General features: G+C 33.0%; 9 protein-coding genes and 1 non-coding gene across 13 annotated transcripts; all 10 read left to right on the forward strand.

Annotated features, from left to right (window-relative positions):
* The first annotated feature begins 1,112 nt into the window (after nucleotides 1-1,112).
* Nucleotides 1,113-60,521, forward strand: LOC113515695 (aminopeptidase N). Of its 2 annotated transcripts, none has more exons than XM_052897592.1 (14): nucleotides 1,113-1,229; nucleotides 26,875-27,600; nucleotides 30,141-30,296; nucleotides 30,582-30,875; nucleotides 41,208-41,391; nucleotides 43,319-43,475; nucleotides 44,149-44,408; nucleotides 46,149-46,350; nucleotides 46,822-47,102; nucleotides 48,977-49,176; nucleotides 51,830-51,997; nucleotides 53,907-54,050; nucleotides 56,182-56,260; nucleotides 56,761-60,521. In XM_052897592.1, the coding sequence occupies exons 2-14, from the start codon at nucleotides 26,894-26,896 to the stop codon at nucleotides 56,914-56,916; spliced, it is 2,988 nt and encodes a 995-aa protein (XP_052753552.1). In that variant the 5' UTR covers nucleotides 1,113-1,229; nucleotides 26,875-26,893; the 3' UTR covers nucleotides 56,917-60,521. The 2 variants fall into 2 exon arrangements, with proteins under 2 accessions (XP_052753552.1, XP_052753551.1); XM_052897591.1 differs by having other exon boundaries at nucleotides 1,120-1,321.
* Nucleotides 60,522-62,451: 1,930 nt separating this feature from the next.
* LOC113515693 (membrane alanyl aminopeptidase-like) lies at nucleotides 62,452-86,362 on the forward strand. The gene is made up of 15 exons (XM_026899964.3): nucleotides 62,452-62,580; nucleotides 67,214-67,785; nucleotides 69,093-69,254; nucleotides 70,520-70,837; nucleotides 71,788-71,971; nucleotides 72,789-73,030; nucleotides 73,549-73,741; nucleotides 74,269-74,458; nucleotides 74,954-75,051; nucleotides 76,189-76,365; nucleotides 78,930-79,114; nucleotides 81,263-81,430; nucleotides 83,431-83,577; nucleotides 84,665-84,731; nucleotides 85,034-86,362. Exons 1-15 carry the CDS (start codon nucleotides 62,575-62,577, stop codon nucleotides 85,349-85,351), a joined length of 3,027 nt encoding a protein of 1,008 aa, XP_026755765.2. The 5' UTR covers nucleotides 62,452-62,574; the 3' UTR covers nucleotides 85,352-86,362.
* Nucleotides 86,363-89,536: 3,174 nt separating this feature from the next.
* LOC113515584 (membrane alanyl aminopeptidase-like) lies at nucleotides 89,537-104,074 on the forward strand. The gene is made up of 15 exons (XM_031911836.2): nucleotides 89,537-89,654; nucleotides 90,146-90,711; nucleotides 92,179-92,343; nucleotides 92,885-93,193; nucleotides 94,470-94,653; nucleotides 94,739-94,980; nucleotides 95,347-95,539; nucleotides 97,348-97,537; nucleotides 98,247-98,344; nucleotides 98,770-98,946; nucleotides 99,271-99,458; nucleotides 100,627-100,794; nucleotides 101,407-101,553; nucleotides 102,274-102,352; nucleotides 103,639-104,074. Exons 1-15 carry the CDS (start codon nucleotides 89,652-89,654, stop codon nucleotides 103,951-103,953), a joined length of 3,024 nt encoding a protein of 1,007 aa, XP_031767696.2. The 5' UTR covers nucleotides 89,537-89,651; the 3' UTR covers nucleotides 103,954-104,074.
* Nucleotides 104,075-105,463: 1,389 nt separating this feature from the next.
* Nucleotides 105,464-125,893, forward strand: LOC113513178 (membrane alanyl aminopeptidase-like). The gene is made up of 15 exons (XM_052897593.1): nucleotides 105,464-105,963; nucleotides 107,050-107,618; nucleotides 108,248-108,412; nucleotides 110,951-111,268; nucleotides 111,853-112,036; nucleotides 112,924-113,165; nucleotides 114,223-114,415; nucleotides 115,577-115,766; nucleotides 116,183-116,280; nucleotides 117,905-118,084; nucleotides 119,135-119,325; nucleotides 120,858-121,025; nucleotides 122,011-122,157; nucleotides 122,733-122,802; nucleotides 123,803-125,893. Exons 2-15 carry the CDS (start codon nucleotides 107,050-107,052, stop codon nucleotides 124,067-124,069), a joined length of 2,982 nt encoding a protein of 993 aa, XP_052753553.1. The 5' UTR covers nucleotides 105,464-105,963; the 3' UTR covers nucleotides 124,070-125,893.
* Nucleotides 125,894-127,173: 1,280 nt separating this feature from the next.
* On the forward strand, nucleotides 127,174-140,281 carry LOC113515694 (membrane alanyl aminopeptidase-like). Of its 2 annotated transcripts, none has more exons than XM_026899965.3 (14): nucleotides 127,174-127,259; nucleotides 128,771-129,315; nucleotides 129,639-129,794; nucleotides 130,689-131,006; nucleotides 131,677-131,860; nucleotides 132,588-132,829; nucleotides 133,253-133,442; nucleotides 133,887-134,076; nucleotides 134,493-134,593; nucleotides 135,001-135,180; nucleotides 137,047-137,231; nucleotides 137,699-138,013; nucleotides 139,379-139,448; nucleotides 139,856-140,281. In XM_026899965.3, the coding sequence occupies exons 1-14, from the start codon at nucleotides 127,257-127,259 to the stop codon at nucleotides 140,177-140,179; spliced, it is 3,003 nt and encodes a 1,000-aa protein (XP_026755766.2). In that variant the 5' UTR covers nucleotides 127,174-127,256; the 3' UTR covers nucleotides 140,180-140,281. The 2 variants fall into 2 exon arrangements, with proteins under 2 accessions (XP_026755766.2, XP_052753550.1); XM_052897590.1 differs by lacking the exon at nucleotides 127,174-127,259 and adding an exon at nucleotides 127,579-127,656.
* A 2,972-nt stretch (nucleotides 140,282-143,253) lies between these two features.
* Nucleotides 143,254-162,423, forward strand: LOC113517732 (membrane alanyl aminopeptidase-like). The gene is made up of 16 exons (XM_052897594.1): nucleotides 143,254-143,407; nucleotides 146,571-146,800; nucleotides 148,433-148,707; nucleotides 150,643-150,804; nucleotides 151,593-151,916; nucleotides 152,434-152,617; nucleotides 153,321-153,562; nucleotides 154,313-154,505; nucleotides 155,415-155,595; nucleotides 156,066-156,169; nucleotides 156,357-156,536; nucleotides 157,589-157,776; nucleotides 158,606-158,773; nucleotides 159,933-160,076; nucleotides 161,325-161,403; nucleotides 161,953-162,423. Exons 2-16 carry the CDS (start codon nucleotides 146,579-146,581, stop codon nucleotides 162,163-162,165), a joined length of 2,859 nt encoding a protein of 952 aa, XP_052753554.1. The 5' UTR covers nucleotides 143,254-143,407; nucleotides 146,571-146,578; the 3' UTR covers nucleotides 162,166-162,423.
* On the forward strand, nucleotides 147,475-147,599 carry LOC113515710 (U5 spliceosomal RNA). Its single transcript, XR_003402217.2, has one exon. It is a non-coding gene; the product is annotated as a U5 spliceosomal RNA (small nuclear RNA).
* Nucleotides 162,424-165,422: 2,999 nt separating the features above from the next.
* LOC113515583 (membrane alanyl aminopeptidase-like) lies at nucleotides 165,423-179,678 on the forward strand. Its single transcript, XM_052897595.1, has 16 exons — nucleotides 165,423-165,583; nucleotides 166,931-167,181; nucleotides 167,495-167,775; nucleotides 168,016-168,171; nucleotides 168,662-168,979; nucleotides 169,264-169,447; nucleotides 170,238-170,473; nucleotides 171,246-171,435; nucleotides 171,856-172,042; nucleotides 172,769-172,866; nucleotides 174,281-174,460; nucleotides 175,392-175,573; nucleotides 176,913-177,080; nucleotides 177,672-177,812; nucleotides 178,449-178,533; nucleotides 179,320-179,678. The coding sequence occupies exons 2-16, from the start codon at nucleotides 166,933-166,935 to the stop codon at nucleotides 179,521-179,523; spliced, it is 2,859 nt and encodes a 952-aa protein (XP_052753555.1). The 5' UTR covers nucleotides 165,423-165,583; nucleotides 166,931-166,932; the 3' UTR covers nucleotides 179,524-179,678.
* Nucleotides 179,679-181,748: 2,070 nt separating this feature from the next.
* Nucleotides 181,749-201,267, forward strand: LOC113515582 (membrane alanyl aminopeptidase-like). Its single transcript, XM_052897596.1, has 16 exons — nucleotides 181,749-181,841; nucleotides 184,228-184,471; nucleotides 185,077-185,366; nucleotides 186,408-186,563; nucleotides 187,165-187,482; nucleotides 188,404-188,587; nucleotides 190,617-190,855; nucleotides 191,092-191,272; nucleotides 192,182-192,368; nucleotides 192,739-192,836; nucleotides 192,957-193,136; nucleotides 193,445-193,629; nucleotides 196,563-196,730; nucleotides 198,235-198,375; nucleotides 199,795-199,870; nucleotides 200,234-201,267. The coding sequence occupies exons 2-16, from the start codon at nucleotides 184,244-184,246 to the stop codon at nucleotides 200,435-200,437; spliced, it is 2,835 nt and encodes a 944-aa protein (XP_052753556.1). The 5' UTR covers nucleotides 181,749-181,841; nucleotides 184,228-184,243; the 3' UTR covers nucleotides 200,438-201,267.
* Nucleotides 201,268-205,695: 4,428 nt separating this feature from the next.
* LOC113511337 (membrane alanyl aminopeptidase-like) lies at nucleotides 205,696-231,567 on the forward strand. 2 transcript variants are annotated; one of them, XM_052897597.1, is made up of 15 exons: nucleotides 205,696-205,847; nucleotides 210,087-210,510; nucleotides 217,170-217,325; nucleotides 218,304-218,618; nucleotides 219,748-219,931; nucleotides 220,475-220,716; nucleotides 221,079-221,268; nucleotides 221,855-222,041; nucleotides 222,632-222,732; nucleotides 223,610-223,786; nucleotides 224,379-224,563; nucleotides 225,550-225,717; nucleotides 226,699-226,848; nucleotides 227,567-227,636; nucleotides 230,747-231,567. In XM_052897597.1, exons 2-15 carry the CDS (start codon nucleotides 210,089-210,091, stop codon nucleotides 230,951-230,953), a joined length of 2,754 nt encoding a protein of 917 aa, XP_052753557.1. In that variant the 5' UTR covers nucleotides 205,696-205,847; nucleotides 210,087-210,088; the 3' UTR covers nucleotides 230,954-231,567. The 2 variants fall into 2 exon arrangements, with proteins under 2 accessions (XP_052753557.1, XP_052753559.1); XM_052897599.1 differs by having other exon boundaries at nucleotides 226,711-226,848.
* Nucleotides 231,568-235,272: the final 3,705 nt, after the last annotated feature.

Raw genomic sequence — 235,272 nt, forward strand, 5'->3', positions numbered from 1 at the left:
ATAACGCTCTATTATTATTTAGATTACAATAAATTATAACAATACGAGATAAGAATTATTAACAATATCCTGTCTATAATACCTACTAACAAAACAGTAATACCTTAGATTATATATATAGAGCATCGAGTCTCAAAAACGGGTCGACTTATAGTCCTTTTTTATACAACTTAGAATGGCAAACAAGTTGACGGCCCACCTGATGGAAAGTGGTAACCGTCGCCTATAGACATGAGCAGTACCATGGACATAACAGAGTATACTGTTTCGCTTATAGGTAGGTAGGTAAGGTAAGGTATACCTTCCATGCGTTGCACATGTCAGGTGTTATTCCTCTGTACCCTTTAAATTCACGCCATATCCGGTTTCAGTTCCAACCCTTCAAACCGAAATACAGCCATGCAAACACATCTGCTTTACGGTTGAAACACGAATGGGACAGAGGTACTCAGGCAATCGACTTTTGTACAAAGTCTCCCTCTAGTCAGTTTATTGTAATTTTTTTTTAATGGGTGAAAATGGAATGGTAACTCTGCGCTATCGGTATACGCTGGAGGGGCATTAGTGAGAGGTGATAGCTGATGATGAAAGTAGGTCAGTTAGCCCATCGTGAAGAATTCCACAAGAATTAACCACGATGGTTTCCAGGGGGAACCGCGTGAAGGTCGACCTGATAGGGTACATTGCTAGCTATGGAGCTATTAGATCCCATTACTAACAATCGCTTTCCCCCCTAATTGTCAAATTAGCTGACTCGTTTTTACACATAATATATCTTGACATATCTATATTTAATTATTTAAATAAAATGAGTTTTTACTCATTAAAATGATGCAAAAATTATAAAACAAAATAAATATAAAAATTATAAAGGAAACATTTATAACTATTTATCACCTAAAATTGTATGAAAAAGTTGACCCGCATTTCATGAAGCATTTGTATGGAGACACTCTATCTACATAATCTAAGAGTAATACCTATCACGTAAGAGGATTCCAAGAAATCCGCGGAAAACGGGTAATTGGGGATGCGAAACTGTCAGTTGATTTTGTTAAGGGCAAATATGATCTGGCTGCTCTCGCTAGAGGCAAATGAGGTGAGGCAAAGGCAGTCGCGTGCCAACCGTCGCCGGCATACCACGTCCGCGGTTTCATCCCCGCCTTGCGAAGCCGAGAGTATACGATAACATCGCAATTAAAAGAACAATGGAATAACGTCACTAATAGGTAAAGGATATTTTTTTTTTATTAATCAATTGTTCAGTGCATCTATACCCGTGTTGTTCCTATAAGGAGGCTCTCTGGAGGTCGTTCTTTCGGTGAGTGCCGGATTATTCCCTCTACATACCGTTGACCGTGAAAATGTTATTGCAGTTGTAAAAACTTTTTGTTTATTCGTAAAAAGAGCCCGCGTACACTCCCATTTTCTCATTGTTTACACACATACCACTATTTGCTTCACGAGACATTCCCCATCTGGCTTTTAAATTAAACATCTCGCGTTTGCGGGCTATTAATTAATTCGATTCCATTTGTAGTTTATTTGTATTTTGTTTATGTTATAAATTGTTTATTTACACAATATTTGAATAACTTTTTTTTTTTATTTTCGAATAATATTATCGTATATATTACTTTAAGAAATATTTCTTTTTTATGCAACTTAGAATGGCAAACAAGCTGAGGGCCTACCTGATGGAAAGTGGTAACGGTTGCCTATAGATATCATTAGTATTATGGCTATAACAAGATACACTGTGTCACCCATGATATTCTTCATATGTTGTCATTCCTGAGGACTACGGTGTTATAAATATTTCTTAGTAATAGATTAGTTAATAAACATTGTTATGTTTGAATAAAAACTCATAATATGAGATATAGGGTCGGCAACGCACACGTGACATCTCTAGTATTGCAGGCGTCCATAAGCTACAGTGACCGTTTACCATTAAAAGGGGTTGTAAGCTTGTTTGTCACTCAAATTTGGTATAAAAAAAAATACCATAAATGGTATGAAAAATATGAGATATGTAATTTAGAAATTTACATATATTTCCAAGTAGATGCATACAGTTGTAAGCTTGAAAACCATTTCATTTTTAGGAATAAAAAGCTTAAATTAACCGGGATATTATTAGCTATTATCCTGTCAAGTTTCACTAAAATTGGCTTAGCATTATGTTAGTATAAAAACAGGAGGAATACGATTAAATATCGGCAAAAAAGTTAGTTCAAATTCTTGTATTTCTCATTTAATTTGTTTTAAAAGCGATTATTCCAAAATAAACATTCAAGAAATTAGTTTAGATTCTAAAGATTGGATTGAATGATTATTTTTGAGTAACCCCTTTAAAACACATTGAAATAGAAAAACAAGAATGTAAACTGAATTTTTTCAATTGATTAACTTTACTTTTTTGACATTCATTCACAGTATCTACAATTAAAAAATTAATTAACCAATCTATTCTCACTTTTTTTCGAAAACTATTTCCATAGTTAGATCTAATCTTCACATTTTTGTTGAGTTTTGGGAATATAATAGAAATGTAGCTGCAGGGGTACCTCCGGAACCAACTAAATTTTGAAAGTGGTGTATGAGAAAAAAGTGTGGGAGCCCCTGCTTTAAATAATTATTCTATACACTCTAATGAGTGTTATAAGTTGTTTTTAATAAGTTTTTTTTAATTGTTTGTCTACCATTCAATTTAACTACATTACAAGCAGTTTGCAGGGAGTCAGTGGATGCATGTGGCTCAGGACCATTCTTTATGGCAGTCTATGGGGTAGGCCCATGTTCAGCAGTAAACGGATAATAGCTGAAATGATGGTGATAATAATGACAAGTAATTTACACTGCTTCACCTAGACCTTTATCGAAACATTATCGATTGCAAAAAGAATCATTAAAATCATTTCAAAATCAGACGTAATCGTGTAACAACACAGTGACAAAATATAGACGAATAGTAAACCTTCTTTTGTACGAAGCTGTTTAAAAAATTAACAGTGTATACTAGTTGCGACCCCACGGTTACGTTTCAATCCAAAACATAATCTGTGCTGTGGAGATCGTTTTATTACTTTTATTAGTAGCGTAGTGACGAACCCTTTGTGAATCTCACGTTTGTGGGGTGAAGGGCCCTCCGGCGACAATGGAATCGCGGCATAATAGACATCGAAGGGGCACATGCGAGGGGATGGATTGTCGCCCCTAAACTAAACTCTGATAATGCTTCGATTTATTAGCCTTTCTTATTGGGTATCTTATCTCAGTTGTTAAATTAGGTTTGGTCTTTTATATGTGGACATATATTATGCAGTTGATATCGTATGTTTTTTTTTCGAATAAATGGAATTCTTTATTTAAAATCTAGAACAATCATGTACCTAATTATATAGAAAAGAATTATATTATATATAATAGAAGAATATAGGCATAGATTAAGAATTGTTTCTGTGCCATCGTTAAAGAAAAAATTGTCTTTGAAATATGAGGTTCTTTTATCCTTGGAAGTGACAAAAATGCAGTGTTCTTACTATAGGTGTCATGGCATACTTTTTGTGGTACACCATACGGGATTATTCATATTACATGATATTATTGGCAGATATCAAGATTGTTTACGTATAAACCTCTCAGCTTGCATAGTTGTACTAACTGGCTGTATACCATATTATAGATACCATGATCCTCAGGAATGAAATCACGAGCGTATCTATGTGTTCCGTAATCTAAAGGTGATTGATTTTTTTATACAACTTAGAATGGCAAACAAGCTGACGGCCCATTTGATGAAAAGTGGTAACTGTCGCCTATAGACATGAGCAGTACCATGGACATAACAGAGTATGCTGTTTCGCTCATGATACCTCCCACGCGTTGCCATACCTGGGGACTCAGGTGTTATTCCTCTGTACCCTGTAAATTAACGCTATATCCCACCCTTCAAACCGAAACACAGCCACTTATTGATTGAAGATGATGATCATTTTGTTTGCCATTTCATGTTATGCAACAGTTTTTTCATGATTGGTTACAATTTTTTCAAGAGCAAAGTTTTAAACAGAAATAGCATTAACTGCGTTTTAAATTAAAAAAAAAAAGTAATATGAAATGAAATATGTTATTATCCTTCTGCGTATTTAATTCATTTTATAATAATGTGAATATATATTATTTAATATGCTAAGTTCTTTTTCTTTCGTACCTTTCCTGCACTAGATTAACTGCCAATCATTTTTTCTCTCAATGCATAGATTAGGCTGGAAGAGATCTCTTTCTGAGATAAGCCCACCCTTGCTAACAAGTTGTTAAACAAACCGCTGTATCTTTTTTTGTACAAGTACAATAAAGGATATAATAATATTTAATAATCTAAATATAAGTATTGACTAAGTCAATATTAATGTAGTCATTATTGAAGCCTGATTTTTTTGCAGAGCAAAATCTATTCATCCACAATCGAAGCAATGAATGAATGAATGAATGAATTTTATTGCAATAAATGTGGTACAATGAGGTCATATGGTAGTATTATAATGGTTTCACACATTTTGTCGTTACTGACGTGCAACAGTCATTACATAAGTTATGACAAAATATTTTTTTAATATATAACAATATAATAAAATAACATGTAAAATTTTTAAACGCTAATTGTACAGACATAATAATAATAATTGCAATATAATTATACAGAAATGTCAATCATTGTAACAACTGTCTATTCAATGTACTTCAAAGCTTAATAAATTTGTCACTTGATGCAACCATATTTGCTTTGAACTGGTTTTCGCCGAGCATTCGTGTGCATTATTCTGTTGCAGAGATCTGTATAATCCATATTAAGCGAGGCTACGCAAACTCTAGGTCATTATTATGAATAAATAATTGAAAATACTTTGTACCTTTTAAATATTATTTAAGTAAAGTCGATGTTATTTATCATAAAGTAAGTTAGAGTTGAATGTGTCGTGTCTTAATAGTGTACTACTCTCACTTATATGGTAGATAAATGAATTCGAATCTTGTGGATACTTTTTTTTTTAATAGATGATAATGGAATGGCAATCTCGCCTGCGCTATCGGTATAGGCTGGCGGGGCACCAGTGAGGGATAATAGGTGACGATGAAAAGGCAGATCAGTTAGCCCATCATGATGGATATTTGGAATTCAGTACAAGCGGGGATAGCGTGGAGGTCAACCCGACAGGGTATATTGCTAGCCATGGGACTGGTAGTCCGCATTATTAACAATTTTTGATATATTTAGTATATAATAATAATAATTATATATATAACATAATCTATAGTATTTTCACAATTGTGATAAATGTAAGTTTGATTCATCTTTTATAATAAAGGTTAAGAATTATTGAATAATAAAGAGGTTAGACGAGAGAATAATTTGTATAGTTTTTTTCTGGTTTACATTTATTTTGATTGTATTCTGTATACTAATATTATAAAGAGAAAAGTTTTGATTTTTCTCTCTGACAAAGCACTTTTTAAATAATCAATTATAAATATTGAAAATTGATCAAGTAAATTTTAAAATTTTCGCTTTGTTTACACATATTTTAAATACACAATCGGGACTTAACGCGATGAAAATGTCGAGTCACAACGTGGTGCAATCCACGTCGAAACGTCGGCAATAAAGAAGCAGGTATGTAGGTACTATTTACCTGTAAAAGCTTTTTCATGGCGTTACGTCTCGACTGTGTATTTAAAATAATTGATCAAGTGTTTTTTTTTTAAATTGTCAAAAACTCGGATGTTATCATTTTTCGACAAGTGTAGATTAAATAATACTCTATATTGTAAAGGAGTGGCTAAATTTTTTATATTTACTATAAAACTTATCTATTTAAAAATATCATGTAGTCGACTGCTTGGTAACGTTTTTGAAAGGGGAAAATAAAACGGTTTGTGTATTAAGTGTTATAATTATCTAATTAATAATAGATTAATAATACTGAAATCACATATTATTCACATGGATCACCCAAGTGCGCGTTACATATTGTTGATGTATAGAGGAAGCTTCTTACAGAGAATTTCTTAAGATAAAGCTTTACATTAAGCACGTATAACAGTCGTTAATCCACTATTGAACATATGCCTCCCCTTGGAAGGTTTTACTAGTAATTACCATGCTTGGCGGGGGGAAAGGGATTGTTAGTAATGGAGACTAAAAATTTCATTGCTAGCAATATACCCAACCAGGTCGACCTCCTCGTGGTTCCCCCTGGAAACTATCATGGTTAATACCTGATGAATTGATGGGCTATCATGATAAATTCATCAGGTTTCATTCACTGACCTGTTTTCATCCTCATCGATCACCCTTCACTGGTGCTCCGCTAGCGTATTCCATTAGCGCAGGCGGGGTTACCATTCCATTTTCAACCATCAAAAAAAAAGTTACCATGCTTGGCAGGTGGGTAGGTAACCACAGTTAGGCTTTAGTGATGTTTTAAGAGGGAGATTAAGAACTTACATTATTTAATTTAAGCAACGTTTATGATGTTTTTTTTTTAATAAATTACCATGTAAATAACTCATGACACTTAGTAGCTACAGACAAGCAGACCACCTGATGGAAAGACAAGAAATAAAGCACTAAATCAATTGTTTTTTTCTTTTCTTTCCTTCTTCATGTCTATTGTATCCGTCATACATTCCCGACGACTAACATGTTAGGCTTCTTATAATTTCACTGTCACGATTTTTAATTTAACTTCAAAAGTCACTATATGTCGTGAGTGGCTTTTAATCAAATTTTCTTAAAATTATAACACGAGCACTGGATTATGTCCGTGAAACTGAGACGTACATCGGAGTTTTATATATCCGAGGTTGAAGGCCGGAGCAAGTTGGGAGTGAAGCCACATTTGCGATTCAATGAGCTAGTCTGGCGTGGACAGGGCAATTGCCATCACAATTGATGATATGACTCCATCATACATTGTTAACTGGGCTGTCTGTGATGACAAGGAGCATCATTTTAATATAGACTAGTGTTCCGCCCCGGCTTCGCACGGGTAAACAGAATTTTCGAAAATAATATATAAGCCTATGTTATTCGCTGACAATGTAGTTTTTTATTGGTGTATATGTATGTGTGTAAGTATTTTTAAATTCAGCTATTGAGTTTATCCATTAGAAACAATCAAATCTTTTATTTTTTGAAATATTAGTATAGACTAGCTAGAGCCCGCAACTTTGTCCGCGTAGGAATTAAACTGTATAGCATTCAACATATACTCCGTCAGAGCTATAGCTATTTGGTAATTATTCAATCATGCATGAGAAAGATTTATAAGCGATTACCTAAAGAAATAGATTCCGAATTCGTCTGCGCTTTTTTACAACTCTGATACGCGATTCGTTGTCAATTCTGAACTAATTGTCCTTTTGCATGCAATAGGTTCCACTGTCATGTTGGTCTTGAATTTTGTGACTCTCAAAGCTGTCGTTTTTCTCTGTGGAGGAAAAAATTGCTTGTTGCTAAATAAAATATATATGTAAATATGCAATATTTACAATATAGGGTATGTACTCGCACGATATATACGAATTTATATAAATATCTCGTTGTGTATCGATACGTTCATGATTGAAGTGGATTTATTTGGATCTCGTTTTGTTTGTGATTACCAGATATGTGATGAATAAAAAGTGAACCCATTACTTTTCTGTTTCGTGGATAATACTACTTGAATTCGTCAGACGGGACAACTATTCTGCTTCCATCTTCTCCTATTTTCTCTTACTTCATAACCAGCATAATACGATAGTGCAGGCCACCGTTTTATTTACACCTATTAAAAATAATGAAGCAAAAATACATATTTACAAAACTCTATTAAAATCGATTGAGTGATATGGGATCGTTATATATTAAGATATCGTCATTGTCGTATATATATATATAGTATTCTACGACTATGGCGATATGTATATTCATTGATTACAGAGTAATATCATTTTTATAAGGGTAATAGTGAAGTACTTGTACACTGTTTGTCGGTGAAGGTGATCCACTCGACTCCATACGCGTAAATTGTATTTATTAATCTATCACTCGCCCTCGAACAAGTCTAGATAGTACAATATTATTTTCCATGAACTTGATAGAAAACTAGGTGAAACTGGATTACAGATAGTTTTTATAGAATTACTCAGACACGTAATTTTTAATCTTTATTTCACACAAACATAATGTTAAGAACAATTAATTTTAAACATGATGTACAAAGGTGATTTTATCTCTAAAAAGAGATTTCTTCTAACAAACCATTTTTAAGGTATGTCTTGTTTAGAGTGATATAAGGTTGTTGGGATTGACATTGTCCTCAAACTTTAAATTATGTAGATAGAGAATCCATAGAAATGCTTCGAGAAAAACGGGTCACTCTTTTTATACAATTTTGCGTGATTCCTTTATAACTTCTATATTTATTTTGTCTCATAATTTTTGCATGTTTTCAATGCGTAAGCACTCATTTTATTTATTAAATAATACGTCAAGACACATTTTATAATATAAGCAAGTACATATAACGCATATAATACTCATAGTAAAATGAGTCAGCTAACTTGACAATTAGCTAACAAAAAGTTGACCCGTTTTTGAGGCTCGATGCTCTATCTAAGCCAAACATATGTCAACTAAATGGTTGAATACATATCATATTTAATTTAATTTATAAATGTGAAAGTTTTTAAAGATAATTAGACGTAGATATAAATGCCTGATTTATATTTATTTCATAAATGCCAATATTTGTCCACTGCTGAGTCCAGACTTCCTCCATAAACTGTCACACGGAATGGTCCCAGCCACCTGCATCCACTGGCTCTATGCAATATATTTAAGCTTGTCGTTCCATCTAATTTGGGGTCGTTCTAGACTATTTAACTGTACAGGGTCGCTGTATAAATTGATCATACTTAGTTTTATCTCGGTGTATTATTGTAATTCGTGTGGGTATTCCGTTGGTTTTAGTTAGTTTAGAATAAATGACAAATAGTTTTAGTTGGTATGAATTTTGATAGTCAAATTCCTGCTAGTATTATATACGAGAAAGTTTGTAATTTTTTTTGTTACTAAAACATGCTTAAATAGTTAGAACTTGTATTAAACCAAGCAAAGAGATGGACGATATCTTACAATAATACGTAGTATACTATGCTTGTTGTTGTTATTTCAGCCGATAACTACTCACTGTTGTTCTGGGTGTTTTACTAGTAGTTGCCAGGTTTAGCAAGCGGGTTGGCAACCTCAGTTGAGTTTTTGGTAATGTTTTAAGAGGAACGCAGCTGCTCATCCCTCCACCATAGATTCCCTTAGTCGTCTCTTACGATACCCATAGGAAAGGAAAGGGTGGCTTATTCTATGCCGAGACCTACACGGTTAACTAGTATACTATTTTTTTTTTAATTAATATAGGCAACTACGCAAATTTTAGCTAGTTTAGAAAAAAAATTACAAGTCATCCTTATTGATTTTAAAGATTTTTTATTTAATTGAAAAAAGAGTAACACTGTTTTTTTATATACATTTATTTTTAATTTTTTTTATGCAACTTAGAATGGCAAACAAGGTGACGGCCCACCTTGGCAAGTGGTATGGAATGTATGGTGGCTATGGAAAGTGGTAACCGTCGCCTATAGACATGAGCAGTACCATGGACATAACAGTGTACTATTTCACCCATAATACCCCCCATGCGTTGTCATTCCTGAGGATTCAGGTGTTATTCCTCTGTACCCTGTAAATTCACGCCATATCCCACCCTTCAAACCGAAACGCAGCCATGCAAGCACAACTGCTTCACGGTAGAAACACGGAGGTACCCAAGAATTCAACTTTTGTACAAAGTCTCCCTCCTCCCATTATAGATTTTAATTTAATCTACAGTTAGTATTCCTTATAATCTATATCCTTATAATTTTGTTAATATCAATGTATGTTTTATAACAAATAAGATTTTTTTCACGTTCATTTTTTTACAATAAAAGCTCATGATTTGTCTGCATTATTTTACTGTAGTCAGCCAAAGGACAAGAGAGCTCGCAATATCGTTTGCATGGTATTACCCTCCTAGGGGCTGCAACTGTGTACCTACATTAAATTTTCACGAGGTAGCGCGCGTGTTTTGAATTCACTTGAGGTCTTTTGTGCTGGAATGTTTTTAAAGCGACATTTTTTCTTTTTTTTTCTTTTATTTTCTACTAGTTTTACTACTTCTTTTACGACGATGACGCTTTTGAAGTAAACAAGTGATAGGTACCTATTACTTTATTTATTTATTATTAAACAAAAATATATCATCATAAATATAAATTTATTATAATTTATTTAAATAGAATGTTTTGAATTCACCTGAGGTCTTTTGTGCTGGAATGTTTTTAAAGCGACATTTTTTCTTTTTTTTTCTTTTATTTTCTACTAGTTTTACTACTTCTTTTACGACGATGACGCTTTTGAAGTAAACAAGTGATAGGTACCTATTACTTTATTTATTTATTATTAAACAAAAATATATCATCATAAATATAAATTTATTATAATTTATTTAAATAGAAACTTAAAGATAAATTAAACATGTTTTGTTGAATTTAAATAAATTAATAATTAAATAAAATTAGTCGCTAATGACAACCCAAAAAAGCTAAAACCAAATAAGAAAAAAAAAATTAATAAGGAATCGAAATATTTAGTCAATAAGTCGATTTTTATTTGTACCGTATTGAACATCAGCTGCTATTATAAGCTAATGCAATTACCGGCGTACATATTTTAAATAATTACTTAGTTATAAAGCTTCATATAGTGAATGGAATGTGAATTGTATTACTGTAGCTGTGACTAAATATTATAAATAAATAGAGAAGTTTGTTGACTAGAATCGAACTTATAATCTGTCTTAAAGCGTTATATGACGAACTATTATATTTTGTTGTTCTTTAATATTATATTTTTCTCAAACATGCTTGGAAATGTGAGCATTATTTTGATAATTTTCTTCGAGGTAAATCAAATATTGAGAATTGCCGTACTGGCTAGATATATGCGGGCAGTGGTCGGCAAAAGTATGAAAATCCATATCTGTTGTGTTTTGCGGCCAGATAAATTACTATGTACAATCATATCTGTCCTGTAATTTAAAAATGGAATGACCTTTTATTTCGAAACATGGCTACCAAGGAGGTAACTAATAAAAGGTTTTATTTAAATTTCGAATTGGCTTGCAAATAGAAAGCTGTTTATTGAAAAAAAAAACAAAGAAACATTATGGCGCGTGAAAAATTATTATTGTTTGTTATTCGTCATTGAACTTAAAAAGTAAAATTGTGTTTTTGATTTACGCGCATTTTTTGAGAAAAGTACTATACAAGCCTTGGCCACACCTAGGCATGTATGTGGATTCACGAATGTGTGCTTCGGCTACGGCTCGGCCCACATTTGCACGTTCGTCCATCAATGCCTCAGTTGCTGGCCGCTGCAATAATGTACTATTAAAATAGAATTGTATTTTTGACGTGGAAAGTTGTCAAACTAGTTTGCATTGTTGATTACTCGGTATCCCCTCTGTATTATGTACTCGTAGTTGTTGAATGGGTGCACATTTTACATTTTTTTGGGTACTTTTACAACACCTGCCACTAATGTCCTTTACCAATACGTATAGTAAAATATAACGGTAGATCAGTCAATACTCTATGGTGGTAAAAAATAAAAATATGCCGTCGACTATAATCCTTAATGGGGTAGTCCGAGGCGTTTGTTACTTGTTGCCATTATGGTGAACATAATACTCGACTCTGTGGTGGTTTAACGGTGTGTAATTTGTATTTAAAGTCTATAGGTTGAGGTCCTGAAAAGCAAGCTAGATGTGGAATAAAAAAGAGAAATCTTCTTGGTGTGTCCAAGGAGATTTCCCTTTCTTAAGAACGTGGTGTTAAGAATGTATTAAAGCTAATTACTTGTATAAAACATTTTTATTGTTATGTAGGTTAATATTGTTTAATATAATTTTTATTTTTCAAAAAAACCTATATCTGTAAAATTGTATCATTAAAAATGAATTGATAGTTATTGACAATTTAATGAACATGTACAAAAGTATGGATGTCCTGCGCTCCAACCACAGTTTGTTAAAAAACAAAGAAACCTATTCTATATATGAATATGTAATCTCAACATTTAAAGAACTTTGAAATACTTAAACAGTATTTTAAAAAAATACCAGATATAAACTAAAGACTGTAATATAAATATGTATATAAATAGCTGTATAGACTTAGTCCTTTGCCTTCCCTATGTACATGTATAAGGGAAAACGGAATAAATAAAATGAAAATTAATTTTATTAATAAACCGTATTTTTATTAATTATTATAATAAATTATTAAAAATTCCTCATTCTCCCGTTACTATCATTAACACATGATGCTTGTGAAGGAAAGAACAAGGACATGATTCTTCCCATTTGTCATTTTTATTAAACAGATTTTTTTAATATTAAATTTTCATTATTGCAAAGCTATCTGTTTATATGTGAGTATCTTGACAATAGAAATCTACTTATAATGCAAATGAAACGAGTATTACAACACTATTTTTTTTAAGAATAACTATCAAGATTATATCACAAGTATAGGAAAAAAGTTGTATATTTTCTCATCCAGCACATTGTAAACAAATAAAATGTATTTAGAACGAGTTCAAATTGAAATACTTGTGTTAAAAGTTCCAGGAAATTATCTATGAAATTAAACTAAAATATATTTTGTAGTTTATATAAATATTGAGAGCAGACTGCAGAGTTAGTTGGTTGGTAGCGCTTCGTACTTCAGAAAGCATATATATATATATATATATATATATATATATATATATATATATATATATATATATATATATATATATATATATATATATATATATATATATATATATATATATATATATAATCTTTTGATTTATTTTCTATAATTATATAATTAATTTTATTATATGAATTGTTATAACAGTTGTTAATTTACGTGTGTCATAAATGACTCAAATAAAGTGTTTATCTATCTATCTATCTATTATCATTAAGCTATTTCAGAGATCTTCCTGTTTAAGAAAGGTTAAGTTAGTACGGACGGCTCTAAGTATTTTAATTTGAAACAAACACGAGTATTATGATTTACTTATTTCTTTTCCATAGGTGTCGTAAGAGGCGACTAAGGGAATTTAGTGGTCGAGGGATGGGCAGTATCGTCATTCTTAAAACATTACCAAAGCCCAACTGCTGTTACAAACCCGCTATATAGGAGGCCTATGTTAGTATGTTAGTATATGAGCAGTGGACAGTTACTGGCTGATATGATGGGAATGATTTTGTTCTACAAAAAAAAAAAAAATAACACCGACTTCAATCGTGGCGAAACCAGTTATTTTGATTTAAAAACTAAACTGGTAAACCGATTTTAATGAAAGTTTTTAAGGGTAATCCAAAAGTATATACTTTTTAATAAAAAAGGATTTTTAAAATCGGTTTATTTGTAGTACGATAGCACCGATAGCCTATGTATCTATACCTGAAGAAGGTAAAAGTTTTTAAAATAAAATAAAATGATAAAGTTATGAGGTAACAAACCTAAAAAAAAATACAACCTTATTTTAAACGACTTTTTTGAAGTCGTTTAAAAATATTACAGTGATAGAATACTCCCGCTTAAAGTTGCTAATGGCTTCCACTCCAACTTCTAGTTAAAGATTTCGCTCTCGATAAATTAATTTTTTCTCCAATCATCCTTAAGGGTCTATTAACGCAGAGCGTTCGACGCATTCCATCAGGGCGATGATGGAATTTTCCTAATTCGAAATGAATTCACTCACAGATCACGTAGACGGTGACCTCTGAGTACAACTTAAAATGCCGTTACGGTATTTTCGGATAGTCTTTAAAATTTTATTGACGTAGATGCATTAATTCATTTTCATTGCCTACCCAACACACAGCTCCCTCATTGAACACTATAGACGGCTGTCCTCAGTTATTCATTATTGATTCTCACATTTGAGGTTACCATTTTTTTTAGTTTGCCTCTATAGGATCGCCGTTGTGAAAAGGAAATGGGGAAAACGGTATTTATTTCCTCACTAGAGGTCACCTGATTATAGAAATAGGACGTAATCATATTTTATTACTATGCATACGAAAGTCAGTTATAAATGCAAAAGTCAGTTTTCCGTGTGGTCCCTGCATAGAATAGGCCTCCCTACGGGGGAAAGGGATTATTAGCAATGGAGTTTGACAGCCCCATTGTTAGCAATTTGCTCTATTAGGTTGACCTCCACGTGGTTCCCCCTGGAAACCATCGTGAACAATTCTTATTAAATTCGTCACGATGGGCTAATTGACCTGCTTCATCCTCACCTATCATCTTTTACTGGTACCCCGCCGGTGTATACCGTTAGCGCGGGTGGGGTTATCATTCCATTATCATCCATTAAAAAAAAATAGGCCACCCTGTTTCCTGTGGGTGTCGTAAGAGGCGTTTAAGGAAATTTAATAGTCGAGAGATGGGTAGCAGCGTCTTTCTTAAAACATTAACAAGGTCTAACTGCGGTTGCCAATTCTCTTACCAAGAGTAGCAACTACTGGCAAAGCCATGCAATATGGGGAGGCGTATGTTCAGCAGTGGACAGTTCAAGGCTGATATGATGATGATGATTGTAATATATTAAGATATTTCTAGTCTCGCCATCATTTCAACACGTGTGGCTTAAAAATGTTAAGACAAGCGAGTTTGAGTGCGAACGTAGTAAGAGCTTCCCCTTCCTGAGATAAGATTTCCTTTTAAAATAAGATTTTGTAGGTCTATTGTGTTTTGAACAACAATTAATAGACCACCATGTTTGTTAATAAATATTGCTTATAATATAATTCACTTAAATTTTTTCGTCAGGATTGAATATATGAAACCAGAGGGAGACTTTGTACAAAAGTCGATTGCTTGGGGACCTCTGTCCCATTCGTGTTTCAACCGTGAAGCAGCTGTGTTTGCATGGCTGTGTTTCGGTTTGAAGGGTGGGATATGGCGTGAATTTACTGGGTACAGAGGAATAACACCTGAGTCATCCCCATGCGTTGCCAGTCCTCAGGAATGGCAACGCATGGGGGGTATCATGGGCGAAACAGTATACTCTGTTATGTCAATGGTACTGCTCATGTCTATAGGCGACGGTTGCCACTTTCCATCAGGTGGGCCGTCAGCTTGTTTGCCATTCTAAGTTGTATAAAAAAAAAAAAAAAAAAAAAAAATTGAATTACTATAATACTATAATAGTACTACAATAGTAGTAAAAGTTGAACCACGACGGTCTGCTATAGCGAGCCGTCATTAACACCATATAAGTTCCTCTCTATATAAAAGATTAAACTAAGAATTAGATATACATATATCCCATACTTTACTATAGATGCAAAGTTAAATATAAAAAAAAAAATCCAATCCTTATGATAATACTAGGTGATAGGTTCTTATAAAATGTTCCGAAATATAATGTAAGATTGCGTTCAAATAAAAAAGAATTGTACTGAATTGAGTACCTCCTTCTTTTCGAAGTCTATTGAAAGTAACAAGATTTTTTTTAAATGGATGATAATGTAATGGTAACCCTACCCGCGGTATCGGTATACACCGGCAGGCACCAGTGAAGGATGATAGGTGAGGATAAAGTAGGTCAGTTAGCCCATCGTGACGAATTCAACAAGAATTGTTCACGATGGTTTCCAGGGGGAACCACGTGGAGGTTGACCTAATAAGGCATATTGCTAGCAATGGGGCTGTCAAACTCCATTGCTAACAATCCTTTTCTCCCCAGTGACAAGATTTTATTATTTATTATAAAGTTTAAATAGCTAAAAGATTTAGTAGAGATATTACCATAGAGCAACTATATTTTTTTTATCGAGTTCGTCCGTCTTGCTAATAATATTTGTTGAATGTTTGTTATTCTTTCACGCAAAAACTATTGAACGAACTCGGATGAAATATTGGAAGTGAAATTAATTTTTTTGCTAGAATGTAGGTAATTTTTGGATGAAAGGGGTTTACACTGCCCGTGTATATTCTATATTTTATATAATTTTTTTATATATCTATTACATATTATACTCCCATTCATTAGCTATATAACAATCGATATATGGATATAATGATCCAAGCGATTAAAACCGCAGGATATAGCAAAAAGTTATAAAACACTTCCAAAGTTCATTAAACTCTCACCTAGTCCTAAGATAAAAAAAATTAAAATGAAAAGAACAATGAATTCAAAAATTATATAAGGATAGTTCATTTCACTAACAAATAACAAACAAACCGACATATAACTGTATAAAGCATTCAAACTTTGACCTAATTTGTGCACTGCATCTGTTTGTTGCATCTATGCACTGCGGCTTGTGTCATAATTATGTTGTTGGTACAAGACATTACCGCACAGCGGTACTTATAACGTATTTAACAACGATCATTACATTTTTTATTTATATATGTTTTTGTACACTCAATTTTAATATAGATATTATAATTAGAAGTTATGACAAAAATGTACACATACGAACTTATCCATTAAAGGCATTTTTTCAAGTCAACCTTAAGAACCCGAAAGGAGAAAGTATCTACAGGGTTTGTTCAAGATTATTTAAGATATAATAATAGTTTTTTTTTTAATATAATATAAAAAATAACAGTCATTTGTCATTGTTATTTTTTTGTTAGTTACTTCTAGCGTAAATTTTTAACCAATCATTATGGTATTTAGTATGTACATACTATATAGTAGATGGAGAAGGATTTTGATTTTTTTATATCCTGGTCAGTGAAGATATCTCGAGATATCTCGGTCATGTAGACGAAGCCGCAGGTAAAAGTTGTAGTTCTGATTTCATTTAGGAAGTTTCAGATTAAGTTCAGTAAGGACTATTAAATATATTGAGTATTTAATGAAGCTATGAAATAAAATTTTGTTAATTTAAAAAGCAATGAATTAATTTTTGAAGTTATTGCGATATTTATTACGCTAAAATTTCTTGACAGAGTATCGGCATTTGTTTACCCATTTGTTTAATTTTGATGAGGATCTTGAGGAACTACTCGATTTATTTAATTAATTTGGAGATAAATAAAAAAAAAAACGTTGTCCTGTTATACAAATATTTGTAACTTTTTCTGTTATTTAATGTCACCATGGCAACGCGTGCTTTTCTCCGTTGCCAGTATTATCATTTACTTATTTCTGTGCCTCTAGTGAGAAAGGGTTCAATTCAAAATGGCCACTTTTCAGGAGAGCCAAAAAACTATTTTAAATAAAGAAAAAAAATTCTGCTGCTTTTATTATTTGCTAATTGAACATGTCAATGATTGCATTTATAGTAATTTTTTCTCCTCTTTCTTATGAAATTGTCGGTTTTTGTGTAAAACCTATAGTTTTAAAAATAATTCTATTATACCTAATCGCTCTTAACAAAAATATTAAAATTATCATGTGAAAATAGTTTTAAGTTGAATTAAAACTATTTTATTGAAGTATTGAAGAAAAACAATGTTGTGTATTTTATGCTATAAAAAATAATCGCTATTAAATGGTGTAAAAGGGTTCAAATCGAACTGATTCATTTTACACAAAAAGAAATTCATATTTAAAGGATAGTTCTAAGTATCTTGTCATTTTTGGCACTATTTTTTGTAAAATATTGTAGTTTTATTTCTAATTATGACTTTTTTACCACAAATATTTTGTTAATTGTAGCCTTTTACATGTTTACTATCTCTATTGTTTTTAAAGATATCGTTACGATTCTTATACCATTCGAAAGAGAAAAATTTGCTTATTTAAAGTAGCCTAAAAAAGAAAAAGGCCATAACTTGAGTTATACCCTTTCTCACTAGAGGCACAGATTTATCTAAATAATTGAACTAAACAACGCTCTATACATAATAGATAACAATATGTTTGTATGTACACAATGAACATATAACAGTGGTATATTTAACACCATTCATATTTTCATTAATTTTGCTGTTTCCAATACAAAGAAATTGATGGAAAATGATTTTTATACAATATTACATTTTCAAATAATTGTAATAATTTATATTAAGTAGAATTAAATTAAATACCATAATATGTTTTATATATTTAGCATTTCTTTTTCTAAATTTCAAAAACAACAAGTTATTAATTTTAACGCTACCTGCGTTCACTTGTACCACAAGACAGCTGTGTATTACTTATACAGATCTCAATCAAAAGCTTTAACAAAGCTCATTGTGAAGTTGAATGGATGTACATATTGTTTTGTTCAAGCACAACGTCTTCAATTCAAACAGATGCTCTATAATTGATATGTTTGTCAGTTTGAAGTCGGCTTTGTGTTAAGAAATTAGTTGCAAGTATCAAATCTGTTTTACAAATATCGCTTGGACAGATAGATTGCTTAGATAAATCTTTACTAATGTGAAAATGAGTTAGTTTGTTTCCTATCCCGATAACTCCGCCTGCGTTATTTATTTATTTATTTAACCATAACTCTTTATTGCACCATAAATAAAAATATACAATGACAAGTTTTTTTTTATACAACATAGAATGGCAAACAAGCTGATGGCACCTGATGGAAAGTGGTAACCGTCCCCTATAGACATGAGCAGTACCATGGACATAACAGAGCATACTGTTTCGCCCATGATACCCTCCATGCGTTGCCATTCCTGAGGACTCAGGTGTTATTCCTCTGTACCCAGTAAATTCACGCCATATCCCACCCTTCAAACCGAAACACAACCATGCAAACACTGCTGCTGCGTGGTTGAAACACGAATGGGACAGAGGTACCCAAGCAATCGACTTTTGTACAAAGTCTCCCTCTGGTAAAATAAAAGTAAGTGAATAATTCAAGTGAAATACAGTAACATAAATACAGATTGAAATATACACATAAAGGTACAAAAGGCGGTCTTATCGCTAGGGCAATCTCTTACAGACAACCTTTGGTTAAAGGAGAACAGATAGAAATGGGCAGGTAGTGCAGGAGTGAATTAATAATTTTCGTGCATAAAATACAAAAACTTGTAATGTACAAAAATGTCAAATACATATAATTTATTAAATGTATATTTATTATAAACCTGCGTTATTGGTATAAACTGGCGGAGCATCAGAGTGATAGGTGAGGATGAAAACAGGTTCATTAGTCCATCATGACGATTCCATCAGGAATTAACCAGTTTCCAAGGAAAACCGCGTGGAAATTGACCTAATGTAGTATACAGTGGAGTACTGGCCGTGTGGTCCCGGCATAGTTTAGGCCACCCCTTCCTTTCTCGTGGTTGTCGTAAGAGGCGATTAAGGGAGGGCGAGGGATGGGCAGCAACGTCCTTTTTAAATCATCTCTAAAGCCTAACTGCGGTTGCCAATCCGCTTGTCAAGCGTGACAACAACAAAATCCCCCAAGGCGGAGGTTATGTTCAGCAGTGGACGGTTAAGGGCTGATACCACGATGATGGCAGCCGGTTCATTACAGAAACATTAATTAAACAAGGGTACCCATGTGGAAAACTTTTTTACAATATTCCTATGGTACGTTATCATAAACATCAGAAGTACTTTCGTGTTTTTCAATATATTTAGAACAATATTATTGTACGGACATATACGGTATTCCCTTACACAGAATGATTGAAACATCGATAAAGGTAATACGACAAATTGCTGTTCAGTAAAAAGCTACACTATATTATACTTTTACAACTTTTGCTGTTATGTCTTTACTAATATATATCATAGGCGGTGTGGAGTCCTATAATGCTTGTAAAATGGATTGTGTTCTGAGAAATTATTCGGAATTATTCGGAGTTCGTAATAGGTAATGTTTCATTTATATACTTTACAATAGTTTAGGTAGCTCCCTACAAAACTGATTCGATTCAAACCATAATATATTTATAAATGGTGTGCTTTTTAAATAGTATACAATCGGTGATATTATTTAACACGTTTGTTTGATACCTCATAGTGCCTTAATGGTTCTACCTGTCACTATGAAATTTGATACACTACATGGGCTGGAGAAGGATATAGGCAACTTATTATCTCGGCCAATGAACATATTTCGGTCACGCGGACGAATTCGGGGGGAAAAGGTAGTTGTAGCATAAAAAGGGAAATTTCCTTGGACACATAAGAACATGATGCTTTCGAAAGCAAGAACAAGGACATGATTATTTTAATTTATTAGCTCATGGCCTCGAGCAAAGACCTTGAGGTGGCACTCACTCGACGACGACATTTCTTAATTGTATTTCCAGAAGAATATTGTCGATTTATCTTAAATATGGAAATATATTTTTTTCTCCAATTAACGTCACCCCGAGAGGGAAACGTGGAGCGTAACTGACAGCCGATATCGATTTTATTTCGATTCAATCAAGAAATAGTGAGGCGAATTGCCTTGAACATCAGATTTAGGTTCCGTATCTGGAAGGTCAAATAAAAGAACCAAATGAGAATCTGTTTAAATACTTGATCATTGGAATCTTGTATGTATATACTTATAGGTATGTATTTTTTTATATCTATAAACTATTTTATTGTGGCATTTTATTATTTGAATGTTGTGCATGTCTGTATTTGATGCAAATACTAAATATTTCGTTTTTTGATATTTATAATACCTAAATGTAAGGTGTGTATATAATAGATAAATTATATTTTTTACATATTTGTATTATAACATTATATTTTTATACTATACTATATTTTTATTTAAACTGCTTAAACCAATATCACAGATAATATAACACTTGCCAATATTAATATTGCAAAGTCGTAATTTGAGGTCTAAAAGGATACTGTCAAATTTTCTATTAGTACACTAACAAAATTTTTGTAATAAAATTATAATAAATTGTCAACAAAAATTGTAAACAAATGTCGAGAATCGTGTTTGCGTTTTTGGCGGTAAACATACATCAAAGGAAATAATTGAATACGCGTGTTGCAGATATTTCATTACTCTGTATTTACGTTTGCTCAGTTGGCAACATTGGATCGTAATATAAACATCTGTCACGTTCACGTGAATTCGTCCAATTTAACTTTTTTTATTTTTGGTTCAATACCTAAGAATGATTATTATTATGAATGACTGTTCACATGGCCCGTATTAATAGCTTGATCTCAAATGAATATATTGAGTAACCGAATACAAAAATATTTTTTATCTTTTTTAACATATTCTGCTAGGCAAATAAGAGATTGCGTTTCATTTTGCATGAAATAAGAAAAAAAAATAACTATCTGTAATATTAGTGTTATTCAAAATTTTATCAGTTAAAATAACAACTAATTAACAATCGATATATTCCTAAAATTCTTTGGCGGAATATACTAATGTGACTAATTAGTCCATAATGAAAAAAGTGTCTGTGTGTGTGTTTAAAAAAGATTCACCAAAATACATACTTTCTCAGTTGTATAAGATCAACGTCACAAGAAACATAGTAATACGTTTCAAATTATAATTTATAACGTAATATTATATACAATATGGCTCGTGGCGAATTTACAGCCATCACTTGGATTAATTTTTTTATGCAACAGAATGGCAAACAGGCAAACGGCTCACCTTATGGAAAGTGGTAATATGAGCAGTACCATGGACATAATAAATTGTTTTGCTCATGACATCTAAGGACTCAGGTGTTATGCCTCTGTACCCTGTAAATTCACTGTCATATCCCACCCTTTAAATCGAAACACAACTGCTTCACGGTAGAAACACGAATGGAACAGGTGCCGAGTAAACGACTTTTGTATAAAGTCTCCATCTGTTTAGAATTTTACTTGATATGGGTGTTCCATCACTAAAGAATTAATCGTAAATTAAATTGTCACGTAAATCGAGAAACGTATATACAATAAATTGATTTCAGATACCTTTTTTATTCTCATTTGTTTCTATCTGTGATTGTATAGTTCCAAATTCATTCTATATCTCTTCGAACTATCCATCCTTAATACTTTTTAATTAAAATCGTTACAAACAATTTGTTACTCTTCACGGTCACGGATTTACGACCGTCAGTCTGTCAACACACAATTAAGAATGATGGTGTCTATATTAGAGAGAAAATAGATTTAGTGAGCGCTTTCTTACCCGTATCTACTACCCCCGATTTACTATTACTAGTGACGATTATACAAGTCAGGGTTGCCGGATGTTATTATTTATTTTTACCAAAATGTTTATAGTACCAAACTAGTATTGATTTTTTAAATATTTTTTGCACGTACCACAAAGTGAATCACGATAAAAGTCCGTCACATTTATGCTTTACTTCTTTTACCCTCTGTTTTGCTACCTTTATTGGTACATTTTTAATCCATTTTAAAAACTTTCAATTTTTTTTATTTTTCTACCAGAGGGAGACTTTGTACAAAAGTCGATTGCTTGGGTACCTCTGTCCCATTAGTGTTTCTACCGTGAAGAAGTTGTGTTTGCATGGCTGTGTTTCGGTTTGAAGGGTGGGATATGGCGTGATTTTACAGAGTACAGAGGAATAACACCTGAGTCCTCAGGAATGGCAACGCATGGGGGGTATCATAGGTGAAACAGTATACTCTGTTATGTCCATGGTACTGCTCATGTCTATAGGCGACGGTTACCACTTTGCATCAGGTGGGCCGTCTTGTTTGGCATTCTAAGCTGTATAAAAAAAAAACTAAATGGTAAAAATGATGAGGTAAAAATAAAAAATAAATAGAAAATAAGAATAGAAGATCCTTCAGATGTCGTATCCTATCAACCTATAAGATAAATAAATCAAGACGAATGGAACCAATTCAAACACGATGTGGACAGTGGACAGTTAAGGGCTGATATGATGATAATGATGATGAGCGGGGGGAAAGGGATTATTAGAAAGGGAAATTAGCAATGGAGTTTAACAGTCCCATTGCTAGCAATATGCCCTATTAGGTCGTCCTCCACGTAGTTCCCCCTGGAAACCATCGTGAACAATTCTTGTTGAATTCGTCAAGATGGGCTAACTTGCTTTCATCATCACCTATCATCCTTCACTGGTGCCTCGCCAGTGTATACCGATAGCGCGGGTGGGGTTACTATTTAATTAACACACATAAAAAAATATATATCTTGAGCGAAACAGTATACTCTATAGGCGACGGTTACCACTTTCCATCAGGTGGGACGTCAGCTTGTTTGCCATTCTAAGTTGTATAAAAAAATTTAAAATTACTTGACCAATATAGTATGATACATATGGTAAATGCTATTCATATTCTCTACATAACTTTAAATTTAACAGGAAGGTCGAGCGTTGACCCTCAAAAGGAGGTATAGATATAAATAGGTTTTTTTTTTTAAATTAGAGACAACCTAATATATATATATATATATATATATATATATATATATATATATATATATATATATATATATATATATATATATATATATATATATATATATAATTCTGAACGATTTGATAAATTATTTTTTTATCTGAAATAATATATTTACAGATTTTTTTTTATATGCTAGATCATTCTACATTTAAATTATTAATAAAATAAAAAAAAATATGACTTACATGTTTGTTTGATTCGAATATGATTTTGAAAACTCCGAGATCTACTGGTCTACCATGAAATGAAATTCCGAAATTTCAGACTCAATTTCATGTTTTTGTTTATACCTAAATCCGACCAATAAATGGAGTTTAACATTTCGTTTATTATACATTCTATCATAAAAGTCCAAAGAAACAATATTTTTACCTTTTTAATATCTCCAAACGGCATAAATTATGTAATTTTAACGTCAAATTTGTGTTTCGTTTGTCTCCGAAATTTCGGAAAACAATTCATGGTAGGCCCTCTGTTTATTTATTTTATTTATTAGATAGTGATAACAGTAATGATAAGCTATATAGTGTGGTCCATTATAACTACACAATTCTCTCTGGCATGCTAATTTCTAACCTAAGAACAAGGAATTACATAGAAGGAGTGATAAAATTGTCAATTCATAGTGTATAGAAAATGTTATACGGCCGTATAACCCTACCAAATTCAGATACAACCTGCTTGCATACTTTCTACATAAACTGTGTCGAATATATAATCTAGTAATGTAAAATTTGTTATTATCAAATATTTGAAAAATCAAACATTTTCTATACACTAGCCTGCTACGAATTGAGAAAAATAACAACTGATGGTGTATCTTTCGTCATCTTTTTACTAAATATATTTGCATAAGAAGAAAGGAGCCAACCATATGATTTGCAGTTTTTATTTTATCATTCCTTCTATGTAATTCCTTGTTCTTAGTTTGTAATAGTGACAAACCAGAGAGAATAAAAAAGTTATGTCGTAGAAACATAGATACAAATAATAATACTTATGTTATAGGATTTGTTCTGCTACTGAGCTGTCACTATTTAAATATTATGATAGTACCTTAAAAATATTAGAATGCATATTAAAAGACCACTTTATCTCTCTGGTTATGTCGACGTAGCTACAAAGTGGAATTATTCGCAACAATGGATAGCCCATCTCCTAGTTTTCGCTACTCAATTGACATTCAACATGAGACGACCAAATGCTCAATGGACAGTTTGTTGAAGCGTGAAGTGTGAAATGATTTTATAAGCGACTTTAAAAATAAAAATAATAGTGAATTAAGAAACTTCTCCGTTATCAATTCGTTAATAATATGGGGCATTTCAAGAAATATTTAAAAGGCCGGCAACGTACAAGCGACTCTTCTTTTGTTGCATTCATGGACGATTGTAGCCACTTTCCGTCAGGTAGATCGACTGCTCATGTGTGCGCCTTACAAAAAATTATAAAAATAAAAAAAAAATTGTTTGCATGAACTTATTACAATTATGTTTTATATTATATATTAATTTTGTGATGCAAAAAAATTACGTTCTACGACACATTTTTGTGTTATAATAAAAGTCTCACAAGTTATTCTTGTCAAATTGACTTACGACATATACGTATAATATATATAAATATAAATATAATAATAAGAGTAAACTATTAATTTGGAAACATCTCTTTCACTTTTGAGAAATACTCTTTTATTTATTTATTAAATTTTAATAATTAATAAATAAACATTAGTGCTATATCCTTATTTAAATTAATTAAAATAAATGAATTTTGCGTCTAAAAGTATTTAATAAAACTAATACATTTCACAGTATCACAAAAAAAAATTTAATGATCACTCCCATTTTATTAAATTGAAATATACTTAGTGTAAATTGCGGACTTAATGCCATATGACATTATTTACCAGTCGACCGTAGACAAGAGAATATATGCACATGCACATATACTATTTATTTTAATTTTATTTGAAAAATATAAAATTTCTTGTTACACTTAACACATATATAACATAAATATAATACAAAAATCGCCGTGTCGGTCTCGGCATAGAATAGGCCACCCCCTTTCCCGTGGGTGTCGTAAGAGGCGACTAAGGGAGAGCGAGGGATGGGCAGCAGCGTTCCTCTTAAAACATCTCTAAAGCCTAACTGCGGTTGCTAATCCGCCTCCCAAGCATGGCAAGTACTGGCAAAACCCCACAATGGGGAGGCTTTTGTTCAGCAGTGGACAGTTAAAAGCTGATATGATGCTGATGAATATAAAAATCAGCAAAGTTTCTACAAGTAAATAGAACATTTAATATTGAATAGACAGGAATAAATTACCTGCTAATTACAGTAAGTAACAAGGCAAGATGGCAAGAAATAAGGAAATTAGGCAACTATAAATAAATGATTAGGTAAATGTAGATGTAGATGAATCCTCTGAAATGTTTCCTATAAGTAAAGATCTTACAATTTTATAGATCGATGCTAGTAAATTTAATACTATAATTATTACAAGATCTAAATAAAAAATGTATAACAAGAATATTTTGCTTTTAAATTAGATATAAAGAACAATTTTTGAAGGCATGAACCTATCTATCAAGTTATATAGTCTAAACATGACAATATTTAGTAAAAATGATATCACACGTAACCTTGTAGTAACCCTTAGGGATATCATCTCATAGTATCCGTAAGGTCAATAACATAAGGGACGTGATCGAACGACGTGTTCGAGCAACTTATTTAAGACTTACATAACGATGACGCAACCCCAATTGATACAGAACTTTATTACTTTTCGCATAAGAGGGATATTATGTTGTATAGTGATAAAATATTTCGTAGGAGCTAAAAGTTTTCGTACTGTATAAATATAAATAAGAAATTGGAAAAAGATTTAAGGATGAACACACACACGAACTGTGTAACTTTGGCATTGGCATAGCGTAGTAGTAGAAGTTACCTATAGAAACTCAGCTAGCTTGATTTTAGTTTCAACCACACGATAAATGTTTCTTTTATACCCTCATATGGTATTGACAAACTATTAAAAGAATTTGTCAAATTGGTTTTTGCTTTAATCAAAACTTTTTTATCTATATTTTGTAATAGTGTTATTGTTTTTTCTTTTGCAGTTAAATCTTTAATTCTATATTTTTTTTTAATAAAAAATTCTTTAAACTTATATAGTAAATTAAATCTGTAAAGGACGGTTGCCTGACCTTCATAATACAGGACTTTCCTAGCATGGAGGCCAGAGACACTTACTGTAAATCAATATGTAACGTAAATATCTTTCTATATATTATTTGCATTTAAATTTTTTGTTCAATAAATTATTGTTATTATTATTTTTTGTTTCAGATGAAAAAATGGTGATGTGATGACTCAAGCACGTGAACCCCTCAACATAATGGACGGTAACCCGCCCTCCTGTGACTTCTCCACCAAGACCAAGCGGGGCGTTTACTTATCCAAGAGTCTTACCTTCGTCATCCTCGTCATTTTCGCATTAGCTCTTGTAGCCACATCTTTCCTAGTCTACAACTTCGCTGCTTGCCCGCAGACTGATCATTTGGCAAATGTCACAAAATACGAGCTAACCCATTGTGACCAATCCAAACTCTTAGTTATACCTTTAAGTACAGACAGAAGTCCTGAATCGACGACTTTTAATTCATTCTTTAATACCACAGAAGATGTTCCAACCATTACTGATGTTAGACTTCCAACTAATATAAAACCAGATAGATATTATATTAAACTAACTCCGTATATATACGAGGGGGATTTTACGTTTGATGGTGAGACGAGTATAGTGTTGACTGTAAAAAATGATACTCAACAAGTGACATTTCATGGTGTCGAGTTAAAGTTCCATAACATAGAACTATTTGAGAAAAGTGAAGGAAGAGCTTTGAAAATAACAAGACGCACAGAAGATGTTCCGAGGCAGTTCCACATATTATCGTTAGCTGAAACGTTGAAGGCGGGACAGCAGTATGTGTTGAATATCACGTATACTGGCATCCTGAATGACAATCTTCATGGATTTTATAGAAGTTCGTACGAAGAGAAAAATGTTACGAAGTAAGTTTGAAAATGATTCAAAATTGTTTTTTTATACACGGTACTTGGAATGGTAAACAAGTTGATAGGACACTTCATGGATAGTTGTAACTGCTATTTACACATGTGGAGAAAATCACGGATATTTTTAAGTCATGATAATGGAATGGTAATCCCGTCTGTGCTGTCGGTGTATATTGACAGAGTATCGAGGAGAGAAGATAAGTATGGATAAAGTCAGATCAGTTGGTCCATCGTGATGTCATTATATCTAATTAGCCATTAAGTGACCACTGCTGATCATAGGCTTTCTCCAATTGGAGAGTTTTGCCAGCGTTACCACGTTTAACAAGCGGGTTAGCAACCGCAGTTAGGTTTTGGTGATGTTTTGAGAGGGACGCTGCTGCCCATTCCTCGACAATTAAGTCTCTTGGTCACTTTTTACAATACCCACGAGAAAGGAAGAGGTGCCGATACTATGGCGAGAGCACACGTCGCGATGTATTCGTCAGGAATTAATGAATGTCATAAGAGATTTCAATTCTCTTCTAATTGCTTATTATTGCTTGCAATGGAGTCGCTAGATCCTATTGTTAACAATTTCCTTTACCATTAGAACTATGGAATTGACAGTAAACACTGTAAAGCTCATTCTTCTCATACCTGATGGCAGTCAAGTCTCCTTAAAATTCATCAAAATTCATACGTTATTAATATGAGAGTAAAGCATATGATTTGCAAAAATAATTATTAAAATCGATTAAGAATCGATGTCGTAATCGCGTACAAAAATAAAGACGATATTCGGACTTTTCCTGTTGGAAGTCGTTTAAAAAGTAAATTTAGAAGTAATCGAGTTCCCTACACCGAGCGGACAATAGGTTGCTTTATATTCAACCGTGTGAGGTCATACGACACTCCTCACGGAAACCTTATTTACGATGTACCCAACGGAGTACGTTGAATACAAATGATTTATTTAATAGTATAACAATTACGTTTTGCTAGAAATATTGTGTGTATGCACACGATCTTCTGAGTAATAACACTTCTACATTCGGCCTTGAGAAGGAGTTAATGTTACTGTCTTAGTGGGGGGTCTTTTAATTATTATTATGTAGCCAGAATCTGGGTGGTCAATATAAATCTATTTAACATTTTTTTTCTAATTTTTTAAATTTTTCGTCTGTTCAAATCTGGCGAAAAACAAAACTGAATGACGAAGTAAGATTTTCTATGTAGATAAAGTCACATCGTGTTTGAATTGGTTCCATTCGTCTTGATTATTATAGGCTGATAGGATACGACATCTGAAGGATCTTCTTTTGTTATTTTCTATTTATTTTTTATTTTTACCTCATCTACTGTCTATTATAATCTACGTGCCAATGGACGATATTACCATTTTTTTTATACAGCTTAGAATGGCAAGCAAGCTGACGGCCCACCTGATGGTAACCGTCGCCTATAGACATGAACAGTACCATGGACATAACAGAGTATACTGTTTAGCCTATGATACCCCTAATGCGTTGCCATTCCTGAGAACTCAAGTGTTATTCCTCTGTACCCAGTAAATTAATTAAATTAATTTCACAGAAATAGAAACCTAGTGGTTAGAACATATTAATTTTGATTTTTGTGATTGATTGAGATGAAGTAAAATATATTAAATATCTAGTTAACTGACCACTGCTTAAATAGGCCTCCCCCATAAGGGGGGTTTTGTCAATAGTTGCTGCGCTTAGGAAGCGGATTGGCAATCGCAGTTAGGCTTTTAGTGATGTTTTAGGAGGGATGCTGCTGATCATCCCTCGACCAATAAATTTCCTTAGTTACCAGTTATGACACACATGGGAAAGGAAAAAGTGGCCGATTATATGTCGGTATTTTTAATGTTATTTCCAGCGGTGATGCTTGCATTAAATATGTAATAATATTAAAAATAATAACACACAATACACTATGGTTTATTTGTGCACCAAATTCTATTCAAATCCGTTCAGCTGTCGAAACATAATTTTTTTAACTAGTGAAAATGGAATGGTAACCCCGCCTGCGTTATCGGTATACGCTAGCGGGGCAGCAGTGAGGGATGATAACCGAGGATGAAGGCAGGTCAGTTGACCCATCGTGAAGAATTTGACATGAATTAGTTATGATGGTTTCCAGGGGGAACCGCGTGGGCGTCAAGCTGATAAACTATATTGCTAGCAATGGGGCTGTGAAAACTCATTACAAACAATCCCTTTCCCCCCATTGAAACATAATTGAATAAATGCTAAGCAAAGTGGAATGAAATTTTTTCCTAAGTTATTTTTTTTAGTTAAAAAAAGGATAAATTGTAGATTGATACACGCGGGAAAAGCCGCAAAAAATAGTTTATAATATTAGTAAGTTAGAGTTAAAGAATTCGCCCCTTTTTTAATGTCTTTTTTTGTAAAATAATTTTATTTATTTTTATTTTTAAAAGTATGCACTTTTGTACCTATTAAATTGTTAAAATTATAATTTGTTAGTAATTGTTTTATCACATAAAAATCATGTTCTTACATGTACAGATGGATAGCAGTTACACAGTTCCAAGCGACCGATGCCCGCCGCGCCTTCCCGTGCTGGGACGAGCCGGCTTTGAAAGCGCGTTTCACAATAAGCATCGCGCGTCCAGCTAACATGACTTCTGTCTCTAACATGAATATTGTTAGGAGGGAAAACCAGTAAGTATACTCAAATAATGATAGATAGGAATAATTCGATTCGAGTATATGGAAGGTTCGGACATATAGGAAGAATGTCATATGGAAGATTGATGAAATGAGATTACAATGCAAAACTATATAAATGCATGCACCAGAAAAGATTTAGACTAACGCGTTAAACATGTGCCATATTGGCGCCCAACGTGGGTCCCGAACTAACAGAATGAATGTGAAGGTAGTTAGATACTAAATAATCTTCCTTAAAAGTTTTTCCTGAGATTTACAATAATATCTTGTTTCCAGTTCCACCTTGTCGGATTATGTATGGGATCACTACGCTGAATCATTGCCAATGTCAACGTACCTCGTCGCATTCGCCGTCACAGACTTTGGCTACAAAAGTGATCAGAACTTTACGGTTTGGGCTAGAAAAGAGGCCTTACCGTCTGCAGAATACGCTTTAGATATTGGTCCGAAGATATTAAGGTTCCTTGAAGACTATTACAAAATTACATTTCCTTTGCCGAAGATAGATATGGTTGCGCTTCCAGATTTTAAAGCTGGCGCAATGGAAAACTGGGGTCTATTGACTTTTAGGTAAGTTTTATTTTATTATCGTATATCTATACCAAGCCAATTTATATCTGGCCAGTATAGTAAGAGTAAATAGAATTATATATACACCAGAGTCTAGTGATCAACAGTGCGATTTTTAAATTAATGTCAACATAATTATAATGTGCTGTGTGGTCCATGCATAGAATAGGCCACCCCTTCCTTTTCCGTGGGCGTTTCTCGTAAGAGTCGGCTAAGGGAGAGCGAGGGATGGACAGCAACGTTCCTCATAAAATATCTCTAAAGCCTAACTGCGACTGCCAATCCGCCTGTCAAGCGTGGCAACTACTGCCAAACTCTCCTAAAAGGCTTATGTTCAGAAGCGAGTTTATTTTTAAGAGCTAAATATTTAAGCAAGTTTAAATTAAGAAACGAAGCATATCATATTCTATACTTTTAGGTGAAGACATAAAACATCCATCGTTGTACGGTTTCTGATACCTATAACGTTATATCCTGCCGGTTCATAAGTTAAACGAAAACCAATATCAGTTATTACGTTACGTTGAAATCTGGTACGCGATGCTTCTATACTGCCCGTAAAGTCTGATAATGATTTTAAACTACGGCGTAAGAGTTAATAATTTTGTATATAAATAGACAATTGAATTATTATTGTATCTCTATGTATATATACTAAACTTACCGTACATTAGTTTTTTATATACTACTACGGTAGCAAACTGCAGGGTGTCAGTAAATGCAGGTGGCCCAGGACCTTTTTTTGTAGCAATCTATGGGGGAAACCTATGTTCAGCAGTGGACAGATAATGACTGAGATGATGAATGATGATCATATCAAACGAGCGTACGACCCGCCCCGCCTGATGATAAACAGTTACCGTATTCCAAAAGTGTTACGCGAGCGTTTCCACCATTAGGGAGTTTCGTTATGCGTTTTTTGAAGTACTTCGCATTGTAAACTTTAGTCTTTAGGGTCACAATAGAAAAACGACTTCAAACTTGGAAAAACTTTTTTATTCTGATGTAAAAATCAAACCGATTTCGATCAAATTATGGTAGCCTTTAACTGTCCACTGCTGAACCTTTCCAATAAGGCGGGTTTTGGAAATAGTTGCCTCGCTTGGCAGGCGGGTTGGCAACCTCAGTTAGATTTTGGTAATTTTAACTGTTCATAAACTACTGTTCATCCCTCGACCATTAAGTTTCCTGAGTCGTCTCTTACGACACCCACGGAAAAGGATCTAGTAGCCTATTGTATGCCGGGATTATATAGTAAATTCCACTCGTGTATAATATTTTATTCGAATTCATTGAGCCGTTTAAGCCTGACTGAGTGGCAAACATAGGTAAATACAAATATAGGTATGCCTATTGGAGGGTAGTTTAATAGTTTATATTAAGACGGGTGGAGAGATTTGTTCTTTTTTTCAATAAACCAGTTAGTAACTGACTGCATTGTTTCACTGACGTTACACTGGCGACGAGTTAAAAAAAAAAAAACTAAACGATAATAACTATAATTAACCGTTTTAAGTGTAATTGTGTTATAAAAAGTTGATATTAGTGGTGAACATGCCCGTGGGTAAAATAGAACCGTTCGATTTACATACCAAACAATGGAATGCATACGTGCGACGTGTCAAACAATTTTTATTGTGTAACGAAATTAAAGAAAATCTGAAAGTCGCGACATTAATTACGTTAGTCGGTGAACCCACCTACAATCTCATGTGTGATTTGTGTGCACCGGCCAACCCAGAAGATAAAACGTTCACGGAGCTCGAAAAAATAGTGGCAGACCACCTCGAACCACAACGTTCAGTGATAGCAGAGAGACATGTGTTTAGGTTGAGACGGCAATCAATAGGTGAATCGCTGTCCGGATACTTGCAAAATTTAAAACATCTAGCGACGACCTGCAATTTCGGGTCGATGCTCGAAGAGAATCTTCGAGATCAGTTCGTGTCCGGTCTGAGCAGTGATGACATGCGATCGCGTTTATTTGCCGAAAAAGACATAACATACAAAAAGGCGGTGGAACTAGCTCTGGCATTGGAGGCTGCTGATAAACATGCCGAGGCGAGCGCTATTCATGGCGGTGCGGGCGGCCGGGACAGCGGCGCGGGCACCAGCGCGGGCGCAGGCGGCGTGTGGGCGCGCGGCGGCGGCGGCGGCGGCGGCGGCGGCGCCGACACCGACAGGCCGACCGACGGCCTGCACGCGGTGCGCAGCGCGCGGCCCGCGGGGAGCGCGGCGGCGGCGAGCGCCACTTGTTGGCGGTGCGGTAAACCGCATCGAGCAGATAAGTGCCGTTTTAAAAATTATTCATGTGATAAGTGTCAGCGTAAAGGTCATTTGAAAGTGATGTGTAAGACGTCAGAGAATAAAAGACACAATTTCATCGAGGATGAATCAGACAGTGATTTATATAATATACGGGTGATGTCTTCCGGAGACAATCCTTATTTTGTGGACGTTATTATAGACAATAAGATAATTAGATGTGAAGTCGATACCGGTAGTAAGATATCTGCAATCAACGAACATTATTATAGAGATTTTTTTACTCATTATCCTTTACAAAGCGATCATATTAAATTGTGTTCATACTCTGGTTCGACTATAGAACCTATAGGTTATATTGTGGTAAACGCGTGTATTAATAAAATTACTCAAAATAAATTAAAATTATATGTAATAAAAAATGGTAGTCGCCCACTGTTAGGAAGGAGCTGGATTCGTAGATTCAATATTAACCAGTTACATATTAATAGTATTTGTGAAAGAGATGATAGCGAGTTCCGTACTAATATTGTAAATCAATTAAAAAAAGATTACCCACAAGTATTTACAGATAAGTTAGGCACATGTAAAAAAACAATCCGATTACAGTTAACAGACACGGAACCGGTGTACATGCGGGCGCGACCGGTACCGCTCGCGTTACGCGCGGCGGTTGAGCGTGAGCTGAACCGACTGCAAAAGGAGGGTTCTATATATTCCGTCGAACATTCCGATTATGGAACACCTATTGTACCAGTAATTAAACAATCAGGTGAAATTCGTATTTGTGGAGATTACAAAACAACTATAAATCCTAAATTAAAAAGAGATCATTATCCCCTGCCTCGGATAGAAGAATTATTTGCTGCCTTAAGCGAAGGAGAAGAATATTCGAAAATAGATCTCACCACTGCCTACATGCAGGTCCCGCTGGAAGAGGACTCCCAAGCGGTGACTGCCATATCCACGCATCTAGGTACATTTGTATTTCGACGTACACCTTATGGTTTAAGTTGTGTACCGGAAAAATTCCAAAAAATCATGGAGGAGACCCTACGCGGTCTTCCGAATACAGTAGTGTTTTTAGACGACATCTGTGTCACAGGACCCGACAGGTACAGTCATATACAAAACCTGCGTGCTGTAATCAAAAGATTAACTGAAATGGGCCTCACTATTAAAATTAATAAATGTTCTTTTTTACAAACTAGTGTATCGTACTTAGGTTTTGTAATAGACAAAAAAGGGTTACATCCAGATTTATCAAAAGTGGAAGCCATATTGAAAGCACCACAGCCAGATGATGTAACACAACTAAAAGCTTTTTTAGGACTAATTAATTATTACGGAAAATTTATTCCGAATTTGAGCTCCTTCCTCCATCCTTTGTACCAATTATTGAAAAATAACTCACCATGGAATTGGAACAAAACATGTGAGAAAACGTTTCAGGAGGTTAAACAATTTCTGTCTAGTGACAAAGTTTTAATTCATTATAATGCGTCATTGCCTTTGTTACTATCGGTAGATAGTAGTAGCTATGGACTAGGGGCAGTTTTAGCGCATAGGTATCCAGACGGTACCGAGCGACCGATCAGCTGTGCTTCGCGAACACTTACGAACGCCGAAAAGAATTATAGTCAATTAGATAAGGAGGCATTGGCTATTTTGTACGGTGTGCAAAAGCACCATCAATTTTTATACGGCCGATCATTTGTATTAAAAACGGACCATAAGCCATTGACATACATTTTTGGTTCAAAAGGAGGTATACCACAGACGGCGGCGAGCAGGCTGCAACGATGGTCAATTAAACTAGCAGCTTATGATTTTGAAGTAGAATATGTGAGCTCTAGGAATAATAGTAACGCAGACGCCTTATCTAGGTTACCACTGCAAGGGGAATTAGGTCTAAAGGTGTCAAATAAAACCAATACAATAGGCAAAAATAATGAATCACATTATTTAAATTTAATAAATGAAACTTTGCCAGTTAATTATAAAGATATAGCTGTCGCAACTAAATACGATTCATTGCTGTCAAAAATATATGGTTACATTATGTATGGTTGGACGAATGTAACTTTAACGGAATTTGAGAAACCTTTTTACAATAGACGGACGGAACTATATGTGGAACATGGGTGTATATTATATAAATATCGTGTAGTAATTCCGAGTAAATTACAACAACAAATATTATCAGAGATACATGAAGGTCATTTAGGGGTGATCAAAATGAAATCAATCGCCAGGAATTATGTTTATTGGCCCGGGATAGACCTCGATATTGAGAGGGTAGGACGTGAGTGCGAGGCGTGCCGGAATGTCCGTGATGCCCCACCGCGGTCCTCACTGCATCCTTGGGAGTTCCCTGCGGCACCATGGCAACGATTACATGCCGATTGTGCACAATTGAATGGAAAGTACTATATTGTGGTAGTCGATGCCAACTCAAAATGGTTAGACGCAACACTGTTATGTAGTACTTCAGCTAGTGACACTATTCAATATTTTCGTAATTTATTTTCAATATTTGGTTTGCCTTTACAATTGGTGACGGATAATGGTCCCCCATTTCAGAGTCACGAATTTAATGATTTTTGTAGAAAAAACACAATTAGACATTCTACTTCATCACCATATAGACCACAAGGTAATGGAGCCGCAGAAAACTCTGTAAAAACAATAAAAAAAGCCTTAAAGAAAGCTATTTATGAAGGAAAAGATTTGGCCCTAGCATTGAGTCGATTCCTCTTTCAATATAGAAACTGTGAGCATGCTACGACTGGTGTGGCACCAGCAGTCGCTTTACTGGGACGGCGATTACGTACTAGATTAGATGCGGTGCGACCTAATACTAGTGATATCGTTAGACAGGCGCAAGATAAACAAATATTGAATGCTGGCGGGGTAGACAGAACTTTTGAAGTGGGGGATAGTGTGTTAGCAAGAGACTATTCGTCGCAGGGGGACAAATGGACCGAAGGCCGGATAACGTCTAAAACAGGGCCAGTCTCGTATACGGTTCAGTTAAATACTGGAAACCCTTGTCGTAGACATTCAGACCAATTATGGCCTCTAACACGTAATAGGTTCTCAATGTCAGGTTTAAATAGCAACGAAATATCAGATAGTACTAATAATCAGTCATTTGATAATGATATTCAACAAACACAACAGAAAAGAAATAGCTCGCACAGTCCGATAATAGGTGAAAATGAGAAACGGGAAGAAAAAGGGAATATGTCAACCAATGTAAAGAGTTTAGAGTTTGAGCAACAGCCACCATTAGATCAGGGTAGTGATCGGGCTAGGCGCGCGCATGAAAGAGAATTACGCAAACAGGGGATGGAGATATGAGCCAATTTCTAGTAATACACGTATATGTTATGTGCGATATATTGTGTTTATTGCTTAATTTTATATATATTTATAAACTTAAGATACTAAGATTATATACCTATCGTTAATATATGCAACTATGTTTTACATTAAGAAATAAACGGATTATATAAACATAAAAAATGTTACCACCACGGATAATAGTTGTATTTCAAATTAAGTTGAGATAACAGAGATATTCTCATAAAATGTATTTTTGTTCTTAGTATTTCGTTGTGTAATTCTTTTATTTAACTTATGTATCATTACCGTATAAACAAACGATTGTCTTAAATTAAGTGGGGAGAAATGGAGGGTAGTTTAATAGTTTATATTAAGACGGGTGGAGAGATTTGTTCTTTTTTTCAATAAACCAGTTAGTAACTGACTGCATTGTTTCACTGACGTTACACCTATAAATATCCAAATATCTTTACAAAATTTTACATTTATAATATAATAATATCTTTATTTAGACCCTTATTTAGATCAACTTAACACTGCCTTTAAAACAAACATTAAACTTTAAAAAACATAACTTTTTGCTTATTTTCTGTAGATCTGTTTGACAATCGGCGAAGGCCTCTTCTAACCATTTCCATTCTTGTCTTTCTTGAGCCACTCTGTCCCATGTTATTCCAGCCACTTCCCTGACGTCATCATCCCATCTTATGCAGGGTCTGCCTCTTTTCCCTTTGCCTTCCCTGGTATACCATCTTGTCACTTTCTTACTCCATTTGTCATCTCCTTTTATAATGTGCCCTGGCCATCTCCGTTTAAGTCTTTTAATTTTCAAATTTATAATATTATATTTTAATGCAATAACTACCAGTTTGATTTACGTGTAATTAGATCGAAAAGCTCGATTAGTTTCGGAATCAATTTGTGATCCTTAGTCATGAAAGATTGTAAGGCTAGCGCGAACCTGACTACGCTTCGGCGCACTGAGCGCGAATTGTACCGTCACAGATAAGAAAGATGGCGTCACAGCCGCTCATGAATAAGGATCACGACTTGATTCCGAAACTAGTCGAGCTATTTCGATCTAATTACACGTAAGTTAAACCGGTAGTTGTTATATTAAAATATAATGTGTATTAACAACATTTTTATATATAAAATTTATAGTATTGTAACGTAATGTAAATAGGACTCCATTTTACGCACTTAGCCTCTCATTTGGGCCGTTGTGCGTATGAATTTTATAGTATTAGTAGAATAAATAATAAAGAGATAATAATTCATAATATTAGTAGAGTTACTTTATAATAATAAGTGGTAAACAACTACATTACGTACAATATAAACAGGAATCTTTCCTTAAAACTGAATGTAGTATGAGGCCTTAACTATTAATGGCATGGATAAATTACCATTTTATTTACGCAGTGTTTACGCTCACGCCATGTCAGTTATAAAATAGAAGAGAACCCATGAACTCGTTCAGGGTCATCCGTGGAAAACAAACAACAACGTACTTATTCTAGAGAGAGGACCTACTATTGTCCAATTTTCCGAACCCTGCAGTAGATTAAAAAAAAATACAATTTAAAAGTGCTCGTAAACAAGTCTATTTGAATAAAGATGATTTGAATTTGAAAATTTGAATTTATTTTACTATTATGATAAACAAGCCGTTTTACGCGGCTATGCATGCACTATGAGTACGTATTGCAGGCCTGATTGAGTAACAAACATCAAAACTTACTACTAACATTTTTACAAATTTACATATATATATATATATATATATATATATATCATTAGATATAATATTATTATCTACAAATACGGCAAATATGTGTATTATAATTAACTAGCGATCCGCCCTAACTTCGCAAGGATGCACATCACATCACATTATGAATCTCTAAAATTATCAGTGTTCCTCTACTATATTATGCATTTTTTATATATATAAACCTTGCTCTTGAATCACTTTATCTATTAAAAAAAAATGAATCAAAATTCGTTGCATAGTTATAAAGATCTAAGCATATATAGGGACAGACACACGGAAAGCGATTTTGTTTTATACTTTGTAGTGATAAAAAAAACACGTTTTTATTATTGAATAAAAAAAAATCAGGCTTAACTAAACATACCGACGAAGAAGTTTTATAGAACCTTATGTAAATTATTTTGAAAATATTTGTATTAAGAATGCTGTATCATGCGTTTACAAGATTTCGTTGCGCAAAGAAAAGTGACGGCTTCATTTCTCATAAAATCAATATGAGATGACTACGAGAGTAAACCTTATAAATGCAAAAAAATACGCATCAAAATTAACAGTCTATTGCGTAACGCAGCCATAAAAATTACGAACGTATTCAATACCTTTTTTTTGTTAGAAAGTCGACAAAAAATGAACGTCATTTTTTTTTGTTACTGTCAAACGAAAAAGTCAAGTGCCTCGTTCAATTATACGAAACAATACTTTTATGAGGCTTGAATCAGAATAAGCACATATCGATCGGAATACGGACGGCCGTCGCGACACTTCATTAGCGTTTCGAGAACCATCCATCACCCCGTCGATTGCTGGGGTGATTCCATACCCCGTCATACATCATCCCATGGCGATTGAGATAATTCAGTGACAAAAGACATCTAAGTTTTAATGAAATGTTATACTTTACTTCTTTTCATCCGCTAAATCGTTCACGTGACCGACATATATTGTTTGAGATTTTTTTTAATGGGTGAAAATGGATAACCACACCAGCGCTATAGGTATACGCTGATGGGGCACCAGTGAGAGATGATAAGGATGAGGATGAAAGCAGGTCAGTTGGTCCATCGTGACGAATTCGACAAGAATCAACCACAATGGTTTCCAGGAGAAACCGCGTAGAGTAACCTGATAGAACGCATTACTGTTAGTAATACGTTTTTTTTTATTCGATTTACTTAGAATAGCAAACAACATGGACATAACAGAGTGTACTGTTTCGCTCATGATACTCCACATGCGTTGCCATTCCTGAGGACTCAGGTGTTATTCCTCTGTACCCAGTAAATTCACGCCATGTCCCGCCCTTCAAACCGAAACACAGCTATGCAAACACAACTGCTTCACGGTAGAAACACGAATGGGATAGAGGTACCCAAGCAATCGACTTTTATACAAAGTCTCCCTCTGAATCTATGGAATTCATCATATTAGTCTCTAACTGTCCATTGCTGAACATAGACCTCTCCCTTAGGGAGTTTTGCTAGTATTCACGCCTCTCTTGGCTGACGGGTTGGCAAGAGCAGTTAGGCTTTGGTCAAGTTTTTATCCTTAATCTGCTCTTACGACACCCATGAGAGAGAAAGGGATGGCCCATTCTATGTTGGAACCACACGACTTACGGCTATTATAATGACTTGGCAATACATAAATACACATGACAATACTGAAATATAAACACATACTCGTAATAATAAATAGAAAACACACAAGCATATTACAATGTTTGCTGTTTCCAATACATTAATAGACGCCATGATTGCTGGCATTGGTGATCTAAAACCCACAACACATAAATTACAATACCCATTATAAGCGATACGTCACGAGTAGTTCGGGAATTGTAATTGAATTCGTTACGGGATATTCGTGTAGGTAATTTCGTACGCAGATGTGTTCTACATATGTTTGTTCACATTATATTAATTATTAGGGATATTAATGTTTACAATTTTGTTCGTCATAATAAATTACATCGAATTGCTAATGATAGCTTTTTTTATGCAATTTAGAATAGCAAATAAACTGATGGTCCAATTCATGGAAAGTGGTAACCGTCGCCTATAGACATAAGCAGTACCACGGACATAACAGAGTATACTATTTCGCCCAGAATACCCCCCATGCGTTACCATTCACGAGGATGCAGGTGTTATTTCTCTGTACGCTGTAAATTAACTGCCATATCCCACCCTTCAAACCGAAACAGAGCTACGGAAACACAACTGCTTCATGGTAAAAACACGAATGGAACAGAGGTGCACAAGCAAACGACTTTTGTACAAAGTCTCCTTCTGGTAAAAGGTATACGTAATTTTAAGTAATATAAGATGAGTGAATCTACCATAAGAAGAATTTGTAAAAAATCGTCTGGATATCTCTGTCCCATTCATGTTCCTGCAGTGAAATAGTTTTGTTTTCATGGTTGTGAGTCGGTTTGAAGGGTGGGATTTGGTAAAGAAATTACATGGTACTGAGGCCACGTTAACATAACACCATAGTCGTCAGGAATGGCAAAGCATAAGCGAAACAGTATACTCTGTTATGCCCATGGTACTGCTCATGTCATGTCATAGGCGATGGTTACCACTGTACAACAGGTAGGCCGTTAGCTTAATTGCCATTTTAAGTTGCATAAAAAAAAGAGTTTATTTGTTACCACATTCCGCCTTACCCACTCAACCAATCAGTCTAAAATTAAGTACATTTATTCTTGGTATCCCTCATATATGCTTTGAAGGAAAGGATCGAGGAAAAAGGAAGGGGATGTTGGAAGCAAGAGGATACTGATCAGAAACTGCAGTAGTCTTATTCTAGAACACATCACTAAAGGAGAACACCTTTGGCAAAACCTAAAATACTTTTATATAGTATACAAAAAAACTTTTTATCTTGTTAAGAACACGGCTGGCCATTTACATTATTATATGCACAGATAACTTCCACAGAGAAATAGCAATGTTGTACGAAAGTGGAACGTCGCCGACGACAGCGAAGGCGCGGGTGGCGGCCGTGGTCGCCCATGAGATCGCCCACCAGTGGTTCGGTAACTTGGTGACGCCCGCCTGGTGGTCGGACATCTGGCTGAACGAGGGGTTCGCCAGCTACGTCGAATACGTCGCGGTCGACGCTGTGAGTATGAATGTCGACTAACAAATAAAATGACAAATTAATGGTGTCCAATTACCTACAGTGATAAATTAATATTATATATATAAATTTTTACTAATTTTAGGTGCGATTTTAAAACGTTTATCTACAAAATGAATAAACAATAACGTCAATTTACGGTCGTAAATGAACGCCATTTTTTAGTCGTTTTAAGGTCACTTTTTTAAGTTTATTATTTTTACGACTACGACAGTGTTTTGAATTTGGAGCACACGAGGTACTTATAAAATCTAAAGTTACCCGAAATAAAAAAAAATGCAACCGACAAAAACCTAATCTAACTAAACATATTCAGCTCTTTAGCTCTTTTATTATGAAGAAATAAGAAATAATTTTACATAATTCATGAATATATTTACGTTAAATAGTATACTTAAGTTACATTATTTTATGAAAAAAAAAATAATAAAAAATATTTGGTATTGATAAAGTACATTTAATAGTATAATTTATTTGAATCCTATATGAAAGACTGTTTGAGAAAATAGTCACTTTATCGATTATGTTAATATTATTTAAATTATTTGTACTTTTTTTAATTTTTTACTTCATTAAAATGATTTTTTTTGGTTATTATGTGAATTATAAATTTTATTTGTAACTATTGCAAATAAATAATTCGCTCTCGTTATTAACAATTGGTCGTGTGGTGCTGGCGTAGAATAGGCCACCCCTTCCTTTCCCGTGGGTGTCGTGAGAGGCGACTAAGGGAAGGTGAGGGATGGACAGCAGCGTCCCTTTTAAAACATCTCTAAAGCCTAACTGCGGTTGCCAATCCGCTTGCCAAGCCTAGCAACTACTAGCAAAACCCCCAAGAGGGAAGCTTATGTTCAGCAGTGGACAGTTAAAGGTTGATATGATGAATAATAATCGCCGTGTGAGTCCCAGCATAGAATATAGGGTGGGATATGGCGTGAATTTACTGGGTACAGAGGAATAACACCTGAGTCCTCAGGTATGGCAACGCATGGGGGGTATCATGGGCGAAACTGTATACTCTGTTATGTCCATGGTACTGCTCATGTCTATAGGCGACGGTTACCACTTTCTATCAGGTGGGCCGTCAGTTTGTATGCCATTCTAAGTTGTATAAAAAAAATAGAATAGGCCACTCTTTCCTGTCTCGAGGGTGTTGTAAGAGGCGACTAAGGGAACTTATGGTCGAGGGGCAAAGGCCTAACTGCGGTTGCCAATCTGCCTGCCAAGCATGGCAATATCTGGCAAAACCCCCCCATTTATGGGGGTGGTTTATGTTCAGCAGTAGACAATTATTGGTTGATATGGTATTATTAATGATATTTATTAACCCTTTGCTCTCCATTGTCGCCGTATTTGCGACATTAAAATACTAACATTAAATCCACTGTCGCGGCTACGACGACACGGTTGTTTTACTGACTCAGCGTCCTTAACACTTAGGTAAGCGAAATCGTCTGTAAACACATCTTATAGTGTTCGTGATATGTTTATTATGTTTACATTATAATTACCAGAGGGAGACTTTGTACAAAAGTTCAGTTCGTTTTGCTTGGGTACCTCTGTCCCATTCGTGTTTCAACCATAAAGCAGTTGTTTGCATGGCTGTGTTTTGGTTTGAAGGGTGGGATATGGCGTGATATTACAGAGTACAGAGGAATAACACCTGAGTCCTCAGGAATAGCAACGCATGGGGGGTATCATGGGCAAAACAGTATACTCTGTTATGTCCATGGTACTGCTCATGTCTATAGGCGATGGTTACCACTTTCCATCAGGTGGCCCGTTAGCTTGTTTGTCATTCTAAGCTGTATAAAAAAAAAGTTATTGACATCCTCTACGAGTTATTAGGCTGGAGTGTAAAGGCTTAATTGTTTTTGGAAGAGATGTAATGAAACAATTGATTGTACAGGTGGAGAATACGTGGAAACTTATGGAGGTGTTCGTCTTAAACGAAGTACAGAGTGTGTTCAAACTGGACGCCCTGACGTCTTCGCATCAAATCTCCGTGGAAGTTGGCAACCCTGAAGAAATTGGAGCCATATTTGACAAGATTTCCTATGGAAAAGGTTTGTTTGTTAGTTTGTTTGTAACACTTTTTTGTAAAGTCTTAAATTATAGGATAAGGAGTTTTTAAGTAAAGAATGAGTAACACTGGCGGATTTATCCCATAAAAGGGATTTCTTCCAGTCAACCTTTAAGTTGTAGCACTTTAGCAGACCGCTAACGACATACTTTTTAACTGTATCGAGTTGACTGGAAGAGTTCTCTATCAGATACAAATCCACTCTCGCAATCCATTTATGCAATAAAGAATCAATCGCAATCGCAATCAATTTATGAAGTAAAATAATTTTTATTTTAATTTATTTTCAAAAATAAATAAATTTTTGAAACAAAATTAAAATAAAAATATTTTTTATCATTTTCATTTATTATTGGTGATATTTTTTCAAGGTAATTTAATAGAGAATCTTTCTATTAAAGTACTATTTAAATTAAAATTAGCAATTTATAATATTTTTTAATTAAAAGTTAAATCAATTGGGCTGTGTATTTATTAGAACACTTACTTTATAATTAACATTATTATAATTAACTTAATTGATAAATTTTTACTTAACATGTGCTAACATAAAATTTGCATGCCTTTAGATAAGGCGAAATGTGTAGTTCAGTTACCATTTAAGACCTTTGTACCACATTTCGAGCAAATAAATTATTCTTATTCTTATTATTCAGGCTCAGCAATACTTCGAATGATGAACCATTTCCTTACCGACGATGTCTTCAATGCTGGAATCACTGATTATCTGAATGCTAAAAAGTTCGGAGACGCGGAACAGAGGGATCTATGGAGTGCTCTCACAAACGCCGCGCGGAGGAAAGGCGCTTTCGATGCGGATGTAGCGGTCGTGATGGACTCTTGGACTCTTCAAACCGGTTTTCCTGTATTAACCATCACGAGGAATTACAGTACGGGTGTTATACAATTTAGACAGGTTAGTTTGTTTGATGAATCTTTTTTTTTTATACAACTTAGAATGGCAAACAATCTGACGGCCCACCTGATGGAAAGTGGTAATCGTCGCCTATAGACATGAGCAGTACCTTAAGCTTTACTATAACCTTTATTTCTTCGGAGGGAAACGGATTGTTAGTAATGCGGACTACCAGTCTCATTGTTAGAATATACCCTGTCAGGTCGACCTCCACGCGGCCCTTCCTGGTAACAATCGTGTTGAATTCCAGATGTATTCATCACGTTGGGCTAACTAACCTGCCGTTTTATCCTCAGCTATCATTCCTCACTGGTACCCCGCCAGCGTATACCGATAGCGCAGGCGGGGTTACCATACCATTATCATCTATTAAAAAATAACCTTTATTTCCTTACTGTAGTCTTTACTTCTTTATCTTTATAATACCCCTCCTGCATTGCTATTCCTGAGGAGTCAGGTGTTATTTCTTTGTATTTTTTCTTTTTATGCAACTTAGAATGGCAAACAAGTTGACGACAAAGCCGCTTGTTTAATATGTCTTTCATATACTAGCCAATAGATGGCGTTAGGATGTACATTAATTTGTTTACAAGCTGATGCAAGAAGTTTATATCAACATTTATGTTTACCTTGTGATTTTTATCGGCATTATCTGCATTTAATAATTTTAAACGGATTTTATTACACATAACCTAATAAATTGATAAATTATCAATACAATAACACTGTCTTTATATGGGTTATTGGGCTAATATTATAAATTGGCTAGTATTAATTCGACTTTTTATATTTACATATTCACTTTGTACTGATAAAACCAATGAACAATTTTTTTTTTATTTCGGAACATCAAAAGGTCATGATAATTTAATATAATTTAAAATTTTATCTAAATTAGTAAAGTAAATCCTCGTAATGTAATTTATAAGATAAATGGTATTATAATGGATTAATTTTAACATGAATTCTAGATTAAATTAAAAATTAAGGGAGGATTTAATTTCGATAAATCTATTTCTCTTTTGATGCAGACCCTCTCATGCTCAGATGGATGCTGTTTCATTCACGTAATGTTTTTAGTTTTAGGGAAAGAGCTTTCAAGAGACAATTTATATCATAGATTTTGTATTGACTGTCAAAAAATAGTTATTCAAGTCCTTACTTATATTTTAAATTTGAAAGTGTGTTTGTTTTTTTGTTATATTTTAGCGCATGAACAGCTTAATTAATTACTATGAAATTGGGTATATATGTACTATATAGGATGAAGGATAAAAGGTATGGAAGGTTTATAATTAGATTTAAATAATAAATAGTTAATAAATAGATTTTTACTTGAAAAAAAAATTCTTTCTAAATAAAGATCCCACGTAACATACTAATTATACAATCAAAATTGTGAACCTTTTACATGTACATAAGAATGATATATTGTTTTTATTTTTAATTTAATTTGAGGAATTTGGATTGTTGGGTGTCACCGGGTGAATGTAAATTATTGTTTTTATTATATTGATGCCATTTAGTTGTTTAATAATTTAATTATCCACTAGGGTAATGTATTCAAAAGTTTCGCTGTATCTTATTTTGATAATCTTAAATAAATGAATAAATAAATAAACATACCAAAATTCATAATAACAGTCATAAATAATTTTCAATATCAAATCATTCTTACTTCTTCCACATGTCTCTTTCTAATTGGTGCATTCATTTTTGTTTTTTTCACTTGTATTCCAGGAACGATTCGTCCTGATCAACAGTACATCAGAAGAACAAAAGTTGCCCGTCTGGTGGATTCCTGTTTCGTACACAACTGCTTCAGAAAAGGACTTCAAGTCAACCAGGCCCAAACTATGGTTAAGAGGCGAAAGGTCAATTGAAGTTGATAATATTACAGTTGGCCGAGACGACTGGTTTATTGCCAATATACAACAAACTGGTGAGCAGCTGTCTTTATTTTTGTACTTACTCTGTCCCATTCGTGTTTCTACCGTAAAGCAGTTGGGTTTGCATGACCATCATGATAGGCGAAAATGAAAAGGCATGCCAGTTAGCCCATCGTATTGAATACACTTGGAATTCAGCACGATAGTTTCCAGGGGGGGCACGTGGAAGTCGACCTGACAGGGTATATTGCTAGCAATGGGACTGGTTTTCGGCATTACTAACAGTCTCTTCTCCCTCTTCCCTATGCTATGCCCCAGCCGTATTTCAGCCGTGAAGTAGCGATACTTACGGTTTGAAAGTTAAATTTTATGATATTTTTTATATAGATTTATAATTGATTATAGACCCTTGGTTCCGCCAATATTAAGTAAAATTTCTTTAAATTTTTAAGACTTACAGCATTTTTAAAGGTCCATCTTTATTTCTGTGCAATTAAGAGTTTGACGGATCTTTGTATTTTTAGGTTTCTATAGAATAAACTACGATGCTTACAACTGGCAGATGCTCGTTAAAGTTTTAAATGATCCATTAAGATTTGAAGATATACATCCAATAAATCGAGCTCAAATTGTCGATGATGCTATGAATCTGGCATTATCCGGCCGTTTGGACTACAGAACAGCTCTGGATATTACGAGCTACTTAATTCATGAGAGAAGCTATGTACCCTGGAAGGCTGGGTTGGTAGCCCTTGGTTACATAGATACTATGCTGTCTAAAGGCGCATACTATTTGGAATATAAGGTATGTACTTTGTATATTGATAATTATTGGATTATGATTTTCAATGAAAATAATGACAAACAATTTGAAAGCCTAATCGCAGTTGCCAATTCACCTACCAAGCGTGGCAACTACTGGCAAAATCCTATTTATGGGGGAGGCCTTTCTTTCAGCAGTAGATAGTTAAAAGCTAATATAAGGCGCCTTAATTTATTATGATAGACATGTTCTTTATCGGCTTAACTGAAGATACTTTTCACTAGATGGCGTTAGTTGTAGCATTTCATATTTTATAATGAAGTTTTTATTCGTAAAAAAGAAAGTAAATCTCTACTAATCAAAGTAATCAGAATGACTAGATTCTATTATATGTTATAATTTTGTTCAAAATGGATTACAGAATAAAAAATAAATAAATAACTAAAAAGAATATTAGTTCATCCTCATCTAAACGAATATTGTAATAAGGAAAGAATAAATTTTATGGATAAGTTCAAAAATTGTTTAATTGATTTTAAAAATTCTTACACCAATAGAAAATTACATTATTATGGAGTAATAAGGCTGTATTTTATTTAAATAAAGCTATGTGAAGACGGGTCGGGCAACTAGTTAAAATATAGAGGTATTAGCGATTCGACCCGACTTTTTATGGCTACTCGCTGATAATGTAGCTTTTTATTAGTGGAACTATTTTAAAAATCGATTGGAGTTTATCTGTTACAAAAAAAACAATTAAATATTTCCTCTTGATAGATAATTTACATGTCATATAATTATTAATTCGGTACTTTACCTATAATTAAACGATTCATCTTTAATTATAAATCATATCGGTATGATTGAGTTAGTCATATTATCAATAACTTGTAGGTATTGATAATAAATATTAGCACTCTGTTAAGACAATATGAGTAATTAGAGATTAAAAGCAATGTAGAATGCAATGCAATATAGAAATTCATGTAAGCCATAAGAAAAATCTTCAAAAACTATAGTGCATTATATGTACTGTAGTTTTTAAAGATTTTTCTTTAATTCAAGATTATATCTACTAGATGGAGTGACAAGTGTAAAAATAGTCTGTTAACTAACGTATTTTTCTAATACCAGAAGGAGACTTTGTACAAAAGTCGTTTGCTTAGGCACCTCTGTACTATTTGTGTTTCTACCGTAAAGTAGTGGCTGTGTTTCGGTTTAAAGAGTGGGATATGATAGTGAATTTACAGGGTACAGAGGATTAACACCTGAGTCCTCAGGAATGGCAACGTATATAGGGGGTATTATGGGCGAAACTGTATACTCTTTTATGTCTATGTTACTGCTTATGTTTACAGGCGACGGTTACCACTTTCCATCAGGTGGGCCGTCAGCTTGATATTTTTATTGTGTTGCAAGTAATAGTTAAATTGTGTATGGTATTCCTCTTCATGCGTACACTAACAAATCGTGTAATGTATTTGTAAACAGAGATTGGATAAGTACATATTCAACTCAGGATATCCATGGTAATTTTATCAGTGTGTGTGTAATTTGGAATTTATATAATAATGCAGTTAATACTGGCAACACTGAAAAATGTTACACTTTTTTTATTTAAAAAAAATCTGAAAGTTGAATGTTACTTTTTAATGTTTTTTTGATATTCATTATATCAGTCGTTAACTGTCTACTGTTATAAGCCTCCCCCATAAAGGGGGGCTTTGCTTGTAATTGTCACGTTTGGCAGGCGGGTTGGCAACTGCAATTAGCCTTAAGTGATATTTTTAAAGGGATGCTTCTGCCCATCTCTCGACCATCAAATTCTCTTAGTCTTAATACAAGGGGTGGCCTATTCTATGCCGGGACTGCATGACTTTTTAATATATATGTTTTATAATAATTCCTTTTTTCAGCGCTATGTCCTTCATCTACTTACCGGAGCTGTCAAGGACCTTGGCTGGGAGGTGACGGCCAACGAGAGCGTCGTGAGAGCGCAACACAGAGTTGACCTGTTATCAACCGCATGCCATCTGGAACACATGGACTGTATGGAGCACGCTGTTAGGATGTACAATAGCTGGATGATGTCTGCTAATCCTGATGCTTATAATGAGTAAGAACTGCTTTGTTATACAGCGACTACTAATGTTACTATTACTAGTACCGCTATCACTATCATTATCACTATTACCGCCACTACTATTACAACTACTACCACTAATATCACTACGTCCATCACCACCACCACGACCGCAACCACTCGTTCTACTACTACCAACCCTATCACTATTACTACCACAATAACTACCACTAACGCCACCACTAGTATCACTATCACTAATCCTACCACCACCATTGCCACTAGTACCACTATCACCAATCCTACCACTACTACCATCACCACCATTAGTACCACTATTACTGCCACTACTACCATTATCATTACCACTATCACAAATACAACCAGACATTCTAATGAATATGATAGATCGAAGATCCAAGCCGCGACCGCACAGGTAATGTGGCGTGTTAAACCACCACCAAGGCCGTCTTTCGCTTTTCATTATTGAATTGTTAACAGCTTTTTAACTTAACAGCTAAGTTAAAAAGCTGCTCGTTCCTCACATCGCCTGTTCCCATGGGAATAAAAATTTAATGAATGTAGATGATGCCATTTCTCTTATATTTATTATTATTAACTCTTTATTGTACCAGAAATATAAAAATATATAATTACAAATAATTAAAGTGAAATAAAGTAGCATAAAGTATAGATTGAAATATAAACGTAAAGGTACAAAAGGCGGTATTATCGTTAGGGTAACCTCTTACAGAGAAACTTTGGTAAATTTTCAATCTATTAATATAATAAGTATTATGTTTTATAAGAAGTAGGAATTGACATGTAATTTATTTGAATTATCTCAAAACTTGACCATACATTTATTGCCGTCTTTTAAAAACCATAAAACATGTAGCGCAAAAGTGTAAAAGTTAATATTGATAAATATAACTAATAGTGATTTTAAAAAGAATTTAATTCATTTAATCTGATTAAATATACAATCGCTCCTAATTACAAGGGGTTTATCTTTTTATTGATACAATGTTATTACAAATTATGAAAATTCTAATAGATACTATAATAGCTTATCTTTTTATATTATAATGTTTAGATTCAGAACAGGATCTATTTTTGTGCAAAGTTTTTTTTCTTTTTAATTACTTATAGACCTTTTTAAGCAAGATTTGTGTATGTGCAACATTTTAATTAACTTATACAGTATGTGATATTTTTTTTCATTGATATTGAAAACTTTAGATTCACTTTTCGATATTAAGGTTACACTCAAAACTGCCTCGAATTAAAATGCAAAAAATGTGTAGTTTTTGTATGACAGAAGATGATTGTTGTTGATTATTTACTATCAACAAAAACCACAAGTCTTGATTCTAGCGCCATCTAGTATTTCGTATCAAATTTTGTTTAGTAACCAACTTAGAAACGTCGTGCCTAGACGTTATAAAAAATCAACAAGATTTAATCACATAACAACATTTTAATGCATTTGGATATAAATACTCGTATTTTTAGAAGATTAGAAATGAATGCATCATTCTTTCTACTGTCAATGTTGTTTTTGATGTATGATTGTGAATCTTCTTCCTTTTATATCAATGGTTTAAAAAAAATTAATTACATGGCTAGATCTATGGTAGGTAGGTAAGGTTATCTGAATTTGTAATAATATGGCTTTTTATTACCTTTTGATTAATGTATTTATTAGTACAAATTACATATATGAACTGATTACAATTGGTTTTAATTAAATATACCAGGAAACAGTCATTATTATCATATAATATTATAATTATGATAAGAATTATCACTATTTTTTTCTAGCACTTCAATAGATTGTATTTCTGACATATTTTTTTTTATTACATATTGCATAATAATAATAACAATAATTATAATTTATCACTTTTTTATAGATCTATTCTATTATCTATTTTTTATAGATCAAGTGTTTTGTATGATTTATTACTACATGTTTAGTATCAAATAGTTTTATATTATTTGTGGTATCATGATAGATAAGGGTTATGAATTTTATGACCTTTCTATTGCCTTCTGATAAATCAATTTAAAATACTATAGAAGTTAAATGTATTGACTGATTACAATTTGGTTATTAACTATATTAAAATTACGCTATTGTTATCGTATTATTATTATCATAAGAAATATATTATCAATATCTTTTATAAATTTTTAACAGATGGCGTTACTTACATCAATTTTATAATTTTAAATTGTATATTGAACAATTATTGTTATTATTGCAACATAAAATAGATAAAAAAAAAATATTTGAATTTAGAAGTGGCAACGTATTTAAAAGAAGATTACGTAGTTTTAAGAATTTTTTGCTTCGTAAAGAAAATTAGGTCAGCACTGGGCCAAACTTCATAAATTATAAAAATAATTATTGAAATCGGTTTAAAAATTATGATGTTATTACGTAACATAGTTACAATTTTTTTTTTAAATTATGAAGTTTTATTTGGTATTTCTTTAAAAAAAGTGTTTAATGCTTGAGTATGGAAATCACAATCTATCTATACTCAAGTATCACAAAAGCATGATAACAGTTTAACTTAATTTAATATGGTGGCTAAAAACTTCACTTAAATAATATTGGGCGCTTGAATAAACAATGTATTTATTTGACAAAAGGAAAACCGTGGTAAACTTTTTCTAGGATCCATGCAGACGTCCGCAGCACAGTATACTGCGTGGGAGTTCAAGTGGGTGGTGCGAGGGAGTGGAGATTTGCCTGGGAGAGATTCAGAGTGGCCAGCGCACCTTCAGAGAGGGAGCTACTGCTGTCTGTACTCGGATGTACTAGGGCACCATACTTACTGTATAGGTTTGTATTAGTGCTACGAGTATATTTAGTGAGCTAATAAATTGTACTCGTTCAAGGAGACCTTGAATACTGTATTTCGATTTGGAGGTTTTTTAAATGAAAATGGAATGGTAATCCAGCAAGCGCTATTGGTATTCACTAGTAACTTTTACTAGTGAGGGATGATGGATGAGAAGAAAGTCAGATCAGCTGGTCCATTGTAACGTATCCACCAGAAATTAATCACAGTGGTTTTCAGAGGAAATGCGTAGAGGTTGATAACAGGGTTATATTGCTAGCAATGGGCTCGCTAATCCCCGTTACAAATAAATCTTTCCCCCCTTAATTTAGAGGAAGAGATTCCATTATTATTATTATATTATACATTATATAATAAAGAGTCAGGGGTGTTTATTTATTTATTCTTTATAGGCCACACTACAAAAAAATGTCTGGTACAAAAGGCGGACTTAATACTATATAGCATTCAACTCCCAGTCAACCTTTGGCTAAACAGATATTTTATTATGCGGTGAAAAAATTATAACTTCTCTAGAAATCTGTCCGATTCTAGAATAAGGGCATACGGTTATACGACCCCGGCCTCCCGAGCCGCTGCAGTGTCCCAGTCCTTTCCGCAACTGCAGTGTCCCCCTCCCTTTCCTTTCCCAGATAAGTCCCATATTCCTCTCATTCACCAATTTCCTTTACGCATTTCCAACGTTCCTTTCCTTTTTTTCCTCAATCCTTTCCTCCATACCGTAGGTGGCGGAAACCACCAATAAATGCATTCCCAAAGAGGATTGACTTCAGGCAGGTGGCCGGTCGGGAAACTAAAAACCAAATCTTTTTGTAATATGGATAAAATCATATTTTTTTTTAATGGGTGATAATGTAATGGTAATCCCACCCGTGCTATCGATATACACCGGCGGGGCACCAGTCAAGGATGATAGCCCATCGTGACGAATTCAACAAGAATTGTTCACGATGGTTTCCAGGGGGAACCACGTGGAGGTCGACCTGACAGGATATATTGTTAGTAATGGGGCTATTTGACCCCATTACTAACAATCCCTTTCCCCCCAGATAAAATCATATTACGCCGACCCTAAATGATTGGGTAAGGGTAGGAAGATGATGATACATTATATAATGTAATATTATTATTATTATACAAAGGTTAACTGTCCACTGCTAGACATATATCTCCCCCATAAAGGAGTTTTGCCAAAAGTTGCCGCACTTGGTAGGCGGGTTGGCAACCGTAGTTAGGCTTTGGAGATATTTTAACAGGGACGCTGCTGTCCATCTCTCGATCCTTTAATTCCCTTAGTCGCCTTTTACGATACTCATATTACAGGAAAAGGTGGCCCATTTTACGCCAGGACGGCAAGAGGAGAGATATGGCAATGACATTACAAGACGTAACACGTTAGTGCTCAGGAATGGCAACGCATGCGTAGTACCATGGGCGTCATAGTGATTGGAAGCTATGTCTATGATATCTATAGGCGACGGTTGCCATTTTTTACTTACGATCAGGTAACGTAGGTTACGGTCAGGTTTTTTTTATACAACTTAGAATGGCAAACAAACTGACGGCCCACCTGATGGAAAGTGGTAACGGTCGCCTATAAACATGAGCAGTACCATGGACATAACAGAGTATACTGTTTCGCCCATGATACCCCCCATGCGTTGCCATTCCTGAGGACTCAGATGTTATTCCTCTGTACCCTGTAAATTCACGCCATATCCCACCCTTCAAACCGAAACACAGCTATGCAAACACAACTGTTTCACGGTTGAAACACGAATGGGACAGAGGTATCCATGCAATCGACTTTTGTACAAAGTCTCCCTCTGGTGCATCGTGAGTTTATTTGCCGTTTTAAATTGTAAAAAAATTCTTAAACGTTTGTTTCAGATATTTGGAACTGTCATTGCGCAATGACAGCGGTATTCGTAAACAGGATACTGTGAGGGTGTTTTCAGCAGTGGCGGGGTCTGCTATTGGGCAACCAATCGCGTTCAATTTCGTCAGAGCCAACTGGCAGAGACTTAAAGACTAGTGAGTATTTATTTTCAATCTTATTTAGAAAGAAGAAGGTTCTGAATTCATCGTATTTTTTCATCAAATTTAAAGTAATTTTTATTTTAAAGATATTTTTAATTAAAAGGTACTATTATTGTATTATATATATATATATATATATATATATATATATATATATATATATATATATATGATAGATCCTATTAAGACCAATAGATGTCAAACAAATGAATATTTAGAAATTTTGTTTGTCTTCTTGTTTGTTTATTCCAGCATCATACAAAAACTACTGCACCTAATTGGATACGATTTTCACCGTTGTATTCCTAAAGGTCTAACTTAAAGTCAGGTGTATGTTTTATCTTGATACGCCATCTAAAAGCGGTATATTTTATTGGTTTTTCCACTTCTGATGTATGCCTTCGAAGTAACGTATAGATAGATAGTAGAAAATATAATTTAACAAAACATAATGTAGATTAATTATCGTAACATAACATCTTGTAATAGTTCGTAAAATTGAAATATCATCTGTCTAGCTGATAAATAGAATTCCTAGTGATAATATTCAATTAATTATCATGGTTATGGCGAGCCGTCTTATGTCTACGTGATTTGTAATCAATCATTAGACCTTTAGCATTAGAAGTTCGCCTTGTACGTGTACATGTTATCATCAGCCTTTAATCATCCACTGCTATCTAATGCAACAAAAAAAGGCACATAAGCCTCCCCCTTGGGGGGTTGTCAGTAGTTGCCACACTTGGCAGGCCAATTCGCAGCCGTTAGGCTTTTAGAAATGTAAGAGGGACGCTGTTGCTTATCTCTCTATAATTAAGTTCCCTTAATCGCCTCTTATGATTTCCATGGGAAAGGAAAAGAGTGGCTTCTTCTATGCCGGGACCTACCGTCATGTACATGTACTAATGACTAAATAAATAAATACAATTTGTCTTCCGTTTGATAAAGAATATCTGAGTTCCGGATACGCAACCAAAACAAAATAACGAAAACAGGAAATCTGATAAAATAACGATTTCCTGCTTTTCATATAAAGATATTTTCCTGATATCTGTATATGTATTAATAATAAAATTATAAATATTATTTTAATTATTGATAATTAATAACTTATTCCGCTATTTAGAATAGTGTCACGTATTCATCTCGCCCCATACAAATTGCAAAACTTTATTAAGTTCTTTTTAGGTTACAAAAAAAGGTTAACATTATTGAAGTTGCGAATATAGTATCAAATACATATATATCACCTAAAATATGGAAAGCTCATTATCTTATCATCATCATCATTTCAGTCGTTAACCGTTCTGATGAACAAAAGCTGAACATAAGCCTCCCTCTTGGGGGGTTTTTGCCAATAGTTGCCATGCTTGAGTGGCGTGTTGGCAACCGCAGTTAGGCTTTTAGAGATGTTTTAGAAGGGACGTTGTTGTTCATCCCTCTACCATGAAGTTCCTTTAATCGGCTCTTACGACACCCTCAGAATAGGAAGGGGTGGCCTATTCTATATCTGGACCACATAGACACATCACCTTATAATGATTTATATTTTAAAATGTTTACATAATGCTTCCTGCTTTATTCTTTCCTAATTCGGCCTATTCTGATGAAATCAGTCAGATTTCGTGATGAATACACCTGGGATTTAGCACGATGGTTTCCATGGGGGACCACGTGGAGGTCGACCTGACAGGGTATATTGCTAGCAATGGGATTTGTAGTCCGCATTACTAACAATCCCTTCCACAAGCGCTTCATTTATGAAACGTTAAAACCATTGATACGATTTTACTAAATTGTCTTTTAAAATTTAAATACCTTTTACTGATAAAGGTATTTAAACTAAAAAAAAAAATTTAAGGGTAAAAATAATAATTTGGAGAGGACAACGTTTGTTGGGTTAGTTAGTTTTATATAAAAACTAGTATTTAATTATATTAATTTGTTATATGTTATTATACTCGTATATAGCAACAGCTGAGGCGGCCCCTATTACCAGCAACATTAATTGTTTTTATTTCTTTTTGTTGTTTTAATTTTTTATTTTTTTAATACTGGTAATAAAGGTTATCTATCTATCTATTTAATATATAACAAATTAATATATTTTTGTCTTTTTTTTTAGTGTTGGGTCGGTATCGACTCTCAACTCTATTCTAAAAGTAGTGACCAGAAGATTAAATCAACCACATGAATATGAAGAGGTAAGATAGAATAATAGAAATTATATATATTTTATTATATAATAATAACAATATTTTATATATTTCGAAATAGGGAATCAGTTGACAGTACACCTGATAAAAAGAATTAAATAATTAGTAAACAATAATTAGTATTTTATATAAATTATCGAGATTCAATATAATTTAAACAAAAGGTTTTTTAAAACGACAGCTATATATCATCACAAATAAATTTCGTATTTATTATTTATTTCTTAGAAAATAACATTTAAACTTGTTAAAATGTAGTAAAATTATGTTAGATATTTTGTTTTAATAAACAGTATTACGTATAGACACTATACATATTTTAAAGTTTAAATGTATCAAAATAAATTCCCATTTTAAAATCAACTAAGAAAACAATACTAGCACTCATAAGTTATATTTAATTTGGAACTAGATGGCGCTGCGTGATACGTCAAGCAGCATTTATTATATCATTATTATTAAATTATATTTATTATTATGTCCTTCAGCTGAAGAGGTTCGTTGCAGAATCGTGCGCGGAATTAGGTCGTCCGGTTCAACAAGTGTTAGAGAGGACAGCTGCGAATGTGCAATGGATGGAGAGCAACTACCAAACGATAGTAGACTGGTTGCTGGCAGCGGAAAAAGGGCCTAAGATCTGGTGACCTGACTTATTCGGATATGACATCAGTTTGTACGTTTAGTGTAAACAAGCACTTAATCGACGGCTAACCACCAATACCTCCTAACTGACATTTATAAAATAAAATAAATCGTAGACATTTTTCCTAAGTTTTCTCCTATTCTATGTCACATATCAATAATCCTACTAAAATGTGATGGTTTGTAAAGATATTTATTACTATTATTATTATCGCCTGGTGTTAAAGCTAGAATATCAAGTAGCCTCAAGTAGCATACAGTAAATACCTAACTTAATACATAGGATACCTTAAATAGTGATTCATGAAGATAAAGTCCCGATAAACAGCTATAAGAGAAACAATTTATATATCAATGTATCAAGAATTTATATTAAAACAAATTAATTTTATTAATTGTAGCTATTTGGAATAAATATATATGTTCTTAGGATGTTTTCTGTGCAAAATATTAAAAAAAATCTCTGTAAAATGTTGTCCATTGTTAGGAGTTATTGTCGGTTAATTGTTGATATGAAGATCTTTAAGATATCGTGTATTGAATATAGCGTAAATTAGTGCTACGATACGTTCATGTGGATTCGTTTTGACAATTACAATAGGAAAGATTACTGATAATTTATTTCGATAGAGACGTCATTGTGTTATAACGTAAACTAACTAACGCAAAAAAAAAAAAAAACATTCTGTTTGGTCTGTTGAAGAAGGGATTATAAATTAATTAAAGCCTTACTTTCCACCGTTATTTAATTATTTTTTACGCAATTTTTGTCTATAAAATTTCCGTTACTATTTGCTTTTATATATATTGTAAAATGGTGGCGCCACTTTCGCAGAACTTAAACTTTCCTATTGCTGTCTTTCACTGTAAAGTAACAGATATCATTGTCAGATATCGGATTTTAGACCACGATCGTAAAAGTAAAATAAAAATTCGCATCGTATCGTGAAGTTAGTTTAGTATATAGAGCGGTGTTCAAATTTGTTTCGATTTTTAAAATTAACTATCATTTTATCCATTTTGCTATCGTAGACTATTTTTAGTCAGTTATGAGTGTTTTGGTATAAACTATATACTTTGTATTAAAAAATGTATGAAAAATTAATGTGATTAAGTAAAAATATTTGCATTTTAGTACTGATACATTGTTTTAATGATTGTGTAAATTAAAAAAAAAAAAAACTGTTATACTAACATTTTGTACTTTCTTAAAATAAATTTATTTTGAAACTACTTTAAAAAATATATAAGGATTTGAACACAGTAAAAAAAAACAGTCACAACATAATCCGTCTATTAATTAATATAATTTACAATACTACAAAATAGTTTAAAGCTATTTTATTTAAATAGATTTTCTGGTATATGCTATAATGATGACAGAAGAAAAAACGTAATAACTACCTGTCTACAGGATTTCAAGTTTTATTGTAAGAGATTCAGTTTTATTATAAGAGATTCAAACATGTCTTGACATATGTTTGGAAAAAGATTACAGTTTTACTGACAGGAATACTTCTTTATACGTATGGTTATGAAATTGATTCATAGTACAGATGTACCATCGATTATACAAGTTTCAACTTCTGGTACAATATAGTATTTTTTTTATTTAGAAATAAGTTTTTTTTTTTCAATTATTATTTCGTAATCTAGAAACGAAATCTCCTAATGATGAATTAGTATAATTTAATAATACATAATTAAGTGTCTACTCAATTTATTATCATTGTAAGTCTTATTTGTGAAAACTAAATTTATTATTTAAAAAAATCATTTAATATAAACTAATTAGGTAATAATAAAGTTAGCTAATTGTAAATTGTATAAAATTAAAGGCACATCAGTGTTTTTATTCTTCGTATTTATGGTTAACACATTTTGTCAGCTTATTATTATTGTGCCCCCCCCCCCCCCCTTAAATGTATAATATAAAAACATTATTTTATTTTACAGCAATCGGGTATAAATGTAGATTTACATTTTAGATGTAAATTTTACATTTTACATGTTAAATGCACATTTTAGAAGTTTTACGATATAACAATAATATTTGAAACGAAATTTTATTTCGACAAATTTTAATTGCATTCAAAATTGAACTCTAACATTCAAGTTATTGAAATTAATTTCGTATGAAGGTGGAACTATATTAGAAATAATTAATTAGGTATCCAATGGTTACGGCCTCCTTTATTAATATAAACTTACTATATGTTCATATCGACCTAGATATTGAATTATAATCAATGTACATAGGTTTATGATCAAAAAGGGGCTTTTATATGTATCAGTGTTCAATAAGACGTGCTTTCAGAAAGGAAGTAATATTTTTTAGTAAATTTTATTAGTTTAGTAAGTAGTTAATTTTTATAAAACCTTAGTACAGATGCTGTTTTTAAGGGTAAGTCCGCATTAGAATTCGCTGGAGTTTCGCGCGTTTTTTTTTCCGCTGATGTCTATGGTTTCAAACAATATCCACAGGGTATATTATGTTCTAGAATGATGCGGAAAAAAGCATTAAGTATAAATTTGCAGTGCGGGCTTACCTTAAAAATTTACTAATTTTTTTTTACATAGTTTGCGTTAAAGACGTTTGTTATCAATAATTATCGATTGGCGTCATTGTTAAATATTTTCACTATCATTATTAATTTTTATTCCATAACGAGCCAAGAATTATGCTAGTCATGTATTAAAAAAAGAAATAAAAAAAAACACACAAGACTAGTCTGTATGGGCGCCGATTCCTTTGCCTATCTTTTAAAAAAGGGAAAGAAATATTTTATATTCTCTTTTCTCTTTTAGAACATCATACATTGAAGCAATTAACGATATTGGACAAGTCGTAGTAATTCATTTAGGGAAGCATTTTACCTATATGCCTGTCGTCGCGCCATAAAGGTCATTCATATTAATTAAAAATTCTTGACTAATTCTTTATGGTGCTAAAGAAGCGATGACGATTAATATTATATATTTTTTATTGTACTTGAAAAAAGAAGAATTTAATATTATTTACATTATCGTTTTATTCAAACTGTTTACAATTTAAATAAAACCATAGATAATGAACGATGCGCAGTACACGCTTTTTTATGTAATTTTTTTTTCTGCGCAGATCACGTGGTTCAATAAAAATATGTTTAGGTCATTCTCCAGAAATTTATATTGGTTACTTATAAATGAATTGTATCGAGAAATAACTGTAAGTTCTAATGTCACGATTAAAAAAAAGTAGAAACAATTTGCGGGAGACAAATTAACGCCATATTTAAAAAACCATAGAAAATGAAGTTTACACAGTAGATAAACGCTTTTATACGTAAAATTGTTATTTTACCGCTAGACAGTTAAAATAATAATTAGTAAATTATTTACTTATACAGTTTAATAATAATAATTTATTTCCATAAATGTTTGTAATATTAATTACATAATGTTTATTTCATTCTAATATAAGTTCATTGTTCTGCAATATATTTAATTATAAATCACCTTTTTATAAGCTTCAGCACAAATTGTAATGTAAATAAATTAACCTATTTATAAATGTAATTAACGACTTATTTAATGTTTGTAATTCAGAATACATAAGGTTTATAAAAATTGTGTTTTATTTGAATCCAAATTTGAATTTCAACTTACAGCAGCAGTATTTGCGAATCGATACGACAACATAACCTTCAAGAAAAGATCATATTCTTTTTTAAAAGGCCGGCAGTACACCTGCAATGCCTTTGGTGTTGTGGGTGATCATTGGCGGCGGTAGTCACTTACCATCAGGTGAGCCGTATGCTCATTTGCCCCTGTGTTGTAAACAATTTTTGTTATTTATGAAGCTTGGACTGGTAACTCCGCTGCGCTATTGGTATACACTAGCGGGGTACCAATGATTGTCGATAGGCGAAGATAGAGTCGGGTAATGAATAGGCTTACAATATATAGATAGAGCATATAGCTTTAAAAACGGGTCAAATTTTTGCCAGCTAATTGTCAAATTAGCTTAATTGACCAGGATGATTTTCAGGGGGAACTCCGTGAAAATGTGAAACCTGTGTTGCTAGCGATAGGGCTTTTAGACATTATTGACAATTCTTATCCCTCTAAGTAGGTATCCTATACGTTGACCTAGGTAAAGCTACCACTGAGTCGGGTTACGTGCTCTTGTTTCGACACATCTCCTTCAAAGATGGACTGGGAGTTAGGCTCCTAGAGGCGGGCTCCCCCTCCTTGGAATGGGGTTGAGCAACGACGTTGGCGTTGTTGCGCAGTAGTAATAAACCGGAACCGTAGCAACGCTATCGTTCGTCGTAGCCGAGGAACACGTGGTGGTTTTAGTCGGTAAGAGTCCGGCAGTATCCACATGCCTCCCCCGAGATGTGTGGGTCTCCATGTGGATTTCCCCACGTAAAAAAAAAGGTAAAGCTACCACCACACCAAACTACATCAAAATTTGTTTTTGCGTAATGCATGCAAGTATAGATAGATTTTATCATTGGGATGTTACAAGTAATGATTAGGAGAACGAAGCAAAATATACATGTGAAAGACACTTTATGATATATGCAAGTCCGACATTTTATTCACTTTTTTCTTAAGGACTCATCCTCTTATATTTTACAATTTTACTTACAATAAAGTTTTATAAATAAACAATATTTACAACGCGGCATCTAACCTGGTCGGTGTTGAAGTTTGTAATAGGCTAATACCTATTTTTTTAAGTATTTTTTTAAAACATAACATTATATTAATAAAAATTAATTATACTAAACTAGGCGTTTTTTTGTGGAAGTCCATAAGTAAGGTTTTGCTAGTATTCGCTACGTTTGGTAGGCTGGCTGGCAGCCGCAATTTAGCTTTTGGTTATGTTTTAAGAGGAACTCTGCCGCTCATTCCTTCACTATATGCTCCCTTAGTCGCCTCTTATGACACGCATGGGAAATGAAAGGCCTATTCTATGCCGGTATCTAAACGACTATGTATTTATTTATTTTTCTTTATTTATAATAAGAAATTACAAAAAAACTTAAAATTAGTTCGAGGAATACATTCGTAGTACAATAGGTAGTCGGGGGGGGGGGGGGGGAAGGGATTGTTAGTAGTGGAGACTGAGAATCCCATTGCTAGCATTATACCCAAACAGGTCGACCTCCTCGCGGTTCCCCCTGAAAACTATCATGGTTAATTCCTGATGAATTCATCATGATAGGCTAACTGGCCTGCTTTCATTCTCATCTATCACCCTTCACTGGTGCTCCGCCAGCGTATCCCGTTAGCGCAGGCGGGGTTTACCATTCCATTTTCACCCGTCAAAAAAAAATAGGTAGTCGAGGGCCAGTTATAAGTTTTTACAATTAGTAAGAAATTTAACAGTATGCATGTTAAATTATTTTTAAAACGCGATTTTTTGTAATAATATGCCATCACCGTATTAATGAAATTGCATTCGGCAAATCGAGTATCGATTGCTTAAATGATTGTTTATCGCAAAACGATAAAATAATTCGACCATTTTATGATTATAATTATGATACGAAGCTGATATTGTATCATTATGCGATTGCGTCTGCTATTTAATATTTCATAATTTTTTATTATTATAATCCAGCCGCGAGAGTTGTCACCCGTTTGGTAGTGGGTCGCGTCATCTTTTTATGAAGGTAAGTGATTTTTTAATGTAACCAAATATAAGGCTCGTCTGATGGTAAGCGATCACCGCTTGCAATATAAGAGGTACACTCGTATGTTAATATTGTGATATAAAAATAAGTTAATGTATTCAGAAATTTCAATATCTGAATTCTTAAACTAAAATACAGTTTCCATGCAAGATATGAAGGAAGTGTTTTTGCATGGCAGTGTTTCGGTTTAAAAATTATACAAATGAATTTTTTTAATTTTTTTTTTATACATCTTAGAATGGCAAACAAGCTGATGGCGCACCTGATGGAAAGTGGTAACTGTCGCCTATAGACATGAGCAGTACCATGGACATAACAGAGTATACTGTTTCGCCCATGATACCCCCCATGCGTTGCAATTCCTGAGGACTTAGGTGTTATTCCTCTGTACCCAGTTAATTCACGCCATATCCCACACTTCAAACCGAAACACAGCCATGCAAACACAACTATTTCACGGTAGAAACACGAATGGGACAGAGGTACCCAAGCAATCGACTATGGAAAATGGAATTAATGTTTACTCAATTAGATTTTCTTACAAGCTCTTTTAAATGGTATTTTTTTTATGATTCTACCGCTGGGTTCGGAATGTTGTTATCTGGTGAGAATATTCCGTAAGAAATTCGAGAATTACTCATTTCATGTTGTTTAAGTACAAGATAATTTATATGAGTACTGCGATTGCACATTATTTGTTAGGAATCGCAACGCATGGGGGTATCATGGGCGACACAGTATACACTGTTATGTCCATGGTACTGCTCATGTCTATAGGCGACGGTTACCACTTTCCATCAGGTGGGTCATCAGCTTGTTTGCCATTCTACGTTGTATAAAAAAATTTTTTCATGGGCGACGGTTACTTCTTTCCGTGGTTATTCAGATTGTTTGCCATTGTAAGTTGCATAAAAAAATTTGTACCGAATTCCATTTGTAAACAAGAGCAGACCAGTCCGCACATTCGTTCACGAGTATGACGGAAGAATCAACATTACGTTCGGCTATGGAGCCATAGTACCTTAGTCATGTCTTCGTAGCCTGAGGAGTACTCAGGAATAGCAATGTGTGATGAAAGCCTTGTATCTTGTTCTCTCTCGCTATAAACTCATACGTTACAGTGTATCTTGGGACGTGTATGGTGCTTGTCATATCTATGGGTGACTGCTGTCATGATTCTATTATTAAAATGTTTATAAATATTCCTCTATTAATGGGCTGGTCACATAACGAACCGACAACCGAAGGGGAAGAAGGTTCTTGAGTGGCGACCACGTATGGATAAACATAGTGTAGGACGACTAGGTGGAGTGACGACCTGAAATGCGTTGCAGGGAGTCAGTGGATGCAGGTGGCTCAGGACCGTTCTTTATGGCAATCTATGGGGGAGGCTTATGTCCAGCCATGGACGGATAATGGCTGAAATGATGATAAATAATTACTCCTCTCCATCTAAAGGTTGCCTGGAAGAGATCGCTTTTAGCGATAAGGTCGCCCATTGTTTTCTCATTGTGATTATTTCTTATATTTGTTTGTATCTACAATAAGTTCACTATTAGCAGACTATAAGCAGACTTTAGAAAAAAATCTTAAAACATCTAAATTATAAAACAAGAAGCACTAGTACTGATTATCATGAAATGTGTAAGAAGTACAATCTTATTTCTCTCTAAGATAGGCGTTCTCTTCTTGATATGATATTCTTGAGAGATATTAGTAATAATGGTATAGATTGCCCGGATCTTGTGTGTAATGTGTTACGCCTCCGTACTCCTAAAATCCGTACCAGAAATCCTCCTCTTTTTGCAGTTCCAACCAGTCATACCAATTACTCTCGGAATTCAATAGTTTGTCGTCTAATGAATTCATATAGGTAATAAACTTTTTTCAACAGTGGATTAATTCCACCTCAGTAGATATAAATTCAGGACTGTGATAATGGATGAGATAATATCATAATTACCTATGTTGCATATATGTACATGTACGTATATACACTACATATTTACATTTATTTATATCACACTACACATACACCCACGCATACATTTATACCTCTTTACAATTAGTGGCCATGAATTTGTATTATTTAATCATTGCTGTCAATATCTGAACTTTAGCAACAAGGATTTTAATTATTTTATATATCAATTAACTTAACTTTATGAACACTCACTATTATATATGGTTTCTTTCATACATGTGCTTATATTACTTGCATGAACCCACTCTAACTTGCCTACCTCGCTTTGGAATCAAAATTTTTGTTTGTATAAATAAAATCCGTTTCTGGCTGTATTCATAAGAGACTTAGCACGTATGTTATTTTTTAAGAGCTGTTTTTGTATAAAATAAAATAAAAAAAAAATATAATTTTTTAGAGGAATGAGTAAAGAGTATCTATCTTTCTATCTATTCTTAAAGTTGTAGACATGTATAATATGAATACTGATCCGATATTTATATATTTTTTCTAATGGAAGCTAATGTAATGTTAACCCCGTTTGCGCTAACTGTATACGCTGGCGGGACACCAATGAGGGATGGTAGATGATAATGAAAAGGTAGGTCAGTTAGCCCATCATGATAAATACACCTGGAGGGAGACTTTGTACAAAAGTCGATTGCTTGGGTACCTCTGTCCCATTCGTGTTTCTACTGTGACGCAGTTGTGTTTGCATGGCTGTGTTTCAGTTTGAAGGGTGGAATATGGCGTGAATTTATTGGGTACAGAGGAATAACATCTGAGTCCTCAGGAATGGCAATGCATGGGGGGTATCATGGGCGAAACAGTATACTCTGTTATGTCCATGGTACTGCTCATATCTGTAGGCGACGGTTACCCTTTTCCATCAGGTGGGCCGTCAGCTTGTTTGCCATTCTAAGTTGTATAAAAAAAAACAGCAGTAGTCTGCAAATGCTTATGAATGGGTTATGTATGTGTGGGTTTGGTGTGTGTTTCAAATGTCTTCTCTTATTCAGATCAGAGAGGCTTTCTCTAGAGACTACAGCGTCAGATCCTTAAGGGTCGTATAAAGATTTCAGTATAAATTATGGATAATAAAGATTTTACAATATAATACAACTTCTTAAGGGTCGGCAATACGCGCGTAACATCTCTGGTGTTACAGGCGTCTATAGATTACTGTAATCACGTTTACCATCAGACAGGTCGTATGCTTACTTGCTACCATAATAGTAAAAAAATATTAAAAATTGATGTTTTTATTTATGTAGTAGTTGTCTCGGCAAACGTTGTTTTACCATATACGTTATTTCGAGAATTATACATGAAAATTTATCCTACTACAATTATTATATTCGATTGCCATCTTTCAACTCTATTGCGGCATATAAAAATCGCTATTAAAAAACAGGGGTTGATCGTAAAAGTGTGAAAATTGGAATTTGTATGTATTTTTCAATGCTAAATCATAATAAAATAAAAATGGAAAAATTTGTCAAAAAAATAAAAACATTTTTTTTTTGAGGAGGGTCACCCTTATCATTGAGGGGTATGAAAAATAGATGTTGCCCGATTCTCAAACCTACCCGATATGCACACAAAATTTCATAAAAATCGGTAAAGCCGTTTCGGAGGAGTTTGGTAACAAACACCGCGACACCAGAATTTTATATATTAGATTTTATTACAAGTAGTCTTGACTTTGTATATCTACTTAAAAATTCAGTAGATATCAAGACAAAATTAGTCCGTTTATCATTACGAGGTATATTATCTGAAAATTATCATATTATAAAACTATATTTCTAGAACTTTCCTATATATATATAAGAAGGTACTTGAGTGCCGATCTCGTAAGGGCAAGCACAGTGTACGATGACCTCCCATTAGTTGGAGTGACGAGCTCAAATGCACCCCGCCGGTGTATACCAATAGCGCGGGCGGGGTTATCATTCCATTTTCATCTATTAAAAAAGGCCTCAAATGCATTGCAAGAAGCCAGTGGATGCAGGTGGCTCAGGAGCGTTCCTTATGGCAGTCTATAGGGCCCCTGCTAAGCGTAGCACCTATTGGCAAAGACCCTTTTATGGGGGAGGCCTATGTCCAGCAGTGGACAGATAACGGCTGATATGGTAATGATGAACGGGAAAAAGCATTAGCTCTGAACTGTTCAATACTAAACCTAGTACTCCCTCATAAGAGGGGTTATTGCTGGTAGATGCATCGCTTGTTAAGCGGTTTGGTAGCCACAGTTAGGCCCTGGTAATCTTTTAAGAGGGATACCGCTGTCCATTCCTCGACCATTAAGCTCCTTTGTCGTCTTTTACGACATTTATGGGAAAACGCTCATTCTATACCGGAACCACATGACATAGAATTACCATAGCACCGTGAATTGTAAACCGATTTGGAAAATTCTTTTTTTATCTGAAGTGAAAGAATAAATACACACAGATCGGTCTCATAGAATTTTTTTCAAAAACTGGTTTAGCCATAAATAAATTTTGTAAAATACAATTTAACTATTTTTTCTTTTATACCAACCAATAACTGGTTTTGTTACAACTGAAATTCGTTTTCTTTTATAATCATTTTAAAAATGTTTTTTTTATACACATTTACTAGATATTGACATTTGTTTTCTAGATGGCGATACTGAAGCTATCGATTTTGGCAGCCGCGTTTGTGTGCGCTTGCGCAGTGCCGCAAAAACCACCAACTGCGAGGACCACCATATTTGGAGACGAGAAACTAGAGGGTCAAGTCTTCGAAAACTTGCAGTACAAATCTGAAGATGTCACACCTCAGAATACGGCGGCTAACGCCTATCGACTACCCACTACAACGAGACCGTTAAGATATGACCTTCATTGGGATATAAATATTGCAAATCTATCGTTTACCGGAGAAGTTGATATTTATCTATACGCCACACAAGCGGGAGTAAATGAAATAGTTATACATTCACAGGACTTACAAATTGATTCTGTTAATTTGTACAGATATGACAATGAAATTACCGAAATAAATAAGTCTTATTATCTTCAACCGGCTTATGACTTTCTCAGGGTGCAGTTAGTTGGAGATAATACTTTGGAGTATGACGCTAATATCAATAGGCTGTATCGATTGTCGATAAAGTTCGGAGCACCGTTACGAGACGATATGTACGGTTTATATCAGAGTTGGTTCCGGAATGGAGACAGTGAAAATGGAGAGTAAGTTGATGAAAAATAAATTATTTTTTACACGCGATCTGGTCCAGCTTCGCACGGACAGATAGAAATTTGAAAAATAATATATATATATATATATAGCCTATTTTATTTATTTATTTATTTATTCTTTATTGCACAATAAAACTTTGTACAAGTGGCGAGCTTAATGCCATATGGCATTCTCTACAATCTAACTATTAGGTAAAAACAGAAAGCGTATGAAGGACAGATGTGGTGAAAAATATGTGACATATTTATAGTAACATATTGAAGTAATTATACATAATAATACATAAGAAATACACATATAACAAATAAGTACTACTTATAATATATATAGTTATACTAGTATGTATGAAATATCTATAAATACATATATAAAAACTATGGTAAAGATTATGAGATATAGTAACTATTGAGTAATCTGTAACTAGAGCTAGTTTTGTTGACTCAATAAATAATTACAAAGTCATCTTTTTAAAATATGCTTATTTAACTCGTTGATAATGTAGTTTTTTTTGTAGGCGAAAGAGTTAAAATTAAGTTGAGTTTTTAAATTTATACATTGTAAACAAATATACAAGAATTCCCACCACTCCTCTTTATAATATTTGTGTATAGTATTATTATTTCGTCATAGTCGTAGAATACTGACGGTTCTGACAAAGATTACATATAAAGATCCGTCAGTATTCTACGACTATGACGATTTGTGTATAGGGTGGAAATGTAGACTCCTAGGTACCCTACCAGTTGGCAGTGATCTCTAAAAAAATTTTTTTATCTTTAAGTAATTTTTTAAGAATTTGTTTTTGATATTTATAATATATAGATGTAAGGTATGTATATAATAGATAGATGATATTTTTAGATAAGTAAGTAAATCGTATCGTAGTATATATTATATTGTTACGACTTGTAGACTACCGATGATGACGTTGGTGGTATAGCAGTTTTTTTTAATGGATGATAATGGAATGGTAACCCCCTCCTGCGCTAACGGTATACGCTGGCGGGGCATTGTCAAGTCTGTAATTTCTTAACACAGTGAAAAAATCATGCTTCTAAATCGACGCAATCAAAAGATATGGCCGTTTATGTTTCATTCGTATCACACATTTTGATATTCGTAAAGGGAATCAAAACCTATAGGGTACTTCCCGTTGAGCTAGAATCATGATATTTTGCAAGAAGCATTGTCATGCAAATTTGTAGTATTTTCACAAAAAAAAAATTAACCTTGATGATTTTGTACGGAACCCTCGTTGCGCGAGTCTAATTTGCACTTGACCGACAAATTTTTTCAGGTTCATGGCAACGACTCAATTCCAAGCCACATCGGCCCGTAAAGCCTTCCCTTGCTATGACGAGCCCAGTTTCAAAGCCACGTTTGATATATCAGTACGTCGTGACGCGACATATAGAAGTTGGTCTTGTACTAGAATCAAAGAAACTCGCCCAGACACTCCGTAAGTTATTAATATTATAAATGTTAGTGTCATTTTGTTTGTTTGTTTGTTGCCTTGAATATAATTTAACTATAACGATAACGCATTACCTTTTGTAAGCTAATTTGATAATAACTAGTTTTTTTTTTATTAGTATTCTACATATTTACTATATAATTATAAAATGTCTCTTGACGTATTATTTAATAAATATAATGAGTGATAACGTATTAAAAAGATGCAGAATTTATAAGACAAAACAAATACAGAATCTATAAAGTAATCAACTACATATTTATCACGCAAAATTGTATGAAAAAGTTTCCAAGTTTTTCATTTTTCTATGGAGCATTACTATGGAGACTATCTATATAATCTAAGGAAATTACATTTAATTATAATAATAACTAATGTGAATATTAAAGTATAAAACTTTTAATTTCTTTTATTGAATCCTAGTAAATGAATTAATTGAGTTACAAATTATTATTTATTAAATTTGAGTACAAAAAAATTTTGTGCAATTAAATAAAATTTAGATACCTATTATATTTATAATAATCTTTAATTAATTATAAATAGTAATATTACATGTAATCCTGACTCCCAAACTAGCGTTAACTATATGTCAGGAGCCAGTGCCTTCAATACATAATATAGTTCACAATGGATTTTCATTACAAATTTTAAAATACGTAAAAGTACTTGATTTTGTATTTTTTTTTATGCAACTTAGAATGGCAATCAAGCTGACGGATCACCTGATGGAAAGTTGTAACCGTCGCCTATAAACAAGAGCAGTGACTTGGACATAACAGAGTATACTGTTTCACCCATGATACTCCCCATGCGTTGCCATTCCTGAGGACGCAGGTGTTATTCCTTTGTACCCTGTAAATTCACTGTCATATACCCTTTAAATCGAAACACAGTCTTGCAAACGTAACTGCTTTACAGTAGAAACACGAATGGGACATAGGTGCCCAAGGAAATGACTTTTGTACAAAGTTACTTCTATGTCTTTATCTTACTAGTTTTTTTGCTAGAAAATTCTTATTTAGTCTTATTATTTGTCTGTTATGCCTTGACCAGACGCCATTTTAATTATTATTCTCCATCATTTCCATTTGACGATAAAGGCGCCCATTGTTGGCTCTTTATCTTGCTTTTATATAATTAAGTTTATGCAATTAAGTATTAATTTGTTTGTGTATAAATTGTTAATTTTTTATAACCTGTATCGTTCTTTGAAGGGAGTTTTCATTAATGAATTAATTATTTTCAAGGAATTTCGAAGTCGACGTATACGAGACCACACCAGTGATGTCTACATATCTATTGGCGTTGATTGTCGCTAAATATGAATCTCAGAGCGTTACCAACAGCGATGGTCTCCTTACTTACGAAGTCATAGGTCGTCCTGGGGCATTCGCTGAGAATCAACAAGAGTATGCCTTTGATGTTGGACAGAAACTTTTAAATGAAATGAATGATCATACAGCCATAGACTTTCATGGCGTCTACGAACATATAAAGATGACACACGCGTCCATTCCTGATTTCTCAGCTGGTGCCATGGAAAACTGGGGTCTGCTGACGTATAGGTAATAACTAACTAAACTAACAAGATATCCGCTATGATTACAATTTTCATCTCATGTAAATAGTTCAGGTATATAGTGTTGGCTTAATTATTGGTTATCACGGCATGTATTAACTTTTCAGAAGTAAAAGAGTAATTTATTTATTTTTACCAAAATAACTTAAAAAGGTGGTATGCATAAATATATAGGTAAGCTTATCACTTATCAGCTATATGCTTAATCACTTCATATTAAAGAGAATTATTTTTTTCCGTCCCTCTTGAAATGTCTCCAAAGCCTAACTGCGGTTGCCAACCCGCCTGCTAAGTGTGGCAACTAGTGGCAAAACTCTCCAAAGGGGTGATTTATGTTCAGCAGGGGGCAGTTAGAGACTGATATGATGGTGGTAATGATTCCATGTGGTCCATGTACAGAATGGGCCGCCCCTTTTTTCCCGTGGTTGTCGTGAAAGACGACTAAGAAAACTTAATGGTCGAGGAATGAACCTCAACTGTGTTCCTCTTCAAACATCAACAAGAACCTAACTGCGGTTGCCAACCCTCCTGCCAGTGGGAAGAAAGGGGAAGGGATTGTTAGTAATGGAGACTGAGAATCCCATTGTTAGCAATATACCCAACCTGGTCGACCTCCACGCGGTTCGCCCTGGAAACTATCATGGTTAATTCATGATGAATTTATCATGATGGGCTAACTGGCCTGTTTTTATACTCATCTATCATCCTTCACTTGTGCTCTGCCAGCGTATCCCGTTAGCGCAGGCGGGGTTACCATTCCATTTTTACTCATAAAAAAAACCCACCTGCCAAGTGTGGTAACTCCTGGCAACCCCTTATGGGGGAAGCCTATGTTGAGCAGAGGACAGTTAACGGCTGAAATGGTGACGATACCATATGTAATTAAATTACAATGACTTGTGTTTTATTTAACATTCTGCACGTTTTTATTCACAGAGAGGCGTATCTTATGTATGACAGAGACAATACAAATAGTAATTCCAAACAGTTGATTGCCTACATTTTGTCTCACGAGATCGCTCATATGTGGTTCGGAAACCTTGTGACGAACGAGTGGTGGGATGTATTATGGTTGAACGAAGGTTTCGCCAGATATTATCAATACTTCTTAACGCATTGGGTACGTTTATATTTATATTATATTTCATATTGTCTAAAAATTATGCAACGTATTAAACATATTAGCTTATTAAACACTAAGTGGGTATTATTTAAATTGATATAATTTATTGAAATGATTGAAATAAAACAAACACTAAATATTAAGTGGAGCAAACGCAACGCATTAGTGAAAACCGCATTTAAATCGGTTAAGCCATTTTTGAGATTAGCATGCACAAACGTATAATAGTTTTTCTTATATAAATATTCCATGTACAGACAGCGACCAGTTATGATTTTATTATATGTATTGATATGGAATGTAATGGTCGATGGATGGGCAGTAGCATTACTCTTAAAACAACCTATGTTCAGTCGTGAATAGTTCCTAATTAATATGATAATGATGACGTAATGTAAGTAGTAATAGAATATAGATATATGGATATGAGCCGTGTTTCAAAGTTCCTTCTATATTTATTGTACGTGCGGGGAGCCAATATTAGGTTCCTAATGAACGTACTGCGGTCTGTTTCAAAATATCAAAGATATATGTTAAGAGGGACGAGGGTTGACCTCTAGCTGTGATGTAGTAAGTCATCCACCAGTGAGTACCTTTTTTTTATACAACTTAGAATGGCAAACAAGCTGACGGCCCACCTGATCGAAAGTGGTAACCGTCGCCTATAGACATGAGCAATACCATGGACACACAATCGTCCGACAATGTTACAGAGTAATTAAGAGTAGGGTAGATTAATTATAAATTGAAGGCGTCAACATTTATTTTGAATTAAAAGCAAAGGGAAAGATGAATGAACACAATTCTTTTAAAGGTTGAAGATTACATGGGTTTCGAAACACGCTTTATCGTCGAACAAATACATACGGCATTGCTGTCCGACTCAACTGCTGGTGCGCATCCACTTAGTAACACCGGCATTGGCAGCCAAGCAGCAGCCAGTTCAATGTTCTCCACGATTACCTACAATAAAGGGGCAGCAGTTATTAGAATGACTGAGAAGCTGCTTGGATTTGAAGTTCACAGAGAGGGACTCAGGAATTACTTGAGGAAAAGGTGAATAAAAGTATCTTTATTTTGTAGATAATTACTAATATTGTAAACTTTTGTCCGTGTGGTCCCGGCATAGAATAGGCCACACCTTTCTTTCTTGGAGGTGTCGTAAGAGGTAACTGGGGGAACTTAATGCTAATGATCAACAGTGGCCCTCTTAAAATATCACCAAAAGCGAAACTGCGGTTGCCAATTCGCCTGTCAAGCGTGGCAATTACTGGCGAAACTCCTTTTATGAGGAAGGTTATATTCGGCTTATTGACTGAAATTATGAATATTAGTTTATATTAGCTTTTTGTACGCTACATCGAACGCGTAGAGTTCAGAAGTAGAAAAATGAATGAATATAGATAACTTTTAAATGGTGCACGTATATCAAGATAAAATATATATCAGATTTTTAGTTAGACCTTCAGGACTAACTACATAAACTATTTGGGTGGGAGAAAAACATACTCTACTTTTTACCTTGGTCTATTATATACCTCGTGCATTATATTGATTGTTAAAATACTTTGCAGGCAATTCAACGTCTCTCTGCCCATTCATCTTTTCCAAGAGTTGCAATATGTAGCAGAAAAACACAATGCCATATCAGAGTATGGACCTGACTTCTCCGTCATCGAATATTACAGATCTTGGACAGAACAAGGTGGACACCCAGTTCTTAATGTCCAAGTGAACCATCAAACTGGTGAAATGCTTGTGTCTCAGGTACTTTCTATATATATTTTTTTTTAATATAAAACTTATGCACTTCCAAATTTATGATCTAGTTTTTAGATGATCCTGAGTATTTGAATATTGTCGGATTGTAGTCACTTTTTAAACCTTTCAAGTTGTTAATGTGTGTAATAAACCACCTGATTTGTTCTTCCTGGATGTATGCTTGTTGGGTAGCTTCAGTTGTCTTGATTGTTTTCGTTAGCACATATCCTTAACTTCTCTTTTCCTCATGCCTTAGAAATAAGACATATTAATGTCTTATTACATTCAATATGATACGGTCCTGAGTTCAATTCCCGGTAGAGCCAATTTAGAAAACGGATTTTTTTTAATTAGATCAGGGTTGGGTGCCCCGGGTTATGCCATTAGACGTCCATTGCCTGGTTCTTCATAACATACTATTGTATATTGTGAATATTCAAATTAGTGTACTGTTTAACTTGAATATTTGGAGTTATCCAGTCTATGACTGTTTAGTCATCATTCACAATTCAAATATTAATTGAATGTTACAGCAACGTTTCAACATCAATAATGGTTACGGAACAGCTTCAAGGAATTGGATTATACCTATTACGTTTGCCACTAAAAGCAATCCGGACTTCGAGAATACAAAACCTACTCATATCATTCGTAATACTGTTACTAGAATTAATCGTAGTTCCATCGGTGACGAATGGGTCATTTTCAACATACAGCAATCAGGTGACAATATTTCTGTTCTTTTTTTTTGTTGTTTTGCAATAATATATTATTTTTGTATTATTAGAAGTTACCAAATTTTATACAGGTCGTCTGCATACATATTTCTTTTTTTCGACAAGTACATTAACAAATGTTTTTATGGCTGTATTCTAATTTGAAGGGTGAGGATATAGCAGAAAAATTACTAGATATATTAACGCTAAACATTTATATCACAAAAGTTGGCATAACATTTGCAATAGCAAGCGTTCGTAAGATTTGGTAAATACTTATCAAGTGGAAGATTTTGTGCTTCATTGGTATTATAAAAACATGTTTAATTATAATTTCGGTATCTAAGTATTAAAGTAGCAAATTTTTGTTATAATATTTGATTAATCTGATATTGTACTTTGTTTAAAAAAATTGTGGTTAATAATACGTGTTTTATGTGTTTGTTACGTTTATTTTTATTAAATTTTGTTTATTATTCATAAATACTATTATTTTGAACAGGTTTTTACAGAGTCAATTACGATCACTATACATGGGATCTAATTGCATTAGCACTGAGGGAGAATAGAGAAATAATTCATGAATACAACAGAGCACAAGTAAGTCACAGATTTGAAAATTATAATTTGTAATTCATCAAGTTGATAGTGATTAAGTATCTTCTAGGTAAACACGTTCGATTCTAGATCTTATCGTCACTTATAATTAACTGTAAACTCATTTTGGAATAAAAAAAAATAACATTATAATTTCTAACAAGTGCATATTGCTGCACAAAAAAAAAAAACGAGCACCTTCAATTGTAAATGCTCCAAAACTTTTCGTGTAAATTATCAATATTGTAAATATTGCTTGTTTACATAAAAATTTTGTTTCACAATAAGCAGTTTTTTGCTCCGTAAAACAATGGTAAAACAAGTAGCTCCGAACGTTACAAATTTAAAATTAGATCGATATGGGGGTGAAATTTATCGATTGTAAAAGTAATTATAAAAAAATGGCTCAGGATTAGTGACGTATTCGTGTAACATTGTCTCATCGTAAACTTAGTTATAGATTAAAGTGCTTAAAGTTTAAATTTATCTGTAGAGCAGTTATAAATTTTTCTTAGCGTAGTTCAACACCGTCACAATTACCTGACAGTATTTAGAAACAATTCAACATTTTCAAATGATTCTGATTGATTGTTTAAAAAGTACTCCGTTGGCGTACTAAATCGTTATGTTCAAATTCAAATATTTTTTTTTGTCCTTTTTTTTTAATTTACTGCTGCTCAGAAAATTGATATCTGTTGAGAAAGAAACCCAACAGTTACTCTTTTAAATCTCTGTTATTATATATAATATATTATAAGTATATATTTATTTAAATGATGACTATGTCTAAAATTATATGGTCATTAAAAAGCCTGTGCATGATCGACTAACGACTACTTGAATGACAAGCTTGCATGGTGCACACTTAGCATTCGAGTAATCGTTTGGAGTGTTTTGTTCAATAAGTATTTTTTAATAAGAATTTTAAATTTATTTAAAGGTAGATCCAAAATATTCTTCGGTTTCTTACTATGACATTTAATGCCCAATCTATTAATTCAATTGTTTTCGATAATTAAAAGTTTATCACGTTTGCTACATTTTGTTATGAACGCTTTTACTAACGTATGCTTTTTCTGAATATTAATAGTTCATATGTCAATGTACCCCTTTGAGATTAAAAGGTATTTTTAATTTCAGATCGTCAACGATATCTTCCAGTTCGCCCGGTCTGGTATAATGCCCTACTCGAGAGCTCTGAACATTCTTTCTTTCCTTGAGAATGAAGTAGATTATGCTCCGTGGGCCGCGGCGATTACCGGTTTCAATTGGTTGAGAAACAGATTCGCCACAACGGAAGAATTGCCTCAACTTGAAGTTAGTTGCTTATTAGCTATATTCTGAAATTTGGCATGCATTAATCCTTATATATATATATATATATATATATATATATATGTATGTATATATATACACACACACACACACACACACACATATATATTTATATATATTATTAAGACGAATACACTTATAGAAAGCGAGTAACATAACCTATATATGGGGGGTGATTGATTTGACCAGACTCTAGGTCTACCGTTTACTGACGAAACCCTGTGCGATCTACCAATTACATACTTCTTGAATTATCAAATGTAACAACATAGTTCAGTACATAATTGTGTAAGTATTGTAGTATTTTATTAAGAGGGAAAAGATAAAATTGGGAATTATTCTTAGTAACTATTACTACTATTCATATTAGTGTGAGCATTGCGTCTGAGCATCTTCCGCTATATTAGCAAAATATTATATTTTTACCTTGCCATGATCACTAGACTAATAATTGCGATCGAATGGTTGGCCAGCCATGCTATAAATTATTCTCAAAATTTTGTTATTTCTATGAAAACCACAAAGTGTCAAAAAATTGCATATTAAATCAATTATAAAATACTATTTTTTCCCATATTCTATCTTCATCTTCCAGTGTCACTCTCTCCTGTTGTATGTGTACTTTTAAGTTTGTGTACGTTTATGTATGTATTTGTTTATGTATATATATGTATATACATATATATGTATATATCTTTGTATATATTTGTTTATATATAATAGTGCGCCACCTACCCTTTGTTTTTCTTTCTTTTCTCAATGTTCTCTACCCAAAGGTTGTCTGGAAGAGATTGCTTAGCGATAAGGCCACCTTTTGTATTATTTCTTATTACAGTTAAATGTGTTTACTATTTTATAAATGGTGCAATAAAGTGTACATAAATAAATAAATAACTTATCGTTCTATCTATCTACTAGTGCGAAGCCGGAGTGGGCTGTTAGTATTATGTTATAAATATCAAAGTGAGTTCATTTAATTGGTTGCCATTTGGCACTTTAACGGTTCAATCAGTCGTCATGAAATTTGGCATATACATGGTGTTTGGAATGGAGATGGACTAGTCATCATCATCTCAGCCATTATCCGTCCACTGATGCAAATAGGCCTGCCCCACAGACTGTCATAAAGAATGGTCCTGAGCCACCTGCATCTATTGACTTCATGCAATACATTTGAGGTCGTCACTCCATCTAGCGGAGAGTCACCCTACACTGTGTTTGCCGGAACTGAATCGCCACTTAAGAACCTTTCTTCCCCATCGGTTGACGATTTTTCGAGCTATGTGAGCAACTCATTGTCACTTCAGCTTGCATATCTTTCGGGCTATGTCGGTTACTTTGGTTCTTTTGCGGATGTCTTCGTTTCGGATTCTATCACGCAAAGAGATTCCGAGCATAGCCCTCTCCATATCCAGCTGAGTAATTTGAAACTTTTGCATACGAATGGACTAGTAATATTGTTGAATGATAACGAAACTAACTGTCGAAATAAAGAAATAAAGAAACTATCGGGCATCCCCAAATTTCAAATGTGAATAAAGCCGATATAAATTGTTACAGTACTTACAGTATTAATAGTACTATAAATATCAAAAACAAGTCCTTAAAAATTACTTAAAGATAAATAAATAAAAAAAAATCTTTGTGATCACTGCCAACTGGTAGGGTATTTAGGAGACTTGCAGCATTTTCACGTTGAATAGCTATGGAAATGCGTTGACCAAAGTATAGGCCAGCCTTCCGGTCACCAGAGGTTTCCACCAGCCAGCGTGAAATCTCTTTGAAAAGACTAATGGCCTCGGGGCCCTACGGATCCAGAGACTGCACTTAATTGGCTAATCGTGGGCAGCTGTGAACTGCGCTTATGAATATGGGCTCCTATTGAGTTCGAAATTAGTTGGGCATCCCCAAATTAAAAAACTCTGAATAAAGTAAATGGAAATTGTTACAGTAATAGTAATGTATACTTTTTAGATTCAAATTGGCTAATATAATAATTTTTGCCTTTGCCCGCGTCTTCGTTTGGTTGACTAAGTTATCTTGATTATTAAAAAAAATCTGTGGTCCTTTTTATATCAAATACTACATATATATCAAATAACATAACGATTGGTTGAGGTGTTAAGGCATCAAGAAGTAACAAATAAAAAAATTACATGCATTATTGTAATAATAGGTCTACTTAAGGGATTAAATAGGTAAATTACAATGAAATATACAATTTTTACAGTACGCCGTTACGCAGTCACACACAGAAGAGAGAAAATATCAGTGTTGCCAATTTATATTGTTATAATTACCCAAAATCAGCTTAATTGTTATATATATTATTAAGGATTATAATATTTTTTATGTAACTTAGAATGGCAAACAAGCTGGCGGTCCACCTGATGGAAAGTGGTAACCGTCACCTATAGACATGAGCAGTATCATGGACGTAACAGAGTATACTGTTTCGCCCATGATACCCGCCATGTGTTGCCATTCCTGAGGACTTTGGTGTTATTTCTCTGTACTTTGTAAATTTACTGTAATTTTTTTTATAGCAACTGATAGTTAACTGGACGACGACAGTGATTCAAAACATCACATACGAACCCTCTGAGAATGAGTCATTCATGAGGTCATATCTCCGTATGCAAATCGCGCCAACCTTGTGTGCCATCAACGTTAGAGAATGCCGCGAATCTGCCAATGAGCAGTTTCGAAGATTATTCGAAGGGAATTCTGAGTAAGAATTATTCATCACTATTATTATTAATATAATATAATGATAATCAATACAACAGGATTACACCAGTCTCTGGCAAGGCATATCTAAAGCTACAATCGAGAATATCTCAAGTCAATTAAGAACAGATCGCTTCCTAAATATATTATTGTGAATGCACGATGGATAAAGAAATTTTGAAAACGAATATACTAGTGTAAATATTTTTCAAAATTGTCAAAACAATTTTACTTATTGTGATAAAAGAGAATGGGTTTGCACAATTAAACTACATTCATCACTAACAATGATGATTAAACCTGATATGATGATATCATCATATCAGCTTTTAACTGTCCACTGCTGAACGTAAGCCTTGCCGTTGGGGGGGTTTGCCAGTAATTGCCACGCTTGGCAGGCGGGTTGGCAACCGCAGTTAGGCTTTACATATGTTTTGAGGGACGCTGCTGCCCATCATTCGCCCTCTCTTAGTTGATTCTTACGACACCCACGGGAAAGGAAGGGATGGTCTCTTCTGTGTCGGGACCACACGCCAACTAAATTAGTACCTATTAATTATGAACTTTGACACATACTTTGAGAGATTATATTATACATCATATAAATGCATATACAATAATTTGTGCCTTTATTATAAAAAATCTACTAGTAAGTATTCTTACAGTATACATATCGTCATAGTCGTAGAATACTGACGGATCTTTATATGTAGTATTCATCACATCCGTCAGTATTCTACGACTATGACGATATGGTAAATTTTAATAGATTATAAAGTCACAAAAAACAAACAATAATGGAGTAGACAATTTTTTATTATAACTATTAATGGTTTTAAAAATATATCAACAGCATTATCGAAATATAGTATTACACTACTATACTATAGTATTGTTCCAATATAGATACTCCGATTATGCCATATAACGATTATATATCCGATTATATTATTAGATTTATTTCAACTATCGCTTCATATTCGATACCCAACGACTATCAGGCAACACTAATTGTTGACCTCCATGAGAGAATGTAGTCCCATAGATACAAAACACTTTTTTTTTATATATGATAAGGAAACATTGCGTTATATTTTTTTTTAATGGATGATAATGGAATGGTTGTCCCGCCTGCGCTATCGGTATATACTGGCGGGGCACTAGTGAGGATAACAGGCGAGGATCAATAGGTCAGTTGGGTCACTGTGACGAATCTAACAAGAAATGAATCACGATGGTTTTCAGGGGGAACCATGAGGAGGTCGACCTGATATAGTATATTGCTAGCAATGGGGCTACTTATCCTCATTACTAACAATCCTTTCTCCCCCCAACATTGCGTTATTACCACGTTGTACTCATTTTACCACGCTGTCCATGTAACTGTATGTTGGGTTTTATTTTAAAATATTCTACATTTGTATTGGAGCGAGTAAGAATAGTTAAAATCTCCAAATAGTAACTTTTTTTTTTATACCACTGAGGTGGCAAACAAGCATACGGCCCACCTGATGGTAAGTGGTTACCGTAGCCTATGAACATCTGCAATACCAGAGGTATTACTCGTGCGTTGCCGACCCTGAACTCTGACTCTGACTCTTTACACCCCCTTTTGAAGAACCCCATGCTGTAGTCTCTTGGGAAAACCTCGGCAAGGAGCTCATTCCACAACCTGAGTGTTCGTGGGAGGAAACATCTCCGAAACCGTTCAGTACGCGAACTTGATCAATGATCGATCTGTAAAAAAAATGAAATCGTTCATCGCTATGTGTGTATTTATGAACCGACTTTAAAAATGGTTGAGGTTCTTAATTTGATTGAACTTTTTTATTTGTTATTACTCCATGATTAATAAACCGATTTAAATTCTTTTTTTGTCTGTAATAAATTTTAGATTAGTGCCATAGATATTTTATGAAATTCGGTTCACTGATTTAGTTTTACGTCAAAACAACTGGTTTCGCCAGTAGCGTAGCTGTTGTTTTTTCTTCACAAAGCCAAACGGACTTGCCGGAAAAAAATATCATGATATGATAATAATCACATTATAATTATGTTTATATATTCCTTTTTTGATTGTCTCAACCGTAATAAACAACTAGATATGTAATTTAATTTTTATTTAGTTTAAATATTGATATTTTTTTAGGGTTCCGCCCGACAGCCGCCCATGGGTATACTGTAATGCTCTCCGTGAGGGTTCCGAAGAATATTTTGATTTCCTTTATAATAGATTTTTGTCTCATAATGTATATAACGAGAAGATCGTCATCTTGTCCGCGCTTGGATGTACTCCTCATGAGAGATCTCTTGAGAAGTGAGTATTTCGACGCTTGTGGAAGTGCATGATTTTTTTTATACCTTAGAATGGCGAACAAGCTGACGGCCCACCTGATGGAAAGTGGTAATCTTCGCCTATACACATGAACAGTATCTTGGACACAATAGAGGAGCATATACTGCGTCGACCTCATATAAATGAGAGAAGACAAGATAATGATGATGACTAGTTTAGCCATCATACTCTTCATGCATTACCATTCCTGAATACTAAGATATTATGCCTCTGTACCTTATTTATTTATTTAAAGGAATACCAACAATATATTGCATTAAAACACATATAACATACCTTGTAAATTGCTATTTTTTGTCCTTTAAACCGCAATACGGCCATATAAACAACTGTTTCACGGCAAAAATAGGAACGAGGCAAAAGTAGTCCTGTTGTACGTATAAGATATACTTTAGAACAATGTTATTCAACGTGTAGATTCCTGTGAAAAGCCTCTATGGGGAGATCGCGAAAACTATCTCAGTAAAAAAAGAACAAATTTATAAAGATAGATTTATTAAGAATAATATAATAATAATTAAAACATTTGTATGTCAATACAAATTAAATAAAAAATAAAAACCTACGACTCGCCCATGCACAGATAAAAGAATTAATTTGACTCGTTAATTTGACTTGAAGAATTTGATTGTTATGCATAAAAAAACATAATTCTTGAAGCAACTAAATTTTCTTAGTTTCAATGAACTTTACTCGATGCAAGAATTTAGTTTATTAAGACAATATAAAACAATCAAATTTTTCGAAATTATTTTCTTGGATCAAGACTTTTTCCTTGTATCAAGTTAATTTTTTTTTTTTTGCTTGTCAATGCGAAAGTTGCGCTTGTTTTTCAGTAAAATAATTAAATGTATTTATCGAAAGCCTAATTATGCAAATGCATGAAAATGTTGTATGGATTATAGTATTCAATCTCTCTACAACATCATTGTAACATTATAAAATATAAATAAATTATAAAATATCCTTAATGATCCCAATTCTCCTTCCTACCTTCGTTCCCGGTTCCAATTGTTACCTCCTCCTTCCAGACCTAGACGTCTTTGTCTGAACCAGTCCAGGGTACTGAAGCTTCCCAGCTGTAAAACCCATTTTATGGGTAATTCATTTGCATATCGTGCTGTACAGCTGTGGAATAAACTTCCCGTGAGTATTCAGAAAGCCCGTCTAGCAGTTCCTTCAAAAAAAGATTAAAATCATTCTATCTTTCCAATTTAGTTTAAATATAAAAATGATTAGAAGACTGTCATCATTGTGTTCTCTTGTATTTGATATTTATATGTTGTATTTAACGTGTGTATGTATGTGTGTATATGTATGTATATATATATATATGTGTATGTATGTATGTATATATATATGTATGTATGTGTGTGTGTATATATATGTATATATATAATTATTTATAATTTATATAAATATTTATTTAAATTTCTGTCTTGCACTACTACTGCCCACTCACTACTTCCTATGCCACTGCGTTAGGTTGACTGGAAGAAATCTCTTTTAGAGATAAGTTCGCCTTTGCTAACATTGTTATTAACTTATTGTTGTTACTGTATGTTTTAGTGCAATAAAGAATATATATATAAATACAGAAAAAAAGTGAAAGATTTTAAAGCAAAAGGTCTCGAAATATTTGTTCATAATAGGTAGGGTCTTGTCATGAAAAAGGTTGAAAAACTCTGCTTAAGAATAATAAACTCAAACAAGAAGAAATCCAAAAAAAAAGAATACAATATTGTGAAGTTATCCTTACTAATTCTATTACTATTACGAACACAAAACTTTGTGAGGATGATCTTTCTAGTTTTTTAATAATATTCATTTTGTTCAATTACGTTACCGTTCCGTAGGTAAAACTTTTGAAAATTTTTATGTATGTACTGTATTGAAAAAAGAAACAGTCGAAATTGTAATAAAACAACCTAGATATGAGTTAATAATCAATTGATTTTCAGACTTTTGGTTACTATCTTTGAGGAGAACTTTAAAATTCGCCGACAAGATTATGGTACAGCTTACAGTGCAGCTGTATCGGGTAACGAGGTTAATACACAAATCGTGTTCCGCTATATCCAGAACAATTTGGAGAAGGTGCAAACTGCGTAAGTTAAAATGCTTTTTAAAGAACCCAAATAAAAACAAATACAATATTGAGAAGCCATCCATACTCATTGAATTACTATTACAAAGGCTATAATTTGTTATGATGTATAAATGGATGTTTATTACCCTTTTATATAAAAACTAGTCAACAGATTTGAAAGATATTTGGTACAGTAGTTGGGTATACCTATACATATTTTAACTTAATAGTTTATATACTGATTTACGTAAGTGAAGCCGCAAAATGTAGCTAGTGAAGATATAATGAAGAAGCATTTAAGGAGAACATAGTCTCTAATTTTTTACAAATTGTTTTATGCGGCTTCGAATAGTAAATGATCAGACCACTCGAATGGACTGTCGTAATTACTATTACTTATGTAAGAATGTTTGCTCTCTGATATCTTCGTTGCACACCATCTTCGTTGTACACAAAAGTCTCTGACGTAGAAGACTCTCTGACCCGAATGATGCCTTTAGAAACTCTTTATTGTTTCCTCTAAAAGATTACAATAGTAATCTTATTATAGAATGATTGATGATTTAGATGCTCTTCAAAGCACGAAGCACAGCATCACACGCATCAAGGTCACAGAATATAATATTATATGATGTTCATGGTACGCCTTACATGTTGCCATTATTGTGAAATATGGTATTAAGTTTCTGTGCCCTATAATTTCACTGTTTTATTTCACCCTTCAAACTGAAACACAGCCATACAAGCATAGATACTTCATGACAAAAAAAAGTGGGACGCGATTTATCAAGATAAAATCGAATACATTATGACAATGGCATGGTAAATATAACACAAATGGAATGTTAGTCGGTAGTCTTAATTGAATATGTTTTAAACACACACACAGATTTGAACACACGAACTGTTGTTTTGCCCACGTGTTTCCCCTTTAAACGAGACATCTTCGGGCAAATTAATAGATGGCTGCTCGTGTTAACCGGTTGGCACCTTTAGGTGTAAGCAGTTTTTCTGATAACTGGTAACTGGTGTAAGCAGTTTCCCAGAAAAAACTGCTTACTTTATTTATTTATATGCATGAATGTAATCAATCATTGTTTTTAAAGGTACAGCTTGGCCTCGTCATTATCAACAATTGCATCCAGATTAAGAAGTGTAGAAGAAATAGATGCGGTAAGATTTTTTCTATAAAATAAATACATATAATATCCATCAGGGTTTATATATAGTATTTTTGGTTTTTTAATCTATTCATAACTTGCAACAAAACTCAGCTATACGGCTCAGTTAGTACGATTAAGCTCTATTGAAATATACCACATTTATTTTTTTTTATCTAATTTTTTTTTTCAAGTTCCCTGATGTTTTTTATAAGTGCACTTTCTAATTTAGTCTAATTTTCTCTTGCAATATTGTTTTATATATTATTGATTATATACTGATTTAAATACTAATAATAAATTATTTTCTTGTAGTTCCAAGAATGGGCTAGAAATAACCGTCAAGCTTTGGGTTCAAGTTTTAATGCTATAATAAACGCGGCAGAAGACACACGCCGAAGCATCTCATGGACAGAGGAAGTTCTATCCGATGTTTTGCATTACCTCGTTAGTGGAGGTGATGATATTGAGACAAGTTCAGCTGCGCCCTCCACGCCGACAGTGCCTCCATCCACTGTAACTGCTGGACCGCTGGTAGTGCCGTCAACACCTACATTACCAGACTCTGCGGTTACTAGTGCATTGTCTGTAAGTGTTATGTTTGTTATGGCAATAGCTAACTTCGCTTTATAGATTGTAAAAGGCCGCACACCTGTAATTGCACCAGTGTTGCGGGTATTCGTGGGCGGCGGTAATCACTTACCATCTGGTTAGCCGCATGCTCGTTTGCCCCCCGTGTTATAAAAAAAGAATGAGTTTTTATAGACGAAAAGGTGCCTTCCTTTTTCACTATTATTTAGCAGTAGTTCGTTTATTATACTATAAATATAATTAAATAAATATAAAAGTATTTGAGACCGAATACTATGGGATTATGATCACAGTCTAAAGAATTTGTTGTTACCAGATAAATCTACACGTAGATAGAGTAATGCATCTCAAAATACGTATATCATGTAATTAATTGTACGGAAAATGACAAAGGCGTTGGACTATTGGCTGTTCTTTACACTGTGTTGTGATAGTTTTCTGGATTCTCTTATGCTTTTGAATATTTTTTTTTTATTAGCTCCTTTTCAAGGCCGCTTAATAAAAAGTATCTTATCACTTTAATTTTCTAGGTAAAATTATCTAATATCGTATTGTTTTATAAATTATAGGTAAGTTTTGTATTTATTCCAGTTGTTTCATAATAAATTTATTGCGTTAAGATCGCCTGTTATACATCTTCATTTACTATATAGACTTTAACTATGTAATTTGTTTTGTACAATAAAGTTTTATTTATATATTTATTTATTTATAAACAAATAAATATTCAATTTTTATACTAATTACCATCTCTAAATAATGAAATTGAAAAATATAGGTAGGTATTTATTTTTTCAAATTTATTATATGTTTATAATATTATATTTTTTTTTAGCTTCTAGTCGTAGTTTATGCAATAATTTTATTTATTCCATATATTAACAAAGATAATGTAATCAATTAGCTTCTTTTGAATAATCAATAATTTAATTTTATGAAAATGTAAGAAAGTTGTATACGGATGTGTAGATGTAGAGTTGTATGTGTATTTCCATGTTTTATAAATAAATATAAATACATTAATTTTTCTAATAAAGTTTTTGTATCAATAAATTATTGCATTTTTATTTTATATCATCCATATTAAAATATTTTATTGATACTGTTAAAATTTTTGTTCTGGTAGTTCATTTCTGGTTTAAGAAAAATTACCTACATACACACAAAACACACATTAAATACATACAAAATTATAAACGGTTGACGTTTACGCATGATAAGTCAAGTTTTTTTTTTTTTATATTAATGAATGAATGAGAATATTCGATTTGCATTATACAATATAAGACATCAGCAAGACAATTAATAAATATAACGATACAATTGTATAAGTACAGTAAGGTGGTGTTATTGCTGATAGCAATCTTTTCAAGACAACCGTAGGGTAATGGACTAATAGTTGCACAAGTAGGTATATTGTATAAAAAATTAACGGCGTAAATAATAAGGAAAATAATTATAAGTACCCCTAACAAATTTAAAAAATAAATTGATTAACTGTATACGATATATAATTCTATACATACCTATGTTAAATATGTACCTAATACTAGAACAAATATAAATAATTATACGCACAAGGAAAACATATTAACATAAAATAAATAATTATATAAATACATAAAACAAGAATGGCAATTTATCAAATGAAAAACCAACCAGGGCCTCTAGATAAGTGGCAAGCGAATTTGTCAATGGAATCGACATCGCTAGCGAGTCCGTGAGTCGGAATGAGTCACCCGGTGTTGCTATCTCATTCTATCTAACGGACTCGCTAGCGATGTCGATTCTATCGACGAATTCACTTGCCACTTGTCTAGAGGCCCAGATAGAGAGAAGATAATCTTTCAGTTGTCGCTTGAAAGCATCAATGGATTTTGCACTAATTAATAATTATAGAGAGTAAGATTTAAAAAATTCTTTCACTTGTAGACAATTTTTATTTTCGAAAATTCAACCTACCTGTGCAAAGCTGGGCGGGTTGTATATAATAGATATGTTGTTTAAGCTTATTTTAACAATGTGTATTTAATTGTATAAAGTTTGAATAATTCATCGACCAATACGTTGTGTAGTCATCATCATCATCTTCCTACTCTTATCCCAATTATTATTTGGGATCGGCGTAATATGTTTTCCTCTTCCATTCTTTTCTATTCCCAGTCATTTCCGCATTCACTCCCATTCTGGCCATATCGTCTTTCACACAATCCATCCATGTCTTTTTAGGTCTTCCTCTACTCTTATAGCCATCTACTTTCATTCTTAATACTTTTTTTTAAATATGCTCCTCATTCCTGCGCATCACGTGCCCATACCAGGATAAACGGTTACTTCTTAACTTTTCTATCACTGGCGCTACTTTCATACTTCCTCTGATATAATCATTCTTAATTTTGTCCATTCTTGTCACTCCGCACATCCATCTCAACATCCGCATCTCAGCTACATGCAATCGCTTTTCGTCCATCACCTTTACTGGCCAACACTCCGATCCGTACAAACTAGCAGGCCGAATTATGCTCTTGTAAATTTTCCCCTTTAATTTAAGAGGAATTCGCGAGTCACAGGTGGTCGCCACAACCTGCCGCCATTTCATCCATCCTGAGTTAATTCGGTGCTTTACTGTTCGGTCTAATTCTCCATCGCTTTGTAGTAGTGAACCTAAGTATTGAAAATCGGAGCAGACTGGTATAGTAGTACCGTCAAGCTTTATGACTGTAGAACTAGAGAGACGTTGTGTAGTATTGATCGAATATAATTCGCAACATTTTCAAATTTGAACATGAAATTTTAAAAGAGCCAACGTTAAAAGGTTCTCATTTAAATTAGAATTGAATGAAATTGAAAGATTTTTTTTATTGACTTCAGCGTTTTGATAATTTTGATAATTCTTTGTGCAATTCACAGTGTTTATGTTAGACACGAGGGGCAAATTAATATTAAAAGTACCTGTAACCGGCAAGCGTGTATGAAAAAACTGATCAATGTGGAAGAAGCGAAAGAGGTTTGTTTGAATCGAAGCATTTGGCGTTCCATTGTTTCTGCCTACACTAATGGGAGACAGGCGTGACTGATATGTACACATAAACCTTGTAAATTGCACAATCTCTTCCTTGCTCGTGGGTATTGTACGAGGCGACTAAGGAAGGGCGAGGGATGGGCAGCAGCGTCCCTCTTAAAACATCTCTAAAGCCTTATTGCGATTGTCAGCCTGCCTGCCAAGCGTGGCAACTACTGGCAAAACTCCCCTTATGGGGAAGACTTATGTTCAGCAGTGGACAGTTAACGGCTGAAATAATAATGTTGGACACGTATTAATTTTGTGTATGGTTATTTTACCTACACTAAAGATATTTTCAACATGATGTATTTACAATATAACTCTTCTATCCATTTTATTAAATATACTACCAGAGGGAGACTTTATACAAAAGTCGATTGCTTGGGTACCTCTGTCTCATTCGTGTTTCTACCGTGAAGTAGTTGTGTTTGCATGGCTGTGTTTCAGTTTGAAGGGTGGGATATGGCGTGAATTTACAGGGTACAGAGGAATAATACCTGAGTCCTCAGGAATGGCAACGCATGGGGGGTATCATGGGCGAAACAGTATGTGTGTACACCTATGTCCATGGTACTGCTCATGTCTATAGGCGACGGTTACCACATTCCATCAGGTGGGCCGTCAGCTTGTTTGTCATTCTAAGTCGTATAAAAAAAATACAAAATTTGAGCAGCAGAGATAGGTCTGCAGCAAAGTTTTCTACAGAAATATGTCTAGGTGAAGATTGTTAACCATTATAGCGTTAACTGTTCACTGCTGTACATATGCCTCCTCCACACGGGTTTGCCAGTAGTTACCACGCTTAGCGAGCGGGTTAGCAACCGAGGTTAGGTTTTGATGATGTATTAAGATGGACACTGCTATGCATTCCTTGACCATTAAGCTCCCTTAGTCCCCTCTTACGACACCCACAGAGGTGGCCCATTCTGTGTTGGGACCACAGGACGAATAACAGCACGCAACGTTCATTTTGTCCAATTAATTGGGATATGCTCATTGAGCGTTATAAAAAGTACCCAATATTCATAATAAATAATTCCAATTCTTTATTAAATCACAAAATTTGTTGTATTTTAATTTTGTAGTACAAACTCAATTACCCAAATCTACAATACCGTTATCATGTATATAAGATATAATATCTTGTTTTATTGCAGTGATAACGATATGATTTGATATGTTATCTATTATAAAATTGATTACCACTGTCTAATATTCAATTGATTTAAATTATTTTATTCTAGTTGTCCGAAATACAGCACAGGTCCACCTGTTTACATGGTAAGTATTTAAAGTGAATAATATTCATGTTTATCTTCTCATTGTTGTTTAGATGTTTATAAATATATTTTTTTCTTATGAAAAAAGTTAATAATCCAAATTGTGATGTTTGTAACACATTGGATGATGTTCATCATATGATATTTGAATGTACGAAATACAAAACACAAAGAGAAGTATTGATACAGAAATATAGTCTCAATAGACAGGAGATTGGTTTATTTTCAAATATACTCGCAGAACCACATTCCGGAATGGCAAAATCTTTAATTACTATATTTTTGTATCAATAATGCCCTTTATTAAAATAGACTACTAATATATTATGTATTATTTATTTATGTATCAATGTTTTAAGTATGTGAGGTGTTTTATAAAATTAGGGTATGATAAAGCTGACATATCATTATAGGATAAAAGCCTCTAAATAAAAAAGATAAAAAAAAAATATATTTTGAACAAATAAATAATATCCAAGCTTTATTTTTTAGATGGTGACCTTAAATTTATTAATATTAATTTTAATATACACCAATGTTTACGCAATTCCTTATAATCCATCACCATTAAGAACTACAATTTTTGGTGATGAAATGATTGAAGGAGAAATTTTCGAAGATCTTCGTTATATAAATGAAGTAACTGGATCTACTCGTAATATCGATCCTAGTGATTATCGACTACCAAGAGCAACAAGGCCAAAAGAATATGACCTTTTACTGCACATTGATATAGAAAAATTGGCTTTTTCTGGTACAGTAACTATTTATCTATATGCTACACAACCGAATGTCAACGAAATAGTTATACATACTGACGAATTAAAAATTGAATCAGTTGTTCTGAAAAAGGATAATGTAACTGTACCACAATCATATTTTGAGCAAGAAGAATTAGACTTTCTTCGGGTACAGTTGGTAAATAGTACATTGGAATACAATGCAGATGGTGACCAAATATATGAACTTACTGTAAAATTTGAAGCGGATTTGCGTGACGATATGACCGGTTTATACAAAAGTTGGTTTAGAAATGAAAATTATACAGCAGAAGTAAGGTAAGTTTACTTTACTTTGCCAATCAGCTTAGTTGAGTACATGAATTATTCAAAAATGCTAGAAAGTGTTTTGATAGGTGAAAATGAAATGGTAAGCCTGGTCGTGCTATTGGTATAAGCTAGCGAAGAATCGTGAGAGTTGATGAGTGGTGAGGATTAAATTCTTTCTGATATAAATATTTCGTACTTTTTTTCACTGCATTTTTCATGTCAAAATATCCATGACAGGTGGCTAAAACTTTATTTTCATATTTTGTATTTATCTGAGTAATTTTTTCATTACTAAACATTTCGGCATTAAGCTTTAATTCATTAACAATCTAAAGAAATTGTGTCAATCTGTCGCTAAATTAAGAGTAGACACTTGCGGATCTAATTATAATCTTTGTATTATTTATAATTCCGACGGTACCTATGAAATGTAATGAATTTATTTTACAAATATTTAGGTGGTTTTTAAATAGAAGTGATGACTATATATGTATGTACATATTTATTATTTAGGACTTAGTAGAACAATGAAATATAGGTATTATCATCTTTTATCTTATCTGATATTCGCATATGGGGTCAGCTAAGCTGTTGCACTTCGACCCATCGGGATCTTTTGTGCTTCCCTTATACCATCATTTCATAGATTTTTTGTGTTACCTTAACGATATCCCGCGGTTTGAGATATCTGTAGTCCCCTGGCTTTGGATAAGCCGTTCCCAGTAGCCTCATGCGCATGCTCGCTAACGAATCACAGTTGCACATCAAGTGTTCCATGGATTCCGATTTCTCCACGCACAATCTGCACAGTGTGTCCGAAGATAGACCCATCTTGTGTAATATACGCCTTATTGGCATATGTCCAGTTAAGGCACCCATAATGAGTCTTGCCTGTTGTCTGCCACCGCTGTAGATGAGTTTATCCCATCCTTCGACATTGTCATTTAAGAACTTTCTAAAATGTTTAAGACCCTTTAAAGTCCTCCATTCTTTTTGCTTTTTTTCTTCACATACTCCTCAAGGGCAGAGTTAACAACACTTGATGCAAGTGCAACATATGGTTTGGGACCTATCACTTTTGATTCTGATCCCTTTCTCGCCAACTCATCGGCCTTTATCATCATATATTATATTCATGATAATTATGATTACTTCTTACAAATTAAGGGTAAGTTTTTTTATATGACTTAGAATGACAAACATGCTGACGGCCCACCTGATGGAAAGTGGTAACCGTCGCCTATAGACATGAGCAGTACCATGGACATAACAGAGTATACTGTTTTGCCCATGATACCTCCCATGCGTTGCCATTCTTGAGAACTCAGGTGTTATTCCTCTGTACCCTGTAAATTCACGCCATATTCACGCCGTAACACGAATGGGACAGAGGTATCCAAGCAAACGACTTTTCTACAAAGTCTGCCTCTGGTAGTAGTAAAACACCATTGTTAATATTTTGCATTTTATTTTTAGTTACATAGCAACAACACACTTTCAAGCTACAGCCGCTAGACGTGCATTCCCGTGTTATGATGAACCAAGTTTTAAAGCAGAATTCAACATAGTTATTCGACGACCTTCTTCATATAAAAGTTGGACTGGAACCAGACGTTTGACGACAAGAAATAGTTCAATTCCGTGAGTTTTTAAAAATACAAATAATTATTCCATTAACATTGTTTATGAGTAGTGACGTTTTGAAATAAATATGATATGGGCATCTTCGAGAGAGCTTATGTCTTAAACATATTGATAATTTGATTACGACGAAGACGGTCTTTCTATCCTTATTTCGATGAGAAATTTTCGTAGAGATATTGGATTTAAAATACGGATGCTGATGATGATATACAGCGCTTCATAAGAAGCAGTTTTTTGCTTCGCAAAGAAAAACCGCAGTTTCATTCGTTTCAAAATTAATATAAGAGCCTATTGTTTGAAAAAAGAATTATTGAAAATGTTTTAAAATTACGTATATAATAATGTACAATAAAATTATTTAAAATTAATTATATACTTTTGAAAGTCATATAGAAATATTACTCATTGCAAACTTGTCGAAGTCCATATAGGATCGGTTATGATGCTTTTAATTTTAAAGATTTTTCTTTCAAAGATATTGTATTTTAAACTTCCACAATGGTTTAGAAGACTCGTTTATACATTGTTATCATTTCAGTGGGTATGAAGAGGATGTATTTTCAACAACACCTGTAATGTCCACTTATTTATTAGCCTTCATTATTGCTGAGTATCAATCAGTTTATGCTGATGAAAGTCTTGCATATGAAGTCATAGCAAGACCCGCTGCGATACGGGACAACCAGTTCCAGTATGCACTGGAATTTGGGCAGAAACTTTTAAGTAGAATGAGCGATCATATTGGCATAGATTTCTATGATGTTCATGAGAATCTAAAAATGACACAAGCCTCCATCCCGGATTTTGCAGCTGGTGCAATGGAGAATTGGGGATTATTGATCTACAGGTTTTTTCATTTTTTTTTGTAATTAATATAAGTTTAGATATCTGATAACAATGATTAGTATAATAATATATACGTATAAAAGTTTTTAAAAATTTTATTTTACAATTATTCAGGTAAATCAATTTTATCCCCTTCAAAGTACTCCCCCTGTGACATAATGCACTTGTGCCAACGCCGTTTCCACTGTGAGAAGGCTCCTTGAAAGTCCTCTGGTTGTAGGTTTCTCAGCTGCCCCGTCGTAGCTTTTTTTATCTCATTTATGTCCCCCAAATGCCGCCCCCGAAGTACCAATTTGGTTTTTAGGAACAAGAAGAAGTCACACGGGGCCAAATCCGGCGAATAGGGGGGGTGTTCGGTCACCGTAATGGAATTTTTACTCAAAAACTCACGGAACGATCTTGGCGCAAATTTTTTTCATTTGAAGTTCGTTTCTTAGAATTTCGTGGACCACGGTTTTGCCCAAATTAAGCTCTTCAGCCACCTGTCTGACCGTTAAACGACGGTCCCCATTAACACAAAGTTCTTTCCACGTTTTCGTCGGAATGGAAGGACGTCCTGAACGTGGGTCATCTTGAACGCTTTCTCGGCCCTCTCTGAATCTTTTTAGCCACTTGTGGACGGTTGGTTTTCACAGCATCATCCCCATAAACTGTTCTGAGATCGGCAAAAATTTCACGGCCATTCTTGCCGAGTTTCGAGAGAAACTTGATTACGACGCGCTGCTCTTCAACGGAAGCGGGCTCCATGCCGACGGGGTTTCGTTAAAAAAAAACAAGCCAGTTCGCACCGCACGGCGGTCAGACCAGAACTGAAGCATTGTTAGGGACATAAGGAAGGGGTCCTGCACTTACCTGGCCTCCCCACTCCTCTTTCTCGCATTCCAGAACACTTTTATACGAACTTTCCGGACAGACCTCGTATATACATATAACGCTACCTTATGCTATGTTATTAGCTTAAAAAATGTTAATTCTCAGTGAGCAGACCCACCTTTATATTTTGCGTGATGTTCTCATCTTAACAAAAACTGATTAACATTGTACAATATTAGCTCGTTTTTAAATAGTAAGTACAACGGAAAAAAAGAATTAGTAAAAAAAAAATATTCACAATTTTATTATTATTTTAACAAATTAATCAGATTAAGTTAAAAGCATTACGTCGTTCACAAAATTGCAAAATTTTACTAACCGGTTTACTTTTTACCGGTATTTTAGAGCATAAAGTTTATGAGATAAAAGGATAAATTAATTTTAACTTACACATTTTTTTATAGGGAGGCGTATCTTATGTACAATGGAAATCATACTAACAGTAACTACAAACAACTCATTTCTTATATTTTGTCACATGAGATTGCTCATATGTGGTTTGGAAATCTTGTAACGTGCGATTGGTGGAATGATTTGTGGCTAAACGAAGGTTTTGCTAGATACTACCAATATTATCTCACAGATTGGGTTTGTATTAATTTTCAAAAATCTAATTGTATTAATGATAAATTTCTGTTCATGTATTACATTCAGTATTGGTAATAAATTATAGGAAGATAGCGAGTTTGGTTTTGAAACACGCTTCATAAATGAACAAGTGCATGCAGCTCTTCTTTCCGATTCTGTCCAAAGTGCACATCCTCTTACTCAAACCGGTATTGGAAGTCCGACTGAAGCGCGAAGTATGTTTACAACTATATCTTATGGTAAAGGGGCGGCTGTCTTAAGAATGACTGAACATCTTTTAACTTTTGACGTATATAAACAAGGTTTGAAATATTACTTGGATAACAGGTAGGTGAAAATAATAATTTACATGATTATTATAAAAGTTGAAACTAAATGCAGAATATTAAAGATAATAATAATATGTATATAAATAAATAAATAATAATGCCAAGTAATAACCCAAATTTTCTGATCTCCAAGTCGTGTTGTAAGAAATTAGACATCTAGCATCTAAGCCTATAACCATCTAGAATTTCCAATTCAGCTAATTGAGAATTTTTTTAACTGAATTGACTCGATTAGGATTTCAAATCGGGTGTTTATTTACAAAAGGTGATGTATTCGTTATTGAATCAATAACAAAATGGAAAAAAAATTTTCATAGTGTAAAAAAAAATCTCTCTTGTTATTACGTGTATTAAAATTTTTCAGAAAATTTAACACAGCATTACCGATTCATCTTTTTGAAGCACTTCAAAGGGCTGCAAACGAGTTTGGAGCTATAGAAGAGTATGGGTCAGATTTTTCTGTTATTGAATATTTCAAAACATGGTCCGAACAAGGTGGCCATCCTGTACTTAACGTTCAAGTTAATCATCAAACTGGTGAAATGATAATCTCTCAGGTATGGATTTACATACTTAATGATGTATTACTCATAGCTTGACTTTCGTGTATACTCGTATATTTACATGTAAATTTAAAAATCATCACTCATTGTGAAATATCAAAAAATTCTGAATTTGCTGTAATAAATATATTTCTATTTTTATAAACTTATACTCGAGAGCAATGAATGCTGGTTACCTAAAGAAACCTAAATCTCGGAAACCAAGAATGCTAACTTATTAAATAAACGGCGTTTAATAGACAATATATAATAACCTCTTATATGAAAGTAATAAAATTTATAAGTCAGTACATTTTATTTATTAAAAATTACATAAAGAAAAAAAAAACTGCTGATCTCGCCTTAAAACAAAATTAGGAAACATGACATGATGTACAACAATATGATTTCTTTGAATTTTAATACTTTGTATTGCCTCCTCGTGCTCTCATTACTGCATTAACGCGGTTTGGTATGCTGTACACCAAGTTTTTTATACGATTTTGGCAAATATTCTCCCATTCCTCGGTGAGCAATTTTAAGCACACGAAGCGTGATTGAAGGGAGAGGGTTTCGTTGTTTTACGCATCTTCTTAGCTCGTTCCATGCATGCTCGATTGGGTTGATATCCGGGCTGTGTGCTGGCCACTCCATACGAGTAATGTTCATCTCTTGTAGGCAGTCATTCACAATGAAACCTGTATGAGGTCGACATGCATAAAAATAGCATTCTCACTCAAATTGACCATAAATGGGCCATCGTGTTCATTAAGGACTTCTTCCACATATCTTACGCTAGTTAAAGAGCTGTTTTATATGAATGCCAGTTCTGTGCGATGAAATTCCGCCCCACACAAATACAGACCCCTCACCGTAGGCTACTTTTTCTTCTATGCATGCTTGCTTGAATCTTTTCCCTGGTCTTCTATGCACTCTGTGTTTTCCATTGTGCTTGTAGAGCATAAATTTTTATTCGTCGAGGAACATAACTTTCGATCAATCTTCAATAGTCCAATTTAAATGGTTTTGGGCATATCTTTGTCTTGAAATACGATCATCATGCTCCAGTTTAGGGCCATTTTCAGGACTAAGTGATTTCAAGTTAGTTTCAGCAAGTCATCGTCTTACTGTCCATGTGCTTAGGTTACTTCCTCCGAGGCGTTGAAACTGATTTGTACGTTCAGTTCCTCTGACAAAACGATTATTTACCAAGTATCGACCTTCTCGTGCTGTGGTACACCTAGTTCTGCCAGTTCCTGGTCTACGTAGTTAAGATGCAGTAATTTCATAGTTCCGATCTTCGAATGTCTCCCTTTTTCAAGTTTGATTTTTTTACGACATAATCTTGCAGGAGTATTTAATTGTCTATTACACACAATTTATTTTATTAGACTAGCATTCTTATTTTCTGAGATTTGTAGGTTTTTTACTCGGATTCATTGCTCTCGAGTGTATATAGATATATAGTTATTTGTTGCTCAGTCATGCTGAAAAAGGATGGATTGGAATAAAATTTGATACATGAAAACAATATTATCCTGAATTACTAAATAATATTAGTATACTAATTCATGACTAAAAAGTCGTTACTACTTTTTGCCTTATTTTGATTTTAGAATGTATATTAATATAACAAAGCGGTGTTTATTTTCTTGAATATTTTAATTTCTGGAACTTCCATTGGATTATAAAAAATATTTTTGCTTTTGATGAATCCCTTATTGAGGAAGGTCATATGATACAATCATGGACCGTATGTAAATTACGAGATAAATCTAATTTAAACTTAATATCAAAGACATAAAGTATATTTAATTTTTTAGCAACGTTTTAACATCAACGTTGGTTATGGAACAGCATCAAGGAACTGGATTATACCAATAACATTCGCTACTGCTAGTAATCCAGACTTTGAAAATACTAAGCCTACTCACATCATAAAAAATGGTGTCACAGTCATTGATCGAAAATCTATTGGTGATGAATGGGTTATTTTTAATAAACAACAAACAGGTAAATTAATTTGTGAAACAAAAAATTACTCAGTTGAAATGTATTCTGTTTTTATTGAGGTTTGTGTTATTTTGATATGCAAATCTGTAACAATTCTAATTTTGCTAAACTTTTTGTAATTGACAGAAGTAAATAGATAGATAAACACTTTATTTGAGCCATTTATAACACACGCAAATTCAGAAATGAGTTCATACAATTAAATTAATTACACTTTTCTTTAACTATAAAACAAAAGATAAAATACGAAAATATGTGTATCGCAGTGATCCAAATAGGCTACAGCTGAGTGATAGTTTTGCTTAAATGCAAAACACTGACTTTCATCTACAGCCTGAAGTTAGGTTACACGAACGCGTGCAACAAACAGAGAGTGTAACCCTGTGTGAATAAATTAACAGGCAAAGCTAAAATTATATTATGTAGATACGTAGTTATATAAATGATGCATAAATAATATATTTCATTAATTATCTAAACATACGATATAAATAATTCACCACAATAATTATCATGTTGAAAGCAGTCGCTACCAGGCGACCAACCTAAGTTTTTGCTTAGTGTAAGAAGGCTAAGTAGTCCCTTAATATTTAGTTAATCATAGTTAGATGGTTAGTCTTCCCTGTTAGTTTGTTATTATTAATATTTTTTAATTAATTAATAGCCTTTGAAACAATTACTGTACTGTTAAGTATTTGTTTCTGTGTAGGTTATTATCGTGTAAACTATGATGACTACACGTGGGATCTCATTGCTATAGCTTTGAAGACTAATAGAACTGTCATTCACGAGTTTAATAGAGCTCAAGTAAGTATTAAATTTTATTATTGGGAACGTATTTATCGTTATTTTTAACCAACTGTCAAAGACTACTTACTATCCGGCTCGAAGGATATTGTACGCTTATATAGCAGGATATGGAGATACTATTTAACTCATGTAATACCTTAATTTGACCTATGATCCACAATAAAGTCATTTGTATTTGTATTTGGACTATGAGAATTTTATTGACTACACGCTACAACACGACAATCCATAACTAATAATAATATATATATATATATATATATATATATATATATATATATATATATATATATAAGAAGTTAACATATGAACATGAAAAACGTAGTGTTTTGTAAAACGTAGTGAAAACAAAGTCAGTAACATCATTTTAAGTCTATTCACCTTTAGGATTTTATTAAAATTTATAAATTTAAAAATTTTAGATTGTCAATGATGTTTTCCAATTTGCGCGTTCTGGAATAATGAGCTATCCGAAAGCACTAAACATTCTTTCCTTCTTGGCAAACGAAACTGATTACGCGCCGTGGGTAACAGCGATGAGTGGCTTCACTTGGTTAAGAAATAGATTCGCCAGCACACCACATTTGCCGAAACTTGAGGTAAGACTCCCTATTGAAAAAAAAATTTAAATGCTTGGACAATTTTTTAAACATGTGGACATTTTAAGATATAGGTACTAGGTTCTGAACGGCTCTGAATGGACTTGAACTGGAAAGTTATCCGGTTCGAAGGACTATAAAAGAATTTATTAAAGAAAGCCAAAGTCTCGTAAAAAATATTTTTATAAATTATCAATGATATAAATAAACTAATTTCAATCTATTTTATTCTTTAGGATTTTCAAATACAGACAAATCATAAATTTCAAAATCAGTTATTTTGAAATTTATGATTTGTATGATTAATAAACATAATGGTTGCAGGGGCTTATAATTGATTGGGCTAGCAATGTCATGGACAATCTTGGTTACTATCCCCAAGAAGGAGAATCGTTTATGAGGTCTTATCTACGGTACCAACTAGCTCCAATTATGTGTGCGATGAACGTTACGAAATGTCGCGACGCTGCTAAGGAACAATTTGAACAGTTGAAAAGCAGTAATACTTACGAGTATGTTTATTTTTACTAATATTATAAATGTCAAAATTGGTTCACTCGTTACTTTTTGGCATCTTAAAGCTTTGGTTGAGTTGTCATGAATCATGAGTTTAGTATATATTATTAGGTATGGAAAAGGACATAAGCTACTATTTATCCCGGTCGTGCGAACGACGTTTGCTTGTAGAAAATAGTGAAGTTTATATTAATTTTCTCAAACATGCATGGAAATGTGAGCATTATTTTGACAATCTTCTTCGAGATAAATCAAAATTGCCGTACTGGCCATATACATGCGGGCAGCGGCCGGCAAAAGTTGTATGAAAATCCATATCTGTCGTGTTTTGCAGCCAGATAAATTACTATGTAAACTCATATCTGTCCTGTAATTTAAATATGGAATGACCTTTTACTTCAAAACACGGCTACCAAGGAGGTAACTAATAAAAGGTTTAATTTAAATTTCGAACTGGTTTGCAAATAGAAAGCAGTTTATTGAAAAAAAAAACAAAGGAACATTATGGCGCGAGAAAAATTATTATTGCTCGTTATTCGTCATTGAACTTAAAAAGTAAAATTGCGTTTTTGATTTCCGCGCATTGTTTGAGAAAAGAGAAAGGCATTGATGGACTCACTTATGTGTGCCTCGGCTACGCCTCGGCCCACATTTACACGTTCGTCCATCAATGCCTTAGTTGCTGGCCACTGCAGTAATGTACTATATATGTATGTATAAATAAATATATAGTATTTATAAATAAATAATAATAGTATTGTACTATATATAGTATTAATAATTAAATAATAATAATATACTTAATAATATCGCAAATATGAAAATGGGATCGTTTATTTCTTGGCAACTTACTGGTTAAAAATTGCTATTAAATTTAATATGTTATGATGTATGTAAGATGGTATAAGAATAAATACTTTTGCAGAACTGACATGCATCTGTATTTAGCGAGTCACGTTTGTTGTATATAGCAAAATTTTATACTTCCTTTTTTAGTATACAAAGTGTCGCCATAAAAAGTCATAAAACGCAAATAAATTTGCAAACAACGCTGAAAAGGATGTCACTAATTTTATTCATATTTTTTAATGGAACGCTAATGCATGTGTGATTGTTTTAAAAAAAAAATAAAAAATCTCCAATTCGAATATTCGTGTTCGGTAGGGTTCCTGTTGATAGTCGTAACTGGGTGTACTGTAATGCACTACGTGATGGCACAGAAGAAGATTTTAACTTACTATGGGAGAGATACCAGCGTCATCAAGTATATAACGAGAAGATATTACTTCTTTCAGCTCTCGGGTGCACTCCACATAAAAATTCTCTATACACGTGAGTTTTTAAACCTATAACTATTTTAAGATAAAAAAGATATATATATATATATATATATATATATATATATATATATATATATATATATATATATATATATATATATATATATATATATATATATATATATATATATATATATATATATAGATAGATAGATAGATACTCTTTATTGTTTCCTCCAAAAGATTACAATAGTAAACTTATTATAAATATAAACAATTAAAAGACTCTGACGTATAACAGTATTATGTCTGTTATTTCCATGGTACTGCTCATGTTTATAAGCTACGGTTTTCACTTTCCATTGGGTGCGCCGTCAGCTTGTTTGCCGTTCTAAGTTGTATAAAAAAAAAAAAAAAAAAAAAATAGTATAGGTGAATGGAAAAAGGAATAGGGACAGGGAATCTACCTAAAGGACTTAAATACTTACTTTATCCAACAGCAGTAAAAGTGAATATTAAGCTTAGAGAGTTACCACCTCAACATTGAGGGACCAATTGAGAAAAATATAGTTCATACGATGTAATTTCGATTTGATCTCAATTTCATTATAACAATAATTACTCTCTTGATTTTATTGCATATTGATAGAATTATATATTTCAGTTATATGGATGCTATTGTTCAAGAAAACCATATAATTCGTCGTCAAGATTATACTACAGCCTTTAATGCAGCTGTAAGTGGTAATGAAGGAAACACTCAGATAGCATTCCAATTTATTAAGGATAATTTACCAACAGTTGACGCTGCGTAAGTTTAAAGCTTTAATATTTTTTAGTTATAATTATCTCGTTTTGTAGTTAACAAGATTATTCTGATTTATGTATGTCATTAAGAGATTAGAATCATTCTTTATAAGTAAGAACAGAATTATAAAATTAAGAATGAAGAACGGAATGATGATAAAATTATTCTCAATTGTAAATAACATAATATTCATTTTGATATTAATAAGGCTGTAGAGATGAGAGTTCTGTATTACGTTGAAATACAGAGTAAGAATCAGTGTAATTAGAGAGAAGTATGGACTAAAAGAAGATGTATTGATACAAATCGAAAAGGGAATGTTGCGTTGGTTTGGCCATTTAGAGAGGATTGATGAAAGAAGAATACTGAAAGAGATTTATCGAATAACAATGAATGGAGATATCGGAATGATCGGTAGGGGTCGCCCTAGACAGACGTGTGTCGACCAAATAGGCGATGCGAAAAAAGAGATGGTTGTATTAATTTAAGATGTAGTTCTCAATTATAAATATTGTGAGCAAGGGTGAACTTATCTCTGAAAGAGATCTCTTCCAGTTAACCCAATATAGTTAGAAAGCATGTCGTTAGCGGGCAGCTTCAGTGCTATCATATATAAAATAAATCAGGAGAATGATGAGCGTATTGTCGATCCTGAAGAATTGACATTTGCCATTTAAAATCATCCTTTCTTAATTATTAAATGGTACAAAATTTTCTGTACAGGTTTGTAGTAAGATCAACTTTAGCCACGCCACTGTCATACGTGTCTGCAAGATTGAGAACCGAAGATGAAGTGAATGAAGTAAGATCACTTCTGTTTTTTTTTTTTACTTTATATTAAAATTTCATCATCATCATCATCATATCATCCTTTAACTGTCCATTGAACATAAGCCTACCCCTTGGAGGGTTTTGCTAGTAGTTGCCACGCTCGGTAGGCAGACTGGCAATCGCAGTAAGGTTTTAGAGATGTTTTAAGAGAGACGCTGTTGCCCATCCCTCGCCCTAGCTTAGTAGCCTTTTACGACACGTACGGAAAAGGAAGGGGTGGCTTACTTTATGCCGAAACTACATGACAAAATAAAACTTATTAAAAAAAAATATAAGCGGTTACACATGAACAATAGAGGTCAAAACTATACTTTTTGAAATGTTTATCTGTGTGTCTATGTTTGTTGTGGTATTAAGCAAAAATTACTGCACCAAATTGTATGTAGATTTCACAGTTGTGTTTTGAAAAATCGTATTTAAAATCTGCTGAATGTTTTATTTCGACACTTCATCTCGAAATGGTCAACTTTGTTGGTTTCTCTAATTCTGAAACAATGCATACTATGTAACGGGCGTGAACCGGGGCAAAGGGATTGTTAGTGATGGAGACTGAGAATCCCATTGCTAGCAATATACCCAACTAGGTCGACCTTCTCGCGGTTCCCCCTGGAAATTATCATGGTCAATTCCTGATGAATTCATCATGATGGGCTAACTGGCCTGTTTTCATTCTTATCTATCACCCTTCACTGGTGCTCCGCCAGCGTATCCCATTAGCGCAGGCGGGGTTATCATTTCATTTTCACCCGTCAAAAAAAAAAAACGGGCGTGAACCAAGTGTATAATTGACAGTGCGTCAATCGTGTCAAGTCGTAATATGTGACGCTTACGAAAGCAGAAGTATTTATGTTTAATTATTTGTAATTATACTCAAAACTTACTTACTTAAACTTACTTATTATCACTTAAAACACTTAGAGCACTAACTCTACTTAGTTTTTTTTAATGGGTGATAATGGTATGGTAACCCCACCTATTATACCTATCGGTATACACTGGCGGGGCACCAGTGAGAGAAAAAGACGAGGATGAAAGCAGGTCAGCTAGCCGATCCTAACTAATTCAACTAGAATTAAACATGATAGTTTCCAGGAGGAACCAATTGGAGGTCAACCTGATAGGGTATATTGCCAGTAATGGGGTTATTTGATCCCATTATTAAAAATCTCTCTCCCCCAACGTTACTTAAGACTAGATATTCCTATATAGGAGTGTGTCTATTAGTTCATTACTATTAATTTAAATGTTTGTCCACAGTTTGAGCAATGGGCAAGAGACAATCGTATGGCTTTAGGTGATCACTACAATGCAATTATGAGCGGTGCTAATTCAGCACGCAACAGTATTAATTGGGTTCAACAGGTCCAAGACGACGTTATAAATTATATTTTAGGCAACGTGGATCCTATCACCACGACTACATCAGCTCCTACTACCACAACTGTTATTACAACAGTATCTCCGGAGGCGATACTGAGGCCTTCCACTCCTGAACTACCAGACTCTGCGGTCACGACTGCTTTGTCATTAATCGTATTGATTTCTACTATATGTGTTAACCTAATCTTCTAATTGTCTCTGTTTACTTAACTGTAATGAATATCAAATATTTTACCACGACGTGAATGTAGATACGAATGTTATAACAGTTTTTACATAAATATGTTATACAAATATTATAAATACAAATATTTATTTGTGCATTGTGTTGTTATAATCTTTTATGAAATAATCTATAAAATAATTTTTATTGTTAATGTTTGTTAATTTGTTTTTACAACAGATAATAAGTCCGCTATGATTTAACGTATAATATAGAACGAATTAACATAAATAATAAAATATAGTTTTGTAACAATTTAATTTTTTTTTTCATATATTATATAAAATTTTAATGACATCTGTAATCATTTGCATTTATGTTATTGAACAATTATAATTAATATACTCAATTATGTAACAAAAAATGGTAATCAATAAGAATTTTGGTAATTTTGATTATTATATATAAATATAATGTAATAATATAATGTAATGTCTATCATTATTTGTCGAATTAGCAATGAGGAGGTCCTGTTTAGGGTTAAGGAAAAAAGACAAATTATTAGAACTATTGAGGACAGAAGGGGAAAAATGTTGGGACACTTGATGCGACATGACGAACTTATGAACATTATAATAGAAGGTAAGATAGAAGGAAGGAGGGGAAGAGGGAGACCAAGACATAGTTACATCAGGTAGATAAAGGAAGGAGTTGGTGTCGGGTCGTATCAAGAGGTGAAGAGACTCGCTGAAAATCATAGTGAGTGGCAAGAGCTCTACCGACAAGAGCGCAGCTCTTAAATAGGATAGATAGATAGATCATTATTTGTGACGTATTTGAGTAATGATGCTAAATTCATGGTCAATGTAATAACGAGATTGATAGCGGCATGATTATCAAGATCATTGGATTATTCACTCCTTAGGAAAACTTTACATCAGTCTTCTACACGCTTGTAGACATCTCTGTATTTTTTTCGTGAAGCAGCTGTATTCGCATGAGTGTATTTTAGATTGAAAGGTGAAATTACACAATATGGAGCATTTATAACCTTAAGGATATATAGATAGATACTCCTTATTGTTTCATCCAAAAGATTACAGTAGTAGACTAGGGCTGTTACGTGCACGTTTCTGGTTCTGAAGGAATCTTAATATACTCTTTTTGAAGAACCCCATACTATTGTTTGTAGGGTAAATCTCGGCAGGGAGCTCATTCTGTAGTCTGAACGTTCGCGAAAGGTGACTCCAAATCGGGAAATTCGCTAAGAGACATTGAATAATTATTCTGTGTATTTTTAAAACAAGCGACAGACGAGTTCTCTAAGAAGTTATTAATATCATTGTATACAATAAAAGGAGCGTATACTCGTATACGATTTATTATAATTACGATAGTGTTTAAAAAAACCAGAGGCAGATTTTGTATAAAAGTCATTTGCTTGGACATCTCTGTCCCATTCGTGTTTCTACCGTGAAGCGGTTATGTTTGCATGGCTGTGATTAGGTTTGAAGGGTGGGATATGACAGCTAATTTACAGGGTACAGAGGAATAACACCTGAGTTCTCAGGAATGGCAATGCATGTGGGGTATCATGGGCGAAACAGTATACTCTGTTATGTCCATGGTACTGCTCATGTGTATACGCAACGGTTACCAATTTCCATTAGGTGGGCCGTCAGCTTGTTTGTCATTCTAAGTTGCATAAAATAAAATAATAGGTATTCATAAGGGCATGTAATGTAAGAAAGACTCTGTTTTCCGCACTTAGCCTCTCATTTGGGCCGTTGTGCGTTTTCATTCATAAGGGCATTTATTGTATTTAATTTATTTTTGCATATAGTTTTTTATATGCAAATCGCATGTTTCCGGAGTAACGCTTTTATCAATTCGTTATTTAATGTTATTAAGATATCCAATCATGTTTACACGTCACTGTCCAATTAAATTAATTGTTTTCTTAGATAAAGATGGATTAGATTAATATAATCCAGTCAGAACAAAACTTGCCCGCATGCAGTCGGGTATTACTCTACAGCGTAAGTTTTAATTTTATTTTTCAATCACTATTACTAAGTATTACTAATTTCTTACTCTGATTTTAATTTAAAAATCCTTATTTATTTAACCACAATCATTTAAAAAATCTTGTTAATTTTAGTACTGTAAGATTTCAGTATTATTTGATTATTTTATGTAAAAAATAACGTTTAGACGTAGAGAGAAAATAACTTTAAATGTTCTTTGGCATTAATTACACACAGCTGAAGATAAGCTTCCCACATAATTGCATTAAGAATTGGCCTAAGCCTTCATTGACTTTCTGAAATATCGTCGTTCCATCTACTTATCATTTTCGAAAGAGCTGGTAGTGAAAAACTGTATTGCTATTTAGACAAATACAGATATATAAATGTAAAATGAATGCAGTTGGCCTTTTTAAGTGATATTTTCAAGCCTTATGAGTACATATATAGAAAGATAATTGTTCCCACAAAAATATTACTAGAATATTTGTAAGTTAGCTCGGGCACCTCTGTCCCATTCGTGTTTCTACCGTGAAGCAGCTGTGTTTATTTGGCCGTGTTTTGGTTTAAAGGGTGGGATATGGCAGTGTATTTACAGGGTACAGAGGAGTAACACCTGAGTCCTCAGGAATGGCAACGCATGGGGGTATCATGGGCGAAACAGTATACTCTGTTATGTCCATGGTACTGTTCATGTCTGTAGGAAACGGTTACCACTTTTCATCAGGGCGGCTGTCAGCTTGTTTGCCATTCTAAGTTGTATAAAAAAATACATATAGATAGATAGACAGATAATGTATTTGCATTACTTACAGCACACAAATTATAACATATATATAAAGACGAGATAACATAAATTATTAAAAAAAGCATAAAGCCAAGCACAATTTTCTTTTGTGCGTGTGCTATAACAATACAAAATGGTCACAACTCAGTTTATTGCTTCGCCCTCAAAAGAGCAAAGCACTGATATTCTGTTGCGGCAGATATGACATATAGCTATACCATTAGAAGAAAGCAAGCTTGATTGAATTATGCTCCTATTAAAAACAAGATATTGTGACGTACTATGGATATTATATAAAAATTTCTTTCCAGATGGCATTATTAAAGTTAATTATTTTGTCAATTGCATATGCTTGCACATTTGGATTACCTCAAAATCCTCCAAAACCAAGAACTACAATATTCGGCGACGAAATGCTAGAAGGCGAAATTTTTGAAAATCTTTCAGAAAGTAGTGAAATTACCACTTTAAACGAGGAGGCGAGCGTTTACCGTTTACCAAAAACAACGAAACCTTTCCGTTATGATATTATCTGGACAATAGATTTTAATAACTTGTCATTTAATGGCTTTGTAATGATAGTTTTATACGCAACCGAGCCAGATGTAGATGAGATAGTTATACATGCTGCCGACTTGTACATTACATCTGTTGAGTTACGTAAAGATTTAAATTCCATACCTGTTTCTTATGACGTAGACAATATTTTGCAAATTATACGTATTAAACTGGATAGCGGCACTCTTGAGTATGATGAAAACGATGAAACTAATCGTATTAATTATGAATTGATAATACGTTTTGAAGCTGAGCTACGTACAGACATGTCAGGATTATATAGAAGCTGGTTCAAAGACGAAAATTATACGGAGGAGGTCAGGTAAAAAATATTATTGTTGCCAATTACATTTTTACACAATTCTTCGATTGATTGCTTAATCACCAGAGGGAGACTTTGTACAAAAGTCGATTGCTTGGGTACCTCTGTCCCATTCGTGTTTCAACCGTGAAGTAGTTGTGTTTGCATGGCTGTGTTTCGGTTTAAAGGGTGGGATATAGCGTGAATTTACTGGGTACAGAGGAATAACACCTGAGTCCTCAGGAATGGCAACACATGGGGGTATCAAGGGCGAAATAGTATACTCTGTTATGTCCATACTGCTCATGTCTATAAGCGACGGTTACCACTTTCCATCAGGCGGGCCGTCAGCTTGTTTGCAATTCTAAAATGCATAAAAAATATGCCTTTGAAAAAGGCTTTAAAAGAACGAAAATGATCAGGATTAAGATAATAATATTTCTTTTTTATTTGCAAAAAAAAAAAAGGATAATTTAATAACAAAAGTTGCACCAATTAGCAACTATCATGATTAATAACAAAAATCCACAGTAATACTGAGTTTGGTACGATTTTTGCAAATAATTAGAGCTTACATGTAGACAATGTTTTAATTTACCTTAAATATATATATTTTTTTTTATAAAAAACAGTGACATGTAATTTTTCAGTTATATAGCTACCACTCAATTCCAACCGACATCAGCAAGAAAAGCGTTCCCCTGTTACGACGAGCCTGGTTTCAAAGCGATGTTTACAATTAGTGTTCAACGTCCGACCGCATACAAAAGTTGGTCATGTACAAGAAGGAATGCAACTTTTAGCAACGGTATCATGTAAGTTATTTCAGTAATGCAATTGTAATACTATTTTTATGGTTTAAATTATTTGTTTTTTTTTTATTTATTTAAACTTTAATGCACAGTAACATTCTAAACTAATATAATATAATAACATAATAATAAAATGTAAAACTAAATGTCTAAATATTGGGCACATATATATGAGCTACATGTAGGTACATTGTTTTTCTTGTTTAATTAACAGTTTTGTTTATTGTACTGGAACGCTAGCGCCTCTGTCTTGAGCAGGTGGGCGTTGACAGCCACGACACAGTTATTTTTAACTAATGTGGCTGTTATCGTACACTACCTTACAATTGTAATTTTTTATGGTTCCAATAAATACATTTTTAATTTTTTTTTTTTTAAATTCTTTGTACCTACATGTAGTAGATTTAATACCGGATAGTGTTCTCTACCAGTCAACCATTGGGCGAACCGAGAAATTTGAATTTTTTTTAGAAGTTCGGTGCATTATTGAATAGAGGAAAAATAAAGCAATACTTGATATGTTCATGTAATTTAAACATATAATTATATTAATATAAACATACACATAATGTATTCCCAAAGAGGGTTGACGTCAGGCAGGTGGCCGGTCGTAAAACTAAAAAACCGAATTTTTTTGTAATATGGATAAAATCATATTACGCCGACCCCAAATGATTGGGGTAAGGGTAGGAAGATGATGATACACATAATGTATTAAATAAATGTATACACATTATAAATACATAAAATATAATTATATCAAACAAATAACTATAATAAAAGAGTAAATAATAATCAAAGACTCAAACAGAGTAACCAGCAAGATTAAGTTTAAAGGGAAAGTGATTTTTTAGGAAATATAAACGCTAATTTAAAAGATAGTTTGCTTATAACTGATTTTATCCAATAGTCAGATTTTATTTAAATTTACGATCAGGACTTTTTTTATATACCACTGAGGTGGCAAACAAGCATACGGCCCACCTGATGGTAAGTGATTACCGTAGCCTATGAACACCTGCAATACCAGAGGTATTACGGGCGCGTTGCCGACCCTGAAGAAACCTCTTTACCCCCCTTTTGAAGAAACCCATGCTGTAGTCTCTTGGGAAAACCTCGGCAGGGAGCTCATTCCACAACCTGAGTGTTCGTGGGAGGAACGTAATGCGATTATAACTACACAAGAACAATATGAATTAAACGTGTTTAAATAGCTTAGAATTCCTCACCAACTTATCTTTATTTCTCTTTTTTGTTTCTTCTTTAGGCCCTAATCATTATCTATGTGTAACATATTCAATGAAACCATCAATTTCAAAGGCAAACTCAACACTTCTGCTGTAAGTTGCCGAGTTGGATGTCTTACAATTTGTAGATGTTAATTTTATTAATGACTAGCGAGCCGCCGCGGCTTTGCACGGGTGCACATTACATCACATCACATTAGAAACTTCTAAAACAGCCTTTCCCAAAGCAGGTGATAACGCTCCTTTGTGGGCGCTGCAGGTCTAAAGGGGAAGGGGAGCGGTAAGAGATCCAGAAAAAATTAGGGGCATTGTTCTACACAATCCTCTAGGTTTGGGGGTGATTTGTTGATCTTGAAGTAATAGTGGTTTTTAAGTAGGGGGTAAAATTGGGGCGCTAAAAAATAAGTTATTTTCAAAGTAGACAAAATAAATTTAGGAACCCCTGCTCTAAAATTATTACTATTTCTCTGCTATATTATGCATGTAAATACATATAAACCTTTCTATTGAATCACTCTATTTAAAAAAGAAACATCGAAATCCGTTGTGTAGTTTTAAAGATGTAAGCATACATAGGGACAGACAAATGGAAAGCGACTTTGTTTTATACTATGTAGTGATGACACTTTTATCGTAAATCTTGCAAGTAAAACTATAAGGTAACAGCTTGCATACAATGTTTGTATTTATAAATAATGCACCACGAGGATGGACCAGGACATGGACTACATCCATACACGGTTGACTGTCCGCATAAAATGATCTTTTCCGAGATGCGTTTTATTCATTCTATAACCTCGGATTCTTAAAACGTAGCGGGGAAAAGCACTTAATGTTCCGCCATAGAGTCCGGTCCGGTCCGATCAACCGGTGTTGATAAATCATTCTCTTTGCTGTTGATCGTATTCATGGGCCATGTAATCTCTCTGTTCACTTTTTGCATATAGATACACATAGGCTGTATTCGCTCAGGTTTGTGTGATCACATCATCATCGTCATCTTCATCATCATATCATCTGTTAAACGTCCACTGTTGAACAGACCTTCCACATAAAAAGTGTTTTTCCAATAGTTACCACGTTTGGCTGCCGAGTCAGCAACCGCAGTTAGGTTTTGGTGACATTTAAAGAGGGACGCTACTGCCCTTGACCATTAAGCTCCCATATTCGTCTTTTACGACACTCACAAAAAAGGAATGGGTAGCCCATTCTGTGCCGGGACCACACGACGTGGTCACAAGTCATGTTATAATAAAAATAATTCTTTATATATTAAAGATCCTTTTATTTGCAGTGAGTATGAAGATGACATATATAACTATACGCCATTTATGTCTACATATCTAATTGCTATTATTGTAGCAAAATATGATAATCTGATGGTCATTAATTCTGATGGTAAACTCATATACGAAGTGATAGCTCGACCAGCGGCAATAGAAGGAAATCAAGGGGAATATGCCTTCGAAGTGGGACAGTTACTGTTAGCCGAAATGAGTGCTCATACTGCCATCGATTATTATACAGTTTCGGAATTTTTTAAAATGACCCATGCAGCCATTCCTGATTTTGAGGCTGGTGCTATGGAGAACTGGGGTTTGCTTACTTACAGGTAAATTAAATGTATTTTTAGTTGAAGTTAGAATATGTGAATATTTTTTTTATGCAACTTAGAATGACAAAAAAGCTGACGTCCCACGTGATGGAAATTAGTAACCGTTGCGTATACACATGAGCAGTACCATGGACATAACAGAGTTATTGTTTCGCCCATGATACCCCCCATGCATTGCCATTCCTGAGGACTCAAGTGTTATTCCTTTGTATCCTGTAATTTTATTGCCATATCTAACCAAACATATATCGAAACATTAAGGCCAATATATAACATCTTAGTCGTCAGAAATGGCAACTCATAAAGTGTAGTGTTGTCATGGGCGAGATAGCATACTCTGTTAAGTCCATAGTACTATTCATTTGTATAGTCGACGGTTACCATTTACTATCACCTGGGCGGTCAATTTTATGTCAAGATGCATAAAAAAAAATTTTGGTTGCTAAAACACGCTGATTAAAGTGCTTAAAGTCACGAGAAACAGGTAGTACTTAGTAATTGCAGAATGTTTAAATGTTAAATACAGCGACTTAATTGATTCCTCAGACTCACCATGGGGTAAAATTTATTTTCTTTTTCAGAGAATCATATCTTCTGTATGACAAAGATCATACTAGTAGCTTTCATAAGCAATCCATAGCTTACATGCTCTCACACGAGATAGCTCACATGTGGTTCGGGAATCTCGTCACATGCGAATGGTGGGACGTTTTATGGTTGAATGAGGGTTTTGCTAGATATTATGAATACTTCTTGACTGACTGGGTATGTTGTAGTTTTTATTTGTTTAATAACTAATAATACCAGAGGGAGAATTTGTACAAAAGTCGATTGCTTGGGTTTGAAGGGTGGGATATGGCGTGAATTTACTGGGTACAGAGGAATAACACTTCAGTCCTCAGGAATGGCAATGCATGGGGGGTACCATGGGCGAAATAGTATACTCTGTTATATCTATGGTACTGTTCATGTCTATAGGCGACGGTTACCTCTTTCCATCAGGTCGTCAGCTTGTTTGCCATTATAAGTTGTATAAAATAAAAATAAAAAAAAAAAAACTAGCTTTTTGTTAGCTATTTCGTAAAGAAGTAGGACGAGCAATGAAGTAGACCACTTTTAAGCATATATATATTTTTCAAGTTAGTAGTTACAACACCAGAGGGAGACTGTACAAAAGTCGTTTGCTTGGGCACTTCTGTTCCATTCGTATTTCTACCGTGAAGCAGTTGTCTTTGCATGACTGTGTTTCGGTTTAAAGGGTGGGCTATGACAGTGAATTTACAAGGTGCAGAGGAATAACACCTGTGTTCTCAGGAATGGCAACGCATGGGATATCATGGTATCTTGGGCGAAACAGTGTACTCTGTTGCGTCCGTGGTCCGTATTCCTCATGTCGATAGGCTATGGTTGTCACTTTCCACTTTACACAACGCGAAAGTTTAAAATTACTTACGCAATATTATACTGGTATTAATAACGTAAATACGGATTTATTTGTTTGTTTGTTACCTTTTAGCGCTTTAACTAATTACTATAACATTTGATACTTTTATCCTAGTTAGTAAACATATTACGGTCACGCGAATAAAGTTAATCTGTAGGTAGACTATTATTTAATACTTTTATACATAAAAAAAATTTTATTATGTTAGGTAGAGGATTACATGGGTTTCGCCACTCGATTTATCCCGGAACAACTCCACACTGCCCTTCTAGCGGATTCAGTTCTGAGTGCTCATCCTCTAACAAACACCGGCGTGGGTAGTCCCGCATCAATTGGCAATATGTTTTCAACAATTACCCACGCCAAAGGTGCTTCTGTGATTAGAATGACAGAGCATCTGTTAGGTTTTCAAGTTCACGAAGAAGGTTTGCGGAGATACTTGAACGCCAGGTAGATTGTCATCCTAATTATTAGTAATAAATTATAAATATGAAAGTGAGTTTGTTTGTTACATGTGAGCGATTTAATGGCTTGATTAAAATTTTGTGTACAGATACTATATGACAGCGATATCTAAAGTGGGTTCCGCAGAATCTAGGGGTTGCGTAAAAAAATGCCAAGGTTTCGCGAAATCATATAAAGTGAAACAATAATTAAAGGAAACTGTAAAGTATCATACTTTCTAATAAAAGATTTTGTTTTTATTTAAATTACAGTGTTTGTGTTTTGTAATCGTTTGATATGGGGTTCCATAAAATAAAAAGTATTTGGTGGTAGTACCGTTATATTAAGAGTATAGGAACCCCTGCTATATGGGGTAGAGACTTTTTATTATGATCATGCGAATAAAGTCGCGAGTTAAAGTTAATAACTAATAAACATTTATTTACAATTAGACACTTGAAAAGTTGGTAATTGTATGTTAGAAAAATGGTTGCTTCGGTATGGAATAGAGGGCATGGGTTTAGATCGCCGACCGGCAGAGGGCCGGGAATTTGTTTGACATTTGGATATTGGTGTAGGCAGAAACAATGGAACGCAAAATGTTTCAATTCAAACAGACCTCTTTCGCTTGATATTTTCAGTTGCTTCAAAATCTAGTATGACTGTATAGTATTTTTTACTATCATTAAATTTAACAATATAGTCACTTAAGCATGATAAGTAGCTAGATCAGCAATAAATAGTAGAATATACATTAGATGTACATAAGGACATAATAAATCATCATCGTCATTATACCAGCCCTTAATTATCTACTGCTGAACATAAGTCTCCCCCTTGAGGAGTTTTGCCAGTAGTTGCCACGCTTGGCAGGCGGACGGCGAATAGCAAGCGCAGTCAGGCTTTAGAGATATTTTAAGAGGAACGCTGTTGTACAGCCCTTGTCCTCCCTTAGTCGGTTCTTACGACACCCACAAAGGAAGGGGTAGCCTATTCTATGCCGGGACCACACGGCCAATATATATTACATGTTTATAATATATTAATATATTTCATTTATTAGGCGGTTTGATGTAGCCCTACCAGAACATCTATTTCAAGCTCTCCAGGAGGTAGCAGACGAATATGGCGTAATAGCAGACTATGGAGATGATTTCTCTGTCAGCGATTATTACAAATCATGGACAGAACAATCTGGACACCCGGTGCTCAGTGTTCAAATTAATCATCAAACTGGTGATATGATCATCTTTCAGGTACTTGTAATAAAATGGAAGAGTTTGTTCGTTCGAACGCGCTAATCTCTGGAACTACCAGTAGGTTTTTAATGTTTTTATTTTTTATATCACTGAGACGGCAAAAACATGGTAAGCGGTTACCGTGGCATATCAACGCCTACAATACCATAGGATTTACGAGCGCATTGTCAACCGTGAAGAAACCTCTTTACAGCGTTTTTCAAGAACTCCACAATTTTTTTTTTTTGTATATGATAGTTCATTTCTTGAGAAAGATTATAGGTTATCCAAGATCACGATATGATGATGAGCGAAGTCGCGGGATGTAATTAATCAAATTTAAATATAGTTACGTCACTTTCTTTTGAACTAAATGCTCCCAATAATACATTTATTATATAATTTTCTTTTATACATGAAGATGGCAGACAAGCATTTAGTCCGTCTGATGGTAAACGGTTATAGTAGCCTATGACCTATGATCTTGTGCATGTTTCCGATCCTGTTAATGAAGAAACCTTAATATATATCCATATTTCAATAACATCATACTGTAGTCTCTAGGAAAAACCTCGATAGGGAGCTCAATTTACAGTTTGAGCGTTCGCAGGAATTCTGAAAGCTCGATACGGCCTGTGAACTTGGGATCGACGACTGTTGACATAGTTCATCATTGAACCTATTCAAGAGGATCAAGCTGGTAGTCAGGACCGCACACAGTTTTAAATCTATCTCAAAAAAGTGATTGTTAAATATAATTTGATAAATATAGAAGTGTATTAGCGTATGATGTATAGTTATTATAGATAAGTATTTATTAATTTACCAGAGGGAGACTTTGTACAAAATTCGTTTGCTTGGGCACCTCTGCCCTATTCGTATTTCTATCATGAAGCCGTTGTGTTTGTATGGCTGTGTTTCGGTTTGAAGGATAGGATATGACAGTGAATTTAAAAAGGTAGAAAGGAATAACACTTGAGATCTCAGGAATGGCAACGCATGGGGGGCTGTTATGTCCATGGTGTTACTCATGTCTATAGGCGACGGTTACTACTGTTCATCAGGTGGGCGGTCAGCTCGTTTGCCATCTAAGTAGTATAAAAAAAAATGATTTTAACTTTTTGCTATATTCTTGCATTATTTTACATAAAAACGATATTCATTTTTATTCTCTTTTAGCACCGATTTGACATCAATGCAGGATATGCGATTACGCCTAACACTTGGATCATTCCGATCACCTTTTCGACTGCCAGCAATCCAGACTTCACAAATACTAAACCGAGTCACATCATCAGTAATAGTATGAACTACATTAACCGAGGCTCTGTTGGTGATGAGTGGGTGATATTTAACAGACAGCAGACAGGTAACATTCTATCAACAGAAACATTGTTATGGTCACTTATGGTCTAAATATGAGTTTTTTTTTTTATTGTATGAAAATGGAGTGGTAACCCCGCCTGCGCTAATGGGATACGCTGGCGGGGCACCAGTGAAGGGTGATCGATGAGGATGAAAACAGGCCAGTTAGCCCATCATGATGAATTCATCAGGAATTAATCATGATAGTTTCCAGGGAGAACCGCGAGAAGGTCGACCTGGTTGGATATATTGCTAGCAATGGGATTCTTAGTCTCCATTACTAACAATTCCTTTTCTCCCCGTCTAAATACGAGTAGTAACGTTTTTTTAAGAAAAGATTTTTTTTATCATAGCTTTATTCTTGTCTGTTAATACTGAAATTGGTTTCTTGTAAAAATATATAATTATTTTATGCCACAGGTTTCTACCGTGTTAATTATGATGACTACACATGGAATTTGATACTTAATGCATTGAAAACAAATATAACTCTTATTCATGAGAATAATAGGGCACAGGTAAGTTTAATAAAAAAAAAGAAGAAGAAAGAAAATGAAGATTATTTTTATAAAAAAAAAATATCTATAGTAATATAAGTACAAAGCGAAAGAGTTTGAACGTGTTCATCTTTAGAATAATTAGTTGAATCAAAAAAAAAGTCTTTTTTGCATTATTGATAGCTCATTTGTTTAGGAAGGAATCACGATATGACCACGGACGTAGTTACGGGGTATAGCTAAGAATCATATAAACTAGATATCTAATATATTAATAAAAGAATATAACCTGATTTATTTACAAGTATTACTTGTAAATTATCGATATTTTAATTATCAATGATTACATGAAAACATATATGCAGTCAATTAAAAGTCAGTGTGTTTTTTTTTTTGTGTGAAATTTAATTCCAGTCATAAGTTCTTCTTCTTTCGAGTCAATACGCAATAAAAATATATTTAGACTAGAACTTAGAAACTTCTAGAGCAACTTTTTGGATTGCCATTACTGGATACTGCATTAACGTGTCCAGCTGTTTCCAGGTGCTCTGTGGGGGGACTCCCTTTTTGTACCTATAAGTGATATGATATAATACGTCATATAATATTAAATCCGCCATTTACACTATCTAGGTGTATTAAAATTAAATAAATGTTGCGGTGGAGATATAATAAAATGTATATTGATTTTCGATATAGTTCTTGGAATTATATAAAGATATAAGATAAAGTTTGACGTCTATATCTAAGTTTTTAATATATTTTAACTAAATATCACAAATTTACAAATGAAATATTAAATAACTAGTTTTTATCCGCGACTTTGTCTGCGTGACCTTAATATATCGATTGCTTCAGGTAGTACAATAGATTACGTTTTTTTTTCATTGCAAATGAAAAAAAAATGTATCTATTATTCTAATGTATCTCTATGTATTATATACTAAATTATTAAAATATTATTAAGATTAATTATATTATCACCAGAGGGAGACTTTGTACAAAAGTTGATTGCTTGGGTACCTCTGTTCCATTCGTGTTTCTATCGTGAAGCAGTTGTGTTTGCATAGCTGTTTCGGTTTGAAGGATGGGATATGGCGTGAATTTACAGGGAATATAGGAATAACACCTGAGTCCTTAGGAATAGCAACGCATGGGGGGTATTATGGGCGTAACAGTATACTTTGTTATGTCCATGGTACTGCTCATGTCTATAGGCGACGGTTACCACTTTCCATCAGGTGGGCCTTCAGCTTGTTTGCCATTCTCAGTTGTATAAAAAAAAAATGTTTAGGCACCGAGATAGAAAACAAACTTTCATTTTATTTAAAAACTTCTTTATTAATAATTGAAGTGTAAGCTATAATGTAGATTGTATTATAAGTAGGTATGTGATAGTTTTTTAAACAAACAATGAATAAAAAGCAAGTAATCATAATGAATAATAAAATAAAAATAAAAGGTAATGATGGTTCAGTTGTAACAAAAATTAAAAAAGGTAAAACTAGATTCCATTATAGATATAGATTTTAAGTCAGGAAAATCAATTAATACTTCTTTCTAAACAAATAGCCCTCTTATCTGTTATATTTCAATCGAACATGCCCATTTACAACAACTATAAAATTCAAATGATTTTTTTTAGATCGTGAATGATTTATTTCAATTCGCTCGATCGGGAATAATGTCGTATTCAAGAGCCTTAAACCTCCTTTCTTTCCTTGAAACCGAGACTGCATACGCACCATGGGTTACGGCTTTGACTGCGTTTAATTGGTTGATAAACAGATTGGCTAGTACGCCGGAAACTTTAGCGAAACTTCATGTAAGTATTCTTTTGAAAAAGAATGGCAAGATGTATTCATTATAAAGTAGTCGTCCCATACTTTCTCTTGGGTGTTGTTGAAAACTGTGTTAATTGGAGAATATTTTTTTTTTGTCCATTAATAGAAAATATTGGGGAGTGCCACCCTTATCATTGAGGGGTATGAAAAATAGATGTTGGCCGATTCTCAGACCTACCCAATATGCACACAAAATTTTATAAAAATCGGTAAAACCGTTTCGTAGGAGTTTGGTAACAAACACCGTGACACGAGAATTTTATATATAAGATAAGGTCGACGAGATAAATAAAATACATATTATGTTTTCAACATCCAATTTACTAAATTTGAATAGAATCGACAGAATGCATTATATTTTTAATAGTAAAAAAGTATAAGTGGCCAGTACGTACAATGATAAAAAGAGTTCAATCTTACATATTAAATTGAATCTGCAACAGGTGTCGTAAGAAGTGACTAAGGAAATGTAATAGTCGAGAGATAGGCATCAGTGCCCCACTTAAAATACCACCAAAGCCTAACTGCGGTTGCTAATTCGCCTATTAAGCGTGGTAACTACTGGTAAAGTCGTCCCAAGGGGAAGGTCTATGTTCAGCAGGGGACACTTAACGGCTGATATGATGAAGATGCTGATATGAAATTGAAATGGCAAAAAACTAAGTAAAACCTGAGTAATACTGCAGGTCTGTTAAGTTTCCACAGATAAACTATTTGGTTAATTAAAATAGATTAAATTCTTTCGATCAATTTTTGAATCCTATTACATTATATTTAAAAAACTGAACGTTAAAATGGTCATTTCCTTCAACGAGAATAAGAGGTTTCTTCGGAGTTGGCAATGCGTGCATAATGCCTTTGGTATTATTACAAGCGTTCATAGACTACGGTAACGGCTTACCATTAGGTGCAATATATGCTTATTTGTCACCTCAGTGGTATAAAAAAGGTGGGCTATATGATCTTTTGTAAATTTCAGTGTTATATGTCAATAAATGATATATTTGGATCTAGTATTTTATCAATTGCAGAGCCTTATAACTGTTTGGGGGAAAACCGTCATGGATGAACTCACATACTATCCAGACGAGGATGAATCTTTCATGCGATCATATTTTCGGTATCAAGTTGTGCCTACAATGTGTGTGGTAGACGCTCCCGGTTGTCGTGACGCTGCTGTGAGCCAGTTCAAACAGCTTGTTGAAAGCAATGGATCTTATGAGTACGTATCAATTGTTTTTTAAATAATGTCTCCAAAGCTATAATCACTACCTTTGAGTAGATTGTTTATTTTTTTATACGACTTAGAATGGCAAACAAGTTGACGGCCCACCTGATGGAAAGTGGTAACCGTCGCCTATAGATATGAGCAGTATCGTGGACATAACAGTGTGTGTTTTTTGCTTTGTTGTTTAAAAATAATATTATTATTTATATCTATCTATCTATCTATTTAAGAGCTGCGCTGTCGGTGGAGCTCTTGCCACTTACTACTATTTTCAGCGAGTCTCTTCACCTCTTGATACGACACGACACCAACTCCTTCCTTGATCTGCCCGATGTAACTATGTCTCGGTCTCCCTCTCCTCCTTCTTCCTTCTATCTTACCTTCTATTATAATGTTCATAAGTTCGTCGTGTCGTTATTATTTATAATCAAAATATAATTTTAAGTATTTTTTGTTGAAAAAAAAAAGCCTTTTTGAAGTAAGGTTTCTTCAGGTTTGCTAAAGCATATGTGAGATTTTACTGAACTAAGTGTTTTCTTACGGGAGTCCAGATCACTGGTTATTTGATTAGTATTATTTTGTTTATTGCCGTTGCCATTACTATGTGTGTAACTACCAACACTTGAAGGTTTCGCAATTTAGAAATTTGCGGAACTATTAACATTAGGTTTCGAGTAGCGAACTAACAATTTGTCTAAAGATGCCTCGATTAGAGACAAAACACGTATCGCAAAACGTGCGTGAACTAACTGACTATCGGGAATTGATGGTTATTGACTGATTGATGAAATACAAGGTTGTGGAACTTGCAGTAGTAACAGTGTTGATCAAATTTCGAGTGTTGGCAGTCTCAATACACGCACTAATGACAGCGAAATTAAACAAAATAATTATAAACAAGTAACTAGAAATATCTTCCTCACAAACTCTAGAAATCATCATGACCAATATGTGGTGAATTTTTCTCCATTAGTGATCATACATCACTAGTTACGGAGGTGTCAATTTATCTTCAACCATAAAAAAAAAGATATTTCTGGTATTGCAGATGTTTATAGACTACATTAACCGTTTACCAGCAGATGGGCTGTATGATTGTTCGCGATCTTTGAAATACGTTTTTGTATTTATTAAATAACGTATTTTGTTTTAACTGAATCATTTGATGAAGTTGAAGCTTAATAACAGTTGATGTTTAAAAAATCTATAAAATTTTGGTATTCTCAACCGACTTCAAAAATAAGGAGGTTCTCAAATCAATTGTATTTTTTTGTTTGTTTCCATATAACTCAGTCAGTACTAAACCAATTCGAAAAATAATTATTTTGTCTGAAAGGATATACTTACAGATTGGTTCCATAGAAATGTTATCAAAATTGATTTAGTAATTTATTTACCAGATCGAAATAACTGGTTTTTTCACAATTGAAATGGGTATTTTTTTTGGTGGGACACAAACATTTATTTATTATAAAAAATAACATCTTTTTCTGCAGTTATAAAAATGGTACAGTTTGATTTTTTAGAGTTCCTGTCGACAGCAGAACTTGGGTTTACTGCAACGGTCTCCGATACGGAACCGAATCCGATTTCAATTTTCTTTGGTACAGATTCAGAACTCATCACGTTTATACTGAGAAGAGTTTAATTCTCAATGTTTTAGGATGCACACCTCATCAGTCTTCTCTTTACACGTGAGTATTTTTACCTATAAGACTTAAAATTGGAATTAAATTACAGAATTGTCATTTTATGAAAATTTAATATAATGGAGGTTTGTTTGAATCGAAACATTTGGCGTTCCATTGTTTCTGCCTACCCTAATGGGAGACAGGCGTGACAGATATGTATGTATGTATGTATGAATATAATCGTAGTCTTTTACAGTTAATTATTAATATTAATTATTTTAAATAACTTGACATGTACAACAGTTGTAATTACCTGTAGTGTGTTGCAGTTTAATCATCTGTAAACTGCAGGTAATAGTAAATAAATAAATAAAAATAAAAAAAAATTGGATAAGGGCAGAGGAAGACTTAAAAAGACATGGGTGGACTGTGTGAAAGATGATATGGCCAGAATGGGAGTGAATGCGGAAATGACAGTGAATAGAGAAGAATGAAAGAGAAGAACATATTACGCCGACCTCAAATAATAATTGTAATAAGGGTAGGAAGATAATGAAAACTTAATATTTGTTCTGTTATAACTTATAATAATCCACGTGATAATCAAAATAAAGATTTTGATTATCACTATTTTAGTTAAAGCAGTGAAATTGCTGATTTTTAATGAATAAGAATTTTAGTTTAGTACTACTCTTTGTCTTATGTCTTGTAATCCATAATTTTTGTGTACATACCATACCATGCCATATCAGTAATTAACTGTCACTGCTGATCATAGATCTCACCTATATGGGGAGTAGCTACCACACTTGACAATCTGGTTAGCACCCGTAGTTAAACTTTGGTAATGTATGAAAAAGTATGTTACTGCTCATCCCTCGACTATTAAGTTCTCTTATTCACCTCTTATGACATTCATGGCAATGAAAGGGGTGGACCATTGTATGCCGGAACCACACGGCAGTGTTTTGTGTATATAATTTTATATATTTTTCTTTAAGAACAATAAAGAGTTTTCATTAATTCATTTCACTACTATTTATTTTAGTTTATTGGATGCTATCGTAGAAGACAACTATCTGATTCGTCAACAAGATTACACTACGGCATTTAACTCAGCTGTAACAGGAAATGAAGGAAATACCAAGATTGTATTAAACTATATACAAAATAATTTGGCGAAAGTTGAGGCTGGGTGAGTTATATTGGTAGACACATTGACTTTAGCATTGCACATAAAAAGCGACTGAGAAATTTTTGCCACCAGATGGTGCTTTCTTATAACGAGGCATGAATAAACCAAAAAGTGTCTATAACTTCTATTTTTTCTATTATTTTCGCGATTCTATCAAGCCAAAGAGCTATGTACAATTATGATTAGATTTAAAGGTAGGATATGGTAGTGAAATTTGGCTACGGTGATATAACACCTTAGTCTGCAGGACTGGCAATGCATGAGAAGGAGCAATACTTACAAAAAGAAAGAAAGCATCTTTATTCTTTAGTATAAAAGTTAAGTTGCACTGACAGAATACTTCTTTGAAATGATATTACTGATTTTTATCTTTCTTTCAGAGAGTAAACTAGTCTACGAGGTTGTTTTTCGTTCCAATTATAAAAAAAAAAAACATGAACATTTACTGTAGCGAATTAATTTTAATACCAGAGCTCAAATATTTTATATAAAGAAAACAATTTTTATTATGTCTATCACAGCTTCACAATTTAAAATAATTCAAAAATATATAGCATGTTTTTTTTCCCCCACAGGTTCAAATCGCTCGCGATACCACTCTCGTACATATCTTCCAGGTTAAGGACTGAAGAAGAAGTAAATGAAGTAAGATATAATTAATTTTTTCCTTACTTAAATTAAAAGTTACTCTCGGCGTCAATATTTATAATATTGAAAGCTGAAAAAAAATAAAGAAAATACAACAAAACAAAATCTGTAAGATCTTTCAAATTATAAGTAACAAATATTACAATAATATACTATGTGATCCATTTAATAAGGAATATGCTTTAACAACGTTTCTCTATAGAGCTGAAAAAGTATTTTTCAAGATATATATATATATATATATATATATATATATATATATATATATATATATATATATATATATATATATATATATATATATATATATATATATATATATATCATAGTCGTTTCGGTAACGTGGATTTTAAAGAAAGCTTTTTCTCCTTCTGGACTTTGTTATTAAGATACAAATGTCCTGTTTTTTATGTTAAATGGCTGTTTTATTATATTCGTTTGCATGTTATCTATATTAGACATAGATATATTCTTTTCAAAACGGGACAGACTTATGTGATAGTTTTTAATATAAATATGTAAGTGCGACAAAATTACATCAATCAATTGATTCTCAAGCTAGGAATCGTGTGTCATGAAAAATAAAGCAAGAATATCTAGGAGCATAGCTCAGAACACCCAAATTCAGGCCAATTTAAAAAAGTTGGATCCACTAAGAATCAAATCCGGGATTCATTTTCATTACGCGAAACAAAGTGCATAGGTGATACTGTTGTGATTTAGAAACAGTGATTTAGAAAAGTTTGTCCGACTGAAAATCAAACCCGGAACCTCATTAAAACAAAGTGCGTACCGTTGCATTACGGAGATTGTCTATAACAGTGTTTCCCAACGTGGGGCCCATGCCCTACAATGGGCAATTTGATAATTGGGGGGAGGAGGGGGGGGGGGACAGTTAAAAAATTTACTCGAAGCTATTTTAACCCTCCTGCTCCGGGCCATTTAAATGCAATGTTACAGTTATATATATATATGAAATATGGTTTATTTTTTACAGTTCCAACTATGGGCTACAGAGAATCGAGAGGCTCTAGGCTCCAGTTACAATTCAGTCATGAACGGCGCAAACAGCGCCCTTGATAGCATCAAATGGGCACTGGAGGTTCAAGATGATATTCTTGATTATATCGACAGCATTGTACCTGTGGAAAGTACGACCCCTCCTCCAGTACAAACCACCACTGAAGGTCCAGACTCTGCCATCACTACCGTTATATCTGAAGTTCTTGTTGCCGCAGTAGTATTAATAAATTTGCTACGTTAATAAGCTGTTTTCGACTTCGGCATCGTATTATAATGTCGAGTAGTCTGTACTCTTCTATATATTATTTTCTACATATATTATATGTTATGCTTTATATACAAACTCTATAGATACTTTCTCCTTTCGGATTCTCAAGGTTGATTGGAAGAAATCGCTTTAAGTGATAAGTCCGCCTGTGTACATTTTGTACAAAAGTCGATTGCTTGTGTACCTCTGTCCCATTCGTGTTTCAACCGTGAAGCAGTTGTGTTTGCATAACTGTGTTTCGGTTTGAAGGGTGGGATATGGCGTGAATTTACTGGATACAGAGGAATAACACCTGAGTCCTCAGGAATGGCAACGCATGGGGGGTATCTTGGGCGAAACAGTATACTCTATTATGTCCATGGTACTGTTCATGTCTATAGGCAACGGTTACCACTTTCCATCAGGTGGGCCGTCAGCTTGTTTGCCATTCTAAGTTGTATATATATAAAAAAAAAACCCTAATTATCTTTATTAAAAGTGTATGTGTGTATGTATTATAAAATGTAAAGGATTGTTTGAACATGTTAATTTCTAGTATTTTATGCTATCTCTACCTTTTTTTAAAATACCAAATTTTATGGCTTATTTTTTACCAGCAAACCAAATATTTAAATAGTAAATGTCGATCATATGATATAAAAACAGTAATTTGTTTATAAAATTATATGCAAAGAAGACAAGTTGATTAGCCGAATATAAGATAACTTGTCGTTAAAAAGAGCCAAGTGCAATTTTGAGTTTTAATTTGATTGTTCAAGTTTAAGAAGATATTTTTTTAAATAGCATTATTTTTATTGCTTTAGCAGAAAGGAAAGCATGAAATTGCGCATTAAAATTATTTTAAAACATTATAAGTTCTTTTAAATAAATTGAAAGATTATTTAGAAATCTTGCCGTCTATTTATCATTTTCCTAATATTGAACTTGGCTCCTTTTTTCACATTTATATTTTTGATGGGATATACTATTTACGTTGAACTATTGGTAAATTAGAAATAGATTGAAAATGCTTATATTTCTGGCAAGCTCAGTCGAAGGGCAAATGTGAAGTCACATTCTTACAAATAGGTATTACGTTTTAACATTATAGTTTATTCATATATATATTATATATATATATATATATATATATAATAATCCTGTAGAGGCCGAATGTCTGTACATAGAAAAGAAGTTAGAAGCAAAATAGATTATATGGAGATTTTTTCAAAATTTTTGTTTCTCTGTCTGCTTGTTTGTTTGTACGGGCTAATCTCCGAAACTGTTAGACTGATTTCAATGAAATTTTGCACGGTAGTACCTTACATCCCCGATCAACATTTTAGATTTCATTTTAGATTTACTTTTCATTACGGAAAATTAAAGAGTTGAAGAATTAAAGAGTTCCTGTGGGATACTACACAACGTAATTAAGTAGTCATTTAAACCTAAGGCAAAGAGTGAGAACGACACGTCATCTGTTAATTTTGGTCCAGTATTCCCGGATATAATAAATAGGTAGCTATATACATCGATACATACTAAACAGGAATAACAAATACCACGCGGAAAAAGTCGCGTGGATTAGCTAGTTTCTAATAAAATATTTACTACTGATAAATTAATGGCAAAGAAGGAAGTAATTACGTGATAATACCTTGTTAATTAATAAGTATGCGACGTGATTATGATAAATAAAAAATTAAAAAAAAAAAAACAGTACTTTTATTTAGATAGTATTTAAAAAATTACATAATAAACACAATAACAAATAAATTACATAATAACATATATATATATATATATATATATATATATGACAAATCGATCAAAGTGTAGATCACACACAGATTAATGCCGGTTAAAAAAACTAAAAGATATGAGGATTCTTTTAACTAATATTAATTTATTAATTAATTTCATAATGATTGAGATGGTGATGATGAATCTATGAATTGCAGAAAGAATCATAAAAATCGATTTATAATTGATGAAGATATAGGCTAACATACGTACAAAATATACATACAAAATACAGTGTTATTGGGTCTCCCAGTTGGCGACCAGCATGTATACTAAAGTCAAATGAGTTAAGGGGCCGCCTGAAAATCAACGCTATATAGGTACATCTCGCTGGAGGTGTGCACATATAGTAAGGCGGCTCCTATTACCAGTAAAATGTACAGATTTTTTATTGCTATTGCTAATAAATAATCTATGGATCTATCTAATAAAATATGTTGACAAATCCAGAGGGAGACTTAGTATAAAAGTCGTTTGCTTGGGTACCTCTGTCCCATTCGTTTCAACCGTAAAGCAGTTGTTTGCATGGCTGTGTTTCGATTTGAAGGGTGGGATATGGCGTGAATTTACAGGGTACAGAGGGATAACACCTGAGTCCTCAGGAATGACAACACATGGGGGGTATCATGGGCGAAACAGTATACACTGTTATGTCCATTGCTCATGTCTATAGGCGACGGTTACCACTTTCCATCAGGTGGGCCGTCAGCTTGTTTACCATTCTAAGTTGTATAAATAAAAAAAAAAATAAAAAAAACTTATTCTTTTTGTATGTTCTTTAAAAATATGTAAAATTCAACATTCTAACAAAAAAAAAATAAAATATGTATTACTAAAAACAGTCAACCATGTTTTATTTGGTGATACTTCACATATTATTTACACCATTTTGGTAGTGTAGGTGGTTTAAACTGCTTTACTTTTCACCGGTCGTGGGTTCGATTTCCGTACGATACACACTTTAACATTTATATTCATCAGTACATCTATTTTTATTGCATCTAAGCGTTTTTCATGTAATATTTCTTGGTATTTATCAAGGGGCTGCTAATCACCTTTAACTATTCCTTCCCTTCATCAAATTACTTGTTCTATAGGTTGATCGAAGCATAACAAATCGTCATAGTCGTAGAATACTGACGGATCTATATATGTAATATTTGTCAGAGCCGTCAGTATTCTACGACTATGACGATATATTCTCTTTTAGCAATTAAGTTTATGTTAATGCATCTATAATAACATTTATGATACCAATACATAGATATATAACCTTATATCTTGTCTATCTGTATCATAAAGATAATGTATAGATAATGTTATTATCACCTTTCATTAATTCAACTATTGGGTTGTATATTATAATGTCATCAGGACAATGGTACGTACGTTTTTTATTTTTATTTTTTTATTGACAGTTGTTTTTAGTACGTAAGTTTTAGAAAAACTTGATTTGACCGTTGATATATAAAAAACAAAAGATGTGCGATGAAAAGATCTAAAAGTGTCATTGAAAATTAAATACATTCAGCTTAATTATGAACTTATTTGTAATTAAGCAGTGACAATTTTAATTCGAGATAGAACTCTCTGGAATTAAATTAAAAAAAAAAACCTAATCTTTGGGCGTTATACTACTAATCTCATTATTTCTATCTACCTTGTAGATTATAGATATAATACATATTTTATATACATATGTATGTAAATCTTGGATGTTTGTATATAGATTAGCATACAGCTGGAATCAATCAGGTGCAAGATCCAAGCTGTTAGTGGTTAGAGCTGCAAATATTTTAATTTATTATTATTATAGTCAATAATAATAATAATGACAAGCGTTATATAAACACCAATCGCTTGGTTTTCAAGCTAGAATATCTTGTGCTACAAGAAACCAGACAAAGAAGTTCTTAGGACATAACTCAGAACACCTGAATTAGAACTAATTCAGTTTTGGAGATAAGCTTGTCTTTGTGCACAATTATGTTTATTTTTCCATTTCAATAACCTTTTGTGTACAATAAAGAATAAAGAAAGAATAAAGAAAATTTATTTAATCAATATATTATATATATAAGTATTATATATGCGTCTCGCATTTATAATACTTTACTTTCTACCGTGAAGCAGTTGTGTTTGTATGGCTTTATTTCGGTTTGAAGAGTGGGATATGGCAGTGAATTTACAGGGTACAGAGGATTAACACCTGAGTCCTCAGGAATAGCAATGGGGGATATCATGGGCGAAAGAGCATACTCTGTTGTCTATGGTACTGTTCATGTCTATAGGCGACGGTTACCACTTTCCATCAGGTGGGCTTGTTTGCGATTCTAAGTTGCATAAAAAAAATATTTTAATGTGTACATTCTAATAGTATTCTATTAATATTTCCATTTGGTCCCAGCATAGAATAGGCGAACCCTTCCTTTGCCGTGTGAGTCGTAAGAGGCGAGTAAGGGAGGGCAGCAGCGTCTCTCTTAAAATATCTCCAAAGCTTAACTGCGGTTGCCAGCCAACACCTAAGCGTAGCAAATACTAGCAAAACTTTCCAAGAGGAAAGCTTATGTTTAGCAGTGGACAATTAAAAGCTGACATGATGACTTTAATATTATAGACTAAAAGTTTTATAACTGTTTTTTTTGTATACTGCGATAGAGATTATCGACAATAAGAATATAAAAGATAATGCAATTCGACTCACATAACAACATTTTAATGTCAAAATAACCGAATCTATATGTTACAGACAAATAATGTAATCGCCAATATACTAAATATTTGTAACGCACAAATCTGAAATACAATTTCGGACAGCATTACGTGCTGGCTAACAAATTTCTATTTGCATTTGTATGCACTGTACAATTAAAATCAGTTTTCCTTTTCTAGAATGGTCGAAGCTTACTCCTTTTAGTGGGCATCACCCTCATTCAGGGCATCTCTTCTAAAAGCCCAATATATTCGGTCGAAGAAGAATGGGAGACATTTAATGAACTGTTGAGGAATCCAGCATATCGGCTGCCGACAACCACCAGGCCTCTACACTATAAAGTAACCCTAGATCCCTATTTCGACGATGCTCCTACACCTGAAGAGAATTTTACCTTCAAAGGCACTGTTGTTATTGACTTGGAAGCCACACAAGATAATGTTACACAAATTGTTTTACACTGTAAGAATATGACTATCCATGATGTTAGTATAATAAATAACAATGAATCAAGTTTCGTAGAAATCGTTACCTCTAATAATCAAGATTCTTCGGACATTGAAGAATTTATTTGTGATCCTGTATATGACTTTTTAAGGATAGATCTGACTAAATCATTGCAATTAGATACTGTTTACAGTATTAACCTGAGCTTTACCGGTCACATTCAAACAGGCATGAGTGGTTTCTATAGAAGCTTCTACAATGACACATCTGGCAGGAGGTAAGAACTGTTATGTAAGTACATGTAAAATCAAATAAAATCCAGAAGGAGACTTTGTCGATGACAAAAGTCGATTGCTTGGGTACAGCTTGTTTACCATTCTAAGTTGTATAAAAAAAAACTTGACCAAATTTACTGTCTGACGTAGTCAACGATTGTGTTATCTTAATAACTCTTTTATATTTCAAGGAAATTTTTCAATAGATTTTGTTTATTTAATCTTTGTAATCTTTATTAATATTATAAATATGAAATTAAATTTAATATACACGAATTCAGAACATGTTTTTGGAAGACGTTTAAAAATGATACATCCTTCTCAGATGGATGGGAACGACACAATTTCAACCTGGCAATGCTCGGTTAGCATTCCCCTGCTATGATGAACCTGGCTTTAAGTCACACTTCGACATTACTATCATCAGAGCTGCTGACTTCAGTGAAACTATATCGAACATGCCTATAAAATTAACCGAAGAGTAAGTAAATTTTCTTTTACTTTTTTAACTTGATGAACAAACTACTTTTACTTTATATAATCATTGACTATAATGAACATAATCTACTTGTTTATAAAAAGTACTCTTTTGTGTAAATGTTGAAACATTTCCACAAAAGAGTACTTACTTATTATGCCTTACTTACGCATTTATGTTTACTAACTTTATTAAATAGAAACAAGCATCAATAAACTTGTTGTCATCAACTAACAACTAAACTTTTACCTGTGATATGGCAGGAGTAATAAAAAACTGATTATACTTACTAGATTATGTTTTTCCCCTCCTACTTTTTGATTTAAAATATTTTTCTTATTTAATGCACGTTTATTGGGTGTCTGCGTTTGTTTTGATCATTGTTAATAGTTTAAGTATGTTAATTAAATTCTAAATATTCTGCTCGCCTTTTATATCTTATTTGTATCAGATTTAATATACTCGTATTGTATACGTGCTATTGCCGTGCCTTAATAAATAAATAATAAAATACTTAAAAGTATATATATATATATATATATATATATATATATATATATATATATATATATATATATATATATATATATATATATATAGAATTTTATAATATTATTAATATTTTTTTTACTATTTTTATACTATTATTAATTTAGTAAAATTTAAATAATATCAGACCGAGAACTTATTAATGAGTGAGCATATCTAGTTTAAGTCGAATTTTCTCATTTGTTTGTTCAAAATTTAAACATTAATAAAAATTTACATTTTTAAATAAACATTTCATAAGAATCATATTCCAATTATTATAGTGTGATTAAATATTTTCTTTTGTTCTATCAAGCTTGATACGAAAACGTTATTTTTTATCTCAGTTTAATGATAATTTTCTTACAGTGCACATAATGGTAGAAAAGCTGATACTTTTTACACTACGCCATATACTTCGACATACTTGTTAGCTTTCATAGTATCTCATTACGATATGATCGCAACTAATGGTGACGATGATAGGCCATTCCACATCTATGCAAGAGACAACGCCGATGACACCGGAGATTGGTCCCTTAAAATCGGATTGAAGCTTCTTGATGCTATGGAAGAATTTACCAACATTTCTTATTATGATATGGCTGAGCACCTTGATATGAAACAAGCTGCAATTCCTGATTTCTCTGCCGGGGCTATGGAAAATTGGGGCCTTTTGACTTACAGGTATTACAAATTAAAATCATGAACACAACCATCATTCATAATCATTTGATCATGTCATAGTTTACAATATGTTATGTTATTTCCAAATAATTTTTTGACGATGTTTATATACATGCACGACGGGAATTTTACGAGTCATCATTCATTATTTTGGGATCATTTGTAAGTTTTCTTTAGGGGGCGTACGGTGTTTTGCGTCACATTTTGCACTTGTTGGAAACCACAAATATAGTAAGTTCATAACATTCCCGCGGTGCATGTACATAGGTATAATATGTTATGTTAGAACAATTAAATTTTCCCCAAAGAGGGTTGACGTCAGGCAGACGGCCGGTCGTAAAATTATAAGACAAGTCTTTTTGTAATATGGACACAAAACATATTACGCCGACCCCAAATAATAATTGGGATAAGGGTAGAAAGATAACGACAACAATTAACTTTCAATATTATCGCTCTAACAGTGGAAATGTTCTCTTAATAAATGAGATATTTTTTTTATAATGTACTTAATTTCAACCAACTGCAAAATTGTGAAAATCTGTTCAGAATCGGCAACTTATCGAGTCAGAAACATATGTACATTATACACGGGTTGTAAACATATAAAAAATATTAATAAAAATTATTCTTTTAATAAGTTATGTTGACATAATTCCCTTTCTTACAGAGAAGCGTTGATATTGTACGACCCACGCAATTCAAATCACTTCTATAAGCAGCGTGTAGCTAACATTGTATCCCACGAAATAACCCACATGTGGTTTGGAAACCTTGTCACTTGCGCCTGGTGGGACAACTTGTGGTTGAACGAGGGATTTGCTAGACATTACCAATATTACCTAACTGGATCTGTTAGTATAATTTTTTTAAGAGTTGCAATAGTTTCATTGACGTCAATAAATCATCATAAATGTATACATCGTGTGGAGAAGTAAAAATTCATTTTATTGTCAAAAACATAAAATTTAAACTGAGAGATTATTTACTGTCCAACCTTGGTAAAACAGCAGAATATTAATGTAAATAGTGATATTTGAGAACCGAATGTAAAGTATCACACACAAGCCCAAGAGGTTTAAGTGGTACTAAAAATCCAATTTTTTTAATGTATTTATGTATGATAATTAAATAAAAATAAAAAAAAATGTATATAAATTCGTTCTTTATCTGATAATTTATTTTATATATCAATATTAATTACATTGATGTATAAATAACCTAGATATATAATTAGTGATAAGTAATTAAAAAAATGTTAGAAAGAGAAATTGTGCAAACAAAGAAAATAAGTGAAGAAAAATTTGAAATAAAATATGCTAAGCCACAGGAGGCTTGGCTGACCAGGGCCAGCGGAGTATTAGTAGGTCAATATATGAAGAGAGACCTGTACCAAATAATAAAATTTTAATGAGTCGTTATGGCGAATGGTACTTTGAAATCTAAAATGTTATTTTGTACAGGAATAGTATAGGGTAATAAACATCTCATTATGCGTACGTGTGCATAGATTTCGACTATAACAACTACACATTTCATTTCATTAGTTAAGACAATTTGAACACCAGCTAAAATTTTCAGGTATGCAAAGATCTCGGATACGAAACTAGATTTATAGTGGAACAACTTCATCAGGCCATGTTTTCTGATTCTTTGGATAGTGCCCATCCTCTTACTAATCCGGCTGTGAATAGTCCTTCATCCGTGAGTGGTCATTTCTCCACAATAACCTACGCCAAGGGAGCATGTATCATCCGAATGACACGACACTTATTGGGAGAGGACACTTTCAGAGACGGTCTTCGAATCTATCTAAAAAGAAGGTAACAATAACTAATTTTTGACAGAGGCAGTCTTTGTACAAATTTATCTTGTATGACATCGACTTGATGCGTAAAATTATGATTATGAAGTTAAAAGATATAAAGGCATAATATATTTGTTCTAAGAATGGCAATGCTAAAAGGCTTTTATGCATCACAATTGATAAGATTCTGTGATATTCATAGTGCTATTTATATCTATAGGTAAATATTACAACTTTGTGTCAGGCGGGCCATCAGCTTGTTATTCTATTTTATTTTAATGAAATCTGTTATAGTGGTAAAACACGGTCTATTATTAAATTGTTATAACAAGATTCTCTTGAATTAACAATTATAACACTTTTTAACTTAATATATGCGGAAAAAGCGAAGATACCTATTAGTGTCTATACAGATATAATGATTTTTATGATTGTACAGGCAATTTGATGTAGCTGAACCCCATCATCTGTTCGAGGCCTTAGACGAAGTTGCTGCCGAAGATGGCGCTTTGTTGGTTTACAATGGTATTACTATTGACGAGTATTTCAGAACTTGGACTGAGAAGGGTGGCTATCCTTTGTTGACTGTTGTGGTTGATCAACGCACTGGACTTATGACGGTTACACAGGTAAACTAATGTTATATTCAGTAACATTCCCCAAATTTCCCAATCAGGGGGCATATTACAAACTTTTAGAAACTTGACAAACTTAGGTGTCGTAACTGCAAACTGACTTGTTTTGTTTTTGTTTTTATTCGTAGTATCGATTAAAATATCAACTTAATTTAATCTGTAAAATTGTTAAGCTTAAGTTCCTTTAACTTTTACCAAATTTCTTTTGTACTCTTAATAAATTTAGTTTTTACAATGACAATAAAATTGTTGACATCAAAAAGTCTATACATTTGTTTTTTTTTTTTCACAAAAATAAATTAGAGAGCTTTAGAAATATGGAAAAAATTAATAAGAGATATAACATTGAAGTAAGGCCTACTAATTGTAAAAATATAGAGGAATTGAACTCTCTACGAATGTCTACTAAAAAGGGGTTAAAAAGAAATATATTTTTAGGCCCGTTGGGAAAGAGAAACAGGCACTAGTAGCCGACCTTCTCAATGGCACATACCTATAACGTGGACAAGAGGTAATCAGCCAGATTTTGAGGACTTGAAGCCATCACAAATCATCACTGAACAAGCCACTGTCATCGACAGAGGAACAACTGGTTTAGAGTGGGTCATATTTAACAAACAGGAAACTGGTTAGTAACTGAAAAAAATACTTTTTTTTCAACTTTAATTTGTATAAAAGCCACCTGTTTGTGTACGTTGGTTCCACTTGTGTTTCCTCTATTATGTAATGTACTTATTTGGATGTACTTCTGTTTAAAGGTAAACTTATGACAGGATACGGAAGTATAATAATTTAAATTTCAGAAATAGTAAAATATGAGTACCTGTCCAATCACAGTATATTCTGTAACGTTTTATGTCTATAGACGATGGTTACAATTTTCAATCAATTATGCTGTCAGATTAATTGTTATTTCAAGTTACATGGGAACAAAAAGGAGAGACTCAATGACTTTTATATTGTCATTGGTAATTCAGATCATGGATAGAGCTAGAATTAGTTACTTATAAATTGGCGTTTGCACAATTATATTTGTTATTTCAGGTTTCTATAGAGTAAATTATGATAACACTAATTGGGCATTGCTGACGAGAGCGTTGCGATCTAAAGAGAGAACTGTAATCCACGAATACAATCGTGCTATGGTAAATATACTATATAATATGGCATGGCATGACGTAGTTATATTTAAACTTTTGCATTTTTTACGCATATTTAAATTCATTTTCGAGACTTGACTGTTGAAGTCATTTACCTAGGTACCTATGTTTATCACGTGTGCGGAAGGCCATTTCCCTAAATGCTCAGAGACATCAGCGTGATAAGTATTCTGTAAAGCCTATAGTGCTGTTGTACTATGGATAACATTTGCCGCAAGATTGTTTGTCAATTTAAGACAATTTACACACAGCGGTTTCCTCACCTTGTCTCTACGACTGAGGGCAAGGAAAGCGGGAACTGCAACGATGCGTGATTAATGTGTGAAAGAATACGGTCCAGTGTCTGAAGTGTCTAAAACATTTTCTATTCCATTTTTATGATACTTTTATAGATTGTCGACGACCTATTCGCATTGGCTAGAGCAGGCACGTTGAGGTACGATAGAGCCTTCAACGTCCTCTCTTTCTTACAATTTGAAGATCAGTACGCTCCGTGGATTGCTGCTATTAGTGGATTCAACTTCTTGATCAGAAGACTCGCAAGTGATGCGGATAGCCTGAGTAAGCTCTACGTACGTATTATAATTATAATCAGCATTATTACAATAAAGTTTGGATACTATTAACTTCCAATCAATCCTTACTAGAGGGAGACTTTGAACAAAAGTCGATTGCTTGGGTACCTCTGTCCCATTCGTGTTTCAACCGTGAAGCAGTTATGTTTGCATGGCTGTGTTTCGGTTTGAAGGGTGGGATATGGCGTGAATTTACTGGGTACAGAGGAATAACACCTGAGTCCTCAGGAATAGCAACGCATGGGGGGTATCATGGGCGAAACAGTATACTCTGTTATATCCATGGTACTGCTCATGTCTATAGGCGACGGTTACCACTTTCTATCAGGTGGACCGTCCGCTTGTTTGCCATTCTGAGTTGTATAAAAAAAAATCCTATTTCTCTTTTATATGTCTAATTGCTGTGTTGACTCATCTACGTACTCGAAGTAAGATAAAAAAAAATACACGTAGCTACTATGCTTTTCACCATAGAGATGGTATACTAGAGAGTATAACGTATATTTAAATTTTAAGATATGACAGGGCAACCAACCCTGTTAAAGAAATTAAGAGATTTTTGTAAAGAATGAAAGTGAAAAGGTAATCCTGTCTATGCTATTGGTATACACTGGTGAGGTGAGGTGTCTAGTGGATGATGATAGGCGAGGAAATTAGATCAGTTTTTCTATTATGACTAATTCTTTAAGATACTATAGAGACTATACAACAGAATTAATGGATAATGGCTACCAAGTTAATGTGTTATACACTGATTATTCCAAGGCCTTCGACAAAATATCACATTTAATACTTGTTCAGAAGCGTGAGAGATTGGGTATTCACGAAGATTTACTTCAGTGGATTCATTCATATCTTATGAATAGGAGTCAGGCTGTTGTTATTAAGAGATTTTGTTCTTCTTTCATCCCTGTTACGTCAGATGTTCCTCAGGGCTCCCACCTAGGGCCCCTCTTCTCCAATTTATATATTAATGATATTATAGTTGCAACAGAATACTCAAATTTTATAATTTACTATATATATATATATAAAGACTATTAAATCCAAATCTGATTATTTATTACTTCAAAATGACCTTAATAACTTAGTAACTTATTGTGAATCTAACTATTCATAATTAAATACAAAAAGATGCAGTATTATTACTTATTCTAGAAAAAACATTATGTCTGAGTATTTCATAAATGGTGAACAATTGGATCGTGTTTCAGAAGTCAAGGGTTTGGGTGTTGTTCTTGATTCCAAGATGACATATGCAAGTCATATTAATGACATAACTACGAGAGCATATCGAATGTTGAGTTTTGTGCTCCGCATTGGTAGAGAACTTAATCATTGTTCCACGCTTACTTTATTATATAATAGTTTTGTAAGAACAATTTTGGAGCTTCTAGCTTCAGCTTCTACTATTTGGAATCCTTGGCAAAACAACGTTTGCGGGGTCAGCTAGTATATTTATATAAATATGATAGAGAAAATTCAGGCTAAATTTATTAAATATCTCGGTTTATAGTCCACATTGCAAATCTATTAAAGAAAATTTTTTGAGTATGTCTTTATGTAAACGACGTTCTGAGAGAGATCAAGTATTTCTATACAAAATTATGAATAATCTTATTGAATTAGCTTTTTTGTTGAGTAATGTTAATATAAGGTGTTTATTGTAAAAACTTCATTGATTTATGTGTGTGTATGTGTGTGTGTGGCTGTGTTTACTGTTATATGTTTTAAGTATTATATGTTTCCCTATTAAAGTAAAGCAAAAAATAAAATAAAATAATTTTAGACCTTATCGACCAAAAAGTTGAATAGCGAATGTTGTGGTAGTTCTTTATTAATAATTTATCCTTCAATAAACAGGAACTAATTGATAAGGATCTCAGTGAAGCAGTTGTTCAACGTCTTGGATACCAAGAACCCGAGAACGGCATGTACATGGATGACTTGTTAAGAATGTATGTTATGAGGTTCCTTTGTAATATTGGACAAGAAGGCTGTGTAAATGTGGCTAGAAGTAACTTTTATGACTGGATACAGGGAGAATTGTAAGTACTATTTCTTTTTTCGTCTCGTACATATACGTACATGCTTGCGTATTACACGCTTACACTCTTATGCAATGTATCTGAATGTGAGATAATGGAGTAAAATCTAACAGTAATTTAATGCAATATACCTTACCAAGTCGACCTCTATGCGGTTCACTCTGGAAAACATCTAGGTAAATTCTTGTGAAGTAACTAGCTGATCTGCTTCCATCCTCACTATTATGCTGTACTGGTACACAGGTGGAGCATCCCATTTATACCGGTTAAAAAAAAGTGTGGTAACGTGTGAAATGTTTCTTTTTTCGCGATAACAGCGTAAACACATTAATGCACAAAAGGAGTCCACAATTTCATATAATTTTGATAAAAAAAAATGATAAAAGATAATTCACGTTAGTAGAAACACTAGGTTGTTCTTTACGCATAATAAACGAATTACAATTTAATTATTACATTCTTTATAGCATTCCTGCAAACATGCGTCCGTGGGTGTATTGCGAAGGGTTAAGGCAAGGTTCTAGTGAAGACTTCGATATCTTTTGGGAGCGCTACCTCACTACAGATCTTGCTAGCGAAAAAGCCGTGATGTTAGAGACAGCAGGGTGTACCACAAATAAGAGTAGTTTGGAGAAATTCCTTACAGCAATTGTCACTGATGACGATGCTATCAGACCTCAAGATTATACGACAGCTTACAACAGCGCAGTTTCAGGAAATGAAAACAATACTTTGTTAGTGTTTGAATGGCTCAAACAAAATTATGAAGATGTTAATAATACGTAAGTTAATTCAGATATTTTTAATGTCTATTCTAAATAAGCAAATCAATATTGTTTTTTATTAAAATGTTAAGGAAGAAGCTTATAAACCACCAAAATCTATAAGTTATGAAGTCATCTAAAAATATGAAGAGTATCATAGACGTCATCTATGATGTCTCTCATACGTTATTATTCCTGAGGATCATGGAAAATATAGTTATAAGCTTAATTTTTAGGATAAAGTAATAAGAAATGTCATTTATACCCATTATTAATTTAACTATATAGATATAAGATATTGACTATTTATTTATTTATTTAACTCTTTATTGCACCATAAATAAAAATATACAATGACAAGTGAATAATTCAAGTGAAATACAGTAACATAAATACAGATTGAAATATACACATAAAGGTACAAAAGGCGGTCTTATCGCTAGGGCAATCTCTTACAGACAACCTTTAGTTAAAGGAGAACAGATAGAAAGGGGCAGGTGGCGCAAGAGTGAATTAATAATTTTTCGTGCATAAAATACAAAAACATGTAATGCAAATTAAAATATCAAATACATATAATTTATTAAACTACTTACTATACTATAATAATATATATATATATATATATATATATATATATATATATATATATATATATATATATATGACATACATACAAAATACATAAACATACACATATAGATACATACATAGCACACACAAGAAAATATGACAAATCTAGTCCAAAAATTACAAAGGACTAAATGGATGTGATAAAAATAGTCTTCTCATAGTAAAAACAATAAATGATACATCATAGCTATACTTTTTTTTATGATATTTAGAATAGCATGGACATTACAGAATACACTATTTGTTTGTAGTAGTTGCTGTTCTTGACGACTATGATATTATGCTTCCTTACTCAGCAATCTCACTGCCATATGCCTCATATTGTTTTTTAATCTTTATTGACCACATTATAAAAATGTTTAGTACAAAGCGCGGACTTAATGCTATATAAGATTCTCTCCCAGTTAACATTTGGCATAACAGAAATGTAATTATGCGGTGAAGGTGAGGAACTACTGCAAATTATGATCATATAAATATACTTACATTTAAATATCTTATTGTCTTGTTTCCAATACTTAACACATCATCAATTTTGACTTGTTTGTTTTTTAATAGGTTTTTATAAATATTTGTTTAGAATACGTGATTATTAGTAAATTAGATTAGATCATTGAAAACAAAAATATATATTCGGTCAATTTAGCCGTTTCTGTTTCTTATTATTATTATTTATAACATTTCATTATATGCTAATTATTAATATTACTTCAGTTTACCTACATAAATTAAATTATTCTCTTCATTCAGATTTGGAAGCTTAACGTCACCTTTGAACACAATTGCAAACCGTCTGTTGTCACTAGAGGACATAGCTGAGGTACGTATCATCAATAAATTTATTATTATTATCTATAATCTGTGTTATTTATTATATTTGATACTAACTATATGGGACAATTTTTAAAACTATCATTTGTAATTGTAGTGTACATTAGTATCCGCTTTGGTATCAGAATATTTATTTACAAAAATTTTGTATCCGTACTCAAATGATACAAAAATGATCAGATGGATTGTGATGAATTTGATACTCATTACGTACTACCATAATATTCATTAAAAATATAAAAATCTTAACGCATATAAGTAAATAGTTCTTAAATTGGGCTTACCGAAAATCGAACACGGGACCTTATCTACATAAGGCGACGATGGCGACGGCGAATCCACTACCTCGTCAAAGCGACGTAAGGCTGTTCTGATTGATGAATAATTTCTTTACAGTTCGAGAGTTGGCTGGATGAAAACAAGGATGTTATCGGTGAATCCGTGTACAACAATGTGAAAGGAACTCTAGGAACTGTGAAATCTAATTTAGAATGGACCTCTGTAAGGCTACCGGAATTGGTGCGATACTTTGAAATAGGCTATGATGAAGATATTATTGATGAAATAGATAGTAGTGAAGAAGACGAAGATGACAGCAGTGAAGGAACTAGCCCTGAAGAAAGCGAGGAAGATGAGGGCCCTGATTCAGCTAACATTTCCACGTTGAGTGCCATCACACTTGTTGTTACTCTCTTTATCAACTTTCTTAATTTAACATAAGAAATATTACAATAAAAATATCAGTAACATAATTTTATAAAAAGCATTTTTAAACATAAAATTAAAATTGTAAATTCATAATAAAAATATATTATTTTTTAATATGTTTATTTTCAACATAGTTAATCTAGTAATAACGACTCATTATCTGGCTTTGTCAAACAAAATACCGCACACGTTACTAGCTAATAATGTAGCTTTTTATAGGGCTGCTGGATTCCATTACTAAAAATCCTTTACCCCTACCATAACTATATTTGTCTTAGGATAAGGAGAAGAGTGAGGTGAGATTTTAATGGAGAGTTTAATTTCAATAGGAATCCATTTTACTTTTTGAAAGAAAGAAAGAAAAGCTCTATTGACAACCAATTGCATTTACAAAATAAAATAGAAATAAAAAAGAATAATAACTTGTAACAACAAGTTACCAACGTGGCCAAAGCTCAGTATTATGCTATGACCGTTTATTTACTGTTACAGCGCTGTTATTCTGTGCAAGGCGCACAATGACTTCATGGATGACTACGAGGTACTTTACAGTGCTAACTTAATAAACAAAATATAAATAAAATAATGATATATACAAGTGAAATTTCTAAAGTTATGTTACAGACACGATATTTTGGTGGAAATGACGAGTTTTCTCGAACAGAAAGTGGCCGATTTATACGTATTTATCGAAGACTAAACAAGGGGGTGATAAAATCCGCTTTATATGAATCATAGTCTTATTAATTTTATATAATTTTCTTTCATGATGATAACGTAATCCTTACTAATATATAAAACTAGCTGACTCGGCAAACTTTGTTTTACCATATATATTATTTCGAAAACAAGGCATGATACTTTCTTGTACTACAATTGTTATGTTCAATTGCCACTTTGCAACCCTACTGCGGCATATAAAAATCGCTATTAAAAAACGGGTTGATCGTAAAAGCATGAAAATTTGAATTTGTATATATTTTTCAATGCTAAATTATAACAGAATTAAAATAAAAAATTTCGTCAAAAAACGAAAAAAAAATATTTAGGGGTAGGTCACCCTTATAATTGAGGGTATGAAAAATAGATGTTGGCCGATTCTCAGATCTACTCGATATGCACACAAAATTTCGTAAAAATCGGTAAAGTCGTTTCAGAGGAGTTTGGTAACAAACACCGCGACACCAGAATTTTATATATTAGAGATAAATCCTGTGGATTCAGTATATAAAGTATAAATGAATGTGTGCGTGCGGGCGTGCATGCGGGCGTGCGTGCGTGCGTACGTGCGTGCAAGCATAACATGCGTAAAGACTAGCATGGACATAAGTATACAATCATTATCATTATCATCATCATCATCATGTCAGTCGTAACCTGTTCACTGCTGAACATAGGCCTCCCTCATAAGGTGGAATTTGTAGTAGTTGCCAGGCTTAGCAGGCAGACCAATCAATAAGTATATTCTTTAAGATAAAAAAAAATCCAAATAGGTTTAGTACCCACGGAGTTATGAAGTTACAAACATAAAAAAACAACCGAGTTGCGGAACTCCTTGTTTTTGAAACAGTTGAAAATCTTCTGTCCGAGACAAATCTAAAAGGACTTTATTTTGTCTGCTTGCCCCAAATCGATATATCTTAATAATATGTGAAATAGATTAGATAACGAATTAGACTTCGTTTTTTTTATAATAAATACTTTATTTGATAAACAAATACCAATGATTATAACGAAACTTTGGATGGATGTTGCAAAGACATTTGAAGACTCACTACATATAAACTTAATATGTTATCTACCAAATCGTGTATACTAAGTCTACGTTAATAGATAATATTTGATATGAATGACTAGGGCGCCGTTTGTCTGTCGTTTGTCGTTAGTATGGCAAGAAATGTAGGAGTCAAAGGTCTGCTACCTTTACCCCCATGCCCCGATCTTCTATTGACTAAGTCTATGTTGTCTAATTCGTGTATTTATGTGGGTTTGATCTCCATATAAAGCATATATAATATTTGTATTCAGGGGGAAAGGAATTGTTACTAATGGGGTTTAACGACCCTATTTCTAGTAATATACCGTAACAGGTCGACCTTCGCGCGGTTCCCACTGATCGTAGTTAATTATCGATGAATTCATCATGATGAGCCAACAAACCACTGACTTTCATCCACAGTCTTCCTTGATGGTCCACGCCAGCGTATAGCGATAACGCAGGCGGGGTTACTATTTCATCTTCATCAATAAAAAATATTTGTATCCTTGTGTATGTCGTTTTGTATTAATTTAGATGTTTTTCTATGTATAATAATTATTATTATACATAGAAAAACATATGAATAAAGTAAATAAATAAATAGGCACTATTTATCAGTCGCTTAGTATCCAAGCTCTGCTTAGTTTGGAACTATACAGCTAATTTGAAAGCTATAATATTTATACAACATTTATTTATATGTGGACATTGCAAATTTTGATATCGACGTTATAAAATATGAAGTGTAAATAAAATTTAAATATAGTACCAGTAACGCCATCTAGTCGTTAGCGATGATATTTAATTTAATTGACAAATTAATTAATGTATTCCTTCGGTCATTTAATATTTTGAATTGTTAGTAAAACCAACCTCATTGCTAGCAATTTACTCTATTGGATCGGCCTCTACGCGATCCTCCCTGGAAACCATTAATTTCTAAGTAATGCACACAGAACGATACTTGTAACGCCATCTAGTGGCTATCTACTAATATTCGAAAAGACAGTGCTCTATTGATAAAAATGATCTAATTTTCGATAGGATTTACTTCCTTGTAGCTTCCTCATTAATTTTCTTCAAATTATAAAATACAAGGCATTTAGCTTATGAATAAGGAAAATAAAATTTTAATTAACTATATCGAAGGAAATTATCATTTATTAAATTAATAAAGCTGGCAATTGGTGGTGGAATTTACGTCTTAGCACTATAATAAAAAGGTTCAAATTAGAGTTATAGAAATTTAATACATTCCGTATCAATTTATACACTCGTATCTATGAATGTACCTATGTTAATTTTTATACCAATTCACGATTGTTTGTCGTCTATCGATAATTTCAGATATTGCTATATTATTATCTTATGAACTTAATCAAATTGTTATAGTGATAAAGGGTTTAAATAATGATTATTATACGAAATACAGAATTATTCGGGCTGCAGTCGTGTAGGTGACGTTGCGTGGAACATTGTAGGTAAGTGGATATTTAAATAGAATTATTTAAACAAAATTATATCTTATCTACACATCTTAATGTTCAAAATAGATAACATCCTAAATAGGGTAATGTGTTAAAATATATCGGAAAATATCCTATTAATAATAAATGTCGTTTGGCCCCTGCACAGAATGGGCCACTCTTTCCTTTGCCATGGGTGTCGTAAGAGCCGACTAACGGGACATAATGGTCGAGGGATCGGCAGTAGCATTATATCTATATATGTATATATTGTGTGCGTACGAGGCTACGTCCGTCGTCCGTACGTCCCTAGATGGTTTGTGAAACAGTTTTGTCCATTTCTCTATTTTCCTGCACGAAACAGTGTAAAGTATTCTATTTGTTGATGTATATACTACCCATTTAGCAAATTTGTGTCAAGTTTATGCGTGATTGTGCAATAAACATACAAATAAACATACTTCTAATATTATTTCTTCCATTTCTACTTTCATTACCAATATTACAAATATTAATAGGAAGTACGATATACGATACCTTTAAGACAGAATTTAAAGTGCAAATCCCTGATTTCGGTTATCAAATTGTCATTAATTAATCGATTAAAATCGTCCATGACTAATGATTTTTTTTTTATCTTATGAAATTATCTTATCGACGATCGATATGACGAACTCCTTCGAAGGGTAAAATGCTTTATGCTATTTTACAGATTAATTTTCTTTTTCAATTATTAGTAAAAATATTTTTGAATTAATAGATTTAATAGTAAACTGTTTTTAAAACCACACTATTAATTGTGTGATTGTTTAAAAATTTACTTCTTATGCCACTGTGTTAGGTTGACTGGAAGGGATTTCTTTTAAAAATACGGTGAACTACTCTTGAAATTAATTTCAATAAATCGATAGATAAATAGATATTCTTTATTGTTTCCTCCAAAATATTACAACAGTAAACCTATTATAAATATAAACAATTACAAGAAATAATCACAATGAGAAAACAATGAGTGACCTTATCGCTAAGAGCGATCTCTTCCAGGCAACCTTTGGATGGAAAGGAGTAATAGTAACTGTTTAATTGGAGGCACGATGATGATCCTAATTATTAGTAAATATGGAGATTTAATACATGTAATTATGTTAATATATATCCCTACTCACTATTATATACATATATATATATACATACACACATACATACACATATATACACACATATATACATATACATACATATGCATACATCGCACTCTCCAATTGCAACACTAGCGACATAATTTTTTTTTATTCTACTTAGAATGGCAAACAGGCTGACGGCCCACCTGATGGAAAGTGATAACCGTCGCCTATAGACATGCAGTACCATGAACATAACAGAGTATACTGTTTCGCCCATGATACCCCCCATGCGTTGCCATTCCTGAGGACTCAGGTGTTATTCCTCTGTACACTGTAAATTCACGCCATATACCCTTCAAACCGAAACACAGCCATGTAGACACAACTGCTTTACGAATTGGACAGAGTTACCCAAGCAATCGACTTTTGTACAAAGTCTCCCTCTGGTAAAATAATATATCCATCAATAATGGTTCCATATTGTTCTGATAAATGCGTATTAGTGTAACTTGAGGGAGGGAGGGGGGTTTCTTCAGGGTCGGCAACGCGTGCGTAATACCTCTGGTATTGCAGGCGTTCATAGGCTACGGTAACCGCTTGCCATCAGGTGGGCAGTATGCTTGTTTGCCACCTCAGTGGTATAAAAAAAAAACTTGGCAGTATAAACTATTGTAAACTGATTCTAATCATAATTTAAATTCTTAACTATTATTTCATGAGTGCAGTATAAAATTGAATAGTATGGATAGATATTGATAATTGGGTTCAAGCGTAGACGCGAAGTTCACCTTTGCGTACATTGTTTTTAATCGTTTTTATTGCTGTATGTTTTAGTGCAATAAAGAATATATAAAATACTAGCTGACTCGGCAAACGTTGTTTTACCATATACATTATTTCGAGAACTCATATGAAAATTTATCCTACTACAATTATTATACTAGATTGCTAACATGTAACCCTATTTTTATGTGCCGCACATAAAAATCGCGATTAAAAAACAGGGGTTGATTGTAAAAGCGTGAAAATTTTAATTCGTATGTATTTTTCAATGCTAAGTCATAATAAAATAAAAATAAATAAAATTGTCGAAAAAAAAAATAAGAAAAAAATATTCAGGAGTAGGTCACCCTTATCATTGAGGGGTATGAAAAATAGTTGGCCGATTCTCTGACCTACCCGATATGCACGCAAAATTTCATAAAAATCGGTAAAGCCGTTACGGAGGAGTTTGGTAACAAACACCGCGACATGAGAATTTTATATACTCGTATTAGATATTTATGAGTAGTAAATGATTTGGCCGTGCGGTCCCGGCATAGAATAGGCCACCCCAGCTTTTCCTGTGGGTGTCGTAAGAGGCGACTAAGGGAGAGCGAGAGATGGACAGCAGCGTTTCTCTTCAGCTCTAAAAGTTTGACTGCTGTTACCAATCCGCCTGTCAAGCATAGCAGCTACTAGCAAAACTCCAAAACCCCCAAGGCTGATTTGATGATGATGATGATGATGAAAGTAACGATTCACTAGTCTTTACCCGCGACTTGGTTCGCGTGACCGGGATATATTCACTGATCGGGGGGGAAAAGAAGCTGTTCTTCTCCATCCTATATACAATATGCATACTATTTCATAGTAATTGGTCAACCCGTTGAAGTCATGATATCTATTTACAATATAAAGGAAAAGTTAGTTATATCTATAAAATTATACTAGTTACTAGCTGTGTACTGCGGTTCCGCTCACGTGAATTAAGTATCTAGAGTCGGGTTAAATACATTAATTATAATATTGTATGTTAGCACACTAGGTTTATAACATTGATTTGGCTTTTGCTGTTATAATGTTGTAATTATTTTTAATGAATAAATAAATAAATAAAGTATCCTATATGCTAAGCTAGGATACAACCTACCTGTGTACCAAATTTCATTTAAATCTGTTCAGCAGTTTTTGCACTAAAAAGTAACAAAACTGTTATCTATCCATCGTTACAAACTTTCAAATTTCTTCACATTTCACATTTATCAATATAATAAATATATCTTTTATTCCAGGTTCCACTATGTTGTTCCTAGTCCTTCTATGCACCCTTGTGGGGTCCATTTCAGCTATTCCACCCCATCTTGAAGATGGATTGGGGTCTGATTTCGAATATTATAATACTAATCTGGATAATCCGCAGTATCGTTTAAAAGATAATGTTTATCCTATTGAAGTATTCGTCGATCTTGACGTCTATTTGAAAGAGGCTAAATTTGATGGAGTCGTCAAGATTTTGGTCGAGGTAATAAAACTTATTTTTTTTTTACAAGCTTTTATTTAACACTCAGGTTAGGGAATCTTTTTGCCGAGGCTTGAGAGACTACAGCATGGGGCTCTTCGAAAAGGGCGTATTAAATTTATTATTATTTTATTAAAAATATTATAAATTTTTGTTTGCACAAATAAAATCTGTTATTGGCTGTATTTATAAGTTGTGTTTTTAAGAGCTGTGGATTTTTGTATAAAATGAATAAATAAATAAAAAAAAAAGCTACCTAAAGGTCGACAATGTGCGCGTGACATCTCTCGTGTTACAGGCGTTCATATGCAACGGTAACCCCGTTTACCATTAAACGGGCAGTATGCTTGTTTCACGCGATTGTTGCATAAAATCTTACTAAAACAAGAAAATTGTAACTAGAGGATGTCTGTACATGGGAGATATTTAAGAAAAATAATACAAGGGGTCTTAATAATAAGCCAACATAATATTTATTATAAATTTTGTCTGTCTGATTGTCTGTATGTCTGTATATTTATGCCACTATCACGTAAACCCTATTGTTCTAAATTGTATGAAGTTCTCGCAATTGTAATACCGAAGAATTACCTTAAGATCTGGTCATATATAATGTAACTTAAAACATTAACCAAAAGTGATTAAAAACATTGTTTTTTTTTTTATTTTGAAATCCACATCTCTGGTTTTCCTTTAAAACGCATAAATCTTTCGCCTTTTACTAAATATTTCCGTGGAGGGGAACACTCAGTGTCATCATGAGTCTTACTCAATTTTTTGATAGCTCTGCTTCGGCAGGGTTCGAAATAGAAGACACCACGCCGGCATACACAGACCAACAGTGTATGCCGGCTGCAAATTCAGCGACCCGGAGGTTGTCGCTTCCGGAGTTGAAGCCGGGGTAATGGGGTACGCCCCGAGGCCCCTACCTCACCCGCCCCCCCTACACATCATCTGGCGGGCAAAGAGAAGAAAGTTGTAGTTGTTGGAATCCACACGTATGAATAAGCAGACAAATGCTACTTTAGAACAGTCTTATATTTTTTTTAACATTCACTAGCGTACGATTGTGTTGTATCAACATATTTGGCATTGTTATGTTAGTTTACGAGTATAGTTAGTACAATATAATATTGTGGTGCCATCGAGCAAATCCGACGCAGTTTTTTTTTTATTTTTTTTTATTCTGTGTTTTCTGTCGCTATTTTTCTTGCGACAACCTTCTTGTCTGTATTTGTTATAACTGTGTATAAAACTGAGGATTTTTTTTTTTTTTAATATAATCCGACGCAGTTGTCTAATTGAAATTGCTTAGATACAATGCAGTATATTTTCTACTTTATTATCAATATATATAATAAAATCGTAACTGCTCGTTGTCTGTACATGGAAGATATATAAGAAAAACTATTATAGGGGGGGGGGGGGGGGGTTTATGAAAATTAACTGTACATTTTATAAACTATGTTTTTTCTTTTTATACAACTTATTTTACTTCTATATTAAAAAAAAAAACACAGCTATGCAAACACAACTGCTTCACGGCAGAAACACGAATGAGACAGATCCAAGCAATCGACTTTTGTACAAAGTCTCCCTCTGGTACGATACCTATTTATGCCATAATCATTTCAGGTACGCGAAGAAAATATAACGCAAATTGTGTTACATCAAAAGGTAGTCAGAATCCTGTCAGTGGACGTTTTGAACTCAGCAAACCAACCGGTTCAGTTGCAAGTCCCCAACATGTTTACAACTGACGATTATTACGAACTATTACTGATTAACGTCGCCAATCCGTTGGCTATTGGACAGTACACTATCATCGTGAACTACCTTGGCCAGATCAACACCAACCCCTTGGACAGAGGTTTCTACAGGGGATATTATTTCTACAACGACGAAACTCAGTAAGTGCAGTAGAAAGTGGCAATCAAAAATTTGGTCGAGTTAGGTTCGTAAAAGTAATATCGTTAAAATTTTTCTGTTTTTTTTTTTCCTATTTCGTTTGGGGTTGGCGTTGAAAAAAGTAACATGACAACATATTATTTTATTATGAGAAACAAATCGGAAATTATTGAATACCTTTGTATTTGGGGGGAAAGGGATTGTTAGTAATGGAGACTGAGAATGCTATTGCTAGCAATATACCCAACCAGGTAGACCTCCTCGCGGTTCCACCTGGAAACTATCATGGTTAATTCCTGATGAATTCATCATGGTGGGCTAACTGGCCTGTTTTCATTCTCATCTATCGCCCTTCACTGGTGCTCCGCCAGCGTATCCCGTTAACGCAGGCGGGGTCACCATACCATTATCACACATAAAAAAAATACCTTTGTATTTAATAATTATAATAATTAAAATCATAATTATTATTTTTTAAATTTATATAATATAATATTATTATTATACTTCATTCACGGCTAAGTTTGCAGGTTTTCTCAAACAACCCGTCTCAAAAACAGTTGGAAAAAAGGAAGCTGAGGCCACAACCCCTTTTATTGCATATGTGTATGCAAATATGCATACACACATACATTACTTATACATATATTACATATATATTGCTTTTATTTTTCATAACTCCGTATGTGTGTGTGTCGGTAGCGGTGTGATGCGGTGCATCTTTTAGGAGTTTAGTGCAATTATTGTATTTCCTAGTGCTTTATATATTATGGCTGCTTATTTTTGTAATATACCTATATTGATGTTCGCATATAGTTACCGCAATCTTATTATTAATATTATACAATAGTATTAATAATTTTTTTTTAAATGGATGATAATGGAATGGTAACCCCACCCGCGCTATCGGTATACACCGGCGGGGCACCAGTGAAGGATGATAGGTGAGGATGAAGCAGGTCAGTTAGCCCATCGTGACGAATTCAACAAGAATTGTTCACGATGGTTTCCAGGGGTAACCACGTAGAGGTCGACCTAATAAGGCATATTGCTAGCAATGGGGCTGTCAAACTCCATTGCTTACAATCCCTTTCCCCCCTAATAATTATATTAAGACGCTCATAGCAGATAACTTGTTGCTGCACATTAAACTTATTTTCTCTTGCCTGCTTCAATGAATAGACATTTACAAGGCAAAGGTTAATAAGATACTTATAAGCTTGCAGGTTCTATATTTGACTTTTACATCATTTTCCATTAGGCGAGATCGGAGTTAATCTCCGGTGATTTAAATAAGTTAAAAAACAAAAAAAAAAACATATTACTGGGATAATTTTTAAGTTACGTGTATTCAAATTTAAAATTTTCAAACGGTAACGGGTTTATGTTTTATTATTATTATTATTCTATTGGTTTTATTATCAATTTCATGAAAACATACATAATTTATTACAGTAAATAGAAAATAACTGACTAACATGTAATATAGTTTTAATTATAAAAAAAAAAAAAAAAATTAATGATCAGTCCCATTCATGATCCGTACCCGACCCAAAGGTCCCCGTGACACTCGCGGCATTTTCCCGTTGGATTGCCAAAGATATCCTTTGAGTCTGATATGAATCTAAAATAGTTTTCTTGTGTCCGTTTTGTTGTGCAGTAAAGTGTGTATAGTTACATTAAAACTAAACACTAAAACTATGTAATGTACAGTGTAGTATGACCAATTTAACATTTGGTGCAAGAAGCATAGTAATTTAGTTTGTAAATAGTCATATGGCCTTTAACCTGCTATAATAAAGTTTCGTATTTAAGTATTCATATCTATAGACGTTGATCATCATATTCTAATATTAGATATTGTAAAAAAAAGTGTTCAAACCTTTAGAAAGTCAACTTCATGAATTAGCTTCTAATATCTTTTTGGATTTTCACAGCTATTACGCCACTACGCAGTTCCAGCCCTACCACGCGAGAAAGGCCTTCCCTTGCTTCGACGAGCCCCAATTCAAATCACGATATGTCATCTCCATTGTCCGTGATAGCAATCTCAGTCCGTCTTTCTCTAACATGGCTATTAATGATTCGGCGACAAACGAGTATGTATAATTACAATAATTGAAAATATATATTATATTATATATATTTTTACCAGAGGGAGACTTTGTACAAAAGTTGTTTGCTTGGGTACCTCTGTCCCATTTGTGTTTCAACCGTAAAACAGTTGTGTTTGTATGGCTGTGTTTCGGTTTGAAGGATGGCATATGGCGTGAATTTACAGGGTACAAAGGAATAACATTTGAGTCCTCAGGAATGGCAACGCATGGGGGGTATGATGGGCGGAACAGTATACTCTATTATGTCCGTGGTACTGCTCATGTCTATAGGCGACAGTTACTACTTTCCATCAGGTGGACCGTCAGCTTGTTTGCCATTCTAAGTTGTATAAAAAAGATCTTTATAATGTTTCCTTTAAAGTTACTTTTCAGCTAAATCGCATATCTACTCGTGTTACTACTGATAATACAAAGAGAAATATTTGATTTATTTATTTGTAATGGGTGAACTTAAAAATCAGTAAACCTAGTTTAAAAATTATTTCTTCTATAAAAAGATACATTATCAGCAAGTAATATAATCTACATATTATTTTCGAAAATTTTATCTATCCGTGCAAAACTGGGTCGGATCGCTAGCTATTAAAATTTTGGCTACACATTTAAAAAATAATATGAAAGTTTTCATAATCATTACTTCAATAATTTCTATCTTTCTTATATTATATTACTTTATTTGGTTGGATTTTTATTCATACATTTATTACTTTTTTTAACAAGTTACTGTTTCTAACCACACACTTTTATAGTTGAATACCTGTTATTCACAGAGTTGCTCCTGGACGTGTAAGAGAGACTTTCCTTCCCACTCCTAAGATCTCTGCCTACTTGATAGCCTTCCATGTCAGCGACTTCGTAGCAACAAATTTCTCTAGCACGCCCACTAAGCCATTCCAAATCATATCCCGCCAAGGAGCTACAGATCAACACGCTTATGCCGCGGATATTGGCCGTAAGATCTCTGATGCACTGGACGATTATTTAGCTATCGATTACTATGACATGGGACAAGGACAACCCATGAAAAATGACCACATCGCTTTACCAGACTTCCCTTCAGGTGCTATGGAGAACTGGGGAATGGTTAACTACAGGCAAGTCTTGTGCAATTTTTTTCTTATTTTATTAAAAAAAAACAGTAATTCTAATGTAGAATTACTGTTTTTTTTAACCACTTATAATGAATATATGTACTTTTTTTTCAATTTTACAATATTAAATATTTAAAAATATTCATTTTAATTTTATAACATAGGTACTATATTTAAAAAAGAGGGTTATTTTATGATATTGCTATAGTTCTTAGTTCTAGTCGTCAAGAGAAGCATCGCCGATGTTTATGACGCTGATTGTGTTTTGGCCGATATTATTACCTCCTATTTAATGAATTTTTAGTTTGTGTTTTTTTTGCTGTTCTTAAGAGTATAAAAAACTGCAAGAAATTCAATTTAAATATTATTTTAGTATGTATGTATATCAATAATTAGTAATACCGCATTCGAGTATTCTGACACTTCCCTATGGTTGACAGGGAGAGAATGCTTTTAGCATTAAGTCCGCCATGTACACATATTTGTACTAATGAATAAATAAATAAATAAAACATTTCAGGGAAGCTTATCTTTTGTTTGATGGAAACAATACGAATATCAGCAACAAGATCACCATAGCCACTATTATTGCTCACGAGCTGGCACATAAATGGTTTGGAAACCTTGTCACCTGTTTCTGGTGGAGCAATCTGTGGCTTAATGAATCTTTCGCAAGTTTCTTCGAATACTTCGCAGCACATAAGGTAAGTTAATATAGTTAATTTTCACAAAAGATATCGATAATAATGGATGTAGATGACTATAAAAGTAGTCGAAAGCCTAAAAAAAAAGATTATGGATATAACTGTTTTCTATTAACATAAAATTAGATATGTTATTATATCTTTATTTTCTTTTCTTTATTAAAAAAATGCAGCGGTTCACTTAATTATTCCCATACTATTGAATTAGATATATTTGGAAAAGCGTGTTGCATCTTGCATTTGGAACTAAATTGAAGAAACTGAATATTTTTATCCCGGAAGATCTTATATTCTAACTACTTATCCTGGATACCTTATCAGGTTGCCTACGTGCCTCCCCCTCCCTGGAAACCATCTTGCATTATGAATTCCAAGTGTATTCATCACCATATGTTACCCGACCTGCCTTTTCATCCTCACCTAGCATCCCTTACTGGTGCTTTGCCAGCGTATACCGTTAGCGTAAGTGGGGTTACCACTCCATTGTATTATATTATCAATTTGTTATTATATTAACCTATTTAGGAGCCCAGTTCTAAAACCATAATTACTGTACCCTTATAAAACTATAATATTAATATTAGTTAAGAAACTACAGCTATGTCTTTACCGAATAAATCTCATTTCAAATCTCATTTCATTGTCATCTAATAAAAAACCACTTAATACTTTTTTAAATTATCTTTTATATGCATTTTTATAGGCTGATCCAAGTCTGCAATTGTTTGATCAGTTTGTTGTGAACTACGTACACAGCGCTTTGTCAGCTGACGCAAGCCCTAACGTCAACTCCATGAACAACAGCGATGTTAGCAATAATCCGTCAATTACCAGTCATTTTAGCACCACTAGCTATGCCAAAGGAGCTTCGGTTCTTTGGACCTTAGAGAACTTCGTCGGTCCTCGTACATTTAGGACTGCGCTTAGATATTATTTGAGAAGCAGGTATAAAAATTATTCTCATATCTTATATCTCAGTATCGTTGTCATCTTACAGACGTACATTGTATTATCGTAAACTTGCATAGTACTTAGTGTTACAGAAATAGAGTTCAGTTCAGTCAATCGTTAGAGATAATATGAGCCTATCTTTCGTATGATGATGACAACGATGACAATTTTTATATGTCTCATATTGTCGACGTGAAACGACGTTCTTGTTGTTTTGGTAATAAGGAATATCTCGTAATATTTAATATTTCAGTCTTCATAGAGCAACAAATAATTACGTTATAAGTGTTATAATCTAAAATTACTATTATATTTTCATGTCTATAGATGATGCTTACTGCTTTGCTTCATGTACTATTTTTTATAATACAGCAATTACAATAATGTTTATTTAGTTATTTAGATCTCTAATAAAACAAATGTTTTATTGACACAAATAAGATTTTATACATGGATATACGGTTTGGTAGTGATATTTGATTAATTTTTTTTTTTATAACTCAACAAAAATCAAAACTAAATCTGGTTCACTTTGTTGTTGCTATATTATTGTTACTTATCGTGGATACGATTCAAGTATATTATAGTAAATGGGTTTTAGTAAATATTGCCATATCAAGAATTGCTAATAATTATATGTCCATTGCTTTCTCAAAAGATATTGAATATTTCGTACTGTTTCGTACATTGTAAGTAGATACTGCAATGTTTGTAATGTTATTAATATAGTTTAAAATTTTGTAGGGCATATGAAATCGGTACGCCAGAAGATATGTATAATGCATTCAAAAGAGCGACATCAGAAGACTTGGAATTCACACGTAATTTTCCCGATGTCGATATTGGTAAAGTATTCGACAGTTGGGTCCAGAATCCCGGTTCGCCTGTTGTAAATGTGACTCTTGATACAGCGAATGGCGTCATTACTGTCGAACAGGTATGTAATCGTTCTAAGAATACTATTATTACAATACATAACTGAAAATATAAAAGTTCTTTTTTGTAACTTATTATAAATTTTATGAATTACGCTGTAGAACTCAATTCTAATGGAATTATGCCTATTATATTTGTACCAATGATTAATATTGCATATCGCTTGCTTCGTCACATTTACTTACAATTGCGGTATGCTATAGCTGTATGGCGCATCTGTTTATATTGTACCCGCATATTTGATGTATTTAAATCATTGTTTAGTAAGCCGTTTCAAGTTTCTATAAATTTGCATGGTATATTAATATTTAATAACTTATTCTATTTTCATTGTTTAACCTCAATTTATGTAATTTATTTTCAGAATAGTGATATTGTTAAATTTCTATTATTTAAATTATTCATATACCTATTTCAGTAATAAATTAAGTGTTTACTATCAGAATGTACGCGGGTTGAGATCTAAAACGGCTACATTTTTCCATAATATTTGTACGCAATCATACGATATTATTATTCTAACAAAGACGTTGTTTGGATGGTATGATAGATACTATTTGATGACTGCAAAGTATAGCAAACTATTTGATGACTGCAAAGTACCAGCATTTATCACACCTGTGCACAAAAAAGGCTCCAGAACTGAAATTGGGAATTATAGATTCATTTCCAATTTATGTCATATTTCTAAAATATTTGAGAAATTAGTATATGAACAGCTATACTCTGCTATTAAAGGGCCTTAAATGATTTTCAGCATGGTTTCTTAAGGCGATGATCCACTGTATCAAATTTAGTACTAACAGCACAAAATTTGATTAATTCTTTTATGTATTTTCCTTTTTTTTAATAAATATATTATTTAATATATATTTTTTAATATGTAAGACATTGGTTTGTTTAATTTTAGAAACGCTACGTATTATCCGGTACTCCACCAGAACAGTTGTGGCAAATTCCTCTAACTTGGACCTTTGGTAGTGACCCTAAATTCTACGACACTAAGCCTCGCTTACTTCTGTCCTCTCGTTCAGCTACTATTCAAGCCTCTACTGGACATAACTGGGTTATATTCAATATTGGCCAATCAGGTATGTAAAGTATTTCTAATATTTTATAAGTTTCTCTTAAGGACATATATTATCAGTATCTTATAATTGCTTGTGTATTTATGTTGTTGATTTTTTTCTTTTTACTTCTTTCAATATTTCAATTTTTTATTTCTTTTTAAATAAATACCCGCCCACTATGTACTTTTCATTATAACATTGTGATTTGTTAATCTTTGTCGGGTGCTCATGATACAGGTTCGCCTAGTGTGGGGCCCATTGTATTTAGTATTTGTAACTTTGTGTTTTTGTCAAATAATAAATAAATAAATAAATAAATAAATAAATAAGAACTACTAACAGACTAAACCTAGTTCGGTGGCTAACAGATTTAATTAAATATAATTTAATTAATAAAGACAGTAATTATAAAAAAAGAGAATAAATTATTATATTTAACACAAAATAATATTGATTTTTAGTGAATTGAAATGAATCTATTTTATTCTTAGGTTTATACCGTGTCGCTTACGATGACCATAACTGGGAAATGATTGCATCATACCTTCGGAACGATGCCAATAGGTTGAGAGTCAATGTAATTAACAGGGCACAGGTATGTATTCTTAATAATTATTATAATAATATATAATTATAATAATATATAATGAAAAAATCGTTAATCAATAATTTTCCATTAATATTTTAATAATAATAATTACATTAATATGCAGTTGACATTGGCATTGACAAGTTTCTAACCATGATTTAATATTTTCTAATATTACCATTTATGTTTCTAGATAGTGAACGATGTGTTATTCTTCATACGTTCTGACGGAATCAGCATTGCTCGTGCTTTCGACGTTCTTAGTTTCCTGAGACGCGAAACTGATTACTATGTTTGGGCTGCAGCTATAGGTCAACTTGACTGGATTAGGAGGAGACTGGAGCATATCGATGTCGCCCATCAAGAGTTCGATGTAACTATTTTTGATGTATTCTTTTATTCCACGTATAGGCTTATCTGATGGGAGACAACCATCGTCTACAGACATAAGAGTACCATAAGATTTACGGATAATACTCTGTGATGATTATAGTACTAATCTTGCGCTGCCATTCCTGTGAACTAGTGTTATGACCCTATTAATTTTATCAGAGGCAGACTTTGCTTACCAGAGGGAGACAAAAGTCGTTTGCTTAGGTACCTGTGTCCTATTCGTGTTTCAACCGTAAAGCAGTTACGGTTACCACTTTCCATGAGGTGGGCCGTCAGCTTGTTTGCCATTCTAAGTTGTATAAAAAAAAAGAACAAAAAAAAAATGTTTGGCGGTAGAGACTCGATTGAGACAAAAGTATTGCTTATTGAATGTGTTCAGTATTCTCCAAAATGCCTTTATCATTTCCAGTTAATTGTTCTATTAATTGATAATGATGATGTAATATTTAGATTACATTTGAAAGTCTGTACAGATATTTGGACATTTGAATAATCATTACTCATTTTAAACTCTAAATTTTCAAATCCTGTTCGAGAATAACAACGTTTTTTCTTGTTTTAATAAAAATTTTATATTTAAATATATACATACATACATATCTGTCACGCTTGTCTCCCATAAGGGTAGGCAGAAACAGTGGAACGCCAAATGCTTCGATTCAAACAAACCTCTTTCGCTTCTTTCACATTCATCAATCTTGTCATACACGCTCGCCGGTTACAGGTACTTTTAATTTGGTCCTTCTTCAGCACATCGCCTATTTGGTCAAAATACGTCCGTCTAGGGCTGCCCATACCGACATCTCTGTTCAGTCATATATATATATATATATATATATATATATATATATATATATATATATATATATATATATATACATATATACATATATAAGATTTTGCGTGATGCCTCTACCAATTTTAAACCGATTTGGGCAACACTATTGAAAATTATTAATCAATATTGTAAATCATTAATTTTTTAGCCAAGTCTTAAATTATTACATAAAACCTGATTATTTTCAATTACAGAACTTCCTGTTAGAATCATTGGAGACTGTTATTGGAAATCTTGGATATAATGAACGTAACAGCGACTCAGTACCGACAATTTTGAATCGCATGCAAATATTGAATTTAGCATGCAACCTTGGCCACCAAGGCTGTGTCAGTGACAGCTTGCAAAAGTGGAATAATTTCAGAAATAATCCAAGTCAGCTGTAAGTATCCTGTTATAATATATTAATATATAAAAGTCCTCTATTACATAAGCCACTAAAAAGTAATTAGCATGTGCTGAAATACAAATTTGCATGCTCATTATTGTTTAAGAGCATTTGTACCACATTTCGAGCAAATAAAATTATTATTATTATGATTATCTTCATCAGCTGTTCATCAGCGCTTCAATCTGTCCATTATTAAACATCGACTGAATCCCTGTTTAAGTAAGACATAAAGGTGGGTTTTGTCAATAGTTTGCCACGCCACAGATAATATAATACTATACTAGGCCACGCTTAGCAAGCGAATTGACACCCGCAGTTAGGATTTAGTGATGTTTCGACAGAGACGCTGCTGCCCATCCTTCGACCATGGAATTCCTTTGGTTGCCTGGTTTGTTTGTTTGGTTGGTTTGGAAATGGCAATTTTTATTTTTTTGTAATTGGCTAGAAAGGTCAGCGTTAAAATTTGTACAAAAAATCGTAAATTATACGAAGTACGAGTACATAATAAACTCAACGCCGTTTCCCATAGATTTCTAATGCTATTTTACTTTTAACTACCTAAATGTTTAAAATAATAATAATAAACTCTTTATTGCGCACAGTAGAGATGTATACAAGGAGTATTTATACAGAATGTGCATATACAAAAGGCGGCCTTATCGCTAAAAGCAATCTCTTACAGACAACCTGGCATAAAGAATGGATAAGTACAGAGAGAAAGGTAGATGGCGCAAATCAGACACAGTAAAATACCTATTTCACCATACATTTTTTTCTTTTCTCTATTATTTATACGAATTATATGTGCATTGAAATGCAGGGTTCCACCAAATCTTCGCCGTTACGTGTACTGCGTTGGTCTTCGCGAAGGGAATGCGGCTGATTACAACTTCCTCTTGAATCTGTATAACACGGCAGAGAACACTGCTGATATGGTTGTAATTCTCCGTGCTCTCGCGTGCACAAGGGATGAAAACTCCCTTCGGAGGTGAGTTCTGTTTATAAATCTACACATCTCCGTTTCAAATACTATATACATGCCAAGTTTCATTATTGACTAAGAAGATAAAGCCAAACTTTCATATTGATCATATAACTAAAGACTAGTAAGGATTATATCCTTAACAATACTCGGGTTACCACGAAATTAATACGTGAGTAAATCCGATGTAAATTATAATTCTATTACTCTAAAGTTATAACATGTTTATGGGCGACTTTCATCATATTAGCTTTTAACTGTTCTCTACTGAACACAAACCTCCCCCATGAGGGGGTTTGCCAATATTTACCACGCTTAGCAGGCGGATTTACAACTTAGAATGGCAAACAAGCTGACAGCCCACCTGATGGAAAGTGGTAACCGTCGCTTATAGACATGAGCAATGCCATGGACATAACAGTATACTGTTTCGCCCATGATACCCCCCATGCGTTGCCATTCCTGAGGACTCAGGTGTTATTCCTCTGTACCTTGTAAATTCACGCCATATACCATCCTTCAAATCGAAACACAGCAATGCAAACACAACTGCTTTACGGTGGAAACACGAATGGGGCAGAGATACCCAAGCAAACTACTTTTGTACGAAGTCTCCCTCTGGTAAAAAGAAAAGTTCTGTTTTAAAAGGGATGCAGCTGCCCGTCCCTTTCCCTCCCTTAGACGACTATTACGACACCCATAGGAAAGGACCCCTCCCAGGCCTATTCTATGCCGGATTGAAAATGGTATGGTAACCCCCCGCCTGCGCTAACGGGATACGCTGGCGGAGCACCAGTGAAGGGCGATAGATGAGAATGAAAACAGGCCAGTTAGCCCATCATGATAAATTCATCAGAAATTAACTATGATAGTTTCCAGGGAGAACCGCGAGGAGTCCGAACTGGTTGGGTATATTGCTAGCAATGGGATTCTCAGTCTCCATTACTAACAATCCCTTTCCCCCTATCCACTTTCTATTAGGTGAACTGCTCTATCAGCTCATTTGTTTCTCTAACAATAAAAAAAAGAGACTGACCTAAATAGTCTTAACATTAAAGGGCCGAATCCTTTATGGGACACATTAAAGGGTGTCTTAAACACTATATACGATTATAATTATACACTTAATTATAGATTAATTATACTAAACACTTGATATTTTCAGCTACTTGAATGAAACAATGTATAATAATAAAATTCGTATACACGATCGTACGAATGCCTTCTCCTTCGCCCTCCAAGGGAACAGGGAGAATCTAGGAATCGTTCTTAACTTCCTGTATGATAATTTCGAAGAAATTAGAGAAACGTAAGTTATATATGGAATCCATTAGCATCGTTTTGAGTGTGTGTTCTACTAGTAAAATTGAATATTTTTAACAGATATCAAAAACATTTTTTGAAGTCGGTTTAAAATACTTATAAACAGGTTTGAGAGTCTGTATGTATTTTGATGTTTGATGTTGATTTTTTATGTTCGTCATAACTTTGTTATTTATGAACCGATTTGAAAAAATCTTTTTGTATATGAATTGATATCGTTCAGTAATTTGTTTTCCAAATCAAAATAACTGGCTTTGCATTGATTGAAAGTTGTGTTTATTTTTTAGCGAACAAATTCCACTTGTACCTAAGGAATCCGCTCTTTTGAAAGAATAAAAAAATCAAAGCCTTCCGTATTATTTAAACATATTATGAATATGTCTTTTGTTAATTTGAGGCTCAAATTCTTTTTAATGTTTCGGCCTATGTTACTGTGGGGAAAAATAAATGTGCTTACGGTAATCTGTTTACTCTCCTTTTTCGGGGGAAAAAAGTAATCGATATTTTATTTGTTTCTTTAAAACTAGTGTCTTTCAACCATTTTCATGACACAACACCCATCTCACCCTCCCCTCCAGTATGAAAAAATATTTCGCAACCTTCGATTCTCCGTTTTTTTTCATGTATTTCATAATATTACGAAGACGTTGTAGGGACTGAATACTTCAATCCATACAATATTTTTAATAATCAATACTCCTAATAAATCTTTATAATTAATTTTGTTATTTTTTTGCCACTGAGACAGTTTTCGCGACCTCCCTTTAAAGCCTCACACATTGAAAAACACTGTTGGAAACTATTAATTCCTTTTTTTATTGTTTTATTTCATACTAGTTATATTACGCAGCTTTGCATACCTACATTAGTCTATAAAGTGCCATATTCTACATAAATATAATTCATAAATATATTACTACATCCTATATGAAAATATATAGGTTTAATTATCATTTATGAATTTTATTCAAATCTATCTAGCCTTCTTCTATATTTACAAACTTTTACATCTCAGTAACAATATTATAAATTTGAAAAGATGTTTAGGTGTTTACGTCTTAACTACGTTTAAAAGGTTAAAGGGGTTTTGTTGAAATTTGGTATACGAATAGGTTATATCCTAACTTAACAGATATGATACTTTATATGCTGATTTAGACAGCTAAAACCGCGGTAAACAACTAGTTTATAATATTATTAGGATGTTGGCTGATTAAAATCATTTTGCTTCTAGATATGGCGGTGGTGATCGGCTCAATGTGGTGATCAGCTCCTTGTCCACATATTTAACAAACATTACAGATATTGAAACGGTAAGTTGCCATTTATTTTTATTGCAGTTTTTATTTTATTTCAGAAGGTCAAATTATGGCTCTTTTAGATTACTTGTCTAAACTTTGTTGGAGTAGTAATTGTCATCTATAAATATGATCTAGATTTTAGTTCATTAATTCGTGTCTGAGTATTACTAATTTAAGTAATTTATGTAGGTTTTTACATAACTAATCTGGCCATAAATACTGTTAAATATATTTTTTTCTTTTTTTAAACTTTTAAAAAGGCCATTTCGATTAGGATTTTTTTTTATCTTTTGCCGAGACTTTAATAAATATGTAGGTATAAATTTTAGTAATATTACATTACTTCATTAGAAAAATGTATTTTTATTTGTTTCTTAGATTTCCATTTTGCATTATTGCTGCCCACTCACTACTTCATTATAAATATAAACAATTACGAGAAATCATCGTGTTAAGATAACAATGGGCGACCTTATCGCTAAAAGCGATCTCTTCCGGGCAATCTTTGTATAGATTCATATTCTTCTTTTAATTTTGTTTCTTATCCTCTTTCTATTTCAGTTCCAGAACTGGAGTTACACAAATCAACTGGCCCTTGGGGAATCATTCAGCAGCGCTCTGTCTGTTGTACAATCAGCCCTGAACAACTTAAATTGGGGTTCTAATAACGTTGTTGCTATTTACTCCTCGCTTCTACAAAGAGGAGCGGCTACGTCTATCACCGTCTCGCTCATTCTGCTACTTGTAGCTCTTTCAGCACATATATTTAACTAAACTGTAATTTTTATTAAGTGATTACACAAATAATCACTTGTTGATAATATTAATTATTGATGCTTAGAGGAACTATGATTTTACATTTTAAAACCATGATTTACAATTCTGTTAATTTTAAATTTAATTTTTTTTTCTATAAAAAATGCGGATTTGTTTGTATACGCGATACTAGTATTTACAATTATTAGGTTATTGTACGATGTGAAATAGCGTATAAATATTAATAATATAAAATAAACCATGATAATTACGCTATTTAAGTTATTTATTTATTTATAATAATTTTTGATAAGTTTACAGATTTACTAATGCATTCATCAAGAACCAAAAATAGGACATTAAAAATATATAATAATAATAATAAAAATAATAATAATAATAAAAATCTAATAACACTATAAAAATAAACATTAAAAATTAAAAATGTTATGTTTTTAAATTGTTAGGATATTAAATTATTTTAATTTAACAGATTTTTTATTTATCTAATAATATATATATATATATATATATATATATATATATATATATATATATATATATATATATATATATATATATATATATATATATATATATAACTGAATTTCATGTTACGTGATACAAGAGTCATATAAACTTAACACAGTTGATGCGATTACAGCAATTTTTTTTATATGATAATAAAATGGTAATCCCGTCTGCGCTGATGGTATACAGTGGCGGGGCACCAGTAAGGGATGATAGGTGAGAATGAAAAGGCCGGTTAGTTGGCCTATCGCGCATGATGGTATTCAGTGGGAACCTGATGAGGTATATTGCTAGCAATGGGACTGGTAGTCCCCATTACTAGTAATCCCTTCCCCCCGATTGCAACATATTAACGTCTTAGACGATAGATAATAAGTTTGTTAACATTCTATAGGCAATGGTTACACAGCTCCCCGACATGCAAACGTAATGTAGAAAGAAAGAAGAGAAATGACCTCAAATACATTGCAGGAAGTCAGTGGTTGCAGGTGGCTCAGGACTGGTTCTTACGGTAGTCTATAGGCGAGGCCTATGTTAGTTGGCAGTGAACAATTGACGTCTGATATGATGATGATGATGATGATGATGATGAACTGTTCTGTTTTACTTCGGAAGTGTTAGAAAAATTGTTGATACTGGCCATTGTACGTGGCCGTGGTACATGACTATAATAATATTTCATAACTAGGCCGTAACTTTCTTCGTTCACAGTGCTAATGCACTCTTCAAACCCTACTGCATTTTTTTTTAATGGGTGATAATGGAATGGTAACCCCACCCGCGCTATCGGTATACACCGGCGAGGCACCAGTGAAAGATGATAGGTGAGGATGAAGCAGGTCTTCAACAATTATTATTCACGATGGTTTCCAGGGGGAACTATGTGGAGGTCAACCTAATAGGGCATATTGCTAGCAATGGGGTTGTCAAACTCCATTGCTAACAGTCCCTTTTCCCCCAAACCCTACTGCATTTATCACCAATCCTATTCCAAAGGTTTAAAATCCAGGATTTTCATTTATATATAAACAATTAATAACAAATTAATATGCGCAACGATAAACAGCGTGTTGCTTGCGTAGTGCTACCTTGCAGTTAAATTTAATTCCGCGGCGTATGCTGTACGCAGGGTTAAACAGTATACTAATATTGAGACTGCCAGACTTACTTTCATAGTATACTGTCCTATGGAATATTATAGGGTAAAGCAGCCGATGTCCAAAGCATATTTGTATTACAAAAACACGCTGTTCGCGTAATTTATATAAGTATTCTTACCGTAACTTCAGAGGGAGACTTTGTACAAAAGTCGATTGCTTGGGTACCTCTGTCCCATTCGTGTTTCAACCGTGAAGCAGTTGTGTTTGTATGGCTGTGTTTCGGTTTGAAGGGTGGGCTATGACGTGAATTTACTGGGTACAGAGGAATAATACCTGAGTCCTCAGAAATGGCAACGCATGGGGTGTACCATGGGCGAAATAGTATACTCTGTTATGTCCATGGTACTGCTCATGTCTATAGGCGACGGTTACCACTTTCCATCAGGTGGGCCGTCAGCTTGTTTGCCATTCTAAGTTGTATAAAAAAAAAAAAAAAAAAACTGCAGAGTCTATATACGCAAACATTTTGTATATACGCAGGAATCTTCAACTGTTTCTTAGAAACAGCGATCTGAATAATCTTAACACCACGTACAAATACAAACTAGCTGTTCCGAAATATCGTTTAGAAAAATGCATGCAAAAATGAGTGCATGGTGTTAGTCGATCATGCACGGACTTTTTAATGACAATGTAAAATACATATAATGTTAACAGAGATTTAAAAGAATAAAGAATATTTGATTTAAAAAAAAATACAGGTCGACTTCCCCATCCAGGTGATCCCCCTTGGAAACCATTGTGCTGAATTACAAGTATATTCATCACGATGGGCTAACTGACCTACTTTTTCATTCTCACGTATCATCTTTCACTGGTGCCCCGCCAGCGCTAACGGTATATACCGCAGGCGGGGTTACCATTACATTATCATCCATTGAAAAAAAAAACTCACTTTTACATTTATAATATTAGTAAGGATTATCTATCTTATTATACTTATATACGTATTATAACAGGTAACACTTAAAATACAAAATACAAATACAAATAGCTTTATTTTGTTTGAAAAATAGTATAAAAGATGGTATATAATATTTAAATATTGTTCACATTTTTCACCACAATCTGGCGTACAAAATTTATTTAATTGTGCCACTATACTATGCTAATACTATTTTACTTAAATCGTCATATTAAATAAATGTCAGTATTAATAATAAATTATACAGATTACAAATTACAATCAGTTTACAAATTACAAATTACATTAATTGAGTCATATATTTAAGCTTTAAAATATTCAAAATATTCATTAATCGAGTAAAAACATTTTTCTATCAGCCATCTTTTTAGTTTCTTTTTAAATATATTCAAGGGTAGTGTTTTTATTTCGTCCGTTAATTTATTATAAATGCTTATTGTCATACAGTAGGCATTTCTGCTATACAAAGTTGTAATTTTATAAGGTAGACCTTTCGACGTTCTTCGGAATATACCCATGCAGGCTTCGATACTTATCATATCTTAATAGCTGTTATTACAATAAATGTAACCACTTACTTATTTATGATATGCATATAAATGATATCACCACTTCAATAACTAATTTTAAATTTATCAAATATGATAATAAAAATGAGGTCTTAATCTAGTTCTGTTCTTTCAATTAATACTTATTCTTTAACAACATACAGTGTCCAGTTTTAACAATAACAATTTTACGGTTAGTGCATTGTATTAAAGTACAATTGAGTATTATTTTGGTTTTTTTCAAGGGATTGGATATGTAAATCGACAGTACGGTAAGACTACCATTAATTGTATATATATAGCTTTTCTACAAAAAGACTGTAATATTACTATTTTTGTTTTAAAATACATAAAACACACTGATAGAATATAATATATTTCATAGATATAAGATTGAAAATATTTTAATTTTGTATTTGTATAAGTAGAATTCTGCACAGACATAATAACTCCTGCGATTACAATAGAATTAAAATTTATTGATTGAAAAAGAATAAGGGATACCTAGGGTAGGTATCCCTTATTTTTTATTTTTATTTAATACTAGAGTCATACAATAGTCAAAATGGCGTTGACATTTTCTAAATTATCCCGTACTTATTTCTTCAATTTCCTTATTAAATTAGGGCTAGTTTTTCGTCCAACTGTAATACCTAACCACAATTAGTTATTAAAATAAGATAAGGTTTTATTATATGGTTAAATATCTCTGATAATTGGTACTGTTATCACTTGCGAAAAGATAGTTGTTGAAAATTATCACATTATTAAAACAGATAGATACTTTTTAAAAAGACATATCTACTGATTAAAAGGTGTATTATTATTGGTAAATTTTAATTACACTTATTAATTAGCAATATATTGTTTATCTCATAAGGATAGGTAGATTATGGTCTGTTTACAAGCTGCCAATACATAAAAGGTATCCTATAGGATTATCATGATACGAATTTGATGGTAGAGTCATTCGTAATAATTGGATCATGAATACATAACAGGTTACTGGAGTTGCTAAATACGATAAGTAAACTAGTAAGATAGTGTGGATCAATGATGATAAATATGTAAGCAAATTTTATATTTATGATATAAATTGTATATTTGTTAATACACTTCTATCTGCATATTATGAAGAAGATAAATTACCAGAAATATAAGTAATAGAAAGATATATTGCAGTTACCAGTTTAACAACATGCAAGTTAATTAAACAAAATTCTCCAAACAACAACTATCTATAAGAAACTCAATATCGGAAATGATAATGATTGAGCAAGGAATGCAGACTCAGCTGCAACTTGAAACTTCAGAACTAACAACATACATCATGTACACTTTAAAGATTATAATAAACAAGAAACTCACTTATCACTGGAGAGAAAGTATTGATTTAATAACTTTTTTATATGTCTCTGTTTTGATTTAAACGCTTACACCAAAATAAAATAAAAATGCTGAATTTCGACTTTTCGAAAGTTTCCATCTTCATGATACAAATTTCGGACGTGATAGGAGTCTGGAATAATTCTTATTCACCATCTGATCATACTGTATCTAGTTATTATTCGTCAGTAATCTGTGATGTAAATTGATTTTGTGTGATTAATTATTTTTAGAGATGCCGAAATTAATTCCAACTGTATTTTGGATGATACTTTATGTGCACGTTCACTGTGATTCTGACTTTCCATTTTGGGAATTTGATGAGGCCCCTATAAGGATTTCACCAACAAGAAATGAGGATCTCGTCTACAGACTACCAGGAAATGTTGTACCATTGGACTACAACATATATTTGGATCTCTATTTTGCTGAAAGAACAGATAGGCCTTTCAGTTATGATGGAAGAACGAATGTTATAATTCAGGTGAGGTCGGTAATGGTTGATACGATTTTTTTTCTTTGTTGGTGTATTTAAAGTCTTAATTTAAATGTCACGTGTTCGTTTGCGTTAGATTTTTTTTATAATACGGGGGGGGGGGAGGTATTATAAAAAAATCTACTTGGTGAATTATGATCACGTTGAATTTATGTTTACGACAACAGTTAACAAATACCCTTGAATACCCCATTAGGGATTACAGTGTCGACCATATTTATGTTATTTTAATTTTTGGACCGATGGTAATGAAAACTGCGGTTATAATTAAAAAAATATATGTTTTCAAATTGTATTACAGGCTGTTCAAGAAAATGTTACCCAAATCGTTCTACACGCAAATGTGGACAGAATAAACTCCGTCAGCTTATATGCAAGTGATGCATCTCCTTTTCCTTTAGTTGCTACTGACCCGTTCACTATTGATCCACAATACCATTTCCTGCGAATCAATTTACTGAAATCTCTTGTTTCTGGTGATAATTATACGTTGATTATCGACTATAGCAGTACCATGAATGAAGGTCCTATGAAAAGAGGGATTTGGAGGGGTTGGTACACTGATGAGGATAATAATATGAGGTTTGTATAAAGTATAAAGTGTTTTAGAGTTTTAAGTGTTTAAGAACTTTTGTGTAAAATAACTTTTCTTGAAACGCGTTTTCTTCTTCCTATATCGTTGAGTCCTCTACAGTTTAGAGCAAAGATAGAAAAAACTCCAATTTTTGTTTGTTCTTATTCAAATTAAAAACTTTTGCTTTGAATTTTTCTTTTGAAACTTAACTCTTTGCAATATTTTAATTATAAAATTACTTTATTTAGGATCTATGCGACGACTCATTTCCAGCCGTATAACGCTCGACAGGCATTTCCTTGCTGGGACGAGCCTTTGTATAAAGCTACATTCAAACTTCACATATCTCGGTCAACAAATTATTCAGCGACATTCTCTAATACCGGAGTGGAGACTTTTGAACTGTAAGTAGTTTTTTTATTATCTAAATAATTAAATCTTACATTTTAATTATGGAATCTTATATTTTATTCGGAATATTCAATGAAATATACAATTAGATTCACTTGTAACTGAGATCCATAACATCTGTTATATATATTACGAGAAGACAAATATTCTGTATCTTAATTCTGATATAGCTTCTAAGAGTATTAATATCCTTTTATCTTTACGTCAAGACTCTTTCGGGGTAGATATAAAAAAATTGAGTGCCAAAGATTTCTATTCTTATATACTTCCTGCACTTTAATTAATAGTATATATATAATATGTATTACTGAAAGTTAAAAGTTAACGATTTCGGTAACTTTTAACTCCTCCTTCAGATAGAACATTTGAACATAATAATCTAAGTCTTTCTTGATACAAGAACATTAATTCATTTAACTGTAATTGATTAATAATCATACAAACTAATTATAATATTATTCCTTCCATTTATTTGCGTTTCAGATTTGAAGACCGAACAGTAGAACATTTTAAGGCAACTCCACCAATGTCGACATATCTCGTAACCTTTCTTGTCAGTGAGACATTTAAGGTTATTGCCAGTGATTCCTCATTCAATCCACCAATAAGAATAATTGCCCGATCGAATACTGAGGGGCTTGGAGACCATGCTCTAGAATTAGCTGTTGGCATGACTAAATTCTTTGATGAATACTTCGATATGCCGTATGAAAGTTTGCACCCAAATCTATATAATGACCACGTGTCCTCCCCTGATTGGGCTTCAGCTGGTACCGAAAATTGGGGGATGGTTAGTTATAGGTAAGTAATTATAATAAAAAAAAATTCTACTATAATTCGTAATGAGCTAGTTGGGATACATTAGCATTTGAAGACTATTGCGCTGAGCATAGTAGAATCCAACATAGTACGGGTGGGCTTACCACCATCACTGAGAGTGATTTGGTTTATTATTGGTATTTTCCATTACTGTCATCATTGGCAGTAATATTTAATAAACATTAATTATATTTGAAGCTATTTGTACCTGTTTCTATTTTTGAATAGTGAATAGTAAATATTCTTAAACTATGATTTACTTTCAGAGAATTATACATGATTATAGATCCACGAGAGACAATTATGTCAGTCGAACATTATGCGACGACTCTCATCTCCCACGAGCTAGCACACAAGTGGTTCGGTAACTTGGTTACCTGCTTCTGGTGGAGCAATACTTGGATCAATGAGGGTTTCGCCAGTTACTTCGGATACATCGCTGCACACGAGGTTTTACTATTCGTTACTACTATTGTTATTATACAATTTATTTTTCAATTTATATACTGTTATGTTATGTGTACTATGAACTAAAATAATTGCACTTTTTTTACAAATTTGTTGTACTAAATTCATGCCTGTTTCGCTCTAATTAAATTAGTATTATAAGATTGATTTACATTTAATTTATTACTCTTTGTGAATCAAGTAAAGTGTATTACTATATTTGTTAAAAAAAAAAATACTGGCATATTAAAAGGGTAGCAGAGTGGGTAAAATGCAACGGGCCTCGGCCTGAGGGGGGTCCTGGTCCGAGAAGTTGTTAACGCAGGTAGAATTTAATATTTATTTGTTACTTAGTTTCTTTATAAATTGGACTATTAACTCAAGAAAATCCACGAATTATACAAATAAACCATCAAGACGAAGTAAAACTACCCAACATGGCTATTCTATCCAGCTTTTATATAGCTTTTTTTTAATTTATATAATGGGAGAGTCTTATCCGATGAATTTGCCACGAGCCCCAAATGATATAGTTAGTTACTAGAAAAAACTGTTTACTATTTGATAGAGAATATTTTTTCTATTTATTTTTATTAATTCTAATAAAACATAATGAATATCACTTTTCTATTATTAAGATTTTATGTAATTAGTTTTTTGGTACAGATCTATTTTAACCTTTTCCGACAGTGTCTCGCCTTTTGCAATTATATTTATTTGTTAGTCAGATTATTACGATGTAATAAGATTTTAAAATTGATGTTTAAAATTTTATTGTGATATTTATTTTTAGGTATTTCCAAAATATGAATTGGATGAGCATTTCAATTCTCGTTATCTGCAAACTTCGTTATCAACAGATTCAGGAGGTAGTCAACCCATGAATTATGATGTCAATACTCCTTCTCAAATCACTGGTCACTTTGGTACCATCAGTTATTCTAAAGGCGCCGCTTTTCTCAGAATGACTGTTGATATTATTACCCCAGACACCTTTCAAAAGGCTTGCAAGATTTTTTTAGAGAATAAGTATGTTATGTCTATTTACATTATTATAATACTGAATTAAAAATTGCAGACAAGCTGACGACTTATTTGATAAACAGTGATATCTGTCGGCTATAAACAAAAACTGCTTTATTTATTATACGCTTAGGTTTATTATCTTGGTCTAGCTATTTAATCGCATATTAAAGAAAATAAATGATAAGTGTAATGCAATCACACTAATGGTATCCATAGGGTAGTTTATGGGGAAGGCCTATGTCCAGTAGTAGACGGATAATGATAATGCTGAAATGATGATGACAATGAATAATACCAATTGTCTAGTTAGGTTAGGTTACATTTTAATTAGCTAGGATACTTTGTGTTTTGAGATACTTAACAACGAATACCTGCAGAAACAACCCAGATCACCTAAACCCGAGTCATTCACAAAAGTTCGTTTCCTAACTTATTTATTTTAAAATTTCCACGTAGACAAGATAATGATTTTATCAAGGTGAAAATGCTAAGTAACTATTCAGTCATCATTATTATCTTCTTACCTTATCTCAATTATTATTTGGGGTTGGCGTAATATATATATCTTCCATTCTTATCTATTTGGAATTATTTTCGCATTCACTCCCATTCTGACCGTTCAATCTTTCCACAGCACTTCCATGTATTTTTAGGTCTTTCTTTGCCCTTATAGCCATACATTCATAAATAATACCTTTTTTAAAACATGCTCCTCGTTCCTGGGCATCACGTGTTTACAATTTGAATAAATGTTTATGATAATAAATATTTTCAGTCGATTCCAACCTGTTGATCAATATGATTTGTATGATGCATTTGCTCAAGCAATAGCTGAAGATGACTCTTTAAGAGAATACTCACAATTTAATTTTACGGAATATTACCGTGTTTGGGTTAATGAGCCTGGATATCCGATACTCAATGTTGATATTAATCACTCCAGTGGTGAGATATCACTGAGCCAGGTAATTTGTTTTGTCATAAGCTTTTATTATTACTTAAGTTGCATCATATGTTGTTAGGTTCTCTATATGTAATTTGTATTTAAACGCTTGTTTACATTAACTTTAAGTTGATTTTCTGATACAATCTAAAATTATTATAGGAACTTTCTTATGAAACAATATAATCTTATCTATTTTAAATTCGATTGATTTGTTTTGATGACTAATTTGACTGACAGACATTTATTAATTAACGCTGATCAAATAGTCTGAAGGTCACAAGATATATTAAATGTTAAAAAAAAATTGTTTTTCGACAAAACTTAAAGAAACATATTACGAACTTAAATACTATTTTCTAATTATTTAACTCGATTATAGAGTTTTTTATTAGTTTTTGAACAGCAACGACTACTTATACAACTGTGCTATATATTACAGGAAAGATTTTTTTTAAGTCCAACTGCGTCACCTACTGGACAAGTTTATCCTATCCCAATTACATATTCTACGAAAAGCGATAGAAGATTTAGAGAACTAAAACCAATTTACATGATGAGTACAGAAAAAGCTGTGTTACAAAAACCTGCAAATGAAGAATGGGTTATATTTAATCACTTGCAGCATGGTTTGTATCTGTTAATCTACCTTCATCCTAGGTCTTTTATCGTGGTATAGGAGCTGAACATCAAAAGTATTGACTTGGTACCTAATTTTAGGGTCTGAAAAGGTTTATCAACAATCGATACATTAATTTAGTCATTATCACTTCTTTTGTTGCATTTATTTGGGGTTACGAATTTCAGTCAACTGTTAAACCTGGGTTTACTTCTCTTTTTAAGCATATAATCTTTCACACAGTTTATCCACATTTTCTTCAATTGTTTCCTTCCTTTATATCCATTTACTGTCATAAAACAATAAATGAGTCGTATAGTTTTATAACTCGCCCCCCTCGTAATGATAGACTTGTGTCATCTTTTCTGAGATCTGGGCCCATAACGTATTTTTGTGGTTACTGAATTAATAAAGATTTACTAAAGAGTTTACCTTTAATTACATTGTACAACAACCTTATTTATTAATATTACAAATATTAAAGTAAATTTGTTTTTTGTTACTTCTCGGCGCCTTAACAGTTTAACCAATCACTATAAAATTTGGTAAACTCGTACTAGATGGAACGAGAAAAACATGGGCTACTATTATTCATGCGGAGGAAGTTTCGAGTAAAAGTTATTATAGGATAAAAATACATATATCAGTATGTAGATGCAGTTGTTTAAGGAAAAATAAGGCGCTCTCAGTTTTGAAGATAATCCTAACAAGATGATTATGTGCCGTAATATTTTAGGTCACTACAGAGTTAATTATGACGACAGAACATGGGATTTAATCGCGGAGGCTTTGCTAAATGAACCCGATACAATTGATCATCTAAACAGAGCACAAGTGAGTTTATTTCTATTATTTTATTTTAACTATTATCACCTCAATTATCGTTAAATGCAATAATACTGATTGATGTGTGTTGTTAACGTAATCTGCATGAATGGGAGTTACTAATTTCCATAGGTGCCATAGCGACTACGGTGTTATGCTGATTGTGTCAAATATTGTATTTACTTCGAGTCATGGCAACAATAATATATGGTTGCGGTACAGGATAGATTACTCCTTCCTTTCCTATAGGTGTCGTAAAAATTAAGGAAGTTTAATGGTAGAGGAATAGGCTGCAACGTCTTCTTAAAACATCATCAAAGCCTAACTGCAGTTGCCAGGGAGAAAAGGGATTGTTAATAATGGAGACTGAGAATCCCATTGCTAGCAATATACCAAACCAAGACGACCTCCTCGTGGTTGCCCCCTGGAAACTATCATGGTTAATTCCTGATGAATTCATCATGATGGGCTAACTGACTTGTTTTCATTCTCATCGATCACCCTTCACTAGTGCTTCGCCAGCGTATCCCGTTAGTGCAGGCGGGGTTACCATTTCGTTTTCACCCATCAAAAAAAAAAACAGCGGTTGCCAACCTGTCTGCCTGAGTGGCGACTATTGGCAAAACGTCCCTTATAGGGGAGGCCTATATTCAGCAGTGGACAGTTACTGGCTAATTTAATAATAATAAAAAAAAAATAAAAAAAAAAGCAAACTCATAACAGACTATTGATTGAAATATTGTATACCCTCCAGATGATGATCTACCTTTTGTGAATATAGGATATTATTTAAACAACTTATATGACGGTGTTACCTACCCAGCTTAAAAGAAAAAGACACTTTTTAAACAGCTCTCCTTAGATTTTATAGAGTGTCTCCATACAAATGCTTCGAGAAAAATGAGTCAACTTTTTCTTACAATTTTGCGTGATGAGTGTTTCCTTCATAACATTACCAGAAGGAGACTTTGTACAAAAGTTGTTTGCTTGGGCACCTCTGTCCCATTCGTGTTTCAACCGTGAAGTAGTTGTGTTTGCATGGCTGTGTTTCGGTTTGAAGAAATAACACCTGAGTCCTCAGGAATAGCAACGCATGGGGGGTATCATGGGCGAAACAGTATACTCGTACTCTGTTATGTCTATGGTACTGCTCATGTCTATAGGCGACGGTTACCACTTTCCATCAGGTGGGCCATCAGCTCTAAGTTGCATAAAAAAATCTATATTTATTTTATTTTATAATTTTTACATCTTTTTATTGAGTAGAAACTTATTTCATTTATTAAATAATTAAATATAGCTAATTTGAAAATTTGCTGACAAAAATTTGACCCGTTTTTGAGACTCGATGCTCTATCTATATAATCTAAGTAGCTTTCCTATACAAAATATTGTTAATTTAGGGTTCTATATTGATTTTTAGATAGCTGACGATGTCTTTGCTCTAATGAGATCGGAGAGAATGACCTATCATAAAGGGTTCCAGATACTTAGATTCCTGCGCAATGAGGATAACTACCACGTGTGGACTGTTGCCATTAGTGGATATACGTGGCTCCGCAATAGACTCAGACACTTACCTGAAAAACAGGCAACTTTTGATGTAAGTAAACACGAGATCCTCTTGTTGTCAAAATCAAATCGTCTTTATTCGAATAGACTGGTTTACAAGCATTTTTAAATCGTAATTTTTTTTAAATCTACTGTAGGATTCGGAAAGTCGTTATCTGTTAAGAAGAGCCCGTAAGAAATTCAACAATTACTCTTTTAAATCTCTGTTATTATTATGTGTATTTATTTAAATGTACTATGTCTAAAATTACATGGTCATTATAAAGCCCGTGCATGATCGACTAACACCATGCATGCTTGTCATTCGAGTAATCGTTTAAAGTATAATAGGCTTTGTTCAATAAGTGTATTTTAGAACAGTTTTAAATTTATTAAAAGGTAGATTCAAAATATTCTTCGGTATCTTATTGTAACATTTAATGCCCATTCCCATAAAAGACTTATTAACTTTTTAGACAGTTTACGCCTGATATTATTAATATTATGCAAAAATGGACTATAGAATGCTAAATAATACCGCTTTCGTTTCTTTCAGATTCAGGAGCCAAATTAAATAAATAGATTGTATTTATTTAAGTTTTAATTTGGCTCCTGTTGTTGCTAATTATAGTATATTGTTTAGATAGACAAATAAAATAATCTAATTATCTAATTTTAATATACAGTCCACACACCAATCCATACATATATGTTATACCTTAAATTGATACTTAACCCATACAAATACACTACACGCCGTCACCTAATATTTTATAATATAAGTACTAGTAAAAAAGGATTGTCTTCAGTTCGCAATAAAACAATGTAGTAAGGAGACGTGCCATTTTATTTTCTAAAATAGATCATAGAAAAACATTTTTAAGTGCTACAACATCTTCTATTTAATAAATACGTCATCAATTATAGAAACGGTTCTTTGAACTATAGTTACCGTAATATTTTATCAATAAAAATTATTTCAGGCTTTTATCCTAAACTATATGGAACATATAATAGAAACAGTTGGGTTTGAACCCTCAAATAACGAAGGACCTACTACGAGTCTGACCAGACAGGAAGTTCTCCAATTTGCATGCAACCTTGGCCATAAGCAATGCACAGAAGATTCCATTCGGCGATTTAATTCGATGAAAATCAACGAGTGGTTAGTACTAAATGCTTGTAGGTATAATAAGAGAACTTTTAAAAATAACAAAGGTCCTGCAAAAGAGACTGCTTAGCAATGAGATCGCCTTTTATACTATACTATGCATGTAACAGGCAATTGCATTTGCATTTTTGTTGTATTTTGTTAAGAGAGAGACTGGCTGAAAACCAGCGCTGTGCAGCTGTACACGTTGCACTGGGACACTCACAGCATCAGCTGAGCTGGTCCCTTTTGCCTAATATGAGATGCTTCTTATATATGTATTTTCTGTTGTAATTATTTTTCTGGGAATAAATATTTTCTATTCTATTCTATTCTGTAATATTGGTGCAATAAAGCGTTATATAGGTATAAAAAAAAACTTTATAATTTAATCGTGGCAAAATTTGTTATTTTAATTTAAAAACTAAACTATGTGTATGTATATATAAATAACAATGAGTAGGGGCAATATTTATATTATTATATGTATCATATCTCCAATATTTAGAACTAACAGAATTTTTCATCGTGCCTCCCACCAAATTGTTTATTATGCTATAGATTGCTCTTAGCGATAAGGTCGCCTATTGTTTTCTCATTGTGATTATTTCTTGTAATTATTTATATTTATAATATATATTAATAATTTTACTATTGTAATCTTTTGGAGGATGTTTCCTCAAATGAAACGATAAAGAGTATTAATTTATATATCTATCTATCTACTAAACTGATTATAATAACATTTTTATGACAGCATTCTTTCAGATCTTATTTTATATTTGCATATGGAGTCAGCTAAACCGTTGGACGTCGACTCATCGGGATCATTTCATAGATCCTACGTGTTACCTTAACGATATCCCGCAATTTAAGATATCTGTAATCCGCTGGCTCTGGATAAACCGTTCCCAAAAGACTCATATGCATCATCATTATCATCGCAATCATACGGGGTCTGCAATCTCCAGGGAAACCAGTCCCTATGCTAATCTGGTCAGAATTAGCCCGCCTCTGATCTCAATTATTTTACCATAGTTATTAGTATCCTTTCAGAAAAGAAAATAATTTTCTTAATCGGTTTATAAATGACGAAGTTATAAAATATACATTCATAATAAAACATACTGATTCGAAATAAAATGTTAAAGACGTTTTGACAAAAATATTTCTTTACTTGCTTCGACTCATAGCTTCGTCCGCATGATTGGGATATCTTGATCTCTTTCCATATCTCATACGTATATATTAAATTTAATAACGTTTGTTAACATATATACAGATAATCTCGTTTTTTCTTTTATAATATTAGTAAATATTTTCTGTTTCACAAGCTTCAATATTTATCTTGCAGGGTGGACCCTAGAATACGGCGAAATGTTTATATGACCGGTGTCAGAGAAGGCACATCTGAGGATTACATGTTCCTTCTAAATCGATTCCAAAGTTCCAACTTTGCTAATGATCAACTGGAGATGCTGCGAGGTCTTGCTGCAACCAAAGATCCAGAATTATTGACTCAGTGAGTGATAAAGATTTGTTTTATTCGATGACATTGATGCTTCTTTTCACTTTAGGTTTCTTGGAAGGAAACTTTTGTAGACTTAACCTTGTGTTTACACATTTGCTTACTTCTGTCATATTTTTTATGTATTATTAGTGTATACAATAGAGTATATTTATACTTGATATAAATAAATTTTGCTTATAATTTAGACCATTTAATATTTTTACAATAATTTTAATTTTCCATTTTTTTTATACCACTGAGGTGGCAAACAAGCATACGGCCCGCCTGATGGTAAGTGGTTACCATAGCCTATGAACACCTGCAATACCAGAGGTATTACGCGTGCGTTGCCGACCCTCTTTACCAGAAACCTCTTTACCCCCCTTTTGAAGAACCCCATGCTGTAGTCTCTTGGGAAAACCTACTGTACTATTAATAATATTAATACTTTTTTATTATCAAAATCCAAATTTTTGCATGAATATGAATGGACAAGGACTATCTATTTTGATATTTTATTTTTATATTCTTTCGATGTCGTAAATTTTTATTTAAGATTTGTTTTATTATTACAATAAGACTCAATATTTAATTAAATTTCAGTTACTTAAATCTCACACTGGAAAAGGAAATAAGATCGCATGACAAATCGACCTCCTTTAGTTACGCACTCCTTGGAAATAAGGAAAATGCAAATACAGCACTGCAATTTCTTAAAAATAACATAGATGCAATCAGAGAAACGTGAGTATAGTATATAGATCTAATATTATATTATTAATTATGCGTACATGGAAATATAGAAGTTATTATTATTTTTTTTATACAACGTAGAATGACAAACAAGCTGACGGCCCACCTGATGCAAAGTGGTAACCGTCGCCTATAGACATGAGCAGTACCATGGACATAACAGAGTATACTGTTTCGCCCATGATATCCCCCATGTGTTGCCATTCCTGAGGACTCAGGTATTATTCCTCTGTACCCAGTAAATTCACGCCATATCCCACCCTTCAAACCGAAACACAGCCATGCAAACACAACTGCTTCACGGTGGAAACACGAATGGGACAGAGGTATCCGAGCAATCGACTTTTGTACAAGGTCTCCCTCTGGGAGAAATTTTAAGGAACTGTTTACAAGCAAAAGATGAAGAACAATATAGATCAGATGTCATGGCAACCTAGGTTCATGATATTGGCGACTAATCAATATAAATTGGGATATATTTTTTTTATACCATGAAGGTAGCATATAGCCGTAAACGGTATATATCTGCTTTTTACTAAAGTTAATAATGAAACGATTTTGATTTACCTACCAGTCAATCAGTCTTGTAAGTCAGTCTTTCAATGTTATTGTTAATTTATTATCCAGGTATGTCGAAGATTCACCAGCTAATCCTGTGCAAAGTGTAATGTCGAATCTTGCATCTTATCTTGATGAACCTGAACTTGTAGATGTGAGTATTTGTATAATAATAAAAATAATTAAAAAAGAGAAAATATCTCGACCTGGCTCACGAGGTGACCGAAATGTGGGGGGTGACGTCCATTGAAATCATTCCAATCGTTTTGTCGGTGAACGGTCTTATCCCAACCAGTCTGGAACAACATCTCAGACGTTTTCGGATTCCGAGGCGGCTCACTCCCGGGAAAGATGCAGAAAGCGGTGCTCTTAGATTCTGCCCGCATTGTATGCCGGTTTCTCTCCCTGGGGCCCTGAACCCCGGCCAACTGTGCTTTTGCCGGGGGTTAATTTGCCATCTCCTCTCCTTAAGAGAGGAGATGTAAATTTTGTATAATAAACTCTTTATTGCACACTAAAGAATACATCCAAGTTGAGATTATAAGCAAAACTGATTTATTTATCTTTTACCCTCAGTACACCAAATATCAACTGTCATTAGACATTTCTAATAAATACATAACACACACAATAGAGATGTATACAAGGAATATTTATACAGAATGTGCATATACAAAAGGTGGCCTTAACGCTAAAAGCAATTTCTTACAAACAACCTGGACCTATAAGCATTGTATTTCTTTCTTTCGAATAATTTTTTGAACTATTTACGTTCTACAGCTATCCTAGTCCTATATGAATTAAGATAAAAACCGTTTTAATCATTTATCTTTATTATAAATATTTTTCAATAATTTAAGTTTGATTTTTAAATTCATGTTTGTCAGTATTGATTGATAAAATTTACATTTTAATTTATTAATGTTTTATTTTTTTTTAGTATGAAAACTGGTTATCTACAACTCAGAGAAACTCACTGCAATACAGTAGTACAATAAATGCGATCAACAGTGCGCGAAATAATATGGCATGGGGAACAGCCAATGCGGATACCATACTAAGCGCTGCAAGGGATGGTGTGACTACTATTGTTGCATCGGCACTTATTTTAATGGTGACAACATTACTGGCACTGATTATTTGAGTTATTTAATCCATATATTTTTGAAATTGTATTTTTAAATTATTTTAATGTCCTTTTCCGTGTTGAAGACAAATGTTGAAAATAGCAATTAATTAATGTAAATAATAATAATAAAAAAAACTATTATTAATAAATAAATTGAATTATACAATAAACATACTTGTATTTATTGGTGATACCAGAGAGAGACTTTGTACAAAAGTCGTTTGCTTGGGTACCTCCATCCCATTTGTGTTTCTACTGTGAAGCAGTTGTGTTTACATGGTTATGTTACGGTTAGAATGGTAGGATATGGCAATGAATTTACAGGGTACAGAGGTATATCACCTGGGTTACCACTTTCCATCAGGTGGACCGTCAGCTTGTTTGCCATTCTAAATTGTATAAAAAAAAAGTTGAGGAGCGATAATTGGTTTGCAGAGTAATGTGATTGTGCTATTTTTTTATTATCTAACTCCGATAAGGCTATCTAATTAACCGTTATAGATAATAAAGGTTTTAAAATACAAATAATTAAGGTTGTGATATAGACGGATGATTGTTTTTTTTTTATGCAACTTAGAATGGCAAACAAGCTGACGGTCCACCTGATGGAAAGTGGTAACCGTCGCCTACAGACATGAGCAGTACCATGGACATAACAGAGTATACTGTTTCACCCATGATACCCCCCATGCGTTGCCATTCCTGAGGACTCAGGTGTTATTCCTGTGTACCCAGTAAATTCATGCCAAAATTGTGACGTATGAATCTTTATTCGCCAGGTTTATACTCGTATGTCATCTATGTCAAGACATAAAAGATAGCCTAAAGGTTAACAGAGAAAAACTAGTTGCAGTTCTTAAGAATTTGATATATTCTTAAGTAGGTTAAATTTTTTGTCAACACTTGTTTGCCATTCTAAGTTGTATAAAAAAAAAAAAACTTGACTACGTAAACACATTCGCTTGGGGAATTTTGTTAAACATAATTAAAATTATTTATCAATTTTTCTTGGTCTATATATATATATATATATATATATATATATATATATATATATATATATATATATATATATATATATATATATATATATATATATATATATATATATATATTTATGGGATGCCAAGTTTCAAATTTGGGAAGAATTACTGAAACTAAGGAAGATAATTTTAAGTTTTGAGAGTGAAATTCTATGAGGAGAGCTATGTGCAACATTATAAACTCTCATATACATGGCGTTGTACATATTTTTGACTATTCAGATTATTATTTGAATCGGAACTTGTATACATTTTCAGAATGAATATAATTCATTATTCAGAATTTGTCTGTGGACACAAGTTTAATAAAATTTACTTATTTTAATTGATTAAAGTGTTACTATTATATCTAATATATATAATTCTCGTGTCACGGTGTTTGTTACCAAACTCCTCTGAAACGGCTTTACCGATTTTTATGGAATTTTGTGTGCATATCGGGTAGGTCTGAGAATCGGCCAACATCTATTTTTCATACCCCTCAATGATAAGGGTAACGCACTCCTAAATATTTATTTTTTTATTTTTTTTACAATTTTATTTTTATTTTATTATGATTTACCATTGAAAAATACAAACAAATTCAAATTTTCACACTTTTACAATCAACTCCTGTTTTTTAATCGCGATTTTTATATGCCTTACTAGGGTTGCAAGATGATAATCGAATATAATAATTATAGCACGATATATTTTTACGTATAGTTCTAGAAATAACGTACGAGTATATGGTAAAACAGCGTTCGCCGAGTCAACTAGTTTTATAATAAAATATTAACCATGTGGTTCCAGCATAGAATTGGCCTTTCTTTTTCCATGGGTGCGGTAAGAGGCGACTAAAGGAACTTAATGGTAAAGGGTATCACCAAAAGCCAAACTGCAATTGCCAATCCGCCTGCCAAGCGTGGCAACTAATGACAAAATCTCCCAATCATAAACAGCCTCATTTCCTATGATAGTCTATGAGGGAGGCCTATGTTCAGCACTGGACATGATGATGACAAGTAAACACATGCCGCCAATGTGCTATTGTTTAAAATCTTCACAGACGGAATCGCTGTCATAAGTTTGTATTTGTAAATATATCAATTATCAAGAAATTTGTATAGTACCTAATATAATATTCCGATATCTTTATGATATCGACATATTTAAAATATATAATCTTAATATGTTTATCATACAGAAGAAAATATGATAAGTGATAGAAACATCAGAACTGAGCCATTTTGTAAGATCAAGGAGTCGGAACGTGTTATAATAGTGTATTGCTTGAATATTAATAATAATGTACGTATTTATATTGTTTTCTATTTATTATTTTTATATATAATAATTGCTATTATATATATATATAATTTTAATTTTAACAAATTCACATTTGTTTTTATTACAAGTATTAATTAATTCTGCCAATAAATAATAATTACTTTAATAAAGAAAAGAAAAGTTTCTACTTTACCAGTGAATAATTGGCTTAACATATGTATACACAAAAAGTATATTCAAATTTAAATATTCTCCTTTTTATTTATTTATTTATTTATTTATTCTTTATTGCATAATAAAATTTTGGTATTAGGTAAAAACAAAAAGCGTATGAAGGGCAGATGTGGTGAAAAATATGTGTATATCTTTTTATAAGTTGGTTCATCATTTATTATCATCATATATTTCATTATTATACTTATTCTCTAATCATGTTTCTTGTATTTATTTATACTATTCTTTCTAGACTGGTTGATGTCATAATAGTTCGCTATTAGAATTAATAGATATAGAGTCAGCTGTTTTCACATACTATCTATCTTTAGCGTCTCTTATAAGTTTTAGTTTTGTATACTGTATTATCTACCATAGATTTCTTTATTTTCTGCTTCTTTATGTCTTTGTTTGCATTATTTAACACTATATGATAGTTTGGGCTTTCCACAATTTCTTTGCCCTTCTAGTTTGCTTCATGTCGTGCATTTATTACTTTGTTATTGATACCTAACTTTATAAACTTAACTTTGGGATTTCGACTATCTACCTGCAAATTTTCATCTATGTCGATTTAGTATTCTTTATACATTGATAAAAATTTTGACACAGTTAGTTTTTGTGACCTTGAGTATGCACTCAATATAGAAAAACATAAAATTTCATCATATAAATGAATAGAAGAGATTGGTTAGCGATAAGATTATCTTTAAAACTTTTTAAACTGCTTCAACAATAATATATTGTAATGTGTTTTTTTTTGTAATCAGTACCACAAAGTGTTTATGAAAATATATAATTACCTATGATCGACCAATTTCTGTAGATACGATATAAATATTTATAAAAAAGTACAGGTTAAACTGTAATAAATTATTCGCAAGATTTATTCTTGCAAATAATGTCATCATTTTTGTTCTATACTATTTGCATAGTTTTTTTTTTTTTGATGGGTGAAAATGGTATGGTAACCCCGCCTGCGTTAACGGGATACGCTGGCGAAGCACCAGTGAAGGGTGATAGATGAGAATGAAAACAGGCCAGTTAGCCCGTCATGATGAATTCATCAGGAATTAACCATGATAGTTTCCAGGGAGAACCGCGAGGAGGTCGACCTGGTTGGGTATATTGCTAGCAATAGGATTCTCAGTCTCCATTACTAACAATCCCTTTCCCCCCTATTTGCATAGTAGGTTTTTATTTATTTATTCATTAGTACAAATATGTGTACATGGCGGACTTAATGCTAAAAGCATTCTCTCCCAGTCAACCGTAGGGAAGTGTCAGAATACTCGAATGCGGTGCTAGTAATGATTGTTATACATTATTTACATGATATACATTATTTTTGTCCAAGACTCCATGTAGCTACGTTGTACCATTTATTATATGTTATGTATTTCTTTAGTGTAACTTCACCTTTATACAAACTGTTTCATGAGTATTATTACATCATTCTGTCCAACCTTATATACACCTATCTAAATATTTTATTATTTGACTAATTTTTGCCCGCAACTTCGTACATGTGTATTTAAGAAACACGTAGCTACATGCACATATTTTAAGCTAGAACTTCAGGAATATAACTTAGAAAACCACATTTAATTTGGTGCAGTATTTTTTACAGTATGCCAGAACAAAGATAGAGATAAACAGACAAAAATTCTAAGAAATATTCATTTAGCTTCTTTTTAATTTGATTAATGGGTTAATGTTTTTTAATTTTATATATTTATCAGTCAAGCCTGTCTCCCGTTAAGGTATCACAAACAAAGGAACGTTAAATGGTTCGATTCAAACAAACCACTTTTGATTCCTCCACATTCATCAATACTTTCATACACGTTCGCCGATTATGGGCTCTTTTAATTTGACTCTTCTTTAGCACGTCTCCTATTTAGTCGACATATCCATCTAGGACAGTCCATACCGACATCTCCATTTATTCGTGCTCTATAAATCTCTTTTGTAATTCCTAATTTTTTTAAATATCTTCTTACACAGACGTCATTTGGTTCAATTTTTTTTTTATATTAGTATGATAATGAATGGATACTTATTGCATGACAATATCTGTGCAGGCTAGCAAATATTAAATTGGAAATTTTATACTGCTTATTGTTTCAATGTTAATACTTTACACAAGTGTGAATTGCACGTGAAACTCACTTTATATTATTCATATTTATAGATACATATTCGGCAACATGTTAAAATGGCTGGTGCTCATACCAGCTTTGCTGGCGACTGTTGTCGGTGATGTGCCACTTGATTCTAACGAATTGGTAACCCGAAATGATGAGCCACTCGATTATCGTCTACCTGAGGATTTGGATCCAATACATTATGATGTAGAAGTGACGCCTTATTTTGAAGAAGCACCAGCGGATAAGGAACCATTTACTTTTGACGGTGTTGTAACAATCGCTATAAGGGTAAGTTTGTATTCGACATCAAAATATATTTTTTTTTAGATAGGTATATAGAAAGAAATGTTTGTGGTAAACTATATGGTCATAAAATTGCTTTATTGATAAGATGCATTTTGTACCTTGTAAGTACAAAAAATACTATATTCTCTTTCTTTAATTGGTGTAATACTTTTTGTAAATAAACAAATAAAAAATTAATAAAATTGCAGAGTACCTATGGTAATTAACTTAATAAAACGTGAAATAAAATAAATCACTATTATTTTTTAATCCAGATAATTGTAGGAAAAAAAAAACAAAATCATTGGTATTGATACTAGTGCTGGAGATGAAAAACTAGAAATAAAACCTTACATTAAGCGTGGGTCAGTGTAATTATATTATTTTTATACAGAGATTTCTACACTTAGTCTCGTGAATGAGTATTGCACGTTATCATTTAATGAGAATAGATTTACGTCCAAGAAAGAGATGCACTTTAATGTCATGATTAGTATAATAACTTTGGGTGCTTCTCTGGTTGTTGATGTGACTCCCGCGTTTTTTTAATTAACTTTTTGTTTACTATAATGCAATTGATAAGCCGTTTCCTTTATATTGTTTTCCAGGCAGTAAAAGATAACCTTAATAGTTTGATCATCCAAGAAAATGTGAGAGACATAATATCCGTAAGTTTATCGATCAACAGTACAGGAGTTCCAGTGCTTTTAAACCAAACGAACCCATTTGAACGGATTCGTCAGTTCTTTTTCTTAAGAGTCAATTTAGCTGACGGTGTAACGTTAGAAAATGGAGAAGTTTATTCATTAAGGATCGTATATATAGGAAATATCAATGAGACGCCACTTTCAAGAGGTGTTTTCAGAGGCAGTTATAGAGACAGAAATGGAAAATTACAGTAAGTAGTATATTACACTAAACTCAATATTTTGATCCAGCATTCTTTTCACACCAGTTATCTTAAAAGGTAGGCAAAAATCAACAAATAATATCATCATCTTCCTGCCCTTATTCTAATTATTTGGGGTCGGCGTAATAAGTTTTAATTCGTATTACACGAGGTTTTAGCTTTTAATTTTACGACCGGCTGCCTGCCCGACGTCTATCCTCTTTGGCAATGCATTTATTGGTGGCATCCGCCTCCTGAAGTATGGAGGACAGGAATGAGTAAAGCAAGATAGCAAAAAAAGACAACATACAATAAAATAATCCGTTGAATGATAAAAGTTCCGATTTAGAGAAAGAAAAATATTAAGAATGAACTATGGTTCAACATACTAATCAAATATGTAACGATTTTAATAGATTACTTTTCATGCCTGTCACTATTGCGAGATTAGATTTAGAGAACCTTTAAACGTCGTTGCGCTTCACGTAGACACTGTCAGTTAAATTTAGATTAGATTGTAAATTTTCCTAACTGATATCATTGTCTATCTAGTAAGAGACATGACTTGGATGTATTGTATGTTTATCGATGATATATTAGGTAATAAGTAGTATTTGTATGAAGGATATGAATTGGTGTTGAGGGAAAGTAGCTTTTTCGCAGTAGCAGTAGAAGAAAAAATTGATGACGAATATGGTGGAAGCGTAGTATAAATATAATTAGCATGGATTATATGGTATTTTGTCATAAATTGCACGTGAATCGTTACTAATGAGAACTAAGATATTATCTTTTTGGTAATATATAATGCTCGCTTTTTCAAAATCTTTTAAAACAAAATATGTCTTGAGTATATGAGAATTCTCTTTTGTATGATATGGAATAATCCTTTAGTTATTTTATGAACAATGGACTGATAAAACAGGAATAAGAATTCAGTTATTTAGTCTAAAACATTTAAGGATGCATATTTATGAAAAAAAGGGAATAATAGACAGAATGACTTCATAAACAGTCTTCAGTTTCAGTCATTGCATTTTATTATTTCAGTTGGTACGCTGCGACCCATCTTCAGCCTGTAAACTCCAGACAGGCGTTTCCCAGTTTTGATGAGCCTGGATTTAAGTCTACATTTAACATTATCGTTAATAGACCAGCACATTTCGGGGAAACCTACTCAAATATGCGACTTAGAGAGAGCTATCCGTAAGATAACTATTTCTTAACTCAACCATAATATTATTAAGAAATATATCTATAAGATTCTGTAGTTTAATTTCCAGAATTAAAAGTATATAGTATATAGTTTATAATATTAATGATTTGGTAGGTACGAGATTACGAGAATTCCGTATAGTCTCTGTCTCAAATGCTGTTTAAATTTAATTAAACAAAAGAGGCGAAATCTTTGTCCGATTTTAATCATCAGCAAATATTATTAGTTGGAGTATGTCTTTATTCTTTTTTTTTTGTTCGTTTTTGTATACCTGGTATTTTTTTAATGTATGATAATGGAATGGCAATCCCACCTGCGCTAACGCTAACATATGCTGGCGGGGCACCAGTGAGGGATGGAGAGGAGATATTGCTAGTAATGGGGCTGGTAGTTCGCATTACCAACAATCACTCCCCCCCTTGTGTACCTGGTTATCATAATGTAATCCCCCCCCCCCCATGGATGCGCGGGTCTACTTTAAAACGTTTTCTATTGCAATGAAAGTTATTGAAAACTGTATGTTTAATCATTGTACGAGAATCATTGTTGAAAGCTTATTGAATCTATTAATTTCATAATACCATTTTACAGCGAGGGAGATCGTGTGAAAGAGATTTTCCATACCACCCCAAGAATGTCAGCCTACTTGATCACTTTCCACATCAGTGAAGAATTCACTGTCATTGCTGATAACAAGAATTATCAAGAGTCATACCGTATCTTGGCTAGACCTGAAGCTCAAGGCCAGGGCGAATACGCTTTGGAAGTCGGACCACCTATTACAAAATGGTTGGAGAATTACTTCAATATTAGTTACTACTCTATGGAAGAGGGCATGAAGAACGATCAGATCGCATCTCCCGATTGGGCATCTGGAGCTACAGAGAATTGGGGCTTGGTGACATATAGGTAAGTTTCTTAAGTAATATTTGAACTTCTTAAGATAATATCAGTTAAAAACTAAAATGACCCTATCATTTATCTGTAGGTTTTATAATTACGTTTGATGTTTATTATAAATTATAATTAATGTTTATTATAAAACAATTAAGCTACATAAAATTGTTCATTAAAACAGTGTCCCCGAACTTAAACTGGGATTTTTCTTTACAAATAAATGAATGAATGAGTATACTTTATTTGAATTATACAATACAGGAAAAAAACAAGACAATTAATAGATATAACGATACAATTGTATAAGTACAGTAAGGCGACCTTATTGCTGAGAGCAATCTTTTCGAGACAACCTTAGGGTAATGGACTAATACTAAATGTAGCACGTTGTAAGTGTCAAGATGTTTGATTGTTTGTTTTTCTGTTTAGATATAAAAAGAACGAAAATCCATGTATAAATAAGTCTAATTATCGTAGTTATTTATTTATATGCTTTTGGACATTTTTTAGTTATAATGTAAATGTGAATTAGTAAATTTTTTGGCAAGCAATCATCTTGAAATTTTGTATACATTTACTATTTAGGAAAGTATCTTCTCTATCCTAAATTTGATCGAACGAAATTAATAGTAGTCCATATAAGAATATGGTATATTATTTATATATATTTATATACTAATTCCATTTAATCAATATATCTCAGTAACGCAGAAGTATTGTTTTCTTATGAATTTAATAAATGCAAAAGTTATAGATAGATGGATGTTTGTTACCTTTTAACGTAAAAACTACTGAACAGATTTGAATGAAATTTGTTACATAGGTAGGTTATATCTTAAATAGAGTATACTTTATGTACACACACGGGCAGAGTTGCGGTATACAGCTAGGATTTTGTATAAAAATGTTTTCTATCTCTTTCGTTCTTTACAGAGAACTTCGTCTGCTGTACGAAGAGGGCGAAACAAATTCTGTGGATAAACTGAATATAGGGACGATAACAGCGCATGAACTCGCTCATAAATGGTTCGGCAATTTGATCACATGTAAATGGTGGGAAAATGTATGGATGAATGAAGGGTTTGCCAGTTACTTCGAATATTTCGCTATGGATGGGGTGAGTGATATTTTAAAAGAGTAAATTTTATCAACCATTTATTAGATTTTCTGTGATAGCAGCAAAATTTTAGATATATTATATTTTTCTCTAGATTACAATAATATTTAGAAACGACGCGAGCAAAAGCAATAAATAATTATTATTTCAAAATCAACTCTAAGTCTTCACGTAGTTTTTCCTAGAAACCATTTTGTTTAATTCTTTAAGAATTCATCATTATGAGTCAACTAACCTGTTTCCTTCTCACCTGTCATCCCTCATAGGTACCCCGCCAGTGTGTACCGATAGTGTAGGTAGATAGATAGATAGATAGATAGATAATTTATTTGCATTACTCACAGCACACAAACAACAATATGCATAGTGAGAAAAATAAAAACAAAATGCATAAAATAAGTAACAATTTTTCCCTTCAGGCTAAGAAATAAAAATACAGAATTAAAAAATAAATTCGTCTTCGCATAATTATTTATTTAAAAGAAATTAATGTTATTTAACATTTGTAATAATATAATTAAGGTCCCACAAAAAATACAACTTAAATTATAACAAAACCAGTTAGTTTGATGTAAAAATTAAAATACTAAACCGATTTTGATAATATCACTATAGGACCAATCTGTAAGTATATCTTTTCAGATAGAAAAAGAATTTTCCAAATCGGTTTACAACTGACGAAGTTATGAGGTGACAAACGTAAAAGAAAATATGACCGAATCGAGAATCTCTTTGTATTTGAAACCGGTGGAAAATAACTGTATATACTCATAATAATATCTTATTCCCGATCAACGCAATGCGTAAAAGATACTTGTACCATAAATATTATATTGTATTTAGCGAAATTGATTATTGTGATTTTTTTTTAATGGATGAAAGTGGAATGGTAACCGATAAGTGCCCCGCTAGCGCTATCGGTGTAAAGCGTATACCGATAACACTGGCGGGGCACCAGTGAAGGCTGATAAATGAGGACAAAAACTGGTCAGTTTATTACCGTGATGTAACTCTACAAAGTTAACCACGATGGTGGTTAACTTTGTATCCAGGAGGAACCACGTGGAGGTTGACCTGATAGGGTATATCATGCTGGCGATGGAGCTACAAAACTCGATTATTTGCAATCACTTTCTTCTTAGTTTATGATGTTGTTTTATATAAAAGCAACGGTTACTAATTTCCATGTATTTTGACGATTGTTCATCAGGTACATCACTAAGTCGTTATCTGCTGATAAGAATAGATTTTGTCATCAAATAATATTACTGCATGCAATTTAGATAACAAAACAAATTGTATGTAAATTATTTTCTTTAAACGCTGTGTACGTGTATAATTATGTTTACTCATATACAGATATGTTTTTTTATGAAAACAAAACAAACAAGCTGACAGCTATTTTAATGGACTGTAGTAACCATCACATTTAGACATGAATTAGTACTATGGCCGTCACAATCTTTGACTACCGAGTATTAATTAGTAAAAACGTAAAAGTCGTATCATATGGAAATCTTATGGTATGGCTCTGTCCATCTGTATGACATTCACACAATATGAAGATACCTAAATTATTTATTTATACTTTTGCACACAATAAAATATGTCTACAGGGCGGACATAATGCCTGATGTAATTCTCTACCAGTCAACCGTTACGCTAAACAGAGAGAATAAATGGCGGTGTATTGATTTAATAAAAGCAATTTGTAAATTAAATATATGTTTTTAAACAATCTGTGTTCTCATACTGATACTTTTATTAGTCTTTTTGCTAAAAGTAGAATTATCTAACCAGTTTTGCCATTTAAGGCACTTTTAAAGGCATTTTTTTGTTTTCTACATGCAATTTAAGATTAGCGTTCAGGTATTTATTACAGCAATTAATTAAAGAGTAAAATTGTTTCTTCTGAGGTTCTAAGGTTTAAGATATTTATTCTCATTGAAAATTACAAATTCACTTAATATATTTTCAAAATTTCATCAACTGCACTACCTTAATACATAATTTATTTATTACTACACAGGTCGACAAGTCTCTGGAACTCGAAGATCAGTTCATACTTATGTATTTACAAAGTTCTTTGTCATCTGACGCCTCTGCTAATACGAGAGCGTTACGTCACACCGTCAACAGCCCAGCCCAGGTCACTGGCCACTTCTCAGGTATCAGCTACTCCAAAGGAGCATCTTTCTTGCTCATGTTGAAGCATTTCTTAGGAGAAGACACCTTCAAAGCAGCTCTGCAGAGATTTTTAATAGACAGGTGAATTGCTGTTGAATATTCTTATTTTAAATTTTCTTCTTGTCCTCCAAATGTGGTTTCTGTCGTGATTGTCGATTGTTTATTTGTCAGCGTTGTAAAGCGTATTGCTTTCTAAATGATAGAATTTCGTAAAATTATAAATAAGATCACATGATCTTAAATTAAAAATCAGAGTTTAATAATATATTCATCTGTGCTAATATTAATTAAGTTTCTCCCATTAACTTAATTCCTAGGTCTTATGAGAATGCAATCCCAGAAGATCTGTATCGTGCCTTTGCAATAGAGGTTTCAAATAGCCAACAAGTCACAAATGTTGATATAGAAGCATTCATGCAGTATTGGGTGGACGAACCCGGATATCCAGTCCTGAACGTTGATGTTAATACAAATACTGGTCTTATAAGTCTTAAACAGGTAATTGTTAAAAAAAATAACATGATTTTTTTTATACCATGAAGGTAGCAAACAAGCATACAGCTCGTCTAATGGTAAACAGTTACTGTAACCTATGGACGCATGCAATACTAAGGATGTCATGCGCTTTGGCGACCCTATAATTAAAAACGTCGATGCGATTTCTTCCATGTTCCGTTGAGATGAATAGAGCTACAGTGTCATGAGCCAGTATCCGGACTTGAGTGTGTGTGTGATTACTAAGGGAGCGAATTGGGAAACTGTCAAGCTCCCTTTGTTTGTAAATATAATAAATAAATTACATCATTACAAATTCTTGTTTGATAATGCTTTCATTATATTTTCTTGTATTTTTGTACACATACGTATATATTTGATCAGGTTGTTAATTCACATTCTTATTCTATATGTTTTTATTCTTCTATTAACATTTCAGTATTATTTCATTACATTGACAACTTAAAATTGGGTATTTTCTAAAACATTCAAATTTGTTTATGAAAAAATGTAATGAAGTCACAAGCTTTTATTTTTATTATAGTGTTGTCTGAGCAGAAAACATGATCTCGTTTATTTTTGCAATAGTTTCATCTAAAGTAACAATGCTTGTGTTGTTACATGTATGTAAATCTAAACTTAATTTTAGTTTTGTTTCTTTTTGTGTAGCTACTTCTTTATTCAAATTACCAAAAACCCTAAATATATATTGATTCTATTATGGCGTAAGAATGAAACAAAGTCTGGTAGGTGTTTCACAGGAATAATATAAGAAATATTAATATGAGAGTTGATAAGAATAGTAGGAAAAAAATCTACAAGAAAATCACTTATCGAACATATAATTAAGAATAATAGCTTTGATCCAATAAAATAAGTTACTTCCTTCTTATACAAATCTTCTATTATTAGGAACGATTCTTCATCAGTGCTACAGCTGAACCAACAGACCAGGTGTGGCCATTGCCCTTAACATTCACCACTAGTAACAACACCAATTGGAATGATCTGACTCCTAGACACTTGATGACTGATCAAACTTATGAGATCCAATTGGAACCTGGACTGGAATGGGTTATTTTCAACGTGCAACAAAAAGGTAAGAGTTTTATAAACACAAAACAATTAGATATTTATTCTAATAGTAAAGATATCTAGGAGTTCAAATAATTAAACTACCTTATTAATTTTAAAAATGTGATATGGTGTTTGTTTATTACCTTATAGCGACTTAACGGCTTAACCAATCACTATGAGATTTAGAAAGCACGTACTATATGGGATGAAAAAGGACTTAGAATGCTTTTTATCTCGGTTAATAAACATATCCCGTACACGCGAACAAAATCGTCAATATTGCTTATGTAATAATTTGAAAATAAATATTCTAAGTTTTGTTATCAAATAATAAAATGTACCTTCTAAATATATATAAGAAGCATTTAACACATACATATTAACACTTTCAGGTATATATAGAGTAAATTACGATACACAAAATTGGGAAAGGCTTGCAACTGTTCTTAAAAGCGACTATAACAACATTCATCATTTGAACAGAGCTCAGGTAAAGACAAATTTCAAGTTTGATATTATTGTTCTCAGACAGAAACCTTAAATTCTGTTATTTTGGCTCGTATTCTGTTGCACAAAAAGGTGTGTATATTTACTTAAATTTGATTTTCAGATAGTTGACGATGTGTTTGCACTCATGAGGTCCGAGCGGATACCATATTTACTTGGATTCCGTGTCATTGACTTCCTGAAAGAAGATACCAGTTTCTACTCGTGGTATCCGGCTATATCCGGTTTTAACTGGCTACGTAATCGGTTTCTACATTTGCCTGGTACTTTAGCACAATTTGATGTAAGTTACACAGTATCGTATCGGAGTATTAGTTGCCCTATCTCGCTTGCCCCATTATTACAAACTGTAAGTAAGGAAAAATGATATTTAAGTATCATGTTGATATTAATAGTCATAATGAGTGGATGATTTAACTTCATTCTTGCCTATCATCCCTCATTGGAACTCTGTTAATGTATTCTAATAATGTATAATACAGGTGAGTCTGTTACTCCATTTATATATCTTAAAAAGTATTTGCAATCCTACTTCATCAGTACACAAATTTTCATATAATACTACAAGCAAATTATCATTTATATTTTCAGGATCTTCTTTACCAATTCCTAGATGCAGTTGTTCAAGATCTTGGATATGTTGGCCAGCCTGGTGAACGTTTTACCAGAACCCTCAATAGGTTCCATATTTTGTCCTTCGCTTGCAATATCGGTTACCCAGGTTGTCTTAGTAACGCCACGGAACAGTATAACGCATTTAAGACTGCAAATGTAAAGTAAGTTATTATTAATAAGTACTACCATCAAAATTATCATTTTTTGCACATTATACTTTAAATTGAAATGATCTTACTACCGATGCTACAGCTAGTCCCTTAAGACTACAGCATGGGATTCTTCAAGAAAGGAGTTAATACTCCAATATTGACCATAAACCATAATTGGTTTCTGAAAGGCGTGATATCTTTGGTGTTATAGTCATCTTAGGTGACCCCGTTTATTGTAAAACGGGCCGTATGCTTGTTTGCTACTATAGTAGTATAAAAAATTAGAATGATCATTATTATAGATAAGTGTCACACAATCACATCAATCATCTAATCCTTTAGTTATATACTCTAGTATTCTCTCTAGATAGTGTTATAATAAACCAGGCAATTTAGAATATAGTTTTATTGAGTACAAATGAATGGAGATATCGGTAAGGGACATTCTAGATAGAATTTTGTCAACCAAATAGATGGCATGCTAAAGAAGGGCCAATTAAAAAGTACTTGTATCCAGTAAGAGCGTATAATGCCTATTCATACACGCCCACCTTTCAATGTCGAGGAAGCACAAGAGGTCTATCTGAATTCAAGCATTTGGAGTTACACTATATTTGAGACACAGACGCAACGAATATGTATGCGTGCAACTAATATCTGAGGGTTCAACCAAAAATATTGAAATCCGTGTCAAAAATTCGTTTCCTAAACTTGTCCGATCTATAATAGAATCTCAGATGTCATGTATATGAGACTTTTTGAACTTACTATTTTTGTTACTTTCAACAATTGTTTCAACCTCATCTGGAAGTCTTCTTCAGGATGATCTTATGTCGCAAATTTGGATCTCATTTACACAAAGCAACGTGGCTACGATTGCACACAAAAAAAAAAAACTAAAAAAGAGTTCGCACGGGGAATCCCTGTTGTGCTATTTTTTCCTAGTAACAGGTATAAAGCAGGCTTTGGCTAATCATCTAATGACTTATAAACAAGGCAAGGCCAATTTCCTTATACTTTTATAAGGCCATCACTTTCGCAGATTAAGTTTTATTACCCTTTATGTTTTATATGGTAATACTATTAGTCACTGATAACTGATAGCTTCTAGTCACGATATTGACATACAAATATTATAGAGATTTGTAAAGAATAATTATTTATTTTAACTTTAAAACGAAAATGTACAGAGAAGATCGATAGAAAGAGAAAGAGTTTCCACTACACATAAAAATGACACGAATTTTGGCATACGTAGTACTTGAGATGAGGGACATAGGCTACTGCTATTTATCCAGTCAATCAATAAAATGCAAACAAACTGTACTGGTATCAATATCAATAGAGGCGCCCAGTAACTACATGCAAGCAAGTAGATGGTACTTATTTCATATTCCGTTAAGAAGAACAGAGTTGGCTAAACAAGCTCTACTCACTTTGAAACTATTCAGTGATGTTTTGAGCCGGTATCCGCAATTAGACGTGTTTGCCTCCAACTTGCTGGAGTTTCGTCGGATGACCACAGAGTGTTTGTGTTCAGAGATTTAAGATATAGAGGTTATTTCTATTGCTGTTATGTGGTTTTATAGGATTTTAATATTATTAATATTATTCTTTTTAATTATAATTTTAATATATGTGTTATTGTACTGATGCTCTCCTGGGTGAGCGTATTGGAAGACCGTAAAGCTTATCCAGTTGATCAAATATATATATATATATATCCTAATCAAAATAAACTAAAATATTATATGTGAAAGGTTGTATAATTGTTTAAATATTATTAAGTCCGTTCTTAAATATGAGAACGGATTTAAATGAAATTTGATACACGAATTTCATATTGTAGATTGGCTCATATGATTGGTACTTCAATTAATGGTGTAGTATTCTTTTAGTTTAAGTACCATGTATTTAATATACCTACTTGTTAAATATTGTGTACCTCAACAAGGTGTATTATGGATGAAGTATCTGCATAAATTTTATAGTTTGCATAAACCCATATTAAAGCAGCAGAAATAATAATAATACCCTAAACTAAATGTAAAATGTTTTTATAAAAATAGAATGTTTTTATTTATATTTTCCCGAGCAGAGTAGCTTATATCGTCACCTCTATGGCAATTTTACGAATCTGCAGTTTTTTCAAGTTTGACATTTCTTTAAAATTCTACATTTTGCGTCATCCTACTTATTGTGACTTATTTTCAAATTTCTATCTCTAACGGTTAAAGAAATCGAGTAGCCCGAATCTCCATATTTTTGTGATATATCCAAAGTAAACTTACTTAGCATATTTTAATAGTATTTTTTATAATAAATACTTTAATTTGAAAATTTCAATAATTATTTTATCAATTTTTCAATCCTGATTTTGTTATTTTACATGAATGATTGCTATAACGTTGTTGTTTAAACTGAAGTTCTCTTCAAAACACGTGATTTATACCTTTGTATATTTATGAAAGTGGCACTTTCGTTAGTTTGTCAGATATTAAAATAAATTATTTTCTTTGGCGACTTACGAAACTGCTACTTTCGTAGATTTGCTGTTGTATAACTCAATATCTAGGAACTCTCATGTATGAAAGTGCAAAGTAACGAATTTTATTATTTAGTTCTGATACTTGTAATATAACAATAATTAATTAAGCGCATTCAATAAAAAACAGGATTTTAAAACTAAAATGTTAGCATGATCTTTTACAGTAGTCTTCTATCAAGAGTTATTTGCATTCTAATGTTTCAAAACGTTCCTCTGTAAAATGTATCTTTTTCAGTTTTGTAAGTTTAACATAGAGGTGACGATATATTGCCATTAAATAAGTAGTATTTGGAAAAACCTTATGGGGGGGGCGGGCTATATTCAGCAGTGGACTGTTAACAACTAATATAATGATCACTTCCAACATTATTCAAAAGCAAGGATTATATTTCAGCGTGGACCCTAACCTACGTCGCCACGTGTTCTGCACGGGCTTACGGCAGGGAGATTATGACGACTGGAGTAACATGAGGACTCGAAGGCTGAACTCCAATAATCAAGCTGATGAGGTTGTTATGCTGCGAGCCTTGGGCTGTACTAAAGACGAAAGGGCCATTCGAGAGTAAGTGGTCGTGATGATAATTATTTTTAAGGAGATGAAAATGGAATAATGGCCCCGCCTTGGTTATTGGTATACGAGTAAGCTGGCGGGGTATCAATAACAAATGATTGGTGATGATGACGCTAAGTCATTTGGCTTAACGTGACAAAATTATTTTATTCATAATTGTGTGTGTATGGAGATTGACTTGAGAGGTATTATTGCTAGCAATCTGATGATAATATTGTTTCCCTATTGTCCTTCACTCTAATTAGTCTTATTGCCTTAAAATAACTTGGAAGGACTCTTAACAGAGACTACCATTTAAAACGATATCATTGTAGCAAGTTTCATCTCAGTGCAACCAAGACACCTTCATTCCAAGATCAAATTTTTTGCTCAGTTTGCTCAACCTATATTTAGTAAGATGATTTTATTTGAGTATATTTTTGTATAAGTATAATATGTATCTATCCATATTTCTGGAAGAGAAATGTTGAGTTTCATTAGTAGAACAAACCCTTAAACGAATGCTAGAGATTTAAATTATTCTGAATTACAAGCTTCATTTTAATTTCAGAAATAAGCAAATCCCTGATGCATAAAACTGAACACTTTAATAATAGGCAAACATGTAAACTGTCATGAACGGCACTGTGTATTATTAAAATGCTTTATTATTGAACAAAATGCTGTAATCACATTGATGCCCATTGTCTTTTTAATACAGATACTGAAAACAATGATGTTTTAATTTTATTTGTACAAATGTAAAACTAGTTTTAATCTGTCATTTTATTTTGGTAACTTGGAAGCCGTTAACCTCTCTACGAGTTAATATACCTCTAATAATATTATAATGTTTACTATTTAAATTTAGGTTAAATGTTTAATCAGCAAACAGTTATTGTTCAAGCAATCTCTTTTTTGTTACATATACGCAATAATACGCACTGTTATTCTTGTAAATTTACTAGGAACACATAAGAATATGATTAATGTAGTAAATTTACAGAGTACAGAGAAATAACACCTGAGTCCTCAGGAATGGCAACGCATGGGGGGTATCATGGGCGAAACAGTATATTCTGTTATATCCATGGTACTGTTCATGTCTATAGGCGACGGTTACCATTTTCTATCAGGTGGCCCGTCAGATTATCTACCATTTTATGTAGCATAAAAAAAAAGATTTTTTATTTGTTAATAATTTCGCAATTTAGATTTTTTTCTCAAGAAAGGGACTGGCTGAAAACCAGCGTTGTGCAGCTGTACACATTACACTGGGACACTCGCAGCATCAGCTGAGCCAGTTCCTTTTGTCAAATATGAGATACTCCTTATATATAATATTGCTGTGTTTTTCTGACAATAGATAATTTCTATTCTATTCTACATGTGTGTAAAGTTCCACTAAGTATCGTCAATCTATTAACGACTATTAACTTATTTCTAATAACATTTATCAAACAAAACACTTTAGTTTAATACCTAGTAAAATGATTAAAATACTTATGATTATCAGGCACTTGGAGAATATTCTGACCGAGGAAGTCAAGGCTCAAGATAGGAGCAATGCCTTCACTTTCCTTTACATGGGCAGTCAAGAGAATGCAAACGTCGTACTTCAGTTTTTCAAAGAGAGATTTGATGATATCAGAAGAGCGTAAGTAACACCTACTAGGTACATAGTAAAATAATACTTATAATATATGTAAGAGAGTATCAAATAAAAAAAATGCACTGTAATATAATTCGTGATGCAGTTGTTAGAGGTACTTGTCTACTATTATCAAAGTAGTACAATTAGTATAAAATTAGGAGATATTTATATACCAACGATTCGCCCTGACTTCAAAATTAGGATGTATTTATACATATAAATCTTCTATCTATAATATAAAAATGTATCGCTGAATGTGTTGCTAAGCGCAAATCTCAAGAATATCTGAACCGATTTCGCTAATTCCTTTTTTAGAATATATCTTGAAGTTCAAGGATGGTTCTAACGGAGAGCAAAATTTAAAAAATTGCCTGATAAAGTCTAAAGAAACACTTTTCTATACTCCCATACAAACTATTTCTAAGAATACTTAAAAATCAATTTGAACCTTAATACCATATCGTAAAGTTCAAGCGTTAGTGAAGAGGTTCCGGGAAGGCAAAACAATTGAGTGACGTGGCACGGCGTGTTTTATAATTTTTCTATTTCTTTTTTTATCTTACTAGCTGACCCGGCGTCCCGAATAGCAGAATAAGTATTAAAAACAATGAAAAATTAAAGAATCGACTGTTAGGCGGTACGAAGTTCGCGGGGTCTTTTTTTATGGGTGAAAATGATATGGTAACCCCGCCTGCGTTAATGGGATACGCTGGCAGAGCACCGGTGAAGGGTGATCGATGAGAATGAAAACAGGCGAGTTAGCCCATCATGATGGATTCATCAGGAATTAACCATGATAGTTTCCAGGGAGAACCGCGAGGAGGTCGACCTAGTTGGATATATTGCTAGCAATGGGATCCTCAGTCTTCATTACTAACAATCCCTTTCCCCCCCGATAATTCGCGGGGTCAGCCAGGAGTAAATATATTAATAACTGTAATTTCCGTATAAAATGCATGCGAACAAGTAATAGTAAAAACAAACAGATGCGAACAGCAATTTTGATTTCAACCGACTTCAAAAAAAGATACTCATTTCGGTTGTATTTTATTGTTTATTACCTTCTACCTTCGTCAAATCTGAACCGATATGGATGTTTTTTTATCTGAAAGGATATACATACAAAGAAATTTTATCAAAATCAGTTCGGTAGTTTAATTTACAACCGGCTTCAAAAAGAAAAAAGCTCTCAAATCGGTTGCTATTTTTATGTTTGTTACCTTATAACTCCATAAATTCTAAACTAATATGATTTTTTTTATATGAAAAGAAAAACAGCTTGGTTGAAATTTTATCAAAACTAGAACATTAGTTTAGTTTTTAGAACAAAATAATTGATTTTGTCCCATTTGAAATCATTTTTATGAGACAAAATTTTGAATTATATTATTTAAAGACAAAATTTTTTATGAATTATTTTAGGGTTGTCTTACAATCGTCGTTTGAAGGCGTCATCAGTAACATAGCATCGTATTTGAATGAAGAGGGTCTGAATGATGTAAGTAGTATCTGTTTCAATGTATATTATGTTACTAATATTATAAATACAAGTTTGTAAAAATGTTTACATGTTTGTATTTATGTTCTTCAATCACACTTAAACTTAAACAGCTGACGCTAAAATCATGGAAAATAGCGAGTGAATACTATTTGCAATATAATTACAGACTTATGAATATATATATATATATATAACACCAAAAGCATTGCAGGTGTGCTGCCGGCCTTTTAAAAGGAAATATGCTCTTTTCTCGAAGGTCCTCGGAATCTTGTAACTGCTGTCACGTAGTCTTAATAAGCCAATAGTAAATAAAGATTCTAATAAATTATTGCTTATTAAATTCCTGCTTCTTATTCCCAGATGGAAAACTGGCTTCGTGAAAACCAATCGAACATTCCAGAATACAATGTTGGTATAAACGCAATTGCATCAGCTAGAAACAGCATGCAGTGGGGCACCGATCGAGCTGAGCTGATCATTTCAGCATTGAGAGGATCAGCGTCAGTCATGATGTTATCCACAACATTGTTGATTATCAGTCTGATGATTGTTATGTTCAGATAAAATAATATTTCTTAATGTAAATATATGTAAATGAGATTTAATATGTTGTTGTTGGTTTATATATTTTGCTTTTTGTTTTTTTTTTGTTTTGTTACTTTTTTTTAATTATTTATTCTTTTATCTCTTTTACTGTGTATTATGTGTATGTTTATATTGTAATTTGTGAGCTGTAAGTAATGTAAATAAATTATCTATCTATCTATCTATACCACTTATGTTATTCTACTTGAATGAATAATTTAAAATAAAGGAACAATGATTAATGTGATAAAAACAATAATATTATATAATTAAAGGGTACATATTGATTATTAAGTAAATAGAACATGTACAGTTACTGTTTGATATGACATTAACAATTAAACTTGAGATATGATAAAGTGAAACGTTGCTCAAATGCAAATTGTTGTAATTTTCAAAACAACGTCATAGCTACATCTTGCAGATTTTTGTTTTATTGATAAGGAGGTCCAAGGAGCCAGAAATAAAATTCCTTCTATACACAAGCGATTTAACTTTTATATAACTTCAAAACTAATTCTTAGAAATAATTCTTAGGAGCACACACACACTTGTTCATTTGTCGTCCATCTTAATCTTTCTCTCCAACCGTTCCTCTCTTCACTCCACATTTTTTACACTCCACTCTTTCAATCCTCGTATTCCAATCTATGCATACAACATTCACTTTTAACATACGTTCCGTTTCATACCAATCCCACAGATATTTATTTATTTATAAAAAAAAAAATAGTTGTAAGTCGCAATAAATTACTCTTAAAACAATAAAAACGTTGTATTAAATTCGATAGAAAATAAACTGTGACAGTTACATCATGTTGGTTTCATTATTAATCACACCAGGACCTCTTTAATTCGAACCCCTTCTAGTCTAGTAATGCGGACTACCAGTCCCATTGCTAACAATATACCCTACCAGATCGACTTCCACGTGTTTCCCTCTGGAAACTATCGTGCTGAATCCCAGTTGTATTCATCACGATGGGCTAATTGACCTGCCTTTTCATTCATATTTATCATAATAATGGAGACTAAGAACCCTACTGCCAGCAGTATACTCAGCCAAGTCGGCCCTTCCGTGGTATCTCCTGGGAACTATCGTATTGAATTCCAAGCGATATTCATTGCTAGCAATATACCCTGTGAGTTATTACTGAGAAATATTTATTTAGTTATTTAATTCTATCATACCAGAAACATAAAAAAAAAACAATGACATATAAATAATTCAAGTTAAATACAGTAGACTAAAATATAACACATAAAGATACAAAAGACAGTTCGTCATTTCTTTGGAAGACTCTCTATAAGGCTAAAGGATTTACGAAATTAGACATGGGGTGTCTCAAATTTTGATTTGTAAAATTTTTTCTTAATTTTTTTAATATTAATTATAATAATTTAATTTTTTTTTATTTTTTTTGTCTGTGTCGGTGAGTAGACCTTCGTCCATGTGAAGAAGAGAAAGAAAAACAAAATTAAAATATAATAACAATTTTATTTGCAATGATTTTGGGTATAAAACATTTGATCTTACAAATTTAAAGTCTAAATATAAGTTAAATATAAATTCAAAATCTACTTAGGTAAAGCGTGCAAATATTGAAAATAAAAAGTACAATAATTTAACATTACGAAATTATATAATAATAAAATAACATTAATTAAAATGTTAAGGAATGTAAACCAATTTGTTTTATTCAGTCAATTAGTTTAAGTAATAAAAATCCAATGGATTCTTGTTCTGTAAGGAACAGATTACCAATTATAAGACATTCTTTTCATACAACTTAGAATGGCAAACAAGCTGACGGCCCACCTGATGGAAAGTGGTAACCATCGCCTATAGACATGAGCAGTACCATGGACATAACAGAGTATACTGTTTCGCCTATGATGCCCCCCAGGCGTTGCCATTCCTGAGGACTCAGGTGTTATTCCTCTGTACTCTGTAAATTCACGTCATATTCCACCCTTCAAACCGAAACACAGCCATGCAAACACAACTGATTCACGGTTGAAACACGAATGTGACAGAGGTACCCAAGCAATCGACTTTTGTACAGACTTGAAGAAAAATTTTCTTTAATAAACTCAGTTTATTCTTATGTTGGTTTTGTAATAATTTTGACTAAATTTATCACTCTAATACAAACATGGTTATGTTTCGGTTTAAAGGGTGAGATATAGCAATGAAATTACAGGATACAGAAATACGTTCTAGTTCTTAGGATTATTGCTATTCCTGAGAGTTATTATGCAATACAATATACTCTATTATACGCATAGTACTGATCATGTTGATAGGCTACGGTTGCCACTTTCCATTAGGTGGGCTGTTAGCTTGTTTGCCATTCGAAATGGCATGAAAGAAAATTGAAATCAGTTGTTTTTTTTCAAGAATAATCTTAAAATTTCAAGGCACTTTCTTCCACGCACAACCACCCTTTGGAATCAACTTCCAGCAGCAATATTTCCGAACCGATACGACATCATAACCTTCAAGAAAAGAGTATATTCCTTTTTAAAAGGTCGCCAGCACACCTGCAATATCGTTGGTGTTGTGGGTGATCATGGGTGTCGGTAGTCACTTACCATCAGGTGAGCCGCATGCTCGTTTACACATTGTGTTGTAAAAAATATTGTTATAATTTTCAAATTATTGTAAAAATGTAATTGATGATGATGATGATGATCAAATTCGTAAACAATGATCCTTAATATAAAAGGATGTTTATCTTGTTTGTTTGTTATCTTGTGAAATCTTATCATTCATATCACTTCCGCTGTAAACTCAGCTGTAACTATGTAATTTACTTACATTTTTACAAGTTGTCTGCAGGTGATGGCCTGGTGGCTATATATATATATACATATTATAGTGTCTTAACAGCTTATTTAATAACTATGAAATTTTGTATACACGTACATACTAGATGGGATAGAGAAAGATATAGTGTACTTTTTATTTCACTGGTAGAAAACATTATCCGGTGTTATTTCCACCAAATGCAGATTCGATTAGACTGTGCATTAAAGTTTAAATAAAAAAAAAATTGTATAAATCTTAATTTCTGAACGGATTTTAGTACAATTACTTATCAACTATTAACCGTTCTTGGCACTGAATTTAGTTCTGTTAGTTAGTTACACTTAGTTTAGTTAATTACACGATGTGGACTTGATATGCTTAAAATATTTACTTGGTGATATAAGTGAAAAAGAATGAAATATGATTATTATTAACCAACTTCAAAAAGAAGAAGGTTCCCCATTCGATTGTATTATTTTGTATGTTACTTTGTAACTCCGTCAGTTCTAAACTGGTTTGGTCAATTCTTTTTTATCTGAAAGGATATACTTACAGAATGGTCCTGTAGGAATTTTACTAAAATCGGTTAAGTAGTTTTGTTTTTAAATAACTCGTTTTGCCACGACTGATACCAGAGGGAGACGTTGTACAAAAGTTGTTTGCTTGGACACCTGTGTACCATTCGTGTTTCTACCGTGAACCAGTTGTGTTTGCATGGCTGTGTTTCGGTTTGAAGGGTGGTATATAGCAGTGAATTTATAGGGTACAGAGGAATAACACCTGAGTCTCAGGAATGGCAACGCATGGGGGGTATTATGAACGAAACAGTTGTATAAAAAAAAAAAACTGAAGTCACTATTTTGTGACACACAATCCTTAATTGTTTGAAATAATAGTTTTCTTCGGAAATCCGTAAGTGGATTACTTAATAGAAATCAATTTGATGACGATTTGAGACGTTTCATCTAAAGATTCTGCAACTTGACATAATCAACAATTTATATCAGGCCCATCTGTCATTGTCATTAAGATGAATTGCATATATGAAACACTAGCTATAACACTCGGCGTTGTTCGTAGAAATTGTGATATAACGTGTAAACTAAAAGTGCAAATGTATCTATTAATTTAGAATGTAGCCCATCTGTATAGTAATTAAATTTTATTTAAATAATTTTTTTACACAACTTAAAAGGGCAAACAAGCTGACGGCCCAACTGATGGAAAGTGGTAGCCGTCGCCTATATACATAAGCAGTACTATGGACATAACAGAGTATACGCTATGATACCCTTTATGCGTTACTGTTCATGAAAGCTAAGATATCATGCCTGTGTAGCCTGTAATTTCATTGCCATATCCGATCCTTCAAATCGAAACATAGCCATGCAAACACAATTGCTATACGGCAAAAATATGAGTGGGACAGTGGTACCCAAGCAGACGACATTTGTACAGTCTCCCTCTGGTTACTAATAAATAAAACCATAGTAAAGTATAGAATATGTACTGATAAATTTCTTAATAAACAAATTTCATATATTACTTCCTGTTAATATATTGAAAAATTATAAAAAAATATTTGCTATGAAATTACGCTTATATGGATAAAATAATATACACAATTTGATAATCATAGCCAATATTGACAATAATTATAGAAACATCATCATTTCAGCCATTATCCGTCCACTGCTGGACATAAGCCTCCCCCCATAGACTGCTATAAGAAATTATAAAATAATTTATATTAAAATAATTACGTATGTTTTAGTAAGATATTAGATTTCTATTTTTAACATAAGAACGATCATTTCTGAATGACGAATAGGTAACTGAAGACAAATCAAAATATTACTTTGAAAACAAATATGATATATATTCTTATATATTATATAAATATTATATATACTCTTATTGCTGAAAGCAATAAGACCGCCTTACTGTACTTATACAATTGTATCGTTGTGTTTGTAAATTGCCTTGCTTATTTCCAATATTGTATAATGCAAATAAAGTATACTCATTCATTCATTCATTCATATATTTATAATTTTTTAGATTTTTTTTCATTGGACGTAAAATAGTAAAATAAGTGACGGACTACCAAATGGTGTACATCTGTCACTACATTCTGTAGTAACAGTCACCTATAGACATGACCACAACCATAGACATAAAAATGCTCAGGGGTACTCACGAAATTCTTCATCATCATCACTATTTTCCTGTCTATCCCATTTATTTGGGGTCAGCGTAAAATGTTTTTATCCATATTATCCAAAAATTAAGATTTTTTTACATAGTTTAAGGACCAGCCGCTCGCCTGACGTCAACCGCCCTTTACGTATTAATATTCCTGAGGACTATTGATAACGTTATGTAAATAAAACGTTCATTAGCGTTTTTTATGGCAACATTTGGGAGAAAAGTAAATTCTAACGATGATACTGATATCAAATACAAGTGCAAGACATTACTATTTGCTGAGATCTCTTATCTGAATTATCGCTACTTAAAACTGAAATCCACGAACATAGATCAACAGTGTTCAACATTCCGTCACAATAGCTCCAGGTGAGTTTATTTTAAACACATTTATTATATCTTATGTTTCGCTCATATTTATGTAATAGACTTAGATTATATAGATAGAGCATCGAGTCTCAAAAACGGGTTAACTTTTTGTCAGCTAATTGTCGAATTAGCTGACTCGTTTTTTTATCAGTGTTCTATATACTTACGCACATAATGTATCTTGACGTATCTATATTTAATTAAATAATAAATAAAATTAGTTTTTACGTATTAAAAAGATGCAAAAATTATAAAACAAAATAAATATATAGAAGTTATAAAGGAACCATTCATAACTATTTCTCAAGCAATATTGTATGAAAAGCTGACCTATTTTTCTAGAAGCATTTGTATGGAAACGCTCTATCTATATAATCTAAGATAATAGACTATCTTTTTCTCTTTCTATTAAACCTTCAGGAATATAATTGTGAAAGCTGCATTCCATTTGGAGCTATAGTTTTCGCAAGATGTCAGAACGACAAGACATAAACAAAGTTTTCAAAAAAATGTTTGGCCTCTCTTGATCTTATTAAGACGTCTCATATAAATGTTTCCTCAATATATTTCATGTACAGACATAATCTAGTTACAACTTCATTATATTAGTAAAAAGATTTTTAAATGAAAAGAACAATTTTTGTATTTTATAAATTCGTTTACAATCGATTTACGTATATTTAAATTTATAAGTTTACTACGTTTGAGTAATGAATCTTACCGCGTTATATGTTTATTGAATAATAATAAATAAATAATAAGTTTTTTTTGCAAAAACAATTTACCAATTAATCAATAATACTACTTATAAGCTCAAGTCCTTCCTCCAATTTTACAGCGACTCTCGTTATCAAATACATTTCAAATTCAATGAATAAATGAATGATTTATATTAAGTAATGTTAAAATAAGTTAAAACATGTTTCATTTACTGAAAATCTTTATGATAGGGACGATATGGCCAGAATGGGAGTGAATGCGGAAATGACTGGGGATAGAAAAGAATGGAAGAGGAAAACATATTACGCCGACCCCAAATAATAATTGGGAATTATTATTTATTCATTAGAGAGGAAGATGATGATGATGATTTACTGAAAATCTTCACTTCTCTTATTCCACTCTTCTTTATTTTGAACTTTAATAAACCTGTTCGATAAATAGAAATCCTGTCCATAAATAATATTTAATGACGGTTTTAAGTTTATAAATTAAAATATATTAATATCTGGATATATATAACAATTGTGACTAAAGTGTCTAAAATCAATGTACAATTTTTTTAATTTGTATTGTGTATATTTTTCTTTCGTGTATTGTCCGTGTAGGTCCTGGTATAGAATATACCACCTTTCTCTTTCCCGTGGGTGTCGTAAGAGACGACTAAGGGAGGGCGAGAGATGGGCAGTAGCGACTCTCTTAAAATATCTCAAAAGACTAACAACAGTTGCCAAGGAAATGCTGTTATGATGTGATGATATTTTTCTTTCGCTTATATATACAGACTTTGCACAAAAGTCGATTGCTTGGGTACCTCCGTCGCATTCGTGTTTCAACCGTGAAGCAGCTGTGTTTGAATGGTTGTGTTTCGGTTTGAAGGGTGGGATATGGCGTGAATTTACTGTGTACAGAGGAATAACACCTGAGTCCTCAGGAATGGCAACGCATGGGGGGTATCATGGGCGAAACAGTATACTCTGTTATGTCCACGGTACTGCTCATGTCTATAGGCGACGGTTACCACTTTCCATCAGGTGGACCGTTAGCTTGTTTGACATTCTAAGTTATATAAAATATATATATAAAAAAATATTTAGAAATAGCTAATTTATAGAAAAATATGTTTTATAAGTATAAATAAAACAAAAATTGATTACAATTGCATAACGATTACGTAATAAAAATAGTTATTTGCGATTATGTTTTAGTTGAAACTTCTGCAGCACAGATCATTACTAGCATGGATTCTATAAATGTCTCAGTTTATTCTCATTTACACTTTTCTTGCGTAATTCATTTTTTTTTATTAATTTATTTGTCTATTTATTTATTGGTATACCAATAGTATTACATATAGTTTGATATAATACAACACTTAATATAGGCATGATAACATATGCATAATTTTTTTATAAATGTACACATCATTGGCTATATAACAGTCATGCTATATGGAAATATTTAATTACTTAAATTATTAGTACTTGTTACAAGAGTACTATTGCAAGGAAGATACAGAAGATATTAGAATAGAAATCATTTATTCAAATAAACTTACATTGAAGCACTTTTGAAAAGTCATTACATTTTTTTTTAATCTACCGCTTTCTACCGCTATCTTATTTAGATTCACTCTTAGAATAGAATAGAATAGAAACATTTATTGCCATACAATTATAATATAAAATATAAATAACATATACAAAAAGTGTCCCACACGCGACAAAAGGAACCGGCTCAGCTGATGCTGTGAGTGTCCCAGCGCAATGTGAACAGCTGCACAGCGCTGGTTTTCAGCCAGTCCCTCTCTTAACAAAACAACCAAAGTGCAGGGCACCACTTTACATTACTTTTTACAAGAATTATTTCTCGATAATAATTAAAAAAAAAAATACCTTAGACACGTTCTAGGAAAACAATCCAACGTAATCACCTAGTCTCTATCATATCTCTCTATTACAGAAAAAATCTCTTATCTTTACAGCATAAAACAAATATAAGTCATTAGTCATTAGTCATTTATTCAAAAAACAATGTACATTGTGTCTGAAATAAGGGATAAACATACAAAAATCATTACATTAACCTGAATATTACAACCATCCAAACTATAATAATAACAATAAATTATATAATAAATAAATTCTGCAATAAACAGTGTCAACTTCATCGTAATATTTATATACATATGTCAAATTTATTTTTAATTATTTACATCAATCAACAGTACAGAAGTCATGTACGGAGTAGTAACATTTCTCCAATAAAAGGGGTCGTAATTTAATCTTAAAAGAATTGAGACTTGGTATAATTTTTAACTCGACAGGTAATTTATTAACTTCAAATGAATCATTTTCAGTATTGGTCTTAGCTATTCACGTGAAATAGATTTTTTTTTTTATTTTATACCATGGAGGTGGCAAACAAGTATACAACCATATATGCAGTATCCAGTCTGAAAATAAATGGTTATTGTAGCCTATGGACGCCTACAACACTAGGGGTATCACGTGCGCATTGCCGACCCTGAAGAAAACTTAATATACTTTTATTGAGTATATTAAGTTTATAAAGGGAGACTTTGTACAAAAGTCAATTGCTTGGGTACCTCTGTCCCATTTGTGTTTCAACCGTGAAGCAGTTGTGTTTGCATGGCTGTGATTCGGTTTGAAGGGTGGGATATGGCGTGAATTTACTGGGTAAAGAGGAATAACACCTTGATTCCTCAGGAATGGTAACACATGGGGGGTATCATGAGAGAAACGGTATACTCTGTTACGTCCATAGTCTATAGGTGACGGTTACCACTTTACATTAGGTGGACCGTCAGCTTATTTGCCATTCTAAGTTGTATAAAAAAAAAAAATTAAGAACGCCATACTGTCTTCTATAAGGAAAACTTCATTAAAAGAGTTAAAGAGTTTTTTTGGTATATCTTTTTCATTCTCCATCTCGCGTATTCAAAGAAACCAAATATTAAAATTTATACATTCACTGGTAATTTATTTTTGTCGTTTAAGGCGTTATTCATTAATTAAATAGATTGAATGTTATTTAACCTTTATGTTTTACTTCCCAATAAAGTTGTCTTACTTCTTAAATATATTTTTTATTAATTTACAACCATGATATAAGAAATAAGATATGGAAAGAACAACAATGATATAAATAGATAAAAAAAACATAGATATTACTATACACATAAACTCAACATAAAATATTTTCATCAAATTCTGATCTGCTATAATTATAACATGTAATGTTGTGCCAATGAATTCAAATAAATCTCTTAATAATAATCTTATACCGCGATATTAAAAGTAAATGTACTTGAAAGAAAAAAATATAATAAAAGTAAAAACAAACTAACAATATTTAGTTCTACTTTTGCTCAAACTGTGAATGAATTAATGATTAAAAACTCTTTTTGTGTAAACTGTGTACTATGTACTTTTTTTTTTATTATATTCGTATTACAATTATGTATTGTATACTTTAATGTTTTTTTTTTATTTGCAGCCATGGAGCGTCTACTGATTCTTTTCCTTTTCATCGGTGTTGCATTCTGTGACCCAAGTTACAGATTGAGCACACCAATAAAGCCATCTGCATACAATATTAGAATATCGCCAATCTTCGATAGCCCAGAACCTGTTGCCTTCGATGGTGAAGTTACTATTATCTTCAGAACTGACACGCCAATAAATCAGATCCAGCTGCACTCTTCAGATCTTAATTTCACGACTACCGATATAACGCTGACTCCATCTATAGCCATCACGTCTCTGAGCTTTAATGAGACCTTACAATTCGCTTTTATAAATCTAGCAAGTGATTTACAAGCGAACATTGATTATTCCTTGACAATCGTATACAGGGGGCCTGTCAGGACAGATCTGTATGGTTTCTACGGTGGCATTTATACGGAGAATGGCCAGAGAAAGTGAGTATTTTATTTATATTTTTATTCCTAATAACAGTCAATTATTTTAAATTACTTTAAAATTTATTTTTACTTTCAAAATTGATACTGCCCACCCCGCCAAGACGTAGCATGAAAATATAGATAAAAAATGTTAATAGTCAACTAAGTAATAGTAACATTATAAAAATTCTTGCATGATAATTAAGTGGCATTATTGCATTAAAAAGGAACCTTATTTGTACCGATTCAAGATACTTTTTAATAATACTGAGATTTAAAAATATTTTTATACTAAATGCGAAATTTGCATTTGAGAATCTCAAAATATACTAAGTTAAAAATTGATTTAACCGTAAATACACTTGACCCATATAACTGAAATATAAAGTGGAATTTTTTCGAATTGCAAAATTAAATATTTAGTCCAGTATATTGTAGTACTGTCATTATTTACCAGAGTGAGACTTTGTACATAAGTCGCATGCTTGGGTACCTCTGTCCCATTCGTGTTTCTACCGTGGAGCAGTTGTGTTTGCATGGCTGTGTTTCAGTTTGAAGGGTGGGATATGGCGTGAATTTAGTGGGTACAGAGGAATAACACCTGAGTCCTTAGCAATGGCAATGCATGGGGGGTATCATGGGCGAAACAGTATACTCTATTATGTCCATGGCACTGCTCATGTCTATAGGCGACGGTTACCACTTTCCATCAGGTGGGCCGTCAGCTTGTTTGCCATTCTAAGTAGTATAAAAATATATATTTAAAACGCTGATGATCCAAACAAAAGTAATAAACGTGACCTTTATACATTAATTATATTATAAAAAAATAACTGTATTGTATTGTAAAATCTTATTATACATATTTTATATTGGATACATCAAAAAGATTTAATATACAATAGTGGCTTTATCCCATAGAGTCAACATTCGAGAAGCTGAAAGAAAACTATGGAATGTTCTAGGGAAATAACCGTACAGTTAAAGATAAAACTCAATAATACCTAGTTACAAATTAAACATATAATAAAAAGTAACTGTATATACCTACATATATAAATAATAATAATAATACATAACAAAAACAATAATATAAGAATAGTATAACATTGACAATGTTAGAAATTACACTGGCTATATATTCACAACGAAGCACAATGCATAATTATTGCTGCTTCATAGTGTAAACACAGAACATACAAAATATATCCACTTGACACTGTTTATGTAATGATTTAGTAGAATTATACCTATCTACCTATTGATGGCTACATATCAAACATCACAATGACATTCTGAAGAAGCTCTCAGACGTAAATACTTATGATACGCTATAGATTGTGAAACAATTCCTGTCAATGTTATCAAGTATACTGCAAATTTCTGTTACGGGCTTGATATTTAAAATATATTGTTTCAATGAGTTGACATTTTCACGTGACATATTGTAAGTTATGATTACATAATATTATATTTTATGACTAGCGACCCGCCCCGGCTTCGCACGGGAACACGTTACATCACATTAGAAACCTCTAAAATTAGCAATGTTTCTCTAAAATATTATGCATGTATTAAACATATAAACCTTCCTCTTGAATCACTCTATCTATTAATGGAAACCGCTTCAAAATCCGTTGCGCAGTTTTAAAGATTTATGCATACATAGGGACGGACAGACAGCGACAGTGACTTTGTTTTATACTATGTAGTAATTTTGCCGTGTGATCCCGGCATAGAATAGGCCATCTCTTCCTTTCCCGTCGATGTCATAAGAGGCGACTAAGGGAATTTAATGGTCGAGAGATAGGCAGCAACGTCCCTCTTAAAACATTACCAAAGGTTAACTATGGTTGCTAATCCGCATGCGAATTACTGGCAAAATTCCCCTTATGAGAAAGGATTATGTTCAGCAGTGGATAGTTAACGTCTGATATATTAATGCTGATTTTATAATATAATTAAATCTATAACCAGAATAACATCTGTTAAAGAATTTAGGAACCTAATTAGAATTAGGAAGACTGAGGAATTAATGAGATTATGTAGGAAATTTATAAAATATAATTATAAAATACTAAAGAAGAATAAATAAGTGCTATATTATGTCTACTTCGTTAATATACTTTATTAATTTATCAGAGAGAGACTTTGTTTGCTTAGGTATTGGGCACCTCTGTCCTATTCGTGTTTCTATTGTAATATATTAGAAGTGGATTTTCCGAATTTATTTTTACACGTAGATAGTTATGAAGTAAACTCCCATTTAAATATAGATTACAGTGAAGCAGTACAAAACATAATTGCAGTCTTAGATAAATTACAGCATGAGTTATGATAAGAGAATAAATAACAAATGGAATTGTGGACATTTCGCTGTACAATGTAATCTACTGGTTTTAATAAGTTATATAACGTATAATATAATAAATACCATACTTTTTTGTATACCTTAATTATATCCACACTAAAAAAATTAATTATCGACACTAAAAAATAAAATTAGCCCTGTGGTCCCGGCATAGAATAGGCCACCCCATCCTTTCCCGTGGCTGTCGTAAAAGCCGACTAAAGCGAGCGATTAAGCGAGGGATGGGCAGCAGCGTCCCTTTAATAACATATCTAAAGCCTGACTGCGGTTGCCAATCCGCCTGTCGAGCGTGGCAACTATTGGTAAAACCCCTCTAGGGGTAGGCTAGTTTTCAGTACTGGACAGTTAGGCTAATATGATGAAGAAAATTAGAGAAATTTATAGTGATACTGAAATTTATTTACATAAAATATATATGTATATTATACACTTATAAAAAACAAATGGCGGTATTATCTTTAAAGCAATCTTTACCAGATACCCTTAGAAGAAGAGAAAGGAAAAAGACGGTAGCTATGTACACAAGTATATCTAACAAAAAAATGCTCGTGTTAAAAAATATATGCAAATAATTGTATGAATACCATACATAATACTCGTAGTAAATTGTAGTGGTCAAACATAATGGTACGATCAAAGTATTATAAATTATTCTTTTTTTCTTTTTATTACCAAATTGACCGTTCTATTTCCAATATAGCAACTATTAGCTGTGTCCCGTGATTTTACACACGTAAATACATAAAGTATCCTATGTACTAAGTAAGGATATAATTTACCTATGTTGGTACATATGCGTACATCTCTTCTAAGTAGTTCTTGACAGTGAAAGAGTAATAAATCTCTATCCATCCAACGTTTTATAGCATTTTATATGTGATTCTTTAAATTGATATATTTTTTTTATTTATGAACCTATTGAAATAAACACTTAATATTAAGTGGAACAAATCGAAATGCACTAATTAAAATTATAAATAATAAAAATACACTGGTTAAGCCGTTTCTGAGATTAGCTTGCATAACAATTAGACAAAATTTCTAAAAATAATGTTTGTTTTCGGTTTTGCGTTTACAAAGCTCCCCTGTAATAGTTTGTCTTATACATATTCCATGTACAGACAGCGACCAGTTACGATTTTATTATATGTATTGATTACAAACCTGTTGTCCTTGGTTTTAGAACCAGATCAATAGTATGATAAGACACGTAACTGTTATCGTGATATTGATATATTTTTTTTTGTGTTAGAAAATTCTGACAGACAATATAGATTATGATCTTTACTCATTGTAATAATAATTGTAACATCATCGTCATCATCATTTCAGCCATTATCTGTCCACAGCTGGACATGAACCTCCCCCGTGGACTGTAACATATAATGTAATAATTTGTGTTTTAAGAAATAGCAATGAGTAATATATTTAATTTCATTACCATTACATACAGTTTTTTTTTATACAACTTAGAATGGCAAACAAGCTGACGGCCCACCTGATGGAAAGTTATAACCGTCGCCTATAGACATGAGCAGTACCGTGGACGTAACTGTAGTATACTGTTTCGCCCATGATACCCCCCATGCGTTGCCATTCTTGAGGACTTAGATGTTATTCCTCTGTACCCTGTAAATTCACGCCATATCCCACCCTTCAAACCGAAACACAGTCATGCAAACACAACTGCTTCACGGTAGAGACACGAATGGGACAGAGGTACCCAAGCAATCGACTTTTGTACATTAAGAGGTTAAGAATCACACCAGCTCCTTAATACACTGGCTTTCTGTGTAGAAAGGTATCACCTAATATAGCAATATTAGAGGGAAACTGATTGTTAGCAATGGAGTTTGACAGCCCCATTGCTAGCAATATGTCCTATACCTCCCACGCGGAAGTCGACCTAATAGGGCATATTGCTATAAATCCTCCACTCTCCAATTCTTGTTGAATTCGTCACGATGGGCTAACTGGCCTGCTTCATCCTCACCTGTCATCCTTCACTGGTGCCCCGTCAGTGTATACCGATAGCACGGATGGTGTTACCATTCCATTATCATACATTAATATATATAGCAATATCTATTTATTTTAGTTAACTCAGTAACGAATATTCAATGTATCGAATATTATTGGGCGATATTGGATTGGGCGATGGAGTTTTTTCCGCTACAAATATTCAGAGGAATCTAACATATATTACCCATGCCTTAAGGAAGTTTAAATTTAAATATTCGAATTACTAGATACTTCAAAAATGAAACATAAACAAATAGGTAGATGTTTCTTATACGATTTACCAGCTAATGTTTGCAAAATGATTAGACTAACATATTTTCGTGTAAGACAAACATGAGTCTTGGATAAATATCATCAGTGAAAATAATTCGTTATCTCAAACGCTTTTAGTCGAGTTTTAGATTATTACTCATTCTTTTTCCTGTTGATCTTAGCTATACTTTTGTAACGTTATCTAAAACTGTAAGGTTTGCTTCTAGACAAATTATTTTCAAATTTACTAACGTAATATGAGTTTTAAAATTGTTCTATACTATTGTTATAAAGATATCCGCAAAACAACCAAAATAATCGACATAGCCCGAAGGATAAGCAAGCTGAAGTGGCAATGGGCTGGTTATATAACTCGAAGAACCGACAACCGATGGGGAAGAAAGGTTCTTGAGTGGCGACGACCCCCCACTAGATGGAGTGACGACATGATATGCATTGGCGGGAGTTAATGGATGCAGGTGGCTCGGGACCGTTCTTTATGGCAGTCTACGGGGGAGGCTTGTTGTCCGGCAGTGGACGGATGATCGTTGAATAATTACTCTTTATAACAATCATTATCATCATGATGATTGTTATAAAGGGGACATATTTGATTTTTTTTTTCTGCAATGAATAAATTCAAAAACTACTAAACCCATTTTAATAAAGCTACATTATCAGCAAGTAAAATACGTTATATATAATTTTCGAAAATTTGATCTATTCATGCGAAGTCGGGCCGGATCTTTAGTATTAAATACAGATAGATAGATAATTTATTTACACATAACAATACATATATACACATAATACACACATACACAGTAAAAAGAGTGAAAAACAAAAAAAAGCAAAATATATAAAACAACAATTTCCATCTTTCGTGCGTGTGCCATAGTAACACAAAATGGTCACAACTCAGTTTATGGTTTTGCCCTCAAAAGAGCAAAATACTGATATACTGTTGTGGCCAAGAGCCAGTCGCGAAATTCCTTATTACAGCAATAATAAATTACAGCAATTCTTAGACTTTATTTAACACAGCTGCGTTATGGTTTTCATATCAGATAACAAGATTGTACAAATAGTTCGTGAATCAGTATGGAAGTATACTAAAAAAAGAATTGGGTAGAATACGTTTTGTTTCACATATTAAAAAAAAACATAATCGCTTTTTTATAAAACAAATTATTAAAAAAAAAATAGCCAGTTTCAGTTGGAACAATGTATAAATCATAACAATACATCCAAACCTGTCTAGACATTCAAAAGTCATGATGGAATATAAGAACTCATATATAGACATGAATCCTAAAAATTTTACACTCCTTTTATGCGCAGTTGTGTAAAAATGCTTTTGTACAATTATTATAAGAAATAGGTAGCTATAAGTATATAAAACAAAAATAAAAATTAGATAATCATTTCTAGATAGTAAAAAAAAAACATGCACCAAATTTTAAATTGGATCTTCAGAATTATAATTGTGTATCGCATTCAAGCAGTTTTTATGTAACACTGGAACAAATGTACAGACAGGCAAACAGGCAAAAATTCTAAAACGTACTATTATGGAATATATTGTTCTTATCCAATATTATCACAATTATCTTCTACCAGAGGAAGACTTTGTACAAACGTCGATTGCTTGGGTACCTCTGTCCCATTCGTGTTTCAACCGTGAAACAGTTGTGTTTGCATGGCTGTGTTTCGGTTTGAAAGGTGGGATATGGCGCGAATTTACTGGGTACAGAGGAATAACACCTGAGTCCTCAGGAATGGCAACGCATGGGCGAAACAGTATACTCTGTTATGTCCATGGTACTGCTCATGTCTATAGGCGACGGTTACCACTTTCCATCAGGTGGACCGTCAGCTTGTTTGCCATTCTAAGTTGTATATAAAAAAAATGTTCAGGCATCGTCTAGGTACTTAGAATTTTATTACACGAGTAACAGTAAAAATATCAAAGTTACCATGGTATAAACAACGCATCCTTAAAGATATATCTAAACTGATTACGTAATTTCAGATGGGTGGGCGCAACACAAATGGAGCCGACACACGCAAGGCAGACATTCCCGTGCTTCGACGAGCCTCAATTAAAAGCTACCTTCACTATAGCATTAGATAGACCGGCAAATTACACAACTGTATCGAATATGAAGAGGGAAAGTACAACTGATCTGTAAGAATTATATTTATTTATTTACTCTATATTATCGTGTGGTACCAGCATCGAGTAGCCCACCGTTCCCTTTCCCGTGGGTGTCGTAAGAGGCGACTAAGGCGAGACGCTGCTATCCATAGCAGCGTCCCTCGTAAAATATAATTACCACATAGACATAAATATAATAATATAAATATAAACACTAACATAAACTAGAGGGAGACTTTGTACAAAAGTCGTTTACTTAGACACCTCTGTCCCATTCGTGTTTTTACCGTGAAGCAGTTGTTTGCATGGCTATGTTTTAGTTTGAAGGGTGGGATATGGCAGTGAATTTACAGGGTACAGAGGAATAATACCTAAGTCTTTAGAAATGGCAACGCATGGGGGGTATCATGGGCGAAACAGTATACTCTGTTATGTCCATGGTACTGCTCTATAGGTGACGGTTACCACTTTACATCAATGGGCCGTCAGCTTGTTTGCCATACTAAGCTGCATAAAAGAAAAATAACCCAAAAGCCTAACTGTGGTTGCCAATCCGCCTACCAAGCGTGACAACTAATGACAAAACCTGATGATGATGACGTCATTATCTAATGTTATAGTATTATGTACGATGATATATTATAGACATAGACATATAATTTTAAGTATATGTTCCAATAATTTTTTTAAAGTTAATTAAGACCTTTCTAACTTCTTAACACATTGTTAATGAGTTTTCATTATTTTCGCATTATCTTTTGATTTTATGACAATATGACAACCAGTCTTTGGAATCAACTTCCAGCAGCAGTATTTCCGAACCGATACGACAACATAACCATTAAGAAAAGAGCATATTCCTTTTTAAAAGGCCGGCAGCGCACCTGCAATGCCGTTAATGTTGTGGGTGATCATGGGTGGCGGTAGTCACTTACCACCAGGTGAGCCGCATGCTCGTTTGCCCCCTGTGTTGTAAAAAAAATATATATATTTTTGTTTTTGTTTCAGGCCAAATGGTTATCAAAGAGACTTGTATTACCCAACACCGATCATGTCTACATATCTAGTAGCATTTGCAGTGTCACAATTCGTTCTCGCAAATCAATCACCCAATCCTAGTCGATCTGTCGGTATTTATGTAAGACCAGACGCCGCCAATCAAACTGATTTTACATACGAGTTTGCCGTAAAAGTTGTTGATAGGCTGGGTGAATATTTCAATGTAGATTACTTCGCAACAAATCCAAATCTGAAATTGGATCATATAGGCTTACCTGATTTCAATGCTGGGGCAATGGAGAACTGGGGTTTAGTAACATACAGGTTTGTTTATTATTGAATGTAACATACCTTTTCCCATGTAATATTTTCAAAGTTTTTGATAGAATACTGCTACATTTTAGATACACTATCAGAACTTCATCTTCCGGTTTGTAGACTGATTTTCTTTATTAAAGAAGTTTTGACGTAGATTGCACAAAGTCGAAATCTCAGCAATAAAGAAGCAAGTATGTAGGTACTATTTACGTGCAAAAATTTTTCATCGCATCAAGTCCCGATAGTGTATTTAAAATATATTTGAAAAATGCGAAAGTTTAAAATACTGAGGTGAGTTTTCACTCTCACTTTTTTGTATTCTACAATTTTGTTTTTACAAAAGGCAACACATTCTTTAATGATAGATAGATAGATACATACTCTTTATTATTTCCTCCATAAGATTACAATAGTTAACTTATTATAAATACAAACAATTACAATAAAAATATTACACTGAGAAAACAATGGGTAGCCAAAGGCTCGCTAAGAGCTCATAATAGTTGAGCTCCATAATAGTTTAATAAAGGTATATTATTTAGAAATATATAAAAAAGAAACAAGGATTGTCAGCGATTATATAAGTGCTAAAAATCCTGTCCCTAATACTATAATAACTACAGAAGGAATACACAAAAAATATTTTTTAATCCATTTATTTTAGCAAAGATAATATTATTTTCTAACTAGCTTTTTGCGCGTTCATTCGTACAAGAGGATTTTAAAAGTAGGAAATCCAATTAAATATATTACTTTTAAATAAAGAAAGAAGATAAAACGCATAACAGATTTTAAGTTAAACCTTCAGGAACACAATTGAGAAAACCACATCCAATTTGGAACAGTGATTTAAACATACAGACCGATACTAATGCATTGCGGTTTGCTCCACTTAAAATTTAGTGTTTGTTTTATTTCAATCGGTTCATAAATAATAAAAGTTATATTAATATAAAGAATTACATATAAAATGCTATAAAATAACCGATCAGTTGAATTGGCTGATTTTTTTTTTATGTATATGTATTGATTTTCGAAAATTCTGTCTTCTCACACTAAGCCTGTTTGGATCGCTAGTTTTAAATAATATCATAGAATCGGTATTTATTTTAATGTTTACAAAAACTATTTACAGAGAATCTCTAGTCCTTTATATACCTGAAGATTCGTCAGCTTATTACAAATACAGAGTGGCACAAATTGTTGCCCATGAAACCACTCATATGTGGTTTGGAAACCTTGTCACTTGCCACTGGTGGAGCGATGCCTGGCTTAATGAAGGATTTGCCAATTATTTCCAGGACTACATTACTTCTTTGGTCAGTATTAGTTTCGGAATACATACCAGCTATTAGTTATAAATTGGTATTAATTATATTCTGATGCATCTTCTTGTCTATGTTAAATTGTTTTTTTGTTATATATTAAAAAAAGTAAAAATATATATCATACTAGATATAGCTCAGATAAATAGTTTTCATGATTTAAAACATTAAATCTTACTCACCGAAAAAAAATGTATTGCTAGTATGTGCGAATGTGTATGTGTGTGCATGTGTATGTGTGTGCATGTGTATGTGTGTGCATGTGTATGTGCGTGTGCGTGTGTGCGCGCACGCGAGCACGCCTGTGTGTGTGTGTGTGTGTGTGTGTGTGTGTGTGTGTGTGTGTGCGTGTGTATGTGTGTGTATAAGTGCAGTTTTGTCTGCCATTATTTGTGCCTGCGTCAGATGCATGTTGTTCTTCCTATCATATATGCTTCTCTCTTAGAATGCGATATTTGTAATTTTTATTATTAAATATTTAATAATTTGTATTATTAAATAAGTGTATTTTATCTTTTTATGAATTTTTAATTGCAGATAGAGCCAGAAATAAGATCAGACAACATACTTGTAACCGGCTCAGTGTACAGTGCATACAACGCTGATGAATCCCCGTCCGCTACACCCATCTCCAACCCAAACGTGTACACGCCATCACAGATCAGCGGTAACTTCGGTACCATTACATATCAGAAAGGTGGTTCTGTTATTCGTATGATGCATCACCTGATCGGCGACGAGGCATTTAGGGCGGGACTGAATAGTTATTTAACGAATTCGTGAGTAATTTTATATATAATACTGAATGCTTTTTTTGTCTTTCGAAAAAATTGTGTTATTAAGGATTTTATAGGACCAATCTGTAACTACATCCTTCTAAGACAAAAAAAAATATTAATCCAAATCGGTTTAGAAATAACATAGTTTTATGAGGTAATAAACGTAAAACAATACATTCGAATTGAGAATCTACTTCTTTTTTAATTCGATCAAAAAGAATTTAATTCGGAATGACCGATAGAATTATAAAAAAATTACTATTAAAATTTTTTTATTTTCTTGCATAATAATTATTTTTTCTTTAATTTTTATTAAATGCAAAGGTGGTATCAAATTTTCTCATTTCAAAATATAATTGCAGGAGACTAAGCTCCGGTTACCCAGAGCAATTGTATGCGGGTTTGAATACTGGAGTACAGACGTACGACTCTTTGGCTGCGTACCCTGGCTTCAACATTAGCGGCGTCATGGGTTCGTGGATTAGTCAGCCAGGCCATCCTGTTTTGGAAGTGAACGTTGATTATGCAAACAAAACCGCTACCTTAACTCAGGTATCTTTTTTTAATATGAATTTTTTATCACCTCACAACAGATCGCTATAGCAATCTTGCCATATTGTAAACAGTTTTCTCTAGGAGTACCTTATATACATGTTACTCATATTTTTGCATAGCTGTGTTCGTATCGCTGCATTCAGCCTTAAAGTTATTATTATATAACAACACCATGAGTGGCATGTTGCTATTTCTGATGACTAAGATATATAGTTGTCCTGTAAATTCTAGTCTATCACAACGAAACATAGCCATGTAAACACAGTCCCTACGTAGTAGAAATAACTTAGCAAAAACATTTTGGGGTCATTGCACGCATTCATATAGCTTACTTCTGCAGCTGAAAATCAGTGCTTTACTTTTAAGCAAAACTATCACTGAGCTGCAGCCTATTTGGGACACTGCGACATACATGGCGAAAACATATTTTTGTATTATATCTTTTGTTTTATTTTTATAATTATATAATCCATTTGATTGTATGAATTCAGTTGTTAATGGCTCAAATAAAGTGTTTATCTAACTATCTAAATTATATTGTATAATATTTTTATTACAAATTTTTCCATGTTTTTTATTTCAGAGGCGCTTCTACTCGAACTCAAGTCATCAGTCAGATGAAATATACCAAATCCCTATAACTTACACGATCAGTGATTCGATAGATTTCACAAATACTAAACCAGCTTTCATATTGGGTGATAGAAGTATCCAAATTGATTTAAACATAACAGAAAACTCTTGGGTTTTGTTCAATATCCAAGAAACAGGTATGTGAGTTTTTATTTCTAGTTTACCTGGAGTAGTTACTACGTAGGTACAATGTTTCACGAAAATTTTTAAGGATTTTGTCCTGGTATTCTGGTTTTCTAGCCTGGAAATGTAGACAGTCTGACTTTTAAAACTTTGCAAGCTATGTAAATTTATATATGTTTTTTTATACCATGAAGGTGATCAATAAGCATTCAGCCCATCTGATGGTAAACGGTCACTGTACCAACAATCTGTTTTACTAATAGTTGCCACGCTTGGCAGACGGGTTGACAATCGCAGTTAGGCTTTGGTGGTTTGTTTCAAGATGGACGCTGCTGCCCATCCCTCGACCATAAAATTGCCTTAGTCGCCTCTTACGATACCCGCGAGAGAGAAAAGGGTGGCCCATTTTATATCGAGACCATGAATGCAAATATATAGATGTAATAAAAAAAATACTTACAATGAAATTTTTTTTTATACAACTTAAAATGGCAAACAAGCTGACGGCCCACCTGATGGAAAGTGGTAACTCTGTAAACTCTAATTCCTTTAAATATCAAATAGATAATATTATTAATAAAGTAAATTAATAATTGTATTGCAGGTTTATACCGAGTTAATTACGACGACGCGTCATGGAATAGAATTGCAAATGCATTGAAAGGCGAAGATAGACTCAAAATCCATAATCTAAATAGAGCTAAGGTATGTTTATCTAATATATATAATAACGAAAACATTTAAAAAAAGGTTCTTGCTCTCTCCTACTTGCTGTGCCCAACAGGGTCCACAATTGAAGTTGAAATGTTATCTACCAACCATGTTATGGAATGCAATAAGAAATGAATAAAAAAAAAAAAATACAGAAAAAAAATATCAATCGTAAACTATTAGTTTCTAGTATTGATATTATATGATTGTTTGTTTTTTTTTTGATACAACTTAGAATGGCAAACAAGCTGACGGCCCGCCTGATGAAACGTGGTAACCGTCGTCTATATACATGAGCAGTACTATGGACATAACAGAGTATACTGTTTTACCCATGATACTTCCTATGCGGTGCCATTCCTGAAGATTCAAATGTTATTCTTCCGTACCTTGTAAATTTACTGCTACATTCCACCCTTCAAACCGAAACGCAGCCATGCAAACACAATTGCTTCACGGTCAAAATACGAATGGGACAGAATTTTCCAAGCAAACGACTTTTGTACAAAATCTTCCTTTGTTACTCAATCAAATTTAAATGGCTAAACGAATTTGAATGAAATTTGGTATTTGGTTAGGTTTTATCCTCATTTAATACATAGCATACTTCATATACTGGTTCACATGGTTTCCAGAGGGAACCACGTGGAGGTCGACCTCACAGGGCATATAGCTAGCAATGAATATCGCTTGGAATTCAATATGATAGTTTCCAGGAGGTACCACTAAAAGGCCGACTTGGCTGGGTATATTTCTGGCAATAGTGTTCTTAGTCTCCATTACTAACAATTTCTTCCCCCCCTCTCCGGGCGTGCCATGTTAACGTAGACAAGATTGTCTATCAAGTTGATATGCACATTTCTTGTTTCAGATCGTCAATGATTTGTTCGCATTCTATTTTGCTGATGAGATACCGTTTGAAAGGTTGTATAGCGTTATAGAATATCTCGCATTGGAGGATGATTACTCAGTGTGGTTGGCAGCTCTTAGTGGTTTAAAGAAGCTGAGAAGTCGCTACTTGGGATCTGATGTGTTGGGCGATCTTGAGGTAAGTATTTTTTTATATGAGTTTTCTCGACTAAATTACATGTAAGTTAAACTGGTAGTTATTACTTTAAAAAATAAAGATTGTTAGGGCACCTGATGAAATTTGAATTTCATAAGGAGTACTAAAAAAAAATATGATTTACTTATTTTATTATACGTAAAGAATATTCAGTGCAATATAAATAGTTATGAATACAAATGTTTGTAATGACGGTAATCGAATCTGTGACGGAAGATAAGATGTGTTAAGACACTATACCACTAAGGTACTGCTTGCCATCGACAGGGAGTTCACCCTCATACCTTACAGTCTAAATGGTCGCGTACAACGCGGTTTCAGAGATGTTTTCTCCCACGAACACTCAGGTCATGGAATGAGCTTCCTGCCGAGGTTTTCCCAAGAGACTACAGCATGGGGTTCTTCAAAAGGGGGACAAAGAGGTTTCTTTAGGGTCGGCAACGCGCGCGTTATACCTCTGGTAATGCAGGCGTTCATAGGCTACGGTAACCGGTTACCATCAGGTGGGCCGTATGCTTAATTGCCACCTCAGTGGTATAAAAAAAAAGGTTTAACTGCATATTTATTGTTACAGAGAACTGCATTACAGTTGGCTCGTCATGCAATTAATGAATTAGGTTACCATCCGAGGGAGACTGACGATTTTGAATCGCTTAGAAATCGCTTGGAATTATTGGAATTCGCTTGCGATGTCGGCGATGCCGAGTGCATACAGCACACTGTGGCTCTATTCAGAGGTTTGGTCGACAATAACGTAGAGTGAGTTCCGTTAGATATTTTTTTATCATTATTTTAGTAGTATTATTATGGGATATTACAGTGAAATTATAGGGGGCAAAGGCATGACACATTAGGCCTTAGAAATGGCAACATATAAGGGATATCACAGGTTTTACAGTATATTCTATGATGCCCATGATGCTGTTCATGTTTATAGGCAACCATGCCACTTTTCATTACGTGGTCCATCAGGATGAAAGAAAAATGTACTATACCATAAAATTTCATATTATATTAATATTTATTACTATTTTTATCTACATAAGTATATTCAACTATAAATACAAAGTTTATGTACAAATTAAAAAGAAATGACCCACTGTCCAGTGTTTAAATATATTATTCAATTTTATTATTTGGTGGCAATATAAAATTTTGCTATAAAAAAATCATATTAGTCGCTTTGCAATAAGAAAAAGTGATTTATTACGTCATACAAAATAACATGGAATCAGTATGGGAGTAAATCCTATCTCAGTAGATAGAGAAATATCAAATCTAATTCAGATTAAGCTACGAGTAAAACATAGAGTAACAAAAACGTAGAGCGTAGACATCAGGCGAGTAGACGGTCGTAAAACTAAAAGCCGAAATCTTAATAATATGGACAAAAACATATTATGCCGACCCCAAATATTAGGGACAAGAGCAGTAAGATAATGATGGATACAGTAACATAGACAAAAAGTACATACTGATTAAGGACTTGCAAGTCCTGATATAGAATGGACCACCCCATCTTTTATTGTGGCTATCGTAAGAGATGAATAAGGGAATTTAATGGTCGAGGAATAGGCAGTAGCCTAAATGCAGTTGTCGACTTGCCTGCCAAGCGTGGCAACTACTGGAATAAAAGCCCTATACTCGTATGGGGGATATCTATGTTTAGTAGTGGATAGTTCGCGTCTGATAATGAATTGAGGATTTTTTTTAACATCGTTAATTGTACTTTTTAAAATATTTAGGGTACCAGCCAGTATTAGATCAGTGGTATACTGTAACGGACTCCGCCAAGGTGTCGCTGGAGATTATGATTACCTTTGGAATCGAATGCTCACCACAAACGTGGCGAATGAGGAACGGACCATCTTAGATGTACTTGGGTGTACATCAAACAAAGAAAAAATTGTAAGGTTGGTAACATTAACTAATCTATGCAAAAAAAAAAAATCAAATTTCCAAATATGAAACGGATTATTTTAGAACGGTTTTATCTATTTGGCTATTTTTTTTTATTTGTAATTAACAAAAAAAGGTTTGTATTAAAAATATTGTTCAGTGATCTACCCGCTGACATTATTGCTCCTTTTCACTTTGGGTTTGTTGGAAGAGAACTCTTTTAGAGTTAAGCTTGCCTTTGTGTAATTGATTACCTATGTCATATTTTTATGAATAATTAATATGTACAGTGAAGTATTAAAAAAATAAAAAAAAAAATAAAAAATCGTAGAAACAAGTAAAACAAGATTTTTAATCTTGGTATTTGTCTAATTTTTTTCTCTAATTAACGCGTACAAAGCCGGATGGATAATTTATGGATAGAGAAAATTTATTATAGGACAAATTTTCAGACAAAGTACTAGGATAGTAGATTCGTGCAGGAATGTAACTACATACTTGCTATGTAACTATAATAAATGTTGTTTTCAAATTGACAAATAGGCAACGCGCACGTGAAACCCCTAGAGTTGCAGGCTTCCATAGGCTACAGTGACTGTTTACCATCAGAGGGGCTGTATGTTTGTTTACTACCTTCATGGTATAAAAAAAATAGTGATATCCTATTCTTTTGACAGCCAGTGGAATTTGGAAATAGTACAAAAACGTTGTGTCCAAATTTATCTGGTTTTTTCCACTTATTTCTCCTATACCACGTTATGAATTTTGATATGGATTTTACTGTTATTTAGTTTTTTTTTTATATTAAAGATCGTTAATTTTGCAAATCTGAGATAGATCGCTAGTAATTTATATATTTTATAATTATAATTTTAGCATAAATTATCCATACATTTTACGTGCATATTCTTGGAGATTTCTACTTAAAATTATTTGAATAAAACATGTGCCCATTGTACCTTGTTAAAATTTTCTTGTTACATTAATATTGACAGTAATATTTTCAGCTATCTCACATCAGTGCTTGAAGAAGACAGAAAGATTAAAACTCAAGATCTTTCAACTCCTCTATCGAGTGTACTGAGGACGTACAGTAATTTAGAGACTGTTTTAGAAGCGTTCAGTTGTTCCGAATGGAGACCGGGGTGAGTTAAGAAATATGATTTATTTCTGGCATTTATAGTTTTTTTTTTTATTTATTTAGGTTCTCCAACAATTGTTTCTACAAGATAGTGTAAATATTGATACAATTATGGAACTAAATGTAACAATTTTAACAGGCAAACACAGCATATATCGATACTAACAATTGGCACTGAGAAAACAAATATATACATCTTACAACTATTATTAAATGTTTAACAACTAAAGCCACCATATCTATAAGCAGATTCAGCAACACTAGTCTTTTCATACATACATTTATAGACATTTCGTACAAAAGCATTTGAACTAAAATTAATATCGACCTGGTCACTACAGTTATTTATAAACTTAAATAAAAAAAAAAAATATTCGTACTAATATCTTACAATATAAAGCATGCCTTAAAAAATATATTTATAAAAATAAGTTGATTTTTAACATATGCCAGTTATAAGAATTAAAACACCAATGTTCCAAATAAAAAAAATCAATAAAAAAAAAGTTTTTTTGACTCTCTATCTGAAAGCGATATTAGATGGGTCGAAATTCTCCTTTACAAGTTATTTTAAAATCACTTCATTATCATACAAGCATGTAATAAGCGTCACATTCAACCGTAGCAGATATTTATTCTTAATCTATGCATTAAATTGACTGTTACTGTCCGCGTACAACTAATGAAAATATATTTTTTTTATTATTTTTTTTCTATTTCAGATACAGCTTGCTCAATTCTGTTATATCCACTATTGCAAACGCTTTGCGTACTGACAGCGACTTCGAGAAGGTGAGTTTGTATGGGATACATTATTTTATTAGAATTTTGGAAAGCGACATTTAAAATCATAACTTTAAAATTACCAAAAACTTTTATATTAATTTTATAATGAAAAAAAAAAAACTCAAAATGGCCACTTCTAACGTTATACTGATGTTTTCATGCTTACAAGGCCGATTACGTGGCATGGTAAGTCCAGTATAAATAGATTATACTAGCTTTTATCCGCAACTTTGTACGCATGAATTTTGGGAATAGATTACTGGTAGGTACATCTAGATGACGTATAAAGATGATATACTACTGTGAAAACCGTACTCAATTTGGTTTAGTCGTTTTTGCGTGATGTCGGAGCAAATATACATACGAGTATAGACAGAGAGACAGACAAAATGTTTAAAAATTATTCTGTTGCTCTTATTGAAACCTCTCAAATAATGTTTTCTTAAATATCTCACATATACAGATATATTACAAATTTATTATATATATTTAACTGACTTCAAAATATAGAAGTTCTTAGTTTGTGTGTGTGTGTGTATATCTATATCTTATAATTCCATCAGTTGTAAATCGATTTTAAAAATTCTTATTTTATTTGAAAGTATATATCCTCAGATTGGTCTCATAGATATTGTATCAAAATCGGTTCAGCAGTTTAGGGTTTAAATCAAAATAACTAATTTTGCCATAATTGAATTAGTTTTTTTTATGTGATGCCTCAGAAATATTAAACATTTATGAGTTTCGGTACCAATTTACCATCTGGTGGATCGTATGCTTGATCGATATACATAGTTGCACAAAAAATATAAATAAAAATGAGAGAGAAAATGTTCTTGATGAAAATCATTAGTTACTATAAAAACAACTATGTCAAACATTCGAAACTGTGAACTACAAATGGCGTTAAGTATATTCTAAATCGGAATGAGTTTAATTTTGAACGCGATGGTATCTCATCTCAAATTAGTATCAGATTAACACAACATGTTTTAAACGTTTATTTATATCCAACTCCCGAACACTGCACCGAGCGTAATATTTTTTATATGCACCAAAATCTCAGATCTTAAACTACATAGCGAAAACATATTTTCATATTTTATCTTTTGTTTATATTTAAAAAAAAAAAGTGTATTTAATTTGATTGTATGAACTCATTTATTAATTTATGTGTGTCATAAATGGCTCAAAATAAAGTGTTTCTCTATCTATCTATCTATAAACAATCGTCTTCTTGTATTTCCTTAAAATGTTACATTCTTAAGTGAAAAAAGAAAGAAAATGCTTTTTAAATAGTTGATTGACAAATAAAATAAAACAGAGATAATAATATTAGTTTGCAACAACTAGTTGTCAAAGTAGCCAGCAATCAGCATTATGCCATGGCAGTTTATTTACTGCAACAGCGCTGTTATTGTGTGTAAGCCACACAGTGACTTTATTTACAGTTTTAAAACAATAATGAAAAAAAAATAAACGATATATAGATACTCTTTATTGTTTCTTCAAAAGATTACAATAGTAAATTTATTATAGCTATAATCAATTAAAAGAAATAAAAAAAATACACAAATACAAAAAAAAAAACAGTACATACAAAATAATAATCCATATAATATATAAATAAACAGTAGTCAGAAAGACAAGAAAAATACCAATATATACAAGTACGATCGCTAGCAGACCAATGAATTAAATTACATTTTCTCAAACATGCTTGAAAATGTAAGCTGTTGTATTGCTGAAGGTTTAATGTAAAATCTGGTATATGTTTTATTTTGATATACACTCTAAAAGCTTTAACTTCTGAACATGTTTTTCGTACTTCCGAAATACAGGCGAACGAAGTAGCGGGCTAACACTAGTGCTAAATAAAAACTAACAAAATAAAAAAATATATATCGATAGTTGTATAGTATGATAACAAATAGTTGGTTCTATATTTATGAAGACTGATTAAAAAAGATTATAAGCCAGATATTCTAAATTTCTACGCTAGCTAATAGACGGAGTAGTACACCGCAATATGTATATATTGCCGTATCAGTATGTATATATTAGTTCAATAACGGATATATTAAATAGCGGTTATCCAATATATAATATCGAAATAAGGCACTCGGTCGAAATGAACATAGATATCCGACTGATATAGGTGATGTTGAAATGGTTGATGACCTTTCTGCCGCCGTCAATATCCAGTGGAATATCCAATATATAGATATTGGAGTACTATCTAACAATTTGTTAGTCAATGTCCTAGTGACCTATAAATTTTTTAATCCTTTATCAACCGATGGCTGGTCATTAACGACCCATCGAAACACCACAAACAAAGGGATTGTGGCACTTGTAATGAATGTGTGCACAGTGTCATGGTGTGTTTGAATGGACATTCGGGTTAGTTTGACATCGCAATTAGTGGGAGAGTGTCGGGAAAAGATTATTACTTGGGCAGGGTTGCCATTCAATTTAGTATAATAAAAATTAAACACTAAATAAATAAATAAATACTTACAAAAAGTTAGACATTAAAAAATGTTGAAATATTTTAGAAATATTTATAATACTTTTATTGTATGCTTTATAAACACTTATATAAAAAATATGTAATTTTTATATAAGTTTTTCTTTTATACCACTTAGAATGGCAAACAAGCTGACGGCCCACCTGATGGAAAGTGGTAACCGTCGCCTATACACATGAGCAGTACCATGGACATAACAAAGTATACTGTTTCGCCCATGATACCCCCCATACGTTGCCATTCCTGAGGATTCAGATGTTATTCCTCTGTACCCTGTAAATTCACGCCATATCCCACCACCCTTCAAACCGAAACACAGCCATGCAAACACAGCTGCTTCATGTTTATAAACAGGAAAGTAGCCACTCTTAATGCAGATTTGAGACAATATCTGTGTATTTATTTATTTATTTATTCTTTATTGCACAATAAAATTTTGTACAGTAGTCGAGCTTAATGGCCTTAACATTCTCTAACCGTTAACCATTAGGTAAAAACTGAAAGTGTATAAAGGACAGTGGTGGTAAAAAAGATGTGTCATAATTATTGTAACATTGTGTGCCTAATAATATTCCTGTTTTCCAGTTCGAAGAGCGGCTACAGAGTACAGGCTGTCAGGAAAGCGAGATAAACAGTGGGCGGAATGCTGTGAACAGTATAAAAACAACATTGGAATGGGCTGATGACCACAAGAACGAGATTTTGGCACAATTAAGAAACAAAGGAATTACTACGTTGCCATCTTACATTTTGCTTATTGCTATTTCAGCTCTGGCAACACTTTTTGTCTAAGTCAAAGTACTAATATGGAAAAATTACTAAATACCTATTTGTAATATATATAATACATTAAATGTATTATTTTGGAATCCTAAAATATGATAACTTTACCAGAATGCCAGTTTATGATTATTATATTTATTTTTATTAACATTTTATTTTTTAATCGTAAAATAATGTTAATTCTTTACTTACTTTAATAATTAAAAATATATTGTAAATAAATTAAAATATTTTATTTGTATAAATGTAAATTAAGCAAATATCTATTACACTATATTTATTTTTATATATGTTATATATGCATATTTTATCTTTGATATTTATTTATTTATATCTCTATAATATATGTAATATTATTGAGTAGATATATTTTAATTATTAAAAATTAGTGTTAAAATATTTATTATATGTAAATGGCGTTTATAATATGTAAATATTGTATATACTAACTAACTAACTGACTAAGTAATATATATCTTGTACAAATGTTAACTAAGAGATCCTCTGCCACTTTGTAATTAATACAGTCCGCTATTTATTTTAATAGCATAAATACGTAGATATATTAAATTTAGGTCCTTTAAATTAAACAGAATAAAGTAAGTAATGATTTACAAAATGTATTTTCATTGGTATTATTATTTTAGTAATAATGAGTATTATGAGCAAATGTGCTAAACACCTTTAAATTAAGGTGGGATATATATGTATATATATATTCATATATATATGTACCCCCATGCGTTGCCTGAGGGCATCATGGGCGAAACAGTATACTCTGTTATGTCCATGGTACTGCTCATGTCTATAGGCGACGGTAACCACTTTCCATCAGGTGGGCCGTCAGCTTGTTTGCCATTCTAAGTTGTATAAAAAAAAATTAATTAAAATTACATAAGCAGCGGATTAGTTCGAACGAATATCGATACGCGAGATTTCAATTATATATTAAAATCTCGTGTAACGCATTTGTGTATTAAATCTAATTCACCGTATGATCCCGGCATAGAATAGACCACCCCTTCTTTTGCCGTGAGTGTCAAACGAGGCGACTAAGGGGATTTAATGGTAGAGGGATAGGCAGTAGCGTCCCTCTTAAAACATCCCCAAAGACTAACTGCGGTTGCCAATCCACCTGCTAAACGTGGCAACTATTGGCAATTTTTCTTAATAGGAAGAAATCTATGTTCGGCAGTGGACTGTTAACAGCTGATATGAAATCGTATAACGTTAACCGATTGAACAACATTGTTAAGCGTTTGTTTATTAAACGTTCGAAATTCAAATTCCTTTTTGTTTTCTAAAACTTTAATTGGACAGATACAAACGTTTATGTATTTATGCATATACACTCGTATATCTAGTGATGAATATGCAACAAAATAATAAAATAGTGATCATATTAAGCTGTTAAAATGTAATCAATTTCGAATTACTATACAGCTATCCGCCATGGGCAGTGTGATTCTAATATAAACTTATATAGGACGCGTGGGAAGATAATTCGACTTCCATTATTGTAAAATCAAGATCCATTTCGTCAATGGCAAGTGGTTTGTTGGAAATGTTACGTTAAATTATCTTATAATGATCAATCTTACTTTTTTAACTGACTTCGAAAAAAGGAGTTATAATCGGTCCCCAATGCGTTTTATTTCATTTATTTTTTATTTATTGCGCATGCGCAACATTGTGAATTAAATTAAAGATGTTTTAAGTGAATACAGTCGTACAAGGATCCTGGTAGGGTAATAAATTCAAAAGATGATCGAAAAAGGCGGGAAACGTTAAACTTGGCGATATTCTGAAGAATGAAACTAAAATTAAAATATTTGACGCTGGCAGAAATTGTCGTAAAAATAAAGACATTGCTGTTTAAAAAACTAAAATAATAAATAAAATTTAATAAACCTACTACTCGTATTTGTATCGTATGGTTTGTCTCTTTTAATAATTGTTTCGACTTCATCTAGATGTATTCAGGGTGAGTTTTTTATGCAACATAGAATGGCAAACAAGCTCGTGATACTCCCCATGCATTGCCATTCCTGAGGACTCAGGTATTATTTCTCTGTACCCTGTTAATTCATTGCCATATCCCACCCTTCAAACTGAAACAGCCATGCAAACACAACTGCTTCACGGTAGAAACACGAATGGGACAGAGGTTCCTAAACAATCGACTTTTGTATTAACTCTCCCTCTGGTATAATGCTTACTAATTATTACTTTATTGTAATACACTTTATTGTAATGAACTTATATTTTAAAATTTATAGATGCCATGGATTCTTTTGCCCTTAGAAATGTTAATATATTTCAAAGTGATTTTTTTATGACTAAGCATATTTCTCGACCCACTATCTTTACCTAAATCAATAATTATTTTACACATTCTTACAACTAGCGGTATGCCCAAATTGGCTAAATCGAGTAATGGCTTGAATGTTTTTTTTTAAATAAAATAATGATACAATAAGTGCCTTTATATAAAAAAGTATTATTAGAAAATAAATATTATTTTTAAGTATTTAAAGTATAGATATCGATTATATTTTCTTTCTATTTCTTTATTCTATTTCTTTTAAATATTTTCTTTAATCACCTCATAAAATAATTATAAAAATCCTCTGTCCATATGTTACGTATTATGCCGTTAACTCACCACTGCTGATTATAGGCTTCCCCTATTGGGAGGTGTGGAGGGAGAGGAATATTTATCAGTAGTTGTTATGCTTGGTAGGCTGGTTGGCAACTGTAGTTAAACTTTGTGTGGATCTTTTAAGAGGGACGCTGCTGCCCATCCATTGACCATTAAGTCTACTTAGTCCACTTTAACTCAATGAATTACTTATCTTGAAATATTTGATCTTGTTACCAGAGATATTGTAATACCTGTATACTCATATAAATAGTTCGATGAATAAATTTTTTAAGAAGTACTGAAATACTCGATTGTACAAAAACCGTCGACTCAGTATATCACTACATCACTACTTACAACATAATACCATAGATAATACGACAAATAGAAAGCACATAATACATGTTAGTAGATAGAAAAGATTACATCCTACACACCATACGTAAGAAGTTGTAATGCATTTAACGGAACCAAAACAATTTCTTTTAAATACTGCGTGGGCGACTGCACTTAGCAACCGAATAATGGCGTCCCACTTACGTTTCCTTGGTCTAAAAAAATACTGTAATAAAAAAAGAATATAATTCACTGATTGTGTTATAATTTCTTAATGTATTTTTTTTTATATCGACTAGAAAATAATACAGATAATTTATTTACAATTTACAAAATTACAAGTCCATTTTAAATTAATTATATCATTCCCATTACAAATTTGTTATATTCTATTATTTTTTAATTTCAAGAAAATAGCAATTTTTCTATATAATAACAATAATAAACAAGTTTAAAAGTAATATTAATTTATAACAATAATAAAATCACGTTTAATCAATTAGATTAAATAGAAAAAAAAAACTTAATTACGAGGTTTGTCCGGAAAGTACGTATAAAAGTTTTTTAAAATTTTTATTTTACAATTATTCAGGTAAATCAATTTTATCCCCTTCAAAGTACTCCCCCTGTGACATAATGCACTTGTGCCAACGCCGTTTCCACTGTGAGAAGGCTCCTTGAAAGTCCTCTGGTTGTAGGTTTCTCAGCTGCCCCGTCGTAGCTTTTTTTATCTCATTTATGTCCCCCAAATGCCGCCCCCGAAGTACCAATTTGGTTTTTGGGAACAAGAAGAAGTCACACGGGGCCAAATCCGGCGAATAGGGGGGTGTTCGGTCACCGTAATGGAATTTTTACTCAAAAACTCACGGACAACAAGAGGTGTGGGCAGGGGCATTGTCGTGGTGAAGAATCCAACGCCCCTCTCGCGCCAATTCTGGACGAACTCGTGCCACACGAGCTTTGAGGCGTCTGAGCACATCGACGTAGAATTTTCCATCAACTGTCTGGCCTGGAGGGACGAATTCTTGATGGACAATCCCCCGAACATCGAAAAAAACAATCAACATTGTCTTGACATTTGAGCGGGATTTTCTTGATTTTTTTGTTCGTGGTTCCCCGGATGTCTTCCAATAAGAGAAACTTGATTACGACGCGCTGCTCTTCAACGGAAGCGGGCTCCATGCCGACGGGGTTTCGTTAAGAGGTAACTTCACAGATGGCGTGAACCGCACGGCGGTCAGACCAGAACTGAAGCATTGTTAGGGACATAAGGAAGGGGTCCTGCGCTTACCTGGCCTCCCCACTCCTCTTTCTCGCATTCCAGAACACTTTTATACGAACTTTCCGG

This window comes from Galleria mellonella, unplaced genomic scaffold (genome assembly GCF_026898425.1).
Source record: "Galleria mellonella isolate WM207_F2 unplaced genomic scaffold, CSIRO_AGI_GalMel_v1 utg37, whole genome shotgun sequence".
NCBI classification, from domain to species: domain Eukaryota; kingdom Metazoa; phylum Arthropoda; class Insecta; order Lepidoptera; family Pyralidae; genus Galleria; species Galleria mellonella.

Bases quoted from the DNA above. Each gene is read 5' to 3' on its own strand.
- LOC113517732 (XM_052897594.1), top strand. From the start codon at position 146,579: ATGTTGTTCCTAGTCCTTCTATGCACCCTTGTGGGGTCCATTTCAGCT. The intron at 157,777-158,605 runs GTAAGTATCCTG...ATTGAAATGCAG, and splicing joins AGAAATAATCCAAGTCAGCT to GGTTCCACCAAATCTTCGCC. The intron at 160,077-161,324 runs GTAAGTTATATA...TTTTGCTTCTAG, and splicing joins TTCGAAGAAATTAGAGAAAC to ATATGGCGGTGGTGATCGGC.
- LOC113511337 (XM_052897597.1), top strand. From the start codon at position 210,089: ATGGAGCGTCTACTGATTCTTTTCCTTTTCATCGGTGTTGCATTCTGT. The intron at 222,733-223,609 runs GTATGTTTATCT...TTCTTGTTTCAG, and splicing joins ATAATCTAAATAGAGCTAAG to ATCGTCAATGATTTGTTCGC. The intron at 226,849-227,566 runs GTGAGTTAAGAA...TTTCTATTTCAG, and splicing joins TGTTCCGAATGGAGACCGGG to ATACAGCTTGCTCAATTCTG.
- LOC113515694 (XM_052897590.1), top strand. From the start codon at position 127,594: ATGTTTGTATATAGATTAGCATACAGCTGGAATCAATCAGGTGCAAGA. The intron at 129,795-130,688 runs GTAAGTAAATTT...ATTTTCTTACAG, and splicing joins CCTATAAAATTAACCGAAGA to TGCACATAATGGTAGAAAAG. The intron at 138,014-139,378 runs GTAAGTTAATTC...CTCTTCATTCAG, and splicing joins TATGAAGATGTTAATAATAC to ATTTGGAAGCTTAACGTCAC.
- LOC113515582 (XM_052897596.1), top strand. From the start codon at position 184,244: ATGTTAAAATGGCTGGTGCTCATACCAGCTTTGCTGGCGACTGTTGTC. The intron at 188,588-190,616 runs GTGAGTGATATT...ATTACTACACAG, and splicing joins AATATTTCGCTATGGATGGG to GTCGACAAGTCTCTGGAACT. The intron at 192,837-192,956 runs GTAAAGACAAAT...TTTGATTTTCAG, and splicing joins ATCATTTGAACAGAGCTCAG to ATAGTTGACGATGTGTTTGC.
- LOC113515695 (XM_052897592.1), top strand. From the start codon at position 26,894: ATGACTCAAGCACGTGAACCCCTCAACATAATGGACGGTAACCCGCCC. The intron at 51,998-53,906 runs GTTTGTATTAGT...CGTTTGTTTCAG, and splicing joins GCACCATACTTACTGTATAG to ATATTTGGAACTGTCATTGC. The intron at 54,051-56,181 runs GTGAGTATTTAT...CTTTTTTTTTAG, and splicing joins TGGCAGAGACTTAAAGACTA to TGTTGGGTCGGTATCGACTC.
- LOC113515693 (XM_026899964.3), top strand. The intron at 70,838-71,787 runs GTAATAACTAAC...TTTTATTCACAG, and splicing joins TGGGGTCTGCTGACGTATAG to AGAGGCGTATCTTATGTATG. The intron at 75,052-76,188 runs GTAAGTCACAGA...TTTTAATTTCAG, and splicing joins ATGAATACAACAGAGCACAA to ATCGTCAACGATATCTTCCA.
- LOC113515584 (XM_031911836.2), top strand. The intron at 98,947-99,270 runs GTAAGACTCCCT...TAATGGTTGCAG, and splicing joins CACATTTGCCGAAACTTGAG to GGGCTTATAATTGATTGGGC. The intron at 99,459-100,626 runs GTATGTTTATTT...CGTGTTCGGTAG, and splicing joins AAAAGCAGTAATACTTACGA to GGTTCCTGTTGATAGTCGTA.
- LOC113515583 (XM_052897595.1), top strand. From the start codon at position 166,933: ATGCCGAAATTAATTCCAACTGTATTTTGGATGATACTTTATGTGCAC. The intron at 167,182-167,494 runs GTGAGGTCGGTA...ATTGTATTACAG, and splicing joins GAACGAATGTTATAATTCAG to GCTGTTCAAGAAAATGTTAC. The intron at 175,574-176,912 runs GTTAGTACTAAA...TTTATCTTGCAG, and splicing joins TCGATGAAAATCAACGAGTG to GGTGGACCCTAGAATACGGC.
- LOC113513178 (XM_052897593.1), top strand. From the start codon at position 107,050: ATGGCATTATTAAAGTTAATTATTTTGTCAATTGCATATGCTTGCACA. The intron at 112,037-112,923 runs GTATGTTGTAGT...TTATTATGTTAG, and splicing joins AATACTTCTTGACTGACTGG to GTAGAGGATTACATGGGTTT. The intron at 121,026-122,010 runs GTGAGTATTTTT...TATTTATTTTAG, and splicing joins CATCAGTCTTCTCTTTACAC to TTTATTGGATGCTATCGTAG.